At 38.3% G+C, this 254,083-nt stretch overlaps 3 protein-coding genes across 4 annotated transcripts in view; 1 reads left to right on the forward strand and 2 right to left on the reverse strand.

The window, feature by feature from the left end:
• Positions 1-6,352: 6,352 nt before the first annotated feature.
• si:dkey-103j14.5 (isoaspartyl peptidase/L-asparaginase) lies at positions 6,353-34,391 on the reverse strand. Its single transcript, XM_053621818.1, has 7 exons — positions 34,271-34,391; positions 28,511-28,735; positions 24,604-24,746; positions 21,580-21,743; positions 16,829-16,947; positions 16,549-16,659; positions 6,353-9,161 (listed from the first exon to the last, which is right to left on the reverse strand). The coding sequence occupies exons 2-7, from the start codon at positions 28,698-28,700 to the stop codon at positions 8,956-8,958; spliced, it is 933 nt and encodes a 310-aa protein (XP_053477793.1). The 5' UTR covers positions 28,701-28,735; positions 34,271-34,391; the 3' UTR covers positions 6,353-8,955.
• Positions 34,392-49,045: 14,654 nt separating this feature from the next.
• khdrbs2 (KH domain containing, RNA binding, signal transduction associated 2) lies at positions 49,046-143,683 on the forward strand. The gene is made up of 9 exons (XM_053621819.1): positions 49,046-50,177; positions 74,055-74,182; positions 93,619-93,735; positions 100,464-100,610; positions 108,983-109,110; positions 113,678-113,876; positions 138,201-138,283; positions 140,291-140,349; positions 142,291-143,683. Exons 1-9 carry the CDS (start codon positions 50,087-50,089, stop codon positions 142,386-142,388), a joined length of 1,050 nt encoding a protein of 349 aa, XP_053477794.1. The 5' UTR covers positions 49,046-50,086; the 3' UTR covers positions 142,389-143,683.
• Positions 143,684-215,259: 71,576 nt separating this feature from the next.
• Positions 215,260-254,083, reverse strand: part of prim2 (DNA primase subunit 2) — a 78,351-nt gene continuing 39,527 nt past the window's right edge. For both annotated transcript variants that reach the window (XM_053621820.1, XM_053621821.1), the window contains exons 9-14: positions 250,395-250,467; positions 248,462-248,647; positions 228,233-228,359; positions 227,451-227,533; positions 220,901-220,969; positions 215,260-215,657 (exon numbers count right to left, since the gene is read on the reverse strand). In XM_053621820.1, coding sequence (XP_053477795.1) covers positions 215,433-215,657; positions 220,901-220,969; positions 227,451-227,533; positions 228,233-228,359; positions 248,462-248,647; positions 250,395-250,467 — 763 coding nt within the window. In that variant the 3' untranslated portion in view covers positions 215,260-215,432. The remainder of the gene's footprint in view (positions 215,658-220,900; positions 220,970-227,450; positions 227,534-228,232; positions 228,360-248,461; positions 248,648-250,394; positions 250,468-254,083) is intronic.

A 254,083-nucleotide genomic window follows, 5' to 3' on the forward strand; every position in this document is an offset into this window, starting at 1 on the left:
AAAAAACACCCCGAGATGGATTTACGCAAAACTTGAAAATCAGTTTGGGACTCCCTGTGTATATTTTGAGAGCAATATAGATGGTGTGGTTGAGTTCCTGCTCAGATGTGAACCGCCACATGGACTGATATCACTAAACTGTAAGCACTTAAGTCTATATGGACTAATCAGGATGTTTTGGGGATCAGTTGTGTGAAAATCCAGTGTTTTATTTATCACAGCTGCACAGTGTTTTATTTATTACAGTATATCGGCTGTGGAAAAATCGTTCATTTTAAACCTGTTTCAGAAAAGAGTTGGTTTTAAGGTCTGCCTTTTTGTTGATAATCCTATTTTATGGATATGTAGGCTGTAAAGATCAGGAGTAGTCAGGTTCCACCAAAATTCTGCCTTGAAAACATCCTGATATGCTCTCATCTTTTATTTTATACAAACACAAAAAAAGGAACGGTTCCTTGATCGTCTCTCATGTTTCACACACTGGCAGTCCTAATCCTCCTTAATCTAACTGAAACAAATCTGTTACTAGACATAAACAATTGTCAGTGTTTTTGTAAATGACTAAGTCATGTTAAGCGAGAGAACATTTTGCATTCATTTTGGTGTCCGTAGATCAGCAGATAAATTCGAACAACTGTAATAATGTTTGCATTAATGACTAATGTTTGCCTTTTATACTGTATGTGCAGTTATAGGATGGAAGTCTTGCAACCAAAATATATAAACTACCAGTCAAAAGTGTGGACACACCTGTTCATATAAAGCTTTTCTTCATTTTAATAATGAAAAAAAAGATTAGCACAGTGAAACAACATATTCAATTATACCGTGAACTAGAAAAGTACAAAACAAATCAAAACTATTTCATATTTTCAAATTCCTGATTCATCTTGGCATCATCTCAACCAGCTTCATTAAGGACCTTCCCAAATAAGCCAAGCTACACACTGTTTCTACCAAGTTGTAAATGAAAGCTACATGTTCGTGGAAAAAAACTGTTTTAACCCTTTACTGCATGGTGTTGCCATATGGCAACAATTCGTTTTTCTCCTATTTTTGATAGGCAATAATACAAAGCTACTATTTTCCTATATAACTGGAATTAGGGGTCTTTAAGCCTTGACATATCAAAAAAACAAAAACAAAAAAAAAAGCCATGTCACATGACCATGACCTTTTCTGCAGTCACATGGCATGGTGAAGGTCATCACTGGAGGGCTCTCAAAATTTTATAAATGTTTCACTATTAAGGCAAAATTACTTAAAGAAAAATTTAAACACTATTAGAGTTAAAATGTATTTTTTAAAAATAATTTATACAAGTTTATATATTTAGAGTATTCTGTTAAATGGTAAAATGTAATTGTTGCCATATGGCAACAAAATACGATAATGGAACTGTGGTATGCGCATTCATGAATTGAAACAGGCCTACATAGCAAAACAGAGCTAAGCTTCTCTAGTAGTATATTTCTAATTTTTACATTCAGAGTAAGAAAATCTTGGTATTTCCGACATTTTGCAAGAGATATCATTAAAAAGATACTTCACCCAAAACATGTCTGGATCAAATGTTTGTATGTATTTTGAGTGAATAAATCCATTCACATACTTTTTACAACTGCAGTTCCTTTCTAGAAGATATAACATTTACATGTTTACTATGTGGCAAAAAACGCCCCCCAAAAACATGTAGTCTGGAAAATGCAGTAAGTGGAATCTCAGATATTTTGTGTTTTTCTTTGACTATATGATACTTTCCACCATTGCACATTGTTGCCATATGGCAACAATTTACCAAATACCCCCTAAAACTTTTTATTAAAATTAAAAAAATAAATTATTACTTGAACTAATTCAAGTAATAAAAATCCATAAAAACTTTATGTAAATGTAATAATTCATGCAGTAGAGGGTTAAGTAAAAGCTACGTATTAATCCATCTATTTACATTTCTCATAGAAATAATTTTGAACTATAAGCCTTTATCAAAAATATCTTTAATACTATGAAAAATATATTCAATCTAGTGTCCATACTTTTGACTAGTGGTGTATTTCATTGGCTCGTGTGCTACAGCAGTGTGTTCGGGTCAAACAAGAAGCAGAAAAAAGTGCTGCTTGGAGAATCCCTATTTCTAAGGGGAAAAACAGACCTCAGAAAGTGAAAGGTAAAGAGTTGGTTTTAACATTAATAGAGAACAGGGAATAAAATGAATATCTTAGGACTATAGAGACTATTTTAGGAACCAGTTGAGTAATATAAGGCAATGTAAATACAGGTCATTTTATCATTATTCTTGTAATATTTAAAATTGTTCTTGAAATGTTCTTATTTTCCTAAACCTGAAAATATAATGTGGATGAGACCGGCCCTCCTAAGAGCACATACTGTATGATCACCGTAATATGTTGCTGTACTACACCGGCCTGTGTGATATATCGAAATATATATTTTTTCTGTTTAGAAAGCTTGGAGCGTGAAGGACCGCATGCATTAACATGCTGTCCTTTATAGAACTTTTATCCTGATGTTGACCGCAAACGTGTCGGGGTAATTTCTGATCTGTATGAAATGCCGTACCTCCTTCCTTCCTATCTTGAAGTGCCATTTATACGAGTAAGCTACATTAGGATCTTTTTTTTTTAATCTGTATAATAAACCAACAAGCTGTTTATGATAATTTAGCTACATCTGCTGTAGCTGCATTTCAAGTGTTGGGAAGACTGAATAGAAGGAAAAAGAAATGATCGCTAACTAAACCTGATGTGAAGATCATACAATGCATGAGTTTCTACACCGTGTTGCACCTCTGACAGCCATAAAGTATTAAAGCTTATGAGCTAATGAAGGCTGAATACTTTGGCTCACTGTATTATTGTGCATTGCATTCCATATCATGCCACAGAGAGTCACTGCTGAGCATGTGTGGAGTGTGTCACGTGTTTAACTGTACTCCTAACAGATACACATACGGTATTGATCATATTCTTGGTTAATAGTACAGCATATATCATTGTCTGGCTGTGGTCGTCATCACGTTTTAACCGACTACGGCCCGGATTAGATTCACATAGGTTTTCAAATTTATCACGAGCTTTATTCCATTCGACTGCATGAAACATCATGCGATAGACAAAATAAGCAACATAGTGTCTTGAGAATCCTGTGCTTTGGACGTAAGCAGAGACGAGAGAATTGTACTTGTAAATATGTATAATATAAATGAATAAAATGTTTGACAGCCTCTAGGAATATAGTTTCTATTACAGGAAGAGTTTTAGGAAAGCACAGTGAGTTGCTTTCGGCGCACGCGCTCTGATATGAACGAATGACAGATTTCTAACACTGTTTTAGGATCCAGATGCCTTTTGTCTCACAGCTTTGTTAACCGTGCCTGGTTTTTATTGTTTTTCTTTTTGCCTTGATACATCGAGAAGGAAATCCGTGTTACTTTGTAGGATATGATGCTTTATCACAAGTGTGTCATGGGAGACAATTACCGAGATCCTGACTACAATCACTGGAAATATTCATAAAGAGTGTGACATAATGCCTGTAGTGATTTTCCACACGCAGAGGCTCACATTGTAGTTAGATGGTCTTTTCCTTTATTTGCAGTGCAGTTACAGATAGAATGCTATTTACTGCTGTGATTTCATTATTATGCAATATTTAATAAAATGTATTAAAGCTTTTGACTGGTCAGATTTTCTCATTGAGTTTTCTTGCTTATTTTATACATCCTAAAAGAGTCTTTTGATTTGTTTCTACAAGAGAGGACATAGAGGCTTTCCCTCTCAGAAAAGGTTTCAAGTACACCGCCTTTTGAATGACAGACCATTTTACCATCTATAGAACTGCGGAGGAATCTTTGTTTCCTTTTTTAATGTCACACTTTCCACATGCTCTACATTTTCCATGGTTTTCTCAATATATTATCTTCAAGCATCCTTACTGTGACTGTAGCACAGAGACACATATTCTGTGTTTTTTTTTTTTTTTTTTTTTAAATATATATATATATATATATATATATATATATATATATATATATATATATATATATATATATATATATATATATATAGCTATAGCTATTGTTTACAAGAAAATTACACTGTAAATGAAAATCAGAGCTTCAGTAACTATTAGTGCATTTCTGACTTCATCCAGCTGTTTTACAGGTAAACAAGTGCCATAATGTTTCATTAAAATTTTCGTCACGGCCAAACGTGTTTGTATTACAACTCTACAGTAATGTCTGTGGACCTAGCAATGCACCTGCTGTTTCTGTTAACGAATGAATAGAAGAACAATGTAAAACAGCAAACTTACTGAATCACTGGTTCTAAAAGTGGGGTCTGCAAAGCATAGCCATGACGTCCGCTTTGTTTTGTTGTTTGTTTGTTTAGAACATTTTATGAGTGGTGAAAATCACAGCCCACCATTATCCATCCAGCCATACATTTTCTATACCACTTACCCTACAAAGGGTCATGGGGAGCCTGGAGGCTATCCCAAGGAGCTCAGTGTACAAGGCAGATGACACCATGGACGTGGTGCCAACCCATCACAGGGCACAACTGCACACACATTCACACACTACAGACAATTTGGAAATTCCAACCAGCCTACAACGCATGTTTTTGGACTGGGGAGGAAAGTGGAGTAGCCGGAGGAAACCCCTGAAGCATGGGGAGAACACGCACACAAGGTGGAGGCGGGATTCGAACCCCCAACCCTGACAGTGTGAGGCAATCATGCTAAGCACTAAGCCAACCATAGAATTTAATTGGTGTAATCCAAATCTCAATAACTAAATAAGATTTAGGCCTATAAACAGGGAATTTTAAAAAATCCAACATTTTACTGAACACATTTAAATACAGAGCCGTTCATTTGAATAGTAAATTAATATGTACTGATAGGGTTCTTGAAATTAGTCTACAGTTAAAGGGGTCCCTAAGTGATAAAAGTTTAAGGACTAAAAATGTGTCCTGAGCTGTGATTTCCGCATGATCTGCAGTGCCCTAAATCTTCCAAATGCTGTAAATGTAAACACACTGGGCCGTAAGAATTTCAAACGAAGCTGTTCTTCTCAACACAAAAGTATAACACGTTCACAAAGTGTGTGCCTAAATTTCCAACATACAATCGCAGATATTTGAGTGGAGTTTGATAGTTATCATAGTAAATGTAATGTATTGTGTGTGTGCCCTGTGATGGATTGGCACCCTGTCCAGGGTGTACCCCGCCTTGTGACCGATGCTCCCTGGGATAGGCTCCAGGTTTCCCCGTGACCCTGAAAAGGATAAAGCGGTATAGAAGATGGATGGATGGATGGATGGATGGTAAATGTAATGTAAATATTGCAGTATAGCACTAATTCCGCAAGGGGGCAGCAAAGAGCTGAAAATAGCTTACAATCATAGACATTTGGTGAGCTATCATTATTGCTAATGTAATTCTCTCATTATAGGTAAATAGCTACATAGAGTGATATAGTTAGATAAACAATTTAGATTACATTATATTACTCTTTTCTTATTGCTACTGATCACATAACTTACACAAGAATAAGTAATTATAAACTTTCAGCTGAGCTGTAGGATAATATTTTTTAAAATAAGTTTACAGTGTTATGAAGGACACTTCTTTGCCGTGTTATATTTCTAAAATCTCTTCAAATACATCCCTTAGAATGTTAAGATACAAGTAGTATGAATACCGTCATTTTAAAAATGTAAAAGATCAGCAAAGTGCACTGTGCGCATCACACCAGCTGTGCAAAATGCCAACTTTTCATTCGGAAAGAGTCAAAAGTGACTATGCATTTGTAAGATGAAGACAAATGAGCTCAGAATTAGGGACAGAATTGTTTAACAGGCTAAAAATGTCTATAAACTGTGAAAGAAAAGAGAAACACTCCATAGCTCAGTTTACAATCTTTTGACTTAGCTTTACAACCTTGCTATTTATGACAGGACTTATAGCTAAAACCATGCATCATCCTCTTACACATCAGTTTTTACAATCAAATAGCATCTTGATGTATGCTAGATGAGAAGTAAAGGAATTACCTAGTTCATCTATTTAAACATACTGTAGAATAATTTATTTCTGCACTGTAGTTCCATCACATTTGTGTGTTGTTTACTGCCTTTGACTTGAAAAAATACCATTTCGCTGGATGTACTTGCAGAGATGGTATTACTTTAATCCTATATAAATTAGTTGGAACATTTTGATTAACACATTGTTTTATTCCACTGAATCTACAACTGATCAAAATGTTAAAGGTTCAACAAAAAGCACACTCAGTAGACAGTCTGTTTATTGAATAATCGTGCTTCTGCAAAAGGTATAGTCTGAAGAAAGAACAAAAATGGTTCTTTTATGGGAAATATAAAAGACCATTACTACATTCAAATTCAGCATTTTCCTTCGGTTGCCATTTATCTATTATATGATTTCAAACTTCTTTGCATATGTTCAACATATAGAGATTTTAAACATTTTATGGATCACATTTAAGCAAATAACAGTGCATATGATTTTACAGGACCATCTGGCTCTCCCAGTCTGAGAAAAGTAAAAGCCACTCTGGAGAAAACTGTATGAAAGTAAATTGCTTTAAACTATTTTTAGGGGAGATACAAACTCGGGCCTTTAAAAAAAAAAATGTATTCATCCTCCTGCTCTCAGGATGGGACTGATTTCATCAGTCATTATTCAAATACGGGTTTCTCTTTTTTTAAAGAAAGACCAAAAAGTGAAGCTAATGACTCGGCTAACTTTGATTTCCTTTATACTGAAGTTCAATAAGATAAGCCTATTAAATGTGAGCTACTGAAGAAGACCTTTAGTGCCAGATTTCATTATGAGCCATTCTTTTTTTCTTTTCTTTTTTTTAATGATGTTACTAATTGGATCTTGAATCATCATTACAGGTGCTTTCAATTATTTATTCTATATAAATGAGATTGAAGTAAAGCAAGTTTGAAAATGTATCTAAATCCTATTCAAATGCAAATGGAGTAGTAAATCATTAAATGTAATATTGTGATTAACAAGAAGAGCTGGACTGGTCCAAGAAAATGTTGAATGTAAAGCACTATGAAATATGAATAAACTGTAATGGGATAACGATTTTATAACACAGAAGTTAGAACCACAATGTAATTTAGGATGATTATATTGTACTAGTAGATTTTCTCAAGTTAAATCAAGTTGAATCCTGGTTCCTGAGAGAGACAAACAGTAAAGTAATAGTACAATACAGTAATATTGTACAGCAATAGATTAAAAGCCTATGAAGTGTATTTCTTGGAAAAAAAATAATCAGTTAATGTAAAGCTGTTACAAAATTCAACAATAATGATATAAAGTATTGACAGTTTCATGGACTTTAAAAAAAATATATATATCTGGTCATGTGACATTTCATACAGTACTGAGAAAGCATATAGGCTACTTTTCAAGCATAAGATATTAATTTACATTTGTCAGAAATATAGCCGTTTATGAGCATTATGGACAGAACAAAAATGGGGGGGGGGGCTGGAGATAACTTTTTATTTTTTTACCATTCAAGCAATTTTTAAAGATAATTAATAAGCACCTTAAAAGGTCCTTAAAGGTATTAAAAATAAAATATCACTTGGATGAAAACAACAAATATGCGTAGATATAAATAATTGTTGTGTAGGTCTATACATCGTTGCTTCTTCACAAACAATCTGTTTTTCCTGATTGCCATCTGGCAGACGTTCTTAGAGAATCCTGTCACGTACAACCAGATTAAAGAATACATCCATATTGGGTGCCTTATAATGTTCCATGTTAAAAATTTACCTGAGCTTTGCGACTTGTGTACAGCGATCAGCCGTAACATTAAAACCACCTGTCTAATATTGTGTAGGTTGCCTTGTGCTGCCATAACAGCTCTGATCCATCAAGGCATGGACTCCATAAGACCTCTGAAGGTGTGCTGTTGTATCTCACACCAAGATGTTAGCAGCAGACCCTTTAAGTCCTGTAAGTTGTAAGGTGAGGCAGCATACATAGCAAGCTGCAATGCACTGTGTGTTCTGACACCTTTCTATCAGAGCCAGCATTAACTTTTTCAGCAATTTGAGCTACAGTAGCTCTTCTGTGGGATTGGACCAGACGGGATAGCCTTTGATCCCCACGCGCATCGGTGAGCCTTGACCCTGTCGCCAGTTCACCGGTTGTCCTTCCTTGGACAACTTTTGGTAGACACTAACCACTGCATACCAGGAACACCACACAAGACCTGCTGTTTTGGAGATACCCTAGCCATCACAATTTAGCTCTTGTCAAAGTCACTCAGATCCTTACTCTTGCCCATTTTTCCAGCTTTCAACACATCAACTTTGAGAACAGACTGTTCACATGCTGCCTAATATATCCCATCCAGTAACAGCTGGCATTGTAACGAGATAATCAATGTTCTTCTGTGTTCAGTATTATTAATCAATGTTATTATATCCTGTTAGTGGTTTTAATGTTATGGTCGATCAGTGTACATGACACTGTGCAAACGGTAATTAAACGTGTTATGAATGTGATGTGTCTGAAACAGTCCTTCATAGACAATAGAAAACATCTGGTCATGTGACTCAATTGCTATGAAATAGCTGAAATAAGAATAAAGTGTGAAATAATAAATCTGCTTCAGAATTAACATTGTTGATGATATTGTGTATAGAAAAATGGCTCTGTTACAGCCTTGCTTGGTGAAAAATGCTTGCCTGTGACAGAGTGCCACATATTCTTAAAATTCTTTTAAAAATCATATCAAATTAAATTCAGACCTAAGTGAGCAAATTAAAAATGAAAATAATTTTTTCCTGAGCTTATTCCTTCATTCTTCTATAGCATGGTCACATAAAATTGAGTTGTCCAAAAAAAAGCACAACAAATGTGTTATCAATTCAATGTTTCCTCAAATGTTTCTTTTGGGTTTAAACCGTAGTGGAGACGTTCGGCCGTGAAAGAGGCCCAAGCCATGCGCGCTGTGGTGAACATAGCACTCCAGTCCCCGGTGGGAGACACTACTACGGCTCCTCCTCTCCCCTGAACACGCTCAGCCATATACTGCAGAGAGCATTCAGCTGCTTCACACGCTGACTTTCCTATCACACATAAACAATCTTATTTAGTGTCGCTCAAGTGAACACATTCAGCAATGAGCAGGTGTTTCATTATGCAAAATAAACTAAGCATGAATCTCAGTACCGTTTCCTTTATTTGATGTAAAATCATATCACTTTGGGCAATGATAACATCTGAAACATGCACTGAATAATGGAGAGGAACAAACAGATGCAACTACAGCAAATATGCAAATAAACTAATATCTATTCAATGTCACTGGGCATAATAATACAATAATGAACACCAAATGTGTACTACTACTACTATTAGTAGTAGTAGTAGTAATAGTAGTAGTAGTAGTAGTAATAATAATAATAATAATAATAAAAGTAGTAGTAATAATAGTAGTAGTAGTAGTAGTAATAATAATGATAATAAAAGTAGTAGTAGTAGTAATAATAATAATAAAAATAATCATTATTATTATTATTAAAATAGTAGTGATTATTACTATTAATTCTACTACTACTAATAGTAATACACATTTGGTATTGATAAGATTTATTTTATATTATATATTATTTTATTATGTGTTAGACTGTATACAAATTATTGTTGTTAATAATAATAATAATAATAATTGTTGTTGGGTATTGGTAAGAAGTATTATAATTATAATGTATGTCATTGTAATAGTAGATTTCATATTATTTTTTAATTAACAAAACTATTCTTACCAATACCAAATAACTACTACTACTACTACTACTACTACTACTACTAATAATAATAATAATAAGGGGCCCTTTAGGCATTCTATCAAGGAGATCTTAATGGTACTATGTAGAGCCCTACACTATCATCAAAAGTTCTCAACATAGCTAGAACCATCCAAAGAACCCTCTTTTCTATGATTCATTCATTCCTCATGGTTTGCATGGTCGTTCAGGTCAGAGTGCAATGTCAAACGATATCCACCGTTGCTTTTTTTTTTTACCTTTTCACCTTCTGCTTTACCTTCACAAAAATAAAATCCATTTCTAACTTCAAAAGCCCAAATGTTAGGCACACACGTTGTTCTACTACTACTGTTCCAGTTCCCAGCGCAACAGAAAAAGTCTCAGGATTTCAATTTGTGTCCTGCTGTGTGATAAAGCAGTGTAACCTGGTAGACTCCATGGACACAACATCCTTCAGACAGAGAACCGTATCACACAGGCTCAAACTAGTGCTAGAGTTCAGGCATTTATTCATTATAGGTGCTGTGGAACAGAAGACTGTCTGAAAAAAGATAAACGGCAGACGCTCTGCCTTAAAAGTTTCTTCTAGCTTTGACTCAGGCACAACACATTTCTGAGCATGGCAAGAAACCAGAGAATATGCGGGTTTTAATCAAAGAAGCAGCGATTTTACATGAAAGACCTGGCAGCGCAAGCCATCGCAGTTCCCAGAGCCAGATGGAGTGGCTCGGTTGCTATGCGGAGGCTGGTGTTTAAAAGGATAATCATGAAGACAGAGAGTAAAAAAAACGAAGCGACTCTGTCCATTTCCACAGTCATTACTGCAGAAATCACAAGCAAACAATAGCCTGCTGACCCTCAACACACACACACTGCCTCATTATCCTCTACCAACAGTGGCTGTCTGTCTGATCTCCTCCCCTCTTACACACCAATTAAAATGATTGGCAAAGGCAGTGTCAGATCCTCTTGCCACATACGTTAGCATGGCATGCTCATGCAAAATCTGAAGATGGTGTGGCTGTGGAGAGAGATTTTACAAAGCACTGCATGCACAACATTTGAAAAAAGAAAAGAAAAGAAAAGAACACCAGCAAAAGGAAAGATGAGAAAGAACACAACTATGCCCAGCAGGTTGAAGTGGTGGCCAGAAGGATTTGATAGTGGAGTTCACAAAATGTTTTTTAACGTGATCTTCAAATAAACAGCTTTGTTAACAGTTTTCTAAGCTTTGTTCTCGCTAATCATGGTTTATGAGTTTTCGTTTACGCTCTGCAAGTTTACGTTCTGACACAAAACTCAGCGATTTACTCTCATTGGTTAGTGAGATTTGGATCTACATCTCCCTGACCAGGAAGTTGAGACTTCAGTGTCACAAATTTTAGAGAGCGTTCTGAATGCGGTTCTCTCTATAGTTATAGTGTTTGTGCTTTGTAGTGGAAAATACTTCCTTAGTCAGTATATTAGTTTGTAACTAATATTTGAGGTTTGGGTAGACTCATACGACTATTTTTTCGAGACTCTCAGGAGTGGCACTGAGAATCGTCGTCATCATCATCAACGTCTTCTTCCTCCTCCTCCTCAGCTGGACACTCAAGCTGTCAATCTAAATCTCACTAGCCAATGAGAGTAAATCGCTGTTACGCCCCGCCCCTACGAAGTTTGTGCCAGAATGGTGAACATAAACATGTGGCGCATAAACGAAAATTTTGAAAGCGTAAACGAAATCTCCAGCGCATTCATAAACCATGATTACCAAAAATAAAGCTTAGAAAACTGTTTACAAAAATGCTGTATATTTAAAGACCATGTTAAATATTTGCCACTGAGCTCACTGTTTTCTGCTTCAGAGTGTTTTCTTCTTTGTCATTGTAGATTTTGTGTGTGTGTGTGTGTGTGTGTGTGTGTGTGTGTATGTGTGTGTGTGTGTGTGTGTGTGTATATATATATATATATATATATATATATATATATATGTGTGTGTGTGTGTGTGTGTGTGTGTAAGAAGAAGAAAAGAAGCCTTTATTGGTCACATATACATTACAGAACAGTGAAATTTTCTTTGCATTTCCCAGCTCGTTAGAAAGTTGGGGTCAGAGTGCAGGCTCAGCCATGATACAGTGCCCCTGGAGCAGAGAGGGTTAAGGGCCTTCCTCAAGGGCCCAACAGCATTTACAAATGCTTTGGTATTATGGTATTCATTAAGATATCTTAATGTTCCTGTGTCCACTGTGAGCAACACTGTCAAGAAGTTTACAGCTTCCCATGTCACTGTAGCTAATCTCCTTGCACGTGGATGAAAGAGAAACATTGAAAAATTGCAACAAAGGATTGTTCGAATAGTGGATAAAGAACCTCAATCAACTTCCAAATAAATTCAAGCTGACCTGCAGACACAGGGTACAACAGTGTCAGCTTGTACCATCCGTCACCATCTGAATAAAAAGGTACTCTATGTTAGGAGACCCAGGAGGTCCCCTCTGCTGACGCAGAAACATAAAGTCAGATCCTTCTGGGAGAATGTCCTGTGGACAGGTGAGACTAAAACAGAGCTTTTTGGTAATGCACATCATTCTTCTGTTTTCAGAAAACGAAATGAGGCCTTCAAAGAAAGGAACACAGTCCCTACAGTCAAGCATGGTGGAGGTTCAGTGATGTTTTGGGGTTGCTTTGCTGCTTCAGGCACTGGATGTCTTGACTGTGTGCATGGAATTATGAAATCTGAAGACTACCAAATAATTCTTTGGTGAACTGTAGGACCCAGTGTCAGAAAGCTTGGTCTTTGTCAGAGGTCATGGTCTTACAGCAGGACAATGACCCAAAACATATTTCAAAAAGCACCCAAAAATGGTTTAAGACAAAGCGCTGGACAGTTCTGAAGTAGCCAACAATGAGTCCAGATCTAAATCCCACAGAGCACCTGTGGAGAGATCTCAAAACAGCAGTTGTGAGAAGGAACCCTTAAAGTCTGAAAGACCTGGAGCAAAGAAGAGTGCTCCAAAACTCCAGTTTTTATTTTACATACAACATTTTTATGTTCAAATGAAGCTCTTTATCCTATCCAGGGTCATTGTGAATCTGGAGCCTGTTCAGGGAACACTGAGCATGTGATGGGAATACACCCTGGATGGGATTGCTATAGATTTTGCTTTACTATTTTGACTAGAAAGACTCAAAAACTGAATCTGGATCTGTTTCTTTAATCCACTGGAGGCTAGATTTGCCACTACAATCCTGCATCCAAGTGCAGCATTGAACATGTGTATTTATATCACTTTCTGATTTATAAAATGGTGCACTGTTCCTTAATACATCGATCAACACATATCTAAATGTGCATGCGAAAGCCTCTCATCCCATCTTTTCTCACCCGAATGTTATGTCTTCTCGATAATAAATACTCCCTACCGATTTCAATATTGGGATAAAACCCAATGGCAAAGCAGTAGGAAAAATGAATAAGAAAGAATTTCAGAGACAAAATGGATGCTCAGTAAAAGTTTGATTAACAGTGTAAATTGATGGAATGTCAGCATGCTGCAGTGGCTGTAAAGGCTCTCACAGATATAGTGTGAGTCGCTGCCCACAAGATTAGTGCCAATAACACTCCACAAAGCCTGGAGAGTCACCACTCCTTCAATCTGAGTCTATCTGATCTGATTTTAGGTGAAGGTAAGTCAAATTAAATTGTAATAAAGGCATATCTCTTCTTGTAAACAGTAAGCAGTCTGCACAGAGGTTAGGTAATGCAGTTCCTTTTCTTCCACTCAGACAGTAATGAAATGGGGGACTCTGGTGTCAGACACTCGGCTTCAGTTGGGAAGGAGGAAAGAGATATTGAGCTCAGCTGGCAGTGTGTAAAGCATGCACTACATCCTCTGTCTCATTCGCTGGGTCTGGGCATGCTCTCACTATGTGCCTGAAATGCTAAGAGGCTGTGAATGCAGTCATACCATGTCCTTCTTCAAGATCCAACCACATATATAATCTTTCTCTGCTTAGTGTCCTGGAACCTCAATGGGCCTTGTCCTTCCATTCTGAACAACCCAGTGTTTAAAATATGCTGGGGGTTTTTTCTGTGTCGGTCAGCACTCAGAGAAAATGTCAGCAATGTGGACATGAGACAATGGATTTGTAAAAGTATTATATTGAAAACATACTGTTATGCTACATAGTCACCTAAAAATCCGCCAACCAGCCTTGTTGGCACAGCTAATAATATTATTATGCCTTCCTCTCCCCCCCCCCCCCCCCCCCCCCGCACTCCTGTATCGATTTACCAAGTACTCAGAATCATTTTGGAAGTTTTTATAGGTTGATCTGAATTACAGCAAGTGCCAAAATGTAAATATAATAATATTCTGTTTATTTACATTTTGTTTATTGTTCATCTAGTTGATTTGTGAGGTTAGTTATATTTGGTTGTCCATGATCTTGTCTTCCACTCTCACCACTGGTGGCTAAGGTAAGCCACGCTTATGTGACACATTTGCTAGCACAGGACATGTTTGCAGAATGCAAAATACTTCTTAAAGACTGTCCAGCTGAGTAGTCCTCTGGTGACCAAGCCCAAGACTGTTGTACTGCTGTAACTACTCAGTCAGAACATCAGTTAATTGTGTTGGGAGCCAGACAGGCGCTGGCCAACGCCAACAGACACGTATGTCGCTAGCCAAGGGGAGTCACAAATACGCCTGTCTGGGTTTAGTTGCTACAGTGCCATGCAAAGTACATTATCTAACCTTATGCTCTGCTCGTATCATGTTCACGTAATCTGGAACTCGTATAGACATTTACACACCTTGTTTTCCTGCTTAGCATGAGAGAATGTTAGTGTTTCTGTTTCAACCCCGTATGTCCACTTTTCCACCTCACACTGACTGTGTGAGCTAGCGTTTGGCAGAATTGACACCTGTCAGCCGCCAATAAGACACGAGTATTTCCCCGGACTTTCCTGTAAACCCTGTCTGATTGGTCTCACCTCCGTTCACTGAAGGTAGAAAATTACAACACTGTTGTCTTCTTTTAGTGATGTTCAGTTACACAGTGACAAACTGCTCCAAGTGGAGAATTAATCGGGGCTAAAGAAAAAATCTCCGGGGCTACGGCCCTGAATGCCCAGGCCAGGTTACGCCCCTGGACAAACCGAGCAAAATTTTGAAAATCTTAGCACATCCTCTGTCTGCAGTTCTCTGTATAAGTAAGCACCCTGTCTCTCACATTGCAACAAACAAGGCTTCACCCAGGGCCTCTTTCATTATACTCTTCGACACGTAAAGACACTAGTAATTGCAAAAATTTTGATTGTGGTAAAAGGATCATCCATTTTTAAACCAGTTTGACTGTCTGTAAAAAAGTTTGTTGGTGTCTATTGGAGCAGTGTGAACATGGCAGTCATGTTACCCAACATTTTAAATCAAATAGCAAACTTTTAAAAGTTTGTCTGTGCAGTGTGAACCAAGCTTTAATAGGGTAACCATGGCCTATATAATATTGAGGGATTATATCCACCACACTCAAATAGAATATATAATATGAAGCAAACCTCTGAACAAACCTTGCTTGAAGTCTGTTGCCAACACTACTTTTTTTTTTTTAATTAAAGGGTTGACCCAGGCCATCTTGCATCTTGTACAACATCAGAAAGCAATTGAGCTTAAGAGATTATTTGCATATTCATTTAATGAAATTGCTTTCTGTTATAACTGGCAAATTTATTCTCCAAAGATGCTTTTTTTGCTCTAGGCATGAAGTCATATCTGGATTACACAGGATTTATACAGTCCCACACCACTGGCATGCTGTCTGGGAGAAGCCTGACTGATCAGTCATACTGAGATTCTCTACAGTGGGATGTTTTCCCAATTAAAATGGGATAATTTCCAATTAAAATCATCCAATCGCTGAGAACTCCAGTGTAGTTAGGATTTGCAGCATGATATGTATAGCCAGTTCGAATCTGTATAGCTCTTGGGATCTAAATGACCTCATAAACCAGTCAACTGATCTCTTAATTCTACAATTTGAATACTAACGGTGCCAACTGTCATTCAATTTGGACGTAACTGCAAATATCTCAGTGCTTTATAATTTTTATTACCACACAAATTGTGTATTTCAGCAGAAGAAATACTAGATTTCATAGGTCATGAAACAGAACAAATGTAAGATAAGAAAAGAATTATATTAAGATTTCCAGTTCTAATACTTTCCAACAAATTTGTGAATTAGTTTTCTATTACACCATGCATGTCAAGCTTATTTTTATACCTTCAAAAAGGTGCATGAAACCTGGCGTATGCAGCATTTTTGTACTTATGCATCATCTACGTATATGTGAGGACTCAAATATTTAATTCCCGGTTTTCAATAAAGACAACGCAAAGACATTTATCTAGGCTGGCTACCTGGGGAGTATTGTGTCCAGTGATTTATCACTTCTTCTATCTGCACACCAGATCGAGTTCCATGACATCCACTAAATTGATTTCGCTCCTGACTCGTGTGAGGTGTTTCCTTTCATTTGTCCCAATGTGTTATGTTTACTTCATGTCAATCAGTCTAACACCTAAATGGGTTTGCTAGATAAACCTTGGATTCACATTGAACATCGGTTTTAAGGATTAGATGAGCAACAAACTGCAGATCCAAAGATCCAAAGGGAAAGAAAATGGTCAGTCAGTACCTTGTTCCATGTGAAAGAGGATTAGCCTGGCCAAGGTGACTTTCAGAATAGACTCGCCATGGCCAGTGCAGGACACAGCACCACTCCTATTGTCTGCATATCCACCTGATCCTTATCACAGACACAAGACAGCACAAAAATACCAAGTCTTAATTAACAGGACCTTATGATAAAGCAAATATTACTGAAAAGTAACGATCTCTTTAGAGTAAATAGAATGCACCAGAGCTGCAGCAGTAACATCAATGATCACCTTAAAATACAAGGTCAAGCAGCTCACCAATGCAAGGAGAATCTCCAACTCTTCCCACCATTTTGTTCCTGATTCCTCCTGTTGAGGTTGCACAGGCAACATTCCCAAATGCATCAAGAGCTACTGCTCCAACTGTGTCATGGACACTGCAAAATCACACAAGTTTAAACAGGTTTGAACAGCTTCAGTTATGCACTGGCATGTCATTTAAAACATGTGCACCTTGCGCAAGAGAGTGAATTATTAATATATTTAACACAAATCATCTTCTTTGAAGTTCTCCAACATTTCCACATGTCCTGTCAATCATGGTCTATTAATAATCTAAAGGGAAAGAAAGATTATTTTCCAAACTGTGTGGAAAACTTTGAACTTCATCTCATATTTTGAAAGGGGTAACCCAAGAGTGCATACTCTGATACTGCTAAAGATATAGTATGATTGATTTGAGAGATAGAATCTCGCCCAAATAACATCCTCAAACATATAACATCTGAAAATAATTTTCTAGTTTAGCCTAAAGACCTTTCCAATCCTCCTGTGCTTTCCTCTGAATTTTAATGCTTCAAACACATCCATATACCAAACTGAATATTATATGCATCATAGACAAGTAGCAGGGATAGAAATGTAATTTTCAGGCACATAAATGGGACACAGTTGCACTTAGACACCAAATTATCATCCGTTGGACAAGGACAAGCAAAAAGACTCCAGTTATAGGTCATATAGGAATCATGTGAACCATGCAGGAATTATGGATATTTTTTAGACAATTTCCCCATTTATGAATATAATACAAATTACATTATCAAAAGAATAGTTATATATAGATTTAAGTCTATAATCCATAGACATTGCCAGATTCTCTGCTAGACTCATAATAATACCTTTAGGTCCTGCTTATTTTCAGGACTTGGTTATTAGTTTTATTAGTTATTTTATTAGTTAGTTGTTATTAGGTTGTTTTTTTTGTTTTTTTTACATGGATTCAGTAAATGAAATTTATGCTCAGTTTGTTCAGGGAATTATTATATTTCAAATCCAACGTGCTAGATCACAGAGCGAATCAAAATCAGGCCGATCATTTCAATTATATTTGGCACTACAAAGCAGTACTTCCAGTTTCAGTTCATTGTTCTGCTACAAGGTGAAACATAACCGACCACATTTTGAGACATGTGGTTAAATCTGAGCAGTTGAGATGCTTCTGTACATTTCAGAATTCTTCTTAATACAATCCTCAGTAAAGACGAGTGATCCAGTTCCACTGGCAGCTGTAACATGCCACATCCGCCATGTCTCACTGATGAGGTGAGATTTCTTTCACTGTGGCACACGTTAGTCTTCAGATCGGTCATAGAAATTAGCAAGTTTTTAATTTAAAATTTAAAAAAAGGTAAGAGACATTCCCCAGGCTATTCTCAGAGAGGCCAGGAAGCAAATATTTTTCTTATGAAGAATATTTGTCTGATCCAGCTGGCAAGGATTCATGAGGCATCAATCACTTTTGACACAAACCTGATTACTCCTTTAAATCGCCAGTATTAGCTGAATCAAGCATAGCAGCTTTGGGGAAAACTGCATCTCAAAAGCTCTCTAATGGTGGACTGTATTTCAAGCCATATAGAATTATAAAAATAGGTAGTAAATCTTTTCAAGCCGTCTAATAAACTGTATAAGAGGGCATGAAAACATTCAAATTTAAAGCTGTTCCTCCGCTGTCCTGAACCACAGGTGGTGGAATTCAGTTTCTCTCAAAGTGCATGAGAGAAATAACTGAAGTTAAAAATGTACAGATACATGATATACCATCCATCCATCCATTTTCCATCCCAAATATCCTACACACGGTTGTGGGGGAGCCTGGAGCCTATCCCAGGGACCGCACGGCACAAGGCAGGGGACACCCTGGATGGGTTGCCAACGCATCACAGGGCACAATCGCACACACACTCACACACTACAGACAATTTGGAAATGCCAATCAGCCTACACCGCATGTCTTTGGACTGCTACCCGGAGGAAACCCCTGAAGCACGAGGAGGACATGCAAACTCCATGCACACAGGGCAGAGGCAGTATTTGAACCCCCAACCCCGGAGGTACGAGCCAAACTATAGAACACATATATGAAATTTATACAGTATTATATTAGTGACTGATGACTGTGAACAAGATACAGCAATAATGGTAATGATATGGCATATAATAGCAGTTACATCACAAGACTTGATTTAAATAATTTGTCAGAGGTTATTGAGTGTGATAAATCTTCTATAATAGCACGGTTCTGATGATCGTTCCAGCAGTAATTCAAATTTAATTTTTATTAGTATATATTAATTTACTTGTTCTAATGTGTTATCCTTTCTATTTACATTTATGGGATTTGGAAGACGTCCTTATCCAGAGCGACTTACAGTACATTAATCTCATTTATACATCTGAGCAGTTGAGGGTTAAGAGCCTGGCTCAAGGGCCCAACAGTGGAAGCTTGGCAGTGCTGGGGTTTGAGCTCATGACCCTCCGATAAGTAGCCCAACGTCTTAACTTGAATGGTAGCTCAGTGGTTAAGACGTTAAAGTGTATAGTCATTGATATGGTGAAATCTTGGGTATCAGTGCGTTGTAATGGTCAGTAACCCTTCTGCCACAGGAAAGCTATACTTAAAAGATAGGCTTTTTAAAAATGTTATTAATATTTAAGAGAGAGGAAAAAAAAGAGTGGCTGGTGAGAGAATAAATGTTATAGCTATTAGAAGATAACTGTAATTGTAAGTAAATATAACTATGTTAATGGTTAAAAAGAACAATGAAACACTCATTAATAAAATAATGTAACTGTTGGCAACATGCTGTGGTATAAGAGGAATAAAACACATCAGCGTCACATTCAGCCATATCGCACAACCTCATTTTCCGATAACAGCACACCCCGTTGTGTTTCAATTCTTATTTATGTACACCTACATAGAAAGATATGCAATTATTAATTTTCACTTCCTCAAATACAAGCCATTTTTTGACCTCCAGGACCACGAAACTATGATTACTGCATTAAAATCTGCTCTGTGTGCCATCAAACTGGGCCTGTTGTAATATACGAGCAGGGTCAGGCAGTATGGGCAGCAGGTTGGCACATAATCACCCTAAACGAAGGCACAGGATAATTGTGTTCCAAGGGCTGTGTATTAAAGAGCCCAGTGACAGCAGTGTGGCTGAGCGCAGGGAGGTCATCAATAATGGAGGTGCGGCGGGAAGGGATGAAAGGTTGTAGCTCAGCCAGCTGTCACTTAACACCCCCTCGGCACTATTTTTACTGGCTCCCAATAGGTCTGAGGTTACACTCCGCCACGACCGAGCCTCCTCTACCTCACCTCCTGGGGAAACAGAGGTGACAGGAACAGTACTCCCTGCTCTAGCTGCAATGCCTTAACCCTCATGTTCTGGTCAAATCCTGCTGACCTACTGCTTCTGATTTTGTAACAAAACTATTCAAATTTCATTTGAAAATTTATTTAAACATATGGATGCATGACGAGGAGTAATAATAATAATAATAATAATAAAGTGGCTATGTTATAAGTGTGGTCTCTTCCAGGATGACTCTGACACAAAGGTTCACTGAATTATTTGATGAGAATGAAAATTATGTAAATCATATGCTTTGGCCTTGACAGTCACCAGATCTTAACCCAGACCCATTGGAGATTTTGGACTGACATGTTAGACAGCGTTCTTCAGCGAGATCATTTGGAAGAATGGTGGTGACCCAGCACACTTTCCAAAGACATTAAAAAAAAAAAAAAAATCACTGTTTTGCTTCATATTTATGTCATTTTTAATGTTTTCATTCCACTATTTTCTTTTGGATAATAATACACACATTCATTCACTTATATAATTAATATAATTCATATAATATACTTATATTAATTATATTCATCCAAATCTTCATTTGAGAAAATGAGACAAGCCCATAAAGTCTTCTGGAAAGATTCATTTTACCACTGTCCTAGTTATAGTAAAATAAAATAATTAAAAAAAATGCTCATTCTTTATTTGACTAAACATAATACATATGAGTTGTAGCAGCTCTGAGGTTTCTGACACACACATAGATATACACTTATCCTCAAACAGTACTAATAGATGCTTTGTTTAATAAATTGACCTGTCAGTAGGATGACATTTCCTGCTTACTAAATGTATTACAAAAGAAACCTGTATGAAGTGGTATTACGTTTCATTATGTGTTCAGTAGGGATGGATAGACTAAAAACTTCACACTAGAGAGCTGCAGTTCTGAAATCAACTCACTATTCAAATGCCTAGAGGAAGAAACCTGTTAGGAAAAACACCTTTCCTCACAAATGTTTATTATATATATATATATATATATATATATATATATATATATATATAAAATGGCATATATATGGCATATAAGTTCTTTGAAGCTTTTGTGCACAGCAAATTCACATCATGAGATTTCCATCACCATAATCCCAAAAAGAATTCTGTTAAATTTAAAAACTAACATTGATGGCATTTCAAATGTGACATCTGAAAGTAAACGGTCTCTAGTAAAGTGTAAAGAGCAACTTTATAATCATTATTTTCTGTAATAGGGTCCATTATATTTAAATTTAATGACACATTTTCCAACAGATTGCTTTAATTTTCTTCTTTGTTTCACTGAAATGAAATGGGATTAACTCTAGTCCTGAAACTTGGCTTACTCACAAACATGCTCTCAAATGGAGAGCTACTTACCACTGCGAGTTAAAAAGCTCTTTGACACCAACAGTGTACTTCTTGTAGTGCTGCCACTCTTTCCTCTCCTGCTCCGTCACCAAAGCCTGTGTTGGGACTGTAGGAACGCTGATGCTCTCTGCAAACAGGTTCGCTCCTCGGCCTGTCAACATGATGTGCTCAGTCTGGAGAACCCATAATAGAAAAACAAGAAAAGACACGTGTGTTAATTATTTTGAGGCAAAATGACGCACCAAAACATGACAATTATCTAATATAATTAACCACACTGACATAGAGCTTTTAGCAAGAATGTGTTAAACAGCTAACTGAATTTAAATTGAATATGAAATGTTTGTATTATCTCTGCACACACCTTCATGTGTCATACTAGAGACAGAAAAAGGCACACACTCTTGTGTGTAGTTATTACTGTAATGCAAGTGAAAGATACTGTTGTGTAAATCATCTCCACAGCTCTGGATGTAAAATAAAGTGTGCCCAAACACCTTAAGCACTGTATGATACATTGTATGGCAGTGGTCATACACTGTATCATACAGTAAACAAAAAGAAAATAATTTTTTAAAAATGGAGCTGCTAAATATTAAGTAGAGATAACACCTTGCAATTTTTTCACTGTTGCTTGGCGCACACGCAAAAAAGACTGCCACCTTGTCTATCAACATACAATAGGGTCTTAGAGGTAAAATTCAGCTTTATATCTCTGCCTGTAAGGATTTTACTTTTTAATAATGATGGCATCTCTGAAATTTGAACCTTCTGTGCACTTTCTCTGTCTGTTGCTCTTGAAATGATGGTCCCTGTTCAGAAAGAACATGAGAAAGAATACGTATATACCCTATTAAAGGAATTACTTTATTTTATTTCATTCAGTTGCTCCCTAATTTTCAAAAATTAAAAATATTTATAGCAAAAAAAATCAATGTACAGAGAATTTACATTGTAGCATTAAGCAAGTTAAAATAAAACTTTAACTATTTATGAATATGAATTTCCTTTCACTGTCTATTTGTCTCTAAATTGGTGCAATACTGTCTTCAAAATACATGGCAACATGAGCAAAAGTGACACAATACTGCTCTATTTTTCCTCGGATTGAAATAAAAAAAACTGAGATGCAACATCTTTCCAGCTTGGGAAACTTTTAAATATTAAAGTGGTTATTAATGTCATTTTTCTCTGTCATGTATAGCACAGTGTAAATCACAGGCAGGAGCAAGAGCTCAGTGAAGCTCGATCGTTGCATTGATCACAGACTGATGAATTTTTAATATGGCCTATTAAACAGTGCCACCAATCCCCGGGAAGGCCAAGGTCTTTCGGGGCAGTCACCACAGGTGCTGCGTCTAATCAATTCTCTTGTAAGACCGGCTTCTTGTTTCCCTTGTGTCTGCTGCAATGGAAGGTGAAATTTGTGTATCAGAGGTGTGAAAGCAAGTTAATAGAGACTGTTTATTTTCTCCTGTGGGTGAATATTTCAACCGCAGAATCGTAGGCAGCATAAAAAAGAGGCTGCAAGAAATAATATTACAAATTCAAGCATAGAAAAGTGTAGTAAAATTGGTCTCCATGCTCTGAAGGTATAGTGTAATAAATTTGCTCTAATGTTATATTTCTGACTAATACAAAACCATAAACAATATTTGGCGCTACATTTTCGCCTGCTGAATTTTTAACTTGCATACATTTGCCAGCTAAATAAAGTGTTGGTGAAATGAATAAATAAAACAAATAATATTGCAGTATGAGCTCTGCGCTGTATTTTCTGTACTTCATGATTACATTGTGAACCTCAATCCTTCAGATAGTACAAGATCATCTCAGAAAGGTACAAATTCGGTACAATAGGCTTGTTATGAACACACGTTTCTCTCACAAAGTTGCATTAATGAAAGGAGCTGCTCATTTGATCAGTCAAGCCTTTGTGCTCTGTGTGGGAACCAAATTTGTATGATAAGGCTTCCATTTTCGGCAATACAAAGAGTGCTGATTGAAATCAATCTGAAAATCAGCCAGCACTGACCTCCCTTTGACTTCGGCATTGCAAAGCAGCAGAGGAAATAACATGTTAAGTCTTAAGGAGTCAGAATGAAATCTTAAAAAAAAATAAAAAATCTTAACACCATAGATTTTTAGCAGGAATATAATTTACAGCAGAAAGAAAAAACCAAAAAAAAAAACCAAACATATTAATGTATTTTCAAGAAATATAATCTGCTCCAAAGAGTCGTAGAAGCTGGACAGAATTTTGCTTTGTAAGAGCGATTTACAATATAGGTGGCTGGTGAGGGCAGGACGCAAGCGCTGCTTCTTATCATTTATCAAACAGAGGGCTTGGAGGAATGTGGCTGAATTGGAGCACTGCAAAAAAAACCAAACTTCTCGGCAAGTAAAAATATCTTGAATATAGACAAATTTATCTAATATTTTACATGTAAGGAATAAAACACAAGAAGGAGTGCTGTTATAGGAACATTATCAACAAGGCAGTGCTGTGATTCAGACCGTCACGAACCCCAAAGTTAGAACACAGCAATTATAAGGGGTTTATAATTATAAGAAGTGTCAGCAAATATTATACAATAGAGATATACAAATATATCTATTGAAACAAGCACATTAATATAAACCTGTGATTTGCATTGCAGACCATAGTTGGTGTAATAGCAGCACTATGATATACTATGGCAATTTTATACAACAAATAAAATTATTAAATGATTTTTACTCATTTCAAGCTTGCTTTGTGATTGGCGGATCATTTGTCTTTCAAGTTTTTATCTGTCAGTTTCATGATGAGATATATTGAATACATTTGTGCATATTCGAGCAGTTTTCACTCGCCAAGATATTATTTTTTGCAGTGAGAAACTGATGTGCAGAACTGGAATTTGTCAGTGCTGAACAACACAACTAGTAGAGAAGTGAGCATGAAAAATTAAATAAAATGTAAAGAGTCATTTTCATTTTTCATGTTCATTTTCCCACAAAAAAAGAAGAACAAAATGGTGAAAACTGCACCTTTTCCATCACAGCACGGGCAAGGCTAACAGGGTTAGAAATGTTTCTAACTGAAGAAACAGCACCAGCGCCCAGCGTTTTTCCCTCCATGATGATGGCATCAAGTTCCACTTCTCCATCAGTATTCAGCACAGAGCCGTGACCTACAGCAAGACAGCAACACAGCCACACAAGTTTGTTACACCATCACTCAGAGCAGAACGACTGCTCACTTCACCACAACACACCACCACACCTGCGCTTTCAGCAAGCCCTGATCTCAGTTCTTCCTCTCACGCAGTTCCTGCACTTTCTCTTGGTGGGAATAAAAGAGAAATGAAGCCCAACCTTTAGGTTTGGACTTCCTTACACACTCAGTGTTCAAGTGGGATGTACTCAGTCAATTGAAGCCTGCTGGGAAAGATCAGGGTAACTACTATCATCTGAGCGGCCACTCAGCGGAAGTTTCGACTTCTACTGGTAGACTCCTATTTCAGAGCTGTGCACAGAAGTATAGGGTGAGGACTTGTATGCTTAAAGAACACTTTAGCTCCCACTGTTTCCATCTGAGTTTAAAAGATTGTGGCAAACCGGACACGGTTACATTCACACTTTAATTAGTCTGCGAATTGAAATTAATTTACCTGATTTAATTAAACACATTTCATAAAGTTTAAGGTGACTTTACAGAACGTGAGAACTGTATTCCTAAATTAAGGCACGGAGCATAGCTGTTTCCTTAAGTAAATTATTTAATTGCACCGATGCAACAGTGTTATAATCACTTTTAATATTAAACCGTCAGAAAATCCCATGTGTAATAAATTACAGTCTGACAAAAAAAGTGGGTTTTCACATGGCGTGATCTGGTTCCTCTCTCCTGTGGAATAAGCCTTATAATCATAGTCAAAAAGAAAGGATTTCACATTTAGCCTCACTGCCACACTTACACCAGGAAGTTAATCAAATCACAGGCTGAGAATGGGAGTAGATTATGAAGACCAGTGCAGTGAGTAGTGTTGGCACTTCACAGCTCTAGGGTCCCTGATTCGAACCTCAGCTAAGGTTACTGTCCGTGTGCAATTTCTGTGCACGTTTTCCCCCACGCCATTATCAATGTTTCGGGTCAGAACTTATGATCGGTGGCAACTTGCGATGGGCGCAACATCAGGACCAATTAACTGGCACAGCATCTCAAACGTGGGCCATGATATTGCAACCAGAGACTTTCTATAAAGTGTCTCTCCACCACTACCTCCTAGATGCATGGGCTTCATTGCATAAGGGCAGTTACTTGGAGCCCTATCAGTAGAGCAACCGCTCCATTCTGACAGCGTCTTCTGATATTTCGTACAATTGCAATTATCTGTCAAATTAAAATGACAGCAAGCTAGTCAATTTCATTTCATTGTCTCAATCCACTCTCCATTTTACAAAGATTTGAGGACATGTGGGATGCAAAAGCTACATAATTTGTGATATGCACAAAATTATGCACGGAAACTGCTCAAGGGCAGATTTCTTTTGCAATAAACCAAAACTTATGTGACAATTTGTTTTAAGGATGACATCATCACGCACACCATTTTATCTGTAAATGGCTCAATTGGATGGAAACAGGCAGACGACAGCAAATTTCACACTTTTATTTTGTTGATAACAGAAAAGTGAAAAAGTGGATGGAAACTTGGCTAGAGTGAGTTTTCTCAGGCTTCCTCCCATTTCACAAAATTGACTATGCTACAATGACTTGTGTGTGATGTGTATGTGCTTGGTGCTGTGTTGAACTGGTGTCCCATCCAAGGTGTATTCCCACCTTGGATGGGACACTGTGCACTGTAACCTAGACCAGGATAAAGCGCTTACTGAAGATTAATGAACGAATGAATGATGTATATATTTTAAAGGGTTTAGATTTGTTTCGGTCTGATTCTGCACAGTCTTTGGTAGGGATGTCACAAGAACCGATACTTCGGTACTAACATTCTTAAAACGTGACGGTACTTGTTTTTCTGCAGTAGCTTAGTACCATTTGTAACGAAAGTACTGAGGTACTGCGATTCTTCCGGACCTGATGGGGGCAGCAAATACGCGCAAGTGTTTTAGTCAGTCCACAAGTGGTGAAGAAGAAGAGGAACACCTACAAACACATGGGAAAAACTACAGAAGATTAGTTTAGCTTAACAAGTTTAGCTCCGTCCCGACTCATTGAGAGGAAAAGAGAGGAAAGCTAGTATCGGTTTCTGGTGTGCAACCGATGCTATCGTTCATTTCAAACAAAGCGAGGAAACACCTGGAATTTAGTGAAGCACCTGAAAGACGGTCCTATATTATATTTATTCAATAAACACCTTCACCTTTTCCAACAATTCTGGAGAAATCCTTTTTCCTTAAATAAGGCATAACAAAATCACGATATAAGGGTTTTATTGTGAATTTTTATGAACATTTCAAACCTATTTTCAATCCTGCAACCAGAGAACCTCAGAAGCAACAGCAACTCTTTCAGTCCTTAACAGGCTTGGGGAGTAACGGAATACATGGAACAGTGTTACGTAATCAGGATACCAAAAACTGGTAAGTGTAATCCGTTACAGTTATGTCAATAAACAAAGTAATCAGATTACAGGTACACTTTGTTTAAAAAAAAAAGGGAATAATATCAAGATTACAATTTTTATTCATTTAAAACCAAAGAAATTTATCTTTTGACATAACACAATATTGCATGATTATATTTCTGGTTCTCTCTTGCCAAACACTGAATGTTTCTAAGCTCTAAAATAAGCTCTAAATAAATATATTGCTTTTCTCTTGACTCTATTTACATATGTGACCTTGAAATAATCAAAAAATAATCAGATTACATTACTTTCATATTGTGATACTTGGATTAAGTAATTTATAACGGAATACATTTTTAAAGTAACCCTTCCAACCCTAATCCGTAACTGCATCATATGTGCATTCATCATGCTTTGAAAAACCAGAACGTCTCCTGGGACATGATACTCTCCACTCATTTACACCTTTCCGTGTGTGTCTCCTCTCTAAGTATCACTTTATCACTACATTAATCATCTATTGATCAGCATTTTATACACTGAAGTAGAGTGTGCTACTCCAGTGTATTAACTGATCCCCCTGGTGAAGTGCTGATGTTGCTCCTCTTCTATGAAGAGGTTCTGCCGTTTCACCTATGGTGGCAGTTCACAATCACAAATGAGATAGACCCTGACAGACAGGTTGCGTTAATGAAGTGTCTTCTTTGCTCCCTGTTGGCTCACTGTAACCTGATGAATACTCGAGGACCTCTCTTCCTGCTCTCAGGATAATCATTAACAGCAAAGTAGTAGTGAAACATGGTCCAAGTTCTAGCTTTAGAGGAAGCCAGCACATTGTACAGCATAGTTTTAAAGGTTACTCTTCTGTTTGTGAAGAAAAACTAATCCAAAGTAAAGCAAACAGAAAAATGGTGCTAGTTCAAACGTATACAATTTGTGAATGACTCTTTGAACCATTCTTTGCTTGGGTCAGCTGCTATGAGTAACCTACAAAATTATTTTTTATAAAATATATTTACACCAGAGATTATGTTAGGACATTTTGACCCGTGAGTTACCTATTGAAATTACTTTTTTGCCATTAAAAAACATGGCTTTACTCCATGCAAAACTGCCTCGTTGTATTATTAATAGGAGGACCCAATCACATAAAGGGCATTTATGTGTTTATCACCATAAATATTCATTATATTACTGATCACGGAGATTATGATAGGATACAGTACATTGGTGTTAAATGTATTATACAACTGCACTGCTAATCAATCTAAATGGATGGCACATTGATAAGTAGTAAACAGAATATGTTTGGGAAAATCAGAAAAGTTAGGCAACATTAATTTAAGATGATGACTGGCACTGACCTGCATCAAACACCGGATTATCCTCCATCACTCTCACGGCCACTTCAACAGCATCCAGTGCAGATCCCCCCCTCTTCAGGATAATACCCCCTGCCCAAGCAGCAGCTTTCACCCCAGCCACTGATGCCTCCGCCAACTCGTCAGGTATAGCCCACGCACCGCCATGCACCACCAGTACAGCCTTCATCATCACGTTTCAGCAGATAAACAAACAAACAGCCCACACTGTCAGGGGAGAGGAGAAATTACTGCCAGGTTCCACTTTCCCATGCGTTGCCCTTGGACTGCAATGTGCCATAACACGGCCTATTATTCAGACGAGCACTGACAGAATTCTTGCAGCTCAGCTCAGTGGAACGGATTGTTTACAGGAAGTTGGCTGTCAGCCTCACTGTCATGTTTATGCCTGATCCATTATTATGAGGGCTTGTTCCATTTGCCCTGCCTGGTGCACTCTCCATCCACAGTTCTTTTTAATAATCAGAATTATGGCCTCTCTTGCAGTAACAAAATACATAACATTTCACTGTGCTCACTCTCATCAGCACAGTCAATGTGGAAAGCCCTGATTATAATAATGAATGTTCTCATAGTTTTTAAGTTTAAGTTGCCCCATCTGACCAAAGTTTTAAGGCTGTCATGTATTTACAGTGTTTATGTTCCCAGGACTTTTTGGCACCCCAAACTCCTTAAAGGTTCAACTGTGGTGAGTGTCATTTTTACGCATTTTATGCAAGCGGACTGTCAATGCCTTATTTTTTTCGTTGAAATGAATGATAGTGATGAATTTTTGATGGATATCAAAAAATTGCACTTAGCATAGTAGAGTAGTCCATTTTGTATATCGCTTATCTGACACAGGGTCACAGGGAGCCTGGAGCCTATTCCAGGGGACTTGGGGCACAAGGCATGGGACACTCTGGACGGGGTGTCAACCCATCGCAGGGCACAATCGCACACACACTCACACACCCATTCACACACTACAGACAATTTGGAAATGCCAATCAGCCTACAACACATGTTTTTGGACTGGGGAAGGAAACTGGAGTAACCAGTGGAAACCCCCAAAGCACGGGGAGAACTCTGCACACACAGGGTGGAGGCGGGCTTCAAATCCCAAACCCTGGTGGTGCTAGGCAGATGTGCTAACCACTAATTGTTTGAGTTTAGCAATAAAATGTGTACAAAATATTTTTTCGTACAGTGCTGTGAAAAAATAATTGCCCCATCCTCATTTCTTCCGTTTTTGTGTATATCTCATATTAAATAGTTTCAGAAATTAAAACAAAAACTAAGATAAAACAAAGGCAACCTGAGTAAACACAAAATACAGTTTTTAAATGATAATGTTATTTATTGAAACAAAAAAAGCTATCCAATACCAACTGGGCCTGTGTGAAAATGTATTTTCCCCCATAGTTACTAATTCCCTAAAATCACTGAAACTGCATTCATAATGTGGTTCAGCTGGACAAGACACATCTAGGGGAGTGAATCTTCACTGGTCTCACGATTCAATTCAATATCATGATGCGTTGCATCCTCAAGTTTCAATATTACTGCACATGGCTACATTTTGGTCAATGAATACAAGCAGATATATGAACTCCCTTTTTATTTTATCTGCTCCAAGAAAGGACACTTCCTGAATGTAGCAAACATCAAACAAAACTTAAGTCTGAACACAGCAGACAGCAGGAGCATTTAGAACTAATAAACACTAGTAAATACTAAAAGCGCATGAAACTGTCAAGTAGTGTATATAAGTACTTGTAAATAGCGCAGTGTACTTCTTCAGAAAATATTTCATTGTTAACAAATGTATAAACATTAAATTAAATTATAAACCAAAATAAATAGTAGAGGCCGAGTCTGCTTATCGTGTGAATATGGTCAATCTTCAAAAACAAAACATTCTGCAGTACTCAAAAGCAAATACCAAATATAAAATAACAGCACTGGGCTCAGGGCACTCCATGAATGTGCCAAACATCACAAACATGAGTCATTACTCAGCATTTGGGAATTTGTAGGTTTTTCTGTAAGAACACTAATTGATCCTCATGCTCTGTTTTACGAGTGCTTCTTTTAGCAGTGACCATATCTCCTGCAGTGGAGAAAACCCGCTCTGCAGACACGCTTGTGCCTGGGATACACAAGGATCGCTTTGACACCCAAGAGAGGAGGGAAAATGTGCCCTCATGAACACGCCACCAGTTCAAAGGGTCATCAGTGAGAGACAAAGATGGGGCCATTTCCTCTTCAGCCCTGTATAGGGGGTCTTGGGTGCTACTGTACCTTCAGTGTCAGTGAAAGACTGTCCCAGCAAACTCACGAGCAGTGATGAGGCCTTTAATTTGGGAGCAGAGGGGCTGTCCTCCATGGATGTTTCTTCTTCCAGAGTTCCTGTTCCCCGAGGCACTTCATCCACGTTTGTCCTCCTAGCTGTACACTCATTCTGTGTTTGAACAAAATAATAGAAAATAGCATTAAACTAGCAGAGAGTGTACTGTCAATGCAACAGCTCACATATATTAGGATAACTGTTTTTTCAGTCTTAATTAAAAAACTAATTGATACATTTTTTACTCATAGCTATTATTAATATTATGAGTGTTTTAAGTTTGTTTTAATTTTATACATTTTACAAGAAGCATTATGGCACTACCTCCAATCTGTCCTCCTCTGTGAGAAAAGGCATTCCCTTAAAACATGGATCTAGGGCAGAGGCTGTATGAAGGATCTTCTTCTCTGCCTCACGGCTGTATATCTTCAGGAGAGCTATTTTGATTGCATTCTTGATCTCGTGGATCATGGGTGAGTCTCCGATGTTGTCTGACATATTCCAGAGGAGTTGCGCATTTAGAGGAGCAATGAGAGACACTGTTGGATTGCGCTCTTCTGACATCAATGTGATCAAATCCTTCATAGGCTTTAATGCCCTCACAGCATCCTCTGCATTTGTCACATCTGTTTCAGTGTGAGTGCACAGGTCTGACTCTCCTTATCTGACTTCTGGAGACGGCAAGGTGGCACAGATTGCAGGTTGTTGTTCCAAGAACCTCTCGACCATGTCACATGCGCTGTTCCACCTTGTTGCAACATCAGTTACCAACTTATGATTTTTCAGGCCTAGACATTGCTGTTTTGCTTTTAGACAGTGGCTCGCTGTGGTGCTGTGGTGGAAGAACGTTGATATTCGTCTGACTCTGCCCAGAAGCCTGGAGAACGTGGCCACTTTAAACACCCGCTGGGACGCGAGATTCAGCGTATGCACAAAGCATTTTCCATGTGGGAATTTTCCGACTTGAGCTGCAATGATCATGTTCGACGCATTGTCTGTGACAAGCACTACATCTTTCATCTGATAGCTGCCATTCCTCCACGACATGAGACCGTAGCTCTTGCCAGATGAGCACCCGTGTGAGATTCAAACAGCTCTCGTTTGCAGAACATGTGATAAAATCTGCCAGTCCTCGCTAGAGTAATGTGCCGTTAATGTTACATGAGCCTCTGTCATGACCGAAGTCCAGTAATCGCATTATTGCTACTTGATTAGCTTGGCTCATTGACGCCATTACCTGAACTTTGGTTTCGTGGTAGAGTTCAGGTATAACCTTTTCCATTATCCTGTCTGCCTGATGGGAGCTTATATCACAGCTCCAGCATCTTCAACAGGTGGCGAAAACCAGGGTTGTTCACCACAGACTAAGGCCGTATATCCTTCGCTATGAAAGCTGCCACAGATCTGGTTATTCTCTTCCCTTTCTCCGAGTTGGGCGGTAAAGTTGATATCGTTTGATCTATTTTTGGCTGAGCTGGGTCCGCCTTGGCACTGGCAGGCGTTAGCATCTCAGAGTGAAAACACCTAACGTGGTTTCTTAAGTTAGTGGTATTCCCTAAATATTTTATTTGTGTGTGACAGGCATTACACACAGCGTGTGTCTTGTCCAGTTCATGCTTACCAGTTTGTTCATAAAAGCTGAAATATGTCCAGACGTCCACTTTTAAAATAGTGGGTGCATTTTGTATTACTCGCTTTTGTGTTTCGCCTCCCTCCGCCATTTTACGCTAGCACAACAAGCTCGTATGCGACGAATGACGTCAGAGAAACGTCAGTAGGCTATAATCGTTTATGATCTATTACTGCGTCGATGCAGAATTGTCCACATCCGCATCGTAGAAACGATTAATTTCAACACCTCTAGACGCAACCAGGCCTGATTACTGCAGACCCTGTTCAATCAAATCAACAATTAAATAGAACTTTTTCAACATCATGAAGTTGGTTAAAAGGTTTTACCCAGTAACACATTATGTCAAATTTGAAATCAATTCCAGAAATGATGAGGAAGAAGGTGATTGATATAAATTAGTCTGGGAAGGGTTACAAAAGGTATTTCAAAGGCTCTGGAACTCCAAAGAACCACAGTGAGAGCCATTATCTCCTAATGGAAAAACTCAGCATAGAAGTGGTCCATCTTCCAAAAATTCCTCCAAGAGCTCAGCAACGACTCATCCAGGAAGTCACAAAAGAGCCAAGGACAACATCAAAGGACTTACAGGCCTCTCTTCATCAATAAAGGTCACTGCTTATGACTCCATTATCAGAAAGACACTGGGCAAGAATGGCATCCATGGAAGAGTGGCGAGGCGAAAACCACTACTATCCTAGACGAACATCGGTTCGTCCCAATTTTGCCAAAACAGACCTTGATGATCGTCAAACCTTTTGGGAGAATGTTCTGTGGATTGATGAGTCAAACGCAGAACTGTTTGGAAGACAGGGGTCCCGTTACATCTGGTGTAAACCAAACACAGAATTCCACAAAAAGAACATCATGCCTACGGTCAAGCATGGTGGTGGACGTGTGATGGTGTGGGGATGCTTTGCTGCTTCAGGGTCTAGGTAACTTGCAATAATTGAGGGAAACATGAATTCTGCTCTCTACCAGAAAATCCTAAAGAAGAAGGTCCTGTCTTCAGTCCGTAAGTTGAAACGCAAGTGCAGGGTGGAGTCAAATACATTTTCACATCACTGTATATATCTATCATTCGTAGGTAGAATTTTTATTCATTTGGTTCGTCTTTTAACTTAAAGTATAATTGTACATGAATTTTAGTGTATCATATTGTATGTGCATGTGTTCTGACATGACTGTCACTGATAGTCTGCATGAATCTCCAGTCTGGGCTAGAAAGAAACCGGCCCCAGGCTCGCTTGTTAATACCATATGTATTTTTCTCACCATCGATGGCGGTGAAAATACTGATTCCACAAAACTCCAAAATAATCTGCTTTAAGACATTGTTAGCAGCTAATAATCTGATGTGGATGCCAAAAACCTTATACTGATGTTTAAATTATAAAGTCATGGAGGTTTAGCCCTGCTGGCTCATGGCAGGTGGAACTGAAGGTTTTCTATATCATTACAGATAGTGTATTAATGTATATAGTAGTCTTTAATTAAACTAAAATTTAACACCAGCTTCTTTCATAAAAATAGAGTCTCCAGACTGTCTCAGGACTCAACACACTGCTGCTGTTCACGCTTCAGTGGTCCACGTCTACTAAACTTTACAGTAGCTCATGCCCTTTTATTCATGGAGCTGTAGGTACTTAAATTAGACTTCGACAGAAGCTCCAAGTGTGTGATTATCTCACCAAAAAGGCACTTACCTAAACACAAAATGAGGTGAACAATGAATAAAACTGTAACTTGTAACTTTTATGCAGAGGCGTTAAAGTAAGCTTACCAATAATCTTCTCGCACGTTTCGAGCTGTACGAATGAACAGACGGTTAAAGCGCCTTTCCCCGGTAGTAAACATAGCTTCAGTCCCTGCCCAGTTCCGCACTCTCCACCAACCACAATGCAGTCTCAAGTGTAACGCTCGATTGCAAGTGGCAAAGGGACTCTCACAGCCACGCCCACCCTGCTTGACCACTGCGGTTTATGTTGATAACTTTGTGTAACGTTTTGTAGCCCTTTAACTCTCTCTCTCTCTCTCTCTCTCTCTCTCATATATATATATATATATATATATACAGTGCATCCGGAAAGTATTCACAGCGCTTCACTTTTTCAACAAAGTATTGAGCAAAGGCTGTGATTACTTATGTACATGTACTTTTTTTTGGTTTTTTATTTTTAATAAATTTGCAAAGATTTCAAACAAACTTCTTTCACGTTGTCATTATGGGGTATTGTTTGTAGAATTTTGAGGAAAATAATAATAATAAAGGAATAAGGCTGTAACATAACAAAATGTGGGAAAAGTGAAGCGTTGTGAATACTTTCCGGATGCACTGTGCATGTGTGCATGTATATATATATCAGTGAAAGTGTGATATGTGCATTTGAGTCCAGTAAATAAGTGTTAATAATTTAGTAACCTGATGGTCCGAGGGAAAAAGCTGTCCCTCAGTCTGCTGGTACGGGTTCTGATGCTGTGAAACCGTCTACCAGATGGTAGCAATGAGAAAAGTGCATTGCTTAGATGGCTGGAGTCTTTAATGATCCCCCGAGATTTCCTCATACACCACCTGGTGTAGATGTCCTGGAGGGAGGGAAGCTCACCTCCAAACTATGTGCTGAGATATACGCACTAATATCTGCAGTGCATTTCGGGTGAGGGAAGTACTGTTCCCATACCAGACGGTGATGCAGCCAGACAGGATGCTCTCCACAGTGCATGTGTAGAATGATCTGAGGATGCTGGAGCTCATCCCAAACTTCCTCAGATGTCTTAGGAAGAAGAGCTGCTGGTGAGCATTCTTTACTACGGCCTCTGTCTGGAGGGACCATATTAACTGATCAGAGATAGATGTGGACCCAGAGGGACTACTGTATATATATATAAGCTGATATATTTATGATTGAATTCTCATAGTTATTAGCCAGTTTGATTAGTCACTTGAAACACAGGGCCTATATAATATATATCATATATAATATAACACACACACAAACACACATATGTATGTATGTATGTATATATATATATATATATATATATATATATATATATATATATATATATATATATATATATATATATATATATATATATATATATATATATTATAGGCCCTATGTTTCGAGTGACTGGTCAAACTGGTTAATAACTATAAGAATTCAATCATAAATATAACAGCTTTGGTAATGATGGGTTGTAGTGTCCATAGGTGCTATAAGATAAATAAATAAATAAAAAGGCTTACCCCCTGGCTATGTTTCAGAGACCCCATTTTGAGAATGACGGAATTCTGTAAATAAAAACAGCCATGTGATAATATGTATTATTTATAAAAAATTAGAAAATTAAAAAGGTATGCATACTCTATATGGCCAAAAGTATACAGATTAATTACTTTAGCATCTGCAAGATTGTTTAAAATTTTGGTTGATGTGCATGATGTGCTTCTATCACAGATCCTGTCACTGAAACTTTGAACTATTTGATAAACTGTGTCTCTGCTTCCAAAGAAGACAGCTGGTTTTCAGAGTGAAATGAAAGTGCAAGTAAAGCACTTCTACGAATTAAGTGTCCCAAGAACACTCACTACTTCAAGCTCAATGGAGTGATGATGAATTACAGCATTGTGTTTCTTTTCATGGGCCTTGTTCATTGATTGGAATATTCAATGTGCATTTAAGCATGAAAGTGGGGGAACCTAAGCTTTGGACTCTTTATTTAGACTGGTTTTAGACTAATGAATTTGGTAATACAAGCTGCCATTTGTCCCTGAGAAAAGCAGCAAACTCATTTCTTCTGTAGTTCAGAAAAACTAGGGCCTGAGCCTCCCACTGACTTGCTGTATCCTAACACCAGGGTGATGTATGGAGAGCTATACCCCATGATGTATTGGAAAGTACATGCAGTATGATGTATTGCTCCGCTCTCACTGACTCATTTGCACACTAGTACCATTTGTCCAACAGGATCAGTGGCACATATTCCAACAACTTCTTGTATGTTGTGCATTTCTGGCAATTTAAATTGATTGGACCCCCACCCCTCACTGCAATGAAAGGAGAGAAATGGCCAGCAGTAACAGTGAATAGCTGATATACCATTGATTTAAGCAGAAAGGAGAAGTCGTATTGATCATTTTCAATGATACAGTATATATTGAAAATGTCTATGTGTGTGTATGTATATACACATCCTGCTTCTTGAGAAACATTTTGTACTACTCTCAGACTATTACAGAAGTACACTTCTGGGATTCTAAATATAACTTAATATATGTCTATACATTACATATAGATAGATAGATAGATAGATAGATAGATAGATAGATAGATAGATCACTTTAATCCCAGAGGGATATTCACATTAATTGATTAAAATACACATTACTCACAAATGTTAAATACTTTCAAATAATAATAATAATAATAATAATAATAATAATAATAATAAATATTAAATAAACTGTACTATATACAGTGTCTTTACAACTGTGGTGAGCTAAAAGGCATCTCAGAATGCACAACACATGGTACCATGAGGAGGCTGGGCTACAACAGCAGAAGACCATATCGGGTTCCTCTCCTGTTTGCCAAGAATAGTAATCTGAGGCTACAGTGAGCACAGGTTCACCAAAACTGGATAGTTGAAGATAGTTCATTAAAAGATAGACAGTTGGGAAGAAAGAAACAGGTGAGGTTTTTCCCAATCTTCAGCTGTCAAATTTCAGCGAATGCTGACAACATTATCATTAAAGTGCAGTTACTTCCTGGATTCTTATATATGTAAGGTGAAGTTGGAGATCTATAGAATATTCTTTCAGTTCATATGCCAGTCATCATTGCTGCCTTCTACCCTACAGACAATCACCTATAGTATATCACACTCATTTATTTCACGGTGAATGTTTTAAATATTAATTCATCAGCAGCTAAGCAGGTAAGCCAATAAAACCTTGCCATATTGTTTTCGCTAAAGACAGTAAAGCTTACATTATCAAAAAACATCATGAATGTCCTATACACCAACACTCTGTTAGCATGTCTTGATAAACCACTGTGGTTTTTTTTTTTTTTTTTTTTTGCATTATTGAGCTCTTAAACTTCAAGTAGTATACTAGAAATTACCAGAAATAAAGAAATCTAATTTGTTTCCTTGCCTCTAGATATAATTGCTTTTTTTAAGCATGAACAAAGTACCTGAAGCAATCTGTCTCACTCCATTTAAATAGCATCATGAATAAACTACTGAATTGTGACTGAAAATCTGCATCTCACACATGCAGGGGCTACAAAATGGGTTAGCTTTATTCAATTTTTGATTTTGCTATGCAGATAACTTTGACCAGCAGAAATCTGACCTCCAAATCGAAAGCTAAATGAATGTGCAATTTTACCTTCCTCATAATCCAGAAAAAGGAGATTGTGTGTTCACTATGGGACAGGTTACCAGCTATAGGATTCACTGTTAAATAGGATCCTCCATGGGTCAGCTTGTTTAACCCCCCCCCCCCCCAAAAAAAACAAAACATAACATACAGAAAAAAAAGCATGTTCATTTTATTTATGAGTGCTTCTAACCTGTAGCACCTAGATAACCCATAATGTGATAATGTCAAACAGAACAAGCAAATTATTCACTCAAAAGACAAGACACTATCAGTATAACATATACGTAGCCTGAGGGCAATACAACAATTAAAATTAATTTTGCATGGGAAATCATTCTCAGGAAAATAAGGTAGACTATGATAACTGCTGATATTCAAAGCCACAATATCTCCAAAAAGAAGATTAAATTAAAAAAAAAAAAAACAAAAAAAAAAAAACAAGAGGCATTGATTACATTTTCTTCTACTGGTCAGCTCTCGGTGGAGATAATTGTGGGTGACAGAGTATTGGCTTATCCGAATACTGCAAGGCCACACTCAAGCAGAGAAGGATGTATAGACAGTGTAGGCCAGAAGTAATGGCAAGCCCTATCTGACCAGGGCTTTGTCAAAGCAGCATTAATTTAGATGTTCAATTCTAGCATGGGCAGAGTAGATGTATTTCCTCTGTTATCCCTAAGGAACAATTGAGCCCACACACTACATTGACTAAAAACACAAAGACTTGGCTAGAACATTTTAAATCCTGGATTAAACACTATGATTCACATTTACAGTAGAAGATGCTTTTACTGAAGAAGGTGATTAAAAAACATTGCTCTTGACCTGTATAGGCATGATATTATGCATTATGCTCCTACTACTGTACATAATTGGCTGACTGGATAATTGCATGAATGAGCAGGGGCACAGGTGTTACTGTTAAAGTGAGTGTATACACATTACATTACATATTAGGGGGAAAAAGTATTCTTCTAGGGCAAGGTGTCCAGGCTTATCTGCAAAGTGCCAGCGTGCTATCATATTCGATTCCAGCCAAACAGGATCCATACATGATTGGCAATTGTAGGCCATGATGAACTGATTAAACAGATAAAATTGTGTATAGCTCCTGTTTGGTTGGAACAAAACAAAACAAAAAACAACAACCCCGTAGCACACTAGCCATTCCCTGTACGACATTCCTGTCCTAAGTTTATCGAATGGGTAATGGTCAATTTATAAAGGGATTTCTCTTTGAACCTTTTCTTGAAGAGAAGCCTTCTGTTTCCACCATTAAGCGTTGCTCCTAAGGGTGCAAGAAGAAACCTTTTTCAACTAAGTACAGTGTATACAATTACCAAAGGGACAAAGAAATTCAACAAGAAATGTCACCTCAGTGATAACAATAAAAATGGATTAAAACTAAACTTGATTAAAACGGACTGTATATTCTTTCAATTTTGTTTATATAGTCCTTTTAACAATGGACATCACCACAAAGTAGCTTTACAGAAATCCGGATATGGATTTAGATCCCGATCCCTAATGAGAAAGCCAGAGGGAAGGAAAAACACCCTGAGACAACATGAGGAAGTAACCTTGAGAGGAACCAGACACCACAGGGAACCCATCCTCTTCTATATGACACCAGATAGTACAATTATAAGCCATTACTCTTCCACAGCTGAATACTATAAAGACAAAGTGATTGTCTTGAAGGGATCCTCAGTATTTCTAATTTCATTAGAGTGTTTAGCTTTAAGTCTGTAGTATCCTTGTGAAGATTTCCACTCAATAATGAATAAGACTTGAGCATAGTTTTCAGTAAATGCAATCTTTAGGCCATTGTAAGAATGTAAATTAATTGTTGGATGTAGTTTTTCCTGTCAATGATGGACAAAAGTTTAACCAATTTCAATGTAAAGTGTTCAATATTTTTCATTCACCAACCACTTAATCCTGGTCAGGGTCGTGTTGGATCCTGGAGCTTATCCTGGGCATACACTTTGGAGGGAAGCTGGTCCATCACAGGGCACAATACAGAAACCAACATCCACACCTAAGTGTGCATATAGCATATAGCGTTATGTTTGTTGGTGTTGGGAGGAATCTGTTATATCCAGAGGGAACCAATGGGGAAATGGGGTGAATACACATAACACTGCACAGACTAGAACTGCACATGCAAACTTTGTTCTTCAGTTTATCAAAGTTTATTGTAAGAAAAATAATTCCCCCCCCATTAATCTAGTGTAAGACACTAGGTGTCAAGCTTATTTTCATACCCCATCCTCTGTTTTTAAATGAAGTGCATTTGCAGTACCGAAACAGATGGTGTGAGCATACCTATATTTTTTTAGTTAGTTGTCTCCTATCAACGAGTGCAACTTTGATGTCAAATTCGATGTATTAACATAATCACTTCATAACACTTCTCCTGCTTTCTTTGCTAGACTTTGCTGCCGATTTTTGTTCTCACACCTCTGAGCTGCACTTAACAGCATCAGTGAGGACCTACCTCTCCTGGCATGCTGTGATCATTGTCACTTTCATCTTACTTTCAAATTATTTGCAAGTGCTAAGCCAAGTCTTTGGGTAATTTAATCGTTGCAGGGTCATGTTCTGATTTCTCAGAGGGCCACCTTTACCTTGAGGCAGAACATGAGCTCTCACACAGATATGTAATTTTGGATGTAGCACAGAGAAGTGCCATTTGTGGCTTGGGGAAATTCACACAAATTTTTGTACATTTGTCAGTATTAATAATGATCAGCTGTGGATTAATTTTCAACACTGCTGTCGAAAATGATGAGCTCATGTAATGTAATGTTGTCAGCTTCTGGATTATCACCTCTCCACTTTCAAGTCTATTATCAGTGGCAGGGCAGATGTACAGACAGTACAAATCTAATGTACCTTATTAACCTATTAATACCAAAATTTCACTGCAATGCTGATAGGACTGCCTCAGTAGAGCACACTACCTATTATCAAGAAAAGATGCAACAAAGAACGGAAAAGAAAAAAAACCCCTGCAGAGTGAAACAGTAGGTTAATGAGACTTCAGGGTCTTACCCATTAGTTCCCAAAGTGAGCAGGCTTTAATATCCTCTTTCCCCATCTGCACTACTCTTGCTGCCCCATACTTATACTGCTTAATAATTCACACAGAGGGCTTTTGCCTTCTGCATCCTGCGTCTTGGCTAAAATAACAAATCCTCCACGTCTACATTGGGCACATTCACATTCCCTTTGCATTGTGAGGGATTACAACAGCCTCATGGTTTAGGAGATCTCTTGACCCAATACTGTGACTTTACACTTACAGGAAACTGTTAGATGGTGATAAATGTATGAAAACCTGGATATTGATCTGGAACATATCACCAATAAACAATCATCAGACTTCATCCACCACTGATTTTAAATAAGAAAACAAACAAACTAAAAAAGAAATAAATAAAACAAACAAACCTGACAATTTTTTTTTTTTCACTTTGGCATTTAACTAGATCCCCCCTACTTTTTCTGGTACATTACATTACATTAACTTTAGTAGTATAGTAGTTTAATTGTGGTAATTAGTAGTGGTATTTTTATCCTAATTTTGGATACATTTCATTTTTATTATATAATTTTATATTTTACATTGGGTTTTTTTCTTTGTGGAACTGCTATTATTTATTGCATTATTATGACTTGCCTATTATATTATGTTATTTTATACATTTTTTGTTTCTTTATTTCTCTGTTTTTTACTTCAGACTGTAAAACTAGTACTACTATAACATAATATACTACTACTACTACTACTACTACTATTACTATAAGATAATATACTACTACTACCACTACTACCACTACTACTACTACTATAACATAATATACTACTACTACTATTACTATAAGATAATATACTACTACTACCACTACTACCACTACTACTACTACTATAACATAATATACTACTACTACTACTACTACTACTATTACTATAAGATAATATACTACTACTACCACTACTACCACTACTACTACTACTATAACATAATATACTACTACTACTACCACTACTATAACATAATATACGACTACTACCACTACTACTACTACTATAACATAATATACTACTACTACCACTACTACCACTACTACTACTACTATAACATAATATACTACTACTACTACTACTATAACATAATATACTACTACTACTACTACTACTAACATAATATACGACTACTACCACTACTACCACTACTACTACTACTATAACATAATATACTACTACTACTACTACTACTACTATAACATAATATACGACTACTACCACTACTACTACTACTACTACTATAACATGATATACTACTACTACCACTACTACCACTACTACTACTACTATAACATAATATACTACTACTACTACTACAACTACTACTACTACTACTATAACATAATATACGACTACTACCACTACTACCACTACTACTACTATAAAATAATATACTACTACTACTATAACATAATATACGACTACTACCACTACTACCACTACTACCACTACTACTATAACATAATATACTACTACTACCACTACTACCACTACTACTACTACTATAACATAATATACTACTACTAAAACTACTACCACTACTACTACTACTATAACATAATATACTACTACTACCACTACTACTACTACTATAACATAATATACTACTACTACTACTACTATAACATAATATACTACTACTACCACTACTACCACTACTACTACTACTATAACATAATATACTACTACTACTACTACTACTATAACATAATATACCACTACTACCACTACTACTACTACTATAACATAATATACTACTACTACTACTACTACTACTATAACATAATATACCACTACTACCACTACTACTACTACTATAACATGATATACTACTACTACCACTACTACCACTACTACCACTACTATAACATAATATACTACTACTACTACTACTATAACATAATATACGACTACTACCACTACTACCACTACTACTACTATAAAATAATATACTACTACTATAACATAATATACGACTACTACCACTACTATAACATAATATACTACTACTACTACTACTACTATTACTATAACATAATATACTACTACTACAACTACTACCACTACTACTACTACTACTATAACATAATATACTACTACTACTACTACTACTACTATAACATAATATACGACTACTACCACTACTACCACTACTACTACTACTACTACTACTACTATGACATAATATACTATTACTACTACTACTACTACTACTACTACTATTACTATAACATAATATACTACTACTACCACTATTACTTCTACCACTACTACAACATAATATACTACTACTACAACTACTACTACTACTACCACTACTACAGCATAATATACTACTACTACTACCACTACTACTACTACTATGACATAATATACTACTACTATAACATAATATACTTCCATTACTACTACTACTACCACTACTACTTCTACCACTAATACTGTAACATAATATACTACTACTACTACTACTACTACTACTGCTACTACAATGACATAATATACTACTACTATAACATAATATACTACCACTACTACTACTACTACTACTACTACTACTATAACCCTAACAACCTCACTAATCAGAAAGAAATCCTCTGACTCATCTTAATTTTCCGGAACCTCTTTATCCAGCTCAGGGTCTCAGTGGATCCTGAGCCTATCCCTGTAACTCTGGGCACAAGGCAGGAGAATGCACTCCAGATTGGAGGCCATGCACACCATGCACACACGCACACATTCTCACAACTACGGGCAATTTAGCATAGGCAGTTCTCCTACCTGCATGTTTTTGTACCTTTTTTGTATTAAAAAAATGATATTTGTCCTATTTAAAAAAAGGATATTTATGGGGATCAGCCAAACGTCTCCACAAGGTAAAAACTGTCACATATTCCTATCATTATTGGAACATGGCCCTCCATTAAAAGATAAAAATATGGGTGACACAGCTACACACACACACACACACACACACACACACACACACACACACACACACACACACACTACTCTGCACCATTTAACAGTGCTTGTAATCATGAATTTTGTTAGAGAGCTCGCTCTGAGGCACATAGTCAATTTACTCTGACCAGCATTAGATCTTCTGACCATTAGATAAACTACATCTAACAAATGGTCTGGCCACAGCATCATTCATCACCTTTATGAAATCTCAGCCGAGAACAGGTTCTGGCATTACAAACGTTTGTGTGTGCTTTAGTGTTGGATATATCATTAATCCATAATGCGTCTGAATATCAATTGCAAGCAGCAATTCTTAAATGCTCTTGGCAGAACTATTACTGCAGTAATGCTATCAAATGCTTTTATGATTATGATTTACCTTTGAAGGACAGGTAAAGTGTGCGGTGAACATTTTTATTACAGTCCTGAAATGTATACATTTAGATTCATGTGGCAGACTTAGAACTGAGAAAATGAGATCGGATAGTTTCAAACACCCAACAGTGGCTCTCTGATAGTTTTGGGGTTTAAACTAATAAGCTCCCAAATAGCAACCACTCAGCTACCATTTCCTCAAATGACTGCTATTATAAACATATATTTTTGCATCATCACTTTATCTGAAAGAGTAATATATATATATATATATATATATATATATATATATATATATATATGTATATATATATATATATATGTATATATATATATATATATATATATATATATATATATATATGTTATAACGCTGTGTCTGTCTGTCCTGAAGTTTTACTGGTGCCCACTAGAGAGCTCTAAAGAGCAATTGAACTAAATATCCATCCATCCATTCTCTATAGCGCTTATTCTACAGGGTCATGGGGAAACTGGAGCCTATCCCACCTAGGGAGCATGGGGCACAAGACAGGGTACACCCTGGACAGGGTGCCAATTCATCGCAGGGCACAATCACATACACATTCACACACTCATACACTACAGACACTTTGGACATGCCTACCATGCATGTCTTTGGAATGGGGGAGGAAACCAGAGTACCCGGAGGAAACCCCTGGGAAGAGCTCCGTGCTGTGTATGCAAACTCCGCACACACAGGGCCGCGGCAGGAATAGAACCCCCAACCCTGAATGTGTGAGACAAACTTGCTAGCCACTAAGCCATCATGTGCCTTTGAACTGAATATCAAAGGAGAGCAAATTAATCTAAGCAATCTGTAAGTAATAGTTTTAACACCTTCTAGTTTTACATGCTAACAATGCATTACTGAGTACTGTCGGGATCTATTAACAGTGAACTGATATGTCTGACAGCCTGTTACGTATTAGACGTCACAGGATTGATACTCACCTGCAGGCTGCTTTAGGAAATAATATGAAATGCACACAATTCACTGTAAAATATAATTCTGTTCAAAATGGAATATAGGTCTTGCTTAAAATGTGCTAGGTATTAGACTCAGGTTTACTGCATAGGGCCACTGCTTGTATACAGAACCTTTACTTAACCCCGAGATACAATTTCAGCTGTAGACCGGTCCTGATATTAAACTGCTTTAATAAATTCCTAACCTTTCATCAAGTTTTTTGATATAATCAAGATTATAAAACCTTTACATTCGTAAAAAATGATTGCTCAGCCCAAGTGATATTTCTGTTTACCACATCTTTCAAAACGTAATTAAACTCTAGTCGGGTAAACAGTATTATAGGATTGTCTTCTCTGAAAAAGACACAAAATTAGGAAGCAGCTTTTGTGCTGCCTTTTGAAAGGGATAGAATTTTTCTTAGAAGCACAAATACTCCCTCGATATGCTGCTAACTCAGGCATCTCCATCCTAAATGGAAAACAGGGGAGTATAGTACACTATTTTGAAACGCTTTATCATGAAGTTAATAGTATGCATTGTAATATTGTCCTATTAGACATTATTAATCAGGTACTAAACTGTACATTCATAACCATGATTTCAGAACACCAGTTTTATTTACAAAAGCTGCTACTGAATCAAAAGTCACCAGAATCCGAAAAGACACAAGAGATACAGTATTCATTTTCAAACTAATTAGCTATAAAGCCAATTACATCAGGTAGAAGGACAATAAATTAACTGACTGTGTGCTTTGAAGTTACAAAACTAATGTATGTTGCATCATCTACATTGCCATGAAGTTATTTGTTATGGTCTACAACATAAAACTGCACTAATTACACTGTTGACTAATTATGTAATGATTAAACAGAGATTTGGTAATGCTCATGTGATATTAATACCTACGCCTGTTCTCTACTATTTGTCATGCACTGATGATGGTCTAGTCAGACGATTTCCATTAGCACATTTAGTTTTGTTCTATTTAATATTTGAATCCTTTTTTTTTCTCTCACAGTTTGCCAGTGTGCAAAACTGATAATCATTTGCTCTCAACCTGAGAAGCATTTAGCATCTATCAAGTACACTGCAAGCGTGTTATTCTACACAGCGTCTTACCTCTTACCTCAAATTCCCCATTTATTCATTTATTTATAAATCAAAACATGATGTCTAGTCTCATTTGTGAATCTTTTTTTCTCTCTACCAGACACTTTCTTCAACAGGAATTGTAACGTACAAAATCCTATTAAGCTACATGGACTTCTTAGCAGCTATTTTACTGAGATGTTGAAGGTTCTGTGGTTTAGCTTATGAATTAAAGAACATGGTAAAATGCATGAGTATAATTCATGGGAGGTTAAAGCCAAAATATCTATGGCTTTTTCAGAGCTGTTAAGGCCAGTATGTATAATGAAGTAAATTAATCTAAGATGGACAGAGTGGAATCAATAGTGTATGACTAACATTAGAATAAGGAGGATAAATACAAATGAACTCTCAGAGCAGCTGGCCAAAGCTGTTTTTTTTTTTCTTTTTTTTTTTTTTTGCTAGATATGATTGCGAGAGTTTGCTTTTGGCTTAGTGTTTATTCATGTATATTCATAATTATTTTACTTATATGTACAGAAAACTGGAAACAAGGGTTCTGATACAGAACGAACCTGCTAAATTAGAACATTTAGAGAGTGATATGATCATCAGAGATGGACTTCATAAACATTGTTCAACGTGAGGAATTACAGGATTGTGTTTACATTTTCATGTCTATTTTTTTTAAAAATATGTAACAAAAGAAATAAATGAAGAAATAAATGAATAAATGAACCCCCCCCCCCCCCCACCACCACCACTGAAAAGTACCACTTCATCGTATAGTTTACAGTGGTGTAGAATTACTGGGACGGTGCATTATAAAGTGTGACACAGGGTGTACAGATGTTTGACAACAACATCGTAATCAATTTAGTCATTAATTAGCCAAGCTCATTTTTTCCATCTTCTTTGTATCTCTCTCCATCCCCTCCTCATATTTGTGTGGATGCGTGTTAGTGCATGTTTTCCCTCTATAGACCGACTGTCACACATGCCTAATCAATCTTGGCAAACTAAGGCAACAGAACAAAGCAACTGATTAGTATTCATGGACGCAACAAATCGAGCTGACCTTGTACCCTGCTATGAATATGGAACACATGTCTTCCTTAAGACAGATCACTTGTTCAATTGCTTACCTTTGTTTCTTTTCCCTCCACACAATTGCATTGCTCTTACCATGAAATCACTATAAAACTCGTTGAGCTATAAACACGTTTAATACACGTTACGCTTTCCTCAAGTAAGCACTGAAACCATAATCAGGGGCAACAATAGTCATTTTTTTCTCCTCTTTGTGCAGATAAAGGGTATCCACCCATTATGAACAATTTTCATCCTTTACATTCATTCATTAACAACTTCATTCAAACACAGTGAATTATCCTGAGCATATCCTGGGAACACTGGATTCAAGGTGGATGGGACAACATGGATGAGACCGTGCATACACACCTTCACACAATCATTCATGTATACGTTCATCCAGAGAACCTGGATGAAACCCACATGGACCACAAGAGAACACGCAAAACTCCACACAGACAGTATCCTGAACTCAGGATCAAACAGAGGACCCTGGATCTGTGAGGTAGTAACGCTACATGCTACACTACTGAAATCATGTAGCCTACAGAGATAATTCTTCCTTTCAGTAGAGCTGGTCTTGAGACACATTGGTCTTGGTAAATATGGTCCTGGGCTTGGCTGAGAATTTGTAAAAAAGTAAAAAAAAAGTTGCTTTATCTTCTCACTTGCACAAAGATTTACAAGAAGTAATTATTTCTTCTAGAAGCTATAACCTAATCATAGGTGCATCCTCGAATAGGATTGGACAGTTTTCAGTTTTGATCGTGACCCTGGGTATGTCTCAATCTGCTCCCTAGCTCCCTAGGTCGTGAATCAGTATATCGTGTACACTAGTTCGGGTACTGATTTGGACCCTGGCTCACAACACATTGGGACACTGATGACTCAATTTCTGCCAACATGACTACATACTCGCATTGTAAAACATCGCCACTGGAGTTTATCAACAACAGGCAGGACTGATATCTTTCAGATATTGTGTCATATAAATTTGTTAGCTTAATCACACGTGTTTCTGTCATTGTACTTCAAGCAGGATCGTAGGCAAGCTAGTGGATTTTTTAAAAATCCTGAAACACTTAAAAGTCAATTAGACTCAAACAAACTGTATATAGAACCTCAAATAAAGTTAAAAATGGCATACTATATTGTGTAATATAAGTAATCATTTGAGAGCTACAACAACGATAACACGTGACTTACATTTGTAGATGAAGTTGGCTGAGGGTTCGTTCGCCTTTTTTCGAGCTGAGAAGGTTCAGAAAATATGAAGTAATTTCCAGTAAGGGAACACAGTGAGCATTGATGGTTTTTGCGGTGCATTGTGGGATTTTTTTAGGGAGCCAATGATCCATTGCACTGGAAGAATTTTGCGCTTGATACAGCCCTTAAGTTGGCCAACACCCTGACTACTGAAATAAAGAGCTGATTGAGACGCACCCTCTGTCTCACTTTCATTTTAACTTGAACTTGTGTTGTCCTCAACCTCATTAAGCCTCATCTTGGATAGTCTTGCTCTTGGACTTGACAATAGCAGTCGTGACTACAGTTCTACTTTTTGGAGTAAAGCTTTAAAGGTACTGTACACTACAATACATTGACTTTCCTAGATACACACTAAAGATACACACTAAGGGTACAAAAGCTGTACTGCATGAATGCAATGTAAGTGTAGGTTAAAGAAATCCATCCATTTTCACAGGGTCACAGAGGAGCCAGGAGCCTATCCCTGGGAACTTGGGGCACAAAGCAGGGGACATCCTGGATGGGGTGCCAATCCATTGCAGGACACAATCACACACATTCACACTATAGACAATTTGGACAAATTTCAGCCAGTCTTTGGACTCGGGGACTAAACCAGAATACCAGAGAAAACCCCCGAATCTTGGGGAGAACATGCAAACTCCACGTACGCATGAGTTTGGCAGGATTCAAACCTGCAACCCTGGATGTTCAAGGCAAACATGCTAAATACTAAGCTACAAATGTTGGGTTAACATCTCTGACAGGTGAGGCACTACTCTCATTCCCCAGACCATTTTTGTTTCCAGGTGTCCTTTCAGGGCTCCTGTCTAGCTACAAAAGAGTGAAGTGGGTTGTTGAACTACATGCTCATGTACAGAAGATGAAATATTCCAGATCATTCCAGATAGCTCCCTACAGATTATGATTAAGTGAACTACGTAGGGTACGGAGGCATTATTTCGGACCATACGTAGTAGACGAGTTGTATAGAGGAAGTAAGCAGCGTTTCGTCAGCGCCGGGGACTGTTGCCAGGAGTCACTTGTGTCCTCCGGGGCAGCCAATCAGGCAAGGCGGGGGCGTGGTTACAGCGCAGATTCTCCGGCGGAGGAGGGAGGATCATCCGCGGCTTCTCGCGTTTAAACCGAGCGCGAGGACATGGGTGCGCAGCAGTGAATTATTCCACATCGCGTTTCCCGAGCTCGCGCGCATATCAGCTGCTGTCACTTATCAGACAGTTATTTTTAAAAGCAAAATAAAATAAAACAAACAAAAATAATTGTCATTGCTCAGATACTTGTGTGTCGTCTTACCTGCACTTTGTCGTGTTCGGGACTGAGGTGAATAATGGACCAGGACAAGTACCTGCCCGAGCTGCTGGCCGAGAAAGAAAGCTTGGATCCGTCGTTCGTGCACGCGATGCGCCTTCTGGCCGAAGGTAACGGAATTTACTCATCCTCCGCTCACTGTGCATGACGTTATCATGCATGCACCACTTGGAATCGATCATGCATTTGATCACGAATGTGTTATTGATTTTACCATCATCATCTTATAAGCGATCCTCCGGTCGGGTTTAAAGATGCGTTTTGAGCCCCAGCTGAGTGAGTTGTGCCCGCGTGCAGGTGCCTTCCTTCCCCGCCATTAGAAGTCAGGGAGCTTGTCCTCAGGTGTGTAAGCACTGGATCTCTCAAGTGCATGCAGATGATGTAAGATTTGTCTAGAGGTTGTGTCCCTTCTTGACCTTTCATGTGTGACTGTTCAAGCTGTCATTAAACAGAGGACAGTGTTCTCCCAGAGTGTCACCCTGACTGACCCAGAGACCCATCTGATGCCTTTCAGATCCAATTCAAGTGCTCATCAGATGCCCAGTTCATCCCTCAGCAGATAAGGCGAGATCACAGAGTAAACAAATTGAGAGGAAATTGAATTTTCACTTTTTCCTTTTCACAGCTCAGCTGATGGCTTTATTTATTCTACACACCTGACATCCCCAGGTAGTATTCACGCATAGCTCCTCCTGGACTTATATAAAGCCGTGTAGGCGTAGGTGTGAATCCGAGTCTGGGGATTTCTTCTGAAGGGGAGATACGCTACAGTATTACCCAGCAGTATTCATATCCTTATTTGAATTCCAATGTGAATTTTATAACAAGAGAGAATAGATATGCTACATGATTCTGTTTTCTATTGTGTATATTTATTCATTTAGACTCAATCATTCGTTTAGACTAACTCAGATTCAGGCAGTGTATCGCTTGATTGTTATTTTTTCCTGCAAGAAACACTGATAAACTACTGCTTTGTTCAAATCTTCTCTCACATTATTGATATTTTCCTCGAACTCTCAATTAAGCAATGTTATTCAATTAACATGAGAAGCTCTGGCTTTGCTAATTAGTGATAATGAATGATATTTTTGTATTCCATTAACACAAAGCTTCATTCAGATTGCAGATTACTTCTGGCTCTGAAAGGCTTCTAATGCATTGTTATTTCCAAAGAAAATAAAGCCAGGTCCTTGAAACAGATCATAATATGATTACTGTGTACTTACAGGGTAGTGAAGTTAATTCACGATTGCTGTGTTGGTTTAAAGGAGAATACGATTGGATTTAAACAACACATCACAATATAATTAGAGCAATTAAAAATCATTACAAACAAGACGGTGTGTGGTTTTTTTGTGTTTTTTTTTTTTTTTTTTACATATTAGCAAAGATTATTCATACTACCTATTCATTATTCTTTATAATGGTAACACACCGTTCCACACAACAAACACCTTTATTTCTTAAATTGCACAGAACTAAAGCTTTTGTGCATCAATTGTATATAGACTCATAAATTGTATTCAATACCGTGCTGCATTGCAGTTCTATACTATATTGGCCAGATAATAAATATATAAATAAAACCCGACATTACTGATACAGCCATTAAGTTGATTATTTTCCCATAAAAACACACCTCTGAGTGTTTTATTCCTCTTATACGTTGATAGCAAATTTGAAAACAATTATCGCCAGTTATTTGTATATTAAACACCCTGTGGATAAGTTTGAACCATTTCTAGTTACGATGAATGTTGTGGAACATCTGCAAAACAAGTTAGTTCCTGGTATCACTTACGTTATAGCAGGTATAAACAGTTGGTCCCTCAGCAGCTTCATTTTCCCGCTGTCTCTTAAGGTTAATAACACAGATATACTGTATGTAGCTTGTCATGTTACTGAGAAACCACAAAGCCCTCCATCCTGAAGACTTTCCTGTGTTTGAAAAAGAACAGCAGTGAGCCCATTCAAAAATGCTTGCATGATAAGGTGATATGGCTGATATGGTGAAGCTCCTCACAAAAAAACAAAACAAAACAAAAAAAGACATATTTAAAAAAAAAAAAAATCTGTTTATATGTAGCATCCGCCATTCAAGTCCCATAACATATTCAAACAAGTGCGATAATACAATATAAAGCTATCATCAGGGCGGCTGATCAGAATGGAGCATTCAATAGAGCTGTGGTATAAATTGCATTATCAGCTTTGAACTGAATGAATATCGGATTTATTAAAGGTATTTACTAGGTATTTGGCTATTTAGAGCTATTTACTGATTGATAGTGCAGCTATTCTGATCTTTGATCGGGTAATAGATGAAAAACCTATACATGTGATTTGATTTATCCTGCTATTGAACCTGTTCCTTATGAATAGTCTTGATCTCCAGGTTCAGGATGTGTTGTGTGTGTGTGCGCTTCATTTGCTTCACGAGGCTAAAAGGGGAATCTCAGAAAGCCTGTTTCACCCGGAGGGAGGTACAGCCTCCGTGTCAAGACACACATGACAGCTGGGGATTTTTGCTTCTCTCCGGCAGACAGGGATGATAAATGTGTTTGCTAGTGCGGTGCAGCTGGAGTTAAGAGATGTTAATGTGCTGAAAGACGTGCAGCCTTGGCCTTGTTTCACACAGTCACTTGATCTCTGTGTCACTGAATATGGAAGATCGTTGATCCATTTTTTAACTTCTCAGTTTTTATAATCAGTGATGAAATTTGATGCCCTGATTTTGTTTGGTAAATACTGCTATGCTATAGGCAAGTGCTGAATAACTGAGCGATGATTTATGAAACAACTCATTTATATCTCCTTGTTCCAACTCCTTTATAACACAGGGCTGAAAGTGTTGCTCTTTTTTTTTTTTTTTTTTGCCTTGATTTCTGGCTTCAAGGCAAATCACAGGTTTATATTACTGCATTTTTCTAATATATCCTTTCTAGGGTATTTAGGTTTCTATAGTAACAACTAAATCATAGGGATGGTGGATGCTACTACTACACTACTACGACTACTATTACTACTATTAATAATAATCAATTAATTAATACTAATTAGTAAATGAATTTAAAAAAACAACCTTATAATTGTTGTTGACATTTTCTGTAAATAGACATTTATTTAACATTTATGGAAGGAGTCTCAGGTAACAACACTTTACAGTGGCCAGTAAATCTGCCATGGGAAAGTCTTCCGGACTTCGGAATTTGCACTAGAGTGATATTAGGGGGAACAAAAATCTAAGTATTTGTATATTTATGGACAATTCTCGATAACGATTTTATTTATTTTTTTTTTTGTTCTTACAAAATGCAATTGGAAAATACTGCAATTTATTTCAAACTAAGTTTTTATTAAAACTTTGAATGGACTTTGGAAAATGTAGATGTAAAAGAATGTAAAAATAGTAACAGCATTTATAGATTTTTAAATTAAAACAATGTATATGTAATATTAATATTAACATATATTATTTATGGGTGCACAGTAGTTTAGTGCTTAACACGTTTGCCTTGCACCTCTAGAGGTTGGGGGTTTGAATCCTTCATCCGCCCTGTGTGCTTGCATGTTCTCCCTGTGCTTTGGGGGTCCAAAGAAATGCGTTGCAAGCTGATTGGCATTTCCAAATTGTCCGTAGTGTATGAATATGTGTGCGATTGTGCCCTGCGATGGGTTGTCCCCCTGTCCAGGGTGTGACCGCCTTGTGCCCCGAGTCCCCCTGGGATAGGCTCCAGACTCCCCGCGACCCTGTGTAGGATAATCGGTACAGAAAATGGATGAATGGATGTAATCATGTACAATCTCGATTAGAACATTTTGAAAAGTGTCTTAATTAATCTTGAAAATTCCCCAGCACTAGTTCCAGTTTCTTTCTAACATGACAAACTGCCATTTTTATCGTGTTAAGTTAAAGAGAGAGAAAACAGAGAGGCTGGTGATGGAACTACAGTTTATTGCTGCTAATGATAACAGAAACCAACTTGTTTTCTGGACATTCCTCGGGATTAAATTTAACAAGGGTTACATTTATAATGTATAAAAATACATACATGTACAACAATTTTAATTGTTGGCAAAGTGTTGTGTTTTAAGATATTAAACACTCTGGGACATGCTGGTATACACCGCATACCACGCTGCCACCGAACTGTTGTTTTCCTTAAAACTTATTACTTCATTTGCAAGTCATTATATTTAAGGATTAATTGAGCATCTTTTTCAGTAAATAGCTAGCAATTAATTTGCATGCTATTAACTGTAATTGGTGGCAAATTTGGCAGACAGTGTCCTTCAACACATACAGTATGCATATTACTACTGCTTAATTTCAATCAGTGAGACTATTACAAACATAATATTAAGAACATTAGTGTATTAGTGTATAAAAACCAGCTGAGGATGTATTCTCTGTGTGCTGTTTATTAACATGCTATAGTGGACAGCTCAGCTGTGTGTATTCTGGGTGCTGTGGGTTAAGCCATCCAAAATCCCGGATAAAAAAAAGGCAGTACAATGCACCGCTGTCCTTATTTCACAAAACTACAATATTTCTCAACCAAATATTTGGACAGTCATGTAAACATATTGCCCATGCAAGACATCCAAGTTGGTTTCATTTGACCTGTATAATGGAACTGAAACACAGGCAGGACTTTGCATGCTGCTTGCATTCACATCAGATATGATTCTCTAAGGAACATTTCTGTGAGGAAAAAAAAAATCTGTGAGCTATGTTGTTCGCCCTGAAAAACAGCTTGTCTATGAAGTACTGCATTAAGACTGAGTTTCCATCTGTAGAAAAGTCTGAAGATGGATCTCCACAACTGTTCATTTTCAGCACAGAGATGAAAGGAAATGCACAGGATGATGAGGTATCACCTCGAGGGCCAGCCTGGACTAGTATTCATGCACAGTATATTACTATCGCGAACACGTCAGCAGTAGAGGGGATGCGGTATTGTATATTTATACTAGCTATTTGTTTCTTGCATTTAGAGTTAAGTGGAAATATTTATACCCTTAGGACAAAATGAATTAGAAATATAAACTGTGTTAAATGTTAATTACCACTGGTCCAAATCAATGGCACTGTGTATATTTTGCATTTTATATGCACACACAGTCCACTTTAATAGGAACACCTGTATACACCTGTTCATTTATGCAATTATTCAATCAGCCAATCATGTGGCCGCAGCACAATGCATACAATCATGCAGATGCAGGTGAAGAGCTTCATTTAATGTTCACATCGAACATCAGAATGAAGAAAACAGTGTAATCTCTGTGATTTTAACTGTGGCATGGTTGTTGGTTCCAGATGGGCTGTTTTGAGCATTTCAGAAACTGCTGATCCCCTGGGAATTTCAAACACAACAGTCTCTAGAGTTTACACAGAATGGTGCTGAAAATCAAAAGCTAAAAAACATCCTGTGAGCAGAGGGTCTGCAGGCTGAAACACCTTGTTGATGAGCGAGATCATTGGAGAATGACCAGATTGGTTTGAGCTGCCAGGAAGTCTATATTAATTCATATAAATCACTCTTTACAACTGTGGTGAGTGGAAAAGCATCTCAGAATGCACAAAACATCAAACAGTTCAGCAGTTACTGAAATACTTAAGCCAGATCATCTGGTACCAACAACCATGTCACGGTCACATAGATCACATTTATTCTGTCACCTGCAAGATTTTATGCATTGTGCTGCTGTCATATGTTTGGCTGATTATACTGTGTATTATACTGTGGGAGAGAGAGCAAGAGAGAGAGAGAGATGGCAAAAGTTTAGTATAGTACATAAAGTTTCCAGTGAAACAGATAATTTTGGACAAAAGTCCTTAATCAGCTGAGTCAGCAACATGCTTCTGGGGCTGTAGTAAAGCAGTAGATATTGGAAATGTCTGATGTTGTAATAGCTGTAGTTAAAACATAACATTCGTTCTTTGGGGCACTAAAGTCCCAAGAGTGTTGATGTGCTTTTTCTCTTTATGTTTCCTCACTTCATTGCCCCCGTAACAACAACTGGCAGTGCACAAAGTGAGATGTCATTAATGTTATGTCTCTCGTTGTTGAAATGTCTTGCCACTGGAAAGGAGAAATCAGATGGTAAGAAGCTGCTTCACAAAACGATCGGCCAGTCTGCTCTTGGTTTCTCCAGTCTACAGTTGATTGCATTTCTTACAGGAAACTCCTGCGGTGATGCACAGGAGTGATGGGTAATAAAAATGATCGTCTGATTTTAGTGGTTGTTTGTATGTCGAACAACTAGATCTGTTGTATACAAATGTCCCACAGATTCTATTAGCCTGATCTTTTAATTCAGGTCTTTGATGCTTTTGCATTGTCTGTAGGAAATGACTGGAGGTTCCTTAAATATGGAAGCTGTCTTAGGGTAGTCCTGAAGGACTGTGAAGTTTTAAAGTATAATATCTGTTACTGTTTTATTAGTGGGATGATAAGTGAACACACAGTACTGGGCACATATACATTTATCTGGCACACATTAATTTCATTTTGTATTTCCTGTGTTTGTATTGTTTTGTCAAATAGAGATTTATTTGAATTTTTTCCATTTAGAAACCATGGGGGTGCAAACATTTGCAGTCAACTGTATAGTCATGTGCTTTGCACTGATATTAAAACTTGTAAATCGTTGTTATTATTTTTTTTTCTACTGGAAACAGCATCTTGGTCATGAAAGTCATAATTGCATCCTTCATTTTATTTCTTCATTTACTTCTTACTGTGTGGTACACATGTACACATTTTAAAAAAGTTAGAACATTTAGACTGTTTCAAATACAATGTCACATTAATATCTGCAGTCAAGTTTGGCAAGTCTCATGATTTAAAAATAGTTTGGAAAATATATTGCTTTCTTACCCATTCCTTCATGAAAGAAGACACCGAATTAATTCTCTCAAATGTGCAAGTTTATGTTTAAAATCTTGTCAAGTGAAGCTTCTAGAGTCTGTCTAAAACCCCCAAAGTGACAATCTGGACAGATGTATATTTTTTAATACAGACACCATTTAGACATGGTTGAAAATGGTGCTAAAATGGAGCATCCTTTACTTGTGGTGTTCAAAGACTCTAGAGTAAACAGCTGTTCAGCTGTTCAGCAAACATTTAGGCAGTGCCTTATTGGTTTGTTTGAATACCATCTTGAGACACTGGCTCACGGCCAGCCAACTTTTATTTATCCAACCATATTAGTCAGCCATGTTTTATTTAATACCACAGAAATTCCCTCTGTGATTGGCAGCTCTGTTAGCAGGGCATGTACCATGACCAGCACCTTCACCCACACTGAAATGACTCCAGCCCATTCTCGCAGCACTTTGGCTCACCTAAATCTGTCTTCTTGTTTTAGGATCAGCAGCTGAATGCTTTTGTTCCTGTTACAGCTGTACTCAGAGAGTCAGCACTGGAGTTCCCTTAGAAATCCCAAGAAACAGAAATGAGAGATGTTCCTACCTGACGATTAGAATGTCTGAACAGGACAAAGCAATAGCTAATGACCTAATGAACAGCAGTAATGACTTATAAACCCACCCTTGCGCTTACAGTGTTGTAAAACAAGCGACTAGCAGATAAGCAGCTTCACATGGCCCATGATTGATTTGCTATGTAAAGCAGGTAAATGATTAAGGCTGGGGTTAAGGTTCAATTAATCAGGACCTATTTATATCTGTATAGAATCCAAAGCCACAGGCTTTCTTCATTTAAAACATTTCTAAATCTTTAACAGATTAAGTTATGTATCCAGTTATTTGAGGGAAGAGAAGATCTGTTAATTATTGACATCTGTTAATTATTGACCCAGTAAAAAAAATAATACAATGTATGTTACTGTTAATTCATTCCTTGATCTTCATAATAAAAATAATTCTTGTTAGTCCCATATTTATTCACCTTATTTGTGTTTGCAGCTTAATTCTGTGATACTTGATTATGTGATGCCCTGTGATGGACTGACATGCTGTTCAGGATGTATATCCCTGTCTCCCATATCAGTTACCAGGACAGGCTCCAGATCCACCATGAGCCTTCCCATGATAAAGATGCCAGCATTGCTAACAAGAAAATCCTAGCAGGTAGAAAGAAAAAGCTGAATTTTACCACAAACACCCGAGCGCATGTTGGTGGACTGGATGACTTCATGATAATAGCATTCAGTAAATGAAACACAGCACATTCTACCCTTGTGCGTTTACAAACCAGTGCCCACAGCCTCACCTTCTTGTTTTATATTTTGGTTTGGTTTGTGAATTCACAGGGCAAAGATCACCTAGATAAAGTCAGCACAAAGCAAAAGCAACTGCTTCCAGAAACAAATATGCATCTTTTTCCCCTTCAGTAAATTGGCTTTTCCGTTTATTCTGACTGTTACTTTAACTAAAAAAGCAGAAAAAAAAATAATAAAAAAAAAGAAGTGTAGTTTTCAGGTGTCTCCTGCATCACTGTAGATGTTTGCACCTCTGCTGAAGATGAATGAATGTCTTAGAGACTCGAATGTAATTCATTTCAAACAGTGACAGTACAATAAACACGAAATTAAGTGCACGTTTGTTAGAGCGAGAGCAGGCTCACGAGCTGTTCTCTCAATGTGGACAACTAATCTCTGTGTATTCAGGATGCTGCAAGTTAATCCTTCACTTTCATTAAATCCCCAAGAAGCAAAGCAATACAATGCACCTCTTTCATCATTTATAAAACAGTGCAATCTATTTGAACCATATATATGTTTTAGGTCTGGGCCTGAACAGTCAAATTAATATATTGTCCATACAAGACAAACAAGTCTGTTTTATTAGACTCACATAGTGGAACTGAAACAGAGGCAGGGTTTTGCATGCTGATTGCATTCACATCAGATTTGATTCTCTAAGGTACATTTAGTGTGAAAAACATTGTGCAGCTTTGTTGTTCCATTGAAAATCTTCTGTAGCCAGAAGATAATGCTTCAAGGCATCATTATGAGATCAGGTTGTCTGTCCAATAATTTGAGGATACACAAGATCATTGATCTATTATTCACTGATACACTGTAATAATAGTGTACAATAATTACCATCATTCATTGACCATCATAAGGAAAATTCTTTTTGACAGTTTCACTCGTCGCACACTGATATGTGTTGGAGAAATATCGCATTTCGTTCGTATGTATTCAAACTATATAGAGGAATAGCAATAAAAGCCCACCTAATTGACTTGACTTTATTCACTCTATTTCTTTTGCTTGTAGCCTCATTGTGAGTTATATTTACAAGACTCCTGTGGATGATTTTGTGCACCACCATGACACATTCATTTTGGTTTTGGTATGCAAAAGTGTAGTCTCACCTCTATATTAAGTTCATTTTTCAAATACCTGAAGTCAGTATCACTGTGATGTACAATGGATTTAAAAAGTCTACACAAGTCTCCTGTTAAAATAGCATTTTTTTGTTTGTTTTAAACAGATTTAAAATATGAAACCAAGGTAAATCATGTCAGATCTTTTTTCTACCTTTCATGTGATATAGCAACCAACTAAATTCAAGTGAAAAACCAATATAAATGTATATATTTGCCTATAATAATGATGTTCCATGCACATCTAACGTTTATTTTGTACCACTCTCTGATCAATACATTTTGACAATGAGATCCTGTACATGCTTTGTAAGCTCTCTGTGGACCATGACTTCAACGGCTGGATAAAACCAAAAAGATGACTGATTGTAAAAGGGTGTGCACACTTGTGCAGCCAGATTACTGTAAACACCCCCCCCCCCCCCCACCATCCCTGCAAAAACCTGCAGTATTACTAGAGGGGTGTGTAGACTTTTTATATCCACTATAGAAGCAGACCAGCAAGATTCTTCCTGCTTGAGACAGGGTGTGGGGTTTCTTTTTTTTCACTCAATTGCTGGCTGCAAAATCATTTTGGTTTTTAAATAGCTTCAAGTAAGACTATCTGCAGATTACCATATACGCTTCGGCATTAGAATTTGTCTCACTAGCAATTACCTCAAGTTTGTTTTTGCATCCATGCTGCTCAATACCTCAAGCACATCTTACTTCAATTAAGCATTTTCTGTCAGGCTTTTCAAATCCAACTCTCAAACACACCACATCTGGGTTCTGTTGTAACTCTCAACACACCTGCACCAGGTAATCATTTCTTGATTATGTGACTCGGGACTGATTGAAGTTGGAGTAGTTTTATTCCAGCTAGATTAGTTGAAGTCTGAAGCGTTTGTATAAATTGCTCACCTCTATTTGTTAGCTAGCTGTCACATTATAAAGGCACTATTATGGTACAGTAATATGCTTGGGGGTATAAAATGAGTCAGGGAGAACTGTGTGATTGAAATAGCACACATTTACCACGAGGGAGAAGCCTTTCTATATTAACTGGGAGAGAAAAGCTGATTACCATCACTGGCGTTTTTTTATCACTACAGCCATGGCGCTTTATTCACATTGATGAATAAAACCCCAGAATTTAAACTAACTTTATCACTGTTTACTCTGTAAAGCCGGTTTTAGGCTTTAGTGATTTCAGCTGTTTAAAAAAATTGATATATTTTCCTTATTTTTCTCCCCAATTTGGTCACCTGCCAATTCCCAGCCACCAGTCAGCTCTCCTATATCCAATGACAATTTCCAACTGGGAAGGGTAAAAGCTTCGTCGAAGACACTTGAACCATAGCAATTTCAACCACAGTTATGCTCATACTGCATCACAGCATTGCACACAATGAGGAAAGCACTATTTTCCCTCTTCTACAGACATGTGCTTATAGAAACCCACAATTAGATAGTGTTGCTGTGATGGCCAGGAGCGCGAGATCCCTCCATCCCTCCCACCCAGAGAGCATGGCCAATTTTGCTTCCTTCCTGGGGAAGGAAACCTGCGAAGCTCAGGTTTCACACGGGAACACACGGGGCGGAGGCGGGATTTGAACCCTCAATCCTGGAGGTGCAATGCAAGCATGCTAACCACAGTGCCCCCCTCACGTAAAACTTAAAAGACACATTCAAGACAAGATTATGAGGCTGTGGGCAAAGTTTGATCATTCAAGGGGGTGGGGTGATGTCTATTGAAGGCTGTGCTACATAAAAACATAGCTTCCATCAGCCAATCAGGTTTCAGCAGGGATTTTACAGGGTTAGCATTAAGCTACTGTAACAAAACCTGAACGGTGTGTTTATCTATAGTCTCTTTAGTGTCCATTGTAACATGGAAAGAACTGGCCACTAGGGGGCACTACTTGTGAAGGGTGCTTGGACGCCGCAGAACGCTACTCGTGGTTATATTTGTCTGTGATCCATGCCCCTGTTTTCTGTGTTACGATTTTGGAACACTTAAAGTTCAGGGCAAATCCACATCCAGCATAAGAACACACATCAGAATCTAATGGGCTGTGTTTGGTTGTGAAACAGTACTGAGATGATAAATACATATTTTGATAATTCTGTACTCTTTAAAGTTTACATAGTCTCTAGGTCAGTGCTAGCAGGAGACTTTTAAATGTACATTTGCATTTCTGTTGCAAGAAAATCCTATATTGTAAGCAGATATTTTAGAGAATATAAAAAACTTGGGGAGTTGCCTAATTATGAAAGAACATCAGAGTACGCTTCTAGCTGACTCTGAAGCAAAAAGGGTCAAGTCAGCTTTAAGTGGGTGTAAAAAAATAATAAATGGAAATTAGGCATGAGACGATACACTGAAGCCACCATGCGAGACATATCCCAATTCAGGCTTCACCAGACAATATTGACGAGACTAAAGTGATGCAAAACATTACATTTTAAATAGTAATACATTTATTTTGTAATGACAACAAACCAAATCACTGCAATATCTACACTACACCAGGGGTGTCAAACTCAAATTCTGCCTGGACCACATCAGCATTTTTATGAGATCCCAAAGGGCCATAATCAAAGTTTATAATTTATTTTATTTTACATTTTTTAAAATGTATTTTTTATTTATCATATTCTATTGACTGGAGGCATGGTGGTTAGGACAGCTGCCTCGCACCTTCGGGGTTGGGGCTTCGAACCCTGCCACAAATCCTGTTTGTTTGCATGTTGTCCCTGTGCTCTGGGGGATTTCCTCTGGGTACTCTGGTTTCCTCCCCCAGTCCAAAGAAATGCATTGTAGACTGACGGGCATCTCTAAATTGTCCGCTGTGTGTTATTGTGCATGTGATTGCATCCCCATCCCGTCCAGGGCGTCCCCCTCCTTGTGCCCCAAGTAACCTGGGATATCCTCCAGGCTCCCCAACGGTCCTGTGTAGTATAAACGGTATGGAAATGGATGGGTGGATGGATTTTCTAATGACTAACACCAATAATCTATAGGCTCTGAAATTATAAATAGGACGTGTCAGAGATTTTGTCTCATGCCTAATGATAATGGTTCAAAGAAGAATTATGTTTTGATACTTCTACAGATTTGGATTAGCTGTTTAGAGACTCTATATTTCTATGCCAGGATCATATTTAGATGGCCTCTGGAAATCAATCATAAGACGAAAATTTTTCATACTTACTGAGTTCACTTGTGTTCACCCCTGATGAGACATTAAGCCAAACTGAGTTCATCCCAAAGTTTCCTGCCATCAGTGAATTGCAGTGTGTCTCAGTATAGTCTCACCGTAGGGTTGAAATGCTGGCACAGATATCAATATATTCAGTTAAACTAATCAGTTCCACAAGAGTGCATTACGATGAGGTGAGCAGGAGCTCAGGTGGCATCATCCAGTTTGTTTAAATCACTAAAGTAATTCCTCTTTATCACTGAGCCCTAAAAAGTCTTGATGTATGGCCAAAGAAATGTTATTAGTTAAATAAAATGCAGAACTTCTCAGCTTTAAATGAGTGAATTTTACCCCGAATGGATTTCAGTACAGAAGCATGCCTTTCAGCGCTGCTATACTATCCCCTTGTGGTAAAAAAAAAGATTAAATCTGAGGTTCAGTCCCTGGTCTTCTGAAGTGTGTTCCGTAGCATTCTTGTACTGTAGTTGCTCTGTGGAGCTGGTCCAGAATACCTGATTTCATTTGTGAGTACACTCCGAGTCGAACCATATGGTTGGGTATGCCATGTCTCAAATGAGAGCTAATAAATGATTGGGAGAAAATGTGCCGTCAGATGCTCTGAGTCCTACTGCACTCACAACAGCAAAGCCGATATTATTCCAAGGAATAAAACTGTTATAGGAAATTAATCAGTGACTGGGTGGTGTGGTCACAACAGAATTAATTAAGCTGTTTATAACAGCACATCCCGTAGTGCTTTATTGTACAGTAATATGCCAACGATTGGTGGTTTGAATCCTGCCTCTGGCCTGCGTGCATGGAGTTTGCATGTTCTCCTTATGCTTTAGGGGTTTCCTCCCGGTACTCTGGTTTCCTTTCTTGCATGGCAGCTCTGCTACCATTGGTGTGTGAGTGTGTGTGTGAATGGGTGAATGAGACACAGTGTAAAGCACTTTGGATAAAAGCGCTATTTAAGTGCGCCATTTACCATTATTTCCTCCCCAGTCCAAAGACATGTCTTGTAGGCTGATTGGAATTTCCCGATTGTCCGTAGCTTGTCCCTCACCTTGTGCCCCGAGTTACTTGGGATAGTCTCCAGGCTTCCTTTGATCTCTTCATCGTTACATTAAATGTAATGTTCATCTTTACATTAAATGAGGGCGGCTGTGGTAGAGCGGAAACGATGGCAAGTTAGCGGCTTGCATGGCTGCTCTGCTACCATTGGTGTGTGAGTGTGTGTGTGAATGGGTGAATGAGACACAGTGTAAAGCACTTTGGATAAAAGTGCGCCATTTACCATTTACCAAATGTTGTGGGATGTCCATGAAATGAGTTCATGTGACTGACACTGACATTATAACAGCTCTAAACAGTTGTTTTCTCACCAGCCTCTCTTTTTTCATGGCACTTGAAGTTAACACGACAAAATTAAGACAACTTGTCATGTTTACTGATAAACCGAAAAACACAAAGTCCTCTGTCCTGAAGAAAACTTTCAAGAACAGCTTTACCTCTGACTGTTATAAGCACGCGCTCTGGGGCCTCCATCCAAAAATGATAAATAAACATCTCCGTACAGAAAGTTGTGATTTGCCTTGCAGCCAATATATTTGTGCTGCTATATAAAATGAATCAACATATTCTGAGTAATCTGAATGGAGAATTTGACAGCGCTGTAGTATAATGTGCTTTATTGTTGCCATAATTTATTGTCCAATACGCGTTCTGATACTTTAATTTGCATCTTTGGCTACACAAAGCTCCGTATTGTACATTGTATAATGAAAACAGAAATCATACCACCTCCATCTCCGTCTCTCCAACTAGTGACAAAACACTTATGGAAGGAGAGCTGAAATTGAGTGTGATTATAGGATCGACGCTTGCTGAAAGCTTTCTATTGCAAAACTCATCAAGCATTTTTCCCCCATTCGAAAACAATCATGCACAGGCTGATAGGTTAATGACAGTTATCATGACATTTTCAGGATTGTTGTGCTGCTGAACAAATTGTTAGTTTCCATGATGCTCGCTTCTCTAAACCACGAGGGAACTTCTCTCGCTCTTGTTCCCACTGTTGTTTTCCGTATCCCGTCTTTTTGAGGCCACCATCTGTGAACCAGAAATTTTGGTCATATTTGATCTTGTGGTATTTTTCGCTAATAATGTTTTTGAAGAAATCAAGTCTATACTGTTGAGCTAGCTAATTCTTTTCTTATTGATTTTTTGAGTAAATACTTATAGGTTTAATTGACTTGTTATAATGGATTTGCAGTCAACTTTATAATTATTGGCACCCTTGATGAAAAGGGTACATATGCTACATATTGTCCTCACTGCACAGTGCATTTCCCAGTGCGACGAGAGCTGCATGTGCATTTACTGGACTGTGTTTTTGTTTTGGCTTTGCCAATTCACATTTTACCAGTAGAGGAGTTTAAAGCTAGATATGAGCATCTTTCTTTTTATTTTCAATTGGTCTAACATAGTTATTTAGCTTTTTAACCCTTAGTCCCTTATTCTTCCTTTCTTCATCCAGACGGATGTGGGTTCAGAGGCGAGACAAGACAAGAGGAGGCTTACATAATGCAGCACACACACACACACACACACACACACACACACACAGAGGTGGTATTTCCACTGATTTGTATTTTAAATATGTAATTAATGCATTAACAACATGCCAACACTCTACCTGTAACTTACTGACCAAAAGGATGTTCTATGGTGCATTTATTATTATTATTATTATTTGTATTTTTTAGATTGTAAAAAAGCCAGATACCAAAACATTATAACATTCCTTCCCACTAAAGATATAAAGACTACACTACACTAGACCCAATTCTAACTTTAATATTAACCTCAGTATCTAAAAGGAACCCTTTAAACTTGAAAAAAAAATGGGGGACCAGCCAGGTGTCCTCACAAGGTGAAAAATCTCTCTCTCTCTCTCTCTCTAATGCTTTGCCGACACTGTAACATTAACCTTTTAGTTTTCAGAAAAAGGTTCTCCTTCATTGAAATCCTTCATTGTGACTTTCTTTCTCCTCCTAAACACTCACTGTCATAATAAGGCTCCTTAATGGATAAATTGACAATAAAATCATCATGACGACATTCTGTGCCTACAAATGTAAATTACATAAATGTCCACACACACATATGCACGTGTACAGATGCTCACACACACACACACACACACACTCACACGCACACACAAGTGCACGTACAGCCCTGTACTGGGAATAAAATGCTCCAGGCAAAGGTTCAATTAAGGAATCTTATTACGATACTGAGAGCTATTACTCTTTAGGAGAAGAAATAGCTCTAATGAAAAGTGGGAGAATGTGATCCCTGGCCATATTTGATTTATATAGAAAAATCCACACATTACCACTAGCTTCTAAATTCTAGTTACATGTGAGCACTAGCATATTTTCCTAACCACAAGCAGAAATTCAGATCTCTCGACTTAATTAGCATCACTCTGTGCTGTAACTTTGTTACGGCTCGCCGAAAGCTACAGGAACCCACTGAGCTGACATCTGTCCACCAACACCCTGAAAACTCCACTGCTTTTCCTCTATGCCTCCAGAGCAGACTGGAGGAGTTGTACTGGCTGTGTGGCATCAGAGATTTATTCTAATTGCAGCGAGAACGATGAGACCTCCTTTTCTTATTTGGAGGTCAAGCTGCAACGTTCGGTGAGTTTTCTTTCTCCTAGGAATAATCAGTTCTGTGCAGCCAGGACCCATTAGTGTCTATGTAAATTTAGCACCAAAGCCTGAATACGAATGTTTGAACATTAAATACTAACTTGCCCTTCAAAAAGCATGTTATGAAGGTCTTAGTCTGCATAAGAAAGCAGGTAATCAGCTCACATTCTGGATACCATCAGAAGTGGAGTTTTGTGCTGTGTGCGTTTTTGTAAGTCCAAAATAATACTAATCCGTTGGGGTCCAGTTAGGCTGATTTAGTAATGTGCATTACGCCGTTGCACAGCGAGAAATTGAAATAAAATTTTTAAAAAATGGTAAAATGTGGAAGCGTTAATTAGGAAAACGCTGCTTGGGAAGATGGAACACCTTCAATATGCTGCAAATGAGCTTTATCTCTTTCTCTATCAATAACCTAAAACTAATATTAGCTTCTCCAGGCATGTTCATGCTCTAAAAGTAAAATGACTCTTGGACATCTTGGAGAGTATAAGCATTCCTGTGGAGTTTAGTAGTGTGCTGCATTTGTATTCTGTGGCCATAACCTAGAAAATGCTGTCTAGGTACTGCTGATATGTGCTTTTGTTCTAAATGTACGTGACTGGTAAAATTGGAAGATTATACTGCTAAGCATCAAAATACTTCCTCACATAACCTCAACTGTTTAACATATATAAAAAAGAAGATGTTTGCTGTAAGCTTGTGCTTGTTTGGCTTCTAAAACAGCTTTTTAAAAAACACTTAAGATGATTTATCTGTTTAGCGGATGCAGCTTGTGGTAATTCACCATTAATATTGCTGAAAAAAACATGAACACATGCAGTTTGATTCCATTTTTTTTTTTTTTTTGCGTAAAACAGATTAACCTTTCAATTATCCAGCTATCCTACTGTTCTAAGCAATCTTCAAGCATATCACACACAAATATAAACCTTAAGTCTGTTAAAACGTTCAAAATGATACTGTTTCTTGCTTTTACTTTGCACTACGGTCACTTTGAAATGATGTCCTTGCATCAGGGAGAAATGTAGTCTTACTGGGGGCTAGTGAGAAAATCTAGTGGCTTTTCGAGTGGGAATTACAAGATGGGGAGTTGCTCAAACAGATTATTTCTAATCAGAGATCCTTCCAGGGTCCCATTTGGTCATGCCTGCAGAACCATCCCCTTTTTAAAAAGCTGCAATCGGGGGGAAAAAAATAGGGCTGAACATAACAAATAAGTACGCTGTAATACTGTGAAAGTCTATGGACACTTTGGTTGTATTCAGAAGGTTGAAATTTTCATGTCCGTTGTGGCAACATTCAATTACATTTAGTAGTTGTAATAAATTAGACATCGCCTCTGGGAGATAAGGGCAGTGTAGCTTTGTTGGCTGACTATTCGAACAGGATAATATTCTTTACTGCCCTTGACAACATACTTTATGACCTGCCTAAGTGCCTGAGCTTAGAGTAGATAATGGAATTGTGTTTAGAGTATCTCCATTTCTCTCCTGTTTAACCCAAGAGAAATATCACAAAGCCTTTCCATGTAATGAGAGAGGAGCACACCTGGCAGGTCTGAATCAGCAAAGGCCTCTTGATAATTATAGCATGAAGGTAAAAGGCAGAAAGACGTGAATTTGTTGGCGTGGGCTAGACAAACTTTTGATGATTATAGCAATTTTCACTCATTAGCAGCATAGAACAGAGCTGGAATGTATATTTACCCAAAAGAACGAAATAAAATCATTCTCATTGATGTGTTTCTATTGATTTTGCCCCATAAAAATATTGTCTGTGTTGTTTTCTTTTTAAAATATTCTAGCATAATATATCAGTGTTATCAAGGCAATGACTGAGCGTGTCATCACAGTGAATTTAAATCAAACTAGTTCTGTACAGGGCCCATTAGTACAAACAAATGACATAAATTTGGTCATTTCTCATGTCAGATCTATTGTTTGGTTTGAAGTTGAAGTAAGGAATAAAGAGCAATGGGAATTACTGTTGTTGGAAAATAAACAAGGATGGGTTGGTGCCCCACAGTTGATTAATTTTTAATTACAGCACCTACTGAAGTGTATTAATTCCTCTTATAGCACAGAAATTTGTCAATGATTCAAATGTTTTTTATTAAATCAGAAACATTTAGGACAGAAATGTTATACTTTTTTTTTTTTAAATTTGTTTTTATTCCTTTTAATATTGTGAAACGTCCATTAAACAATTTAGTTCTTGTTAACACTTCCCCATGAAATAAAAATGGAAGTTTTGTGACTTTTAGTAAAAATATGTTAGCCTATAAACTAAGGTGATCCAAAACAATGACAAAAAAGTCTCTCTTTACCACCAATACGGATCAACAATTTTGGTGACATCACTCTGCACTTCAGCTTCTCATCATATTTTCTGTCCAATCAAATGCTCTCTAGAATCTGAAATGTCCCGCCCCCAACATTTGTAAGTTTCCTGGCTGTGAGGTAAGCTAAACGCTATTGGCTATTATTGGAGCCACTCGATATGTCCCAGCCTGACTTCCTGTTTCAGGGGAAATTACATCAAAACATGGAATAATGCTGCGCGTTTCAAGGTACTTCACGGGGATTTTAAGTTATAGCAGCTAGGACACTTGAAGAAAATGCAAATTCCTGTCCTGAAGACTTTCCCATTGTTACATAAGTGCTGACACTGGAACCTTCATCCAGAAATACTAAATAAATGCTTGTGTATGTTGTTAACAAGCATGATTGAAACGATAATGCATTAAAATGAGCGTATTAAAATAAAACTCACGAGTGTCAGAGCTGCTGTTATAGACGATTAACCAACAACTTCTGACTAATCAGAAGTGACAATCAACAATACTGTGGTATAACAGGTGTGTTTTTTTTTCTGGTCTGGAGCTACAACTAGTTGCAGACATTCGTGAATCAAATGCTCACCTTGCCGCATTGTCAGCTCAGAGTCACAGAGTGTCTCTCATTTTCAGCTCAGTTTAACATCTTTTGTGCCTTTCATAGAGGGAGAATGAAAGGGGGAGTGAGTGGAGTGTGTTCTAATCCGGACTACCTCTTCACGGCGCGTGACAGAATAAAAGAGCCCCTGTAACAGAACCATCCAGTCGACCCGAACATAAATTGTCACCATGTGTGCGAATGAAGCATGTCAACGAGTCCAATGTGGTTTCACATTGTTGTTGGAATTTACAGGTGTTGGAAAGGCTTGTGATTGAAGCTTTGTGATTTTACATGTACAGTGAGGGAAAAAAGTATTTGATCCCCTGCTGATTTTGTACGTTTGCCCACTGACAAAGAAATGATCAGTCTATAATTTTAATGGTAGATTTATTTGAACAGTGAGAGACAGAATAACAACAAGAAAATCCAGAAAAACGCATGTCAAAAATGTTATAAATTGATTTGCATTTTAATGATGGAAATAAGTATTTGACCCCCTCTCAATCAGAAAGATTTCTGGCTCCCAGGTGTCTTTTATACAGGTAACGAGCTGAGATTAGGAGCACACTCTTAAAGGGAGTGCTCCTAATCTCAGCTTGTTACCTGTATAAAAGACACCTGTCCACAGAAGCAATCAATCAATCAGATTCCAAACTCTCCACCATGGCCAAGACCAAAGAGCTCTCCAAGGATGTCAGGGACAAGATTGTAGACCTACACAAGTCTGGAATGGGCTACAAGACCATTGCCAAGCAGCTTGGTGAGAAGGTGACAACAGTTGGTGCGATTATTCGCAAATGGAAGAAACACAAAAGAACTGTCGATCTCCCTCGGCCTGGGGCTCCATGCAAGATCTCACCTCGTGGAGTTGCAATGATCATGAGAGCAGTAAGAAATCAGCCCAGAACTACACAGGAGGATCTTGTCAATGATCTCAAGGCAGCTGGGACCATAGTCTCCAAGAAAACAATTGGTAACACACTACGCCGTGAAGGACTGAAATCCTGCAGCGCCCGCAAGGTCCCCCTGCTCAAGAAACACATATACGTGCCCTTCTGAAGTTTGCCAATGAACATCTGAATGATTCAGAGGACAACTAGGTGAAAGTGTTGTGGTCAGATGAGACCAAAATGGAGCTCTTTGGCATCAACTCAACTCGCCGTGTTTGGAGGAGGAATGCTGCCTATGACCCCAAGAACACCATCCCCACCGTCAAACATGGAGGTGGAAACATTATGCTTTGGGGGTGTTTTTCTGCTAAGGGGACAGGACAACGTCACCGCATCAAAGGGACGATGGATGGGGCCATGTACCGTCAAATCTTGAGTGAGAACCTCCTTCCCTCAGCCAGGACATTGAAAATGGGTCGTGGATGGGTATTCCAGCAAGACAATGACCCAAAACACACGGCCAAGGCAACAAAGGAGTGGCTCAAGAAGAAGCACATTAAGGTCCTGGAGTGGCCTAGCCAGTCTCCAGACCTTAATCCCATAGAAAATCTGTGGAGGGAGCTGAAGGTTCGAGTTGCCAAATGTCAGCCTCGAAACCTTAATGACTTGGAGAAGATCTGCAAAGAGGAGTGGGACAAAATCCCTCCTGAGATGTTTGCAAACCTGGTGGCCAACTACAAGAAACGTCTGGCCTCTGTGATTGCCAACAAGGGTTTTGCCACCAAGTACTAAGTCATGTTTTGCAGAGGGGTCAAATACATATTTCCTCATTAAAATGCAAATCAATTTATAACATTTTTGACATGCGTTTTTCTGGATTTTTTTTGTTGTTATTCTGTCTCTCACTGTTCAAATAAATCTACCATTAAAATTATAGACTGATCATTTCTTTGTCAGTGGGCAAACGTACAAAATCAAAATCAAATACTTTAATTTATCAAATACTTTTTTCCCTCACTGTAGCATCAGAAAAACCACACAGGGACAGTAATATTATGCAATAAAACAGTAATATTTTGTATTATATTATTGTATTGACAACCGGTCACTGAAAAAGTAGATGTCAAGGTTAAATCTATTAATAACTCAGCATTGTAACTATTAGGATTGTGCAATGTAGATGGCATAATAAGTATGATAAGGGGCAAACTATTATATTCTTTATTGTATACTTTATATACTTTATACACACACACACACACACACACACACACACACACTTTAAAACATATAGGCAGCTGTATTTGCTGCATTTCAATTTTTTTTTAAAATGTTTCAAGTACATACTGCTCTGTTGGCTTCATGCCATATTTTCTCTGAATACCAGACATATTAAACAGAAAAGCTGCCAGCCTTGCTTTCAAATGAGACATCACTAAACGTATGGTTTTGTTCACTGTCCTTTTGTGTTATACTTTGATTGGACAACATATGCTTAGTCTTTTTTCTAGTACTTCAATTTCTCGTGTCTCCTCCAAAGGCATTTTGGGGGGAAAAGGAATGATACAGTAAGTAATTCACTTTGTTAGTGTTTAGTACTGCACATCAGTGACTGTATTTCAAATGCACCTTCTCGATCACTGCTGATGATGTGTTACAGATGTGTCAGTGAAGCTGGCTTAAATAGATTAGACCCAAAATCTAGCAGGTGTCTCACTCTGTGTAATTATCTGACATGACTGTCGATCGTTACGTTTACATGGACAACAATATTCCGATATTAACCCGATTAAGACAATACTCTGATTAAGAAACTAGCATGTAAACAGCGATTATTCATGACCTTAATCTGACTAAAGTCATACTCGAAGTGAACACAAATCGAATTAAGACGTGTGGTGTACTCCTATTTTAGTCGCATTATCGAAGTGTATTACAGACATGTAAACACCTTAATCACACTATTGACATCGTGTGGGAGTTTTCACCACATTTTGCGACAGGACACGTACACACACGGCAGTGCTCAACCGTTTGACGGCAAACAAGAGAGCACGGCTGCGTTCCAAACCGCGTAGTCACCTACTATATAGTATGTCACATGGCTTCAAGCAGTTGTCTATTTGCACGTAAAGCATGACAAATAATTAACTGCACTTGAAACTTCCATAAAATTGAAAATGAAACAGCCAAAACTGTATACGGTACCATAACGAAGACGAACTGTATGTTGATACGTGAAATTCTGGAGGGAATGTCGGACGGCATGGCGTGGGGACGTAATGACGTGTGCTGTTAATCGATCTATGTTTTATATCATGTAAAACGGGAACATGAAACGAATATTCTAAAAGCAGCTCATGTAAACACCTTAATCAGAATATTGCCTTATTCAGAATAAGGTCAATAATTAGATTACTGCTGTCCATGTAAATGTAGTGGATGATATGCACCATGAATCTACAGTCTGATCTAGAAATAAATAAGCAGCAGCCTTATAAATTCCTGTGTAATTCTCTTATGAGAATTGGTGGTGCTGTTGTGCTTGGTTCCGCACAAATCCAAAAGAATCCATTTGTTAACAACAAATAATCTGATATGGAGGCCAAAAGTGAAATTGTATATTGATATATTTTTATCTTTGAAAGACAGGAGGGCTTAGCCCTGCTAGCCGAGTTATACCACTCGCCCCGGTACTATTTGATTCTCTAAAGCTCTTTTTGATTATATTAAATGATACAGCATGCAGCTGTTTTGAGTTCCTATGCTTATACCTGTATGATAAGATCTGTAATAAATGCAAAGTGCGACGTGCTATAAACATATAAATAGTTGAGCTTGTTTTCTTGCCGTTATTTGCTTTAGCTTGGTTAAGGTCATTCCCTGAATAACCATCGACGAATAAATGTGCTCTGCCTACAGAAACAGATGGCAGCAATAAAGGAAACCCATAGAGACTGTGGTTTATAGTAACTACACATGTGGACAAAAAGCCGCCTTAGAGCTGCAGGCAGCCTTGGTATTGTGCCGATAATGCCTCACAGAGGTGAGCGCGTCTTTTTTTGTGAGGGCTGGAAAAAAAAAAGGTAACTAGGTGGAGTCGATACCAGCAGGAGGCTCTTTCTGCATACACCCCCACTGCATGCACAAGTGAGAATGGATGAATGTGATTTGGTACAGGTATAAGAAGCTGAGCGTACTGCTGCAGAGGTGAGAAATAATGAGCTCCTCCTGCTGAGCTTCTCTCTCTCTCTCTCTCTCTCTCCCTTTCTCTCTCTCTCTCATGCTGCTCCTTCTTCCTAGACTGAGGTCTCTGCTGTATTGTTCTACACGAGTGGCGCAGGTTCATAATTCTTAATTCTGTCGAGCATTAATTTACCTGTGATGGCTGGGGGAATCCCTCGAGGAAGCCTTGTGACAGCTTCATTCGTGGCCTCCTTAATGCCACACGTCTGCTCTATCTCTGGCTCAATCCTCAAAAGCGCCATAAAATTCCTCAACCAAGACGTATTACAGTGTTGCGCGGCGAGTTTTTTCGATTCAGGCCTCTCTTGCTAACAAGTGTTTAGTGGACCTAATGAGCCGAGTGACACGTACAGCACAGTGTTAACATTCGGACACCGTTAACATTGGGTGATCCACACGCTTAATAAAGCACACTGTGTCTCTCTGGTGTCCGGTTTAGTTTTCTGCACACCAAATGTACGTTGCAGTAAAAACAAAACAAAGAGAGAGAGAGAGAGAAAGAGAGATCCATGAAAAAGCGTCTCAGCTGCATTGCTTTGTTGTGCACGTCTCACTGTGCTAGAAGGCAAGTAAAGAGAAAAGCTCTTTGACCCATACTCTGAATACATCTCAAGGCACATTGTTTATTCTGTTGCAGAAATCGAAAAGTACGAAGGGGACGAGCTGAGGAAAGACGGCGAGGTGAAGAAATACCTGGATGTCATCAGCAACAAAAACATCAAGCTGTCAGAGAGAGTGCTTATTCCTGTGCAGCAGTACCCGAAGGTAACATTCACATCCCACAGTGCTCTGTTTTGAGAATAATTACATGAATAATGACTAATGATGCGCCACCTAAATCAACACTATGCTTGAACGTAGAATTTCCCTTATATTCTGGGTCTGTCTTTCCTAATTGCAGGTTCTTAATTGCTGTATAATCTCTATATCATACCTGCTGTCGTTATAATCACTTAATATTTCAAGAAACACACTGGAAAAGATGCTTCATCTCGGTGCTCTGATGAAAGACGGCTCCATTCCTGTTTCCCCTGTGTGCATCGTGTTATTTCTAGAAAATTATGTTTTTCATTAAACCTTTTTTGCCAACTAGCTCCCTTTACACTTGCTCAGATATGGCAGCTTTTCTGCACCCTAACGGCTGTACGTTAAATTATTTGTGCCGAGAGCTAAAGAGGCAGGAAATCATTTTATCTACCAACACTATCAATTTTGTGTCCTGTTACTGTTTGTGCGTGAACGGAGAAACCCTACAGACCCCTACCTCCTCGTTTACTCCCCCCTCCCCTTGTGGCTCAGTGTCTCGCTCTATAACATCTCGAGCTCTTTTATACCCAGGCAGCAGCTTAGCTCTTGAAATCTGTTATCAAACATAGCAGTTTGGGTGCTGGAGGGATTCTGTTTTATAAACTCGTCAATAGCTGGAATATTAGGGGAGGATATATGAAATAAATCCCACCTTATTTGAATCATATGCAATTGTATTACAGCATTAAGCATTACATGACTGACACTCAGAGTAAATATAGCTTTGTGTAAATATGTTCCTTTGCCAGTATTCCAGTCTTCACTCCAGCTGAATCCCTGAGAAGGCCAAATCTGTGTTTTTATGCTTTGAGAAGGCATCAAGGCAGGTTTTATGTACAATGTGTAAAGCAGAGAAATAGCATGCTTTTGAATTGTTGTGATGAGTGGTGTTAGTGTGTACCACATGCACGGCAAAGTGATACAGATAACCATGCAAACACAAATCCTGAGACCTTACGAAGGTTAGATTTATAGCTATTAATATTTATACATGAGCCGAAATGTTGTGATAAAATCTGTATCAGCATATATATATTTATATATATACATATATGTGTATATATATATATATATATATATATATATATATATACACACACATACATATATATATATATATATATATATATATATATATATATATATATATATATATATATATATATATGTTTTAGAAATAAGATGCTATCTGAGGAAAATAATAAAAAAGTAAGCAAAGAATATGTTACAGTCTGGGTAAACAATTGCACATAAACAGATATCCAGTGTCCTCTATCAAAACGAATGATCACATCCTGACACTAAAGAACACGGTTTTTCAACTAAAACTTTTACATAAAGGTCTGGATAAGCAGCTAACATGACTAATGTGACTAATTACATTTTTTACATGCTTAAACATTAAAAATTATAAATAAGGCCGTTTGAAACAGTTATGTTTTGAATAGTAGTCAGGCTTCATGTTATCACTTTTGATTAGCACCGTATGTAGATTCTGAACAAATGAGAATTTGATGCAAGGAGAATAAACACATATTTCTTTGTCCATTATTTTTTCCCCCTCCCCTAAACCATGTCTTTTTGCAAATCAGACCACAGAGGGTAAATAAAATGAAAAATCTGTGATAGTCAGAAAAAAAAAAAAAAACCCTTTCTGACAATGTTTCTGGTCCTGTATATAGACTCTGGTCTGATGAGCTGCCTTCAGCTAAACATTTTACATAACTCATGTGATTAGATAAGCCGGAAGATCTACTACAGAAGCAGATTGGAGTAGCTTATCTATGTTTTTTGTTTTTTTTACTATTTCGTTCGACCTACTGAAATACTTTCCTGGGTCTGTGGTCCTCCAGTTTACAACCCCTACTGTAGAGAGTGATATAGCAAAAGAAAAAAAATGCCCAGACAGTTTTTTAATAACTAAAACATCGAAACTTAATTAGGCCAAAATGTGTTCTGGCCTTTCTGATATTGCTTTCACTGATATAGTGTATGAATACATACAGTACATTATTAGGAACTGTCCTAAAGGCATAGCAACTAATTTCTCTGTTATAAGCAAAAGAGGTATGTGCAGCCTTTGCCCACTCTGATAGGGAGTGATTATGGCTAAATAAATGACATAATAGCATACAGTTATTAGAACTCTTTTGTCTCCACCTGCTCTCCATCTATACTATATAACTAACACACACACACACACACACCTATAAAAGTGTAAAATCATAACTGTAGATGATGAGAAATCAGGATTATCCCCAAAACGTACAAGACCTTGTCTAGCACAGCTCCCCCCTACCTCAACACTCTCCTCGAGGTTTATATTCCCTCACGCAACCTGCGACCAGTTAACGATCGACGCCTTGTAGTGCCTACTCAGCGAGTCACTTTCCAGAACCTTCAAACTGACTGTCCCTCAAAGGTGGAATGAATTTCCAACCTCAATCCGGACAGCAGAATCTGTCACTATCCTCAAAAAACAGCTAAAAACCCACCTCTTTTGTGAACACTTAACTAACCCCTAACTTGCCCCTCCCCCCTTATATATTAAAAAAACCTTCTGTACTTACACTGGCTCTTACACCTCTACTCTGTGCACTTTAGTTCTCTAGAATTCAATTAAAAATCTTGTATGGTACTCTTGTTGTTCTATCGCTTTGCTTGTATTTCCTCATTTGTAAGTGGCTTTGGATAAAAGCGTCTGCTAAATGAATAAACGTAAAATGTAAACATGATAGCTATGCATGTATGTGTTGTACTATCTACAACAATAAAATTAGCTAATTTTCAGCATGTTCCTGTAAATAGCAGTAAATATAATCATTTATATAAATGGTGGTAATTGGCCAGTTGTTTTTCCTTCATACCTTAATAGGTATTACATCTGCAAGTTTTCCAGAAGTCGCAAAAGTACAGAGATTTGATAATTTAGGTAACAGGGTTGTACTTTCAATCTGACCTCGTCAGTCAATATCACAGTCTAATTTGTGGGAAATGGTTGCTCAGTGGTTAAGACGTTGGATTTCTGATCAGCAGGTCTGAGTTCAAATCCCAGCACCAGCCAAGCTGGCCTTAAGCAAGGCCCTTAATCCTCAACTGCTCATTTGTAAGTTGCTCTGGATAAGGACATCTGCCAAATGCCTTCAATGTAAATCGAAAGTAAAGAGAAAATGTTGTTCTTCACATGATCTTCAGGAAATTTGGATGATGCAAAGTCCTGTTCAACATGTGACTTGTTGAATATTCCAGATAGAGTTGAATGGACATAAAAAGAATACAATTTTTTGGTTTGAGCGGTTGAAGAGGGTTGAGAGTTCCATTTCAGTAGATGGCTCCAGCACACAGCAGCAGATGTCAAAATGAAGAGTGAGGGATCAGACAGGACACATAACAGTGACAATCAAATGTCTGTCACTGCACCGAAAAATGGGCCGTGTCTGCTTTTTTCCTTTTTTTTTTTATAGATAGAGGTCTAAAGTAGGTCATTTCATTGCTGGGTAAAAAGTCAGTTTCAGGGTTGCTAACTTACCAACTTTGTTGCTAGATTTGTTAACTTTTTAGAGCCTAGAGACAATTCTAGCAACTTTTTTGATGAGAAGTAAGCAACTGTCCTGCATTCCAAGCATGACCAATTATTGCTCACTACTGTTTCTCTCAGGCACTGCTTTCTTTGAAACTCTTTTCTTGGCTATATTTGCATGTAATAAAAGTGAGCTATTCCATCTGTAATTTTGGGCCCATTTCCTGCTTACACATTACCACTGTTTCAATTTGTATGCATTTGCTATAGAAATTATTGTATGTATGTAAATATGTAACTAGTTAGTTTCTGGTGCCATGGCCAAAGACATGTTCTTTCTATAATAAATAATTTATCCATCCGTCCATCCATCCGTCCGTCCGTCTGTCCATCCATCCTTCCATCCATCCATCCAGACATCTATCCGTCCATCCATCCATCCATCCGTTCGTCTGTTCATCCATCCGTCCATCCAGACATCTGTCCATCCATCCGTCCATCCATCTGTCCATCTGTCCATCTAGACATCCATCCGTCCGTCCATCTGTCCATCTGTCCATCCAGCCATCCATCCACCCGTCCATCCATCCAACCATCTATCCATTTTCTTCCACTTATCCGGGTCCAGGACGCAGGTCATCATTCTAAGCAGAGATGCCCAAACCTCCTTCTCTCTAGCCACCTCATCCAGCTCCTCCGCAGGGATACCCTTGGCTATATAGGTCCCTGGATAACCAGAGTGAGAGTCTGGTTTGTATTAACAACATCAGGTCAGACTTGTTCCTGGTGTCTGTTGGCCAGGGCTGAACTTTATCACCGATCCTGTTCACAATTTTCATGGACAGAAATTTATAATATATTATTTTCCATTTTGATAAACCTGTGATAAAATTCTAAAAGTGTCTTCAGAAAACCTTCTCCATGTAAACATGTTAATATACAACCATGATGATTCCAGAAATATGGAAATTAGTCGGTGACATCATCTGGTGACTTCTCGGGACTTGGAAACACTGGTCAGTTTGTGGCCAAGTGCAGAAGAGAACATTGAGGGTGTAGAGGTAGGAGTGCCCATTTGGAGCAGCTTACTGTCTTATAGGTGGTTTTTATCTGTGAGAATGTAATTAATCCTTTTTGGAGGCTTGTTTCCTGTCTGTCTGTGCTGGTGCTAAATGAGACAGTCTCTCAGGAAGAGCATCTGTGCTGTGTCTGGGCTGCAGTTGATCTGAGTTTCTTTGATGTTTTTATTAAAGTAGGTTGACTTAAATTCTCACTTTTGCATGAAAGAGTTGAGCCTGTTACATTCCAGATTATATTATTCATGTTCACTCAGTTTACCGTGCAGAGGTTCTATTTGTGATCAGAACATAGTCGAACGGCAAAACTGCAAACGACAAATTTTGACCTGTTTATTTTATATTAAAGAACAACTTTGCTCATTTGCCATATGTTTTTATTTTTATTTTTAAAAAGCAGCCAGTTGGCTGGAAATGAGTTCACTGTTAAATATCTGAGAAGAATTAATCAATATTTGCCAAGAATAGTTTCATTAGGTTCATGGCAACATGACATATGAGTGAGCGTAATTACAGTGGCTGTGGTGTCAGGTTTTGTGCTAATGAACATAAGCCATGGCAGTCAAACCCTCGGGCTTCTGGATGTGAGGAGGATGGAGGCGTTGAAAATTGCTCTCTTTGTGTAGACATGTTTAGCATGCTTTTCCTGAATTGATATCAGCATGTTCTCTGCCTCTTTAGTTTTCCTGACTGTATTATTCAGCTTCATTTTTCAAACAATCTAGTATTATTTGTAACTGCTTATCTATAAGGGATAATTTGGTAATGTATTATTTTACATACAAAATAAACTCCTGATGTGCCCAGCAAAAGAGTAATCACATGCTATTGTAAAAGCACATCGCTGTTCTTGCTTTGTGTTATCTGCATGCTAATGAACAGTCCAGTGTATGAGTTTATGATATGCCGTAACTGGGTTGTTGAGGCACAGCCAGTACTCCAGGAGAAATATGGTCCCTGCTGACACAATGGGAGGAAGGAGATTTGGAGGAATGGTGTATGTGTGTGTGTGTGTGTGTGTGTGTGTGTGTGTGTGTGTGTGTGGCACGTGAAAGCACAGATCCAAGCCATGAGAGTGTTTCACACAACGAAGGAAAGCCAGGGTCGGTTGGTGCATGCTTTGCTATATAGTAATATGAAGATACAGTTGCCATGGCAACCACTGTATTAAGATTTAGACAAGGGATTTGGGCGATCCATCAAAGCAGTGTTTTTTGCACATCTGAGTGGTTCTGCAAAATTGTTTTATGACCCACCCGTGGTCTTTCCCCCGATAGACAATGGATGATGTGCTGATCACAGATTTTGGAAAGAGGATACTTGGGGTGTGTGTGGGAAAATTGAGATCTACAAACTCAGCTGGGGATTTGAAACCAACTGATTAGCTGGTTTGAATATGACAAATAATTCGAATTGGAAATGAGCTCATTTCAGATGTTCATCTGACTCTGGAATACAGTCTTCACACAGTGCCAACGCACAGCACATGGCATGTTGATGATCCACAGCAGTGCAGGGGTTGGGCAGGGAGGGGAGAAAAAGCATGTAATCACTCACATTGGCCTACAGGGATGGAGTGTAAAACTGACAACAGGTGTCCGGAGGAGAGAGAAACATGCATCATCAGCACCTGGATCAAGGCGCTTGCTTCACTGCAGAAATTGAAAGGTTCTTTCTTGCTTGTCAGAGGCTGCTAGCTCAACACACATCAAATCTCTATTCACAGAGATCCTCCTCCTTATGAAGGGATCTAGCACCTCAAGGGAGAGATTTGGAGCCTCATGGGAGGGATTTAAGTTTGAACAAACTGCACAAGTCCACATGAATCTCAATCATAATATGGATTTGAACATGACTCATAGCTTAGGAGAAGACACAAGTGGGAGGTATTCATTAAAGGACATAATAAAAAGTCAGATCCTCAGCTGTAACACATTGTTGGACATACAGTATATGATGGCAGTTCTGTCATGCCCATTGTTTCTTCCTGTGGAAATGATAATAGTTATTGAATAGTTTTACATGCAGTGTATTCTGAAACAGTACAATCTATCTATCTATCTATCTATCTGTTTGTCTATCTGTTTGTCTGTTTATCTCCCTGTTTGTCTGTCTATCTACCCCACCTTAGGGTACATCACACTCTGCTGGACAATGTGGTTTTGTTTACATGCTTAGAGAAGAATGAAAAACTGGGTGGTGTCCATTTTAATCAGTTCCCCACTGATGATGAGCTGAATTTCACAGATTACCCCAAAACATCACAACTGTTGTTGTACTAGTGGTAGCTTCGTGGTAGCAATACTGGACTTCTGCTCAGAAGGTTAGGAGTTCAAATTCCAGCACTGCCAAGCTGCCACTGCTGGGCCCTTGAGCGAGACCCTTAACCCTCAACTGCTCAGTTGTATAAATGAGATCATGTAAGTTCCTCTGGATAATGGTGTCTGCCAAATGCTGTAAATGTAAATGTACTAACTAAGCCTCCTCTAACCTTTTTAACATGTTTCAATGATTTCAACACAAATGCATTTTTAGCTACAGTATCATGGGAATTTTTCTTCTGTAGCACTTTTTTCTGGAGAAACACAATTAATCACAAAACACAATAGTGTCTGCGCTTGTTGTCTCTACAGAGCCTGGTCTTATCAGTTTTCTGTTATTCTGACCTTAACGCAGAGGTTTCAGTAAGCCCTGTGTACCAGAATAATCCTCTTGTGGTCTGTCTGTAGAAATCCCAGCATCCCAACAGAGGGCCAAGCTGGTAAAGGTGTTTAACATAGATAAGGCTGCGAGCGGAGCTCAGCAACACGCCAAAAACAAGACACAGCATTTAAGCAGTTGTAACCCTTTTATGAATTAGAGTGCAGCTGAGGGAAGATCCTGCTACACTGTTCTCAACAACTGTTTATAAAAACAGAAACACAAGCTCAGATAATGTCTACTAGTAACAAGTGCCAATTATATGTTGCTATAATATACAGTATAACTCACTATCATTTGTGTTTTATTAGAAAGGCAGTATGAGTCCAGCTGTCTTTTAAATGGTAAATGGTCTGCACTTATATAGCACTTTTATCCAAAGCGCTTTACACTGTGTTGCATTCATCCATTCACACACTCACACAGAGTGTGCCATGCAAGGCGTTAACTTGCCATCGGGAGCAACTTGGGGTTCACTGTCTTGACCAAGGCCACTTCGGTATGTGGAGTCAAGTGGGCCGGGAATCGAACCGCCAACCCTACAATTAGTGGGCAACCTGCTCTACCACCTAAGCCACAGCCACCCCACAGCCGTTTAAGCTTCATTACTGTGGTGACATCCAAATACAGCACTGAATGTATAAGTCAGTTTACTGTATGAGACTGACACAGACGTCTGGAAAACATGGTAAAAATGGAACCGTCACTTGTCAGTTGTACTAAATGCCTATAGTAGGCTAGGCCTGTAGTGATTGTGGTGAACAAGGTAATTTAGATATAGGAATTTAGGCTGGTGGAGGTATAGGCATAGGCCACTAATACAATATGCAGCCATTCATCTTCAGCAACCGCTTTATCTGGTCAGAATTGTGGTGGATCCACAGCCTATTCCAGAAGGCTGGAAAACATCTCGGATGGGACACCAATCCATCGCAGGGCCCCATGCACACACACACACATTCACATCTAGAGTCAATATATAGGAGCCAATACACCTACTTGCATTTTTGGGAGGTGGGAGAAAACATTCAAATCATGGAGGAAATCCATGAGGCAACGTAGACATAAATCCCAAACAGACAGTAATTTGAGCTCAGGATCGAAGCTGTAAATGGCAGTTCCACCTGCTGTGCCACCATGCGGCCTGCTAGTAAAACAGTTTTAAATCAAATATATCGCACGAACATTATACATTACACGGCTTTAACACACAACTGCCTTAAAATCTAACGAGGACTTTGGATTTCAACCACTATGCATGAATAATCAGTATTGTAAATTATTCAAGATGACTGTTAGGAAATCCCATCCAGCTGCTAGACTACAGGCAGCCAGATATTCTAAAATCTGTAATTAGTGACTATCGACTAAGAAAACCCACAACATTGGCTAAAACTGTAAAACAGCACAATGCTGCAGTGGGGCTGACTGTCCCTTCCTAATTAGCTCCAATTACCCCCAACCCTAATTATCCCCATTGACGGAAAAATTCATAACCTAATCCAGCTCCTCCTACTGCCACTGCTGCAAACAAATTATGGCCTATTTTCTGAAGTTCTGGCTCACGCACTCAGCACAGGCTGTACAGAGAATATGTTTCATAAGGCTACACTCATATCCACAGTCAGTGACATATTTTATCCTAGTAAAAAAAGAAACCCTGGACTGACATGTTTTCCTCCAAAATGTTCCCATTTATGGGAAATCAGAACATGATTGGCTGATTTCACCATCACTTCCTATTTATGTTGGTGGCTAATTGGAGACATGAGGGCTTCTTTTGAGTCCTAACTAGTGGGTTGGCTAGCTTAGCTATATCTGTGTAGATTTTGCCATTTTAAAATGTAAAATGTTTCATTTTCAGATATTTAGGATATTAAATCCAACAAGTATACTGCCAAAAAATGTTTTAAAGATTTTTTATTTCGGAAAATTTCTGGTCTTCTCTCAAACCCTAGGAAAAGAGCTTAATAGGAATAACTTACGACTTAAAAATGGCCTTGGTGACAAAAAACCTGCACATACAAGCTCAGTTAATATACCTCTCATGCTACGTCAAGTTTGGAGAGGAGTAAAGAGCAAAATACACCAATTTGATTCAGCTGACCAGGCTGCAGTGGCTATAATGCACCCAGGATGGTGATATTAGTTCTGGATGGCTTTGTGTACTGCAAAACAAAATAAAATAAATATAAACGTGAAAAATACAGGCAGTCTGGGATATCTTTTTCTGCCCTGTGTGAATAAGGGTCTTTTAAGGTGACGGCCTCCTGATGGGGAGATAGTCTTAATGTGCTGTTTGTTTACCCAACATCTGTGCTGCCGGCCTCAGCGTTCCAGAGCTCAGCGTGGGTCATGAAATGCGGAGGATTTTTCAACACAAAGCTAGATCTCCCAGAATACATCTCACTATATATCTCCCTAAAAACCTTATGCAGTTCTCTAATGTCACTGTTATTATCTAATAGCTTTTTGAAACCAAAATACATTTTCATTTGCTTTACTGACTTGGCTCTGGCCTTGAGGAAACTAAAGGTAGTTATCATAAAGAATGAACGTGTCTGTGTGTACATTTATTCTTTATTGTAAATTAAAAAATGACTAATATTCTTTTTTTTATATATATATATAAAAAAAGCCTACATTTCATTTTCTTTAACTTGAGTGTCATGTTGTCTGGCCAAGCTACAGTGATTTTGTGAAACATTTCAGTTTATTCATAATGCATGAGGGCATTTTCAACAGAGCTGCACTAATGAGATGAATTTGTCATCGGTGTTCACTTTTGACCGTAATTCAGGCACATAGAAACAGCAATTCATAATCCAGTTTTGCAAGTAATCATCTTCCTCAAAGCTCTTAAGGTCCCTTTGAAGTTCACTCTGAAATATGGAAAGTGTTTTTTGGAGTGCTTCATCTTTGTGTCCCTCCTTCACACTATCTCCATCCTTAGTTTCTTTGTATTCCTTTCAATCTCTCTCTTTTTTTTTCTTCACTGTCTCTCACTTTATTCTCTGTCCTTTTTTTTTTTATTTTTCCACTTGCTAACACATTATTTAGATAGTCTGCATTACACAGTACTAGCAATCCACAGAGTCTCTATAGACTATCATGAACTATTCATGTAGTTGATTTTCAACATTTCATATTTATGCTCAACATTTTCTATGAACTAAGTAAGAAACAAATGATATGACCTTCAGCTAAGTATCTGTAGAGTCTGTATATCTATCAACAAGGTGCAGTGGGTAGAAATGCCGACTCATAGCTCCAGAGTCTGCAGTTTGGGTTATTGTCTGGTTCTCCAGTTTTCTCCTACATCCCTATAATATGCCAGTAGGTTGATTGGCTACTTTAAATCCAGGGGCGTGTCTAGGTGAGGGTCTGGAATGGGATTTACAAAAAAGATGTAAATTCTTAAATTTTAGTGAACATGGATAGCCCTCATGCCCAATCCTGTGCCACTCATGGGCCCCATTCTTAACCTGGTCTTGACATGCCACTGCTCTAAATTAACCCTAGGTGTGAATGTGTGTGCCATGTAATGGACATCCAGGTTATATTCCTGCCTCATACTTGCGATAGGCTCTGGATCCACCATGACCCTTACCAAGATAAAGTAGTTACTGACGACTGAATAAGTGTATGCCTGTGTATTCACTTTGAACTGTCAATCAGCTTTTACTAGATATTACACAAACTACCAGTTCATAGTCTATAGATCAAACACCCTAAAATGAAGTGCTCAAATAAAGCAAAATCTACATATTAGCTACCAACTGTCAGCCACTTTTTACAGCGTTCCTACAGTGTTAAGAGTCATTTGTGCTGGTCATAACAGTCAATAGATGGTTTGTTGGTTGTTTTAAAAGCAGACTAAATAAATCCTTATGTAATACTTGCAGTCTTTATCTCCTACCTTTTTCTTTCTTTTTCTCAATCTTATTTTTCCATGGTAATACATGGAAACAGTAATACTAACTTCCTCTTAGTAACCAAGCCGACTCTCTGAAAGTTTTAATTGCCAGGTCTGTGTATTTCTGCTTGGTGTCTCTTTTTGGTCGATATATTCTTCTTTCTCTCTTTCTTTCCTTTTCTATGCTTTGCGCTCTCTCTCTCTCTCTCTCACACACACACACACACACACACACACACACACACACATTTTCTCTGTCTCTCTCTTTCTCCCCCATTAAAACAAAAACTCTCAATGTATTTCATATATAAACAACATACACAGTATAAATAAATAAATAAATAAAAATTCCCATTCTCTTACTTGTCCCCTTTTTTCCTCCCCCTGTCAGATAGTTTCTCTGTCTTTTTTCTTTTTGTCTGACTCTGTCTCTTTGAGGTTGTTAGCCTTTCCACAGTTTAGCTGTGCTGAATCTTGTCACTGTGAAGTTCTTCTCACTGTGCTAATACCTAGGTCCAGACACTCACTCCAGCTGAGTTGTGCCTCCTCAGTGCTGTAACTGTCTCAGTCCTTGACTAAAATCCTGCTATGAGGAGTCCATCCCAGCAGTACAGCTGCTTCATCTGGCACTGCTCGTCTCAGTCTGTCTGGGGAACTTATCTGGTGCCATATATCACGGCAGTGGGGTTTGCCCTCCAGCTCAAACAAAGGCAAAATGCCTAGCCACTGTTTTGGATAATACCCCAGTATATTTTATGCCAAGTGCTATTGCCAAGTAGATACTGAGCTAGAAATGGACTTGTTTTGATGGTTTGACTTTTGGGTTTTCATACCAGGTCAAAAAACATCATCCAGCTCATAGTTTTATTTCAGTCTTTCCTCAGTAAATGCTCAGTAATACAAACTGCTATCTTTTTACAGAAAATGTGCATGTAATGTTCCTTGGACATTTCACTTCCCACAACCATATACATACGTAGCTGTGCATGCAACACTGCGTGGTATGGCTGCTAAAGACAATCAGAGCAGGGTTGCCGGAGCAACGGGGGCGAGTTGGCATTTGACCCGGCACTTTTCAAACTACTGGGGCAATGACCCAGCACTTCAGGCAATAACAGACAGGTCTGACTGGGTTGAAAAAATATTTCTCCTAAAATGGATCTCCTATGAGCGATAAAGGGTTAACCGCAATTTGGTGCTCACTACTGCTTCATAAACGTGTGCTGAGTCAGTATCGCTAACGTTTGAATATTTTAAGTGACATATGCACATATTCTATATTCTGAATCGATTACAGGGACATTCCTCAAATGACATCCTTCAAATAAAGTAAGTAAGGCTTGCTGGAAAAATGTTTAGCGAAGCAGACAGTGACAAACAGCCTATCGCAGAACATGAACATGCCTTTGAGTTTTAAAACATATTTTAGAATTATTGTTCTCTGACTTTGTGAACGAATTTCTTGTTGTTATTAGCTGCCCGAGGAGTAAAATGCAAAATGATGGGTGTGAGGTCGAAACAAATTACGCTGAGGTTCATTAAGGTGTGTTGTGCCCTGTATTATAATCAGACCCTGGCTCCATAGCAATATATATAGTTAGTCTGTATGTTTTTTTATAGACAAATGACAGATGTATGTCTTCTCTCAGACAAATTTTGCCACACCACTTTCAGAGTAGTGGTGCCACCCCTGAATCAGCGCAAATAAGAATTCTCTCCATCATCTCTTAAATCACTGGTGTGGCAGCACTTTATCTTCCCAGTCATATTGTCGGATAGAAACAGAATGATGGGAAATTTGGTATGATAGGAGCATAACGATAGGAAATTTGATGACACTGCTACCTTCTATTATTTGAGATTATATATAATAGAATACACACACACGCAAAGTGGACATGCAAAGGCAATTTTGTTGTTCCATGTAGAAAGCCACAATTTCTATCATTTCTTCCATTTAGCCCTTTTAACATTAAACATTTGTTTAAAAAATTACCCGCATCTAGCAACAATCTGTCATTTTTTATAACATTTCTTTGCTGACAATAGCTGCATTTTGCACTTAAATTAGTAACATGGATAATAGTAACAGGGTTGAGTTTATTTAGCATAGAATTTTTAAACACACAAAATGTAGTTAACTAGAATCCATGTAAATTTTTCATAACCTATAATGGATGGCTCATGGAAAAGGATGAGATGTTAAAATGATTCACATATTAATGCAAAAAATAACACAATTTGGAAATATTTTAATTATTATATTATATAAGTGTAGATATAGTGGGCTGTAAAAGGCAAAAATGCTGTCCAATGCACATATATAGGTTGCTGTGAATGACAGTATGTTAAGATGTCTTTTTAAGCATTTTTACCCCTGAACGTAACAGTATTACATATAATGTAATGTAAGGTTTTAGATAATGCTGGATACTGATTGTGTTAATGTCTGTTACCTTTTTACTGGAAAAATCACAAGTGTAATGGTGGCATGGTTTCATGTGCATGCGATGTGTCAGGCAACATCACACCAGTTCAGACATTACAGCCATCAATTGATCAGACTGGAAAATATATCAACTCTAATCCGAACCAGTATGTTGATTCAGTTCAGCATACAAATACTCAGTGTTAGGTGCAATTCAATACAGTATTCAAAAAAAGTCAGTTCAAAAGAGTTTATTCATATTTAAGACTCTCTCAATATGCCAATCTCATCTGAGGGTCTATAAATTTGCTTTCCTTTCTAAAGACTATACTCTCACCGTCCATTCTAGGACACTAGGCAAGATCTTCATCTATCCAGTTTCAGTGAACCTGTGCTCACTGTAGCCTCAGATGACTGTTATTGGATAACTCAAGTGGAAACCAATGTGGACTTATGCTGTTGTAAACCACAGTTGTAAAGGGTGGTTATCTGAATTACTGTACCATAGCCTTCCTGTCAGCTCGAACCTGTCTAGCCTGTCTAGATTCTTCCACCCACAGAACTGCTGCTCACTGGATGTTTTTGTTTTTCGCACCATTCTGTGCAAACTCAGAGATTTTCATGTTATGCATGAAAATCATAGATCAGCAGTTTCTGAAATACTCAAACCAACCCATCTGGCACCAACAAGCATTCCACGGTTAAAGTCACACTGATCACATTTTCCCCCTGAAGCTCTTGACCTGTATCTACATTTTTCTCTGGATTGTGCTGCTGCCACATGGCTGATTCGATAATTGCATGAATGAGCAGGGGTATGGGTGTTCCTAATGGAGTTGCCGGTGAGTGTATATCTGCCTCCATCCTATCCAAGTAGAGCAGGAGGAAGAGGATGATGGAGTTTGCTATGCTATTGCTCATGGTTAAATAACTTTCAGATTTTATAGTGAACATATCAACCTAAACCAGGGGTCACTTATTAAGCTATTATGGCTGCCAAGACTGGTAATAAAGTTTACAATACATTCAGCAGTCAGAGTAAGCTGAGGGTCATGAACTATACATACATTTCCTATTTAAGCCTCATCCTTGATACCAATCCAGCCGATTCTTTGTGTAGGCTTGAGTGTCATACTTAATTAACCACAAGGAAATATCCCTATTAGACAAACCATCATCTTGTTCTGGTGGGTGAAACTTGGTTGGCCAGGACTCTAATCTGACATAAATTGTGCCGTGAAAAGGTTCAGAGAGCTATTTAACCAAAAAAAAAAATAAAAAAAAACATTAATGAGAGAGGATCCAACTTCGGTGGCTTAGTGGTTAGCATGCTTGCTTTGTACCTCCAGGGAATCCTCCCCCAGTCCAAATACATGCACTATAGGCTGATTGACATCTCTAAAGTGTATGCGATTGTGTCCTGTGATGGGCTGGCACCCCCTGTCCAGGGTGTCCCCCACCTTGTGCCCCGAGTTCCCTGGGATAGGCTCCAGGCGACCCGTGACCCTACATACGATAAGCAGTACAGAAAATGGATGGATGGATGGATCCATCTTAGCCCAGCCCAGGTGAAGGTCTCTGTCACAGAGCCTCATATAGGAAAACTCATTTGTTCTGAGCTCAGTCAAGTATGGAATGATAAGTTCTCTTTTCTTAACAATAACAATAAATCAACACTGTTGGCTCTATTCTGGTTATTTAATTGTGCTCTGATATCATCAGCACATACTGATGCTTGATTGCTTTGTTGTAATCATCCTCACACTGGAGATATCATTTCACTTGTGCCACTCTTATGTCAATCTGTCCGTGCCTATCATTCATCGTCCTGCCAGCATACCGCCGCTGGGGCGGCTTGCGTCTTTTCAAACCTCATTTAACACTGAACCATGGTCCCTAATAAAGCCCAAATTGCTCATCGCAGAGCCAGAGAGGGGCTCCAGGCATTCATTAGCTTAATGAAAACAGGCCACTCGGCTGCCACCGCCCAGCGAGCATCTTCGGCCATCTGCTTGAGGGCTTCCTGCCAGCTGTGGAGTATTTCTGTCACATCCACCTCGCAGGAGGAGACGCAGGCGTTTCTAACACTCAGAAACAAATGAGTCTGTTGATGCTGTATGATAGGATGCAGAAAAAATCCTTATGCTTACATTTAATCTGCATACCGCATGCATACTCATGGAAGGGTAATTGCCAGGAACATAACACCTACAACAATATTTGCTTGTTAAATATTCTTTCGGTCGAGCTAGCCTAAAAGCAGTTTTATCTTCAGATTGAGTGTCATATTTTCTGACCAAGCTACAGTGATTTTGAAGTATTTCAGATTATTTATAAGGCATGAAGGCATTTGCAACCGAGCTGCACTAATGAGATGAATCCATCTTCAACATTCATTTTTTGGCTATAATTCAGGCATGTAGAAAATTCATAATCCACTTTCTGTACTAATCATCTTCCTTAAAGCTCTTCAGGTTTATTCTAAATATAACACGTGCTGTCAATCTGCGCCGTCTTTAACTCCCTCACTAAGTGATATGGATCTCCCAAATAACACTGCACTCATTTCAGCTGGAACTGGTCTGGAACAAAGTCTAGCACAAACTTTTTGTCAGTGTAAACATAAGATAGAAAAGATTTATTAATGCATCTATTAACCTACTCATCACTACTTAATCCGCCTAGTAAAGAACATTCTACCATCTTCCAGGTCGTGCCTCAGCCAATGTATGTAGTGCAGCAGGAGGTGGGATTTGGAACATTAAAGCTATGTTCACATGTACAGCGATTTTTTTTATACTATGAAGTTGCCACTAGGCGTTCCTGCTACGGGTTGCCATAGTAACATTTATGAGTGGGTGGACCGTTGACAACAAACCAGTTTTCTTGCCGCTAAAATTAACATTCTGGAGGGATAGCATTTGTAAATAAAATTCACCACCTGGGCACCTGGGCTACTGATTTCTCCCTGAACGCATGCTTTAAATGCATCTTAGAAAATTAATTAACTGCTAAACATGGAATAAGGAAACAGCAATGTGTAAAATAATAAAACAATGGATTCCTTGGCAAAATAAAGAGAAGTGTTGAACAAACACAGAATTTCCACCTCGTTAGTTTCCTCTCTGATGTGGAAAGAAAATCATGTGATTACGTTAGGTGATTTTAAAGGGAATTAAATGGCAACATTAACAAACTAGTTTGTATTCATCCACACAAGCATAATTAAGAAAATAGCAAGACAAAAGTCTGGTGTGACTGCTACTTAATAATTACCAGTTCCTCCATTTTGTTTTTACAGCCTTGGCTTTGTTTAGATTTTTTATTGGCTCACATTTTCAAGGCTTGCGACTTCATATATCAGTGAATTGGCTTTTTTTTATATTCTGTGTAATCACTGCTTTAAAGTCTACATTTCACATAATTTTGCATAAAACATGTACTATGTCATACTGCATGTTTTTTTTGGTTTTTTTTTAATGATAGTAATATTGTGTTGGTGATTAGTTTATAGATGATGTAGAAGGAAAAAAGTGTGGGAAAAAATATGAGTAAATGGTCTCGCTGACTTTTAGCCCACTGTGAGTGTGAAATGTTAGTTGTTGCCCCAAGCCAGTTCCTTGATAGCTCATCATCTACACTGTGTGACTAGAATCCCAACTGGAGATAAATTCATTGGCCCCTATTCATCAACGCTGCATAGAAATGAGCACAAACGTGAGTGCCAAGAATGACATACAAACTACCCTGCATCTGATTCAACAAAATGTCATATGACATCACAACAAGTAGTGATCTGAGATTTACTTGTATTGTCCCTGTTAAAGCGCACCTATTATGGTTTTTAAACATGCCTAATTTTATTTTAAAGGTCCCATACAATAGGCATGCATCCAAGGTCAAAAAACACTTTAATGTGCTCATAATTTAAATTGTAGCATTACCTTTTCCCCCAGTGTCAAAAACGATTTGTTAAATGATCCGCTCTAAAGGATTCATTCTAAACTCCTCCTTTCAGAGAGCATACTCTGCTCTGATTGGTCAGATGTCCTAATCTGTTGTGATTGGTCTACCGCTGTCAGCGTGTTTCAAAAAGGAAACGCCCACTACCATAACGACTTTCAGCTCCCTCTGTTCACGAGGAGCCAATGAAGACCAGAGGCGGGGCTTTTTGTTACAAACATATGTAGGTTAGTACAGGAAGTAAGTCTGGAATTACTAACGACTCGTTTCAGCTGTTCAGAATCGCTTCCTTCTTTTGGGAGTCAATAACTCCGTTTGTCGTGCGCTTTGATTTTTTAAACTTTGCAGACTTTTTACATTCACAAACAGCTCTATAACACACTACATGAAAGGTAATATCTGAAAAACCATAATAGGTGCACTTTAAACAGTAAAATGATGCAACAACGTTGGCTGTGTGGGAATAAGACCTCACTCATTAGTCCCTTATTTACATGTCCTTTACATACGACAAACAACAATTTGCCCTCATATACATCTAATTTACATAGAACATGCCTAAATTTATGCTAGTGTTGAGAGTAAAAAATAAGCATTCAGCAAAATACAATCAACCAAGACCCAAGGAAAAAATAAATCGGGGGGGGGAGTTATTTTCTGTGAAGCTGAAATGCCGTGAATTAGAAATGCTTGTATCTAATGTTGCTGAAAATAAAGATGTTATATTTGCTTTGATATAACATTATATGTGGTATTTGCATCACTGAAATAAACCAATTGAAATACTTGAAACTCTGGCAGAAATAATTAAAAGAAATTAAGCAAACGCCTAAAACAGATGACCATAATGAATAAAATCCACTTGCACAATTATGATGATCAGTTTTATTTGTTATTTTATTGTTATACTGAACAACTTACTTGTTTTGCAAATCAAGCATTTTTTGTTGAAATGTTACACTTTATTACCCAACCAGACATGAGATAAAGGAGTTACTGGAAGTGAGTGTTCGAATTTCCATATACTTGTTTGAGCAGATTTGAACAAGGGTTATGAATAATTATGTTATGCCTCTGAGGGCATGGTGGCTTAGTGGTTAACACCTCCAGGGTTGGGGGTTCGAGTCCTTCCTCCGCTCTGTATGTGTGGATCTTTCATGTTCTCCTCATGCTTCGGGGGTTTCCTTCGGGTACTCCGGTTTCCTCCCCGAGTCCAAAGGCATGAGTTGTAGGCTGATTGGAATTTCCAAATTGTTCGTAGTGTGTGACTGAGTGTGTGCGCGATTGTGCCCTGTGATGGGTTGGCACCCCGCCTTGTGCCCGAGTTCCCTTGGATATGCTCCAGGCTCTTCAAATCCCTGTGTAGGATAAGTGGTACAGGAAATAGATAGATGGATGGATGTGATGCACAGACCTCAGAGGCACTCTACAGATCTTTATTGACATCTGCACATGTTCCAATATCAAGTGTGAGCAACTAACGGTCTTTATTGCCCCTGAACATTGATTAGCAAAGTGAAAGGCTGCACTCCCTAAAGCTAGATGTTCATACTCCAACATAGAGCTTTCAAAGAGGCACAAACCTTCCAGTTATTAGTGATAAAATAAAAAAAATAATTGATAAGCATGTTAGAAATTGATTTTTTTTATTTTTATTTATTTATTTTTTTTGTCTGTGATGGAAACCCCCCCCCCCCCCACCTATAGATGTTTTTTATTGACTTTGAAGTAGGAGAACTGTCAAGAAGCGTAAGAGACCCACGGTATTGCTTTTTCTTTTCTCCATTACAGTTTAATTTTGTTGGGAAACTGCTGGGGCCCCGGGGCAATTCCATGAAAAGATTACAAGAGGAAACCGGAGCGAAGATGTCCATCCTCGGAAAGGGCTCAATGAGAGATAAAGACAAGGTAGGATAACAGCATCCTGCTTTTGCTTTTGATTTCCATCTCTGGAATGCATATGACATACAATATTCACTTTGAATTATCCCTAAACACATTAATATGTAAAGCAGTATTCGGATACGTTGAACTACTCAGTAGAAAAAAAACCCCGAATAGAATTAAACATATTAGAATGCATTTATTTCATCCAATTTCAGAAAATAGTTTGTGTCATCACTCATAATGGTGCATTGAAAGGAAACGTCTGTACACAGCAATTCTACTTTACCAGAGCTATTTATCCTTTAGACTCCCAGTCCCCTGAAGGCTCGTCTGTGTAAGTCTAAGCACTGCATCAGCAGCTACTGGCACTTAAAGAGAGGAGGAAATGTAAAATATATGATGCATAGAAACACTTCTATTTTTAGAATTAGACGTTGTTTTTTTTAAAAAAAAAAATCAAGATCATATCTAGACCCAGACAATGTTCTGTGTGGAAGAATGCACCAGCTTCCCTCAACAAGAATTTACAACCTTGTTAGACATTACAAGAAGAGACCCAGCTCTGTTGTAGAAAATATAAACTTAAAGGGTGGTGATCATTTTGAAACCAGTGTTTTATAGAAAGAAATTCTCATACATTTCATAAAGGGTACCAGTATAAGCTATTTTGAAGTGCCATCACTTTATTTCAGCAAAAATAGGCTGAAATGCTGATGCACAATTGAGTCATTGCACATCATGTTTATACATGTCCATACCAGCTCCCAGTGAATATTTAAGCAGGAATACATTTACATGTGAAATTAGATCAGAGATTTAGAATAGCCTGATTGGCTTTTGTTCTAGTCCTGCTTCATTTCATTTGGTTTCCAAAGAATATAGTGGTGCTGGAAACTGTAATGCTTGTAATACCTGAAAACAGTGAATGATGGCTATCAATCAGCTGTACAGCATCATCTCAACCACATGGTTAGCGCATTCAGCTGGTCAGGATTTAAGACAGGAGTGAAAGCTATGATATCAATATTGCAATAATATATGCATTGTATTGCAGCTATTGTTTGTACTGTATTTGCTGTTGGACTGGCATACATGACAACCTGCATTTTTTGTTTAGTGAGATTTACAAATGAAAATAATTAAACCACATTAGTAACCAGGAGCAGATTGGATGTTAGGATATTTTATTTCTATTTGTAACATACACTATGTCACCAAAAGTTTGTGGACACCTGAACATCACACCCATATGTGGTTCTTCCCCAAACTGTTGCCACAAAGTTGGAAGCACACAATTGTATAGGATGTTTATAGAATTTCCCTTCAACTATAAGGCCCAAACATGTTCCAGCTTGACAATGCCCCTGTACACAAAGTGAGCTCCACGAAGACATAATTTGCCAAGGTTGGACTGGAAAACTCCCCACCGTTGAGATGAACTGGAACACCGACTGCACCCCAGGTCTCCTCACCCAACATGAGTGCCTGACCTCACTACTGCTGTTGTGTCTGAATGAGCACAAATCCCAACAGCCACTCGCGAAAAATCTAGTGAAAAGCCTTCCCAGAAGAATGGCGGTTATTATAATAGCAAAAGTTGAACTAAGCCTGGAATGGGATATACAAAAAGCAAGTTTGATGGCCAGGTGTCCACAAACTTTTGGCCACATAGTGAAGTATTGGTCAACAGTATGAGACCATGAAATTAGTAAATTGTGTACATTTACAGTGCTGTGAAAAAGTATTTTGGCTGTAACTGATTTTTTCTGTTTTTGTGCATATCTCATACTAAATAGTTTTAGATCTTCAAATGAACTACAACATAAAACAAAGGCAATCTGAGTAAACACACCATACACTTTTTATTTATTATTATTTTTTATTGAAGCTAAAAAACTTATCCAACACCTATCACCCATGTGAAAAATTAATTGCCCCCTTAAACTTAAAATATGGTTGTGCCACCTTTAGCAGCAATAACTGCAACCAAACGCTTCCGATAACTGGAGATCAGTCCTTCACTTACTTCTAGGACTAGGACTTACTCCTATGCTTTGGATCATTGTGTTGCTGCATAATCCAGTTGCACCTGAGTTTCAAATTATAGACTGAAGACTGGACATTCTCCTTTAGGATTTTCTGATGAGATTCATGTTTCCCTCAATTATTGCAAGTTGCCTAGGCTCTGAAGCAACAAAGCATCCCCACATCATCACACTTCCACCACCATGCTTGACCGTAGGTATGATGTTCTTTTTGTGGAATTCAGTGTTTGGTTTACACCAGATGTAACGGGACCGCTGTCTTCCAAACAGTTCCACTTTCGACTCATGAAGCCACAGAACATTCTCCCAAAAGGGTTGAGGACCATCAAGGTGTGTTTTGGCAAAATTCAGACGAGCCTTAATGTTCTTCTGGGTCAACAGTGGGTTTTCACCTTGCCACTCTTCCATGGATGCTATTTTTGCCCAGTGTCTTTCTGATAGTGCTGGATGAGTAGTTGCTGTGCTTTTGGACGAATTTTGGAAGGTCGGCCACTTCTGGTAAGGTTCTGTGCCGAGTTTTTCCATTTGGAGATAATGGCTTTCACTGTTGTCCTTTAGAGTCCCAGAGCCTTTGAAATAGCTTTGTAACCCTTCCCAGACTGATCTATTTCAGTTACCTTCTTCCTCATCAGTTCTGGAATTTCTTTAAATTTTGGCATAGTCTGTTACTGGGCAAGACCTTTTAACCAACCTCACACTGTTGAAAAAGTTCTATTTAAGTGTTAATTGAGTGAACAGTGTTTGCAGTAATCAAGCCTGGTTTTTTCTTAGATTTAGTTTTACTTTCTGAAACAATTTAGTATGAGATACACACAAAAACAGAAGAAATCCTTTTTCACAGCACTGTATGTCAAACATTAATGTGGATATTGTGTTATTTTCTCTTAGTCTAAGTGTGTCTATTGTGGGAATTTAGTTAGTTAGAATAGTAACATTGAGCCTCATTTATAAATCTTTTAATCAAGCTACGTGTAAATGTGTTTGTAGACCAGACCTAACACAAAATTCCCAACAGATTTACAAACGTTCTTGTAACGCTGATTTTCTTTGTACTCAGGTGCATATATTGATGTATTCCAATCAGCTGTACCAAGTGTATTCACAGCACAGCTGATTTACATTTAGAAACTCCAAAATAACTAAAAATGACAAACTGACGACTTAATGGTGAAAGAGCGGCTCTTGTGCTAAATTTAGCAATCTTCCAGTAACGCAGCTCAGCCACTGCAGTGCATCGGCTACCACAGACACACACTAACTGTTCCTCCTTTTATATTTCTTTTGTTATAATTGAAGGGCTAGTCTTTTCTCTTAATTTATTGATTTGTTTGGAATCACTTTCCATTAACTTATTAATAAGAAACAACTGAGCTTCACCAAATGTGTGTGTAATTGAAATAAATGAATGTCTTAAACCTGACAAGGTAATTTGTGTATAAAATTGCAGCAAGGCCAATTATATGATTTGATGTTTACTTTTTCAAATTCATTGGAAGTGTTTGTTTTTTCGGAATGAAAACATTGACCTCTGAAGAACTTCAACTTCAGCATCACTGAATACTGTGATACATTATCATGTATGCCTACATGATGTTTTTGTCATTTTTGCCTACCTCTAGGCAAAGGCATTTGAAAGGACTTCTCAGTGATGAGCTATAATTAAGTGGGCTGCTTGTTTGGTGCTGCTTCATTCATTGTTTGTCTCTTGTCTCTCAGGCGCGATGGATTTGTGTTGGAGAGACAAAACATTTTATTACATAGTCTGCTAGGTGTTAGTTAAACCCCCCAGTCTGTATTATTATTATTATTATTATTATTATTATTTAAAGCTGCCACAGAAATGGCAGTTTCACGTTTCTTAGCAGAATTAAAAACACCATCTTGGGTATCAGCATGATTATTATTTATCCAGCACTTTTTAGTTTAGGATATATCCATTTACTTTTAATATAGCTCAAATACATCCAGACTGGGGCTTTAATAAGCTTAAATATTGCTCTCTGCAGCATCACTGCTATCTTCTGTATGTCAGTGAGAGTGATACAGACACACAGGAGCCAGGGCTAGCTCATTAACCTCTGAGATGCAGTTTTTGCAACGGAAACAGCATTTTAGCCAAAATAAGCTGCATAATTTATGTACAGAGTCAGAACAGTGCAGTTTTATCTCCAGTGTTTCTCTATTTGAGAAGCAGCTACAAGAACAGATGTTTAATTTCAATCAGGCATACCTGATCCACACCGTAATATCTTCTGTGGCTCGAATTTAGGCTCTAAACATTATTACGTGAACAAAAGCTGATCATTCGTTTCATTGTTCAGGTAACATCACTGAAAGAAGTATTTGACAGATCTTCTCATATCACCAGACAGAAACTAGGTTACAAGAATGTAGCTGTCAGTACACTATGTACCCCTTTTTCACTAAGAATAAACATAAAAAAAAGGAAAGACTTGTCATTATGTCATATTTCTACAGGGTTCTGATGCACTTAGACTCACTTCAGTACCTTTTGAAACATACCCTGAAAGACAGACTTAGCTTTTAAAACAATGAGCCATGCTACATTTGCTCTCGGCTTGACATAAAAGGAAATTTAAAGCTTTCAGACTCGAGACAGTGAAATGTAATCTCACTGAAAGTTCTTCTATCTTGGACAAGACAGGAAATAAAACAAATACTCAATTTACTCAATACTCTTCCTATTGTTCACACTACTGCTGTAGCGTATGAGGCACATGCACATGCGCACACACACACACACACGCACACAAAGGAAAATGTAAATCTTAAACATCAGAAAATGAGTTCAACTTAAAGGAAGCAAAATATCAGGAGCATCTTCTGACCTTCCTTCAAAGCCGCATTTGAAGTGATTGGGTCAGTGACATTACACCGATGTTGCAGCAACTATTAGTTAGTGATAATCAGAAATGAAGAGTCTGCATGACTGATCGAGTGTCTATGAATTCCTCCTCTAACAGAGCTCTTTAGACTTGAAGTGCAAGCTACAGGCAAAAGTAATCAACAAGAGGTGGTAATGTAGGCTGCGGTAATTACAAGTTTTCTGAAGAATAGTCACAGATGACCTTCAGCAATCAAATGGACTCAGGAAATGGAATGCCTCTCAGATTCATCCGCATTTCCCCCCCATCTCATAAAGGAAAAATAACTGAAGGGGTGGCTCCATGAGTTTCTGTTCAATAGCTCTCAATATATATTGTCATATGAAAAAATAAGTACACCCTGTGGAAATTGTTGGCTTTATATATATATATATTTGGACAAGCAAATATTTGATCATCTTTGAAACATTGCCTATTAATGAAGTTGATATAGGTGAACAAAATCACAAGGAAAATTAGCTTTTTCAATTATTTATTCAACAGAAGTATCAATAGATGCGATATCCTTCTGTGGAAAAAGTAAGTACACCCTTGGCCTCAGAAGCTAGTATTACTCCCTTGAGCAGAAATAACTTCTTTTAACTAAGTTTTGCATAATTGTCCTCTAGGCCTGCTGGAATTTTTGACCACTCTTCCTTCCAATATTCTTTCATTTAATTTGAGCGTTTTCTTGCATGCACTGCCCGTTTTAAATCCCCCACGACATTTAAATATGATTCAAAGCCGGGCTTTGACTAGGCCATTCCACAGCCCTCCATTTCTTCTTTTTGAGTCATTTCTTGGTGGATTTGCTAGTGTGCTTCATGATAATTATCCTGTTGAAAGGTCCACGTTCGGTTCAACTTCAACTTCCGGACAGATTGTCTCACATTATCTTCAAGCACTCTTTGATATGATGCAGAATTCATAGTTGAATCAATGAATGCAAGCTGTCCAGTCCCCGAGGCAGTGAAGCAACCCCAAACCATAACATTTCCACCACTGTGCTTCACAGTTGGTATGAGGGGATTCTCCTGAAAAGCTGTCTTGGTCTGCACCAAACATGTCTGCTGTTACTGTGGCCAAACAACTCTATCTTTGATTCGTCTGTCCAGAGCACATTAGTCCAAAAGGCCTGGTCTTTGTCTATATGCTCATTGGCAAACTGTAGTCTTGCAAAGGCTTTTTCTTCACAAGCAGGTCAAATTTGTGCAATCTCTTTCTGATGGTAGAAGCATGCACTTTGATACCATCAGTTGCAAGACTTACTAGCAGATCCTGTGATGAAATTTTGGGATTCTTGGAGACTTCTTTTTGCATCAGACGGTCTGCTAGTGGGCTGAATTTACTAGGACGGCCAGTCCTGGACAGATTGGCAGTCGTTTGAAATCTGTGCCATTTGTAGATGATTTTCCTTACAGTGGAAGGATGTATTTCAAATAATCTGGAGATGTTTTTAAATCCCTTACCAGACTCGTAGGCATTCACAACCTTGTTTCTGAAGACCTTACAGAAGTCTTTAGATCTTGGCATGATGACGCCACACACCTCAATAACAAAGGGAACACCAGACACTAGATATGAGAGTAGTATAAATAAGACCGGTTCCACCTGCACTTCCTAAGCAGGTTCTAATCACTGGCACCCAATCTTCAACACCTGATTCTAATTTCATGGATTTGAAGGTGTGATAAATGTAGGGGTGTACTTACTTATCTGTTTTTTTCTTCATTTAAATTGTGAAAATTACTACAAAATGTACATTTTATGTGTCATTTGATATATAAAAAACTAAACCCACTGAATTTCTCACTTGCAGGAAGAAGAGCTGAGGAAAAGTGGGGAAGCAAAATATGCCCATTTGAACAACGATCTTCATGTGTTAATTGAAGTCTTCGCACCACCTGGAGAGGCGTATTCCCGTATGAGCCATGCCTTGGAGGAAATAAAAAAATTCCTGGTTCCTGTAAGTTCATTCAGGCTGCTTCATTTCCTTTTAACTCCTGAAGGGTAACTGCACTGTACATGAGCACCATTTTCCCCCTCTGATTAACTATCCAGCTGCAGGTTGAGACATTTCTTCTTCCATGCTAATTAAAACAAAAAGGGGTTTGGAAACTTAAGCATGCGGCTAACGGGAACTACACAAAACTCTGATGATGATAGATTATGATAGAATTTTCTGGAATATTGCTGTGCGCATTCTGGTGTTTCAGTACTGTCACGTTATGTAAAGTATGCAATTTTTTGCTAACACAGATGACAAATAATAACTGTTCCTATTACACTGAGGCTGCATATTCGCTTTGTAATATGTTTCCATAGACTACAGGAGTTAGGCATGGATTCAAAAGCTTCTCTCAGCATTTTTCAATCTACAGCTCCAGCTAGGAGCAGTATGAATCCCAACATTAATAAGCTCAGCTATATAGGAGGGGGAAAACCCTGCTGAGTTTTTCCTCAAGCCTTAAACATTTGCCAAATAATAATTAATGTTCCTGCTGTAATGTACTGTATTTGGAGTCTACACTGTAGGACTGTGGCTGTGTGAGCCTCACCTGTGATGGCCTCAAGTGAGAGGCGTTTGAAGAGACTCTCATGCTACTTTACCCATCATGCCAGAAGCCACACCCTCAGACTTTGGAGCATGGCTTTCCCTCAGCAGAAGTACTGTGCTAGCCACAAGGCTTTGTCTATTAATCTCGTTTAGGCCCCACTGTGGACTGGGCATACATTTCAAAGAGATGGAAGATTCTCTGAGGTAAAAAGACTTGACAGGACAAAGACACTGAAGTCCTTTTTCAAGATATTTATCTTTGTCAGAGTATTAAAGGAATCTACAATCAGCTCCAGAATTACTGGCACCCACTGTCAACATGGATATGAAAAAATGTCAGTGTTAATTATCTTAATCTCACACTGAAAATATGAGAAATCTAACCTGAAATAGAAATACATTTATCCTGAGGGTGATTTTTTTCCCCAAAAATTATTGCCACCCCTAAAGATTCCCATGGAAAAAAATATGTTCTCATTTATATTTTTTATATATATTTATATTTATATTTAGTTCACTTGATTGTTTAGGAACTCTTAAAGCAGTCATCCATGACTTCCTGTTCATCTGAGGTATAAATATGAAGTGACACAGAGGCCAACTTCCCTTTGTCATTCATCCACATGGGGAAGATTAGAGAACACACAAATGAAATAAGACGGAAGTGTGTCGACCATCATAAATAAGACAATGCCTATGAAAATTTACTACACACAAGAAATGCCCATATCCATTCTTAAAGCAATAATTAAGTTTAAAACAACCAGAGCTTTAATGAATCTGCCTAGAGGTGAATGCATGTGTATTTTCCCCCATGCACAATGAGGAGGATGATTAAATAGGACATTTTCTACAAAAATCATAATGGGGCCAGCAAGTCTCCACATTTCAATTGGATGCCACCTCCATTCCAACAAAGTATATCGAAGATTTTAATTGAAACTGTGACTGTCTCTGCAAAGAAGATGAGGCTGGGTCATTTTGCCATGGCTGTACCAGTCCCCCTGAGCTAAACCCCATTTAAAAACCCATGGGGTGAACTGAAGATGAGCGTCCACAAGAGAGGCCCTACTGTAGTAGCCTGGAGGATTTGGAGAGTTTGTGTATTAAGAAGTGGATTACCAACTCATCATGCGTTATATGTAGAAAAAGACTCTGTGCTAATAGGTTGCACAATAATTGACATATTTTTTGATTAAGTTTAAAAAAAAAAAATCATTTAATTCTGTTGTAGGTTAGAGTTCTCTCGCATTTTTAAGTGTGAGATTAAGCTAATTAAACACAGATATTTGTGCATAACCATTTTACCTATCTTCACCAAGGGTGCCAATAATTCTGGAACAGAGTGCACACAGTAATGTGATTTATTAACCGATTGAACTCAGTCTTGTGCTAAATTAGAAAATGCAAGCAACTGCTAAGCATCAATACCTGAAAGGCTCTAGATTTTGGGCTGAAGTTTTAAAGGTAAATGAGGTTTAATTTGTGTGCTCCGAGGCAGGACACAAGTGTGTGTGTGTGTGTTCAGTATGAGGTTTATTAGAGCGAAGTCTATGGCGAGGAGCAATACACAGTCAGACTGGGTTAAACTCATCCATATGCAAATAGGTAAGGTTCAAAACACAAATGAAACTCTGGCCACAACAAGACATACATAAAAATGTATAAAATAAAAATTCTTTATTGTAATATTTTGAGATACTGGATTTTTGATTTCCATGAGCTGTAAGCCATAATCATCAAGATTAAAACAAATAAAAAAGACTTGAAATATTTCACTTGTAATTAATCCAGAATATATGAAAGGTCCACTTTTTAAATTAAATTACGGGAAAAAATGAACTTTTGGATGATATTCAAATTTTTTTGAGATTCACCTGTAATCAACTTAATATTCAACAAAATAATCAAGCCAGCTTCATTTTGTGCTTCATCACACCACTGCATCTTTGATTATTTTCCTATATCAGCTCACTCACAAATGCTTTATGGGGTACGTGAGGTATATATGAGGTACACAGATTAAAGTATAGAAGTATGCATTTCATTTCTATATGAAATCTCATTTTAACATTTAATTCCCAGTCACTGAATTTGAGGAAATACCCTTTAGGCTTTTCCATGGGATATTTTTCTACTGAGAAACAATAGATTCAATGTAGTCTTTTTTGCCAAACAAAGATAAGACTGTGTAGTTCCTACATATATTCATTTCTGCTGTGAGGTGTGGGCTGGAATGATTCTGGGAATGGCTTTTCTTGGCTTCAGAATATTGATGTGAGTGGTGCTTCTTCGTTTGCCTGGTTGGATGGAGAGCAGGGCTGAGAGCTGGGATTCATGCCACTAGTTGGCAAATTTCAAGCGGACGTGCAAGTCTCTTTACAAGAATGGATGTTCTGAGAATGTCAATGGTTTTTGAGTCGCTTGTTTAAGAAGCCAGCATGATAAAGCAGTGTCTTTTTGCGCAAAGCTATTCTTTCTATTATTCAGGCTGTTGCTTTATGGCAGCTGGTTCTAGACATGAGTCAGAGGGTCTCAATCCAGTCCTCCTGTCCCCCCAGAAGGCATACAGTTTTGCTCTATACACACTTACAAAACAGGAACAGAGCAAAAATGTACTGGTAGGACAGTAAATTGAACAAGGAAATAAGAAGTTCATTATATGGTCAAGAGTTTCTGGACACCTGACCTTCACAACCACATGTGCTTTTGGAAGATCCCATTCAGCATTAACATTTCCCTTCACTCAAACTATGGGGCCCAAACCTGTTCCAACAATTCCCCTGTGCATATAGAGCTCGAGTGGCCTGCACCGAACCCTAACCTCAACCCCACTGAACAGTTTTTGCGACTGCACCCCAGGCCCCCCCTCCTGATATCAGTGCCTGATCTCATTAATGTTCTTGTGGCAGAATGAGCAAATCCCCACAGCCACTCTCCAAAATCTAGTGGAAATCTTTCCCAGCAAAGGGGCAATAAGTCTGGAATGGGGTGTTCAGAGAACACATATGGATGTGATGGTCAGGTGTCTACAAACTTTTGGACATATAGTTTACATTTAATGTTGTGGACCATCCTGGTAGTAGGGTTATGTTATGGCAGCTATAAACAACAGCCTTTCCTTTTTTTGTTTATCTTGAAGTTAATAAGACAAAAAACCTACAGTGTCCTTTGTCCTGAAGACTAACACCCTGGCACTCCTTCCTAATACAAATCTTTACCTTCCTAATACAGATCCTTCGTAATTCAAATCTTCTTTGTTAAATAACAACACACTTTTCATCAGTTAATTCTTAGCCTTAGGTTACTGTATGTGACTTGCATCTGGCATACAAGTCTCTGTGAAAGAGTTGTTACTATAGAAACGATAATGCATTATGAAAGAACACATTATATCAATCTATCATTTGAATTGCAGCCATATCTACTGTCAGAGCCGTGCTGTTTTCGAAAATTACTCAACACCTTCAGATCTGAGAATTCAACAGTGCGGTAGTATAATGAGCTATACAGTAGTCCTACCATCCTACTGTGACCCTCTCTGATCTCTAGCATGTCTGTTCCTTAACTCTGGTAAGAACTAATCAATCGGATTAAGCCACTGACTTTTCATTACAGTTCCTCAAACAGTGTTGGTCTATTTTTAACTTTGCACCAGCCCTCCCTCAGTAGCACCATGCATGGCAAAAATATGCCTTTAATGCCTTCATATGTATATACATATAATAAGCATATTCTTCTAAAAGCAGCAAGCAAATGCAATATACTGTGTAAACTGTGTAAACTGTAAAAACTATGTAAAAGTTTTATGCACCCGATTTTTTTTTAGTACAAACTTTGTTACAGATTTTTTTATTTTATGACTTCTACATTATCAAGTCAGTACAAAAAAACATTTTATATTCCCAAACATTAGTTTTCTAGCACAAAATTAAATGTTCCAGATAAATGTTTGTATGTCCGTAAAGAAAGCAGCATATAACGTAAGAGACACTTTTCAGACAGATAACACAATGAAGTCTGCTGGGTTTTGCTGCAAAAATAAGAAGTGAGTGCAACAGAAGTCTCCAGAAGAACCATGTCGGGTTCTGCAAGATGCTCAATAACACTTACAGCTCATTTCCTTATAAAACTGCACTAATTGTACCGGAAACTATTTATAGTTTAAATTTTTTTGTCACACCAAATATTGACTTAGTTTAATTTACTACTGTTTACTGCTCTTTACTGTATTTTTTTTTAAATGTTAAAACATTTAATTTCATTATTTTTAAAGCATCTTTGCTCCATAGCGTTTCTTTGCATGTGCCTAAAACGTTTGCACAGTACTGTACATCAACAGATCAAATATGTCTTAGCCGTACAGATATACAGTATATTTGTATTAACATGCAAGTGCAAGCCTCATAGTTTGTTTTTGGCAGGAAATGATTCATTATAGGTGCTTGGTGCATGATAAACAACTTGTCTCTAATGAGTGTACATGCCTATAATCTGCAAGTACCTGCGGTGCTATGACCCTGGGTTCCTATGGCTTCTCTGTTCTATGCTGACTCTCAAAGCCTAAGCTGATGTCTTTCATGTCCGTTTTCCATCAGAACATAATTATCTCTGCCATCAGATACCCTTCATGAAGCATTAAAAACATTCCCATCCATATAGTCTAAATACATTTTATTATATGCTACTATACAATATATCATTCACGTCTGAATGAACAAATCCTCAACCAAGGCTGTAGTTAAACATCATAGCAGATTTTCATGACAAATTCGAAGCATCTCAGAAACTTTTTTTTTTACATTAATGTGCAATGAACAGTAACTAATTTATAGCACTTTCCTGTAAAATTCTGTTGTTCATACGAGAGTCAGGCGAATCAAATAAAGAAATGATTACACAGTACGTTTACAAAAAATACAAACAAAACAAGTGATTAAAAAGAAAATGGGGTTTTGAGTACAGTGTCTCAGTCTTGAGCAGCAGGCGCTTTACTGATTGTTGACTGGATCACGATTAAAAGGCCACTCTTGTCTCTGTGCCATTTCTAATATTTTCCTGTGCCCAGCTGTTACGGCAAACAGGAAGGGGAATAAGTGGCTGGTAGAAATGAGGATCCATTTATCTGCCTGTGGCACTGACAAGGTAATAAAATAAGAGCTATCCATGCTGTAATCGGCCTTGTGATTCAAGGCCCTGTCATGTTCAATCAGATGGGTGAGGGGAGACTTTATAAATGCAGGAAGTGGTGGTATTCTTTCACAACACAATATGCTGATAACTGGTCTGAAGCACTGTTAATACGCCAGCTCTCTGTTTCTCTTCTTCCTACGTTACTGTCCTTGCAATGTATATGAAAGATTCATGTTCATTCATTTGTCTGTCATAACATATATTAACTGTATGTGTTTTGACATCTGATCTGATTTTCATTTTTTCTTTCTTAGAATTGTGTGTTGCTTCAGAAAATGATCATTGCTTTTCTCATAGCCGCAGGAAAAACCACATAATAATATTACTGTACTCCAATACACAGATCCAAAGCATTGCACGGTTTATACTGGTGTTTTACTTGTTAGAGCAAAAATACTTGTATGGATAAAAATATCACATAGTGGTGCATGATAATTAATGATATTTTTGAAAAAAAAAAAAAATTTCCTTAGAATCGAGATCCTTATTCTTACATTCTCACTCATGATTCTTTGACCAACAATGCATGTTGTGAAATTCTTCGATTTCTGTAACAGTGCGTGGTGGCTACATGTTTTCTGGTGGAAGTATGTGAATGATGGATTGTGTGCATTTTGAATCACTGGTCTACTGCACATTTGTTCTGCAACAGCCTAAAGCCTGAGCAAAAATATCTGCTATTTAGTACAGTATGTAAGGAATAAAACACAACTTGGCATGCTGTTATAGAAAAACAATACATCTGATGTTGTGGAACATCTGCAAAAATATTCCAGAACAAAGATAAAGACTCCAGAAGAACATTCTGCTACTTTTTGATGTGCCTGGTTTTGTTTGGTTAAATATGTAAGGAATGATTGAGTCCGGGATGTTGAATTATTAGAAAACAATGCACACTCTGAGGTGGTAATACTGTCACGATGCGAAGCGGAGTTATATGTTACACCTCGGGTGTGCATTATTTTCTAAAAATTCAATGGTCCAGAATCAATTATTCTGCTTAGACCACAGTTACCACACCTCAAGACATTGTTCAGATGTTTTATTTCAAGACATTTGTCAAGTTTTTTGTCCTAGAAGCACTTTTGTGTATGGAACTAATTTATTACACATCCCATCTCAAGCCTCTGTTGCTAATTTCAAAACATCATTTTAGAGCTAGTAATGGCTTGAGCCATTGATATGCAGTTATTATATATATATATATATATATATATATATATATATATATATATATAGAGAGAGAGAGAGAGAGAGAGAGAGAGAAAGAGAGTTTACAGATTTTTTTCATGCTGCCGTTTCATGGGTTCATGCTGATAATATAAAAATAGAATAAATAAATAAATAAATATTGTTAAGCCTGCTTGTTCACAGGGATTTTTTTTATTACTGTAGAAAATACAATGAATAAATAAATAAATATTTATACATGCTTATCACATGCTCTCTCTCTTTCTTTCTTTCTCTTACTCTCTCCCTTCAATAATTGCATATCAATGGCTTAAGCCTCCGCTTTGCCTCCTGACACATTACAATCTTACGTGCGCATTATATTTCTAATAATTCAACATCCCGTCATCAATTATTACTTACTTATTTCAGGAAAATCGAAATTCATCCATCCATTTTTCATACCGCTTATCCTACACAGGGTTGCTGGGGAACCTCGATCCTATCTATCTCTTGGAACTTGCGCACAACCCACTGCAGGGCACAATCGCACACACATTCACACACTATGGACACTTTAGAAATTCCAGTCAGCCTACAACATGTCTTTGGACTCTGGAAGGAAACCGGAGTACCCAGAGGAAACCCCCAAAGCACGAGGAGAACATACAGGCCCCACCCACCCCCCAACCCCTCCAAAATGTAAATATAAGAAATGTAATAATATAAGTAATAATATATAAGTATAATTAAAATAAAATCAATCCTAACAAATAGAATAAAACAGTCAAGTCTCTTCATATGTAAACATTAACAGCTTTAAAAATAAATTTCTTTTCCGAATCCATTTTCAGTTCCATTTTTTACAGGAGCCAACATCCGCTGTTTTCTCCGCTATCCACTGCATTTTTAAATTTTTTATTTTGCTGGTATTGGCTCGTTAACGATACTGGGTGTCAGATCAGTGCTGACACTAGTAGTAAAGCTACAGTTCACTGAGCTGCAAAGTTAATTATTGTGACATTTATGTAATTCAGCCTCTATGTAAGTGACAACAAAAATTAATGTCATGACTTATTATTATGTCATCTTGTCCTCAAAATTAACAAAGATAATGTTGGAATAAGTATTTATTTATATAATGTATGCTTGGGTGATAGTGATACTCATCACCCATCACTATAAATAAAGTGTTAGTGAAAATACTAAGTGGTGCAATACTTATTACTTATTGTAATCAAGACATGCTTGGTGTCCTTTTGCTTCTTCAGATTTGAACTAGATGTGCAAGGCTAATGGAGTAATGGAAAATGAAGACCAATATGATTTTTTTAAGACCAACATCTGTAGGCTCTCTAGGCTCACGTGGTGTCTTTTTTAGTGTTCAACGCTCGGCATGCCGCTTTCTCTTCCCGCAGGATTACAATGATGAAATCAGGCAAGAGCAGCTGCGTGAGCTGTCCTACCTAAATGGCTCTGACGACCCAAGCAGAGGAAGGAGTGTCCGAGGACGTGGCATACGGCTCACCTCCACAGCTGCAACACGGTATGGACCCGTCCATCCTTTATATCATGTCTGCTATGCCTCAGACTCAACACCTTTAGCTTTCTGGAGATTGAAGTCATCATAGGTCAAAGCTGAATGAATGTCATTTTGATTGAGTAGCTAAATAAAAAAGAAATACTGTACATACCGTAGACTGACAGTCATATCTTATTCATCCCCTAGGAGAAGCTTCTGAAAATACTGAAATGTAAAAGCAGTGAAATGTGCAAGCCAGTTTTCAGAACCAGACATCTGTTGTGCTTGGTTATAATGTGCCCTAAGCACCTCTGGCTCAAAGTGACTCGATGAGGTTATCAGATGAAATTTTAATTGCCCCTCATCAAACACATCTTAGGCTTATTATAATACATTACTCACGCGGCTAATATCTCAAATATGTTCTCTACTTTAATTTATATTTTATATGTTCTACACTTGCCCTGGCTTGTAATAGTTTCAGAAGAAGCAGGATTCCCTTGACAGAGTGACAGCTTGCACTACCTCAGGTGGTAATGGATTCAAAATGCAGCTCTGTTGTTGGTAGACAGATTTACCATCCCTGTAGTATACACAAGTCATTAGTCTGCTGTATAGCCTGCTGTTCTTCCATTCATACTGCTTACATGCTACATCATAATGAGATTTGTTTATATTGTGATATTTGTAAAAATATAGGTGCTGATTTATTTGTTGGCTGGTGAAATTAGTGGTTGTCTGCCACATTGATGTCACGTGATCATTGCTAGCACATTTACAATGGAGTTTGATAGGAGAAAATTTTCTCAAACATCTCAAACATAAGGAATATCGACCAAGTTTCACTGTTAGCTCAAATCAAAAGAGCAAGAGCTTCCTTTCGCATATTAAAGAGAACTCTCATAATAATGAGAAATCCAGTGTAGAATTCATGAAGATAGAAAGCACTGAACTCGAAGTTCAAGAATGCAGCTATACGAAGCAGTTGCGCTGAATTACGGCAGAGATTCGGCTCAGCTGGTTAGAAATGCCAAGCGTAATGATGCTGATGGTCGGTATTAGCAGATCTGTCTGAGTAGAGTGTAGAGATAAGGAGGTGAGAGCGCTAAAGAACTAAAGCACTGCTGCATCGCTCTCTGTAGGTAGAGATGAAGCAAGAGCTAAATCCCATTTCAGCACTATCACCAGGTATTGGAACAGCATTGTGGGTGATGTAGGAAACCAGTAACGCTATCAGTCTAATCACGCTATAGAGCAAAAACTACATGTTTTACTTATATATTGCTATCCATAATAGCAGTCACATAGCAGGTCAATCAAAAAGTATATTATTCCCAACAGTGAATATTTATTCTGTGTTGGTTTTGTTTCCTGATTGAAACCTTCCCAGTCTTTGCTACAGAATACGTAATAATATACTGAATTGCCTTTTTATTAGATGCATCTATCTAAAAACCTGATAAACTGGCAACTCAGAGTAAATAAAACAGAAATCTAGAAAGAGTCCAGTTCATGGCTTGAGGCCATGTTTTCTGCTGAATAGAGTCCTCAAATATAAGTGTGTGTGCTACAAGCTTGTGTTAGAGCACATAACCAGAGCAAATAAGGTGGAACGGAAGCAGACGGATTCAATTTAAAAACTCTTATATACATCTATGATCAAAAGAAGTTCAGACTGGCACACCTACTCAACTAGACTCAGCTATGTATGAAGGTCAGTCCATTATTCGAAGAGATACAACTTTGAAAAACTTTTCCAAGCGGATAGTAATATACCGGGCAGTAATTTCAGGGAACAACCTTCCTTCACCTATTATAAAATGAGTGAAAAACCGAACAGTTCAATCCCAGAGCACAGTATTCTGGTAAAAATTAAATGACCTGGATTCTTTTTGGGTCACTTACAAAATTTGTATCTGTGATTAAAGTTACAATTAGTATTTTCCACAATCTGTATTTTGTAATGTACCATGCCTTGCATAAGTATTCACCCCCCTTTTATAGTGTAACAAGCTGGAACTGAAATAGATTTAATTGCGATTACATGAATTATCCATTCATCCATCCGTTTTCTGTACTGCTTATCCTACACAGGGTTGTGGGAGACCCTGGAGCTTATCCCTGGGAACTCGGGGCTCAAGGCGGGGGGTACTCTGGATGGGGTGCCAACCTATCACAGGGCACAGTCGGAAACACACATTCACAAAATGCCAATCAGCCTACAATGCATGTCCTTAGACTGGGGTAGGAAACCACAGTACCCAGAGGAAACCCTGTGAAGTGCAGGGAGAACATACAAACTCCACACACACAGGGGGGAGGTGGAATTCGAACCCCCAACCTCAGAAGTGTGAGGCAAACGTGCTAACCACTAAGCCACCATACAGTATAGGAATTATTTTGACTCTATATTATGTAGCTCATTATATTGACGTTGGGGGCGGGGGGAGTGAATAAAGTTCACACAATTTTTTGCCAGTAAAAAAAAAACATAAAAGTTGTGATTGCGTAAGTATTCACCCCTTGCTGTGGTACCCCTAAATTAATTTTAGTGCAACCAGTTGCTATCAAAAGACATATTGTAGAATGAAGATGACCAGTTGAATATCATATGATCTCAGTAGAAATACACTTGTTACTGGAGGACCATGGAGTTATGTCAGAGAACATACCTAAACAAACAACATCATGAAGTCCAAGGAGCTATCAAAACATGTCTTGAAAAAAAAATTCTGGAAAAGCATTAATTGAAATCTTGGCTTCCAGCAGGGCAACAAGCCTAAGAACATTGCAAGCTACACTGGAGTGGCTCAAAAGTAAGAACCTGAATCCATTAGAATGCCCCAGTCAAAGCCTAAATTACGAATCCAATTGCGAATATGTGGCAAGATTTGAAAATTGCTGTTCACCATCCTAACAGAGCTTGAGCAATTCTACCAAGAAGAATGTTTGTGATATTCATGGAGATCGTGTATTAAGCAGCAATTTTATTGTATTTTTATTCCCAGTCATAAGAAAAGCTGTGTAGCTAACCCTATCCCTCACCATAAGCATAATCGTCCATAACTTGAATGCATATAAATTTACAATCATAAGATGTGTTGGTCTAAAATAAAAATGGATGTTAAATGGTAGTATGTTGTGGGTCTATATGTTAAAATAAAGTTTTGGGTTTTTTTCATCTTTTTAGAATAGGAATTTGTATTTTTCTTTCTAATAATCACCGTTGATTCTGTGGTTGCTCTCACCATGATTTTCACCCATTTCAGTGTGTTTCCTATGTCAAAGCAGGTCCAAATCCAACTTAAAAACAGGATGTTAACAGACCTCTAAAAGCTGATTTACCCTTTATTTCATCTTTGGGATTTTGGTGCTTGTTTTCATAAAAGATTGTGAATAAGACCAGATTTCTGCATCATCATACTAGCCGATTACGTTCCAGAAGGTGTGAAAGAAGAATGACCTTGGACTGTTACAGATAATCAGAATGGGGTTTTCTATCCAGCCTAAATATCGTAAAATATATTTTTTACACTTGGCTAAGCTGGAAAAAGGTCTCTTTTATAAAGATGAGCTATTTAAAACAGTGATGGAAATGGGTTTTTCGAATAAATGATGATGTAGGGGGCATGCTTCAGCACTGTATGTATACGTATCTAAAGACAGACATGCCCGCAGAGGACACTGTACTGTTTGGATAGACGAAGAAACATAAGTTATTCTTGATTTAATCAAGCAACAGCAAATGCATCATGACCCTGACCAGAAGTTTCTGAAGATAAATGAATGAATATCAAACATTACATCTCCTTTCCTTCTTTTTACAAGGGAAAAACAAATATGCACTTTTTCCTCCTAATCACTTTTACATAAGCTTTAGGATTTTAGTTGATTATTTTTAGTTTAAAATCGAGAAACATTTGAATGGAAACCCAGCTAGGGGCACTTTCAAAATTGTTATATGCTGTATGTGAACCTCCTAAAGTCTACCAAACTACTATGTGTTATTCAGTAAGTACAGTGATTATAACACTGAGGGAGGCACATTTGCTTCAGATTCTGTGACAGGCAGTGACAACGCTGACTGAAAAGTTCTCTGTGAGAAGCTCATGAACGTTTTCATCCTTGAAAAGTAGCTGATGCATCAGAAAAGGCCAGAGATGTCTGATTTAGTGGCCTCCTTAACTGCAGCACTGACGCATCTATTTGACAAACTACTTAGTGTGCGTCACTGAGTTCTTTCGCATTGAATGTTTGACTGTTCCACTATCTGTGACCTCTATAAATGTTCCTGATGAAAATGCTTCATCGCATCGTACCCAAAAATATTTCTTTTATATCCTTGAGCACACTTTATCAGGACCAGCATTATTTCTATAGTGTTTTTAGCTGTAAGTGAGGCTGTGGTGCAGCAATCAATTCATATTTCAGCAGGGAACCGTATAAAGCAGTCAGATAACAATGTTTTCAGTAGCCTTGATATTAATGCACTACTGTCAATCAATCTTTTTTTTTTTCAGGGACACATTGTTAGAGTTATGTGCCTTACTGCAGAATGCAAACATTACCATTCCTATGTTTTGCTTACCAGGGGTCGAGGGGGAGCAGTGCCACCTCCTCCACCTGGCCGAGGAGCTGTAGTGCCCAGGGGAACCGTGGGTACACGTGCGTCCCTGCCCACCACCATGCTAACTAGAGGCGTCTCAGCACCGCGGGCCAGAGGAACAGCAGGGACTCCTGGATACAGAGCACCTCTGCTGCAGGCCACACATAAAACCTACGACGACTATGTGAGTAAAACCAATCTCTCCCTGAACTTATTCTTTTTTACATTTATGGCATTTGGCAGATGCCCTTATCCTGAGTGACTTCAATTTAACTCTTTCAGTGTTCACTTGTGTCAGAATAGACGTTAATAAACAGTGTAGGTGTTAATTCAACACTGTGGATTTTACTGTGTAGTTACAGCTTAGCCTCTGACTGTTACAAATCCTTTACACTCTAGATTTAAGTCACATGACATATGCTTTTTCAGTCAATTTATGTGCACCGTCCCCATACAGAGCCCTCGATAAGATCATATAGAAATGCTAACGTAGTAAAATGAATGTATTGCCTAAGCTGTTCTAGGAAAATTAATCAACAACTTTTGACCAATCAGATTTGAGCCCAAAAGAGCACTGTGGTATAAAACCTATTAGACACCATACATCCAAGCCCGAGCGAGCACTGGAGAGAGAGTGCAGACCTTCTTAATTAACACTCACCCTTCTCTTTCTTTTTATCACAATGGGTATGTCTCGATCAGCTCCCTAGGTCCCTAGGAAAGGAATCAATATATCGTGTACATGAGTTGAGACCCTGGCCCACTACAAATTGGGACACTAAAGTTAAAATCACTAATATAAGTAATCAATTGAGAGCTACATCAACGATAACAAGCTGCTTACATTTGTAGATGAAGTCGTCCCTCATTTTCTTTTTAAAGCTGAGAGGCTTCTGAATATATGATGTCATTTCCAGTAAAAGAACATAGTGAGCATCAATGCTCCTTGTTATATATTGTTTAGGGAACGAAGGCTCCAGTGCACTGGAAGGATTTTATGATCGAGACAGCCCTTAAAATGGCCACCTCCCTGATCAGTGCCATGACTACTAAACTAGGGAGCTGATTGAGACGCACCCATTGTCTTGATCTTTCATTCCTCTCCCTGTGCCTATTCTTACTGATTATATACAAATGAGGGTTTCACTAGTTATGCTCATTGTTTCTACTGTTATCATTATGCCACACATTATGGATGTAATCAAATGCTAATACATTATTTGATATGAACAGATAATGCGTTCTACACAGATGCAAATGTAAATATGAATAGGGGTTATTTACAGCGATGTATTTGCAGCATTCATTCATTCATCCGTAGTAAATGCCTGATCAGGGTCGTGGTGGTGTAAATTAGATTACTAGTTTGTTGATATTTTGGGAAATAAAACCAACTGAATTTGTTATTAAAAAGGTGTGGACAATAATAACTGTGCAACTGTGCAGTCTGTTTATTAAAAAACAACAACAACAACAACAAACTGTCTAAATCCAAATACAGATACAAATATTTGGAGCACTAAATAGATAAGATTGATAGGATTGACAGATAAGATTGCACTACATGCCTACTACATGTGACACTACTACAATGACACAGAACTGTTATTTTTAGATGTGGTGCTCAGTGTGTCACCGTAAGTCATAATCTACCAAAATCCATGATATTGGGGTGTGTGATTGTCACACTGTGAGTCCCCATCTTTACACAAAGTAATGGAATGCAATTTATCTTCACTGACATCCCCAAATGACCTGGATTTCTAATTATTTCCTATGAAAACTGGTTAATTGAACTGACATACTGTAGCATGGTGTTTGGAATTCTAATGTTCACAGCCATATTGAACCATCCAGCTACATTAGCGGTCTTTCTGACACCAAACAAAAACATGATAAGAATTTTCACAGGAGCTAAAGTTGTGATATCTCAAATCCACATAAGTAAATGGAAAAAGTTAGAGAAGTGGCCTTTCTATTTACCAAAGGTTGAGTGAATCTGTGGTGCCAGAACACATTCAGACGGACTGAAAACAGCGAGAAGCAGGCCATTTCACCTCTCACCTCACCTGGGTGCCATAGTTCATTCATATACTAAAAATGCATAACTGCACAAAACTATAAAAGACGATTTTTGAAGATTGCAGCTATTACTGTTATCTACAGACGAATAAGTCATGTCATGCGGAATGAATAAAGGCGTATGTTGAGTAAATAGTGCTAGTGCAGAATGCATGCATCCTAAAGAAAGGAAAGAAGAACCCTAATAATTACACTTTTCTTCTTACTTTTGTATCCAGAGATGAAATGTACACTTTGCAGCTCTTTGCTGTCATGGGTGCATGGCGTTAATTTGAAAAATTTCAGCCAAGAAAAGCGCATACTTCAGCTTAATGAAAAAAAGCAATAAATCATGGCATTGATCTCCGCAAAGCTGTAGCCTCATGCAAAGCGTTGTGTGTGCTGTGCAGCGCAGATTGGGCTGTCTGTGAGAAATTGCACGGGCAAAGGCTCATTACCACAATGAATTGAGTTCTGCTGGAGCTCCTCTGTACTGCTGGATAGGCCAAAAGTGTGGACATTTTTCTGCTAGTAATTGGTGCTGGGGAAGGCAGGTACTAGTCCCTGCAGATATCAGAGCATTAAGGAATGAGAGGTTTGCCCAGAACATATTTTTACAACGCTACTGTTCCCCCAACCACCACCCTGCTTCATCAGTTCTTTTTGCTCATCCCTATTCATCGTGCTCCATTTTCTCCAGGCAAAGCACTTCTTCACTTCTGTAATGTACTAATATGTTTCTTCATGAAATTGTGAGACATGTTAGTATTTCCTCGAGATTTCTTCATGCAGTAGAATCAAGATTCAGTGGCTGCAACATACAGACCCCAAAGTATACTGGGTTAAAATTTAAAGGAATTAAATGAGATTTAATGAAATAATTGAGATTAACTGACTGGTGTGTTTAGCATCTTAGAACTCCAATTACAGTAGAGGAAAATACAATTTGTCCACCAACAAACACTGGCTTCATTTCATAATTTTACAAAAACAAACACATTTTTATTCACCTGTTAGTTCATATTCAAGCATGCATAAAATATATAGAAGTGAAATCGATTATTTTAGCTGTGTTATGTGCTGTGTATAAGTGCCAGTGTGGTTTGTTTGTTAGAAGCTATGATAGGTCATTGTAAAAGCTCTTGGAACAGGGAAGAAAGGTCTTGACATTCATTTTCCTCTTTTGAGTATTGAAATGCTTTTGCTTGTCCCAAAGTTTGTTCACACTTCAAACATTATATATTTATTAGTATGCATGTTTGTACTCTACAGTGCTGTGAAAAAGTATTTGCCCCATCCAGATTTCTTCTGTTTTTGTGTATATCTCATACTAAATAGTTTCAGAAACTAAAACAAAATCTAAGATAAAACAAAGGCAACCTGATTAAACACAATATACAGCGTTTTAAATGATATTTATAGAACCGAAAAAGTTATCCAATACCAACTGGGCCTGTGTGAAAATGCATTTGCCCTCTAATTCTTGGGGAATTAGTAACTACAAGCACTTTCTGTGTGATGTTGTCTGTAACAAACTTGTGACTTCTCTGTTCAAACATTGGTTTTGTATTACACCTGATTATTTGGTTATACAGGAGCAGCAATAGCCATAAACATTGTGTATATCCATTAGTTTGCTCATTCGTTCATTCATCTTTATTAACCGCTTTGTCCTGCTCAGAGTTTCAGTAGATCTGGAGCCAATCCCAGCAACACTGGCAGCATACAGTTATCTATATACGGTGCCCTCTAGAATTATTGGGACCCTTCATACATAAACACATAACCCACAATAATTCATATTTTTCACCCAATCTTTAAGAGAAACTATTTATTTTAGTTCTAACAAAAAATTAGAAATAACTGTCATTAAAACTACTTTTTTAAATAGTAGTTCTAATGGTAGTTTTCTTTCAAAAATATGCCAAATTCATCAATACCCCAAAGGAATATTTTAAATGCTTGCAAACAAATTATATATTATTTCATGTCCCAAGGAACTCTGAGTTTCAATTAAGCATGCCTTGTTTCCATGGGGTAAAAATATGAGGTTGCACACCTGCAAAATAACATTGTTTTACGTTACCATGGGGAAAAACACGAGCTTGCAAAGGGCATCAAATGTACCAGGGTCGGGTACTGCCTAAACTCACGTGTTATTACAGGTGATGATTGTTTTTCTCTTGTTGCATCTTGCATCTGAGGAAAAGAATCACATGCAGCATGGAAAATTTAATTGTTTGGTGGTATGGTGTTTTAGCCTGAAGCAGAAAAGGAAGATTAAACTGCAAAAGCTTGTGCTTGAGGCACTAAAAATGGCTGTGGCTCTTGTTGTTCAGTCCACTTCTGCTGTCTTACTTTCTGAAAATCCCCAGTGACTCCACACCCGGGTGTTAATGTTAGCAAACATTTTAGACTAATGCTATTTTTATGAGACTCTGAATTTGGACAACTGTTTCACTGCATGTCAGTGCATTGCAGCTTCTGTTTGTTACTGCTGCAGTGAGTGTAAATGCTTTTTATTGTAGGGAAAGCAAAAGAGATCTATTCTGCAACTGTTCGCTGTTAGTCTTAACTGTGAGATACTGCATATGAGTACTACATGAATACACACTGGTGTCTGATATTTGTCTAAAACTAAATTCATGAAGGGGAAAGGACATGGGACATGAAAGTTGTTTTGGAAAAAACCTAAACAAATTAGCTGCCTAATGTTTGTGTAAGACCATTTAATGTTTTCTTTTTGTATATAAGCTATCATAATTTTCTTTTCTTATGTTGCGTATTTTTGTGTTTCTATTTTGGCAGAGAATTGCTTGATATTTTCTTTTCAAGTAATAATGTGCGTAATAAAGGTGTAAAGATAAATTGTTCTTCTGTATTGATGCTCAGATCTATATACAGGGTGTCCGCGGGTCCTTAAAAAGTCTTAAAATCCTTAATGTTAAAATAAGGCCTTAATTAGCATTAAAATGTCTTAAATCAACATTTCAAAGGTCTTAAAAATGCAACCGAACCGACACTGTAAAGAAGATTTAGATTGTATTTTGGCTGGTTGCTGTTTGAGATGATAAACCCGTGTGACTGTGTTACACTCAGAGTGTGTGCGGCTCATCAGTGTTTCAGAGCGGCTCGGTTCACAGTAAACGCCGCAACACACCAACTTCATCTCTGTCTATGCTGAGAGTTTGAGTCGCATATAACCTGCATTTAGACACGACAAGAGCCAGATTCACTTTGATTTTACGTTAGCGTAATCTCATACATTTTTGTGGGCGGAGGTTTACAGCATTTCACCTGATTGGTAATGAGAAGTGTATTTAAAAAAATGTTGCCAACTAAAAGGAGGTCTTCCTGCAGTTTTACACCAAAATAAAAGCCGCAAGGTCTGACACGTAAAAGTGAATTAAGTCAGAAATATATCACTATTGATATATTACTATTTGTACCCCAAATAAAATGGACTATTATTATTATTACTGTTATTATTATTAAGTATTGTTCAGTGCAATAGTAATATTACAATATAGCAAAGGTTTTTTTAAATATATATATTTTCTTCTTTACAAAAATGTCTGTACATTTATAGCACTACTTGTTATATTACCCTGACAAAACAAAACTAGTAAACACTGCTGCGAGGGGGTTTGTAATACAGCTGCTGAGGGACTGGTGGTAAATTCAACATCTTTTTCTCTTCTCACTGCCATAATCCATCTCTCTCTATTTTTTTCCTCTCTTGGAAAGTCATGGGAAGGAAATACTGGATTTTTTTTTCTTTCACTGTTCGAGCAAATGGAAATGCAAAAAGGATATTTGCTACGGTCTCCCATATCTCTCTATAGAAGTTTACCCTGCTATAGTTTACTTAAACCCAGAAATGGATGTATATGCATGAACACAATCCATTATAGCTGATATATCGTGTAGCATGATTGAAGTGACCTGCAGGTCTTAAAGTTTTTTGGAAATGTCTTGAATATGGTATTAAAAAGTGCTGATACCTGCAGATACCCTATATATAGTCTGCAGTTTATTAGACAGTTTATTATGCACAGTATAATATGGATACGGATTTATTATTTAAATTAAGTAACCGAACATGTATCAATTAGGGCCTAAAGAATAATTGGGATGTGAGAAGGAGGAGGTTGGACACGCAGGCCAACCTGTGAACATGTGGTAAAGGTGAAAGACAAACTACTGCCTCTGAAATTGGAATCTGAAGCTGATTTTGTTGCTTTTTGTAGTAATTTTCCTTGAATTTTATATTATTTTTATATTTACTTTCCCAGAATCAAAAATGCTTTTTGTTGTAAGAATTCTGCGAAAACATCTGACTAAGACAGCCCAAAACAAGAATTTCTTACAATTACATGCTCATGTTACTCTGTATTTGAATGAGCAAAAGGTACATTTATCATCACAGACTCCTGTGTTGGCATTAAGTCTCCTACTATTAAAGGCTGAAAAGTAAATGGAGCATTTAACCTGGGTTTGATTAGAATGGTCCACTTGATGTAACCATAGTTTCTATATCTGGCAGACCTGAAGAGCACATACAATAGCTATAACTATACTGCCTGATACTGGTGCTGCACAATCGTTTCCTTCTGAGACAGTCCTCGTTCAAGGTAGTGTGATGGGCTGTGTGAAGGTCCCATTACATGCAACCCTGCAATCAAAACTACTCAAAGCTTTTGTCAAATAGGAGTGACACATTGCCACTGAAAGATGTACGTTTAATACAGGGAAATCATTTGGTTGGTGGGAAAGCACTGCCTCTGCCAGAAATGACAGTGAAGCCCTCAGTGTAGATTCAAGATTCTGAAATTGTTCAGTTTCATTAAAATAATAGTTTGGTAAATCTGTGGGTCTTAGTTCTAAGGGCTTCTCAAGTGCAAGACTCTGCCGTAAAATGCCCCAGAAGTAATCATGGAGTCCCTGATTAAGGAGGAAGTGCTAAAGTGAGAAGCTCAGAGCAGCACCACAAAGCTCTCTTGCTTCCCAAAAGTGAGGCATTTTTGGGAGAACAGATTTTGAAAAACAGATTTAGTAGAAAAATGTTTTCATATGTGTAAGTGAGTGCCATCTGAGGGACATGGAGAGTACAGAATATTCTACATTTCATACATTCTACAACTCGTACACGATCACCACCTTTCAGGAGATCTAGGTCATAATATAACATAGTTGGCATTTAGATATGTCATTTCTTTTGCCCTGGGATATTTTTTTCTTTCTCTGTACTGATTTTTTTGCCAGTACAACTTTCTGCATCTCATACCAGACATAAAAGAACCTTTTAAAAAACTGAATGTATGGGATGACCTAACGCAACACTGGATAACCAGTGTTTGGCAACCATAATATGTGCTTCATTTCTATATTCTGAGGCATTTGTTTTATGCAAACGCTACAGCTGATGTTGTGGTTAGAGCACTAATGTTCTTTTTCTCAGCTTTTGGTTTACCAAAGCCTGAGCAGATGCACCAAAGCACAAACTTCATGTCCAAGGTTCTAGCACACTCTCTGTCACATGGCGGCAAAACGCTTTCACCTAATCATTCAAATCCATTCTCTATGCTTATGTTTTATTTTCATGGAAGAGAACAACAATTTAATATATGGCACTTATTTCGTGTTTTGCTGGATCCTTTTCATTTCAGCCCAGTTGAACATAGTACAAGGACAACTTAAGCTGCCCATATTGGATTCAGGAACTCACATTATTATGCTTACGTTCAATTTTATTTATATAGCACATTTAACAATAGACATTGTCAAACAAGCAGATTTCAGATGGATGTAGATTTACCTAATAAACAAGCCAGGGTCAACAGTGGTGAGGTAGAAACCTAGAAAGGAACCAGACTTAAAAGGAAACCCATTCTCTTCTTTGTCACCATAGATAGTGGGTTTATAAACCATTACTCTCCCACAATTGTAGACTATAAATTCAACCAGTACTAAGTGTGTTGAAAGGATGTTCATTATGAGCATCACAGTGTTTGTAATTACAGAATTGTTTCCTAGGTACAAATCTACACTATCCACATGAGATTATTCACTGAAGTAAGTATTATTTTAGGCATAAACTGATTTTGGGAAGTGTAATCCTTAGGGTATCTGTGTGAGACCATCTACCGTAGCAGAATGTGAGTCACAAGTGCAAAAGTGCTAATGTTAACAAAGCCTTATCATTTTTACAGGTGCTGATGGCACTTTATTGTGACATGAGACACATTATTTTAAACCTGGATATGAGACACTAGTGTTGCTACTAGGGCTGCAACAACTGATCGATAAAATCGATAATAATTGATGATTAAAATAATCAACAACGAATTTCATTATGGATTAGTCGGGTCTGTGACATCACTGTGGATAACCGCCTTCAGTGACGTCACTTCACGATGGTGAAAAACGCATTTCTATTAATAAAGTCCATGCATGCGCATCAATCAAACAGCGCGCAATAGAAAGGAAGCGTAGTAACTCTGACTAAAATATTCATTTTGATTAAATATGTTGTTTGATGCTGTATTTAGCGATATTTAGAAGCAAAAGTAATTGTGTGCTTATGAGAGCAGTAACTGTGATGGAGTTAGAACATGTAATCGTATATGAATGTAAGAAGTGTAGTACATTTACAGAATAAAGGAACATGTTACTGTGTTCAAACGAGTGAATGTGTGTTACTGCAGAACATTCAACCTCTTACCAGTTAACACTTAGTCTGTGTGTTGTTTTTCTCTTTTTTAAGCATTTTTAATATTGTGATTTAACTTCTGCTTTAAAGCTCGTGGACAGTCAGTTGTTTTTCTGTTTTCAAAATATAACATATAATGTTAATATTTTTTTAAAATCCTTTGCACAATGTATAGCAAAGCCCACATAGATACATTTAATACCTTTTTCACAGCCTTCAGTTTGCACAGTGTTTGAAGGACAACATTGGGCAGAATGTAAAATAAGTTTTTTTTTCGAAAAAAATACAGAAAATGAAAATTGGTCTTTTAATCCAATTAATTGAAGAAATAATCAACAGATTAATCGATTATCAAAATAATTGTTAGTTGCAGCCCTAGTTGCTACCCATTACTCTGGCCCATTTATATTTGACTACAAACACTATAAAATATTCTGGAGATTCATACAGCAGACCCAACTCATTAGACATGTGGGTCACATTAATATGTTGAAGCTTTATTATGCTCGTGTCCAAAGGTCAGTAGTCTTTTGTCAAAAGGTTAAAGTGACTGCTTCCTCTGCAGTCACTGTCTCTGCACTATGTTAGTAAAAGAAGACTCATCACTGTTTAATGAACAAACCAAACAACTGCCTTAAAACATGATGCCAAGCTTACTCAATAACATTCATATCACGGGAAGCCCATTAAGAGAACTTTAATGTATAAGAAAGTAACCATGCTTACCATGTGTAACCACCTGCTTAACCATGGCATGCACCATGCATTATCATATGTAAAAGTAAAGGCACTGTGAGATTTTGCACTGACTATGAGGAAAACAATTGCTGAAACTGAGCTTGATGCTCCATTTCTGTTGCCATGTATGGAGAAGTCCAGTTCAGCAACTAAAAAGGTATTAGCTTATTCCTTTAACCTCTTGTACTGTGAAGATCTCAGCTTTCATCAACCCTGATCAGTATTTATTCATCAATACTCTGTGATGCCATTTGGCTTGTATAACTCACCTGCAACATTTTTAAAGGCAAATGTCAAGTTTATTTGTAAGCCTTATCTAAATTATTCAAAAGTTTGCCCATCTAACTGTTTAGTTAGCATATAGGCATTGTCAAAACCCAAAAGAAAATCTTGATGGGGAAAAACATATTACAAAAAATATTTGATGAATGTCAGCTCAATATTTCAGACTGTAGCCCTACTGTAGCAAGAATGTCCTATGGCTTGTGTTAAAGGTCAAACTTTGTTTGCAAAATATATGACCACAGTGACAATACATGTTTATAGTATTTATAGTAATCTTACTATTTATAGTAATCTACTAGATTTATAGTAATCTACCATATTTATAGTAATCTTCTGGTCAGTATTTGCATATTACATTTACTAAACCAGTACCTGGAGACACATATAATCTATATATTGAGAGAGTGGGCAGTGGTGGCTCAGTGGTTAACACGTTGGGCTACTGATTGGCAGGTTATGAGTTCAAACCCCAGCACCACCAAGCTCCCACTGTTGAGTGGGCTCTAAAGAGCACCAAGCTCTTTAACCCTCAACTGCTCAGATGTATAACTGAGATTAATGCAAGTCGCTCTGGATAAATATAAATATCCCATGGCCCCTTCTTACACAAGAGCAGGGTCAGGTTGTTTGGCACATTCATTAGAGCAGCAATGTTCAGTACAGTGATACAGTAGACCTCTGACTGCAGACTCACTCTCATGTACACCTGACAATCCTGAAAGTTGTATTCACATCCTTCTGGTCAAAGGCACATTTCAAATCTGGAGGTCTTTTTTTTTCCTTTTTTCTTTTTTTTTTTTTTTAACAGTGAACAGTGAACAGAAACAAAAGGGATATTATATCATCTGCTTAATAGACATACGGTATGGCAGGCTAGCTTCATTAATCAGTTTTGATTTTATGTTAATGAAGATTTATAAAAGGATTATGTTTCTATTTTGAGAAACATATTAGATTTGTTTCATTCCTGGTGGTGGCATCAGACTCAGATGTGACTCACACAGTGTGACTTAAAGTCATTTACTGTGACATCTCCATGCATTTTATTGAGTACAGGTTTATAGCTAAAGGCCTGCTGTATAGAAGAGTTTACAGTTTATGAGTACAGTAGGGCAGAAACAGCTCATTTTCAAACAGACTACATTATGTCTCAAGGGCCTTGAAGTATTGATGTGCTCTGTCGAGTTGTCAGTCTCTGATGAAATACACACTGTGACAAAGGCCATCTTTGCTGCTTGTAGGCTCAAATGATTTGCAAGCTTTCGAGCATTTCAGCAAAGCCATTGGGTCATGAATGCTGAGGGAGAATGGCAATTTAAATTACTCACACGCATCCTGATAAAGCAGGCCGACAGTTTAGGCCTGTGTCTTTAGGGTGGCAAATATCTGACTAAGTTTGAGCTTCCGGTACTCACTCTGTAGATTGAATCCAAATGAAAAGGCATTGTCTTTATTAGTGACGTGAAAAGGATTTAATTCTGACAATCCTACGCAGATCAGCAAGACTCAGTACTCAATTCTTTCATCCTGTCTGTCAGCATGAGAGTGTAGATTTTAAAGATGGAAGTGCAATAGTTCAGATTCTATCTGGCTATCTGAATAAATCCTCCATTATCAGCATAAGACAGTGTTTAGAGCTCATTAATCTGTTCTGTCACTGTGTCATGATTCTTAATGACCATCATTCCTAATGATTTAATGTTCGGTTTAATAATTTAGTAACTTTCCACATGAAAGAAAGCATGGATTCAGTGTGCAAGCTCATCCTCTTGAAGAAACTGAGGGTTAAGGACATTGCTTAAAGACACAGTGGCCATTGGTTACAACCTCACTGCCATAAACCCCTGTCTGACCTGAATTATTACTCAGAAACTTCTGAAACCAAAGCACAGATTTATAACCCTTGCCAGATCTGAGATGTTTTTTTTAATTCGAAACCTTCTGAAACCAAGGCACAGTCTTGCATTATGTATGTTTTTTTTTTTTTTTTGTGGTAGCTCATTGGCTAAAGATGTGTGCCTTGGTTTAGAAGGTTTTGAGTGAAACCTCAGGTCTGGCAGGGGTTTATGGCATGAGGCTGTAAACAAAGGCACAGATCTTTAACCACTGAACTACCACAACAAAAAAAAGAATAGCAAGATTGTGATTCAATCCCAAAAGGAGTTGTGCTTTTGGTTTCAGCCTCCCTGCTATAAGCCCTGCCAGAGTAGAGATTTGAACTCCTTACAGACCTAAGAAATAATTAACTCAAAATCCTCTGAAACCAAGGCACAGCTTTGCATTCCCAGTGGCAGTGGTAGCTCTGTATCTTAATTTCAGAATATTTTAGGTTCAGATCTTAGTTCTGGCAGGGGTTTATGGCAGTAAGACTGTAACCAGAGACACAGCTCGAGGGTTTGAATCCCAGTCTTGTATTCCTTTTGGTCATGGTAGCATATTGGTAAAGGATCTGTGCCTTTGGTTACTGCCTCACTGCCATAAACCCCTGACGACTCTATAACCACTAGGCTACCACACTGTTGCTCATATTTACCAAGGGTGCCAATATTAGTGGAGGGCACTGTATGTATATATATTTTTAATTGTAGTTTTGGAGACTTTCTGACCCCAAGACTCAACTAATTTCTGCAATTCTCCAGCTGTGATCCTTGGGGATTTTTTGGCCACTCAAACCATCCTCTTCACAGTGTGTTGAGACAATATAGACACACGTCCTCTTCCAGGTTGATTCATAACATTTCCAGTTGACTGGAACTTCTTAATTATTGCCCTGAAGGTGTAAATGGGCATTTTCAATGCTTGTGCTGTTTTCTTATAGCCACTTCCCATTTTGTGAAGCTCAACAACCTTTTGCAGCACATCACAGCTATATTCCTTGGCCTCCCATTTTTATGAATGACTAAGGGAATTTGGCCTATCTGTTACCTCATATTTATATCCCTGTGAAACAGGAAGTCATGATTGAACAATTTCCTGTTCCTAGTCACCCAGGTGTACTAAATTTATTATTATTTTTTTAAAAAAATATCAGTGGGATTAGACTTCAAATATATTTTTCTCATAAAAATTCATAGGAGTGCCAATAATTGTTGCACACCTATATTTAACAAGGATTTTTTTTTTTGTTTTTGATAAACCTGTGTTTTGTTTGCAATTGTTTGATATCCCTGAGAGCAGAGAATATTTTTTTTTTAACAAAATATCAAAAGGTTCAACAATAAAGACAATTTTTCACAGCCTTCACACATTCTTCATTCTTATGGTATTAAGCAACCAAGTTTTTGACCAACTACTAAAAAAACAAAAAACATAAGTGATGCCACAAACAAGGTTATTCGATGGTCAGGGGAGTAAATTCACCATGAAACAAGAGGCTATTGAATAGATATCTGTTTCTCCCTACCTTGCATTGATATCAGCAGGAAAGAGTCAATAGACACAGTTAACCAGTCTGGAAGAGAACACAGACAGCTTCAAATGGAGAGAAGACTTGATTACAGGTTTGGAAGGAAATATTAGAAAATGGCTTCTAGAAAATCTTCCCACATCAGAAATGTTTTATTATTCTTTTTAAAAGCTCACCCACAGCGCTGAGTTGACATTTCCAAGGTGAACTAATTATGGAAATGGAATTCTCCATGCAGAACTCCCTCCTTTAATAAAACAGATGTACGACACACACCTCAGAAGCTTGTTTAATAATTTCATACTCTCAGAGTAAGTCTGAATACCAAAAAGCCCAAAGCATCGTTTCTTATTTCAGGCCGTTAATGTCAAAGCAGGTGCAATACAGCAAAAAAGTTTGCTTTGGTAATTGGCTGTGACCATATTTCGCAATTGTTAAACTGAATGGCAGACTGCGCTCTAGACTCTGAAGCTCCAATAAACAGGATTTCCTTTTGCTTACTGCATATTGCATTTATAAATTATGTTGTGGTTTGTAAACTTAATTGCTCATATTTCTTTAATTAAGTGTTACAGATTGCTTTACGAAATTCTCTGCAGACTGTCAAAATAACACTCCACTGACTCAAAGAGAGAGAGAAAAAAAATGGAGAAATCAAAGAGAAACTTCCATAATGCTGTGTACTACAGTGAATCATTATAGGTTTGGTTTATAGTACATATCTATGTATTGCTCAGCTTGTAAAGGATTTTTTTGTAGGCTGTTTTTTGTGATTGTTGCAGCCAAAAATGTATTTTTCTGCAGTTTTTTTCCCCCAAAATTTGTGATGCAATTTGCAGAGTTTTGAGCTTTTTTTTCAGAAAACTACTTGAATTGGTGAAATTGCGATTGCACGAAATTGTTTTGCACATTTTTGTGCAAAACAAAAAATGTTGTCAATTCAAAAAATTGTTTTGTCATTTGCAGTGATGTCTGTAAATTAGACCTTTTAGCTATACTCGTGTTCGTTCACGTGAATCAAAGAGGGCTTTGACTGAATGCGCATTGTGATGATGTCACATGACGCATCTTGGCCCAAATCTGCGGTAATTTTTAAAAATTGCATGCTCCTATGAATTTTGAGGAATTTGCCTGATTTGCCTGTCATTTCTGCCATCGCAAAATCCTGCAGGGACCGAATGCTCTATATTTGCAGGGGTAGCTGGTGTCAGTGGGCTAGCAAGGCTAAGTACCCCAGTCTTTCAAAGATAAAAAAAAAGACATCAATATAAGTTTAATTTTTGGTATCCACATCAGACTATTTTGGATTGCTGTGGATGCAAGCACAACAGCACCACCAATAGTTGTAAATACACAGAGTGGTATGATGTAATGAGGTTGGGGCTGATTTCTATTTAGCACAGACCGTAGATTCATGCAAAGTGAAATGCACTGTAAAACTGATCTCCATTTGGACATAATTCAGATTATGGCATTGATGAACACTAACAGATTCTTTGTCAAGGTATTGATACATATTACATTTGATTCCTCCCCTCTAATATCACAATCAGCCATTACTGCTTATTAGTCTTATAAAACTCCTTATAAGCACATTACTGTGACTGAAAGCTCTGTAAATCTGTGTGTTTATGAAACAATCTCAGAGCTCATATTTTTTAGGTTCATGAATATGCATGCGTGTTTATTCTTGAAGCGAGAGGCATCCTTAAGGATTTCCAATGAGCTAACATTATTTAACTTTTTAATTAAACTGGCCAATCTTTTTCAATTATGAGGAAAAAAAAAATCAAATTAAAACCTGGCTGCTGGTCACCAACTCCATCTTGATTCAGTTATTTAAATTATTGTTTGCCTGAGGTACAGACTGTTCCATTTCCTCTATGCCTCTTTACTGTATATCTCTTACACCTGTAGGATTGTTGCTGGTGTTTGTATAGACAGCAGTAGATACATGTTCACACACACTTCCAGAGAGAATAGCCAGCTAACAATTTCACATCTAATTCATGTTTTCTGAATGCTTTTTTTTTTTTTAAATAAACTTTTCGTTATTCTGTTCAGAATTATTTATGTAAAACATAATTCATATATCTCTATGTTTCTGAAGCCAACTGTTATTACTGTAAAGGTTTTCATAACATCACAGCCTAACCTTCTAACATTCTTAAATCCTCTTCTGATGTGTTCTGATTCTTCTGAACCACCATGTGTGAACTCAATACCACTGAGACAGAAATCTAAGCAAACATATCCTATATATTTAAAGCATTCCTTCATTCAGTAAGTGCTTTATACTGGTCAGGGTCATGGTGAACCAGAGAGTTAATTGTGGGACTACAAGGAATAAAGCAGGAATCGTGGACAGTATACAGTATACTGTATACAAACCATATACTTGGTGTGTTTGCAAATCTCAAATCTTTGAGGTTTATTTCAAAATGGATATATTCAGTAATTCAATTATCTCTCTTTTCACATGCATTTGAATAAAATAAAAAAATTATACCCTTAGGTACAAACACCATGGATGTGTGATACAAAGCAGCCTCTTGTGCTTTTTTTGCCACATGAAGGTTTAAATAACATGCAATTAATACTGACCCTTTTGCTCGCCTTTACACTGCAGATTGATGATTAGCCATTTAATTAATAGAGGAACACTTCACTGAACTGACAACAGTAATTTTCAGCTATTTATTTGGGAACTATCACTAAAAAGTGCTATTTTGTCTTTTTTTCCCAGCACATGAGATCCAGCTTTACCATCGGTACGTGCCTAGTAGAGGAGAAAAATATCTTTGCTATGTTTAAGCAGGATTCCTAAAGGGAGTGTAAATATACCAGGAGTTGCAATGTGCATACAGTATGTGTCTTTCAAACCGGATATTCCTTGCTGTTCTTGGGGGGTTTTTTCCACCTAAAAATTTGAAAAAGAAGTGAGAATATAATATCTAAGTGAAACCAATAAAGATCCTTCATCTAATATAACAGTTAAAAATAACAAAAGAGTCTCCTATTTTTTTCCATTCTCAACAAGACATTGAACAGGAGCTCCATATAAAAATCTGTCACTGTCATAGGAGGTGCTGGTTGTCAGTTGATAATGGAGCAGAGTATTGAAGGCCTTCGTCTGTCTGCTGCCCTAATTACACTAGCACGGCTCTCCACCCATGTGTTAACAACACTTGATTTATTTCCTGTTCGCTAGCTCAATAGGAACCGAGTTAATTGGTTTTTCAAATGAACGTTGAAATGGAAGGATCAGGCGTCATTAACTGCAGACCATTTTTGTAATGCAGGGTGCCTTGTAAGTCGGTGTTAAGGTCAAAGAAGTGAAAGGCAGGGGCTTTTGGAAACAACTGTTTGTTTAGTTGGTGATGATACCATAGCATACCAATATATTATACATAACTGTTTGGTTAGGATAAAAATGGGAAAGGGTTTTTTTTATTTTGTTTTGATTTTGATGAAATGTCAAAGAGGATGTCCTTTTACTCTGAATAATTTGTCGCTGTCTGCAATCGATGAATATTACTTGACTGTTTTTATTTTAAGGACTTTAGAAACGCAGCTAAATTGCAGTATTAGTCAGTATTAGCTATTATGGTCTTGAGAAGTTTGAGCTTTGTCCCAGCTGTCAGCTGAAATGTTTATGCTGCCATCCTGCCTGAATTCCAAGTCAGTGTACTCTGACAGAAGAGTTTACCCAAGGATTTTCTTTCATGTTTGTTTTGCCCAGGATAATGAAAGAGCATTATATCTGCAGTGCCTTAAGAGGGTCAAAAGAATGCTGTCTCAGAGGTTTATGGTATGGATTTAGCTAGAAGCAGCTTTTCATATTGGACATACTGTACTATAAATATAGACGTAGATCCATCTTTTGTCTGTGAATTTCTCATCAAATGACAATGTCAGAAGGCTAGTGTTCTCTGTTTTGCCAGAGATTCTTTTTAAGAGCAAATCCTATTAGCGTGACTGACATTTTCATGAATGTGATTTAGACCCAGCTCTGTTTCACTGCTTCGATGTTAAGATTTTCTGAGCAAAAAGCCCTGTTAACAAAATGGTCCATTAAGAAGAAAGGGCAGGTCTCTGACCCGTTCATTATGAGAGGAAAACTAATAGAGCAAGGTTTCAGCTTCAGAGCCCTTAAACAACTTAATCCTCGACATAATCCTTAGCTTTAATTTGGCCTAATCCATGTTCACACTCATAAAACCACTGCTGAGCCAGAAGTAGAATTTCAATGTTGTTAAGGCAAAAGACAAGACCCGAGTTGCTCTAGTTGCCAGCTAAGGTTTTCTACTGGATTAATCAAAAGAGATATGTTGATTTTTTATATTTCAATTAAAAAAAAAGTTTGAAAGCATGTGCAGTCAAGATTTAAAGTCAGCATTAGCATTAGTTCAGAGTAAGATAATAAATACAGATAAAGACCAGAGCCACTCAATGCTTGAACCCTTAATAAAGTCATAAGAACACTTTACTCTTAAAAAATGCAAAGGAAAAGAGAAACAGGAAAATGTGACAAGAGCAAGAGCACCAAAAATAAATGCAGAAATTATAGCAAAAGATTCAACTTTAAGACCGTCTCAGCAGCTCGACTGGGAGCCACGAGTCTTTGTATTAACTTTGCATTAATACTTATGCAATTACAAATGTTGGTGTAGGAGACAGGCCTAAATATCAGTGGAGAAGATGAGAAAATGTTTAAGACATTGTTCAGAATAAATTACATCACTTTCTGTGTCACTTTGGGATTTTTTTTAGGGATAGCACTAATCTCTCCCCTGTCAATCACAGTAACACTAGTCAATCGTGGGCACCTGCAAGCTCAGGTATTTGGAAGAAGGCAGATAGTGCTTTCCTCTGGAGTGTTCAGTTGCACTGACGCAGCATGAGCAGCAGTTTGAAAACATGCAGTGGCTGGCTCCACATGTCTCAGACTGCTGAAACAAACAGTCACATCATTATAAGTTCACTTTATGATCGTTCAATTTACTGGGGTTTTGCAAATATACTGTATGTAAAGTATGTTTTAGAGATGTTTCCTTCTGCTGCTTACCTGAACCCAACTAACATAGTGTTACTACCTACCTACCTACCTGCCTACCTACCTACCTTTCTTCCTACCTACCTGCCTAACTCCCTACCTACCTACCTACCTTCCTTCCTTCCTACCTACCTTTCTTCCTACCTTCCTACCTACCTACCTACCTACCTTCCTTCCTTCCTTCCTGCCTACCTACCTGCCTGCCTACCTTCCTACCTTCCTTCCTACCTTCCTTTCTCCCTACCTACCTACCTTCCTATCTACCTTCCTTCCTTCCTTCCTGCCTACCTACCTGCCTGCCTACCTTCCTTCCTTCCTTTCTCCCTATCTACCTACCTTCCTATCTACCTACCTATCTACCTTCCTTCCTTCCTTCCTGCCTACCTACCTGCCTGCCTACCTACCTGCCTGCCTACCTTCCTATCTTCCTACCTACCTACCTCCTTCCTACCTTCCTTCCTTCCTTTCTTCCTACCTACCTACCTCCTTCCTACCTACCTACCTTCCTTCCTTCTTACCTACCTACCTATCTACCTTCCTTCCTTCCTTCCTGCCTACCTACCTGCCTGCCTACCTACCTGCCTGCCTACCTTCCTATCTACCTACCTACCTACCTTCCTTCCTACCTACCTTTCTTCCTACCTTCCTATCTACCTACCTTCCTACCTTCCTTCCTGCCTACCTACCTGCCTGCCTACCTTCCTACCTTCCTTCCTACCTTCCTTCCTTCCTTTCTCCCTACCTACCTACCTTCCTATCTACCTTCCTTCCTTCCTTCCTGCCTACCTGCCTGCCTGCCTGCCTGCCTACCTACCTGTCTGCCTACCTTCCTATCTTCCTACCTACCTACCTCCTTTCTACCTTCCTTCCTTCCTTTCTTCCTACCTACCTACCTTCCTATCTACCTACCTACCTTCCTTCCTTCCAACCTACTTACCTACCTTCCTTCCTTCCTACCTATCTTCCTATCTACCTACCTTCCTACCTACCTACCTACCTACCTGCCTGCCTACCTTCCTTCCTACCTTCCTTCCTTCCTATCTACCTTCCTTCCTTCCTGCCTACCTGCCTGCCTGCCTACCTACCTGTCTGCCTACCTTCCTATCTTCCTACCTACCTACCTCCTTTCTACCTTCCTTCCTTCCTTTCTTCCTACCTACCTACCTTCCTATCTACCTACCTACCTTCCTTCCTTCCAACCTACTTACCTACCTTCCTTCCTTCCTACCTATCTTCCTATCTACCTACCTTCCTACCTACCTACCTTCCTTCCTTCCTTCCAACCTACTTACCTACCTTCCTTCCTTCCTACCTATCTTCCTATCTACCTACCTTCCTACCTACCTACCTACCTACCTGCCTGCCTACCTTCCTACCTTCCTTCCTACCTTCCTTCCTTCCTTTCTCCCTACCTACCTACCTTCCTATCTACCTTCCTTCCTTCCTGCCTACCTGCCTGCCTGCCTACCTACCTGTCTGCCTACCTTCCTATCTTCCTACCTACCTACCTCCTTTCTACCTTCCTTCCTTCCTTTCTTCCTACCTACCTACCTTCCTATCTACCTACCTACCTTCCTTCCTTCCAACCTACTTACCTACCTTCCTTCCTTCCTACCTATCTTCCTATCTACCTACCTTCCTACCTACCTACCTTCCTACATTCCTACCTACCTACCTTCCTATCTACCTACCTTCCTATCTACCTACCTACAGTACATTTACATTTACATTTACATTTATTAATTTAGCAGACGCTTTTATCCAAAGCGACTTACAAATGACTACCTACCTAACAGTGGACGGCTGTGGCTCAGTTGGTAGAGCGGGTTGTCCACTAATCGTAGGGTTGGCGATTCGATTTTCGGTTTACATGACTACACATACCGCAGTGTCCTTGGGCAAGACACTGAACCCCAAATTGCTCCCGATGGCAAGTTAGCGCCTTGCATGGCAGCTCTGCTGTCACTGGTATGTGAGTGTGAATGGGTGAATGAGACACAGTGTAAAGTGCTTTGGAACCGCTAAGGTTAAAAAAAAAAAAGCACTATGTAAGTGCAGATCATTTACCATTTACCATAACTAACTATTGTGTTATTGGAGAGCACTGATTGGTACAGAGTAACATGTGCTATGCACTTAATGCATATTCAGGAGTTGCAGCAAGTTCCCTTTTATACACTTATATCTTTTGTTTTTAATTGCATGAATTTAAAATCTTTAAACTGCTAGTACTCATGGGCATGTCCAGCCTTACATTCCCCACTCCCATAATTACAAACCATAACTATTATAGTAATTGTACTGTAGTTACTGAACCACTCATAGAAGGTACTGAATAATATGATTGATAGGAAATACCTGAATAACGATAATAAATGAAGAGTTTAAAGGATAAATAATGGGAAAGAGTCAGTAGGCTAAAAGTAGACATACAAGTAACAAATATTCTGAGCAGATGTGACTGAATAGACATGGATAGGAGATATTTTGTGAAATCCCAGAGCTCTGATTTTATCAGGTTACATTTCATTTACACTTTGTAAAACCACAGAAAACCTGAGAAGGTGCTGCTGATATAAAAGGTGTTGCTTCTAGCAATTTCTTTTCCCTTTTCCCCACTCAAAAGAATTCCTCACTGAATTTCCTTGAGACAACACTGCTAACAATGTGTGAAGGGCATTTAGAAAGGCTTGATTAGACATAATAGGGAAAGATTATTTATTCCTCTGGCAGACACCTTTATCCAGAACAGCGTATAAGTGAGGCGGCATGCACAAGCAAACCATAGGGTATATACATACAGTATATCCAAGATACAGCTGAATGCAAAACTTTGTACATCCTTAGGACAAGAGGACATTTCATTTAGAGCAGCAAGATTTTGAGTTGATTAGGTTTCACAGATGTTCCTTATCTCATGTAACAAAAGAAATCAAATAATACAGGAGATACATCCTTACCCTATGTTCGCAAAAGCAAGTGACTAATCGCTTGTGTCATTTATAGTTTGTCTCTTGTGGACATGCAGCAACCACTTTTGCGCACTCGCCAGCGTTGATGAGAAATAGTAGTAGCTATATATAGGTACTAAAGCTGACTAATTAAACACAAATTAATGCACTAATTAGAGTAGAAATGGCTTGTTTTATGTGTTATGTGCTAGGCTTCATACTAGTTTTAGTAAATTAGCAAAGCAAGCTAACTGTACTAGCTACGTCCATTTACCAGATGAGCTCTGCTACTTCCTTCCAAGTTTTATTTCTCTTTGTAATGTCTCTATACACATTTAATGAGAGATGACATGACGAAACCATGGTTAAAAGTTTTTTCCTCCATTTTTGCGTGTCAAACTAAATGGGGACTAACTCCACATGGGAACTAAAAAATCTCAATTCAAATGTCATTTGGCACAAAGGCCGAAGGTCCTTTTTAGTACAATTAATGACTTTCTAAATCCCTTTCCTAGTGTTCCATTCGAGATTTCTACTGATCAGTGATCAGTTTTTGACAATTTTTATTTATAAAATTGAGGGTATTCGTTCAAACATACCATCTCATAGTTCTTCTCCTCTAGAAACGACTCCGTTTGAGAGCTCTCTTTCGCTTTTTCAACCAGTGTCATCTTCACAGCTTTCTGATATTGTTTCTAGTATGAAGTCCTCTTTCTGCTCTTCTGATGTTCTGCCTTCACATGTTTTTAAAGAGGTTTTTCCTGCTTTGAATCCAGTTGTGACCGCTATTATTAACAGCTCTCTAGCCAATGGGATGGTGCCTGCCACTTTTAAACATGCTGTAGTACTGTTAAAAAAGCCTCATCTTGATCAGCATGTCATGAATAATTACAGACCATTTCCAAACTATCTATCGTTTCAAAAGTCTTGGAAAAAGTTGTTTATTCTCAGATTTCTTCGTACCTGAGTGCTTTTAGTATTTTTGATTAATTTCAGTCTGATTTCAGAGAACTTCACCGTACTGAATCTGTTTTGTTGAAGGTTACCAATGATATCTTACTCACTCTTGACTAAGGCTCTTGCTGTATTTTAAATTTACTTGATTTGAGTGCAGCATTTCACACAGTAGATCATGATATCCTTTTGCAAAGACTTGATCATGTAGCTGGGTTTTAGGTGCCTGTGCTGGAGTGGCTTGCTTCTTATCTCAAGGAGAGAACCTTTTCTGTTAATGTAGGGAAGTGTTTCTCATCCTGTGCTCAAATTTCCAATGGTGTTCCCCAGGGTTCCATTTTGGGTCCTCTTCTCTCCTCTTTATATATGCTTCCTCTAGGTCATATTATTGTGAGACACCACTTATCATTTCTATGCCGATGACATTCAGCTTTATCTTCCTGTGAAAAATAAGACCTGCTCTGTGTCTTGTTTGTTTGACTGTCTGCATGACATAAAATGCTGGATGGACATGAAACCAAAATAATCGTTTTTGGTCTATCAGCTCTGTCCTCTGACATTATCAGTCAGCTTGGTCCCCTCTCTTCTAATGTGTGCGACTGTGTCAAGAACCTTTGTGTCATTTTTGACTCCACACTGTGCTTTGATAAGCAGATTGGTGCTGTTGTGAAAAGCAGTTTCTTTCAGTTAAGATCTATTGCTAGAGTCAAGATGATGCGCTCCAGGAAGGACCTCGAAACTGTTATTCATGCATTTATAACATCTAGGTTGGACTGCTGTAATTCGCTCTATCAAGGTTTGCCTAGAGCAACAATTGATTGTTTGCAATTGGTACAAAATGTGGCAGCCAGAGTACTGACTGGCACCAAAAAACGTGAGCACATTACACTGTGCTACTGGTCACATTCCGTGTTGATTTTAAAATTCCACTTTTTGTTTTTAAAGCTTTGCATGGATTTGCTCCGCAGTATTTGTGATCTTCTCACCCCGTAAACTGTTTCAAGAACCCTTCGATCATCCAGTTACTTACTGCTCTCAGTTACTCGCTCATGTTTTAAGGCTAAAGGTGACCGGGCTTTTTCCGGGGCAGCTCCTAGGTTTTTTTAATAGTCCTCTTCTTCACATTAGATCTTCCGTTTCTGTGTTTAAATCCTCTTTGAAGAGTATTCTTTATGTTTTAATTGAGAGTGTACATTTTTCATTGGTCCTTTTTTGGTTTTTGTTTACTCTTTTAATTTGTTTTAATCCTGTTTTATATTTCTTGTACAGCACTTTGCTTTCAACATCTGTCGTTTTTAAATGCGCTTTATAAATCAGTAGATCAATGCTGTCAATTTTTTGCTTGCTGCTATCACTGAAATAGCAGCTTTGTATCATGGACATACACAGAAAAATAATACTGTAGTCATCAGCCACTTTGATGCTCGCTAGTGTAAATAAAGGGTTATAGTACTAAGATCACGAACTGCGAAATAAAGAACAGCTTTTCTGACTGTGCTATAAATAATAACTTGTAGGCCTACATTTTGCCTTTGTAACTGTCCCAGCCCTGGGAAAGGTCATGGCAAAATCTCTTTTCTGTGTATCAAACTCACATTACTATGTTTGTTGTCTTGTTGCAGGATTCACCCGGAACATATTTCTAACATATTCCAATTCTATTTCCTTGGTTGTGTTTCTTTGTAACACAATAATAATGTGCATGTACAATTTCCTTTATTTTACCCAGAAGCCTTGGAGATTGCACACTTTTGCACTCAACTGTATATGTTTAGCAATGGATAGCCGAGCAATTTTCAAGCGCCTTTCTCATAGAAACCCTCAAATCTATTTCATTTTGTGTTTGTATCTTGTCTTCCAAGGTCATCCTAAATTCCCTCAGTGTCAAATAGGATCATTTATGTAGATTAGTGGTTGGTGAATAAATAGATAATTGGAAAAGAAAATCGTGCTTCAATTTTATCAGTAATACACACTAAAACATTCTGTGTCACATCTCCATGTAAATAAGTGAGATGTAATCTTATTAAGTGATAAGAGATTAATTGCGGTGGTTGTCAGTGATACTGTATTAATGTGAGCTACAGGTCAAACCCCAAACTCCTTCCTTCAAACATGGCAAGTGAAACAATTATCCCTTCACATAATCAATATTTTCTGTTGGACATGATTCAGCCATGTTTCTCTCCTCACAGCGGGAGTGTATATATATAAGACAGATCCTTTCTTGGTGTAATTAAAAATTGATTTTTCACTATTAAACAATTAGAGTGCTGTATTCTGAGTTCTTATGAGTGTAAGTCTTCTCCCACTGACAATCACCCGGAGTATTTCTGTGCTTTCAGGGTTATGATGATGGATATGATGGGGAATATGATGAACAGGGTTATGAGGCCTACGACGATGGCTACAGCAACCAGTCCAAAAGGTATATATTCTCTTTTCTATCTGGGGTGTTGGCTGGGTTATGATCCACATGGGTTTTACTGTTGTATTCTGCAAAATGAAGCCGAAATCAAAAAACTATGGCAACATTTACACTGGGAAATTTACTCGTATTCAGTATAGTGGTAACGCAAGTACATCTACATACATCTGAAGTATGTTCAGATGTTCATATCACTAGATTTTTCTTCTTCATTGGAAACAAGGGTTTTCAGGGGTTTTTTTCAGTTGCATTGAGACCACCACGTTTAAACACAAGCACTTGCCTGTTAGCTTAAAAAATAAAAATCAGGGAATAGAAAATATTGTGTATTTTCTTTGCTGACAAATGAAATGTGATGTAACATAAAAGCAAGAGCCAATTTTACGATGATATACACTGATCAGCCATAACATTAAAACCTTATATACATTAAAACATTATAGTGGGATATATTAGGCAGCAAGTGAACAGTCAGTTCTCGAAGTTGGTGTGTTGGAAGCAAGAACAAATTGGCAAGTGTAAGGATCTGATGTAAGGATTTGACAACGGGCCAAATTGTGATGGCTAGATGACTGGGTCAGAGCATCTCCAAAACGGCAGGTCTTGTGGGGTGTTCCTGGTATGCAGTGGTTAGTGCCTACTAAAAGTGGACCTAGGAAGGATAACTGGTGAAACAGTAACAGAGATGGCACCTGAGTAAGAGATGGCACCAGGATGCACTATGGGAAAAAGGCAAGCTGGCGGAGGTAGTGTGATGCTCTGGGCAATGTTCTGCTGAGAAACCTTGGGTCTTGGCAGTCACCTGGATGTTACTTTGACACGTACAGTATCACCTACCTAAAGATTGTTGCAGACCAAGTACACCCCTTCATGGCAACGGTATTCCCTAATAGCAGTGGCCTCTTCAGCAGGATAATGCACCCCGCCACACTGCAGAAATTGTTCAGGAATGGTTTGAGAAGCATGACAGATTGTTCAAGGAGTTGATTTGGCCTCCAAATTCCCCAGATCTGCATCCAATTGAGCATCTTTGGGATGTGCTGGACAAACAAGTCGGATCCGTGCAGGTCCCACCTCACAACTTACAGAACTTAAAGGACCTGCTGCTAACGTCTTGGTGCCAGATACCGCAGCACACCTTCAGAAGTCTTATGGAATCCATGCCTTGACGGGTCAGAGCTGTTTAGGCGGCACAAGGGGGACCTACACAATATTAGGCAGGTGTTTTTTATGCTATGGCTGATTGGTGTACACTATATGGCCAAAAGTATGTGGACACCTGACCATCACTCCCATATGTGGTCCTTCCCTAAACTGTTACCACAAAATGCCAGAATTATATAATGTCTTTGTATGCTGTATCATTACAATTTCCCTTCATCTAGTGTACAAAAAAAAAAAAGGTGGAAGGCCTTCCCAGAAGAGTGGAGGTTATTATAGCAGCAACATTTTATGAAATAGCACTTGAGATACTAAATTGAGAAATTGAATGTGTGGTATGTAGGCTTTTTATTAAATATTTAATTCGCTACTTTGATGTTTTTTTATATAGCAGTGTTTTCAAGAATTATAGCATTTGATATAACGATGTCATTTTGGGAATGACATGGTTATATCAAATTGTCAGATATAGCCACTGGTCCTAATACTGCTCCTCACTCTAACTGAAGAAAATTCAATATAAATTCAAAGTCAGAACCGTACATGACTGAGACACGCCTCAGTTTTGCTTAAACTCCACCCCGTGCATGTTTCCCACACAGCTTCTGAATAGTGCTCAAGTCTGTGTACTGATGTGTGCAATTCCAGTATTATTTCCTATTTCCAGGAGTATATATGACTCCTGGTGTGTTATGGTTGGAAAATAAATAAATAAATAAATAAATATATATATATATATATATATATATATATATATATATATATATATATATATTCCATTTTATTTATTTTGATTTTATGTCTTAAACTTTTTTTAAAAAAAACATTGTCTCATTTTTATTGCAGTGGTTCAGAATATTACGAATATGGCCATGGAACCAACGATGATACATACAACAATTACGGTAAAGGTCGCTCTCTTTTGTTAGGCTCCAAGCTAAATGGTTATTAAAAAAATAGCTCTACACTTACTTGATTGTATATGTTCCTTGTAAAGAGCGATGTTTTAGATTTTAGAGGTTTCACACCACCACTCATGCGCACTCAGATTCAGCTCTTTATACAGTGACATTTACTGGAAAAGGTCATCCTGTTTCTCCTGAAAGTGCAGAAGGCATACAATGTTCTCTATTTGTAAACTCAGAAAGAATTGTGGCACTGTATCAGGGCTTTAAGGAATCATAAGCTGCCCATTCGCTCATTAGGTGGGTCAGAAACTGACATTTATTATCGAAGTCTTTATGACAGACCCTCAGCAGTCCCCCTCTTCTTGTTTATTTTTTAACGCCGATATTAAAACAGAACGGATAAACACCCAGATGGTCATCATAATGACACCCACAGGCCATTCGTGGATCTTATATGTTTAAAACCCAGCTCAGTGGAACATACTGCTCAGTGGGTTATCATCTGAGCAGAAGGAAATTTATTTGCGCCTGCCAGAAAACTAGAAGCTTCCTGATCTTGTCTCCGTAGTGGTGCACCACAGAGTTCTGTTGACATTGCAGGCTTAAAATTAGGCTTACACTCAGGCTTACACTCATACGTTGCCCTTGCCGAGGACATACAGCACTCCCCTTCTCATTTCCCTCTCAACAGTAATGGTAACCCACTCACAGCAATGAGATAAAGAAAAGCCACCTCCTGTTTTTCCAAATAACCAGAGTGCTGTGCTCGGTGGTAGCCATCTTACCTTGGCAGCTTGCTGCAGGGGAGGCTTTAAGATGCATACCGAGTACAGGAGCAGAGCCAGAGCCAGGCTGGAGGCCTCAATGCAGCCCACTGAGAGACGAGCCATGGCCTTTTATACGCTGCGTTGCCTTTTGAGCGTCTGCCCTCACCGGATTATGTCCTAAATCAGGGATCGTGCTGCTCTTGGCAGGGGCTCCATCGCTCTCCACTGGAGCCATTTTCACATTGTGCCTTGTCCGTTCCAATTATTCATTATACAGCGTGCCAAATTGTGCACTGGAGTGCCTTGGCATGGCTGATGCTAAAACAATGCCTCATAATCATTCAGTGACATGAAACCAAAATCTCAGCGCTGCACTTGTAATGTGATTTAAATGAGCACAATGTGTAGCGGTCAGAGCTTTACACATGAAAGTAGCCTAAGTAGATCACAGAACCTAAAACATTTCATGTGCTGTGGTGTACTATTACTCACAGTATTTAATATGAACGTTTCTGTTTTGTGAACGTGTTCTTATACTGCTCATTTCCTCTGCAATCTCGCCACAAAACTGTAATGGAAACACCACGTTAGCTGTATCGAGTGTCAGGATTCCCTATCCTGAAGGTGGCCTGATTGTTTTGGGGATGGCCCACTGAGCACGTTCATAGCGCATTGATTCCCAGCGTGTGCTGTATTTATATGACAGCTGGATCAGCCAGCAATTCTTGCTTCTTCTTCCGAGCTACTGCTAGCTGATAATTAGGGCAGTGTGACATTACGTAGCGCTCAATTCAGCTGAAACTGAACAGCAGCAAATCTATACAGAGCTCATTGAGATACCTTTGGTGTTTGCTGCTTATCTGCTGGTTACTCTAATGTTCTGCATCATTGCATATCTTGAATAACATCCTCAAACGCATATTGCTATATTGTGGCTGTGGGAAATCAGCGAAAATTCACTTAAAGCGTCAGTGTGCAGTTGTTGAAGCAGAGCCACAGCTGCTGCAGGAATTAGACCCGAGTTTCACAGTTTTATCAGACATAATAGGGAGACGTTAGGTCAATTTGGATGACTGGGCAGATGGATGGATAGGTTGAATGAATCATTTATTCACTTATTGTAATTCAGATTTCAGATTCTTAATGTGTCTTCTGGTCCCTTTACCTGTAGCAGAAGAGGAGTGGACTCAGCCACGGCCGAGCCTCAAAGCTCCAGCTGCAAGAGTTGCACGAGGGGGCTACAGAGATCACCCCTATGGTAGATACTAAAGGTGCTCCACATCAGTGATCTCCCCTGCCTGGCATCCTTATGTAATAATCTAAAAAATATCAAATAAAAAAATTCAAACACGCAAAAACATGTATTAGGTCAAAACATAACCTCCCCTAACCAAGGAGCAAGAAACTGCATACAGCAGATGGATTTGATAACAAGATTTATTCATACATCTAAGAAACCCAAAAGGATCTTGCATTAAACAAAAAGACTTCCATTTGAATGCTGCTTCCCTTTAGTTGTCTATTGTTTGCTCCCCTGAACCTAAAGCATGGAGTTACGTACAAAATGATGCTTCCTTGTTCTTGGCTACCATTTCACCAAGGCAACCGTTAAGTGTTAGACCCCCCTACCCCCTCTCTCCCCATATTGTACATAACATCTTTCTTAATAACGTCTTGATTTGATGACGGTAAATACTGAGTTTGTATATTTTGATTTTGATATCGGTACTGGGATTGAAAGCAATCAGCTATGTATGTAGCTACCTACAAGTGATCTGCTGTGTGTTTAGCCTGTATTTGTACATAAAAATGTAATAAAAAGGACATAAATCATCTTGTGTAAGCTTCTCTAAATAGGTGGCCATAATTGTTAAATTTGTTCTTGCCATAATTTGTTAATAGAGCATCATTATTTTTTTCTCTTTTTTTTTGGTAAAATTAGATAAGCACATACTTGTTTTTAAGTAATAAATGCCTGTTTTAGTTCAGGAAGTTGCTAATATGTTCTTTTTTGATTTTATACTTAACAAAGAAAAGCAGCAAAAAAGTAACTTTAGAGAAGTTGTGAAGACATTTTGTGTAACAATAGATAAGCATTAATACAATTACGACTTTGTTAAATAATTTTAACTCTAGCACTAAATTGTTCATTGAATATTGACTCGTCATTTAAATGTTTAAGATGTTAATGGAAACCAACTGTTTAGATCAATAAACTGAATTTTTTTAAACATATCCTTTAAGCTTGACCTTATTAAACCAAAACTCTGGCTTGTTTGCACTAGCGTGACTGTGAATGATTCGGAGATTGAGGAGGTAAGAACAGTAAGATTGTCTAAATGCCTTCAGTCATTGGTGTTAGTCAGTATAACCCCAGTATGTGAATATGGCAGATATTCACAATGTTTCATCACTCATTCGAGTGAATGGGATACATTTAAACTGCTATGTCTCTTTTACCTTTATTCTTATTCCATTGAACATCAGAAAGCTGCATTTGTGTTGTAATACCAATGCTTTTAAATATCAGCTATTGAAAGTCACTACCTTTTAGAGTCCTGAACTTCCTTCTGTGACTGTTAGAGCTGAATGCCGACGCGTATTAAGAGACTGAAAGGATGACTAAACATTAAGCAGGTAACCCTAATAATAATAACTCTAATGTTGCGAATGCCAGTCATAAATTAAGTTACTTACACTTAAAAAAGTAAACCTATCCTGTCTAACCCCAAATAAAGCCGCTAATTACAGTTAACTAGCGCCTTCAAAAATGACTCGCTAACACATAAGACAAAAATTAACATTGTATCCATTAAAAGAACTAAAACTGATATTAATACCTGAGCAGTTAAACTAAGCTTTTAACCAGAACACGAGGAATAAAAAGGAGATGGTTGCTTCAAATCAGACTCTCTGTGACAGCTTTTGTCCCGACCCACAAATTGGTTTACTTTTTTGATAGTGGCACAGGCTTTGTCATCCTGTTTTTAGCCCTTACATCCATCTTGCATGTCATTGGAAATTTGTTTCAACTTTTTGTCTTTATTCATTGTCTGACATATTTGTAATATATCATTATCAACACAACGTTTTTTGAAAAATAATATTTCTTCTTCAACAGGTCTCTTTCCCTGAGCTGAGATACCGAGATCATCAGAAGGGGTGAGGAAAGACTCTACTTCTGTTATTCAGACACATATCAACTTGTGCAAAATAGGGTCATTTCCTGTTTTGTTTTTTACAAATTCAATTTGTCTTACTGTCTCAAAATGCAAAAAATAAATAAATAAATAAATAAAAAATTTGAAAATGCACTGCAGACCACTACTCAGTTAAATGAAAGGACAGACCAAGATGGTCTAGAAATGTATCAGTTTACTAAATAAACTAAATAAATATGATTTAATCTTTGTTTCTAGCCATCAGTAGGATTTTATTGTTGCCTTGTTGGAGCATGATTTTCTTTATGGTAAAAGTATTTGGTCTGTGATTTTCCCAACTACTTAGCCACATTACATTGGGAGTTCCGGCAGGTCGTAAACAATTCCCAAGACGACTCGTTTGTTCAGTTATCGAGTGCTCCTCAACAATGAGACACAGAACGCTCAAATTTTATATGGGGATAGACACTGTATTACTTTGAAAGATGACTTGAAGCTTTTGTTAATATTGTCTCTATTATTTTTATACAAAAGCTATTTTTGCACAGACTGTAGGCACCAGCATCAACACCACTAGGGGGCCAGAACAAACAGGCTACATCTGCCATGTGATGAAGTTCTGCGGCAGAAACTGTCACAAATGCACTGTTTATTCAATATAATTGTACACAAATCTTAATTTGAAACGAAGCTGTGCAAAATGTTTTAGTGGGAAACTTGAATGCTCAGGTTCAATCATATGGTGCTTGAATCACATTTGTGCAACGTTTAGTCCAGTTGTTAGACTGGAACTCTGCTGTTTTTCCCCCCTCAGTGCACTTCGCATAGGCGGGTGAGAACATAGCAATCACCAAAACAACTCTCTGAGCTGTCTGAGCGAGTTGGTCTCAGTCTGGTTCCAATCGAGGTCTAGCACAGTTTGATTACTGTGAGAAAGCGATTCAACCCTGAATCAACCCAACTGCAGGAAGAGAACCCAATATGTCTTGTATTTTGTGCTGCAGGCAGCATTTTTTTCTAGATGTGATCTGCTAAACTGAGCTGTGAGGCACAAACTGAGCCAAACGACATAGCTACAGAACGATGATGTGTTCGGAATATTTGAACTGATGAAGATAGAGGGAAAAAATGGTTAAACTAGTTAATTAACTAGTTATTTATATAATTACCTAACAATTTATTTAGCTCAGACTCTCCAACTGCTCATAATCTCCGTTCTTGGGTGTTTTTTTTATGATTCACCTGGAAAAGGTTCCTTCCCCCATCCTCCCTTCTATTTTCTGTTGTACACACACCTTAGACTTACTTTGATTTGTATATTTGCATGAAACCAAATAGCAAACAAGCAGAAAATATAGATTTTCCTCTAATTTGGTCTTTGAAAATGGACTAATAGGTGTGAAAGTGCTTTTCAAGTCATAAAAAGAATCACTAAGACTCCTGTGTAAGTGTCACGATTTTAGAGGCGGAGATGGAAGCAAGTGCAGATAAAGAGTTTAATAACAATGAAAACAAATACAAAAGAAGCTATGAACACGTGGCAAAACACTAAGGCAAAGAAAAACCATGAAACAAAGACCGTGAACCCTGTGCCAGAAACGAGGGCAGAGAAAGACAAACGCAAGACAACCAGTGTAGTGCAAACTGTGGCTATAAATACCCATAAGTGCTCGTTAACAAGAATAAAGTTCAGGTGCAGGTGGTCATGTGACATGCAGGTGTGGTGCAGTGGCTGCTGGGGACTGTAGTCCCGATATCCCTCCGGGATATCCATGACAGTCAGTAAATACACCTTTAAAATAGACAGTATTTCTTCGAAGAGTGGTTCATATTAAGTGTTGTACAATATAGTTTAATCCTTTCTCTTTAAATTGTTCTTAAGTCTAATATTTTATATTTCATAATAATCTCCACACTGAATATTTGTACCTTACTAAAGACAAATGCAAAGACGTCTGGCATTATTAATAGAAACAAAACATGCTTTTTCTAGTCTTCATTAAGAGATCATTAGATAATATTGCATTAAATCAAAGTGGCTTTGTCTCAAAACAAGTGATGTGGCTTTAAAAATATCAGTTGTATAACAGATGTATCTGAACTGTTTAAAGTAAAGCAGGCATAAAAGAAGATATGAAAAGAAAATGAATCACTAGAAGTGGTTTAGGGGAAGTTAAAGCTTGTGTTAGAGATTAATGTCTCAAAACATTTAATATATAACATTTTGGTTTCATATGACATGATATAACATGAGTTCCTTGGCACTCCTAAAGAATTGATAGACGCTTACTTAAAAGATTATTACTTCTCTGTGTAAAAAAAAAAAAAAAAAAGAGGCTCTGATCAAACAAACATTCATTTTTGTGCAGCAAGATTAAAGTAGATTGGATGTTTTGGGATGTTTTGCTATTTTAAAACACCTTGAATGAGGCTGGAACTTTTTATTTCGTTAAGCAGATTGCTGAAATGTAGTACATGGTATTTCAAGGAAATGGAAAAAAAATCCTAGAATTAAAGTGTTATTACTTTGGATGCCAAATGTACATTTTTGTTGTGGTTGAAATGTCCCATCAAGACACAGTTGCATGTTTATAACTTCAAAAAGAAGTTTTCTTTATTTGACATATGACTATTTTAACTGTAAAGTACCTGATACATAGGAAGCGTATTTTGCCGCCTTGGTTTAGAGTGGTAGTAAAGTGGTAGTATTTACAGACAGAGAGAGTGAGGTGTAATTTGGGGTGAGGAAAAACAGTTCATTGGAAATAATTGTCTTTACACAAATCAACATATTTACTGCCTATTTGTTTAGACTTACTGTGGCAGTGAATTGCTAGTGCATTTGGACCTCACTGAACACATGAGGTCAAGGCTAAGTGGAAAGAAATCCAATACATAAATGTGATGCAGAGATACATGAGCATAACCCAAGATGATGACAGGAAACATCTGGCCTGTGAAAGTGAACAAGTCTGTGCACCATCACAAAATAAATCGAATTTTAAAACACGATTTGAGCACATGATAAACTGAGTGTGCTGGGAAATCTTTTAATGCTTTTTTGTAACAACACAATTAATAAGGCTTTTAACTGCATCGCAGATACTTTGCATGGGGTTCGCTCGAAGGTGAAGCGTTATTTGCGATGTTGTGGGCTTGCGGGATGGGGCGTACACGTTAATTACACACATGACTGAAAGTCTCGAGGGACTAGTTATGATCTCAAGTGGAAAGGTGGCCTTGGGAACGAAGGCTTTGAGCATTTTGTAATTAACACTTCCTTTAATTATCTTGCAGGAGTTCTGCTACCCAACTGAGACACGTCTTCTATAACAAGACAATGAGAAATGCTAAAACATGCATGCACTTAAGAGGCGTATTCACTGGCTTTTAAAGGGAAAACAAAAAAGGAGAAATGTACAAAGAAGAAGCTGCTCAGTGGTTTTGGTAAATGTTGGCTTACAGCAGATTTTTTTTCCCTTCTAGTCAGGATTTGCCAGAGAGGAGCACATTAAGTCTTACTGTAGGTTATGCGCAGGGTATTAAACTTTGTGCGATACGATTCCTCAGGGGTGAGAAATAAGTTATCATCACATACAGAATTTATGATTTGAGGATGAGGTAGTAAAAGAGATGAGATAAATCTATAGGGCATTCTTCTCTGTTGGAGTAGGCGGTAGTGATCGAGCCAAGCCTTATTTTATGATACCTCTAGCTTATTAAAAGGCTCAGAGAACAAGTCAGGACACATATGAACACCTGCATGGCCTTCATCAATATTCATGTACTTATCAGATTAGCTGTGTTATTCCATGATTTGAGAGCCATTTGTGTCCCACTGGTATTACATTTATAAGTATGTATGTAAATTAAAAGGAAAGGACATTTTAAACACAAATGTGCACATTTCAGAGAAAATAATAATAAATCACTCTAGCTCACTATAAGTACGCTTTACTATGAAATATAATAATTAAAATAATTGTTTTTTTGCATTAATGTCTGAATGTATTTAACACCTCATGCTTGAGTCATCCCTTTCCATGAATCATTTATGGTACGTTATGAAAAACATTCACTCAGCCCAGTTACACCTATGAAATAGAGTGCCCCCCATGAAATATTTGAAGTCACATGTTCAACAGGAAGTGGCATCATCTGAATTTCCTGAAGATCGTGGGTAGGCAAAATTCTAATATTCTTGTTTTTTTATCTCTTTAATTTCAGTGATCTTGAAATAGAACCCTGTTATGAAAATTATAGGTTGAAAATAAATGATCGCTTTAAAAAACAATTTAATTAAATCATTTGAATGTACATAGTCACAGACATTCTAATGGTTTCTACTACAAATACCATTACAAACCATCAGCTAACCATTTAGACCATTAAAATGACCATTATTGGTCCGTAATGGTATCCACTAGATATAACATGCAACAAATAGAAGGCAACAAGTTACCAGTAGAGATGCACAGGGACCATTACAGCTTCCATTAAAACCTATACAATTCCCATTATAACTATTTAAACCATTACAAATTCTGTTAGGGTTTCTATTGTATTTTGAAGCAAGATGAGGATCTTTTTCCCTTTTGAGTCTGGTTCCTCATATCGTCTCATGAGTTTTCCTTGCTGCCATCACCTCTGGCTTGCTCATTAGGGATACATTTAAACATTTATACTTTATATCCTGAATTTATATATTTCTGTAAAGCTGCTTTGTGACAATGTCCACTGCTAAAAGTGCTATACAAATAAAACTGAACTGAATTGAATTCTGTTACTTTCACCCCTGTTACACCTCTTCAGTTATCGTCAGCTTTGAGAGATTGTTGCTTGAGATGTGCCTTTCTTAGAGTTAATGTTGAGAAACAAAACAAAACTTTCAGGAGGACTAAATGGCACCGCAATCATGAAATCGCCTGGAGTGACAAACGCTTAAATAATTTCAACAGATTTTAGCTGTCAGATGTTTTGCTCTCATCAGTAACGCTATTACAGATAATTATGTATGAGGTAAAGGCCAGATCAGACCACAATATCACCAGATTGATCTGTAATCTACAAACAGGGAAGAAGTTCATTCAAGTCCTTTGTGATTTGAAATGTTTCAGATATGCTCACTTCAAAGTTTCTCAGTTATGAATTCTGGTATACATTTATTGTGACGTATACATTCAGATAGGGGCTTGTTAATAGTGTGCTGTGAAATACATCTTGTGGTCAGGACATTTTGACCTTTACATGGCTGCCAGTGTGCTAATTTGAAGTAAGCATTCTCACCTATAGCCGCTTTCACACTAGCTGATTTTAACTCCAGCTCTCCAACTGCTCATGTTCTCCATACTCAGGTGTTTTTTTGTGATTTCACCTACAAAAAGTGCTGTGGCTAGAATACCTTTTTTGCTCACAAAAAAAATGGCTCACAAAAAACACATACTGTAACCATAACAACACCATTACTGCTTCTGTCTTCTGACTGTACAAGCTTAAGTTTGTTATTAACAACAAAGATTAGCATTTGTCCTATCATTAGGAGTGTGAGTTCGAATCACAGTGATGGCACAGCCATCCATGGCCAGGAGTCCAAGATTGGCCATGCTCTCTTTTTAGGTGTTACTTTCTCTCCTGTCAATCAGAGCGACACTAGCCAATTGTCGGCGTCTGCTTGGTCTGCTAGTGTACAGTATGAGGAAGAGGGCAGATCGCTCTTTTAATGCTTTCTGTTTCTTTGGAATTAACCAACATTGAGGCATATTAGTAGCATCGTGTGCTAATATGATTTTTCACAAACCAGGCCCAGATGCAACAATTACAAAACAGTGAGGAATTTAACAATGACTGAAAATTATTGAAATATAATAAATGACAAATCACACAAATTGGGTCTTCAAAAACAGAGACATAAGCTTTTTGGCATTTTCTTTTCACAATTATGAGTGTTTCATAGTGATTCATTAAAAAAAAAAATCTTTTTTTGGAGTATAAAAGCATTTGTAGATCAGTGGTTAAGACATTGGACTAGTGCTTGGAAGGTCATGAGTTCAAATCCCAGCACTGCCACAGCCAGGCCCTTGAACAAGCTCCTTAACTCTCACCTGCTCAGTTGTATAAATGAGAAATGTAAGTTGTTCTGGATAAAGGTGTCTGCCAACTGCCATAAATGTAAATACCAGACTGCTTATGTAATTTATTTATTTGTGTACATTTTGTGTTTAGCCATGAGTAAGCACTTTCCTCTGGGTATTCAGCACTCTGTGTGCTTCATATATCTCGGAGAAAAGGAAGACTGATTTCTCAATATTTATCCTAATTCTGGTGAGGAGAACACTTTCTGTTCCATAATCAAATATCTCTGATTTTATGTACATCATATTCATTCACTAATATTTCTACCAGCACTGTGTCCTCCATGCTGGCTTTTCTGGCTCGCCCCCCACATGTTAAAAGCGGCTGCACGTAGCCCAGTTTGCGTGTGCTTCCCATAGCATTATATGCGGTTGAAAGAAAAGGGCTTAGTGAAAAGGCCGCCCAATTATTTCCTCACAGCTGAAGAAACTCGCACTTGTGTTCAGTGTCTCGCACAGCCTCTTTCTGATCAGGAGCAGAGATGTAGATTTCTCATTACAGGCATGTGCATGACTATATTCTCTCCCACTCAGATACACATTTCACTAACTTCACATTTTTCTACAGTACCTCATTCAACCAGGCTGAAAATTAATGAAGTCTTTTCTTTGTAAATTATTCAAGTTTTCTGCGTGAAACTTCTGCATGACCATAAACATGCGCCCAATCCAGCATGCAATCATATTTGTTGCTCTGGCGCAGGAGTAAATGCATTTATAATGACAAGAACAGATTAATTCTTGATGTGCTCATCTAAAGAGCAAGCCTAATTCACAAACAGAAAATCCAATTTGCTGTCACATAACAGTGGCATTTCCATCATGTTGAGGGAGGGAAAACAACAACAAAAACAAAAAAAAAAAACGAGCTGTTGTTTATGATGATGGAGTCGGCCATCATTTAGGAAAAGGAGAGTGCAATTTGAATAAAAGCATTTTGCACAATGCCAAGAAGGGTCCTCAAACCTTTATTATGAAGCACAAAGGTAGAAGGACATCGCATATCTGATAATACACTCACCCATGGCCTGTGCGTCAGCTTTTTCATACACACCTTTTGACTGAATGCATCAGAACTCCCTTTATTATACACACGCATAATGAGTTTCAATAATTCAGTACATTTCCAGCACCTGTGAAAATAGAAAACAGAAAAATAATAACTGCAGAAGTCTGTGAAGAAAAAAATAAGGCTTGAATTCAAGATATTGCAAATCCATAAAAACATTTATATAACATATATTCGTCTAAGAACATACAATAATCTAGAGTATGATGCTGTGAAAGCCTTTTTTTATTATTATTTACACTCATTTGAATCGCGTTAGGAATTGAAAGGTTTTTTTTTTTCAAACAAAGATGCTTTCTCTTCATATAGTCTCATCATCAGCAGTACCTTTTTACACACTGATGAGTGCTCAGTGGTGCGGCTCTGCAAATGCTGCATGTTGATTTGAAAATTGCGTTCAGATGGTTTTAAACACAGCAGGCTAACAAACACACAATTAAATGTTAAGGGCTTAAAACACTTAAGTTTCAAGAGAGCAAATCTGACCCTCTTTTATGTTCACATTCATATGTTTATGGCTGTGAAGTGTGAATAATGTGGAGTGTGTTGTATATGCAGCCATTTGAAATGGGGTCTTATTTTAGGTAATTACTCCCAGATAATAACCTTATAGTGTGAAGTGGAAACTCATGCAGTGCGGATCTAAACACCTAAACAAGGCTGGTGTACAGTTCAGAGCTAAATTTGCTTTCCTTATACAGTAGTTTTTGTTTTTAAAGGATGAACATATGAATGCAATGCTGTTTTAAATTTATCTATAGAAACTTGTAGACATGTTATAAGAGATTATATCACAGTGCTGACGATTGGTCGATTCTGATCAGAATTCAGTTCAATTCAATTTTATTTCTTTAGCGCTTTTAACAATGGATATTGTTTCAAAGCAGCTTTACAGAAATATATAAACACATGGATACAGATTTTAAGTGAGTGAATTTATCCCTATTGAGCAAGCCGGTGGCGACGGTGGCGAGGAAAAACTCCCTAAGATAATATGAGGAAGAAACCTTGAGAGGAACCAGACTCAGAAGGGAACCCGTCCTCATCTGGGTAACAACGGATAGTGTGAAAGTAAAGGGAAGTTCATTATGGTTTTTATAAGAAGTCTGATCAGAAGGTATCAGAAGGAATAATTTTCTATAACAGCAGCTCTGGCAGTACGTTAAGCTTTTTCATTTCTATAGTAACGACTTACATGGGCACTTGTATGGTGGATGCTCCACATAAATGTGATTTAAAAACAAGCATCATTGGTAGATTGTTGATAGACGGTTTCTGTGAGGAAATGTCATTTAACATTTATGGAAGGAGTCTCCACCATCAACGCTTTGTAACAGTCAGAGCTAAAGCTCAACGTTTAATCAGGTTTTCTAACATGGGAAAAGCTATATTTTTGTCTTATTAACTTCATGAGAGAGAAAATAAATAGATTTGTAAAGGAATGACTGCTGATTGCTGGAATTGAATTGATTGTTAGAATTTACTCAGCGAGGCATGAGGTCCCTTTCCAGAAATTCCAAACTGACTGTCCCTCAGTGGTGGAATGAACTTCCAACCTCAGTCCGGACCGCAGATTCTGTGACTATCTTAAAAAAAATGGCTAAAGACCCACCTCTTCCATGAACTAACTACTAACTAAATATATATATATATATATATATATATATATATATATATATATATATATATATAAACATTCTGCACCACTTACACCTGTACTCTGCACACTTAGAACTTAATTAGAGATCTTGCATTGTAGCAATACTTGTATTGTTTTCCACTAGATATATCGCTTTGATTGAATTTCCTCATTTGGTAGTCGCTTTATATAAAAGCATCTGCTAAATGAGTAAATGTAAATGTAGAATGTAGAATATAACAGGAACTGTAAGTATACATGGATAAGTTGTCAGTGTTGGCAAATTTATATGGTATAAGAGAAATAAAATATTGGGACGTGTTCCTCCTCTATTTTCTATACCGCTTATCCTTGCTGGGTTGTGGGGAGCCTATCCCGGGGAGCATGGGGCACAAAGCAGGAGACACCCTGGATGGGGTGCCAATCCATCGCAAGGCACAATCTCACACACACATTCACTACCCATTCATACACTACGGACACTTTTGGACATGCAAATTAGCCTACCATGCATGTCTTTGGACTGGGAGAGGAAACTGGAGTACCCAGAAGAAACCCCCGAAGCACGGGGAGAACATGCAAAATCCACACACACAGGGCCACAGCAGGAATCAAACCCTCAACCCTGGGGGAGTGAGGCCTGGAAGTGTGCTAATCACTAAGCCACCGTGCCCCGACATCAGGATGTGTTTTTACAGGAAAATAATCAACACTGGGGTGTTAACTGTATCTCCACTGAAGCTGGGTTGCATCACACTAGACTATTGTTGATTATTTTTCTACAATGGCATACTGTGAACGTTGGTTTAGTGATTAGCATGTTTGCCTCACACCTCCAGTCCAGTCTAGGCAGCAATGTGTGCAATTACATCAAAAACAAATCTCCTTTTCGACAAAGCATCTAGATGTCTAACACCTGATCATAAGCACCTTCTGTCTTGTGCCTGCAGACTTAAACAGATGAGAAACACTCCTTCAGAAATGATACGCATCAGATGAAGCAGTTTTTTGCTGAATGTGAGTTAACAAGCGAGAGTGTCAGCGGTACAGACAGTAACATGTAATGAACTGCGCCTCCATATTCACTTCATCATCATACCTCGCTGCTTCATTTAGCTTCCCCTCAGGCTGCAATTCATATCAGATAGCAAACAGCTGCATCAGCCTCTGTGTCTTGGCTCCTGCTGCTGAGAGTCAGTTATCTCTTTCTGGGACTGCATGTTTAAATGCCCTGTTTGTCTAACATATGAGTTGTCTGTGTTGCAGATTCACTGCAGTGTGTATAAAGGGCTGGGGGCTGATGAAACCAGAGCAGAGAAGTAATCTTACCTGCTAGATGTGACAATCAGCGCCACTCATCAACAGCCTGCTGCTACCTCAAGGCCTGGTGAGTATCTGAAAGCAGGAGAAACATTTTTCTCAGTACACATGGAACAACCATATGATTTACGTAATATGTCTAACATTTGAAGGTGAAAAACACTTGTACTGTGACGCAAAGGTTAATTAAACAACAAAGTAGACATGTATTGGTTGCATAAATATTCACCTCCATGGGTAAATACTTGGTAGAAAAAAGCTTTGGCTGCAGTTCCAGCTGCAAGTCCTCTGGGATACGTTTCTATCAGCTTTGCACATCTGGATGCTGATATTTTTGCCTATTTAAATCCTCAGTCAGAGATCTGGGCCATACTAACACTTCTCGGTTTTGAACCACTCCAGTGGAGCTTTTGCATTGTACTTATGATCATTGTCCTGTCAGAAGGTAAACCTCTGCCCTAATCTCAACTTTCTTGCAGATTTGGACATGCTATGTTCTACAGTTACAATTGGCGTGTCTCAATCAGCTCCCTAGGTCGTGAATCAGTATATTGTGTACAGGTGTTCGGATACTAGTGAGAACCCTGGATCACTAAACATCGGGGCACTGATGACTCAATTTCCGGCAACATGAATTTTTAAATGATTAAACATTTAATAGTCATTAGACACCAACAAACCATATATAGAACATCAAACAAACTTCAAAATAATGCTAACGAAAGTAATCATTTGAGAGCTACAACAGCGATAAGAAGCTGCTGACATTTGTATATAAAGTTTGAGTTCGTCTGTCATTTTTTTTCGAACTGAGAGGCTTCAGAATATATGATGTCATTTCCAATGAGGGAACAGTGGGTGGCTGTGGCTCAGGTGGTAGAGCGGGTTGTCCACTAATCGTAGGGTTGGCAGTTCAATTCCAGGCCCACATGACTCCACATGCCAAAGTGTCCTTGGGCAAGACACTGGACCCCAAGTTGCTCCCAATGGCAAGTTAGCTTATGCTTAAGTTAACTTATGCTTACTTATTTCTACATTTTTATTTGAAAAATTATTGAACAAAATATAGACTTTTTCCCTCCAAATCTTCAATATAATAGGGTATTTTGTGTCATTTCCTGACATATAATCCCAATCAAGTCCATTTCAGGTTGTCACACTATAAAATGTGGTAAAGTTGAAGGGGGTGAATACTTTTGCAAGGCACTGCAGTTGATCGAGTAGTAGTAGCAAGTCAAGATAACTGATACCACACTTGAATTAAGCGTTGCCATCTAAATTCTGACCTCAAATTACATCTGAGAGTTATATAATTACTCACATGCAGTGAATACAGACTTAGTAATAGCTAAAGCTGATTTAATCATTGTAGTGTTTGGGACCAAATTACCAAATTAGAACTACAAAACTACTTGCAACTTAAAAAAAAACAAAAAAAAAACCACAATTGTCCTTTACACCGAGTTGGATTTTATGGCCAAATACTAAATACACTGTCCTAGATGTACTCAGCAACATATTCAATTATATTATTTATACATGTCAGGTGGCAGGGACGGACACAAGTGCACATATGCAAAAGCTTTATTAAGAAAGCTTGCATCAATTCTAATAAGTTTAGCAAAAATGAGGAACAGAAAACAGACATTGTTCAGGTGATCAAACAACATAAACTAGGAAAAGCAAGATTCAAAAACCAGAAAACAGAGCAAAACCAAAATACCTAAATACAAAGGCTTGGTATGGACTGGAAACAAACACACAGCATGTACATTTCACAATGATGTGGTGGTGGTGGTGAGTAGGTCCTTAAATATTGTGATTATGTACAGGTGCAGGTGATTAGTATAATGGTGACTGTGAATGTGAGAAATGCTGCGTCCCAATTTGCATAAATAGCATCCGAGATCAGAATTAGTGTGTCCCAAATCATAGTATGTTGAAATGAGTGTCCCAGAGGTACATGGCTCGAAGTGTGGATCCATGGACACTTTTTCAGCTAATATTACTCTTTGTGCGAGGACGTTTGTTAGAGAATGCATTTTAGAAAGGTGTAAATGAAATGTGGAAAACTAAATCAAGGGAATGGTAAATTAAATTATATAGTATACATTATATAAGGAATAATGAGTGAAGAAAAGCTGAAGTGCAATGAGGAGTTTGTTTACGGTCACAGTATGAGTAACTAGGCAACAATGTTCTCTTCTGTTACATGAATGACATGTTACTATGTCCCAGAACATGCATACTTTTTTACTACACACTCAAAGGTATGCACATTTCTTCACAAAAAGAGTACATACTTTTAGTGCTTAGTGTAAGTAAGCATATTGGGACGCTGTAAGAGTTTGGGGGTGTTGAGTGTTGTAGTTTGCGGTGGCCGTGTTTGTAGGCTGCGTTGTGCTCTGGGAAATGCCGTGTAACACCGATTCTGCCATTGACATGACAATAGCACGGTGCTGTTGGATTCTCAATTCTGACTGGTCAGAAGGTCTTTTAATGGTAGTGCCAACTGCAAGACAAATCACAGGTTTATAATAATGTGCTTTTTCTAATAGGTTTATACTTTGCGGAGACGTTTAGGTGGCATTTGTGGAAGGAGTCTCCAGTGTCGGCACTTTGTAACAGTTAAAGGTAAAGCTGTAAAATCTTCAGGACTGACAGCTTTTCTCTATAACCTGACAAGGCAATTTGTCTTATTAACTTCAAGAGAGAGAAGAAGACAGGCTGGTGAGAGAAAGACTATATATAGCTGTAAGTGATAACAGGAACTAACTTGTTTTGCAGGTGTTTCAGAACATTAGGCATGACAATATATGGATAAAAAATTATAATATGTTATTCTTTAATAAATGTAAAAAATTGTTATCGTTGGCAAAATTGCTATGATGTAAGAGGAATGTAACATGTTCTGTTATTGGAAAATAATCAACTTTGGGGTGCCAACAGTAACTCCTTTTTGAATCAGGTTGCATCACTCCACCCCACTGTTGATTATTTTCCAGCATGCCCCCAAGTGTTTTATTCCTACCACGTTATATTACTGAATCAATTTATGAGAATTGGTGACATGATAGATGAGCAGAATGGAGCAACAAGCTAAATTTTCCCAAGAAAGTTTTTATTTTTTATGTACAGTCCCATCTGAAACTACTGGAACGGCGAGGCCGATTCATTTGTTTTTGCTGTAGACTGAAGACATTTGGGTTTGAGATCAAAAGATGAATATGAGAAGAGAGTTGAGAATTTCGGTTATTATTCCCTGGTATTTATATGTAGAGGTGTTAAATGACATAGAACATAGCACATTTTGTATCAGACCACCCAATTTGTAGGTGAGCAAAAATATTGGAACATGTGATGGGTGTTTCTTGTTATCAGGTGTGTCTTGTTAGACTGATTGTTTAAACAATAAATAGCTCTGAACATCTACTCTTGGTTTTAGCCTTCAGTTTCCCCTGTGAAGACTGCATTTGTTGATAAAAAGGATGTCAACATGAAGATCAGAGAGCTGTCTATAGGAGAAAAGCGTCATTTTGAAGCTGAGAAAAGAGGGAAAATAAAACCACTGGTATGTTTACCACAATGATGGTAGCAGCAGAATGAATTTAGAAGTTTACAGGAACATTTTGTCTGCCAATTTACAGAGAAATGCATCCAAATGAAAATGAGGAACTTGTCCATGCAGCAAGACAATGATCCAGAACATACTACCAACTCAACAAAGGACTTTATCAGGGAGGAAAGTAGAAGGTTTTAGACTGTCCTAGTCAATCACCAGACCTTAACCCAGCTGAATATGCATTTCACCTCCTGAAGAGGAGACTGAATGGTGAAACACCCCAAAACAAACAACAACTGAAAGAGGCTGCGGTAAAAGCTAGGAAAAGCATCACAAAAGAAGCAACCAACAATTGGGTCATGTCAATGAGTCACAGGCTTGATATAGTTATTGCAAGCAAGGGTATTCAAGGGTATCCAAATATGAAGTGTTATTTACTTTGAATTACTTCAAGAGTTATCTGTTCCTATACTTTTGTGCTCCTAAAAATTGGTGGTCTGATACAAACGGTTGTTTAACACATCTAGATGTAAATCCTAAGAAATAAGAGCTGAAATCCTAAAGTCTTGTCTCATGTCCATGTGTTAATCTCAGACCCAAATGTCTTTGATGTATAGCACAAACAAATGAGTTGGCCTTACCATTCCAATAGTTTCAGAGGGGACTGTAATGATTTATATCAGTTTATAAAATAATTTAACAACAATAACCCTGATTAAAATGGACTGACTGCAACTAGACTATTTCATTTTATCACCTGGATAACTGTGAATATCTTAGTAGAATTACTTTAGGTTGTTTGAGCAACCAGTTTTTGACACACTATCATTGTTATATGAAAATAAACCCAAATATACTTTAAAAATCAACTTGGATCTGTTTCACTGCAAAGGTCTATCACTCGTGAGTTAAGATATGATTCATAATTTTCTCTGTGTTGTTTTAAAAGTGAGACTCATCTTCCTCAAGGCTTGCGGGCATTTTGTATCAGCTGTGTCGAGCTCAGAGCTGCAGGCCGTGTTTGCACAGCATCTGTTTGTTTGGCGTTGTGAAGTCATATCATTAGTATTGCAGGGGTAGAATGGATGCTGCTGTCACTCATGCTGCATTTGCCAGAAGCTTCTCTCAGAGCACAAGAGCCAGGTGGCACATGTTCTGGGTGCTTAGTGTATGTGTGTGAATGGCGGGAGGACTGGAAGTGAAGGAAGCCCTACTGTTTACTCTCCCTGCTAGAAAACAGACCAGCAGTGACTCATCTCTCAGTCTCCCACCACAACAGCTTTTATCACATATTTTACTCAGTTTACTTTATGGCGTCTTGTAATGGACTCGTACCACTTTTCCACCAACAACAATTTCCACCGGTTTCACAATTATGTAGTCAGATATAGGAGCTCCATAACTATGGCAGAACTATTTTTTAACCTGTTCTGTTTGATTTGTATATTGATTTTAACAACTAAGGAATAAAACACAGCGGGTGCTGTAAAAGGAAAATATTAAAGAACAGGGTGGAGTGATGTGGCATGACGTGTAGCAGAGTTACTGTTATCACCATGAATGTTTTCAAAAAAACAGCATGTCCCAAAGGGTTTTATTTCTCTTGTACCACAGCAATTTGCCCATGATTACATTTTTATATTAATTAAAGAATGACACATCTTACTTTTTATTCTTGTTGGATAACTGTTGCCCAATGCCCACCTCATAGCTAAAAAATGTATACTTCTTTTCTGGAAAAAGAAAGATGCTCCTGCAGTTAATTTGTAGCTTGGTGAATTAGCGCAGACTCTCCACGTGGAAAAAGTTCGATTTACTTTAAAGGACAAGATGTGTCAGTTTGGTAGAATTTGGCGGCCTCTATTTGGTTTTATAGGATTCATCCCAGTAACATCATCACCATCACAAAGTTTAAGGATTTCTAAGTATACACCAAGTTGTAAGGTACTAAATAATAATAATTATTATTAATAATAATAATAATAATAATAATGATGGATCCACAGAGCTGCAAGGCTGCACAAGTGCCACACACTGCGAGCACACATGCACACACACCACTGAACAGAGGGCTAAGCAGCAGTAATTATGGAAATGTGACACCACATACTGCTGTACAAATCTGGTCATTATAACACAGTTATACTTTGCAAAGTGCCAGTAATTGCAGGTAATTAGTACATACTTCTCTAATAAATACTAAGTACTTACTATGATGAAAAAAAGAAGTTGTCCTCAGTTCCATACCAGCAGGTTTAACAATGATGAACTGGAACTGAGCAAGTTTTCACTATACAGTGCATATAAAATGTCTACATACCTGTGTTAAAATTGCAGGTTTTTGTGATTTAAAAAAAAAAAAAAAAAAAGGAAACCATTTTTATTCTAAAGCAGCCTTTGCTTGTAATACAGCGCAGTTTTGGATAAGAGTCTAACAACTTAGCACATCTTGATTTGGCGATTTTATTCCACTCTTCCTTGAACAAATGCTCCAGATATATCTTCTGTGCACAACCCTCTTCAAGCCATTCCACAGGTATTCAACATCCATAATGTTTCAATAGGGCCATTCCAAACCGTTGATCTTCTTCTTCTGAAGCCATTGCTTGGTTGGGTTGGATTTGTGCTTTGCATCGTTATCGTGCTGGAAGGTGAAATGTTTCTCCATCTTCAGCTGTTTAATAGAGGCCTGCAAGTTTTGTGCCACAATAGGTTGGTATTTGGAGCTATCCATGATTCCCTGTATCTTGACTAAAGCCCCAGTCCCAGCTGAAGAGAAGCAGCACCATAATATGATGCAGCCACCACCATGCTTCACCACATGTATAGTGTTCTTCAAGTGTTAAACTGTCTGGTTTAACAAACATACATATCATTTAGAATTATTCGAGAAGTTCTACCTTGCACTCATCAGACCATGACAGGTTTTGACACATGGTTTGGGGGTGATTTAGGCGGGCTAGTCTAGCCACCCTACCCATAGCCCAGACATGTGAAGAATATGAGAGATCCAGGGAGTGACCAGTACTTGCCAGATATTCCTGCAGCTACTTTAATGTTGCTATAGGTCTCCTGACAGATTCCTGATATGTTTCATCTTGATAATTTTGGTAATGCCACTGGTGGGCACATTTGCCTCACACCTGCATGGTTAGGGGATCGAATCCCTCCTCCACCCTGCATGAGCAGCGCTTGCACGTTCTCCCCATACTTTGGGTTTTCCTCTGGGTCCTCCAGTTTCCTCCCCAAGTCCAAAGACATGTGTTGTAGGCTGATTAGCATTTCTAAATTGTCTATAGTGTATGAATGTTTGTGCGATTGTGCCCTGCGATGGGTTGGCACCCTGTCCAGGTTGTCCCCCACCTTGTGCCCTGAGTTTCCTTTGATAGGCTTCAGGCTCCGCGTGACCCTGTGCAGGATGAATGGTCTGGAAAATGGATGGATGGATAGTAATGCCACTGTGGTGCCCCATTTTCTCCACTTGTTGATGATGGTATTCACTGTGCTCCATGGTATAAAGTGTTTTGGAAATTCTTTTGCACCCCTGTCCTTATCGATACCGTTTGACAATGAGAACTTGTACATGCTTTGTAGGCTGTTTGTGGACCATGACTTCAGCAGTCATATGAAACCAAAAAGATGTCACGAAAATCTTACAGAAACAGCTGATCTTTATTTGGGGTTAATCAGAATCACTTCATTGATGAGAGATGTATGGTAATTACTCTTGAACATGAGATTGAATCTGATGGGTTCATCCTGAGCACAGTCACATGACCCATTATAAAAGTATGTGCACACTTATGCAGCCTACAGCCTAATGCAGGTTACTGTAAGTTTGTTGATTGTTATATCGCATTACAGTTGGAAAAGATGCCCTGACTTGATTTATTGATAAACCACAAAAACCTGCACTTTTAAAAGGGTGTGTAGACTTTTTATATCCACTATAAGAGCTCAGCTGGGAGGTTTTTGGTCACAGTCATGCTCAATAAGCTTATATCCACTATGTGTATTGGTAATTCTTTTATATGTGACTCCTATTCATGATCTGTTCCACAGGCAAGTCTAAAAAGCGAGTCTAAATGAAATGGATTATAGTGTTCTTTTTTTTTTTTTTTTTTTTTTTTTAAAGTCCCCATTCAGTCGTTAGTTGGAGGACCCAGGGCTGTTCGATAATCCAACAAACCCAGATGCGAGTATGTCATGATTGAACAGTCAATTAATTCAACCTGACTAAGAATTCATATGTTTGACAGTGATACAATGACACCATCTGCTTGCAGGGGAGCACTGCCACTCTCTACCTTATTGACACAATGGGAGCACAGCACATTTGGCAAAATCAAAACAGGGATTTGTTCTGGAAACCAAAGATAATTGTAGGACTACACACACACAGACTGAGACTCTTTAAATTGTCCCATCTCTAACTGGATGTGTGTGAATGCTATTTTTCATTCAGGAACAAGTTCTGGTTTTGAGGAAGGAGAAAATGTTTTTGGTATTATATTGTAATAAAAACGCTCATCGATTCCAGCTCAGATGAGTAGTTTATCCATGAAATTGCTTTGCTTGCCATGTTTTTATTTCTCTTGTTGCCTACTAGTGTGAATTTGGTAAATGTTCCTTTTTTTCAATGATTTATCCTGCTGTTGAGGGATGGGGTTGGCAAAACATCGATGTATCAGTGCATGGCAAAAAAATAAAAATACCTCACACGTTGGGCAGAATATCTATGTCTTTTTGCCAGCTGGTGTGAAAAGCGACTGAGAGAGAGAAAAAGTAGCCAAGCATTATCACAGCAATTAAGGTTCTGTACTAATGACCAGAATGCAAGTCCCAGTTTTGGCCACTTTGCAATACCTTTAACCCTTAGCTGCTCACCTTTCTGCTTGTAAAAGTTAACATTAGATATATTTAGAATGATATGTCACTAAGGTCAGTAAATCTATGACCATCACTGCCATGCACAGAGTTGTTCCTTTCATGTACAGAGTCAGGATAAATGTTTATCTGTATATTTTGTGAGTTGTAGTTCTGTGCATGCCGAGCCTACTTTTGTGCGCTCCATGAGCCATCTTTTCAGAAATCTTTTCAGTCATGACTGGGATCCACTCAATTGTCATTTACTGAATCAGTATTGGAGTCAGTGAATCTTTTCAGTCATGAACAAGACTCCCTGAATGGTCATTAAGCCAATCAGTATTGTAGTCAGTAAATCGTTTTAGTCATGCCCAAGATTCTGTCATTTATCATGCAGTCAGTCAGTGTTTGAGTCAGTGAATCATTTTACTCATGACTGAAATTCACTTATTTATCTTGTAGCAAATTAATTTTTCAGTCAGTGAATCTTTCCAGTCATGACCAATATTTACTTATTGTCATTTAGTGACTCAGTGTTTGAGTCAGTGAATCTTTTCAGTCATGATTCAGATTTGTTTATCTTGTCTGGACACTTGACATTTCACTTAAGTACAAGTTTATAGTAGCTCTTTCCATTTTTACTTAAAAGCTCTTTACTTTTGCTCAAGTATTATGTTTCTGTACTTTTTGTATCTTTAGAGAAAGAGTGGTATCAACCCCAGTTCCTTGTAGTTGAGAAGGTTACTGGCCATCTGAACCTGAACGGTTTCATGTCAGCTGCCACATTAAAAGAGCACAGTGATTAAAAAGCCACAGAGCAACAAGATGATTTGATCCTAATGAAGAACTTGTTTTATATACTAGTAAACCATCAACTGGCAGCTTGGTGAGAGTGATTACTGTGTGTTATTAGGCTCCTGTGGAGGCAGCCAGAGGAGAGAGACGTCCTTTCTGTCCGTTCCAGAAGACCAGTGCAGATGATCAGCCTCGAGGCACACCTGAACACAGCTGTCAAAAGTTCCTCAGCAGGTCAGTGAAGCCACAATATCATATACTGTTCATCATTTATAATCCAGATTTTGTAGTGTTATTTATTTATCAGTCCTTGCATGAATATACTTTATTATTACCCCAAAAAGAATGCTTGATATCGCAGTGTTATTGCAGTGCTGGCTCATCAGCTAAGGTTTTGTGCTACTGATCAGAAGGTCATGAGTTCAAGCTCCAGCACTGCCAAGCTGCTACTGTTGGGCTTTTGAGTGAGACCCTTGGCCTTCTCTGCTCCAGCGGCGCTGTATCGCTGACCCCAGCTTCCTAACAAGCTAGGATATGTGCAGAAAAGAATTGCACGCTACTGTACATGTATACGTGACAATAAAGGCTTTCTTTGAAATCTTCCAAAAGACCTGTACATTCAATTGATTTTGGAATAAACTGATGTTAGAATTAATGTGACACCCTGATCTTTATTGGGGATTTAGCAGAAGCCTTCATGCTTATTTAACTGGATATTAAACCGGAAGCCCACTAATAGTCATTGGGGTGGGCAATATGACAATATAATATCGACATTGAAGCAAATTGAGTCACAATACACTTTTCTGAGATATTGTGATATCTTTTTGTGTGGTTGTTTTTAAAAATGTAATTACAAGCTGACTGGAAGCAGCTGATTTGATGTTAAAATTTTATACTTGATCTTTAAAAAATTGTAACATGTTCACTGTTTATTTATTTATGAATAAAAATGTTTTTATATAAACAATTTAATACATTTATTTTTCATTTTAAATAAACAATCAAGCAGGTGTTTTATAAATGCAGCACTACTGTATTATGGGGAGTTTGTGACCAAACCTTTACACTGATCAGCCATAACATTAAAACCACCTGCCTAATATCGTGTCGGTCCCCCTTGTGCCGCCTAAACAGCTCTGACCCGTCAAGGTATGGACTCCACAAGACCTCTGAAGATGTGTTGTGGTATCTGGCACCAAGACGTTAGCAGCAGATCCTTTAATTCCTGTAAGTTGTGAGGTGGGGTCTCCATGGATCAGACCATGGTTTGTCCAGAACATCCCACAAATGTTCAATCGGATTGTGATCTGGCTAATTTATAAGCCAAGACAACACCTTGAAGTCTCTGTCATGTTCCTCAAACCATTCCTGAACAATTTTTGCAGTGTGGCAGGGCGCATTATACTGCTGAAAGAGACCACTGCCACTGTGGAATACTGTTGCCATGAAGGGGTGTACTTGGTCTGCAGCCATGTTTAGGTAGGTGGTCCAGGTCAAAGTAACATTCATATGAATGCTACAACCCAAGTTTTCCCAGCAGAACATTTCCAATGAGCCTTGGGTGCCCATGACCCTGGAAAACTTTTGGTAGGTAATAACCATTGCATACGAGGAACATCCCACATGACCTGCCGTTTTGGAGAAGCTCTGACCCAGTCGTCCAGCCATCAGAATTTGGCCCTTGTCAAAGTCGCTCAGATCCTTACGCTTGCCCATTTTTCCTGCTTCCATCCAACACATCAATTTTGAGAACTGACTGTTCACCTGCTGCTTAATATATCACGCCCCTTAAGAGGCACCACTGTAACGAGATAATTAATGTTATTCACTTCACCTCTCAGTGGGTTTAATGTTATGGCTGATTGGTGTACATCATTATATATATCAAGCATCATAGAAATGGCTTTGAAAAATTTGATTTTCGTCATATCGCCCTTATAGTCATTATACTGTATATGTTTGGTACACAGATCATAGGTGAAGAAGGCAAAAGTGTGCAATGCATGGGTCAGAATGATCAACTAGTTGATAAGCCATCAAATAGCCATGCAGTTTACTGAAGTCTTGTGGGCTGGTAAGACTAGGAAATCAGTAAACTAGTAAATAGTATTTATACTTTTTTAAACATTTCAGTCAACATGTTAACATGTTTCTAATAATTCTTTAGTTCCATTAAAAATGACAGCAAGGTGCTGAGCAATGCACCTCACGAGTAAAGTGTACTTGAAGTGCACATGTCTGAGTGCTCAGTGCTTGCAGAACTGAAGTGCTTTCTCTAACACGCCACTCACACTCACTTCACTGCTTCACTTTTGGAAATAACTAAGTGTGCCTGCAATTCACAGCACCGTGCACTAATTTTTAACGATCACGCTTGCTAATACTGCTTTTGCGCTCTCTATTAAAGATACTCTTTAAACTCCATAAGATGTTTTATAATGTTTTATCAGGATTTCGTCTGTTCATTAGTGTGACAGCGTGCATCACATATTATCACATAGAATCAAATGTATGTATCGGCATCAATTCATCCCTACTACAGTTTGAACCAAGCAATTATGGTTGATTTCTTACAAGCTCGCTTAGCTATGTGGGCACTGATAGCAAACAGGGTCATAATCTTTTATGGCTCTGTTTACTCTTGTAATTCATTAAAAGAAAAAGGGGGGGGGGGATATTCAGCCTCAAAAGCACAGTTTGTTCTGTTGTACCCTGTATGTTGTTAGATATATAATAGCCAAAATATCTCTAATAAAGTTCATTACCTTTCAAAAACAATTTCTGGAGGACTTCATGTGCTGTGAACAACATTCCAGTTAATTCACAGAATCAATCACAGTCCTTTTTTGTGTGTGCTTTTAAAAGGTTAGAGTTAATTATTTTTTGAATGCGCTTATCTTTGTTAGTTATTAAATGGCTGTATGCTGCATGCAAACATCCCCAAGAAGCGCGGTGTACAACAGCTTAATTATGCAGCATCTTCATACATACAACATTGCTGTTCCACAACATACAATGTAAATTAGCCTCAAAGGCACAACAGTGGTCTTTTTTGTCCTATTATGTTCCTTAATGGTGTTCCTCTATGCACAAAATACTTTAAGGGTACAAATGTTTATGCTGTAAAGCTCCAATTTAATGCATTGTTTCTGAGTCTACACTGCCTCTTTGGGATTGTTAATCGACTCGCCATTCAAACAAAAACACTGACTAGTTGATCCAGTATGAGGTGAGAACAGTCTTTAGTTCTGATCATGTAGACGAGTGTTTTTTTAATAAAATTAGTTGTTGTTGTTTTTTTAATGAGCTGTGACTAGGCATCGCTGTAATTGACCATGACCACCACTGAGCAGATAATGGTTCATTCTGGGTGGTTCAGTCTCAGCACAGCACTCTAACACAGTAGTGTGTGTGGTATCAGTTCATCAGGTGCAGCGGTGTTACTGAACATTCTGGCCACTTTACTAGGGACTCTATTAGTTTAGAGGGATAATAATAAGAGCTTGCTAGTCCACCCATTTTCTTCCATGCACACTTGTCTTTTGTTCTCTACACTTCATTATTAGCTACATTTACATGAAGCATATTAATCAATTAATAATCTGTCTGCTAGCTCAATCTGGATAACACCTTCCATGATGCCAGAGTCCAATCCAAATTAAATTGCTATTGATTGAAAAAGGTAGGTAATCCTTTTAAAATGATCAGCTAATAGAAGAATATTAGCTATGTAAATCTTTTGTGTCGTTACTATCACTATTGGACCCTTTGCTCGTTTGTTTTGTGAGCATGAGTCACTCGTGCAACAAAATCATCCAGTTCATGTAACAGATCTGAATCTATTTAAAATTATTGTCAGGTTGGATTGGCATCTAGCTAATATTTTGAGCCAGATTCAGGACGTGAATTGCCCTCAGTAAAGTTGACTCAGTGTTTGATAGGCTATTTGCCTGACATTCAGAGAAGATGCAAAACATGCACTTCATAAAAAAGGATAATGAACTTTAATTAAACCTATATTTCTTGTGCAGCTATTCCCATATAATTTAATATTGGTAACATTAAAAGATGAGTAAAAGCATTACACCGATAAATAGTGTCTGCATTTTATGTTATTTTCAATAAGTCGAGCGTCCTTGCTTTTGAATGTTGGCCAAATATGAAATGCTGAACAACTTTACTGCAGTGTTCTTGCTGTCTGTTCCTTAATTACACATGGATGAGGTATTTGTTGTGATGGAAATAATGTAAATCTTGTTTAAAAAACAGCCAGCGTGACTAAAAACTAAATGTACAGACAGGACTCATGTGATCCTCATTGTTCTGGTAACAGTGACACTAAACATTGCTTCATGTATAAGTTTGTATCGGATTACACATAACATGCATGTAAATCGAGATCATCTACAACTGCGCAGTTGGGATACATATGAATAGTTCATTTGGAATTTGCAATTAGTATGAATTTAGTGTCACTTTCAGACTGCAGAAGATTTCTGGTTTCTAAACCCTGTTGAATCTGATACACTTGTACCAGAACCACACGCTACCATGTCAGTGATGCGCTGAGAATGTTACACCACCCACATAACTTGCTCCTATGGTGGTCCTTATCCACTGATGGATGACTAGAGGGCTGACAAACTGTTCATAGCAACAGATGAGCAACCGTCAGTAAATATATAACTACACAAATATGTAGTAGGGTTACTTAATAATTGGTCACTGAGTGTATATTCCACTGACATACAGTAACATCTCATTATACTTGCATTTCTGGCTTCCAGGTAACTGTGTGGTGTTTCAGGGAATCGGTTCCTCCACTACACTACGGCTTCTCCATCAAGATTAAGACTGAGGAGGGATTTCACAAGTTATTCACAAGTTTATTAAAATAATAAAATCCTTTACATTATGTTCACTGTTGTGCATTAATCACACACATGCAAATGATGTTTTCTGGATGAATAATTAGTATTCAATATGTATATAATAAAATATTCCTACTTGAAGTTTGTGTAAATGTTTAGACCTGCAGGATGGACAAGCATGTCAGATGTGATCAAAGCACCATCACTGCCAGTGTGTAATTGTTAAAGCGTGCACCAGAGCCTGCTGGCTGGCTTCTAATAAACAGGATGTAAAGCAGTGCCAAATGCCAGCATGTTCCTTCATTAGAAACTGAGGCGTAGCGTTGGCACCCAGGCCAGATGTCACAGATGCTCCTTCCTTCACTGCACCATGGCCTTGCCACATGCCTGTTTCTGCCTCTCTGTCCTCTCTCCTACAGCAAACATGCTCATCTGCTGACTGCATCTACTGTACAGAGCTGGAGCATAACTGCATGGCACCAAAGAGAAATGATCTGCCAACTGTGATGATGGATGATCATCCATCACAAGCATGTCTTTCTTACGGGTACAAGGAGAACATTTTAGGTCAGGGAGGTTATGTTATGAAATATGCTAATGCTTCTTCTCTTTTTTTTTAAATAACATACATTCCATGTTTCAGTTAAAACACAACAAAGTGTCCTGTTGCAAGAAAAAAACCCCAGATGAGGTGGAGACAATGAATATAATTTAATATTTTATAATTGCCAATAAAATTATTAAAAATAAGCTTAAGCTTTAATTAACATTAATATATATTGTGTTTTTTTCTATACTAAAGTGACCATGTGCTACTTAAACTGTTAATAATAAGTTTATTTCAGTGTTTTCACTACAGTTAAAATTAGTTTTTTTTTAAAAAAACGTGTAAAGTAGGCAGAACATTTTCTTTTCACTGCCAGATGGAGGGTGATGTGATGAGAATGAATCCAGCATTCTCTTCTCAGCACTCGCCTCTCGTTGCTCGCCTCAAGTTTTCTGATCGCTAACAAAATTCAAACTAATGTTAATATCCTCGTCATATTGCTTAGTGGTACGATAATGAAGGAGAAACAAAATTAGAAGCAGGCTAAGTCTATCCATTATACAGCCAATGATCATTATCATGGTGACCTTCCAACATGCTTATATGATGTCATATGCATTTGCTGAGGATTTTTTAATGGTGCTCCAATATGTACCCCTACAAGCCAATCAGAAACATGCTAAATCTTCCTGAATGAACGTCATAATGTGCCATTTCAATTGACTTCAAATAAACTCATTATCTGTTTTTAATATTTAACTGTTCCTGCACTGCTAAACAAAACATTCCGCTCTGCACCTCTATCCAAACCACATGAATAGTAATCCCTGCATATTTTGGCTAGAAGTGATTTTTTCTGTTTGGTTTACTGATTAAAGATGTGAAGGAGAAGAATTGCCCTATGGAAAATAGATGTAAATATCGATCTTTCAGACGAGAGGGAGTAAACGGTGAACGTGAAAACAGCAGACGCTCCTTCTTCCTGAGCAGAAGAAGGGAAAAGGGCAAATTCTGCTTTTCAACAGCCATTGGCAGTTGATGAGCTCGATTCTTATCTCATCACCTGGAGTTAAATAGCACGGAGACTCTAGAGTATATTGTTTTGTCTAACTCTCTGATGGTTTTTAGATGATTCTCTTATTTTTGAGTGGGTTCCAAGATATAAAAGAGGAGCTGAGGATGGCCGTTTAAGGAAGTTTCACATTTGCTCATCCCTGCGATCATTCAGCTGCTCCGGACTTGATTATGACTCGTTTTTTGGACTTAAATACGATTGGCATTAATCATTTCAGCCTACATATGTAGCTCTTCTCACACTTCTTATCCTGCATCTTCAAGTTGGTGTAAAACATCTGTCAATTAAGTACGGAATAAAACATGACAGTGTGCTATTATAGGAAAATAATCAATGATGGGTGGTGGGATGCAGCCTGACACAAAGTTGTTAGGCCCCCCACCACCCCAATCTTCTCCTCAATTTGCCAATTCCCAACCACTAGCCAGCTCTCCCCATCACACAACAGCTACCAACCAGGGTAAATACTCATTTCCTTTGAGGCACATGAATCCAACTGCATCTTTTTGAACTGCTGCTTGGCTACATCACAGGGTAGTGAAACAGACATAGAGGAAATCTGCCCTATTCCACATACATGAGCTCAGACATGCACATAATTGACTTATGTCACTATGATTGACAGACGAGAGAGCATGGGCAATTTTGCTCCCTAGGACTCCCGACCAAAGTGGGCTGTGGCATTCAAACTCAGGATTTCATGATAACAGGGTGAGCACTTTTCTTTTTCAGAAACCACCCCCGCATATGTTTATAGCTACATTTAATATTGTAGAATGTCTGAAAGACAAGAATTTTCTTGTTAAAGCATTAATAAACAGTTGTTTACTCACCAGTTTCTCTTTTCCTCTCTTGAAGCTCATAAAACAAAAATGCAGCTTGTCATGTTAACGTGAAACCAAAAAGTGCACACTACTCTATACTGAAAACTCTACCATGTCGGAAAAGCCTACTATTATATAGCACTGACACTGGAGACTCCTTACACATATGTTAACTAAATGTCTCCTTACAGACAAACTTCAGCATATCAACAATTCTACAATTAACACATTGTTTAAGCCGTTTAATTAAATTGATATTATTATATTGTATATGTAAATCATACACGTTCCTGTGAAAAACCTGTTACCATAGAAACAAAAATGTATTACAACATATACTACTGTTGTAGAAAATTATCAACACCTTCTGACCAATCAGATTCAAAAATTTTGATTCAGCTGTGGTATATAGAGTGTGTCCCAAACATCTCCATATATACAAAGGTAACTTTATTTACAAAACATCCTCTAAATGATTCCCATTTCTTTGTAAACACACACAGAGTTGTCTCTCCCACTCATGATGAACTCATTAACACATCTGGTGTTATGCATGTAATTGCATGTCCATTGCAACCTTGCGACAGCGTCCCAATCCAGCCATGAGAATGATTTCAATACGTTTTACTTTTGTCAAAGCCATTCTTAAAGGCTGTCTGAAAAAGATATTTAATATAAACTAAGTATGAACCTTTTTGGAATACATTTTGCTAAAAATGGTTCATTTCCTCTATGTATAGAGACTTTTAGGACACCCTGTAGTTTACAGTGTAAAGCTATATAAGTACATAATAGGCCTTTATGAAAATAGCTCAAATACTATACTCACTTTTATGGTTTTTATAAACGTCTAAAAGGATTGATTATGTATCAGTATCACAGCAAATAACAAGATCCAAAATGTAGGAATAGTTTCTGTACACAGTTGACATACACATGGTCTGGTATGTACATACAATTAGATGGAAAAAGAGGCATCCTTCCATATTACATCTGAGATGGTTCGAACCCTCCTCACAGAATATATAAAGCTGTTGGAGCTGGTTCAGGCAAAGGCTGGGCACACAAGAAATTAAGAACAGTTGTATTATATTCAGAGGGTGCAAATTAAACTTTGATAACAAAGGAGTGTCTGTGAAACCTAGCACAGTAAATGCCCTGTGGCTTATTCACAAGCGAACCAAAGTTATAAAGGAGAAATGAAAGATTAGGCACATCTGCCTGTAGTTTAAAATGATGCAGCAACGGTCCATGGGTATTTGCTGATGTAATAACGTGTTTTGGACTAAATATTTTTACATAATTGGATTGTTTGGACCTTTGCCAGTGTAATGAGACTGTTTTTGTCAGGATGTTATTGATCAGTAGACTACTATGAGGCTTCATAGGTGAGTTGCCTCAGTTTTATAAGTGTTTGCTTGTATGTTGGTGGTCTGACAGAGACGTTGATTGTAGCTGCTGTTGTGATTGTATCTTGAAACAGTTTATATCAATCAAATCACAAGAATCTTTGCTTTCTAAAGGGATATCGCATGAGTACCTACATACACACAGCGGCTGTGTACATAGCATAGTTTTGCACTTAACAACGTGACGGCCCGCCAAACTAGAGATTAATTTGTTAAAATATGCAGTGAATAGATGTAAAATAATTTGACATATGAAACAATCCTATTGGTAACCTGGTTTAACAGAGCACCCTTTGTCCTTAATAGAAAATATTTTAAAAATAGCATATTATTCACATTTAGGATAAAGGTAAATCTATTTTTAAATAGAAAAATCAATTAATTCACTTACTTAGGCTTTTCTAACTCCATCATAGAGAGAAATAGGCATTTTACCTTTATATACATGTATTACTGGCTCATTCCTACAGCAGACAAAAGCCTTTCTCACAGCTGACCTTGAGCTTTCCCCATCATCTAACACACAGATTCTCAGCCTAGTCCACAGGGAGCTCTGCTAGTCCACATATTTGCTCTGTTCCAGCTCCCTTTACACCTTACGTACTGTACCTATTCAAAGTCATATTAATTTTTTCATGCGTAACATGTTAATGGAAAAGTTTTTTTACCACAGTGCTATCAATGCAAAGGTGAAACAACTAAAAGGCACTTTTTTCAATACTTGGAACAAATCAGCTCCTACGCTATAACCATGCTGATATATTTTACATAATTAAATTCAAAGAAGGAAGAAAAATGAATGTTTTTGATGAGTCGAACAAGATTAAGAAATATTAATTCTACAATATAACTAGTATATAATAAACTTATATATAGTAAATATACTAAACTTCTAAAGTATAAATCTACAGTATAGTTCTATAGAATAAATCTACAGTATAGTTCCATAGAATAGTTATATAGTATAAATCTATAGTATAGTTCTATAGTATAAATCTACAGTATAGATCTACAGAATAGTTCTATAGTATAAATCTACAGTATAGATCCACAGAATAATTCTATAGTATAGTTCTATAGTATAAATCTACAGTATAGATCCACTGAATAGTTCTATAGTACAGTTCTACAGTATAGTTCTAAAGTATAGTTCTACAGTATAGTTCTATAGTATAAATCTACAATATAGCTCCACAGAATAGTTCTATAGTATAGTTCTATAGTGTAAATCTACAGTATAGTTCTATTATATAGTTATTCAGTAGAGTTCAATAGTATAGTTCTACAGTTTAGTTGTATATCATAGTTCTACAAAGTACAACAAATGATCAGGAAGTACCAGAAAAGAAAAACATTTGTACCTACTGCTTTTTTAGGTTTGAGGGGATTTATTATTATTATTATTTGATTTTCTAATTTACTTTCCTGCTTAAACATGTTATATTTAATTGTACTTTAGTGTAAGTAGGATTCTATTAAACCCCTTGGTCTGAAATAATAAATACAATGAAATATTTTATGCCATATATATTTTATATTCTTTTTAGTAGTTATATAGTATAGTTCTACAGTATAGTTCTACAGTAACAAATTAAATGAATTAGCAGGAAGTATCAGAAAAGAAAAAAAAAAAACATTTGTACCTACTGCCTTTTCAGCTTTGAGTTGTTTATTGGTGTTTTTTTATTTTCTAATTTACTTTCCTGCTAAAACATATTGTATTATACTGCCATTTACTGTAAGTAGGATTCTATTAAGCACCTTGGTTATGAGATATTTTATGTCCTATATATTTTATGCTCTTTTTAGTACCCCACAATTTCAGTTAAATTTTGTTCTCTTTTGGTACTTATCCTTATTAGCTAGAACATCACATATTTCAGTATACTTTAGTTAGAATGGGCTGGTAAATTTTGTGAATGCCTCCAATTCCTAGATCCAAGGTAGTTATGTAGAATTAAGAAAAATTGCTTCACTAACTTTTTTTTAATATAAATTATTTTTTCAATTATTATTTTTTTGTTGAGAATAAGTTGTAGTTTTGGCTGTTCACTGCGTTTCTGGTTTATCCAGTGTTGTACCTCATTTTTTATTCTGTATGCACACTAATTCATTTTGCTTGACAAACCTATATAGTGTCAATCCTATAATTTTCTAGTGGCTTCTAGAGGATGTGGCTATCATTGCTAGTTCAGTAGACACAGCTAAGGTTGCTGATATTTAAAATGTAGCATCCCTCAGCAAGAACTAAAGCTATTACTGGAGAAGTTCAGTCTGAACTTCAAGCTAAGTACAGATCTCTAACAGGCAATGCAGCAAACCAGCAACAACACGGAGCTATTTCAAAGCACTGCCTTAAAATGCTAAGACTCGTGGACTGAATCTGCAGCAGAACTAGCGAGTGGAGCAGAGGGACTCATTACAAAGAACTCCTGCTGACAAGCACATCAGTGTGTGAAATAGTGTGTACCAGGTATCCGTTTGTCCTTCGCCAGGCCTTGGATTTGCACAAGCTACTGTTTCAGTGTCAGAGCCAGCGGACGCAGTGGTGCTCTATTTCAGACCTGCCACAGCTGAATGAAAGCTTTAACATAGCTGGAGTTGAACCTAATGGCTACAGACTGCTGTGCCAAGACTTAGGAAGCACATCAATTCCTGAGAGATGAGAGGACCACAAAGATTTTTAGCAGATCTTCATGGTGTGAGATTCCCTCAGAATGCTGTTATGGCCTGTCACAGTGGTGCCAACATTGTGAAAAAGAAAATCAGGAGAAGAGTAAAAACAGACTTTTACCACAGAACCCCTAGTGTATATCAGTGGATGGGACGGCACCATGCTAACAAGACAAATTATAAAACATGTTTTTGTTTATACTACCAGAAACAAAGTAATCCTTCACATCTTGTGTCCTTTCCCCTTCAGTGAACAGTGACTGGAGTACTTGCTAGCTCCATCAAGACATGGCTGGATAAATCAAATTTCACATAGTCAAAGTTTATAGTCTGAGATTGTTTTTGCTCATGCCTCTACAATGAAAGTATACCCTTTCAGGATATAAAATTGACAATAATTAAACAAACTATTATATGGTTTGTCATGTGGTTCCACTGAGATTTTCAAAAAGTTATATTTATCTCTAAATCAATTTTAAAAAATTAAGAACAAGAAGAATGTAAAAGACATGTCTAAAGAATATTTCCTATGGCATGGTTTCCAACAAGGACCCCTGCCACTCTGAAATTTAGTTTAATGTCACAGGGCTGTGTTTTATCCTTCAACTTTTATTATTCAGATTACAACAGCTGGGTGCAAGAGTAGACCTCCATCTAACTCAAAGTGGCGAGGGTACATATAGGAAGACACACGCACAGAAAAATTTATTTAAATATGGAAAATTATTAATTAGGGGATGTTTACACTTGCACAGAACTGTCATAATCTGACTGATTAAAAAAAGTATCAAAATGCAGCCCTGCCTCCAGGATTGTTCACATAGTCTGAACAGCCCACAACCAACCCAACACACCCCTTCTCACATTGTTAATGGACAAATTAAAAAAGGTGGAGGAAAAAAATCTACCAGGAGTGGAAAATTTGTATCATCCATCCATTTTCCATACTGCTTATACTACACAGAGTCATGGGAAGACTGGAGCCTATCTACAAAGGCACAAGGCAGGGGACACCCTGGATGGGGTGCCTATCCATCGCAGGGCACAATCATACACACACACTCTGGACAATTTGGAAATGCAAATCAGCCTACAACACATGTGTTTGAACTAGGGAGGAAACCAAAGTACCCAGAGGAAACCCCCATAGTACAGAGGGAACATGCAAACTCTGCACACACATAGTGGAGGAATCAAACCCCCAACCCCGGAGGTGCAAGGCAAACATGCTAACCACTAAACCACCATGCCATGGACTTTAACAGGAAACAGGGCAAGCACATCAAACATGACACTGTTGCTAAACTTTTTAACATATTCAAAAAGACTGGACGTGTTGCAAACCAACTGACAAGTGGATGTCCACGAACATCCACTGATAAAGGCACAACCGATGTGGTGCTGGCAAACATAGTCTCCTATTTATGGAGACTTCTGGGACACCCTGTATTCAACTAATGGTTTCTGAATGGCAACGGCTAATGGTTAGTCATATCCAAAAGAAATGACTCATAAATGCAACAATATTAAAGCTGTAATAAGTGCTTAAATGCTTTCTTGGTTATTCAGGTTGCTAAAGCCATTTTCTCCCACATTTCCCATTGTGACCTGAACAAAGATGCACTGGGAACAACGGAAGATATAATTAATTTACCAATTATTTTAATCGTGACAAAAATTCACTCTGTGCTCCAAGGCATTTTATAATTAAATCCTTAAAAAAATCACTTTTCCTCAAAAGAAATGTTGTACATAACCCATTTTAGATGACAGATGCCACAAGGCAATGAAGAATTTGGTAACTGTGATTTCGGCACATTTATTTATCACACATGTATTTACATTTAATCAGTTGGAACTTAAAACCAACTCACACATGAGTGAAGATACAATGCAGGCTGTGCATTTGAGGGGTAATGGAGCTGGCACAAGGGCTCATCACTAGCTCTCTGCTTGTTCTAGGATTTAGAACTACCATTGACAAATTTGTGTGCTGGCATGAAAAAAAAAACAGGTCTGTGAATAAATTCTGCAGGGAAAAAAAATCCAAAAACATAAATATATTTGTGTTTTAAATGCTGTAAGTGGTTTTACCTCTGGTGATGAGACAGAGACTGATATAGATAAGGTTGACCATCGAAGTGAGAACTCATTTGCATTGAAGTCAGAGCATAATATTTAAACGCAATTTTCTACCTTTTCACTCAATCCAAACAGATTTTTAAAAGCAAAAAACTTTACTTGTGATTGAGATACATGCAAAAACACATCTATAATTTTCAGAACTATTTGACCTACAGAACCATATTTTCAAAAATTTCTTGTTTAGTATTATTAGTAATTAATCTTTGTTCTTTTTTAAAGACTTCACAAATTGTCAGTGAATCATTAACATCAGCCAGATGCCCCCTTTCCTGACAGATTTGTCTGCATTTGTATGCAGTGTTCTTGACAGTCTGGGAAAAAAAATTTACTTGCAAATTTTTCAAGCACAGAAAGCAGTGTGCTTATCAACACTGACATTTAAGAAAGAATGAAAAAGCTTTCGCTTGACTTCATGATTGGTGGTAATGTTGGGAAACACACCCGTATGAATTCAAGTCAAACCTTCATTCTCAAGAAAACCACTCATCAAAAGGGGAATTGTTCAGAAACACTTCCATCAGAAGCCATTGGTATTGGCAGTCCCATGGTTCAGCACAGATAGCACTGGATTATTACTTCTTCAGCTGCACTGCTTTTGTTGGTGTGCGTAAATTCCCAGAGGGCTGTAAGCTGCTGAAGTCGATTACGCGCTCGTGTTGACCTCACCTTATCAATGTGGCAAGCCCTGCAGCACTGTTGGCCTGGCTTTGTCTCCTGAGAAAACACTGCACTTCAATTTTCAGTGTGGAATGAAAGAAAAATCTCCAGGAACGCAACGAGAGACACTTTGACATTTGCCATTGTTTTCTCTCTCCATTTGCTTATGGACTTTGGCAGCTCTTGGTTGTGCGTGTTCCCTCAGCTATTTTCAGGTTCATCAGAATGTTGACAGTCTCTGAATGTGTAACCCGTTGACATGTGTACCTCTGATGAAACAGTTTGGTTGTCTAAAATATGACATCTGCCCACATCAGATTTTCAGTTTGTTAAGGCTGTGAAAGGCTTTCAACCAAATGCTGAAAAAGGGACAACTCTAACCTGACAGATACAATTATAAAAGAAACAAGAGTTCCAACATAGCCTTGCTGTTGTGGTTTGTCCTTGATCACTGGCTGTAGGTTAAAAGACAAACAAATCAGTAAAAGTGCCATCTTTCGCCTTGACTCTTGATTCTCCATGTTTTGTAGGTTGAAATAAAGTTTCTTAATCTTTACAACTTCTTTATGAAGTCTATGAACTTCCACAGTGAGAAATGAAAGGTTAAACAGATGTCACATGCTGCTTCACCAGCTTTCCATAATAATAATTATAAGGCTGAAATGTTTGGTCTAAATAGACCATAGGAGGTGCATTTTTCTCCTCTGTGCCTTTGTTCCTGTAATAGGACTGCCCAAAAAGTGACCATTTGTTCTCACAATGTGCAGCAAATATCTTAAGCCACATATTCTCTCAGAGAGACTATTGAATATATGCCATAGAGAGATATGTGATATTTTATCTTCTCAGAGTAAACGCACAAATTATGCATTTTTCTTCTGGAGGGTGAAGTTACTGGACACAAGAATACTGGACACTGGTATTCTAGCAATCTTTTGGCCATATTTTTGTCCTAGCTCCCAACATTCCTGAACTGAACCCTCAATGACCTACATTTTAATCTTTATAATTAACAAGTGACCTTCAATAATGTCCAACATTTATTTTGTAATGAAATTCTGGGACTTGTCTTGAGCCAGCTTCTCACTCCTCTGAGCAATTCCTCATTCCCCCCTACGGTATACACATCAGGAATGAGAACACTGTAGTCGAAGAAAAACAATGGTAATAAAAGACATATCTTCAGTTATGTTCAAGCTTTCTCTGTATCCTTTTGAGTTCTTTTGCCAACAAGTGTATTCAGAACCCCACTGCACTGCAACAATGCCAGAATCCTTAAGAGTTGTTTCATTTTTGCACCAAGCACCAGGAGAATAGGGCAAGATTTAAGTGTACATCATCATCCAATAAAAATGCCTTTATAGGTTCCCATGGTAACAAGTAAGTAACACAAATAGTCAGAGAAGTCCAGGCATAATAGTTCAATATGTGATCTTTTTCATCATAGACAAGCATGAAGACTCAGAACCCTTCAGTACTATTATCCATCCATCCATCTTCAACTGCTTACTCCTTTTCAGGGTCACAGGAAACCTGGAGCCTATCCCAGGAAGCATCGGGCACAAGGCGGGGTACACCCTGGACAGGGTGCCAGTCCATCGCAGGGCACAATCACATACACACTCACATACCCATTCATATACAACGGACACTTTAGACACGCCAATCAGCCAACCATGCATGTCTTTGGACTGGGGGAGGAAACCGGAGTACCCGGAGGAAACCCCCGCAGCACAGGGAGAACATGCAAACTCCGCACACACATGGCCCCGGCGAACCCCGGACCCTGGAGGTGTGAGGCGAACGTGCTAACCACTAAGCCACCGTGCGCCCCCATTACTATTATTATTATTAGTAGTAGTAGTAGCAATAGGTAGTGGTGGTATCACTAGTACTTATGGTTGTACTAGTGATAGTGGTAGTTGTGGTTGTACTAGCAGTACTGGTAATGATAGTACTAGTCATACTGGTGGTAGTAGTAGTAGTGATGGTTGTAGAAGTAGTGGTAGTGGTAGTAGCACTGGTGGAAGTAGTAGGTAATTCTTGGATCTAGGATGAATAAAGAATTTATGCAAATGACAAAAAGAAAGACAAATAGATTTTTGAAAAAGACATGGACTGCAAAGGTAACTAAGACCCAGACCAAGTTGTATAAAACAAAGAAGTCACCGTTGAAGAAGGCAAATATAAAAAATGTGAAGAAGACAAAAAAACTCACAAAGGCATTGAAGACAATGGTGACTAAGAACACAACATTGAAGACTAAAAAGAAGAAAAAGAAGTAAAGAGGATGAGGAAGAAGAAGATTGAACTTTAACGCAAACACTATAACGGGAAATCATGATGTTTTTGCACACCGGATTGATATTTATTGTAATTTTGTTGGCTCTGATTTGAAAGAAAAGTTTAACATTTCAGCAGAACAAAATAAAAATTCATGAATGGTGATCAAGTTTGTTTTATAAAGCATAAGCATAGAGAAGATGAATGTTTGTGGAAAGTTTTAAAGTTGGCTGTGACAAGTCAAACTGACAATAAGAAGAATTAAAGGTAGCGCCAATATTAACACTCAGCTCTAATGAGGGGGTCTGTGCATGAGCTGTCAGTCAGGCAGAGCAGCAAATATCACTATTCTCATGTCTGAGAAGCTGCTTTGTGGTTTCTCACATATCTAGTTTATATTTCGGCTGTTGATTTGCACTTTGTCCGCTCTCCAAACAAATTCTGCTGATGTCTGTCTTATTAGTGGGATTTCAGTGTTGGACATCAATCCCTGCTTGTCTTCTTTTAATTCCAGCACACTGCCCAGCCATGACATTTTCTTTTGGAAAGCACAATATACCCAGACAAACAGAAAAAAGAGGGAGACAAACAGAAAAAACATAGAGCATGTTTTTTCCGTCAGATATGTGCCAAGCAACAAAAGACCAGTCACACCCACTTGGTTTCTACTGTGTCACAAGACTGAGGCTTCTAAATTCACAGGTCAAAGTTTGCCTAAATAAAGGGTAAGTAACCATTACCAGAAACAAACGTTCATTTTTCATGTCCTTTCCCCTTCACTGACTTGGCTTTTCCACGAAGTGAATTTTTTTGTGTTTGGTCTGATGGCTGCTTTATCTGAAAAAAGGAAAAAGTGTCATTTTCAGGTATCTCCTGTATTGCTGTAGTAAGGTTAATTTTGTCTGCTATGTTTTAATTTAGTCTTAGTCCTGTGTCAAATGTCCTTGAAGGTTTTGTTTTTTTTTAATCATATTTAGTTAACCTTATCCTGTTTTTTTTTTTTAAGTCAAGATTTAGTTAACTAAACGTCTGGGCATTTTAGTCATATGTAAGTCAAAGAAAACTGTTGACAGTTTTAGCCAGATGATGATGATGATGATGATGATGATGTTGATGATTACCACTGTCTTACTATTTGTCTTAAAAACAGCCTAATGTTATCACCAAGACTTTAACCTACCTCAATTTCTTTGTGGTTAGCCTTCATATGCTGCTTCAGGTTTGTTGCATTCTTTCAAGATATTGTGTGTCCACATTGCTTAACTTCCGATATAACATGGCATTTGTTTGTTTTTTTCTCAGCCTCATTATAGAGAAAATGAGCCCAAATATTAGATCTTTTTTTTTCTCTCCCAAGGCCAACTGTTGCTGTCATTATTTAACAAACACGCAGCACAGGAAAGAAAACTGCCGCTCATGCCATCCAATGAACAGGATATTTGGATTGTAATTTAGGTGGGGAAAAAAAAACAGTCTATAATATTTTGTCTCCTCTTCTTTGTCAGTGAAAACAAAGAGATTGTGGTAAAGGTTTATTTTTTAAACTACATTTTAGACTTTTTTTTTTTCATCAACTATATTGCATGTTGATATAGTCACAGTTAGTGTTTAACGACGGTGTCCTCTCGTCATTGTCTTGTCTTAACCATGGAAAAAAAAGGTCGTCAACAAACTTTTTTGTCATAGTTTCCGTTAACAAAATTAACACTACACTGTAGCAGGGGGCAGAAATAGTACAATTTACTACAGCTAAACAGTAACTGTTAAGTCATGATGATTGGCTTTTTTATGGCTAATTAGAAGCGCACAATAATGTATAAGATGTCTTTGTATGCTGTAGCATTTAAAAATGCTAATACTTTTTTACACATATTAGAAAACAATATTTCAATGGTCTACTAATAATTAGAAACTATTTATTATTTTAAAAAATAAGGAACTAATAATCAGCGATGGCATGATACCACTTTTTCTTTTCCAATACTGAGTCAACCAGTAAAGATTTCCACACAATATTGTTTTCTTTCAAAACTACTCAGCTTTAAAATGTTTTTTTAGCAGAAGCACTTCAAATTTAAACTCTTTTGCACAAAAATCATTTACACTGTAAATATAATAAATATCAAAGTATAAAACAACAAAATAATAATAAAACCAATAAAACCAATAGAAAAACCAGTTGAGTCTCTTAATCTGTAAACATTTCCCGTTCCAAAAATACATTTCTTTTCCGAATCCAATTCCAATCTCCCATCCGATATCAGATGTTTTTTCTGATGTCCAATCAACCATTTTTTGCAGATTTCTTTTAATAATCATAAAAATTTGTTATACTAATAAAACTAGTATATGACTATCGTTTATATGATAAACTTTGAATACTTAACTACAGCTGAAATAATGAACCAAGCAAATACGACAGCCTGCAGGAACAGAGAGAGGAGAACATTTGCAAATCGCATTTGTTTTTGTGAAACCAAACTGTGAGAGCAACGTCTTGCTAATCTAATTACCACACACCTACAGAGGATGCAATATATTCATCATCACTAAGCATGTTTTCAGCCAGGCCTGTCAAATTCCTCCACAGAGACAGCCAAACAAGCCATTTATTAATTCACACATTGCACATAGTACAGGTTATCACCAGAAACCCTGTGGGAAACAAGAGGCCATTTTCTTCTGCTGTTTGCTTTGTTAAAGGTAGAAATTCGACATGGACAAATAGAGACTTAGACGTCATGATGGTTGCAATCTCACAATGAGATTGATATCTTTATTTCCTCCACAGAAAGCCCCTCAGACATCAGGGGTTTATCTTGATGTATTCGGAGACGTCGCTTAGACAACCCCCAGTGCACGAGTCCTCTCTTCCTTATTAATCTGTCAATGTCACTGGGCCGTGAGCCTGATTTACTCTTACCTGGGTCTCTAAGCGTCTTCCTGGTGCTTATCTCAGCTCAGGCTTCACGGCTGTGCTTAGAGTTGTAGAAGAGTTGAAGTGTATTTGTTGTTTATGAGTAAACGTAGCATGTGTAACAGCCAAATTAGGTACTACCACTTTAAGACACATTGTTTACAAAAATTTCACAAAGTAATACACATCCCCCACCTGCCACCGCTGTCTGACAGAGCAAAGTAAAATGGATGACATACTGCATCTCCAGACATTACAAAAGATGTGTGGGGATATTTATTATTCATGTATGACGTATTTAGTTGCTGTTAGTCTCGGCTTGTATGTTCAGTGTAGCAATAAACAAGTAATATGTGAATACAGACAAAAAAAAATCATGTAGTATGAGTGCTCACTAACCTGCTCATAGCTTGCTAAGAAGGCAATGCTCATTACAATGCAGTCTCAACAACCCCTGAGGAGACAAGTGTTACACATGCAGTCCTCCAAAACCTCTGTGTATGTGTGTGTATCTGTGGTGCTGTGGGCAACCAGACTTCAGCTGAACACTGATTGGTAATGCCCAATTTAGTCAGCCTCAAGGATGTGTGTTACAGCCTCCTAGCTAAAGACACAGTGATGATGATGTAAACTTTAACTCAATTTTAACATCAGATTTTAAACACATATTAGATGTTTAACATCGCAGATGTAATCCATCATTCCACTAACACCACTTAAATTCAAGAGCTTCAAAACATAAACTGAAACACGAGTGAAATGCTTTCGATGTTAATTAACTTGGTCCATCATTCATCAACAATGCTGTCTTAAATTCATTATTCCTGTGGTGCAACACAAAAATCCTTTTTTCCTCAATCTGACTTTTTTTTAAACTTTCCATTAACTGTAAATTCTTGTTTGGTAAATGTGACATTGATTCTATTGTAAATGGTTATACAAAACAAACACGACATGATTCCTGGAAGCCCACAACATAAAAAATACAGTGGGGGAAATAAGTACTGGACTCATCAACAATTTTTTCAGTAAATATATTTCCTATGAAGCTTGCCTTACCTTGCCTTGGAGAACTGCTTTTTCTTAGTGTGTTCAATACTTTTTTCCTGTGTCATTCCACTATATTACACATAACTTTATTTATGGACTTTAATGTTGTGAGTTCTTTATATTTCCAGATTTCTTGAGTTAATACTGATGTCTGGTGAAAATTTCCTGTGAATAGCCTCATTGGAAATATATTCACTGGAAAAAATGTTGACGCGCACAATATTTATTTCACCCGCTGCAGCTGGTTTTTTTTCGCACTATATTTCCAGTTCTCTTTGCAGAACAGACAATCCTCACTGCCCATGTCTCCACAACTAATCCTTCCTCCACATTTTCATCTAATTTCCATACAAAATAGTTCAGAAACAACGACTACAGTCAGCTGCTCAGACTCCATCTTGACAATGTTGTAGGATATACAGCGCTCGTGTTTATTTTCGTTTGGGGTTTAGGGATCAGGTGTGCTTCGGTGGAGAGTTCTCCAGGTGAAAGATAGTGTCCACTAGGCATTAGTGTACGCATTTCATTAATTCATCTTCAGTAAGTTCTTTATCCTGGTCACGGTTATGATGGATCCAAAGCCTACCATGGGAACACTGGGTGTAAGGCAAGAATACCTCCTGCATGGGACACCAGTCCATCACAGGGCACACACACACATTCAGACCTAGGGGGAACTTAGAGTTGTCAGTTCACCAGCTTCCATGTTTTTGGGAGGTGGGAGGAAACCGGAGAACCCAGAGGAACCAACATGGACAGGGGAACAACATGAGAAACTCCACACAGGCAGTGATCTGAGCTCAGGATCAAAATCTCAGGAGCAGGAACTGGACATCAACTATGAAAACTACTGTATGTGCATGGCATCTTGACATGCTTGTAGATATGCAGTGCAGATGTATCAAGCAGGCCTTAGGCACTCAGCAGCTTGATTGTCAGCATCATTATGCTAACATCCTCCAAGGACTCAGCAGCATCCACAATTCACCCTATTAACAAAGGGTTTTCATTTCCCCCCCTGCTTTGATGTATCCAATTGCAATCTTGGTTTGGTTTTTAATATGTGTGACAGAATTCACCTAACCATGAAGAACAGAGGAATAGGAGAACACAAATGTGTCTGTAAAGTTGGACATTGCCAGTGGCAGGTTCTCTAGAGAAGATATAGACATAACAAACTATGATGTGCATTCAGTCAGCCTCAAGATACGTTTTAAGATGGCTCATAAGCATGAGATAGTTACAATAAGAGTGTATTGCCACTGGGAACAACCTAGACAAGACAGAACAGAGACACACTGCCTGCTCGGGTGATGCTGTTTCAGTCTGCATTTGTCAATTTAAATTCCAATTAAAATCCATTACATGCCCAGTAGTGACTCTTTCGGGAAAGCAGACATGGGGAGAAAATAGAGTCCAGATTGTGGAGACAAAGAGATAAATGTCTTCCACCCCATCAGTGTGGAAAAAGAGACTCATTCCATCGTCACACTTTGTGTCTACAATGGCTCCTGCTCAGAAATAGCACCATGTGCTTATTAAGGTCAGTGTTATTTTAAGAACACCGTAATGACCGAAGCACAAAGCAAAAAAATTTAAAAATAAAAATAAAGATACAGATACATTGCTGTATATTTTGGTTCAATCTCAAACTTAAATACCTTCCTTCAAGTCGAATATTGTTTGAAGCATCTGTAAGCTTTGTTCTGAATCCCTCTCTCTGAGTTTATGTCTGTCTGCTGCTTTAATCGGTTTTGACATTGAAAGTGCTGCAGGTGAGGCTCAGCACGAGGAGTTAGGAAGTGAAGTAAATCAAACGTGCCACAGAGGGCGAGTAGAGCAAAGGTTAATGAAGCAAACCCCAACAGACTAATGAAGAGTTTACATACTGCCTCAGGATAGCCATGTCCAATCTTAGCACCTACAGGGCTTTCAGACAGTATGCCCTTGCTAATTCTGTCCCAGTCGACAACATAATGCTAATCAGTAATGATGAGGATAATTATAGCAATGGAAAAAGATGTAAGATATAATTGATAGTGTGTTTGTTAAACATAAGGGCTTTTCACAGAAGGTACACATGACCAAACTGCATACATCCACAGACATGAACCATCCAAGACTCATCGTAGAAAGGAGATTGAAAGTGTGGGTTTGCTTTAAAAAGACGAATAAACAGTCTCTGAGATTATTTCAGCATTAAGGCAGTGAGGGATTTATGTACACATTTAAGTGGTTAATACTGAAATAGAACACGTCTGTTCACACATTAGGATCTCTGAACCTGCTGTGTATGACACTTGTCGTGATCAGTCTTGGTTTGAGTTATTCACAAATTCTACCTTATTATATTCTGGAATAAAAATGAAGTCACATTTATCTTCTCATCCGTTGATTTTTTTTTTTTTTCCATCCTTAAAGGCAGAAGATTGTTGTCCAGACAAGGGGTTCTCACACTCTTTGCAGTCAGTGACCCCTTCAGCTTAAAAATAATAATAATAGAGCTTTAGTAAATATAATAACTTTAGTAGGTTTTGATTTCCACCACTAGAACAAAAAAAAAATCATGGACCTCCTGGCTATGCCTCACAGACCTTACTTTAAGAACCCCTGGTCTAGACAGTACTTAAAACCTCCTGGCCTGAGAGTGCAACTGAAGAAAAATCTAACGATCTCAGAGGCGCAAAAGGCACACAGGTAATTTCAGTCATTTGAATGGGCTGCCTACAAATTCAAGTTATACCCCTGCGTAGCAGCAGCATACATACATATAGCTTTCCCCCTTTCACTTTTTCCGACTAAAGTCAAATACTGCCTTAAAATACTAAATGTCATGTCCTCAATTGTGAACACTACATACCTCTTCAGTCAGTTCAGACAGATACAATATATGGCCAAACATTTGTCCACCTGACCATCACACCCATATGTGCTTATTGAACATTCCAATCCAGATTCTGTCTCCCCTTGCTGTCTTTCCACTAGATTTTGAATCATGGCTATGGGGATTTGTGCTCATTCTGCCACAGGAGCATTAGTGAGGTCAGGCAAGGAGACACAGTCAAATTTACAATTTATCTCAAAGGTGTTCAGTGGGGTTGAGGTCAGGGCTCTGTGTAGGCCACTCGATTTCTTCCACTCCAACCTTGGCAAACCAAGTCTTCATGGAGCTCACTTTGGGAACAGAGGAATTGTTATGCTGGAACATGTTTGGGCCTCTTAGTTCCAGTGAAAGGAAATTGTAATGCTACAGCATACAAAGACATCTTATACATTATTGTGCGCTTCTAATTTCGTGGCAACGGTTTGGGGAAGAACCACATATGGGTGAAGGTCAGGTGTCCACTAACTTTTGGTCATATAGTGTACCTCTTCAGATAGCACTGTCTAGTGTACTCTTTTACATCATACACATCAGCAAACCCAGGTTATGAGAGTAGGACTAGCAAAAAGGCTGACTGACTGACAGCTTTAGCAGTAAAGTTTTTAAATAGATAAAGTTTTTTAAAGGTTTTAAACAGATATTTTATATTTTGTTAAAAAAAAATTTAAAAAAATTCAGCACAGAGATAGCGATGTGATTATGAGGTTTTCAAGGGGGTGAACTGACTGCAGCTTCTACAATAAATCAATAAAAATTGAACAGATCTGGATGTAATTTTGACCCAACCAATATCCAGCAAAAAAAAAAAAAAAAAAATACAAAAGTGGAGTGCTTGTATATAATCTAGACAAAATAGCAACGAATGATTGACTGGAAATACAACCCCAATTCCAAAAAAGTTGGGACGCTGTGTAAAATGTAAATGAAAACAGAATTCAATGATGTGCAAATCTCATAAACCCATATGTTATTCACAATAGACCATAGAAAACATATCACATGTTTAAACTGAGGAAATGTACCTTCTTTTTTTTTTTTTTTTAAAAAAAGGAAGGTAATTTTGAATTTGATGGCTGCTACACATCTCAAAAAAATTGGGACGGGGCAACAAAAGGCTGGAAAAGTAAGTGCTACTAAAAAGAAACAGCTGGAGGTTAATTGTCAACAGGTCAGTAACATGATTAGGTATAAAAAGAGTATCTTAGAGAGGCAGAGTCTTTCAGAAGTAAAGATGGGCAGAGGTTCACCAGTCTGCAAAAAAACTACAATTTGTGGAACAATTTCAGAATAATGTTCCTCAATGTAAAATTACAAAGACTATGAATATCTCAACACCTACAGTACATAATATCATCAAAAGATTCTGAGAATCTGGAGAAATCTCTGTGTGCAAGGGACAAGGGTGAAAATCAATATTGCATGCCTGTGATCTTCGGGCCCTCAGGCTGCACTGCATTAAAAAGAGGCATGATTCTGTAATGGAAATTACTGCATGGATTCAGAAACACCTCCAGAACTCATTATCTGTGAACACAGTTCATTGTGCCATCCACAAATGCTGGTTAAAGCTCTATCATGCAAAGAAGAAGCCATATGTGAACATGATCCAGAAACACCGCTGTCTTCTCTGGGCCAAAGCTCATTTAAAATGGACTGAGGCAAAGTGGAAAACTGTTCTGTGGTCAGATGAATCGAAATTTTAAATACTTTTTGGAAACCATGAACACAGCATCATCTAAAGTAAAGAGGACTAAAGAGGAGAGGGACCATCTGGCTTTTTATCAGCGCTCAGTTCAAAAGCCTGAATCTCTGAGGTTTGGGGGTGCATTAGTGCCTATGGAATGGGTAGCTTGCACATCTGGAAAGGCACCATCAAAGCTGAAAGGTATATACAGGTTTTAGAGCAACATATGCTTCCATCCAGATGACATCTTTTTCAGGGAAGGCCTTGCATATTTCAGCAAGACAATGCTATACCACATAGTGCATCTATTACAACCTACATCTATTATGAAGCATAGCTTCGTAGTAAAAGAGTCTGGATGCTGAACTGGCCTGCCACGAAAAATGCAACAAAGAATACCCAGGACTGTCGAGCGGCTAGAATCCTGTATCAGACACAAGTGGGACAACATTCCTCCCACAAAACTCCAGCAACTGGTCTCCTCAGTTCCCAGACATATACGGACTATTGTTAAAAGAAGAGGAGATGCTACACAGTGGTAAACATGGCCCTGTCCCAACTTTTGTGAGACGTGTTGCTGCCATCAAATTAAAAATTACCTTTTTTTTCCTTAAAATGGTACATTTCCTCAGTTTAAACATTTGATATGTTTTATATGTTCTACTTTGAATAAAATACAGGTTTATGAGATTTGCAAATCATCGCATTCTGTTTTTATTTACATTTTATACAGCGTCCCAACTTTTTTAGAATTCGGGTTGTATAAAAAATACAAACAACTAAATAAATAAATAAATTTGGCTGCTAAACTGTGAATCTAGGCGCACAGTGGCTTAGTGGTTAGCACGCTTGCCTCACGCCTCCAGGGTCGGGGGTTCAATTCCCACCGTGGTCCGGTGTGTGTGGAGTTTGCATGTTCTCCCCATGCTGTGGGGGTTTCCTCCGGGTACTCCAGTTTCCTCCCCCAGTCCAAAGACATGCATGGTAGGTTGATTGGCATGTCCAAAGTGTCTGTAGTGTATGAATGGGTGCGTGAGTGTGTATGTGATTGTGCCCTGCGATGGACTGGCACCCTGTCCAGGGTGTACCCAACCTTGTGCTCGATGCTCCCTGGAATAGGCTCCAGGTTCCCTCGTGACCCTGAAAAGGATAAAGCGGTATAGAAGATGGATGGATGTATGGATGGATGGAACTGTAAATCTAGAAGTGGATTTGCAACTGTGATTTTTTCTCTTTTTTTTCCCCACCAGAAAGCAGTGGGTCTCTGCAGCAAGACACAATTTAAAAGAAGTCTCTATACCAAAGAATTCCTAAAGTATTCAGTAATAAGTTAGACATGATCTTCAACATCACAAACCAGAATTGTTGAATTTTCCATCTACTGAACCCATTTTTATTAAAACTGTCATTAGATTCCAGTTGACATTATTGATAGGGATAAAAACTTGGATCATACTGGGTTGTGATTCCACCACTGTAATAATAATAATAAATAAACACTGCTGACCCCTGGCTATGCTTCCTGGACCTCACTTGAAGAGTCATCGCATTAAAAAAATTTATTAAAAAAGGGAAAGAGAGAGGGGATATATATATATATATATATATAGAGAGAGAGAGAGAGAGAGAGAGAGAGAGAGTGGGGGGGGGGGGTGACAGAAAAATATGGGAAGGACAGAGAGAGAAAGGCGGTAATGAATGAGGAAACATGAAGTGGCTCATTTGTTTTTCTCAGTGCTTTATCACAGAGGCACGAAGCCACCTGGCAGCCATGTTCTCCTCCCACTGGGAGTTCACCCAGTCACACCCTGCACATCACACACACTTATTACAGGGACTGGTGCCATGTTTGACTGGGATAACCATGTTAGCCTGCAGAATAAAGGTGGCGAATGCCTGATCTACTGTGTGATTGTTAAGGTGAAGGTGAAGGTGCAGCAAGAGCGCTGTGGTTATTTATCCTTCTGACTAAGAGTGATGTGTAGGTTCACTACAGACAACTCAGGACACTCCTTATTAGGTTCGGCAAGGCTACACAACCTCATATCTTATTTCACATTGTACAGAGATATAAATATATGTATGATATAGACCTTAATGCCACCTGACCAAAAAATCTCATTATTTTGTTTACCAGGTTTCAATTTTGAATGGCTTCAGAGCAGACTTAGGAGCTCAAACGAGTCCTGCTGTTGGAGAAAGACTGAAAGAGAGGCGAGCGCGTATAACTGTGGAGACGTTTATCATCATCAGCTTATCATTTTAAAACTAATTACTCCATGATTAGCATATCAGCACTTTAGATAACTCTTTAATATCCCACATGAAGCTCTAATCTGTAGACTGTTAAATTATTCATCATGTCTAGGCAATACAGCATCATCTATTGCAGTTTTTGATAAAATACCACAATAGTAATCTATTTTGCTCATAAAAATGTTTACCTATACATCTCAAGCCTGAAGAATGTTATGAAAAATTGAATAGCTGCCACTTTGAATTATAATAAATCTAGAAGTCTTTTGCATTTAAATGTGAGGTTTAAAAAAAAAAAGTGTGTGGGGGGGGGGTTGTGCTGCCCAATGTATTTTCCATTTTATCTATTAGAATGAATGTAAAAGTTATACGTCTGCTATGGGCCATCTGTTCCTGTTGTACCTAAACAAATTAACAGCAGATGCACTTCCAGGGTTAAAATAATTTTTTTTCATGAGCCAAGAATCTAGGAATGATTTGAAACTAAGCAGGAGTTTACAAATGTGATCACAGTTGCATCACAAGTTCAGAGAAAGTCTTTAGATATAACTAGATTCTTATACTGAGCTCTGAATCGGTTTCTCTGTAGTTTCAACTGGACATTTTCCAAACAACTTTACTAGTTAATACAGTTCTAACAACTAGGGATCAGCTGTAGAGCAGAATTTTTGCCTATATTTAGCCAATATTTAACTTTAACAAATAAAAAGTGCACTTAAGTGAAATAAATAAATTGCCAGTCTGGCAATTTTTCAGAAAAACTGTCATTCCAAGCCAGTGCTATTTGGAAGTTGCCTCGTTGGGGAAGCAAAGTAGAAGAATTGAATGAAACTTAAGAGTACATCAGGCAACCAGGTACATCCATCCATCCATCCATTTTCTGTACCACTTATCCTACACAGGGTTGCGGGGAGTCTGGAGCCTATCCCAGGGAACTCGAGGAACAAGGTGGGGGACACCTGGAACGGGGTGCCAACCCATTGCAGGGCACAATCACACACACACACACACACACACACACACACACAAACACAATTGACAATTTGGAAATGCCAATCAGCCTACAACACATGTCTTTAGCCTGGGAGAGGAAACTGGAGTGCCCGGAGGAAACCACCCTAAGCACGGAGAGAAATGTTCAATCAAGTACGGTAAGTATAAACAGCTTGCAGAATAAGTACAGCTGCAAAGTACAACATTAACAATATGCCACCAAACTGTGCAGACTACATTTTATCTATATATATATATATAAAAAAAAAAGTAAAACAGTGACAGTCCAAAAACTAAAAGAATCCTGAACCCAGGTAAGGCATTTATTGCACTAGAGAGTGGAGGATGTGGGATTTTGTTGCCTAATATCTCACCTTTTAAAACTCAGGGCTATCATGTTTAATATCACAACTGTGGAAAAAAAGTGTAGCTTTTGGCCATAAAAGTTAAGGCTATGAGTTAATTCTCAGCAATTTTACTGAGTAGATAAAGGGCCTAAGTATCTGGCCCCACCCCCAATGTGAAGCAACATCGGCCAATCGTGTTTAATAACAATCAGCAACTGGTATCGGCCCCACAGGACGCTGATCAGTCCATCTTTAACAATACATCATCTTAAATACACAGTTCAGGTGCAGTGTATAATATTAATGATTCACAGTGTTTCTAGCTAACATTTTTCTGCCCTGAAAATAAGTCTACCTGGCCAGAACACTGCTACTCAGTTAACTTACTATTTTTACTTACTAATAAGAACATTAGTTATTGCATTAATTATTTGGCTTACGCAGAGTATTAAATACAAAATAATACAATGTGTTAGTTACTTGGTCAGTGTTACTTTAAGGTGTGCTAACGTTTATGGTTTGTGGCTTGTTTATGTTAACTATGGTCAAAGTGTTATCTGCTCTACAGATTACAAACGGCTCCTTTAATACTACATACAGAACAATCGCTGTATGCCATGATCGTTCTTATGTACGAAACAAGCCGGAACAGCATATAATTATAGGTACAGCAAAGTGAGCAAGATTGAATACAAGAATGGATGCAAGGAATGTGGATTGTTCATTCCCAAATCGAAAAGGATGAAATCTAGCATTAGAACAAAACAAAACTCAGATCCAATAAGACCTCTGTATCTAGCCAGACAGAAAAATAATAGAAAAGAAGCAGAAAACAGCAATGGTGATAGTAATGGTTCTCTGGATGGCTATTGGTTCTACCTTTCTGAAATGGAGAAGCATGGTAGGTGTGATAGGGTTCCATATAGAACCTTTTAGGAATTTCTCAGAGCGGCAATCCCAGAGGAGGGTGCCATGCAAAGAAAGGGATTCCAGGATGCATCCTCAATCTCAGTCCCAATGCATGCAATTCCATCAGCCTCGCCGTGCATCATACAGTGGGAAGATACCATCCACCTGCAGAGTCAAACAGGAATTCAAAAACATATTTGCCAGCTATTAAACGTAGAGGGTTGCAAATAGGTCGTCCTTGATATAAAAAAAAAATATGTCATTCTCTCCTTCTCTCAAACATCCTTACATTTCTACTCGTCGCTCATCAATCAAGCGTGCCAAAACAGTCCTGGTAAATTGGGTAATATGGTGGAAATGTCCCATTTAAAGGCAATGAACTCACTGAAGCAGATGTCATGAAAAATTGAGTGTGTTACTCCTGGCTGTCAGGTGGGAGTTGGGAAGAACGAGTCAGTAGCTCAGAGCTCTCCCATCAGACATTCCAGGGACTCGTTTACCGCAGTGCAGGTTACAGGCACTTGCCTCTTCTGTCAAAACTACACATTTCTGTCCTCAGAGGCGAGAGAGGGAAAAAATTCTAGAGCGTTAATAAGTTCCAAATGCACCGGCCTCTCGAGTTCATTTGCATTTCAGGGGCGAGTAAGAAACTAGTGATCTGACAGGACACCGAAGTGCTATCAGGGTCCTTAACTCCCACTGGCTTTCTATTGTCAAGGAAATATGCTGGCCGACATAATGGCCTACTTCCTGAGTTCGTGCCTGCTGCTAAGGTAGCTCCAGAACATGCAAGAGAAACCCAGTGTCTACTTTCTAAACTTCTTTTTCCACGTATTTAAAGTCCCCATGAAATGGCTTGAGATCAGATTCTATATGTTGATGTATTTCCTTTTGAAGTCAGAGTGGCAGTGTGTTGAAGTGCCTGATCCAATTTACACAATGCCAATAGCTTTTAAGATAGACCACACCTCAGTAAATTTAAACAAAAATAACAGCTTCATGAACTAGCGAAATATGGAGAATAGCCGAGAGTTTAGCAATTTTTTTTCAACTGTGGAGGATTTCTCGCTGTCACCTATCACCAAAGAGCTAATTTTACTACTTTACTACTAACTTTAATTCAACTACATATTCTTATCACCCTCATAGACATAGTAAACAGATTGTGTATGGTCAAAATAATGAATATGAGAAATTTAATGGTGACCACACACAGTCTGTTTACAATGTCTACCAGGTTGATAAAGTAGTAAAATTAGCTCTTTGGTGATATAGCCCTTTTTTACATTTGAGCTCCTGCCCCTGAGGAACTCTCTGCACATCCCTGGGTAGGACATATACGTTCCACAAAGCATTTAATTAGATGAAAACAAGACAATTACAAAAAAAAAAAATCCCAGAAGTGATAAACTATCAAATTAAAATGAGAATATCTCCAAAACAATTTTTTCATATTGTTTTCTAGCTGTACTGTCATATGGGTGTCCATAACACTAAAGGTCAAATGAAAAAACCTTCAAAGTACTGTAGCAATTTTGATTCCAGGGGCACTTGTGAAGCCTCTCTCTTAACATGTTAGTCCAAAGTGTTTGGTGGGTTTACTTAAGTGTTAAATCAAGATGCTGATGTGGTGTGTATATATATCATCCTCCACACCCCACACATTCAACGCGCTGCTTGATGTGTAATTAACTGTATAATAAAAAAGGAAAACATTAAATGTGATGGCTGTGGTAGTGCATAAAATAAGGGAAAGTGTAAAGACAATGGACTTCAAACCTTAGTGTCTTAAATCTGTATTACTTTCACAATAAATTGTGCATTCTTATTATAAAACATGGAATGAATAGTCATACTTTTACAGGTTTGGAAACAAGGACTCTTAAAGGACTTTCCAGGTCTGCACAAGAACCCTGATGGTGTGTTGCGGAATCAAAATGTGTGACAACTTGTTAGTTCATTAACGATCTAAAACTGCGTACTTTTCCCAAAAGGAAGTGGGCGGAAATGATCGTGTGAGGATCTTCCTGATCATACACAAAATAAATCCAGTGCTTATCTTAGTTTGCATCTTTGGGTTAAGGATCAAGCTTGACTGAGCTTATGGGTGAGCAGGTCAAAACAGCACAACTAATAAATTGGGGGTGACTGTGAAGTGACTGCTCAGGGTATTCGGAACAGTCCATCCTGAGGGAGAGAAAAAGCTAACATGATTTATAGTAGAGGACATCCAATGCTCTGTTTTGAGAAAGAAGCTCTCAAAAACAAGGGGGAAATAAAATGATTCATCAATTGATCTGCCTTTGTGTACTCAACATTTTGTTAATAGTGAAAACCACAAAGTGTGGTGTAGTGTGGTCTGACACACAAGCCTTTCCCATTGTCTCAAATATATCATGTCATGTGTGTGCCATGCAGTGGGTTACATCTCAAAGGTAACTCGGGCTGAACAAGACTGGATGCACTCTGATGACCTTCAGGGAGATTTCTTTGATACCCTCCACTATATACCATCCACTTTAATAGGAACACCTGTACACCTGCTTATTTATGCTGTTATCTAATCAGCCAATCATGTTGCAGTAGCAGAATGCATAAAATCATCCAGATACAGGTTAAGAGTTTCAGTTACTGTTCACATCAAACATCAGAATGAAGAAAACGAGTTATCTCTGATCTCTGTGACTCAAACCAGCCCATCTGGCATGCCATATGGGCTGGTTTGAGTATTCCAGAAAATGCTGATCCCCTGGGAATTTCAAACACAATAGTCTCAATAGAGTTTACATAGAATGGTGCAAAAAAAAAAAAAAAAAAACATTAAGTGAGCAACAGTTTTGTGGGTGGAAACACCTTGTTGATAAGAGAGTTCAGAAGAAAATGACCAGATTGGTTTGAGCTGCCAGGAAGGATATAGTAACTATATAATCAATCTTTACAACCGTGGTGAGCAGAAAAGCATCTCAGCATGTACAGAACATTGAAACTTGAGGTGGATGGGCTACAACAGCAGAAGACCACATTGGGTTCCTCTCCTGTCAGCCAAGAACAGGAATCAGAGGCTATCATGGGCACAGGCTCACCCAAATTGGACAGCTGAAGATTAGAAAAAAAAAATCAGATAGTCTTTTTCCAGTCTTCAGCTGTCCAGTTTGCGTCTGTGACCATGATAGACTCTGACTCTTGTTCTTGGCTGATAGGAGTAGAACCTGATGTGGTCTGCTACTGTTGTAGCCTATCAACTTCAAGGGTTGATGTGTTGTGTGTTCTGAGATGCTTTTCTGCTCACCACGGTTGTAAAGAGTGATTATTTACATTACTATAGACTTCCTGCCGCCTCGAACCAATCTGGTCATTCTCCTCTGATCTCACTCATCAACAAGGTGTTTCAGACCGCAGACCCTCTGCTCACAGGATGTTTTTTGGTTTTTGCACCATTCTGTGTAAACTCTAGTGAATGTTGTGTGTGGGAAAACGCAGGGGTTCAGCAGTTTCTGAAATACTCAAACCAGACCATCTGGCACCAGCAGGCATGCCAAGGTTAAAGTCACCGAGATCCCATTTTCCCCCTATTCTGATGTCTGATGTGAACATTAACTGAAGCTCTTGACCTGTATCTGAATGATGGTACAACTGAAAAAGGGTTACAACTATTCTATTTATAATATTTGGTATTCTAAGGAAACATGGCATGAATCCAGTAGGTCGCTGCAAACTTGAAACACCTAAAACACTTAAAAGCTCGAAACCATGCATGGAGTTGCCTATCCGTGTGTACAGTAATAGTTTGCCGCACATCATTCTTATTGTTGTCAAGATATTGATGGATATTCAATTTTAGCCCTGCCATCAATGTTGTTAATGATACCAAAAAACAATGACAATGAACACAGACAACAACTTGTTTTAATTGTATGTAGAATCAGTGATAGGACTGTGGATAGGTTGATTAGTTACTTTTTGTAATTTAAGAGGGAAATAAAGTGTATGGTCAAAGGATAGTGGATGAGAAGGTTCTTGAAGATCCTTTTATGTCTACAGCCAACATCGACATTACCACCCTACCCCTCTCTGCTGATGTGAGCTTTTCCATCTTTGCTCTATCCCCGAGATTTCCACTGCGGCTCTGCTCACCACCTGCTGTTACAGCCAGTGTAGCTGGCAGTACCACTACTGAGTGAAGTCCTTTTAGAGGCATCTGTCAGTGCTGTTTGGGCGCACAAGGCTTCTGTTGAGCACCCTCTAGGTTATTGCTATACAGGTTTGACTTAAAAAACCTCTCACTTACTAGGTGGTTTGGTACAGAGGAAAGGGTGGATGATACAGAGTGGTTTGGGAATGAGACAGCTCAAGGGTTGTTGTGTAGGGTTGTATTAGGACAATCCTTTAAGTGATATGTTTTATGTGAGTGTGTGTTCTGAATACAGTGTGTATGTCTACATATAGAAATAAGAAGATAAAGAAAAAAGATAAAGAAACAAAAACGAATAGAAACTCCAGGGGTTTATACTTAAACATGTAAATGAACATAAAATATAATACATTTTCTTTAGTGCAATATTTCTTTTTTTGCAAGATTACTGGCACCCTAACAGTTAATATTCTGTGACACTTCGCGTACCTTACAAGAAGAAACCTAGTTTGTTTATTCTCTCCAGGAGTGAATACACTTAGAAGAATCTTGGCTCACTCTGCAATGCAGAATATTTCAAGATCCTTTATATGCAGTGGTTAGTGCATGTGAATTACCACCTCTCCAGAAGCCCTGTTTTTTTTTGTTTTTTTTTACATAAATCATGAAAATTTAGATTTTTTTTTTTTGTCTTTTTATGAGAGTTTTTCTTAAAGGGTTTCTGCAATTGTTTGAGCAGAAATTTTGACTTTTCTACTCATTTGACTTGACCTCCAGCTCAAAATCAGGAAAACCAAGGAGCTGGTGGTGGACTTCTGGCACAGCAAGAGGCCCCTACCCCTGTCACCACAAGGGGGGAGGGAGTGGAGATAGTGGACACCTACAAGTTCTTGGGGTGCAACTCAATAACAAACTGGACTGGTCAGACTACACTGAAGCCCTCTATAAGAAAGGAATGAGCAGGATGCACTTTCTGAGGTGGTTCAGGTCCTTTAATGTGTGTACTAGGCTGCTACAGATGTTTTACCAGTCTGTAGTAGCCAGTGTTATCGTCTTTGCTTTGGTATGCTTGGGAGCGACATTGGGACATGTGGGGCCAAAAAACTGAGCAAGCTGGTGAGGAAGGCCAGCTCTGTGGTGGGGATGGAACTAGACAGTCAGTATGTTTACATGGACAACAATAATCCAATATTAACCTGATTAAGACGAGAGTCTGATTAAGAAACGAGCATGTAAACAGCAATTTTTAATTACCTTAATCCGATTAAGGTCATACTCGAAGTCAACACAAATTGAATTAAAACATGTGGAGTACTCCTGTTTTAGTCGCATTATCGACGAGCATTACAGACATGTACACACCTTAATCACACTATTAACGTCGTGTGAGAGTTTTCACCGCATTTTGAAACAAGACACATACACACATGGCAGTGCTCAACCGTTTTATGGCAAACAAGAGAGCACGGCTGCGTCCTAAAACAATGTACTTACCTACTATAGGCCTGTAGTAGACGAAATACACGTATCTCGGCTACTATATAGTAGGTAGGTACGCAATTTAGGACGCAGCCCACAGCTTCAAGCAGTTGTCTATTTGCACGTATAGCATGACAAATAATTAACCGCACTTGAAGCGTTCGTAAAAAATTTAAATAAAAACACCCAAAACTGTATACAGTACCATAACAAAGACCAACTATATGTTGATACGTGAAATTATGGAGGGAACGTCAGATGGCGTGGCGCGGTGACATAATGACGTGTGCCGTTAATCGATCCATGTTCTATAACATGTAAAACGGGAGCATGAAAGGAGTATTCTAAAAGCAACTCATGTAAACACCTTAATCACAATATTGTCTTATTCAGAATAAGGTCAATAATTAGATTACTGCTGTCCATGTAAATGTAGTCAGTGTGGAGGAAGTGACTGAGAAGAGGATGATAGGAAAGATGAAAGCTATCATGGACAATTCTCTCTATGCTGAGCTGAGGAGGCTCAGGAGCACATTCACCCATATTCATTCATCCAGCCATGTGCCTCAAAATGTCGGCGGAAGGGTGGGGGGGGGGGTGTCTTTTTCGTGCCGTCAACCATCTGACTCCACAATGCAACACAAATACCCAGTACCTCCTACTCCACTGACTGAGTCTCACAGAAATACACACTCAACAGTTGATTGTCATTCCACAGATATTGCACATGTATATAAATAACAAGGATACTGCACTTGTACACATACAAATAGAACTCTAGCAGATGTACATGCACAGATCTATTTTATTGTTTCTATTGTGTAGGTATTTATGAAAATTATTTTCTTTCTTTGATGTTACTCCTCCTACTTGTGCTGCTCTGTCAATTTGAATTTCCACTACGTGGGATCAATAAAAGCACATCTTATCTCTCTTATCTTCACAGTTTTCTGTACAATACTTTTCCCCTACTCTTTGAAAGGGTGCCAATAATTCTGTAGCTGTTCATTCTAACTTGAAGACGACAATCGCTCATCTGCAGCATCTGTTGCAGGAACGCAAGAGGAAGCTGGCTGATTACACGCTGAGGAAAGAACAGATTAAAGCATGTAACACTGAGCCCTGGGTGTGAAGGTTAAATTATTTCCGTGTCGATCAAAGCAGTTTTTTTTGTTGTTGTGAATTATATTCAAATGTAAATGAAGATTTACATAAATAAAATTGCTGCAACATACATGGCTTATGAAAGTCAGTGCTTCGGTAAACCAATGGCATTTCAGAAGAATAATTAATGTACACGTTTGCATGGCGTTAGGACGCCTGTTTATAATCCAAGCTGTTTGCAGTTAGCTTGGGATGTCAGTATGTCACTTCCAACTGAACAGAACTCTGGTACTAGTGTGGGGTAAGTGAGAGAGAATAAGAGTAAAACAAAGACAGACAGAGAGAAGTGTGATTCATAAGCCTCGCCTCCAAAGAGTCAGCCTCATCATCCTCACAGCGATCAAGCCCTGGACATCTCCAGCTGAAATAAGTGCAGGTTCTTGTCACATTGCCTTTTTTTTTTTAACTTTATCCTAACAGTATGAGGTTTGTTCTGGCTATTTCTGTCACACACTGCATGATCAAGTGCATCCCACTGCCAACTCCACTGCCACACACTCCTTATCCCCAACTCTGACATTTGGAGAAGCGAACTGTCAAAACCCCACAAATACTTGTTCTTCCGCATGAATTCGGAGAAAAGAGAGCAGTGTTAGGGGAAACCTCCAGAAAAAATGAACAGGAGCAGGTGAGCGAACACCATGCTGAGATAAGTGCAATTCTCTCCAGACCAGTGAATGCACCTCAGGCCCGTGCTAATTAGTCACTGTCTGGACAGATTAGGAGCAAGTTCGAGTGCAGAGGCAGAAGGAGAACGCTTCACCTACTGTGTCATTAAGTGTCCAAGACAGACATAACTTTCAAAATAATTGCTTGTGCCAACACCATGCAGTTTTCTGTGATTCCAAGATTTCCTTGGGATTTTGCAGTACGCTGATCAGCAACATGTTGCTTTACAGAAGTTATGGTTCATTTGCAATATCATAGCCATCTAATACACAGAGCCTTATAAATGCTCCATCTCTGCCTAACACTCCAATAAAGTGCTATACTGAGTATGGATTAAAGCACTTCAGTGTGAATTAGACAAGCTGGGAGATTCAATGTTAGATGTTGATTTGTGTCGGATGTGAAGGGGAAACGTGCTCCAAATGGGAAATTGTAGCAACCTACAGCTGTTAGGCTACACTAGTCAGACAATATACCAGCCATTACACATCCTGCTTCACAATTCAAAAGCAAAATCTATCATAAAGCCAATTCGTAAACTCTGCACAGCAGGAAAACATTTAGACAGTTATGTTCTTGCTTCCTTCCAGGAAACTCAGGACAAATCACAGAACCTGCTCTCACAATGTACTTTGCATACAGGAAAAAAAGGACAAATGGTTCCAAGGCATCTACGCCTGCAATTACTTTGATAAGCCATTAATCTATTGATTTCAATCTTTGTCACAAACTATCGACCTTTTCACCAACATACAACGAGATAATATTTTCTGATAGGGTAGGAGAGATTGATAAATATAAGCATACATTTGTGATACAGTTCGACAACCCAATAGTAACTGAAGTGTACATATATACACGGTTTTACAGTAACCACCAGGTATTTAAAGGGAAAAAAGCTGCCACTTGTCAGATTTAGTGAAGAAAAGTTGTTGAAAAGTTTATTTGCAGTCTTTCTTTCTTCCTAGGAAAACGATGTTACATACAACAGTTAATAAGAAAGCATGCATTAAAACTAAAACACATGAGCATAAAGAGTGACAGTTCTGTGGGTGGAAGCGCCTTGATGATAAGAAAGGTCAAAGGAAAATGGCCAGATTGGATCGAGCTGCCAGGAAGGATACACAAAACTATCTCAAATAAGCACTCTTTACAACCGTGGTGAGCAGAAAAGCATCTCAGAATGCACAAAACTTCGAACCTTGAGGTGGACTTGCTACAACAGCAGAAGACCACATCAGGTTCCACTCCTGTCAGCCAAGAACAGGAATCAGAGGCTATTATGGACACAGGCTCACCCAAACCAGACAGTTGAAGATTAGAAATATATCACTTGGTCTTTTTCCAGCCCAGTTTTATTGAGTCTGTGCCCAGGACAGCCTCAGATTCTTGTTAAGACACATATAAAACACATGTGCCGCTGTTGTTCGATGTGAGCATTGACTGAAGCTCTTGACCGGTATGTGCATGATTTTTTTGCATTGTGATTGGCTGATTAGATAACTGTATGAATGTGCAGATGTACACAGAAACACAATAACACTGAAACCATGCTTTAATAAATGCATTGAGCATGTAAAGTATAATAAAAGTACTGTCCATAAAGATAGTGCTGAAAAGGTTGCGGTAGTATGGGCTTGTTTTTATTAACATGTGGACAGGGCAATATGTAAAATGAAAGATGCCCAGATTAGTGCAGATTGGGTTGAGTACTGGCTCGGTAATCATGAGGTCAAAGTGAACAGCTGCAAAGTCAGTCGCATTAATTAGGAACGCATTTAATATTTAAAATGTGATTGCAATCACATTTTACACGATGATTAAAATCAGGGAAAAAACAGACAATGTTTTTTTAAAATAAAATTTCCAATAAAAAAAAAAAAAAGAAAAAGAAAAGCACATCAAACTATAAAGGTTTCCAGTGTTTGCATCCTGCAGTTTATTTTAATAGAAAAGACATTAGAAGGAAATGAGGGTGTATCCCATAACAAGAGATATAAACAAACAAACAAACAAATAAATAAGAGATTGAAGATATTTATTTGTCACATACACAATTTTCTACAGTATATAACTTACAGTGAAATGAAAATATTTAATTAAAAAAGATACTCATAGTGAAATAAATAAATAAACAAATAAACCTATGAATTCATATGAGAAAAATACTGTATATTTGAAGTATATTCCTATTGATATTTTACATTTTTTTTAGTACACCTTGGTGACTAGGAACAGGAAATTGTTCAACCATGACTTCTTGTTTCACAGGGGTATAAATATGAGGTAACACATAGGCCAAATTCCCTTAGTCATTCATAATAATGGATAAGACCAAGGAATATAGCTGTGATGTGCTGCAAAAGGTTGTTGAGCTTCACAAAATGGGAAGTGACTATAAGAAAATAGCACAAGCATTGAAAATGCTAATTTCCACCATCAGGGCAATAATTAAGTTCCAGTCAACTGGAAATGTTATGAATCAGTCTGGAAGAGGACGTGTGTCCATATTGTCTCATTGCACTGTGAAGAGGATGGTTCGATTGGCCAAAAAATCTCCAAGGATCACAGCTGGAGAATTGCAGAAGTTAGTTGGGTCTTGAGATCAGAAAGTCTCCAAAACTACAATCCGAAGTCACCTACATCACCACCAGTTGTTTGCAAGGGTTTCAAGAACAAAGCCTCTACTCTCATCCAAAAACAAACTTAAGCGTCTTCAGTTTGCCAGACACTACTGGAACTTCAAATGGGATCGGGTTCTATGGTCAGATGAAACCAAAATAAAGCTTTTTGGCAATAAACACCAGAGGTGGTTTTGGTGCACACAGAGAGGTAGCCATATGGAAAAGTACTTCATGCCCACGGTTAAATATGGTGGTGGCTCTTTAATGTTTTGGGACTGTTTTTCTGCCAGAGGACCAGAGTATGTATGTATGTATATATGTATGTATATATATATATATATATATATATATATATATATATATATATATATATATAATTTATTTATATAAATAAAATGTAGCACACTGCATTGATAACCATCCATCCATCCATCTTCTATACCACTTTATCCTTTTCAGGGTCACGGGAAAACCTGGAGCATATCCAATGGAGCATCGGGCACAAGGCGGGTGCATTGATAACTTCAACAAAAATTCAGCAAGTTGTTTTCAATGCTTCGAGTATGAGCTGTGGTGTTCTATCCTTGCCCTATCACGCAGCATGAGCCGCAGATTGAAAAGATGTGCTAATTTGTCTCAGAGAAAGTACGTTAGCTTTCATTCTCCCAGATTGGTAGCTTTTGTATGATAGGGGAGAGCAAGCTGGTAGGTGAGAATAGGCCAAGGCTAAATAGAGTGCTTCAAAACTGACGTATTTTTGTAGGCCACCCTGGAAGTTAGCATCACCCTGGTTGCCTCGACAAAAAGCCAATAGGATTTTTCCACTGGCTATAGGACTATTGCAGAAAAATTGCTCTGTGACCAACAAAAGTTTATGATTCTTACACAATTTGTTCATCAACATAACCATTACAAATGAACACAACTTTTATGAATTTTGAAGCCTAAATACAATCGTCAGAAGTAAAAGGCTAAAGTTAGGCTACAAATAAATTACACCACAGTTGCATGACTTCAACGTCACCACCACTAAGCTTTATTTGAAAAAACACTACAATTGGAAAATACTATAAATTGATAAATCTACAAGTTGGGAAGTTTGAGTTGGAATAGTTTGCAAGAGCGTGAGTATAAACACAACGAGGCTGTAGTAGATGAGATTTCCTGTTCAGCGCGATGATGTTTAATGTCCCTGACAGCCTTTGTAGTCCCATTTAGTCACTTGTTAGCAACCGCCTTTTTCAAGACATGTAAAAGCTTTTTTAACAATCCTGAGTGGGGTATTACTGATGTATTTTATGGCGTAGAATAAAACGTGAAAATATCTTGAGCTTGTGTTAAGCACAGACCTTCTTTTAGGCATTTAACCAAAAACCCATTAAAAAAATTAAAATAAATAATAAAATAAAAAATTGCTAAAATGCTAACTCATTTCCGGGTTTTAGGACTCATTCTTGCAGCACTCTTTAAGGGCTGGCGTGGGGATTGACTTAGTGTTGATGTAAATTGTGGAATATTTTAGTCCTGAAGAACTGAAAGTTCCGGGTAACATGAAAAAATGAGAAAATGAAATATAGAAAAGTTTCCAGGTGTCAACACAGAAATTTGTAAGAAACTGAGCTGCAGGTGAACATTTCCTTTTAAATCCCCAGTGCATTAGCTCTCTCCTGTCTCTCTACTCAGTTCATAATATTAACCCCATGAAGGAGTGACAGATGGACTTAATTGCCATCTGGACATTTTAGACCTCCTACTGAACATTAGTGAGGATTGCAGCACTCAGGGTGCTGCGTTTATCCCATTTTAAATAAGCCACTTGGTCTGTATTTCCTTAAAGCTGGCATTCTTTCTGGAATGTCAAAAATCCCAAATTTGCTTGTACACTGGACTGAGCAAATTCCAGCAAAGAAATCTGCCAGAAATTTGCCTAGGTAAAAGGCATTAATATTGTACACTGCAGTGCACAGTCTGTTCGCAACATTCATAAGCAGAGGAAAGTCATTTATCTCACTTTGGCAAAATAAATGAACAAAAATGACCTCTACAAGCAAGCAGGTAAAAAGGTGTCACAGCTTTTGAGCATTCGCTGTGTCCACCTTACACCCTGCCATTCCAAATAAGACTTGCTCCAAGTAGTAAGTAATAGAAGAAGACAAATAACAGTGAGTCTGTGTACTTTATAATATGATTAATAATTGCAAATCCTTTCACCAGGGTGAATATAACGCTACTGTCCTGATTCTGCAAGTAACTGTGAAGAAAAGAACGGGCAGCTTTGTCAGTTGCAGGCGAGCCCCAAAGAGTATTAAACATCAAGGGCTCTTGCCGACAATAGCCGAACTGCGCACTCTTAATATCCGACTCCCTTATTATTTGGCGTAAATCCCTTCTCTGTCAAGCTCCACGCTTGGATCCAGAAAGCTAATTTAATTCCGAGAGTGTGGCAGGATCCAAGCAAAACCAGGCCATTTCTGCTCGACTGTGTAACACGCTCTGCAGCCAAGTGCTGTGCCCTGAGGAGACCTCGAGTAAAGATCTCCTCGCTCAGAATGCCAAACTCACAAATGTAACAGGGAATCCGGCTGTTTTCCAGTTCTCATCATTTGGACAACAAAAGGGTGCAGCATTTATATGTCCTAATGGGCAATAATTATTTTGTTCCTTCACACAGTGTACACAAGTCAGCTTAGTCTTGTGATCTTGTGAAACATGAACATACATGCATCATATTTGGATTGTCACGGTTACTCACGAATACAAAAGAGGGTTATCATCAGTGTTGACCAATTAAAAGGAATTTCCATTTTCTTAAGCATACATACAGCCACAGCCACACTTGCTCATTTTATAATGACAAAACGATCAATACTGACAATGTAAGAGATTTTATGGAAATGACATATCTTCATAAAGTCTTATTCAGGTTGCACTAGTTTTATACGGGGAGGTGGAGTCATTTCAATATTACTGGAGTATCTCTGGATTTTAGTTCCATCCAAATGCGTCAGTAGTTTTTATTCTGGAACGTTTACATTCTAGAAAATGATGAGTAAAATAACCTCAGGTAATATACAGGTGCTTCTCAGAAAATTAGAATATCAGGGCTCCAGACTAACTTTTTTTTTTTTTTACTAGGAGCATTGTAGTCCCTAACTGAAAATTTTATCGGCACAGGCAGAAAATTTAAGGGTGCACACTTTAGCGCAATTTTTCACATTTCTCCTATTTTAACTGTATAAATGCTTTGGTAATAAATACAGAAACTACAATGTGCTGTTTTATTTTAGTTCACAGTCACATTTTAATTGAATGGTGCTTAACAAATGCACATTCAGAAATGTAAACAAAGTATTATTACTGTCTTTACAGTGCAAAAACCAATAAATGTAATGTAAACATGAGGTCAGTGGTCACTTTACTGTTATTACAGTATCAGAACAGCTTGTGCCTCTCATTACTCTCCCTTCGAGCACATCCCTCTGTGGGACACTGGGAGGCTCTGACGGCCAACCTTTTCAGTTGGTCTTTTACCCTGACTGAACCACATCTATACCTACTCCAAGCTAGGTCTCTCCAAACTTATACTAATGAGGTCCTCCACCGTGACTACATGCAGGGATCCTCTGACATCAGATTTAATTCCCTTCTGTGCTGAAAATCCCTCCATAAAATAAAGTGGAAGGATACAGGAAAAAAGTACTCAATATGCTAAAAAAGTATTGAACACACTAAGAAAAAGCAGTTCTCCAAGACAAGGTAAGGCAAGGAACCAGCTGAAATCCTGAAAGTTGAAAGTAGTTAGAAAGTATATACTAGTAGTATATTCTAGAAAGAATACCTCCTATCTGTGCAAATTAATATCAGCTGGCTTAGTAAATCGATGCTCTATAAAAAGGCTTTTCATTACCAAAGTGTCACACAAGAAACATCTCATGATGGGCAAAAGCAAAGAGCTCTCCCAAGACCTTCGCAACCTTATTGTTGTGAAACATATCGATGGAATCGGATACAGACCTATTTCAAAGACCGGATACAGACCTAAGAATAGACCGGATACAGACCTAAGAATCGGATACAGACCTATTTCAAAGAGCTCTCCCAAGACCTTCGCAACCTTATTGTTGTGAAACATATCGATGGAATCGGATACAGACCTATTTCAAAACTTCTGAATTCTCCAAGTAAGCACCATTGGGGCTATTATCCACAAGTGGAAGCAACATCACTCCATCATCAACCGGCCACGCACAGGAGCTCCTCGCAAGATTTCTGACCAGGGAGTCAGAAGAGTAGTCAGAAGAGTAGCCCAAGAGCCAAGGACCACTCGGAAAGAGCTCCAGAAACACTTGGAGGCAGCAGGTGCCATCGTCATAGAGAAAACAGTATGCGACCCACTCCACTGCTCACGCTCACCACACAAGACTCCATTACAAATTTTGCTACAACTCATTTGGACAAGGCTATGAAATACTGGGAGAGTGTAGTCTGGTCAGACGAGAGCAAAATTGAACTTTTTGGCTGTCATTTTACACACGTCCACATGTTTGGAGAAGAAATGGCACTGCACATCACTCTAAAAACACTATACCAGCAGTGAAGTTTGGAGGTGGAAGCATCATGGTACTGGCAGACTTCATATAATTGAAGGAATGATAAATGGAGCTCTTTACCGGGAGATTCTTGAGAAGAATCTGTTTTCATCCACCAGGATGATGAAGATGAGATGTGGGGGGACCTTCCAGCAGGACAATGATCCGAAACATAAAGCAAAGGAAACTCTCAAATAGTTTCAAAGAAAAAAAATTAAGGTGTTAGAATGGCCCAGTCAATCTCCTGACTTGAATCCGAATTGAACAAGATTTAAAGACAATATGTTTAGAAGAATGGGCCAAAATCACACCTGAATACTGCGGCCAATTAATTTCTTCTACTAAGTATTAAATAAATTTCAGTTAGCGTGCTCAATACTTTTTTTTAGTGTCATTCCACTTTATTACTTCATGATTAACTTCATTTATGGACTTTAATGTGTGGATTTTTTTATATGTGTGGATTTCTTGAGTTAATACTGATATCTGGTGAAAATTTCCTGTGAATAACCTCATTGTAAATATATTTACTGAAACAAATGTTGACGCATTTAATACTTATTTCCCCCAACGTATGTGGAACGGGACAACAAAAGCCCCTGCCTCAGCTTGGAAGAGGGATATTACACCTCCCTCATGCCCAAGATTGACTGCAGCACCATCAGCTCCCATGGCAACTTTCTTCTCTAACCACCCTGTCTCTGTCCCTAGATGGTGAAAGGCCTCTTTGGTGGCATCATAGATTCCTTGAAATAAAATGACAGGTTATCTATAATTGTGTACAATTAAATGTTGATCTGAAATAGTATTCACTATACAACAAAACCACCAGTAAACAGGAACAGTTAAATCATTGTGGCACCTACAAATGATATATATTTATTTTAGGCAAAGAACAAACAAAAAACAACAACCACCCCTTAACAGCACAGAAACGTTTCATTATTGTAGTCATTCTTGGCATATAGTTGTGTTATTCTGAGTAAGCACTAAACTGGAGTCAAATTATTTGCTTTATCAGCTACTGTAGTTAACATACCTTGAGTATGTGCATGCTGGACTTCCTGTGGCCAATCAAAATATTTGTTGGTTTCTCTTGGTGCAGGATCATTGCGTATACTATTTCACATTCTTTAGTTGAAACATCTGTGTCACCAGAGATATGTGGCATCCTTAATCTTCTCATGGGTCTTCTGTTTGAGTGAATCTGCACTAGCGCCAATGAATTGCGCGCGTGCTGTGTCGTTATGGTATGCAGGATGAACTTTTATGTTCTTTTTCAACAATTCAATGTGACCCTTCAGTTTGGTGTATGGTAGTTCCTGCTTATCTATGAAATAGGCAGTGTTGAATTTCACTACCATTTCAGCCTCGTCAGATGACTGAATGGTAGCTCCCTGCCTGCGATATGCTACTGGAAGTGGTGATGCTGTTTATTTTATGTATCTGTCTTGGCACATTTTAAGTTTTTCAGCTTCTGTTGTGCTTTATTAAGGTGTCATGTTTAAACTGTGTGGCGCCAGTTGCCTCTGCAAACTTGGTTTTCTCGACATGTTGTGGACCACATCTAATGCAGAATATATAGCTCATGAGGTTGGTGTTTTTGCTAAACCTAAGCCTAGTAAACTCTCTCAGCCCTTCCTGTCGGAAACAGTGTGTTCTTGCCTTACTCACCACGGCATCTTCTGACTCTAACTCGTCAACCTCTGCAATTTGCTGCTGTGAAAGGCCTGGCTCTGATACAGGACGAGCCGTAGACAGAAAAAATGCGTCAATGGTTCATTTCGCCATGGTTGACTTTTTCAGACGATGAGTGTGACATCACGAAAGCAAGACAAACGAGGGTAGATGACATTACCCAGGCAGTTGACTAATCACTCACGGTCCCTCCCCCTTTCAGACCATTTGGTCGCAGTCTGGAGCCCTGAATATCATGGAAAAGTTCATTTTTTCCCCCATAATTTAATCCAAAAAGTGGAACTTTCATATATTCTAGATCCATGACACAAAGTGAAATAGTTCAAGCCTTTTTTTGTTTGAATCTTGATGAGTATGGCTTACAGCTTGTGGAAATAAAAAAATCCAATATCTCAAATTATTAGAATAAAGAATTTATAATACAGAAATGTCGACCTTCTGAAAAGAATGTTCATTTATGCACTCAATACTTGGTCAGAGCTCCTTTTGCATCAGTGTGGCGTTGGCATGGAGGCAATCAGTCTGTGGCACTGCTGAGGTGTTCTGGAAGCCCAGGCTGCTTTGATAGCGGCCTTCAGCTCGTCTGTATTGTTGGGTCTGGTGTCTCTCGTAGATTCTCTATGGGGTTCAGGTCAGGCGAGTTGGCTGGCCAATCAAGCACAGTAACACCATGTTCAACAAACTAGTTACTAGTGGTTTTGGCATAGTGGCCAGGTGCCAAGTCCTGCTGGAAAAGGAAATCAGCAACTCCATAAATCTTGTCAGCAGATGGGAGCATGAGGTGCTCTAAAACACCAGCAGATGACATGGCACCCCAAATTATCACTGATTTGAAACTTCACACTGGACTTCAAGCAACTTGGACTCTGTTCCTCTCCTCTCTTCCTCCAGACTCTGGGACATTGATTTCCAAATGAAATGCAAAATTTACTTTCATCTGAAAATTGATTGGTTCAGTACACACAATCACAGACACAGATTAAATACTCAGGAATCCTTTTCAGGTGTTTTGAGTTAATTAGCTGATTAGACCTCTTCTCTGGTCGACGTTTCTGTATTATAAATTCTTTATTCTAATATTTTGAGATACTGGATTTTTGATTTCCATGAGCTGTAAGCCAAAATCATTAAGATAAACAAAAAAAAGGCTTGAAATATTTCACTTTATGTGTAATGAATCTAGAATATATGAAAAAAACAACTTTTCCACAATATTCTAATTTTTTTTGAGCTGCACCTGTACAGTACTGTGCAAAAGTTGCACATGCAAAGAAATGCTGTAAAGCAAAGATGCCTTCAAATAAAATGAAATTAAAGTTTCATCATAAAAGTTTCAACATGGACTTTTCAGTCCATGTGTACTACCACTTCTGTAATTTATAGAGATTGCTTTACCCTGTGTGAATCGATCGTAATTACTACGGACATCCTCTGGGAATATTACTTAACACACATGCCAGGAAATCATATTCCGCAGGAAGTGGATTTGATATTGTTTGCCGGATGTGCAGATAGTATTTTGCAAGATTTTGTAACAAATATTTCCTTTCATTTTCAACACCAGCTTGTGCGCTTTTAAATGATTGTTTAATGCCGTGATGAAGTGAAAAGTAAAGTAACATTTCTTGACGAGGTCATCATACCATGACTTTTTTTTTTTATATATGCATAGAAATACTCTGAGTTGCTTTGATTCTCATAATAAAAAGCTGCATCTGTTCTTGGAGATGTAAATGCTTTCTGCTGTACCATACAGAATGAATAACTCCATGCACGGCAAGCTTCATTAAGAGGGGTCAAGTGTTTTGACGACCAACTGGGAGCCTTCACTTAGGAGACCATTCAACCTCTAAATGAATAAAAACCAGTGGGAATCTTTTAGCATTATATATGAGCACTAGCCCAGCATGACCAAGGAAAGAAAAAAAAAAGCTAAAAACCAACACCATGCAGCATTACACACAACTTGGCTGAAATCATATGCATATTCAAAGCTGGGAGTATTCATTAAATATATTCCCTTAACAGCACTATTACTTCTTTGCTTACTGGGGGGGAGCCATTTGCATTCACAATGCAGGTCCAACACCGCAGAGCCTCTAATTGCCTCTAAATTTAGCAAGCCCAGCTTGTCCTGGGTACATGGTGAAAGAGGGGCGGACAAGACCATTACTGAGGGAGAGAGAGAATAGACGAAGGGCATATTTAAATACCCAAGGACAAATTTACAGCTAGAATGCGCGAAATGACAAGTTTCTCAACATAACAATAAGGACACATGATACATACAAATGGCAATAAAAGAACAAATGGTGTTACTCCTATTGATTTGACATTCAAAAAACGCCTACATAGTAGTCTTTCTCCTTTCGGCCAAATTCCAACAGATCCAAGGGAAGGTTTAACAGCTTAGATGTAAATGCTCTAGAGGATTAACCAAAAAAAGATGTGCTCGTAAGAAGGCAAATGAGGAGCAACGAAGACCAAGTGAACATCCTTGAGTACCATATCTCTGCTCTCAGAAGTAAGCAGAACTCATCCAGTGAATACAGGCCCCTGTTATTTTGGGTAAGGCTTAGGAACTCACTTTCCGATATCCTTAATCTATTCTGAGGACATTCACACCAGCTTTTGGGAAACAGAATTTGTTAAACCACTTCTTTCGTATTTAGGGTTTCAACTGGGGATGCAGCAAATGTTTAGCCAACCAGAATACTGAGTTCAATATACAGATGAATGGCTTATGAATGAATGAGAATTGATGCCTAATATTTTCATCAAATACATGTTGAGTTTCCATTTGTCTGCTCAGGATATTTATTGAGTACTCAGTCTAGCAAGGACAGTCCAGCAGCAGAGAAATCCTCCAGGGTGTAAGAGCACAACGCCTCGATCACTAGGCCATGCAAAGCACAATACAACAACCCTCTGGGTGAGTATCCCAGTCCAGAACACAGCCGCTAGAGTCCTAACCAGAACCAGAAGATACAAACACATCACCCCGATCTTAACCACACTGCATTGGCTCCCAGTGAAATCTCGCATTGATTATAAAATACTATTATTAACCTATAGAGCACTAAACGGTCTCGCGCCACAGTATCTAAGCGACCTTTTGGTTTTCTATGATCCACCACGCCTACTTAGATCAAAAGATGCAGGCTATTTGACGGTAGCTCGAATAGCGAAGGCTACAGCAGGGGGAAGAGCTTTCTCTTATAGAGCCCCACAGTTATGGAACAGTCTTCCAATTAGTGTTCGGGACTCAGACACAGTCTCAGTGTTTAAGTCTAGGCTTAAAACGTATTTGTTTACTCACGCCTACCCTGACTAGACTTTCTGTTATGCTAAACACAGTCCTAATAATCTTTTCTCTCCCTCTCTCGAGCCACACACGATTATATGGAGATACTACAGATCCTGATCCTTTCTGCTCTCCGGACCTGCCTGATCCATTTCGGATGTCCTACCTCTGGATGGAGCGCTCATCTACTCCAATTCCAGATTGCTGGGACTACGGCTGCTTCTAAGGCCAACCAGACTTCATATAAAACCATAATGAACTTTTTCACACTATCCGTTGTTACCCAGATGAGGATGGGTTCCCTTCTGAGGCTGGTTCCTCTCAAGGTTTCTTCCTCTTAACATAATAGGAAGATATCTTTTTCTTATCTTTTTCCTTGCCACCGTCACCACTCAGTGGCTTGCTCAGTTGGGATAAATTCGCACCTTTAATATCTATATACCGTGTTGATACTTCTGTAAAGCGGCTTTGAGACAATGTCTATTGTAAAAAGCGTTATACAAATAAAATTTAATTGAAAAAAAAAGTATCCATGTCTGGCATACTCCAATACATGTACATGAGAATTTGGATCAGCCAGCATGCCCTTCATTCATGTGAGGATGGTGAGAAAATATGAAAAAGAAAAAACAGACAGCAGCAAGTTAGAGGTGTGCATGGGGAGCAGCCGTGAAAAGAAACCTGCTAAAGAACAAAAGAAAGAGAATACATTTCCGATATCATCCAATACAATTCCAGTCAAACCTCATTTATAACAATTTCTAACAGGCAGAGGTAGCTCAGTGGGTAAGACGTTGGCCTACTGATTAGAAGGTCATGAGGTCAAATCCCAGCACTGACCGATAGCTCTGTATTGGAACGACCAACATGAATTATACGTTATATGATTACACGAAACAGTTAAAAAGAGCTTTTCAATACCTTTCAAACACCACCAAAGGCCATCGGGTGTTTTACCCGATTTTGGAGCTCTGTTTCTGCTACAGAGTTCATTATGTTTCAGTTGATCATTTTCAGGTCAGTCCCCAGGTCAGACACTTTGTTTATTCAATGAACATTTTGGGGAGAATTTATTAATGTATAATTTGTACATTATAGATGTACATTTTCTTTACAATATTAAACTTCTGTTCGTAGAAATTTTGGATTTATTCAAAAATATATGGACAAAAATGCACATTTTTCTTTCTTCAAATTTAACTCAAAATATTCGGAGAATGGAACTGAATCAAATCATGAAGCCAGTATCGTATAGCGACTGAAGTATATGGTTACATCCCTATCTTACAGATATTCAAACAAAGCAATGCTGTGAGTGATGTGCAAACAAGAATATCCAATCAAGCAGATAGAGAAACAATATATAATAATTTTAACACAAACATCCCTAGTGTATGTTGTTGGATGAGATGGTAATTTTTATTGATTTTTTAAATGTGATATAAGCAACAGAAGAAGGAAAACAAACAAACAAAAAAACAAACACAAAGGCAAAAGCCATGTGACCCATATTTAAAATTAGCTCCGCCTTTTTTTTTTTTTGTAATGACTGAAGAGTTCACAGTCCTGCTTTCTTATTTTCTATCAAAGTTCACCTAGACAAAGACATCTTTCACCTCTAGCATCCGTTTCCCTTCAGTGAATTTGCTTTTCCACCAAGTGAATTTTATTTGTGTTTGGTCTGACTGCTGCTTCAGCTAAAAAAAAAAAAAAAAAACAAGCAGAAAAGCCTCATTTTTAGATGACTCCTGAGGCTTGGGGTCAAAAATAATAAATGGTAGTGCTAAACCGTAAATGTTAGAACGGCATCTCCTATATTAGGTTGGCCACAGCACCAGTAAAAGGCCACTTGAACTTTGGATTATAGCCTGTATGTTTATTAGCTTGCTCAAAATAATGATACCGTATCTGAGGGTTGTTTTTTTTTTTTTTTGGCTTTGTTCGAAAAACTTAAAAGAAAAAAACAAACAAAAAAAAGTTTAACAAACTGCCAGACGAAAACAGATTTCATGGTTTAAAGAATTTCAGTTTAGTTTTGTTTTCATCACCTTCTAGTTGTGTATAAGTGAAAAGCATAAAATGCCATTATTTATGCAGTTTGGTACTGCAATTTGGTTAGTAACGCAATTTTGCATTGCCCTCAGCCATGACCTTTATTTCAGAACATCACTAATATCAAAAGTATCAATACTATGCATTGTGTATCCTAATATTAATATTTAGATGATCCAAAAAATAAAATGATTTAAGATTCCATTTTGTGCTTAAAAAAATATAAACAAAATGACAAAACTGACAACAAAACAGGTTTTTTTTTTTTTTTTTTTTAATATAAATACTATTATTGCAACTAGATTAGAAATGCTTTTGGAGTCATGTCTGGATCAAATGAAAAACAAATCAGCTCAGTCTTCATTACTGAAATTTTATTTACCTTTAGTGAACTGAGCAAAGCATACGAGATATTCTTACAACTAGTAGTTAAAATATAAAAACGATATTTTGACGAACAAAAAATCATGAAACATTTCTGTATTCAAAACTGTGTAGAATAAAGTATAGTCAGTTTGTCTGACTATAGGTTTTACTCATCAAGGAAGTACGAGTCTAAATCCCCCATATCATCCACAGCCTGAGTGGTGTTGTGCTGACGTGACGGAGGGACACTGGGATCATTACTGGACGTATTTTCCTGTCCCTTTTGGGGAATCTCGGCTTCTTTCTTGACCTCTTTTCCTCCACCGAGCAGCTTCTGACTCTCCATGAAGTACTGGTTTGGGTGATTCAGAGAAAACCCAGCATCGTCAATCTGTTTGGAGGAATCAGAACATTTGGAAAAGTTTCACAACCTTGTGTTGACACTTTACAGTGAAAGAGGATATTGAGATTACAGCAGTGTTGTTTATGGAAATGAACTTCCTTTGCAAAGTGAAAGAGACATGCTCTGACCTCCTTTCTACCTTTCTACAAGCCTGATGTACTTTGAAGTTACACTGAACATTCCCACTGTGCTGCCTTGTCTGGAGACTGGAGACCTTATCCATTGTTTAAAGCAAAGGGAAGTAGACAGTTTAACTGCATGTGAACTGTTAGAACATCACCGGGGCCCTGCACAGCTGTGTCCAAAAGTTTACATACCCCTTGTAGAATCTTCAAAATCTTAATACATTTAACAAAATAAGAGGGATCATAAAAATCCCATGTTAATTTTTATTTAGTACTGTTCTGAATAAACTATTTCACACAGCACATGTTTACATATAGTCCACAAGACAAGAGAACAGCTGAATTTATAAAAATTGATTCTTAATGCTGTGTGTCGTCACCTGGATGATCCACGACTGTGTTTATGTTTTGTGAGGGTTGTTCATGAGTCCCTTGATTGTCGTGAGCAGTTAAACTGCCCACTGTTCTCCAGAAAAATCCTCCAGGTCCTGCACATTCTTTGCTTTTCCAGCATCTTCTGCATATTTAACCCCTTTCCAACAGTGACTATATGACGTTGAGATCCATCTTTTCACAACGAGGACAACTCAGGACCTCGTACACAACTATTAAAAAAGCTGCAAGCATTCACTGATGCTCAAGAAGGCAACATGATACATTAAAAGCCAGGGGGATGTAAACTTTTGAACAGGATGATCAGTGTAAATTGTTATTATTTTGTTTAAAGATCTTATTTTTTTCATTTAGTACTGCCCTTCAGAAGCTACATAAGATATTTACATATCTCCCAGAGGACAAAATAATCATTGACAGTGGCCAAGTCAACAATGTTGTTTAAGAGCAAAGCTGAATGTTCCCTTACATACAGATCCATTCCAGGGTTAACGCTTTAGAGCAGGCTTTCCAAAAATAGATGAATGCCACAGCCATGCATGGCCAGGAGTCAAGGGAGCAAATCTGGTCATGCTCTTTGGGTGGGAGGGATGGCATACTCTCTCTCCAATGTCAATCACTAGCTAATCACGAGCGTGTGTGACTTCATGTATGCAGAAATGGGCTGATAGCACTTTCCTCAGTGTTACACTGCACTGTGACCTAGCACGAGCAGCAGTTCCAAAAGATGCCGAGGGTGGCTTCACATGTCTCGGAGGAAGCACATGAAAGCCTTCACCCTTTCCAACTGGTATCTGTTGTATGATGGGGGAGACTTAACTGGTAGGCAGGAATTGGCTAAGAAAGTTAAGCCTGGGGGAAAAAAAGCAGTGAGAAGCTAAAACTGTATTTAAAAAATGATGAAAAATAGGAATGATCATATATTTCACTAAGTGTAAAGAAACCTGCTAAAAAGAGCCTCCCTCAAATTTTAAGTATACTTTGGGTTTCAAGGTGCAAGTTTCATCTGACTAAAATGTTGGGATCCCCTACTTTAGAGTGAAACTAAACTGAAGCACTGTCTCGGTGATGAATAAAAAATGCATAAGGATGAATCAATCCAGACGAATTTTGGAGTGAGATCGTGTTCCACATTGCTTTGTAGCAAGGAGGGGAACTGCAATGCCTCCAAACCTCCTGGCTGCCTTTTCATTACTCTCTCCAGCGCTTGATATATTGCCCTTGTGTAAATATTTCATCTGTGAAGTATTACATTTTGACCTTTAATAAATGCTGCCGGGGCGGGAGGAATGGCGGTGAGCTATCCGTTCTAACTGGCGACTGTGGTAGCAGGTGGGACATATGGCGGTGATTAAAGTCCCACCACGTGGCCTAACAAGCGTGTCTTTATGCCTGTGATGACTCCAGCATATCAAATCAGACGGTGGGTGGAAAGGGGGCAGGGAATCTATTGATGCATCAATAAGTATGCTTTATCGTGCACGTTAATGTCAGTGATGTCTTTTCATACAACCGGCTTAATATATGACACCTGACTTTCAGATATATGTGCGTTTCACTGTCTGCGGGAACAGACAACTCATCATTCAAGCCCTGTAAGGCTGTTCATCAGGAGGGCTGTTTTTTAATTTAGGAGGAAGATAAGTTGTTCACATTGTTTGGCCATTAGTCATCAGCTGCTAAACAGGTTCTGTGGTTCACAGAGGCACTGCTGTTTTCATTGTTATCCATTATAAGCAGTTCAATCTAATCAATGACACCGAGAGCGGGTGGGGCCATCAAGAGGGTTCTGGGACCATAGATCAGGGCTTTTAAAACACATTCAAATTAAAGTGCTAAAAAATGTGAATCACACCACAGTAATGAGCTGTGATTACATTTCCTTGAGCTAGGGGATAGAGACCTGACACATTTCCACATTACCATGATGTACTCAATGGCAATGGTTGGCATCACCAAATGCCAAAAGCACTTGATTTGTGAATTAAGCTACATTTTATACCACAGTGCTGTTTAATTCTCAATTGGCCAGAATGTGATCAATTCCTTTAATAGCACAGCTCAGTCCCTCCAGGAGTTTGTGTAAACAGACACATAAAATAATGGAAACTCCAAAATACTCACAGGAGCTTGCAATTTAAAAAAAAAAAAAAAAATTACCACAGATTTGGGTTGAGATGAGTAATGTAACTCAGCCAAAGCCCGCTTCGTTTCACGGGTGTCAAACATTACCAAATATCCCTTTGGAAAAACCCGTGCAAAACTTTGTGCAATTGTAATTTCGCCAATTCAAGTAGTTTTCCACAAAAAAAAAAAGGAAGCACAAAAAACTCTGCAAGTTGCATCGCAAATTTTTATAAAAGCTGCAGAAAAATCAAGCATTTTTGGCTGCAGCAATCACAAAAATACTGACTGACAGCTGTAGGGCAAACCGCAGGCATATGCTGAGGCAAATTTATAATACGTTAGCATTTCTATAGTAACAGTCGATTCACAGGGACTGTCGGACGGTCACTCGTAATTTAAGCCTCACGCAAAAGTGAATTTTGTTTCGTGGATGTTCATACGTGTCACTTCTAATAATTTATCAGTGTAATCATGGACCAAGTCCTGTGGTACAAAAGAACACTAAAACACTGATGTTTTAGATACTATTACAAAAAAAATGATCAAAAGTGGGGTAGTAAAGTTTCCACATTGTATTTCATTTTCCTTGTATTGTGTTTTATTCCTTACATACCGTATTGTCCCTGTACGTGAATCAGCTCAAACACACAGCCCAGACACATTTTATCCATTTTAGGAAGTGTTTTTTTTTTTTTTTTTTTTTTATAAATAACCCCCCCCCCAGTTAAGCTTGAAAAGTCTCTGGCCTGCACACTGATGAGTTGTTTAACCTTTTGGCACTATACCAAGGATATTTCCCTTCATCACTAAGCCTCAAACGCATCTTACGTGACAGTAATGACAAGCATTTGAACAGTTTAGCTCTCGCTTTCATATCAAAGATTCGCTCCTTTTCACTTAAATTAACTTGTCACCAAGCCGTTTGCTCAGCTCAGGTATCCGCACGTATTTTTGTCCATAACCTGTCAACCGGGAGCCTGCCTTCTGAGTGGAGGGACAGGACACCGCTAATCCTGACTGACACAGTTTGGGAACTTTTCTGAGTGTGTGTGTGTTGGGGGATTGTGTCGCATCAACATGGTCTTCACAGCTTTATGTCTAAATACCAGGAGCACAGCAGGGGCTGAAACACCACAAGAAATCAGCACACAGTGAAATGTTTATTCATTCATTTGCTTTCCCACTGGCTGTGACCCACAAATCTGCAGCTTTCATGACTCGCTTTATAGTACGCATTACTGAACAATGAAAAAAGGAAGGAAAAAAAAAAAAAAACACAACAAAAACAACAACAGCTGCTTCTCATAGAATAGAGAAAAGACCTACCAAATTCAGCATCCAGTCAACCCTGTTCTTGCTTGTTTAACAATTTTGCCCTTCCAAGCAACAGAATATAAAGCATTTTGAATGTTTTGGCGTGACCCAAACTGCCGAGTCAAAAGGTCTGATGCTAAAACTTGGGCTGCAACAACTAATCGATAAAATCAATAATTAAAAATCATCGACACGGAATTTCGTTATGGATTAGTCGGGTCTGTGACGTCACTGTGGATAACCCCAGTCAGTGACGTCACATCACGATAATAAAACACGTGGAAAAACAGCGGAGGTCACAGAGTGAGCTGCTGGGGGAAAAGCGCACGATCCAGGTCGTCCAAAACATGAGAATGTTTTATATTAAGTGCTTCAAACAAACTCGGGAGTGTATTAACGTGGCTCGTCGTGTCAGATGCTGCGACAGATGCGCGTGCTGTTTAATGTGTTCCAGACACGCTTTCTTCAGCGCAGAAATTACATTTTTACCTTTATATCCGTATCTGTAAATGTTAGAAATTCACACCAGTATTTCACTGTTACATAAAGCCTCGTCCTGACAGAAAGATAGTCTCCATTAAACTTCACTGAAGAAGTGTCATACATTTACAGAATAAAGGAACATGTTATTGTGTTCAAACGAGTGAATGTGTGTTACTGCAGAACATTCAACCTCTTACCAGTTAACACTTAGTCTGTGTGTTGTTTTTCTTTTTCTAGCATTTTAATATAGTGACTTAACTTCTGCTTTAAAGCTCATGGACAATCAGTTGTTTTTTTTTTGTTTTCAAAATATAATATTTTTAAAAAACCTTTGCACAGTGTATAGCATAGCCCACATAGATACATTCAAAAGCTTTTTTTTTTATAGCTTTCAATGTGCACAATGTTTGAAGGACAACATTGGCAAGAATGTGAAATAATGTTTTTTGTTTGTTTGTTTTTAAATACAGGGGGAAAAAAATTGGCCTTTTAATCCAACCAATCGATCAATCAAAGAAATAATCGACAGATTAATCGATTATCAAAATAATCGTTAGTTGCAGCCCTAGCTAAAACGCATTAGATCAAATAAATAAATAAAAAAAATCACACAAATGTAATTCAATCCCAAGTGCTCTAATAAACCCATAAAAATAAAGCAGCTGTGACAGATAATGACGGATGTGATTACAGCGGCCAGACTGGGTGGAACCACTCTGGATGAATTACATGGTCGTCCCAGAGCTGCCGAAAAACAGAAAGCGAGTCAGAGTAAAAAGGCATGCTTACATTGTGTGTCAGTTCAAAGTACTTCTGGCAGGCCAGCTGATAGTGCATTCCCTTGACAAGGTCCAAAATCTGTGAGAATAACAGAAAGAGACAGAAAGAGAACCGAGGGTTGAACCGTTAAGCAGTCCATTGCCTTTAAATTGCTCTTTGACATAAAGGACATGTTTTGCAATGTACAATTTATTCCTAGCTAAATGACAACTTCAAAACCCAACAATGAACTCTGCATAATAATAAAGAAATATTAAAGCTGAAATGAGAACGCATGATCAGTGTTTAATGCTGTGTAGAACATTTTTACAGTGTTCCCGGAGGGAGCGTTGTTTCACATGTATTCCCAACAGGAATTCAGAGCATTCCAGCTGAGCAACATAACGACACATGCTGAAATGTATTACGCGTGGCATTGCCATGAACCGTGAGCAGTTAGATGGAGATAGAGAACAGATAGAGGCTGGAGATCACGTAAAGCCCCACATCCCACATCTAATCTCGTATATCAGAGTGGAGTACTTTAAGGCTGTGTGCTGCGGCCTCATTTTTACAACATGATTACAAACAAAGCAAGTTCAAGCAGATGTTTGATGCGAACATGGTTTTATACAGGATGGAAGTAATCTTTTTGTCCAAACAGATTCATGGGTTGCCATCGTGTTGTCAGTCAGCTCGCCTCACTCTCACTCATGCTAAATGAAATCTGACTCCTGCCGATCTGCGCTGAGACTCTGACTCGTTCGGCTCGTGCTGAATTGAGCAGACGTGTTCGGTTTTTAATTGTTGCGTCCGTTCTCTAACCGAACTAAATGAAACGACGGTGGGGGCGGTGCCGTGGTGGGAAAGTGATATAATGTGTGTGGCCAAAACACTGGTACCACCGGGAACACCGTCATCATGTGACATCATCACAATGGGCATTTAGCCAAAGCCCTCTTCGATTCACGTGACTCGAACATATGTACAGCAAAAAGGTCTCATTTACCAACAAACATCACTGCGAATTTTTTATTATTTTTTTTGCTATTGCAGTTTCACCAATTCAAGTAGTTTTCCGCAAAAAAAAAAAAGCACAAAAATCTTTGCAGTGCAAATTTTGAATGGGGGAAAAAAAAAAAAAAAAGACAAAATAACCACGAATTTAACTGCAATCTGCAGGAATGTTTGGATTTATAAACAGCCATCTTACTTTATAAAACAAAATTCAATTCAATTGGATTTATATAGCACCTTTAACAATGGACATTGTCACAAAGCAGCTTTACAGAAATGTATCGATTCAGGATATACATTTTAAATTGGAAAATTTAACCCTAATAAGCAAGCCAGAGGTGACCGTTACATGAGAAAAAAAAACAAAAAAAAACAACAACTCCCTGAAACGATATGCGGAAGAAACCTTGAGAGGAACCAGACTCAAAAGGGAACCCATCCTCATCTGCGTAACAACGATTAGTACGATTATAAATAATTCCCATCTATAACTGTGTACTACATGGTCAAAAAGTGCAATTATGTAACCAGGAAATTCATTCCAGTTTTAACATGAAGTCTATTTTGTTGAACTTATCAAATGTTTACTGCTGGAGACTTGAGTGCAAAACTGTGTGTGGCAATTGCAGTCCTAAAGCTGTTATAGCAATTGTAGTCCTAGCCATCATAGCAAAACTTTTTTTTTTTTTAATATTATACTGGACATCATAATAAACTGCCTACAACTTTAGTGAAAGATATTTACAGACACAAGACGCAGCAATCAGATTTCAATCCGGATAACTGGACACGAGAATCCGACGACAAGTGTAAATATACGTGGTTAAAATCTCATGTGCAGATACATGATGCAGGAAATGACTGGGTGTAAATGAGCTGGACTAAAACTTGTAACTCGGACCTCAGACTAGAAAAAACCCCCAAAGAAAACGCCCCCTCGACTTGGAATTCCCACTCGGAAAACCAGGACGTCCTTCGCGGCCATGAATTTAGCAAATGACGTCAAATTGACATTTCTGCTCACAGCATTAACAGTAAACAAAGCAGCACTTCTTTATTTTAAATGAGTTATACTCAAGTATTTTCAAGTATTTGCTTTAATCAACAAACAGACAAATTAGCTTGTTACATCTATAATATTGACAATACAGTTCGCTGAGTTGAAGATGTAAATATACATCGCTCATCACAGTAAAAAAAATAAATAAACATGAAGGCGTCTATGTTTTTTCGAGCGTCAAAAATGACCCAATTCCGAGTTTGGATTTCCCACTTCCAAGTCAAATGCAGCGTTAGATTTGACAATGTGTGTTAAAATAACCCTCATACTTGTGCACTACAACGAATCTACAAACTACAGTGAGCATGAAAAGGAAGGATTATGAGAATTACTGCATTTAGCAGTGATAGCACCATTATAATTTTCTGTTTTGTGAGAATAGCCCTATGATCAGGATTCAGTGCAAACATCTGTACCCACCCCATGTTCGTCCTATCTGACATATGGCACTGCGTTTGACTAGAAATCATTGGCTGTAAAGAACAGAAATGACCCTAATTCATCAAATTTGTTAATAACATCCCTCTCAAAATGAACTGCAAGGACTAAACACATGATTTTTTTTTCCTATTTGCCTTCCTCTCCTTCCTCCCTCGCACTATAAATAGCACGTGGGATTCTCAAGTCCTTCAACACCTCCAGAGGTGAGAGTCACACCGTGTTGGGTGCTCACTCACAGAGTGAGAGAGAGGTTAATTCTGCGCCCCTGCGCTTCTTCACACCAGCTGGCGTCTGCTCCTTCTGGCCTCTGGTGTCACTTTGGCACCAGACAGGGTGACTGAGACGGCTGCTGTTCGGCATTTTAATCACCACTCTCACATTTGCAGCAGTTTTTAATTATCCAGTGCACTGGGCTGAGTGCTGCAGTGAGAGCTTGCGGCCTCAAATCCACAGGTCTCGGGCTCTCGGACTACGAGGGGCTGCTCAGGTCACTGAACTAATAGTGAATTTAATTTGACGGCGAACGTGCAGCCTATGGGCTGACTTGTCAAACTAAGCAAGCGCTCTCCTCCCTGTTTCCCCTTAGCCTCACTGCAAGATGGCTTGGACAAGCTGGCCAGCTCGAGATATGCAGGAGATCTTCATTTATCTAAGAAAAGTGCGTAGGATTCATTTAGACACACTGCAGAACTTTCTGTTGAAAGATTGGGAGAACTTTCCTTCCTGAATGAAATGGTATCTTTATGTAGAGAAACATTCTGAGCCACTATTAGTTGTATAACATGAGGGGTGGGAAAATCAGTACTCTGGGAAATTAGTTTTTATTGATAGTTGCTTGATGTAGGTTTAACAACCAAAGGCAAAAGAAAAAAATAAAATAAACTTCTACTTCCCATCAACCTTCAAAAAACCAAATGTTTTTATTTGGTATGCATGTTTAAATTTAAAATGCCTCACATTACACACCTCAATTCTGTAACTATAGTGTGTGCTAAATGTTCTGAATCCCACTGCCTGCTGCACTACACACACCTGGCTAATGCTAGAACAATTTTTTTCCCACTAGGTGGTTTAGTTAGAGCTTGTAGATCACAGATGATCTTTTCAATATCAGAAGCATGCAGCTTTTAGGGTTCTCAAACAGAACTGCAGAAGTGTTCACCCTATCATCAGGAGATGATGAGCTCAAATCCCGATGATACCACAGCCATCCATGGCCGGGAGTACGAGATTGGCCAAATTGGTCGCGCTCTCTGAGTGGGAGGGACGTCATACTGTCTCTCCCGTGTCGATCGCAGCAACACTGGCCAATAATAGGCATCTGTAAATTCATATACATGAAAGAGGGCAGATAGCGTCTTCCTCCAAGATGTGGGTTTTGGAAATGCTAAAACCGAGATAAACAAAAATAAAAGTTTGGTGCAAACCTGTCATATAACTCAGTCACCTCGTGGTTACACATATAAAGAGAAAATAAAGATACTAACCTAACTAATCCTCATGTAATATCATTAAATGTGCAATGCGAGGACAGAACACTAAATCGCATCGCCAAAACATTCACCATCGACATCCTGCCTTTTTTTTTTTTCCTCGCAGACACAAAAACACCATGTGGAACATTAGAAACTTTGATAGAAATGGATAAAGATCCTAAACGCTTTCTTTTCCATTAGTCTTCCTTAATATCTGTGAATTTAACTAGCTGTGCATATGCTATTACATTACCTTACCTACCACTTTTTAGCCTGGTCAATTAGGCTTCCAAGCAACTGAACCATGAGACTGGGCAGCACACTGGCACTTTTACTTGCCCGGTGCGCTACGTAATCAATTTATGACTCGTTCGCCGTTAAAAATACCACATAAATCCTTTCCCCCTCCCCAATATCAATTTGGTAGAGGTTAGCAGTGCCAAATTAATCCTCAGCCTTTCATGCTTATCCAGAAAAATTACTACTTGCATTTACGTGGATATAATCCTGAAATAAAAATTCTCCCCTTTTAAAAAAACACCAAACTTCCAAGTTTTCATAATAAGACGTGATAAAAAAGGGACTTGGGCAAACTTTCTTCATGGCACTATGAATGTATATATTTTTAAGACTGAGCTTTAATAGGCTAATTTTCATCAGTCCATTAAATACACTGGTGTCTGAGGCCCATAACTACATCGGAACATTCCAGTAATAACCAGTGACCTCAGTTCATTGCTTATGCGCTACAGCATAATTTCAGGTCTTAAAAGCTGCCAAATGTCCGCTTTAAATCACTGGGTTTAAAACAGTAGGTCACACAGAATTAAAAAGGGCTGAAATTATCACTGAGATACTGGATTTTTGATTTCCGTGAGCTGTAAGCCGTAATCATCAAGATTAAAATAAACAAAACAAAACAAAAAAAAAACAAACAAAAAAAAAGAAGACTTGAAATTTTTCACTTTATGTGTAATGAATCTACAATATATGAAAGTTCTACATTTTGAATTAAATTAAAACTTTTAAAAATGAATTAAAAATGAACTTTTCCACGATATAAATTTTTTTTTTTTGGATGCACCTGTAGCTTACCATATTGATATTTTCAGAATTCTTTATATTTAATTAAATATATTACAGCAGATCAAATCATTTTCAAAAACTTGTTAAAATATTATTTAAACTGAAAACTCAGTTTCAGTTTAAATAATATTTAAACTGAAACTGAAATATTATTTTTGAAACTGAAATATTATTTTCAGCCACCGGAAAAAAATAAAACGACCTATAAAAGTATCAAATCGAACATTTTCCAAATAATTTGAACCCTAATGAAAACTGGACCGTGATTAATAATGCTGTTTGTTTCCTTTGTTCTCCTGCACCACTCGGCGTAGACGTGTTCAGAACCATTTCATGGTTCCTGTGAGGAACATTAGACAAACGATTTATAATCACTGTTCATGCCAAGTATCAAGAGGGGGTCCAACACACAAGGACTTCTCCAGGGTTTGATACACCACTTGACAACACAGCAACCTGTTCAATATGCAGGATACGACAAAACAGAAGCAAAAAAAGGAAAATCAGTGCTAGCACGCTGACGCCATCTGTCACCATAGGTTTTGAAAAAAAAATTCATACATTTCCGCACCAAATTGTGAAGTATAACTACAAAATAATAGCATTCATTGCTTCACAGCAGTTGGATGACTGACTGCTCTCTGTAGTTGATGACAACAGACAAAATGAGATTTTGAGCTTCGTTGCTTTGTTGTTACTGCTTGGTGTTTACGCCCAGGTTCTTAAAGCAAAATCTACAGTAGCTGTATGAGAAACGGTGTTACATGCTGTTATTGTAGAGAAGACGACAATTATTTTTAGAATGTTTATGTTCAGCTTAGTTTTGGCCTACAACTTTAGGACTGACTACATCATTAACAAAAGTGTATTTTTTTTTCAGTGCATCACTAATAATGATCAATATCCAGAACCTATACAAATGACTAAGGCCAGATTAGTGTCTGTCTGTTAATAGTTACTAACTATAAATAGCGTCTGATGACTTCCTTTAAAACGTACATTACACTTATAGCCAGAGTAAAATCTGCCATCTTGTCTGTTGGATTTTGTCACACTACCCAAAGCTATATAACTTGCAAACACAGGCTTTGGTTAACGACAACTAAAAATGTTTATGACCCATTCTTAAAGTGCTCATAAATTCACTTTATATTACTTGGGTGAAAGTGATAAAAGTGCCAGGACACACGTGAGCAGCGGGTCAACAAAATGAATCAGGACAGATTGGTGCTTTCTTGTTTACAGTTACACCGAAGTTCATTTCATTGCGCTTGTAAAATCAGGTCCTTGTGAAGATGCTTTTCGGCTGCAGAACAAACACCCTAGTGCATTATTTTCAGTCGAACAAACTCAAACTTTTTACAGCTCCAAATAACATTGAGCTCTGCTTTACAGCCACTGGAGTATTCATATAATGGACAGCCGCCTTTATGCTGTGTCCAATGTCCCAATATGACACAGGTGGTTGTGTGTGTGTGTGTGTGTGTGTGTGTACACCCACCTGCATAATCCCACCGGGAGAGAGCTTATATGACTGCAGCTTCTGCTTCAGCAGCTCTGGGTCAGTGTGGCGGAATGGACATCCTGAGAGGAGGATGTGAGAATGACAGAAGAAATACACACATTAGACTGGCTGAAGTTAGAACAGTTTATACCACAGAGCTGTTGAATTCTAGATACTGATCAATCAGAAGATTTTGATTAGTTGTCTATAAAAGCAGCTCTGTAGTGCAGTCTGTTATTCAAATCACAGGTTTATATATTAATGCGCTTGGTCCCGTAGGTTGTTACTTAAAGAGAAACTTGTAATTTTTTGTGAAGTTTGCTGTAAGGAGATGCTGATGAAGGAACGACTGTTTATAGCTGCTATAACGTAAGTGAAAAACAGGAACTAACGTCACTATAAACAGATAACGTGCCGCTCATTGATAAATTCCAAATTGTAAAATTGCTGTGGGATATGAGGAATAAAACATTTGGGACGTCCGGTTATTGAAAAATAATCAACTTTAGGGTAACCACACTTCATGACAAGCCACACCACCCGAGCGATTACTTTCCTATAGCCGCACACCTCTGTGCGTTTTATTCTATATTTAAGTAACTCTCAAATAATTATTCCAGTCATTCTGGTTTGCAATATGAGCCATAATTAATTAATGATTTGTTTTTTAAAAAAAAAATCTAAAAATCTGATCAGGTCCTTATCCCAAATAATCCTGATTTTTTTTTTTTCCTCCGCAAAAGAACATCGTGATTCATTTTTAAAAGAACTCTGCTCACCGTGGAAGTCGCCTTGACTGGGCGGATTGGATAAAATCACCTTCATACAGCTGTAGGGCGTGTAGTCTGTTCGCTTGCCTTCCTTCCCAAACATGTGTCGGATGCTGTAGGCATATGCTTTGTCAAACTGAGGAGCGAACGAGAGAGAGAGAGAGAGAGAGAGAGAGAGAGAGAGAGAGAGAGAGAATTGTGTCAGATGGATGAAGGGAACATACATGAACACTGAGAGGACCATGGGGGGAAGAGTTGTGGGCCGTGAGTGGGGAAGCTGGGGGTGAAAGAGCCATAGTCGTTCATCAATTGGATTGTGGCAGGGTGCTTTCCGCAATGAAATATAGAGCTATTAGTAGAGACCTGCTGCAGTGGCGTTGCCAAACAACAGATAGCTGCGACTGGATTATGGATCATGTGTCCACTCTCTCGCACATGTCTCTATTCAACCACCTCCAGGCGCGCACAAGTGTATCTTGTAACCAAGCTTTATTTTCAGGTGAAAATCTTAACACATTTCTTTTCCAGAACATTTTTCAATATTTTCCTTAACAAACCCTCCATTTGCCACAGAACTGCAAACGTTTACACGATTTAGAGATCTAATCAGGTTGGCCACAATATTGAATGAGCGAGCTAAAACAAATTCTACTCCCCATCATGAACTTTTATTTTATAAAACTGTTATGGTTGAGCTTTACATATCACAGGGAGGCATTATAGGAATAAAACTGTTACCCATACACATAACGACACTCACTGAAAGATCCGTACATAAGAAACCCCATGCATGATTGCCATTTTTGTCATGTGTCAAGTCTGTAATCATGCTGTGTCTATGATTTTGCTTAGTCTATTCACTTCTTTCCCCAAAAGAATTTCAAACAGTCAGTGATTGATCAAGCATTTCACCTCGTTCGTGTTTGTTTACTACATTTCTATTGTATTTCACATGCGTTTCTAATCCAATGCTGATGATCTGATTTAAGTGGGCTTGAACAAATTACACCGAATCTAGGAGGCGTTTCACCTGACATGACTGTCACGGAAAGATTTCTTGAAAAAACGATGTATTTTTTTCCTGATTTTCCTTTTCTCATCCTGCACATTTATTCTCTAAACAAATGTCCGTACACGTTATAATCGGGCAATGCAAAAATGTGTCAATGTGCATTGGGGAAATGAGTGATTCAGCTTGTGGGAATCAGCTATCTATTAATTATGCATCTAAAGCAATTGCAATGTTTGATCGCCAGAGGTCCCAATCTGTGTAGCCCATAGAGTTAAAGTATATAGAGAGCTCGCTTGTTATATGATCGGTTTCTTTCATGGAGAGCCTGCACCATTGCTGGGAATCATCTGCACTTGTGAAGTGACCGATAGCACCGGATCACAATGGCCGACACATATAGGTTATGTGGTTACACAAACACAATCTCATCAGTAAATAGCTTTCATACCACATGGAACTTGAGAAGTCAAACACGGAAGCCAGGCATTTTAGCCGACTTTGGAGCTCTATTTCTGGTAAAATGATGCCTCAAATGCTGCTACGGAGCTCCATTGATCATGTTACCTAGGACAGAGCCTTTGTTTATTCAGTCAAATTTTTGGGAGAATTTATAAATTTATTTTTAAGATAACGTGAACCTGTGGTACATTTTGTTTACAATATTAAACCTCTGTTCGTATCTTTAATTTAGTTTTGTAGAGACAAATATGCATATTGTTTTGCGTTGTTCATGATTCAGATATAAAATTGGAGCTTTTTCAGTCATCATTTCTCTTCATTAAAATTTTGTACAGAATCAAACTGAATCAAATTGTGAAGCCAGTATCATGAGTCGAGTCAAATCGTGACCAGAATGTATCGTTACACCCCTAATGTTACATCATGGCATGTTTCTTTATATACTAAACAACAACGAAGTATATTAAAGGGCAATGACAAAACTGAAGTTAATGAAAAAGTCCATGACTTCGATTTGACTTCTGGCAATTATAATGCAATTTTCCGTGACTTCAGTTCTTTTAGAGTAAGTAATAATAATAAACTAGGGTGTCTCATAGCCATGCAAGTCTTTAGACGTTTAAATCAGAGAAATAAGCTATAAAAAGGTGCAGACACGATAAAGGTAATCATTACTGCATGGTAGATAAGAAATGTGATGGCAGTAATTGTGAGACATCACCCTCACAGGGTTATTATAATGCCAATCAAATCCTAAGGTAAAAAAAAAAAAAAAAATCTACCTCTATAAGCATTAAAAGTTTTATTTCATGGCTAAAAGAAAACTCTAATGTGTGCACTCCCTAGTTTGAGAAATATTGCATATGCTTAAGAAACCATTACATAGTTAGCATTTGACGAGGGTCACAGCACTCAATCTCAGTGCTGAACTCAATACACCGATCACATACGTTCGGAGAACCATTCAAACAGAAAAATCCAGCCTCCCTATGCTGGTTGCTAGGCCTGCAAGCGAGTGTTCATCATTTCCATGCACTCAGAAGCAATAAAACCCACAAGCTAGGCAAGGTGACTTCAAGCGGAGTGGTGTTAAAGAGGCAATAAAATCAACCTATCCATTTTAATAGGGCTTGAATAGTTTATGGATTTAGCAGGTCTCTTGTTTGAAAAGCCTGATAAGAGGCAAGAAGTACTCTTAAAAACTGCATTTGTAAGGACATATTGACACTTTTTCTCCAAGTGTAGCTCAGATCGAGTCCGGATTCAGTCTTAGCAGCATAAGAAGATTAAAGCATGCACTAACGCACAAAAAAAAAAAATGTCAAAAAGAAAGCAAATTGTACCAAGTGTAATTTTCCTAAGCTTCCTGCCACCATATAAGCACACAGCCCCAGACGGATGTGGTGTTTCTCCCTCTCTGTATGCTGAGCTCATTAAAATGGAAACTAATTGCTGTATTAACATCAACAGCCGCCCTTTTAACGTATGCAAATGCGCATCGGTGGCATTACATATGTATTCCGAGCTGAAGCTAGGAAAAATCCGGACTGAAATAAATTGGCGAAGTAATTGGTCACGAATTTGCAGCGGCATGTAAAAAGACTCCTGGCACTAGCTGCTCTGAATCAGCGGCAGGCTGGGAGACGCTTTTGTGACGGCAGGATTGTTCGCATCTGAGAGCTAGCATCTGCTTTAATAATTTGTCCAATTCAGAATTACTTTTTTATGCAATTCAGCTAAAAAAAACAAAACAAAACAAAAAACAAAAAAACCCTTAAGTATTTCATATACAGTATATACCCATTATAGCAGAATGCAGGGTTAATTGTAATGCTAATAAATGTCTAGGAATAGCTGCCAAATACGAGTCAAACGCTTATGCTCACACTACAATCAAGTTCATCATATTGTTGGGGGGGGTTGGGGGGGGGGGTCTTTAGAAAAAGCTTCAACCCCTAAAAGTCCACTGCCTCGACTAAAAGGATTAGGTGCTGTGTTGTAAGTAATTGGGTCAGAAAAACAGTAACCGAGCTCACTGCTCAACATAACCCCAGTCAGACTCGCACCTACAAATAAATCAGATCATCCCCATTGTGCTTGTGCATTCCACAAATAGGCAGGAGGCAGGAGGTCACATAACTGCCAACACACACAGCCCATTTTCAATAGCATGCCACAGAGCGTCCACACGCTAATGCTGTTAAAACTTTTTGTATTTCCTTTAAACCTTTACAAAAGGAGAATCTGACATGAAAACAATAGTACATGCAAACAAAGTCATACAGAGGAGAGGAGAGACAAACAGAGGACAATGACATAAGACACGAGAAGCAACGCGAACAGAAGAATTAGGCAAGAGAAGACGAAGAGGAGAGAAAGGTGGAAGGCAATGAGAAGAGAAGATTAAGAAAATAAGAAGAAGAGTAAGAGGGGGAAAAAGGCTAAGAGAAGACTGAGAGAAGACAAAGAGAAGAGACAATATGAGAAGAATGAGAGAAGTCTTTTAACCTTAAAGGTTCTACAAAGCGCTTTTCACTGTTTCTCATACACCCATTCACACACACACACCTCAGTGGTAGCTCTGCAAGGGGCTAGCCTACCATCGGAGCAACTTGGGGTTCAGTGTCTTGCCCAACCCTTCGGCATGTGGGCCGGGAATCGAACCGCCAACCCTATGATTAGCGGACAACCACATCTACCACCTGAGCCACAGCCGCCCTAAAGAAAAGAATGAGAGGAGAAGAATGAGAAAAGACAGAAGAGATGGTGAAAAGATGAAGAGAAGACGAATAGAAGGTGAAGAGAAGATGAAGAGAAGGTGAAGAGAAGAGAAGGTGAAGAGGAGGTGAAGAGGAGGTGAAGAGAAGAGGAGGTGAAGAGAAGAGGAGGTGAAGAGGAGGTGAAGAGAAGAGGAGGTGAAGAGAAGATGAAGAGAAGAGGAGGTGATGAGAAGATGAAGAGAAGAGGAGGCAAGAAGAAGAGGAGGCAAGAAGAAGAGGAGGCAAGAAGAAGAGAAGAGGAGGCAAGAAGAAAAGAAGAGAAGAGGAGGTGAAGAGAAGATGAGAAGAGGAGGCAAGGAGAAGAGAAGAGGAGGTGAAGAGAAAGTGAAGAGAAGATGAAGAGAAGGTGAAGAGAAGAGGAGGAGAAGAGAAGCTGAAGAGAAGATAAAGAGGAGGTGAAGAGAAGACGAAGAGAAGACAAAAAGAAGGTGAAGAGGTAAAGAGAAGACAAAGAGAAGACGAAGAGAAGGTGAAGAGAAGATAAAGAGAAGAGGAGGTGAAGAGAAGACGAAGAGAAGATAAGATGAAGAGAAGACAAAGAGAAGGTGAAGAGGTGAAGAGAAGAGAAGGTGAAGAGAAGGTGAAGTGAAGATGAAAAGAAGAGAAGGTGAAGTGAAGATGAAAAGAAGAGAAGGTGAAGAGAAGATGAGGCAAGGAGAAGAGATTTCATTTGATCAGAAATTGGTGGAAATCTTCCAGAGCACCTGAATGCAGGTATTTGTGCTAAAGGTTCTCTAACAGGCATTCATGCTCCTCATTAAAGTCTTCTACAATATCCTAGAGAAGTGAGCATTAAGCATGTAAGACCCTCTCACCAACAATTGAAGCAGAAAACATGCAAACACATTTATCTTCCTTCTCCTGCGTGCCATGTTGCCAGATCATCCTTAGTGGTGCAGTTTACTATAAATGGTAATGGTAGTAATGGGAAGAGGAGCGTGTTCATCCATCATCATGCCCTTTCTACACTGCAGAAGTTGTCACTACGGGTGCTCTGATCTATTATTTACACATCTCTGATTTTGTTTGCAAGAGCTTTTAAATCTCGGGAGAGAGCGAACCTGTGAGATATTGTTGAGCTAAAACAGAAGAAATTTACCATTTTTTGTTCTAAAAAGTAGTAAAAATTTATAGCGGTAGGAACCTCACGATTCTCGAGGCCACTATGTGATGATTATTTCTACCTCTAAAATGTTTCATTTCTATAGCCTAGTATATTATCATCATTACCCCCTGTATTATTTAAATATAATGCATTTCCATTTGGCAGTCCGTATAGTATTTCTCTGAGATCGTGATTGTTGCAGCCAAAAATACTTGATTTTGCTGCGTTGTTCTTTTCTTTCTTAAAAAAACAACTACTTCAATTTGGTGAGATTGCAATTGCACGAAATTGTTTTGCACGGTCGTTCACAGTGATGTTTGCTGGTAAATGAGACCTTTTAGCTGTACTCATGTTCGACACACGTGAATTGAAGAGGGCTTTGGCTGAATGTGTGTGGTGATGATATCACATGATGGGTCTTGGCCCAAATCGGCTATAATTTTGAGAAATTACAAGCTCCTGATTAGGGAGGGACTGATTAGGACCGTCAGTATAAAGGAACAACATTAAGTATTCCTAAAATAAAAATATTTTAAGAAAGAACATTTTAATGTGTAAAATCAGATGTATTTTTCATTCATTTTTTAATGAACGTTATTTAGATGACAGAAAAAATCTAAATATATGCATGCCTTATACAACAGTTAGTTCAGGCCCACTAATTTGATTGGTCAAGCGGTGTTTCAAGAGTGCTTATATTTAGTATAACCACACTGGAACATTTCACTGTGTGACACTCCACATGTCCATGTTCGCAACATAAAATTATTCAATTAAATTATTATAATAAACAGCTATTAGAGAGAGAGAGAGAGATTGTGTGTGAATTACCAGTGTCTGTGCCGCGTCCTTACTAGTAATGAAGCTGTGAGTTTAACTACCGTATGCAACTGTAACCGTGAGTTCTTATGGTTACAGTTGTTTATAAGCAGCGGATTCATTTAGAACAGTAATTAAACTGACTGGAACTACCACTGCATTATACGGTTTGAACGCACACCTTCCAGCCAATCAGAATCAAGTATTCAGACAGACCACGGTATAATGCTTAGATATACGGAATGCTTATATGCCATGCTTTTGCACAAAGATCGCACTACACGGATAAACGATTATGTTGTACCCTATGTAGGGGGCTTAAAAAGTAAACAGAAAGGCATTTAGGATTTGGCCTAAATGTGTGAATTATTCCAGTGTCAAGTCTACTTAAAGACAACAGATGTTTACAATGGTCGAGCTAATTCCTCAAACCTTGCATCCAGCAGCTATAAGAAATTCCATAGACCAATCTTAAAGGTTTTATTTTTCATCAAACATATGTTTGTATATAGGTGTAATGTTTGACTTGAATGCTTTGTTACTCTTGTTTGATCCACATTTTCTAATATAAATACTAGAATGTTACTTTCACTTATAAACCATATGCTAACAACATGGCAAAAACACAAGCAAGCAGCGATCTGTGGGGTCCAAACATCCATTGCAAATATCTCCCCAGTAGCTGGTCCTTGCCAAGGTACTTCAAGTTTTCTTATTAGCTCAATGCTAATCAAATCAAACACCTGCTGAAATCTGACTGGCTGATGGTGGCCATGTTTTTTGAATTAGCTAAGTCCTTATTGGAAATCCTATTACAGATTAGACCGCCACTGCAGTACACCGAATTTCTTGAACGTTGTCTGACCTTAGCACCACCATCTATGTACAACCATGACAAACCTTTACAAGTGACTTCAAACTCTTGTCCTGTATATACCTTTCAAGCTTCATGTGAATCCATGCAACCGATCATGACTTACAGCTATTGACCGGACTGTGGTGGCCAGAGCATTAAAAATGTCAACATGTCTTTGGTTAATTATTACGTTTCAGATTCTACTGAGTAGTTTGACACCAATTTTTGAAGCCAAAGAATCCAACGATAAGTTCGCAAACATGTATTTTTCACATTATGCAAATTAGCAAAAAATCTAACTGGCCAGAGATTAATGGTCCGATTGGGCCCATCTTGCTTGACTAAGTAGTGGGAGGGAGTAATATCAAGTTTCACACCTCAACAACTTACGGTTTGGTCTGTATGATTCATTTTTGGGGAAAAAAAAAAAAAAAAAAAAAAGGTCCTTGGCCTCTAAAAAGACAGACTGTGGACAATATCTAAGTTGTTATTTGAATACATAGTGGTCCTGTCTTTCTCTCATCCTGCCTGGCACATCCTCCACTCTTCCATGTGTCAATTAGTTAAGTCAGTTATTGGTTAAGCCAGTGAGGTGTGTTTGGACTCGACTGTGTAAACATGGACAGGCCGAATGATGGAGGAGGCCAGATTTGCTCTATGCAGGAACAGGCTTCTCCAGGGGATCGGCGCTCTAATTAACCAGGCAGCTAGTGAGGGGATTGCGTGTACAACTCCAGCAGCCGCTTTTGTCCCAGATGCAACTCTTTGTACCCCACTTACCTTCCTGACACTGGGGAGGGGAAGCTAGTTTCTGTCATAAATTACAGTCCGTTCTATCTCAGAGGGACATAGAACAAAGGACACCATAAAAAAATGCCAAAAAAAAGGACAGATGAGGAAAAGTAAGAGACCCCACCAAGCAGATAAGACAGGTATTAAAGACAAACACACAGATTCCCCATTAAGCATGATTCAATGATCATTTACATAATTTAAATCAGTGTAGTTTGAGCTCAGATTGCCTGGTGACAAAGTACTTTAAACTTTTTTTTTTTTTTTTTTAAACTCTGCACTCTACATAAAAATGGAGAACATTTCAGAGATGAAATTATATACAGTCATGATCACCACCACCATCATGTAAGCTCTCCCTCTCAAATGAAAATGCCAACATAATGCTTTCACATGAAAGGTTATTTCGAATGGCTAAATTACCCTATAATTACTTTTTTTTTTTTTTTTTAATTCACGTAACATTTTGAGAATAAATGTTCTTTTGGAAAGCTTAAAGGAGCATTAGGTAAGATTTGTCCAGATTAGGTCTCTTTCAGTTAAACAGGAGGAGATTTGAATGTTTTTTTACCCCAATACTCACATAAAAAAAAAATCCTCAAAACCCTGTACATCACTTTCAACACGCTTGGCCATTCAACTTCTTGAAAGCAGCGTTTTAACAGTATAAACACACAAAATTCAGCTCATTCTGAACGATGAGGCTGTTCACAAGTGCTTTCCTGTTTTACTTTATAATGAGTTTTTGCACTGTTAAGCACTGTTAGCTTTTAAAGTTAAAAAATAGGCCAATCATTTTAACACTAGGCCAAGTTACATCACTTGTATAACAAGTTAAACACATCAACACATTCAGCCTATATTGATGTGGTAAAAAAATTTTCCCTTTGTTTATTTCATAATCGTTTATTTAAGATTTATGGAAGGAGTCTCCAGTGTCAACACTTTGTAATGGTCAGCAAGTTTTCCGGCATGGGAACGTCTTTAGGACAGGGCTTTGCTCTTTCCTATTTCTCTGTAACATAAACTGCTTTTATTCTCATTAAATTCAAGAGGGGAAAAAAAGAGAATAAAAAGAAACTGGTGACGGAATGACCGATTATAGCTGCTATAATGTAAGTGATAACAGGAACTTGTCTCGTGAACATTAGACAATTTTTGCGTAACCAAGCAGTTAAAAGTTAAGATGTGTCTCATTAATCAATTAAAAAAATGAATTGCAAATTGATGTGCTATAAGAAACATAAGAGGAATAAAATACACTGGTTGAAGGAACATAATCATCTTTTAGGATGGTTATGCATCAGGACATGCGGTCAATACTCATTAATTAAACCAAAAGGAACTTCTTAGAGCTGTATGTAAATACAGAAAAATTATTTAATACTTCTGCTTTAAGATTTTTGTGCCTCAGTTCGGCAGGTAATTTCGATTTGTTTTTGTAACAGCTGTCTGAATTTAGTCCTTTATCTCCTTTATACAAGACTGTCTACACAGTAAATAGTCAGTGAGTGAGGGAGGGAGTCATTTCACACACAGTGCTGGTTCAAAAATGTACCCAATTTTTCTTCATTTACCTTCAATTTTTTTAGTGAAAGAAAAAAATGTGATTACATATCCTCAGATAATAACGAGAACATGCCTCTGAAGTAAAGTGAATCAGAAAGCATTAAATTAAGATCAGGAACGAGCTGTAACTCTAGCAACATCTGAGGTATTATTTTTAGCCATGCACTGAAAAAAGAAAACAGTAACGGTTGCTTTCTGATGCCTAGGTTAAGCATATCACCCGTGTTATTTACTCTGAGAAAGCTGAGCATTAAAATCTTGGCAATGAGCAACTATTTTATTTTATTTTATATATATATATATATATATATATATATATATATATATATATATATATATATATATATATATATATATATATACATATATATATATATATATACACACACACACACACACACACGTATGTAAATAGATAGATACGTTCTCAAGCTGTTCTGTTTGTTCTATGTGCCATTCGTGTGTCTATGTCGGTGGTGGAATGGGTGTCTTTTGTCTCCTCCCCTTTCTTTAGGCTCCGCCTACTGTAATGCATCACGTTCCGGCTTGCCACTGGACGATCACATTCTCCAGGCCCTCTGGCAGAAGACAGCCCCAAAACATTAAAGAGCCACCACCATATTTAACCGTGGGCATGAGGTACTTTTCCATATGGCTTCCTCTCTGTGTGCACCAAAACCACCTTTGGTGTTTATTGTCAAAAAGTTATATTTTGGTTTCATCTGACCATAGAACCCGATCCCATTTGAAGTTCCAGTAGTGTCTGGCAAACTGAAGATGCTTGAGTTTGTTTTTTGGATGAGAGTAGAGGCTTTTTTCTTGAAGCCCTTCCAAAAAACCTTTTGGATTGTAGTTTTGGAGATTTTCTGACGCAATTAACTTCTCCAGCTGTGATCCTTGGAGATTTTTTGGCCACTCGAACCATCCTCTTCACAGTGTGCTGAGACAATATAGACACGCGTTCAATTCCAGGTTGATTCATAACATTTCCAGTTGACTGGAACTTAATAATTATTGCCCTGATGGTGGAAATGGGCATTTTCAATGCTTGTGCTATTTTCTTATAGCCACGTCCCATTTTGTGAAGCTCAACAACCTTTTGCAGCACTCCCGTTTACTTGTATTTGTGTATAGGGCAGTCTTGCCTGGCTCAATATGGCAGATACGTTGACGTGAAAGCTTAAGTGCGCAGGCGCGTAGCATTTATTTACAACATGACATCTCCACCTACTAGCCTGGCATGCATAACACAGTGTTTGTAGTTGTTTTGTGAACGGGGATCACGCAAAACTTTTCAAAAACGCAAAGGAAAAACTTCAGTACATCGTGTAAACATGCCCTAAAATGCAGATGAGCCGTACATACTCTGAATGCACAGTCACACGGATTTACCATTTCAAAAATCATTGAGTGAAAAGAACTAAATCTAAATCATCTTTAGGGTGTCGATTCGGTTTCATTTTTAAGACCTTTGAAACGTGAATTTAAGACATTTTAATGCTAATTAAGGTCTATTTTTACATTAAGGAATTTAAGACATTTGAAGGACCCGCGGACACCCTGTTAATGTATTTTATCTGCGAAACAGCAGAGTAGTGCATTTGTTTTATTTTCTTAATCCATCAGGTCTCATGTTTGCACAATTAACACAAGGCTACTGTTTGCTAACTGGTGTCCCTTTACTGATAAATATTACCATGGTTGCAACTTGTACATTTCGTCCTCTTTCGAGCTGTCTTTCTAGTGATCCATATACAGAGACGAGCTTTTTCCCCCTGCTCTCTCTGAATGCTTGCTCACATGCAAGTCTGTCAGTGTCAGAGCAAGATGCGTTTTGACAGCTTGTTAATCAAACAATCTGTGCTTCTTGCGTATGGTGACGTCAAGCGATTTGAATCTAACACCACCGTACATTACTTCTCTCTCAGGCATGATTGTTGGTGTTGCTCTTTATTCACAGTTTTTACAGTGTGACATCAGAATCTGGGGTTCTGCCTTCATTTGCTAAATACAGCAGGGCAATTAAGACTGCTAACACACACCATGCTTTACAGAAAGCATGAGCAAGTCCAGTGAGTTTCACCTCTGTACATACCTCAGATTTTTCGCGCCCAGTGAATCGAGCTTTAAACCTGGCAAGAGAGAAGCAAGGATCCATGGCCTACAGCACAAATCAGAAAAGAACAAGACATAGGCCAGTGACATGGAACAGGAGCTTTCGGAGACCTGGGCTTCATGCAATATTTATGAGATGTCATAACCTGATAGCTGAATAGGAGCCACAGAGTTCGTCATTATTTATTAACACAAAATCAAACTTCATGCTGAATTCAGAAAGGAACACACACACACACACACACACACACACACAGGATGTATATCATATGCCTAAAAGAAAGGTGAATGGGGCAAGAATGGAAGGTCTTCAAATGACAAATCCACTCCTGTTCCTTTTCTACAGAGTGACTAAACCCCAGTGAGCACATAAAGAACCACTGCTGTTGGCAAAAAAAAAAATCCTTAATGGCTCTCCTGCTAAGTGTTTCAGTGGCACCCCTGCTAAGTGGATGAGGGTTTTAATATAGAACAGTGATGGCATGAGGGGAAAAATAAACTACAACTGCAAAAGAATTCTAACGCTTCATTTTAAATAGGTTGAGCTGATGATTAAACGCTGTGAGAAATGAAAGTGCCAACAGTTTCGGTGATCTGGAAGAAATGCATTCAAGACACACCTAAAGACTTGTCTCTCTTCCTGTGAGGAGGGTGTGTACATGTCTATGTCTCCATCTATATCCATGTCATCTCTATCTCTCTTTACATACGTACCGGTTTTTGACTGTTAAAAATTCTAAAAGTCTGGTCAAATCAAAAACTGTCAGACACAATGTCCGGTAAAAACATTAACACAAAGCAGACATGCGTTAGACAAAGTATGTTTGCAACTGCACACCTACATAAAGGTCTCCGCCTGTATTGTTGGCTTTTTAAAAAATATGGATTCTAGTTGTCAGGTGTTGAAGTTTGGGTGCCAGTGATTAGAACCTGCTTAGGGAGTGCAGGTGGAACCGGTCTTATTTATACTCCTCTCATATCTAGTGTCTGGTGTTCCCTTTTTTATTGCGGTGTGTGGTGTCAACATGCCAAGATCTAAAGAGCTCTGGAAGGCCTTCAGAAAAAAGGTTGTGGATGCCTATGAGTCTGGCAAGGGATTTAAAAAGATCTCCAAATTATTTGAAATACATCATTCCACTGTAAGGAGAATCATCTACAAATGGAGTAGATTACAAACGACTGCCAATATATCCAGGACTGGCCGTCCCAGCAATTTCAGCACAACAGCAGACCGTCTGATGCAAAAAGAAGTCTCCAAGAACCCTAAAATTTCATCACAGGATCTGCTAGTAAGTCTTGCAACGGCTGGTGTCAAAGTGCACGCTTCTACAATCAGAAAGAGATTGCACAAATTTGACCTGCATGTGAGGAAAAAGCCTTTGCAAGACTACAGTTTGCCAATGAGCATATAGACAAAGACCAGGCCTTTTGTAATAATGTGCTCTGGACAGACGAATCAAAGAGAGTTGTTTGGCCACAGTAACAGCAGACATGTTTGGCGCTGACTAAAGACAGCTTTTCAGGAGAAGCACCTCATACCAACTGTGAAGCACGGTGGTGGAAATGTTATGGTTTGGGGTTGCTTCACTGCCTCAGGGACTGGACAGCTTGCATTCATTTATTCAACTATAAATTCTGCATCATATCAAAGAGTGCTTAAAGATAATGTGAAGCCATCTGTCCCAAAGTTGAAGTTTAACCTAACATGGACCTTTCGACAGGATAATTATCGTGAAGCACACTAGCAAATCCACCAGGAATGGTTCAAAAGGAAGAAATGGAGGATTATAGAACGGCCTAGTCAAAGCCCGGATTTGAATTCCATTGAAATATCGTGGGGGGGATTTGAAACGGGCAGTGCATGCAAGAAAACCCTTAAACATCTGGCAACTGAAAGAATATTGCATGGAAGAGTGGTCAAAAATTCCAGAAAGCCTAGAGGACAATCATGCAAAACTCCTTCAAGTTGTTATTTCTGCTAAAGGGGGCAATACTAGCTTCTGAGGGGTACTTAGTTTTTTCACAGAAGAATCTCACATCTATTGATATTTCTCTTGAATAAATGATTGAAAAAGCAAATTTTCCTTAACTTTCTTTTGTGGGTATGTTCATGTATATCAACTTTATTTATATGCAGTTATCTAATCAGCCAATCATGTGAAGCAGCACAATGCATAAAATCATGCCGGTCATACAATCATGAACTTACAGTAAGTCACGGTCTGATCTCTGTGACTTTGATCATGGAATGGATGTTGGTACTGGATGGTTTGAGTATTTCAAAGTCACAGAGATCACACTTTTTCTTCATTCTGATGTTTGATGTGAACATTACCCAAAGCTCTTGACCTGTCCCTGCACGATTTTTTTTGCATTGTGCTGCTGCCACATGATTGTCTGACTAGATAACTGCATAAATGTGCAGGTGTTCCTAATAAAGTGGACAGTGAGTGTATATCCCTTAATCAATCAAGTTCCATCGACCCACTCATTTCCATTTACATCCATTCATCTCCATCTATATTCATTAATCCAGCCATCTCCATTCACCCGCATCTATATCCATCAATCTATTTCCATTCAACCTTCTGTCCATCCATAACCATGCATCCATCTACATCCATTCATTTAGATCAATTAATCTGTCTATATGCACTCATATAGCCTACATCCATCTCCTTGCATCCATCTACATCCATATCCCTTAATCCATCCATATCATCTATGATCATCTATGATATCACCAGCTGTGATTCATCCACCCATTTATAACCTTTAATCACTCCATCTCCATATAGACATCAGTCTCCATACATCATTACAGCTCCATCCATATTCCTCTACATCCATCCACCTATATCTATCCATATCTGCCCATCACACCATTGTTCTCGTGTGGTTAAGGTGCGTAGCATTTACTCCAGACTTTGTGTTAATTTTAAGAACTAATAGTTTGCTTTTGAATGAATGAACATAAATGCAACGTCTAGCCATATATCAATTTATAGCTTACACTATCTGCATGCTTTCTGCACATACGTGTTAATTTTACATTCTCGTTCATTTATTTATTTCTTTTTAATCATTTTATTTCCAACACAAATATTACAGGTAACACTTTGGGATTTTTTTTTTTTTGTCAACAGCCGAGGTGGAATATTAATGTGGCTTTTGACATGCTCTAGTGTCTCAGACACCTCGCATACATCATTCATGGAACTGCACATCACTCCATCCTATGCCTCTGAAGGCAGAGTGTGTTTGGAAAGTGTGATCTCACCAAGTTACACCTGAGAAGCCACACTGAGAAGATGCAGCCACCCCAAAAATAGACCACTTTGGCGAGTGGCGGTGCATGACTACCACAGAACAGGACTGTCTGAATAATTTCTTCCCTTCCTGTGACTTGTGGAACGGATGGAGAGCCCGAGTGGGGTAAACACACACTCTCAGACTGCTTTTGAGTGTGTGTGAAAGTGGCTTAGTGGTAGTCAAAGCCAAAATGCTTCTTTGAACTGAGGTTTGTTCCTTGCCAGCTGTGAGGCATGGAAAAATGCTTGGTGCTTCATAGCACTGTTCAAATCTCAGAGGAGAGGATTTTAGATGGCTCAATAATGACCATTCAAAAAAGAAAAGAGAGGCAGGGAAAATATTTCATACATGCAAGGCTTACACTAAAGCTCTCAGATTCAAATGTTGAAGATTTAGATGTCTAATTTAGATTTTCAGCTTCATTTCAGTTCAATCAAATGAGATCCACATTTGAATGTAATAAATACTATTTCTAGAACTGAACAGTCTACAGTAATCGAGCCCAAGGAATACACACCATTTTTAAGGCTATTAAATGAGATGTCTTTGTGCTGCAGAGATTCGATCTTACGAGATGTGCATGATCTCATTTAGACTCACTATATTATTCATATGTACATTAAGCCCTCCTGTTCATAGCCCTACTGAGGGCCTGGGCTTTAGCCTCAGTAAGAGTTAGCATGGTGCTACTAGAAAGAAGCACTGATACTAAGTGCGTAGCAAAGCTTAAACTCTGACAGAGCTCAAGGACACAATTTCACCAGAAAATGTAATTGCTTTTCCACTTCACAGTGTGGATGTGATGTTTTGATGCTGCATGGCTTATTTGCGCGCTCGCTCAAGCTACTCCCAAATTTGAACGTTAAATGGATTCCATCTTTGGGGAGACTGATAATCTGACAGCACATTAATCTGCTGGACATTAAGAGAGTTAGAGAGTTTTTAATCAGTCATTCTAGCCATATACAAGTATACAGTTGTACTGTTTTAATGGCGTTCTCCAGGGCCTTGGGGAGATATCACAGTAGTGTCACAGATTGCAGTGCACACAATACACAACATTAGTGCAAAATTAGCAAACAAAACGACTGTCACAGTACGTAATAATTGGGTAGAAGTCTGGGAAAACCAATCCGATGTCAAAATGGCTAAATAATGGCAAACAGGTTCTGGTCAAAGTTTTGCTTTTCTGAATATCACAAGGCCATTAAATTTATTTTATGTAATCGTTCACATTACACTTAGTCCAATGTAAATGTACTCATTTATCAATCTTTACCTGATGCATTCTGAATGCATAAACAGATCACAGATACAACCTACAAAGTAGATGGATGCACTGCAATCCATTACCAAGAAAACTCATTTTCCAAAATGTGATTTGTTCACATACAGGTAACCTTTCAAACACTTCATAATGTTCTGCAAAGAACTGAAACTCGGATAATGGGGATTAAAGTTCAACTTTTTAGCTTGCTAATGAGGTACTACATACACTGATCAGCCATAACATTAAAACCACTGACAGGAAGTGAATAACACTGATTATCTCGTTACAGTGGCACCTGTTAACTGGTGGGATATATTAGGCAGCAAGTGAACAGTCAGTTCTCGAAGTTGATGTGTTGGAAGCAGGGAAGTAGGAAAGCGTACGGATCTGAGCGACTTTGACAAGGGCCAAATTGTGATGGCTGGACGACTGGGTCAGAGCATCTCCAAAACAGCAGGTCATGTGCAGCGTTCCCAGTATGCAGTGGTTAGTACTTACCAAATGTGGTCCAAGGCAGGACAACCAGTGAATTGGCGACAGGGTCATGGGCGCCCAAAGCTCATTTATGCGTGTGGGGAGCAAAGGCTATCACATCTGGTCTGATACCGCGGAAGAGCTGTTGTAGCACAAATTGCTGAAACAAATGAATGCAAGCCATGATAGGAAGGTGTCAGAACACAGAGTGCATCGCACCTTGCTGCGTATGGGGCTGCATAGATGCAGACCAAACAGAGTGCCCATGCTGACCCCTGTTCACCGCCGAAAGCACCTACAAAAGGGCACATGAGCATCAGAACTGGACCATGGAGCAATGAAAGAAGGTGGCCCGGTTTGATGCATCACGTTTTCTTTTTACATAATGTGGATGGCCGCTTACCTGGGGAAGAGATGGCACTAGCAAGCACAATGGGAAGAAGACAAGCTGGCAGATGCAGTGTGATGCTCTCAGCAATGTTCTGCTGGGAAACCTTGGGTCCTGGCATTCATGTGGATGTTACTTTGACACGTACCACCTACCTAAACACTGCTGCAGACCAAGTACACCCCTTCATGGCAACAGTATTCACTAACGGCAGTGGCCTCGTTCACCTGTCACACTGCAAAACTTGATCATGGAATAGTTTGAGAAACACGACAAAGAGTTCAAGGTGTTGTCCTGGTCTCCAAATTCCCCAGATCTCAATCCGATCGAGCATCTGTGGGATGTGCTTGACAAACAAGTCCAAGGAGGAACCACCACACAACTTGGAGGACTCTGCAGCTTACAGGACTCTACTGCAAAGGTCATGGTGCCAGATACGACAGCACACCTGGAGTCCGTGCCTCGCCGGGTCCGAGCTGTTTTGGCAGCACAAGGAGGGCCTACACAATATTAGGCAGGTGGTTTTAATGTTACGGCTGATCAGCGCATCACTAGCACATTTTGTTAATACACTGACATCCCATTCAGGGTGTATTCCCCTCTCATGTCCAGTGTCCCTCAGACACGTGCCAGATCCACCGCAACCCTGACCAGTATAAAGAAATGCTTACTACAGAAAGACAGGTAGCTGAATGAATGATTTTTGTCCGTAGTTTATTGCTCTGTTTGGCCCTCTACTGGAATAACAGACTAGCTCTGTCCCCCCCCCCCCAAAGTTTTCAATTCCACACAAGTTTAATTTAGACCATGGATTATAAATTCATTTAGTGTGCCAGAATAAAACCTTTAGCAGGCCATGGGTCACATGTCTGACACCTCTGGCCTATAACATACTTTGACCGATCAGCGGTAATTAATCCAAATGATGTGGAAATGTTTTTATTTACTTTATGACCTTGCATTGGCTTTCTGCCTGCAAAGCTCCTGTTGGTTAAAGAGCCAATTTAACAAACACAGCAGTAAAAACAGTCATTAGGCTGAATAATGTCATGCTTTGATTAAGTTGTAGGATAGCTACGTGTTGTAGTGCAATAGACACAAGTCTAATCAATTTAGCTTGTAATCAAATACCTGCTATCAAAATGTCCGTCATGCTCTCGTGCTGCAGCTGGAAAGGAATGTTTAATTTTATTTCCTTTTTCCACCCCCACTTTTTTCACTGTTGTCTACTTGAAAATGATACACAGGTACACTTCTATTCGAAAAGCAAGAAAAGAAATAAGATTTTACTTTTCAAAATGACATATAGTAGAAAACGTTCATCATAGTCTGCCAATCGTTTTAATGAAGCTCTAGTTTCTGATAGTGAATCTGTGATTCATTCTTAATGGACTTCTAGTCTTGTTAATTTGAACATATATAAACAGGCAAATTCAGGCATAAAAAAAGACTGTTTGGTACTCAGAAGCAGTGATTGTTCATCTATAAAAGAAAAAGAAAGAAAAGAACCATTCTGCATTGTTCACTTTTTAGAGAACAGAAATGCAAGCACCATTTATTTTACTGAAAAGGTTGCTTGTACTCAGCGAAACATGAGAAAACATTCTCACGTCCTAAAGATGTCACTCTAAATTAGCGAAATCTCGGTGATGCTGTGCTTCTTCTTCTTTCTTTCTTTCTTTTTTTTTTTTTTGAAGTGTAACCTGAAAACACATTTACAAACTTGCCATCCTCTTGATCTTCATTTATTGCTTTTGTCACGCAAAGTGACATCTTATTTCTGCCAAAATTGGAAATGTACCATTCTGTGGAAAACAAGCTTAATTTGTCTCCCCTTTGCCTTTACAATGTTGTCACAGAAAATTGCACACCATTTCATAGATGGAGAAGGGAAGTGCAGTGCGCGCAGATCTATTGTGCGGTTTATTGGTTTTAGATTACTTCAGGTGCAGATATTCACCTCCATTCACAGTGGAAAGCAACAACCCATCACAGCATTACTGGCGCTGTATGGCTCAGTAGACATGCTGCAATGAGTGTGGCCTCAGGCATGAATAATGTATTTAGCAGAATATTATGTTTATTTATAAGATAAAACAGCACATTGGGGGTCAGGAGGAGGGTGGGCGGGTGGGAGAGATGGAGGGTTAGATGGTATAAGAAAAAAAAAAAAAACATTGTAGCTGTGGTATTTGCTTCCGTTTCAAAGTACTACTGTGTTTCGTTAATTTGTAAATTATAGCTTTGCAGAATGTTGGAGAAAAAAATTAGGCATATGAGAAATATATACACAATGTTTCTTTGAGTAGTTTGAGTAGTAGTAATAAATGTTTTGAAGCATGATGTCATTTACATTTATGACATTTAGCAGACGGCCTTATCCAGAGCGACTTACATTTTATCTTATTAATACAGCTGAGAAGTTGAGGGTTAATGCCTTGCTCAAGGGCCCAGCAATGGCATCTTGGCAGCGGTGGTATTTGAACTCATGACCTTCCGGTTATTAGTCCAACATCTTAGCCACTGAGTTTGCCAAAGGATTTGTCCACTTTGACCTAGAGGTGATGCCCATTTAAAAACTGTTGAGTAAAATACTACAACTACAACTTCTACTAATAATAATAAGACAGAAAAGCAATTTAATCTGTATTTAAAAAGACAACAATGAAATAATATCTGATCATACACCATGACTAATTGTGAAACCGTGACACTGTTTCAACCCTACTCTGTATTCAAAGGCACTGCTTGCATGCACAATGCCGTGGAACAAATCCCAGGACGAAATCAGGAAAATTACAACACATAATATTAATGAAGGCAGTTCCTCTTGTATTCAGGATGCACTCATCTGACAGGTGAGAAACTGAATATATTCAAATGGGTCCCCATCAGGACAGTCATTCTCAGGTAAGGATGTGAATGCCATTAGCTTCCCCTTGATTGAGAATCAACTGGGAATAAACATTCCCTCGCTGAGCGAGACGATGAGACAAACAGAGGACTCAGCTTGGGAGTGTAATTTTCTTGTTAAATGTACCATGGGCACAAAAAACAGTGCGTTCTCCAGAATTTCTTAATTAAGGACACAGAGGAAGGGTGCCAAATTATTTCCAGCATCCCCTTCACAGTACGAGAGCTCTCATTTGTCTGAGTGACCCAGACTTCAGAATCAATGAAGGACAAACTGGGAGACGTACGGCAGCACAACAAGAGTGTGAAATATACGGAGCGAGTGCAAAATGAGTGCAAGAGCATGCGAGGGTTAAAGGCGTGGTTATATTTACCTTATCCGCATCCACTTTGCCCTTGATAAACTCGGACCTCCAGAACTGCAGCGCTTGGTCCAGCGTGAGGCCGATGCCCTTGAGGAAAAGGCCGTACTGCATGCGGCCTCCGTGGCGCAGGTGGTGGTTTTCTCTCAGGGCTTTGTGCAGCTGCCTCATGCACAGAGGGAACGACTTGGCGGAGAGCTAATAGAGGAAGAAAAGTAGGAATGAAAGGAGATCTTGGCAGACATTCTTGCTGGTAAGCAAAATATCTGTTAACACATTGTATAGAGTGGAGTGATGTGATTAAGTCAGAGTATGATAATCGCACAACCCAATATTACAGTCTAACACAGAACCCTAGTTACTTACGCTACATTACGATGGAGGTCATTTATCAGAGTCAATAGCGAGAATGTCCACACCTTAACTGACATGCATATAAAAAACTTCAAGTCATGTTGTTTATAGGAAAATGATCAACAACAGGGTGGTGTGATGCAGGCTACCATAACCTGGAGTTACTCTTGCCACACTGTTTCCACATGTTCTTCCTCTTATACCACAGAGATTTGCTAATAAATACAAATTTGCATTAATTAAAGAATGACATCAAAGTTGTTACTCATTTATAGCCGCATTTAATGTTGTGGAACATCTGAGAGTTCCAGTTCTCACTTGTGTTACAGCAGCTTTAAAAACTTGCTCCCGTTCTGGACTCTCTTATTTCTCTCTCGAAACTAATACGACAAAAACACGGCATGTGATGAAAATCGGAATGTGTAAAGTCCTCGATTCTGAAGACTTTGTCATCAGAAAGATTACTAAAGTGTTAGAAAGCACCAACACTGGAGACTTATTCCTTAACTGTTAACGAGCTGTTACGTATAACGTGTTAACATTTTAGAATGAGCGCGTTAATATAAAACGTGTGACCTGCCTTGCAGCATGCATTAATGTCAGAGCTGCTGAAAATCAAGACAAATCAAAATATTCAATTGCATTCAACTGCACTGTGGTACAAATAACTTAAAGCACCAGCAAATGTAATAAACAAATAAAATAAAAAACAAATAGAAACAAAATAGCCATGCGTTTAAGTAAAAATCAAAAGGAACATTAGTTTTAGAGCATCTTAAGTGCCTGAAAAACTGATTAAATACATAAACACTACTGCATGACAATAAACTGAAGGTGACCGACCCGAATGTTCATTACATAATTAATCAACAGGATATGTAAATAGATAATTAATTGGTATAATTAACCAATGACAATGTTGTTCCTTACCACATAATGTCAACCACGTAATACCACACTGCCAATGCAAGCACTCATTTATATGGTTAAGGAAAATGAGGAAAAGGACGGCTACAGTGTATTTAGAAGTACTGTTATCACTATTTTCCTTTTCTTTGAGCTGTATACTACCCTGCTTTAAACCCGCATGGGGTCATTAATGTGATGCGCTGTCATACTGGTCATATGTATGAAAATATATCATACATACAAAACAAAGTGTGAATAATGTGCTCCACTGGCTGTGATTTTAAACACAGTTCTACATGGTTTAAACTGTGCACATAAATCCCGAAATGAAAAACAACTCAGAACAGCTGAAATAAATGTCATACTAATTATACTAAATATAAAAGTTAAAGCATCCCAGAGTGTTGGTTAAACATTTTTCCCTTTCGGCTCGACCTTCAAACTTAGCCACAGAGAACCATGAATCTTTACGAAAGTAGTTGGAATTAAAGCGATAAAATACAGATGCGCCTGCACACTGTGCTTCACGGTTAGAGAACATCAAATTGAAGCCAAATTTGCTAGACAGTGATTAAAATGGAAATGAAAACATGCCTTTCATTTTTTTTTTTTTTCGTCAACAGAAACACGTTAAGCACATCACAAGTTACATTTTTTAAGTTTTAAGTTACTGAGTACTCACTGGATCAATTTGCTCCAAGGAGACTTTTCCAATGTTCTTCTGGATGCTATAATCCTGGCCCACATAGGCATGGCTAAAACACAGAACAAGTCAAGAATAAAAGTGGATATCATTCAAAAATGTTCAACACTGTTTTACATAGAAACATTTAATTTAATTATTTTCTGAAGGCATCATTTTTTTTTTTTTTTTACAGCATTTCTTTGTACAATGAGTTTTTATGTCCAACTGGTAATGGACACTGACTCGAATGTAGGGCTGCAACTAACGATTATTTTCATAACCGATTAGTTGGCCGATTATTTTTATTATTTATTTATTTTCGATCAATCGGATAGGGCGTGGCAAACTTTCAGTGCCTTTGTTTATTTAAAATAAAATCCATAAACTGAGTGTTACAAATATAAATTCAGACTAAAACTTTACACACCTGTTTGTCCAAAACAAAAAAGAACCAAAAAACACACACCCCCACAAGAATATACATTATTCATTTAGGACTGTAGTTTAATTCAATGCTTTTTGTGAATCCATAAAAAAAAAACAAAACAAAAAAAAAAGCACAAGTACTTATAATATGAACTAACTAAATTAGATAGATAGATAGAAAGAATTATTTTTTATGGATGCACAAAAAGCACTGAATTAAACTCCAGTCCTAAATGAATAATAAAAACTCACTTTCACTGAACCTTGTGGTTTCTGTTACTCGCTGCCTTTAGACATATTTTACTTGTGATCATAGTGTTTTAATTAGACGTTACAGATCTTACTCACGCTACACTCTGTATGAGCGCGTCTGCATCGAGCGTGAGGAGCAACGCGGCCTCGTTACTAACACATCACTTCCATTATAATAAACAACAGAATTTACACTGCAAGCGTGCAAATACAGCATATAATGACAATAAACTGGAATGAAATTAAACCATTTAAGCAACTCGCGACCGCATCACTGTCATGCTTCCGTGCTGCAAAAACTGAGAAGTTTATAAATCTTCTCGGCAGTGTTTATTATTAAATGCACCCCTGCCTTAGAGGACTTAGAGGTCGCACACTTTCTTCCTCAGTCACGTGACGATTTCGGCTCCGTCTGATGAGGACTGAGGTCATGTTGGGAATAAAAGGTAACGCTGACAGAAACAGTAAACTGAAGAAAGTCAGTGATGATAGTGGGTGTGGTGGTGACGGGGTGACTGACAGTGGCTGTGATGATGACGGGGTGACCGATAGTGGCTGTGGTGATGACGGGGTGACTGATAGTGGCTGTGGTGATGACGGGGTGACTGATAGTGGCTGTGGTGATGACGGGGTGACTGATAGTGGCTGTGGTGATGACGGGGTGACTGATAGTGGCTGCGGTGATGACGGGGTGACTGATAGTGGCTGCGGTGATGACGGGGTGACTGATAGTGGCTGTGGTGATGACGGGTGACTGACCGTGGCTGTGGTGATGAAGAGGTGACTGTGATAGTAGCTGTGGTGATGACGAGGTGATTGTGGTGATGATGGGGTGATTGTGGTGAAGACGGGTGACTGTGACAGTGGCTGTGGTGATGACGAGGTGACTGTGATAGTAGCTGTGGTGATGATGAGGTGATTGTGGTGAAGACGGGTGACTGATAGTGGCTGTGGTGATGACGAAGTGATTGTGGTGAAGACGGGTGACTGTGACAGTGGCTGTGGTGTTGACAGGGTGACTGTGATAGTGGCTGTGGTGATGACGGGGTGACTGTGATAGTGGCTGTGGTGAAGATGGGGTGATTGTGGTGCAGACGGGGTGACTGTGGTGAAGACGGGGTGACTGATAATGGGTGTGGTGATGACTGGATGATTGTGATAGTGGCTGTGGTGTTGATGGGGTGACTAATAGTGGCTGTGGTGATGACGGGGTGATTGTGATAGTGGCTGTGGTGATGATGGGGTGACTGTGATAGTGGCTGTGGTGGTGATGGGGTGACTGATAGTGGCTGTGGTGATGACGGGGTGATTGTGATAGTGGCTGTGGTGACGACTGGGTGACTGTGATAGTGGCTGTGGTGACGACTGGGTGACTGATAGTGGCTGTGGTGATGACGGGATGATTGTGATAGTGGCTGTGGTGACGACGGGGTGACTGTGATAGTGGCTGTGGTGATGACGGGGTGATTGTGATAGTGGCTGTGGTGATGACTGGGTGACTGTGATAGTGGCTGTGGTGACGACTGGGTGACTGATAGTGGCTGTGGTGATGACGGGATGATTGTGATAGTGGCTGTGGTGACGACTGGGTGACTGATAGTGGCTGTGGTGATGACGGGATGATTGTGATAGTGGCTGTGCTGATGACTGGGTGACTGATAGTGGCTGTGGTGATGACGGGATGATTGTGATAGTGGCTGTGGTGAAGACGGGGTGATTGTGATTGGTAGATGACGTTGTACAAATCAGACAACAGCTGGTTCTGTTTGCTTTTCATTTCCCCAGCTGTTTAACTACAAAACAATGGGCTCAGATTAGCAACTGTAAATAAATGCTAAAAATACAAGAATGCTGAAATTGTAAAAATATCCACACTGACCCCAAACACTTTGATTCCAAGTCAAAGATTTTTTGTGCAGGCTTTTGTACAGATAAACTCAGGAAACTGAGAAAAGCCTCCCCCCCCGCCGAAAGTCCTTGATCCAATGAATGAGATTTCTATGTACAACATGTCTGAGCATGTTATTAAAAAATCTAACTTGTGCTGAGGTTTCTGTCTCTTGTACTTGGCTACCCTGTTGACAATATATGCTACTTTTAAAAAAAAAAAATAACTGTCTGTGCAAACAAAAAATATATAGGATGTATGTACAGCTTTCAGTCCTCCATTTTGGATATATATAATTTATTTGGGTGCTAAAACTGAATTCCCAAAATGCACAGGACAGCTGAAAGTGGAAAAGCACAAAGGGCGAAAAAAAGCTATATCCAAACAAAGAGCTTTACCTTAAATAAGGGCCATTTAAGGGCCATTCAAAAAAAACACTTTCATATTTGACTCAACTGCCACAAACACGCTAAACGAAAAAAGCTTTTTGAGGCACTCTATATTTTTCAAGACTGCATTGGAGCCCATTTTTAAGCTTACCAGCTGAAGCACAAACATGCGAAACGAAAAAAGCTTTTTGAGGCACTCTATATTTTTCAAGACTGCATTGGAGCCCGTCATTTTTAAGCTTAGTACCAGCTGACGTACTTGACAAGCCTTGTGAATCAAAACAACAGAGAATAAGCACTCTCCAAGAGTTCACAAGATTTGTCTCTCAACAAATACAAACATAAAACAGTTTTGGGTGCAAATTCCACTTCAAATGAAGAGACAAACAGAGCATTCAGACAAAGCACCTCTGAGATTGACTTTACATCATAACCACTGCCTGAAACTTAGGAACAAGAGAAGCTTCAGGTTTGGACAATGAATCAGATGGAGTATTAACTAACAAGGAAGAAAAGAAAAAAAAAACTTTTCCAAATGATTTAAACTAGCATACAATAACACCAGATAGAACTGGAACTATAAATAATGTGATTACATGCACATTAATTAAATTTCCCACAATGCATGCAATTGTTTATATTCACATACTCCTCCAAGGGCTCTCCTGAGATCAACATCCACATCAACATCCTGATTTGCAACCGTTTCCAGTCTTTATTCTCCAGTTGGG

This window comes from Ictalurus furcatus, chromosome 3 (genome assembly GCF_023375685.1).
Source record: "Ictalurus furcatus strain D&B chromosome 3, Billie_1.0, whole genome shotgun sequence".
Classification (NCBI taxonomy): domain Eukaryota; kingdom Metazoa; phylum Chordata; class Actinopteri; order Siluriformes; family Ictaluridae; genus Ictalurus; species Ictalurus furcatus.

Excerpts from the sequence above, each read along its gene's own strand:
- si:dkey-103j14.5 (XM_053621818.1), bottom strand. The coding sequence starts at position 28,700 with ATGATGAAGGCTGTACTGGTGGTGCATGGCGGTGCGTGGGCTATACCT. Across the intron at positions 21,744-24,603 it reads CCCGTGCTGTGATGGAAAAG|ACTGAGCACATCATGTTGAC; the intron begins GTGCAGTTTTCA and ends TGGGTTCTCCAG. Across the intron at positions 16,660-16,828 it reads TGGAGATTCTCCTTGCATTG|GATCAGGTGGATATGCAGAC; the intron begins GTGAGCTGCTTG and ends GTCTGTGATAAG.
- khdrbs2 (XM_053621819.1), top strand. The coding sequence starts at position 50,087 with ATGGACCAGGACAAGTACCTGCCCGAGCTGCTGGCCGAGAAAGAAAGC. Across the intron at positions 93,736-100,463 it reads CAATGAGAGATAAAGACAAG|GAAGAAGAGCTGAGGAAAAG; the intron begins GTAGGATAACAG and ends TCTCACTTGCAG. Across the intron at positions 113,877-138,200 it reads ATAAAACCTACGACGACTAT|GGTTATGATGATGGATATGA; the intron begins GTGAGTAAAACC and ends CTGTGCTTTCAG.